The 285,263-nt window shown below is 40.2% G+C and overlaps 2 protein-coding genes across 2 annotated transcripts; both read left to right on the forward strand.

The window, feature by feature from the left end:
* Positions 1-87,887: 87,887 nt before the first annotated feature.
* LOC150079278 (uncharacterized) lies at positions 87,888-157,203 on the forward strand. Its single transcript, XM_090382297.1, has 2 exons — positions 87,888-88,067; positions 155,778-157,203. Exons 1-2 carry the CDS (start codon positions 88,008-88,010, stop codon positions 156,804-156,806), a joined length of 1,089 nt encoding a protein of 362 aa, XP_090238423.1. The 5' UTR covers positions 87,888-88,007; the 3' UTR covers positions 156,807-157,203.
* On the forward strand, positions 156,869-214,537 carry LOC150079279 (uncharacterized). The gene is made up of 3 exons (XM_090383019.1): positions 156,869-156,996; positions 164,139-165,037; positions 214,395-214,537. The coding sequence occupies exons 1-3, from the start codon at positions 156,869-156,871 to the stop codon at positions 214,535-214,537; spliced, it is 1,170 nt and encodes a 389-aa protein (XP_090239145.1).
* Positions 214,538-285,263: the final 70,726 nt, after the last annotated feature.

Genomic DNA, 285,263 nt, shown 5'->3' on the forward strand with positions numbered 1-285,263 from the left:
TTTTACAAGCATGGAGCAGTTTTCAGCAAAGTGAAAATAAACAAACATAATGCATAGGTTCTTGCTCCAAAGACTTGTTTTAGTTGTCTCTGCTTGTGAAGGAAACCAACAAACCTATACAAAGAAGATGAATACGTAGGGCCGATTCGACATTTTGGTACCCATTAGGGTTGCCAGGTGTCCGTTAAACAAATTGAGAAAATACCGGCCATGTAAATGTCCTCGTGTAAATATTGCAACAGTTTTTGCTGAACTATATTTTGGTAATCTTTATGATTCTCACATAGCCAGAATAGTTAACGGTTTCAATTACAGATGAACATAAATCTGCCCGAAGTTATTATTATTTAATATACCTGTCAATTGTTTGGATATGAAGGCTGTTTTCCCTCAAAAAAAATTGTGCAATAAAATTTAAGTTATGTTCAAGATTATTATTTTGAATAATATCAGTTTAGTTCCATTATATTTTATATTAATATTTTTTCTTACTATAAAACTTTTTTTTATCCCCCAAACTTTCTTCTTGGGTGTCCGGTATTTTTATGGAAACCATCCAGCAAGCTTATCTAATTTGAGGTAATGGATGCCAATGTGCGAAGCTGCAGGCAGATATGTGCAACAGCTAGCTAGCCCATTTTTCTGAGGGATCACCTGGTAACCCTAAACATTTAATTCAGAAGTGCCCAGTTGTCCAGTGTAATAATATAATAAATTACGCGGTTCCTACACCTGTACGTTTGATGATTTGATTATTTATCTTTTATTACAAAATTTAGAACACAGCAGTAGTTGACAAATTAGTCAATTAAAATCGCTGAACTGGGTTGGCACTAGGCAGTTTAAGATTATTATTGTAATTAATACCACTCATATACCACGTGAAATTAATAATATAGTTTTATTAAACCAATCGCCTAAATTACTATAAAATTTAACCACAGTCCGTTTCATTCGCGATTAGAACTACGCAGTTTCTAGTGCAATCCCGGTCTGTTTTGTTTACTAAGGGACACTTTTGATTTATGTGTTCTGAGATGCTTTGGTATAACCTTTACGCATCTACATGGGTTATAAAGACAACCTCTTTTTTGTTTCTCTCTCTCCTGTTGGTATACGTAATATTTTGTCAACCACGAGAACTGTGGTCAGTTCAGTTTAAATCATTTCATCGTTAGGGAAAGCAAAGAGCAAAACTTTTCAGTTTGCGAGTTCGTTGATAGTTATGTTCAGAGTTACTGAACACAGTATGTGTAATAAACTTCGCGCTGTTCAGCCATTAGCGTGAGGGTAATTTAATATTCATCCATGATAGGGATGGATGTGACATAATTTTTCTGCAAATTCAGTAGCTGACCTAAAACGCTTTATTTTAGTAATAGTGACTCTTGTAGTGTTGACTGAAATAGCAGGAAGCCTCAGTTTTTAGATTTCTATTAATAGTTTTGTATAATTTATTTTCAGTTTCCGCTGTAGATATTAGAATATTAATGACTGAAGTAAAGTCACTGATGTATTGCGGACCTAGTTTAAGCGCATCTCATGTGATATACAGTGTGTTTAAACTGGTTACTTGATACTCTGAAACAACCACATCTGCTTTTGTAGGTTGGCACACAGATTAGCATTAGAGTAATAACGCAGTGATGAGATCTACGACCCTGAAAACAACCCAAACCTGCAACGCCAAGAGTACGACTTGACTGACTAATATACACTTTAATGCGTTGTAATCTGGAGTTATGATTACAGCCTTTAATCCCATTATTAAATGGTTAGTTTATTAACGGGAGATGTCCTGTATTGAAGCTCACTGTTTTTAGTTGCCTGGCGGAGGGGCCGTAGTGAAGAGGTCTCTTGCTTAAACGTAGGACCATCCATGCGTAACTTATTGATAGTTGCTTAATTGGCTGTGCTTGGACAGCACGTTGGCAGTTAATGCAAGGCCAAGATTCATCTCCTCATTGTTCCTCCTCCTCCCCATTAATAGTTTAAATTTTTATAATTTAAACTATTAATGGTTTCACCCATGAAAGGGTGTTGCCATTAGTATACTTCGCTTAATGACAATGTTTGGGTCCTTGGAAACGATTCGTTAACTGAATAGGCTTTCCTCATACTTTCCCATGATGATAGATGAGTTCTCTGGGGGGGGGGGGGTGAATATTAAATAAGTTTAATGTAATGCAGTAATAATGAAACAAATCGATTTATCTATTTTGTATAAACTAGTAATAATAATAATAAGAGACGACTGTTGGCTATTAAGTGCCATTGTGCCATGGCACAGCCATACTAACACTGAAAAAAAATAATGCACTTTTTAAAATATTTCTGGAAGTTATTTTTTCCGTTGCAGCTGTTAGTAATTTGTGGAGATGTAACTCTATAAAAAACTGTCAAGTAACTTTTTTGAGCACTCTGTACAATGACATTTGTGATAGCATTATTTCTGTTGTGATATGATTCATGCTTACTTTTTTGGGAACGAAGTTAGATGATATATGCAACACTCCCTTGCCAGTTTCTATGTTTATTGGTAATGTGGTGAAAATTTATGTTTGAACTGTTGAACCCGGTAGTTTATATTCTATTAACCATGATTGAGATTGCTTCTCAGCATATTCTGAAGTAGACCACGCTATGAGCTGCTGCGAAGTGAAAACCGGTAAATGTTTACTGACAGTTTCAAGCCCCGATGTTCTTACCAAAAAATATAGAGAAATGGTTTGTGAATGTATATTGACTGCAGCTATGAACAATATAATATAATATTCAGGGCTTCGTACTGTGATAAATGACTATAAACTCCTACGGGTTTTACTTTTACAGACGGTTTCAATATAATTTCAGTATTGGTTGTTAAACACATTTTTGACAATTTCTTTTGATTAAGAAAGCTGCTAACTTAATGGTTTGTGTGCTGCTAAATGAAGAGCGTTTGTTTCCGACTTCCAGTGACAAGCGCATTAATCCGTTGTAAATTAAGTTCCTGCGAATTTTGTCAGGAACCGTTACTTGTGTACCAAGTGACAATCGGTGAAGAAATACTGTTTATTGTTCCTGGGTGTGATTTCCAGTGGAATTTCAGGTATTTGGAGAGACTTCGTTTATACTTTTTTTTTTTTTTAATGCTGAAATTTTGAACAAAAGAAACACTATTTATTTTAATTAAAAAGTTTTTGATGAAACCTTAAGATGATATTAGGTACATCACGGACCTCTGGAAGAAGGTGAAAGTGGGCATATTTTATATGTAAATATATATTACAGTACAGTATCTTGTTTTTTTAAAAAAAGTTAAGACTGGTTACAATCTTATGCATCATTTACCTCGCGCTTAAATCTTGTATTTTAGTTGTTTGATTTCTGTTGGCGCGGTCATCTTATAATAATTAATCTTTGAACATTACAGAGGAAAAATTATTCGTTGTGGCGTGTGAACGATTCACAGGCACAACTTGGAAATGTGTGGTACGCTATATGCATTCGTCACGAGCTCTGCGTAAAACTGTTAGTCTACACAACTTTAGCTTAGTCTGTTTTTTGTTTTTATATTTTTTAATGAACACAGAAAAGGAGTATAATAATTATTGTGCATTTCTGTGTTCTCATACTCACAAAATATTTGGGATCCGCTGCCATTGCTACTTTTATAAACAAGTGGTAACTACGATAGAAATCTTTAAGATTTTTTTTGCCAACAGATGGCGACACTTGTTAGCAGTTTCTCATCTGTACAGAGCAGTGATGTAGGTAAGGTCGGCTGTCCCGGTCTTAACTAAAAGGGAAGCTGGGCGAGGTGTTTCACCCTTCGGTCGTTGGCTTTCGACGCTCCTGTTCGTACATAAAAGGCTTTGGGGGTGGGGAGCATTTCGTATAGCAGAATTTATATTTCAGCTCTTCAAGAAGAACAATCATCCTCGTAACAGCACTTCACTTTTCTCTAAGCCTGAACGTGTCAGTACTACTGACTTAAGTACAAATATTTGCTACACATACATTCACTAACATGCATCGTCGAAAAAGTTTCCGAAGTTTATTAGTTTCAGATACTTGATCTATCACGTTAGTTAAGACAGTGCTCTAACGTAGTCACCTTCCGTGCTCCATTTTTCATAGCGGAGCTGTTTAGTGAAAGATGCCTATTTCTTCAGCAGCATCAGAGTGTTTTATATATTTATACAGCGCTGTACAGAGTGAATAAGTTGTTAAGTAGAAATACGGATAAATCTTGCAAAACCCTACCTCCTTTTTACTAGATATAATGGAGATAGAGAGATCAAGGCGGATCCAGCCGGGAGAGGAGAGGATATAAGCATAGGAAAATTGTTACAAACATCACAAAAACAGATAAATGCAAAAACATTCTTTTCGAATAATAGTTTTGAGGGATAGTTACCCCATTACTTGCCCCTGGATCTACTCTTATTGAGGGGGAGAGGGGTAATAAATGATTAGAAAGAAATCGCCATTTTATTTCGGGTAAAATGAACTTCATTGCCTTGCCGTTACCACTTGTTGGTAAACTACATTTTCTGTGTTTTCGTTTAGAAGTTATTGAGAGGAATGTATTACCGGAAGAACTTCCGGTAGTAGATTCCAGATAGGTTTACGTAAATGTCTGAAAGTATTTCTTTTCTCTTTTTTTTTTTTTATACGGAAAGAATAGTCGAATTGTTAATCTAAAGTGGGAAATGGCATAGTTATGATCGAAAACAGAATTAAGTGTACGCATTTATAAACACACCTGCTACTAGTAAGAATTTTTTTTAATTGGGTGAAGACAATACTTGTACGATTGCTTTGCTGTTCCCCTCTTGCAGTTCGTATTATGATCGTTTTATTTAAAAAAAAAAAAGAAAGAAAGGGTTGTTTATGCACGCCGTCCGATTATACAACTAATTTTTAGGATTGTTGAAAATTTGATATTAGATTTTTCATTTGTTTATGTTCTGTTAGTGCAGTTGTTTTAATACATTCTTTTATATGATTTCAATGTAATATTCTTCATATACAATAATAATGCTGTTAATCAAATTATCAGTAAGGGAAATGTTCTAGTTAGTGAGGAGTAGTATGCCATTTTCTCTCCTTAACAAAACGTTCATAGGTTGTGAATAAAGTGATTTCAAAGTATGACGAGAAAAAAAAAAAAAATTGGTGGACCTTTTCTCTAACCAGGTAAACAGTTTCTGACTGAACTTATGCATATCCAAATTTCAGCAAGCTGAAAGTGGCAATTGCGCGTCTGGTGTTCATTTCTGACGTTGGACCAATAAAAAGACTCTATAGTATATTCTTGTCTGTATGGCTTTGGGTTTTGTAGCCAGTCAAACACTATGTGAGATGGTTGTTAAGGTCTCGACAGTGCTGTATATAATTTATCTGTACACGGGAATTTAACGTACTGTTTACCACTGTAAATAACTGCAAAATAAAATTGTTTTTTTTTTTTTTTTTCCCAAAAACGTCATTGTGTCCTCATTTTATTCTTGCTTCATGGACGACAATTACACAATCAAATAAGTCTGTTTTGAAAACAGGTACACTATCACGATACCGTTTCTTTATGAAACGTTGTTCAAACTGAACTCACATGATCTCGTTTGAGGCTTAGTGTTCCCTACGCTCAACTCCGTGGCCATTTCGAAAAATAAACAGGAAATTTGTTTATATAAATCAGAAGGCAGCTAGTTTCAAACTGGGATACAATATGCAAAATACTCCCAAAAGTGGTAGTATATGCATAACACAGCTCCGATCGGCTATATGCAAAGTAACAGTAGCTTTAGGCAGAGTTTCATATCCGTAGTACTTCGAAAAACTACAGCTAACTAGTCAAAAGAACATGTAATCACTGTCTGAATGGTTTCCCTGGGGACTCCCCTAAAATCCACCGATGTCATCTATACATGTATTATTTTTTGTAGCATCTTTACATCCAGTCATAGATTTGTGTGTTTAGTGCTCTTTTGTATAACTGGCCTCTTAGCAGCCAGTCACTGGAAACTTGCTTGCTAGTTCCACTCCATGTTAAATAAGGGGAAGACCATCTAGTCTATTTACTGAAGCTGTGTTGTACAGGAGGTTCCAGAGGGCAACCCTTAAAAAAAAAATTAAACTGTGTGTACCCTGTACTCACAAAGGATGTTTTATGTGAAAACAAACTTGGCTTGGAAATGGTTAGCGAAATCCATTTGTAGAATAGTATGATATTGACGTCACAATCATACTTCCTTACTATCATTGCAACAATATGAGCACAGACTTTGCATTTCCGTTACACTCCTTTGTTAGGTACCACTACAGCTGTTTTGACATCAAAAAAATAAAAGTAAGCACACACACCTTAATGCAATTAACTGCCCTATTTCTAAAATATGGTCCCGTTTTTAAGAACGTTAGTATATATGCATAATACGCCTATTCTAGGCCTTCACAACGCCTGCCTCCCGCTAGCATGTAACAACTCTCGACGTATTTTCATGAAATTTATATTTGAACCTTTTAGAAAGATCTATCGAGCATTCCTAATAGAAATGTTAATTATTATTTTTGGAATACACATGGGCTGAAGCACTGGAATTATGCGGAAAAAAGAAATTGTCTCTTCGCGCATAAAGCGTGAATTCTTAACGTTTCCTAATGCGCTTGAATTGAAATGCTCCGCACATTACTACTTTTTTTTTTCCCCTTTGTAACTTATACTTTGCAGAACAGATAACATTTTAATCGATGGATTTTAGTTGTAGCTGAAATTAGTGCATGCAATGCATTCTTTTAAGGAGCAGAACAATCGACTGCACGTAACCCACCTTGGAGTGGCGGGGCTGCCCAACTAACACCCTTCCCTCAAGAGGGAGGTCCGCAGCGAAGTATAGTCTACACGCGTCCCTAGCTCTATCAAATTTTCGTGTACCCCTCTGTCGCGAAAGGCGGTTTGTCTGTTGTGAGGGGGGAACCTCACGACCACGGTTTGAGCCCACCAAATAATGCCGAATGCCCGTGGAAAAATTCCCATAAGGGTAGCAGCTGGAATCGAACCTCGATCAGCTATTCAGCAAGCCGGAAACGATGCCACAAGGCTACCGTGGTCCCATATGCTGTCGCTCTAATTTCAGTATTCGGCATTACATTTCTCACTGGTCACGTGTTGCTAAACTTCCGTTACATTCCATTGTTAGGTGCTATAAATGTTTTCACATCAAAAACTTGAGAGAAAATGGGTTGATAGGAGGGGTGAGTTAAAATTATGTTAGTCTTTTTTCATAGAAAAGGCAAACCATGGCGGGGGAGTAGAATTGCAGGGAACCAGCGGTCCCAGTGTGTGTTTGCATGTATGAGAAAGAGAGGCTTGGCAGTCTCAAGTGGCCAAACACGAGTAAGGCGTGCTACTCTACAATGCCAGCTATATAACGACCACTGATATGCAGGTTATTGGATTTTAGGTGTATGAGCAACACAGACCATGTTTCACCATTGTGCGGGTCACCACAACTCAATCAGTAAAATCTTACTACCTCTGTTTGACATGATTTTGATTTTGATTTTGGTAGTTATTGGCGCATCGGCTTCTGTGGCCATATTGCACCTCCCAAGGTTTTTGCAGTACTTTGATCCAAGCCCGAGGCGAGAATCGAACCCGCGACCTTTGGGTTGCCGGGCAGGTACTTTACCCACTCGGCTGGCCCGGTCGGCTACCTCTGTTTGACATGCTTACCACAACCATCATTGAAGTGGATTAGAACTTGAACCCAGACCTCTTAAAACGAGTTGCTAGGTAAGTATAGTGTACATCATTTCCTTCCTTGTCCAGAACGCTGGGGGATTAAGCCACTAGGCTACAGACAGCATGAACCTTAAAGTGTTGAATGCTATATCAATGATTTTTTGCGAGTTACTGTAGTCCATTCGATTGTAAATAATGGGAGAATGAGGACTGACAGTGCTGCATCAGCAATCCGTGAAGAGGATTCAACCAAGCTTCAGCAGTGAGCAGCTGTGCATCCACTATTTTTATAAAGTCTTAAAACCTTTATTTTCATGGAAGAACTGCAGCTAACAAGCTCAACATAATGGCTTGGAGTGGTACAACGATCTGTAACTATCCTTCACTTCAGATAAGTGAGGACCTCGAGAACAGCTGGTTTCTGCTACTTCCTCTTTCTGAAGCACAGTTTATAATTGGGGAGGATTGTTGCTAATTAATTTTAGCTATATTTAGAGTAATATCTAAGATCGAGAACTCTCTCCTCGATGGTCACCTCCATCAATAGTGTCGAACAGCAGATCTTGGAATGACCAGCTTATATTACGCAACTCGAGGAAAGGATGTCTGCAGAGCAACATGAAATTTTACAAATTGTGTAAAACCGTGAGCAGATTTGCCATAAAAGCGTCCCAACCTGATCTTTTTGCCCACCTCGTCCTCAAATGCAAGTGTTAAGCCCGTCATTCTTTGTCCTACTGTTACATGTGAAAATGCACCTAACACTGGAATGTAACAGAAGTTTAGTGATCACATCACGCTACCCATGTGACTAGTGAGAAATGTGATGTGAAATACTGAAATTAAAGCGATAGCATACGGGGGGGGGGCCACTGTAATTGTAACATTTCTGGCTTGCTGAATAGCTGATCGAGGTTCGATTCCAGCTGCTACCTTTATGTGAATTTTTCAGGGGCATTCAGCTTGGCGGTTTCAAACCGTGGTCGTGAGGTTTTTCACTGGAATTGACTCCGGTTTTCCCCTCATAACAGACAAACCGCCCTTTGCGACAGAGGGGTACACGAAAGTTTGATAGGGCTAGTGACGCGTGTAGACTAAACTTTGCACTTTACTATTGAGGGACGGGAGTTGGTGGGGCAGTCTATTTAACAGACATTTCTGCTCCCTGAAAGATGGCATTGCATTTCAGCTGCAGCTAAAATCCGTCGATTAAAATGCCAATAATTAAGCTGTTCAGCAAAAATCAATTGCTGGAGTTTGCACCTGCTGCAAAATATAAGTTCATTACATTTCAAGTTCGCTAGCAAACGTTAATAATTCACTATTTTTGCATGAACAGAGAGAATTTCGTTTCTGAGCATAATATCCAGTGCTTTGGCTACAGTATATGAATAGCCCATCTGATATATATGCATGTATTCCAAAAAAAAAAATAAATAATAATTGCTGGAGTTCTATTGGCATGGTTTTAATGAGACGTAGTTAGGGTTGATAAGTCTTTATTACAGAGTGAAATATAAAATTAAAAATCCATCCAGGAGGTAGAGTTATTACATGAAGACGGACGGACAAAGAAATAATTGTAAAATTTCTATTAGTCCGATTTTAATGATATTTGGAATGCTTAACAAATCATTCTAAAAGGTCCAAATATAAGTTTCATGAAAATCTGTCCTGAGTGTTGAGCTGTTACATCTAGGCAGGTGTGGTGAAGGAATAGACGCATTATGCATATATGCTAACGTTCTTAAAAACGGGACCACATTTTAGAAATAGGGCAGCTAATTTCATTGTTCAGGTACGTATGCTTACTTTTATTTATTTTTTAATGTGAAAACATCTGTAGTGGCACCTAACAATGGAATGTAATGGAAATGCAAATGTTGTGCTCAAATATTTGTGTTGTTGTAATTATACTTCCTACAGTTCCTTATGATTGTGCCGATGGCGGAGTTGAACTTTCGTTCAGGTGCCGTCCTATATAAGATACTATACGTGTCTATGCCGATGTAGTCTCGATGTCACGATCATACTATTTTACAAATGGATTTCGCTAACCTCTTCCAAGTCAAGTATGTTTTCACACAAAACATCTTTCGTTCGCACAGGGTACACACGCTTTAAATTTTAAAAATCGAAATGGTAAGCTCACATTATTTAATCTCCCTAATTTCGTTACCTTTTTCGTAATACCGAAAGTGCCGCAATATGCTACTTTCTCCTGAAAATATACTTGTAAACAAGATTACTCCTTGGAGTAACATTTATCTTTTTAGCTTCATAACTTTTAGTTTTCTCACGTCATAAAATGGAGTGACCACAGTTTAAAATTAGTACATCTGATATCACTCCCTAAGAAAATTTGAACTATCCTTCCCATGCTGTGGAATTGGTGATTGAAACACCTCTCGCTAATGCTGGCACAGCGGCCCCTTTAGGTGTATGAGCAACACAGACCATGTCGCACCATTGTGCAGGTCACAACAACTCAAGAGGCATATACTAGAGGCATATGATGCAAGAAAGCAAGCTTATGCAGCATCAGCCAAAAAAAAAAAAAAACTTCCACTTCATTCCCTTCGTTCAAAATACCTGTCCATCTGAGCCTTAAATTTATTTAGGCTATCAACTCCCACAACAAGGGATGGAAGTCTGTTTCACCAACCAACCACCCGCTGGCTAAAAGCAAATTTCTGCACATCTATCCTACATCTGTCTTTCCTCAATTTGAATTTATGACCTCTCAGGTGATTATTCTGAGCAAGAGGCAGAATCCCATCAGCACTGAGCATGCTCAAACCATTCAAGGCTTTATACACCTCTATCAGATCACTTCGCCGGTGCCTAGTCTCCAGACACTGTAATTTGCAAAACTTAAGCCTTTCTTCGTAAGTAAAAAAAAGTAAAGTGCAGCCATTATCAACCCACTGCAGGATGGAAGCCTCCTCAACAATTCATGCTGAGGGAAACCGGACCATAATCTGCCACGCTGGTCCAGTGCGGGCTGGCAGATCGACCGTATTCAGCAATCAGGGGCTTGAACCCCGGTCTACTCAAAGAGCATGTGCTACTGCACTCCCGTTCCTGACTACTCGGCTACGGAGGCCTGCTTCGTAGGGTTGCTCTTCGTAAGAGCAACCCCTTATTTCATTCACTAATCTTGTTGTCCTTCTCTGTACTCGTTCTAGCAGCTCTACATCCTTCTTGAAATGAGGCCTCCAGACCTGTATACAGTACTCAAGGTGTGGTCTGACCATTGCCTTATACAATGGAATAATCACCTCCTTATCCTGCTAGAAAAATTCCTGTATATCATTGACAAGACACCATGAGCTACTCTTGCAGCCCGTCTGCTCAGAGAACTTCATATCTGCCTGCACAATTACCCCCAGGTCCTTTTCATTCTTTACCACTGTCAGTGTAGTACTACGAGTTGGTACGTTGCTCTGGGGTTGCTGTTTCCCATATGTAGTACTTTACATTTGTCAATGTTAAACTTCATTTGCCACCTCTCAGCCCATCTGCTCAACCTTTCCAGATCCTGTTGCAGCAGCATAGCGTCAGTAGTGTCCTTAACAACCCTGCCAACCTTTGTATCGTCTGCAAACTTGGCATTAAGCTTGATATACCATTATCAATATTATTTATAAATACAGAAAACAATAATGGACCCAACACTGAACCCTGAGGGACTCGACTAATAACATTAGTACACGATGAGCAGTGTCCATTGATTACCACTCTGTCTTCTCCCCATCAACCACCCCTTTATCCATAACAGCAATTTGCCTCCAATGCCACACTGCTCCAATTTGTGCAACAGTATCAAAAGTCTTTCTAAGATCCAAGTATATAATATCAAAGTTATTCCCTACATCCAGTTCTTTTGTGACTGCATCATATTGGTCAGGCAAGACTTACCCTTAACAAAACCATGCTGTGTCCGAGCTATAACTGAAGTCTTGTCTAGATGATGCTGCAGTGCTTTTTTAACCAGTGCCTCCATTAATTTTCCTTGAACAGAAGTTAAACTCACAGGTCTACAATTACTTGTGTCAGCCTTTGATCCTCCTTTGTGAATTGGGGTCACATTTGCACATCTTCCGTCTATGGGTACCTCCCCTGAGTCCAAGGAAGCCCTCATAATATGGCTAAGGGTTTGCTTACTTCCTTTGCTGCCTCCTTTACTGGTGTCTTTCTTGTGTTTATCTTCAACAATTTCTCCTCCACTCTCAGTTATTACAAGATTATGTAGCTTACTGCCAGAGTTGAATACACCTCTGGCATTTCCCTCGCTGAAAAGCTCCTCATGTGTGAATGTAGATGCAAAATATTCATTTAGTTTGTTTGCTACCTGAGCAGGATCATCAACAGTTGAACCATCGATATCTAGTGGACCAATCTGATTCATCCCCTTCCTTCTAGAGTTTACATAAGTAAAGAACTCTTTACTGTTTTTCTTTGCATCCCTTGCCAAAGATTTCTCGTAATCTGCCTTCGCCTGCCTAACCTCCTTTGTAACTTGGTTACAGATCAACTTATATCTATCATAGGCTTCTGTGTCACGTGTTAATTTGTATGTATCCCATGCATTTTTCTTCTCTGCCATATGTCTCATTAGTTCATCTGACATCCATTTAGGCCTAATTGAACAATATTTCTTAGTTGGTATGTAAAGCCTAGTAGCTTCCAAGATAAGTTCTTTGAATGCTTCCCATTTTGAATTTGCTGTTGGTAACATCATCAGTTGGTCCCACTGTATAGAATTTAAATACTGTCTCAGACCATCGTAGTCGCCTTTACGAAAGCGATAACCCTTCCCTTTACCCCTGATGGTAGTTACCTCTGAGTAAATCCCACTTCAGCATACTGTGATCACTGCCATCTAGTGGTTCCTGTATTTGCAGATTCTTAGTGCATGAAGAATCACTACTGATAATCAAATCAAGAGTATTACTCCCTCTAGTTGCTTTAATTGCATTGTCGTCCAATTCTTATGTGTTTATGCATGTGTAAATGAATAATGTGCACATTACCATAATTGCGTAAATTGTCGTTCGCCCTTGTGGCATAGTGCGACGCAGGATCGATGGAGAACCCGCAACAGGCAAATCCTGGAAGACTTCCTTGTTTGCTCAAGACTTAACGTGTTAAACCAGCCACGCCACCTGCCGACGTCTTACAACCTACAATGGGCGGGCACTATAGACATCAAACTCGCCACGTGTGACCTGGCTACCCACTGCTTTGGTTGGAGGGTCGAAAACTCGTGGACGACCTCTGAGCATCAAGTAATCACTTATACGATCTCAAGAACCTTAACACCGGCCCTGACTCCCAGGCAGCTGCAACATAGATTTGCAATCATAAAAGCAAACAGGGAGCTGTTTGCACAGAAGCTACAGACAGTTGAAACCAACGAACAACAGGAGCAGACCCGGACCGATTCATAATTAATTTCTACAGCTGCCCAGACAGCAATCTAAGAGAAGAACCCCACCCCTGGCGCGGTGCCCTGGTGGAACCATGAAGTTCAGACTCTCTGGACAGTTGTGGCAAAGCGAAGAAAGGAGTTCCAACGTGCACGTAGAACCTGGCCAGAAAATAAGGTTGAGGTCTTAAGACAGAGATACAAGGAAGTCGGGAAACAATATACAGAAAAAATAAGCAAAAGTAAAAAGAGTGCCTGGGAGTGACTAGTGTCAGGCACAGGAAATGAAGATACATGGGGGACAGTCTACCGAGTGGTCACGAACAGGCTCCCCAAAGGAGAAATTCTAACCACAAATAAAACCACACAAGGATCACTCACAACAGCGTAGGAATATTCCATCAATAATATTCTAGACAACATATTCAGAGAGGCAGTTGCCCCGAGTACTGAAAAACAGCGTAGAACTTGCCAATTAAATGACAGCTACCAGACAGACGCTATGGAGAGAACCTTCACTTTAGGAGAGCTACAAAATGCAGCAGCACAAATCAGACCTAACAAGTGCGCAGGCAAAGATATGCTTGAGCCAGATATCATTAAACGGATGGTGGATCTAGCTCCTGACCTCATCCTACAGTTATATAACAAATGTCTGGAAAAAGATTACTTTCGAAAGAACTGGAGAACAGCCACAGTGAATTAATCCTGAAGAACCCGACTAAAGACCCACAGCTGCCAAATTATTACCGACCGATTCCCCTACTGACAGTATTAAGCAAATTACTGGAATGGCTGCTATATACCCAGATCCAGAACTACTACTCTGCTGCCAAATTGGAATCAGCCAGCCAGTACGGCTTTAAACCTGATTTATCAACCTTGGACTCCATGAGGAGCCTACTCACTGCTGTGGAACAGTGCCTGAAAAAATATTTCTTCTTGACTATTGCTGTTGACTTCGCTTGGGCGTTTGACTCTCTTTGGTGATCGAGTGTCCTGGGCAGACTTAGACAAGCCAAAATTCCGGCCAATTCATATAGCGTAATAAAAACATATCTATCACAGAGAGCCATTCAGGTTGTAACCCCATATCACATAGTAACCAGAACAGTTCACACAGGATGTCCTCAGGGATCGGTTCTCGGCCCACTATTTTGGAACGTGGTACTCGACGAGTTCCTGAACATTGACCTGGGACAGGTCCGTTCTCAGGCGTTCACCGACGACCTGATTCTGACTGTAATGGCTGAGTCTCGTGCCCGATTGGAAGACCAAGCAAACGCTGACCTGGAATTCGAAGGTGGACGGAGGAAAACTTTCTGTATATCTCATCGGAAAAGACAATTTCCATCCTTCTGAAAGGGGCCCCTCAGATAAAAATAAATGGAACCACCATCAAATTCTCCATCGAAATGAAATACCTCAGCGCAGCGTTCGATACCAAACAGTCGTTTAAACCTCGTCTCACCCGAACGAGGATCTAAATAAGTAAAATTCTGATATGGTCACAAGGGTCACCCACCGCGATTGCGGCCTAAAAAGGAGAGTCCTCTCTCTATATTATAAAACCACATTCATTCCGATGATCATCTATGCGGCAGCAATTTGGTATCCTAAAACCATCATGGCTGCAAATAAGAGGATACTAGATTCAATCCTTCTCACAGTGACCACAGCTTGCAACACGGTAAGCGCGGAAGCTCTCCAAGTATTTGCTGGGACCTTACCCCTGGACCTGGAAATTGTCAGGCAGGGTCTACTGTTCTACTACTCGAAAGGAATTCAAATGACATTCCGTGGATTCACTACCGAGCCGACAAATGGCAGGACGGTAGAAAAATTAAGACTGCAAAAACACCTTCAGCTGAAATGGCAAAACAGATGGGCAGCCTCGACCAAAGGCGAGGTCATGCGAAAATTTGTGCTATATATAGAAAAAATTTACACGCAATTACTAACTTGGTTTCAACCGGGACTGGCATCTACCTTCCTCCTAACAGGTAACGGCCCTTCCAACGGGAAACTCGCTGCACTAGGAATTATCGACGGTGCACTTGCGGGGAGGTCGAGAACTGGTTCCATGTCATGCATCAGCGCCCACGATATGAAGACCTGCGTGGAATGCTAATAACCAGGTTGACCTTCATTCCCCAAAATCAGGAGCAATACCTCCTAGATTTCTCCGAAGAATACAAGGCATTCGCAAAATATGCTCAAGATTTTTTCTCAATGAGAAAAGCTGAGAACGTAGCACTGAACCACCAAAGAAATGTAGCGGAGCAGCGCCCTCAAAACAACTGAGTGAGAGTGACAACACGGACACGACACCTAGGACCTGACGAGACAACCTGCCCAGCAGCTGCGCTGTTGACGAAAGGGACTATCACGCATGCAATTGATACAAGGACGGGACTCACTAGTCTCATGAAAGACTCCATCATTGTACACTACGCTGCTGGACCTGACACCACCAAGACGGACCCCATACCTGTAGCCTTGCTGCGGTATGGTCTATATCTTCTTCCAGGTCTATACCTGGAAGAAGGGATATTTCTTATATCCTATCACATTATTGGAGGGAATATATGATGAAAGCCTTGAGAATGAACTCTAGACTTCAGGGACTATGCAAATAAAGGGAAATTTTTCTCAATGTGGCCTGTTCTACTTACGAACCGCGGATAGAATTTTGTTATTAAATTCAGCCATCATTACTTTTGCGATTACGCTGCCTGCAGCACGCACATTGTCCAGTTGGTGAAAGAAAAAAAAACCAAAAAACTCGATGATATATTCTCTCGTCTGGAATAGTTTCAGGTTTGTATCATGTATGCAATAACGTTTTAGTTTTTCAAAGGTTTGTGCACACTGTATATTTGTTGTTATTTTGGTTTTTAGGAGCATTAGCAACTAAGGCCATATTGCTCCGGAGATATGCGGTGGTTATTCCCTGACCTTTCTGCATCCTCCGTATTTGGTGGTCACGGGCTTGAACCCCGGTCTAATCCAAGAAGCGTGTGCTACGCACTGCTGCTCCTGGCTACGGAGGCGCCCACACTGTATATAGGACCTCGCAAATACGGAAAGGATGCCATTGTCCCTTTACATAAGACGATGGTGAGATAATATTTAGAAGATTCGAGCACAATATGCAAAAAATATAGCATCTGAAAAGGGTTGAAAGAAACGTAACAAGATTGGTGAGGAGCAGAAATCGATGTCCATATGAAGAACGACCTTAAAAAAAGGGCAGACGCCAAAGCTTGGCAACTAGATATTTTCGAACTGGGGGAGGACCCGATAGAAGTATATAAGACCCTGAATGGAATCGGTAAAATTAATGAGGGAAGGAGGTATATAATGAGCGTTGAAAAGTTCGTGGCCCGAGTATGAAAAGTAGTGGTAGAGGGTTAAAAATTTCTGTACTTAAGTATAACACTTCAAAGTAGTAACCCACCCAAATTTTGGGCATTTTGAATTTCAAGTCCTGAAGTCAAAGTTGTGCGAATGAGGAATGATGGACAAAAATCAGTCACTTTTCAGTTATCCAATATTTAGAAAAAATGGGACTAATGCCAGAGGCAATTCATGAGGATATGGTTACAAAATTTGGGGAGGATGCTCCTTCCTATTCCAAGTTTAATAAGTGAGCAGGAACATTTAAATAAAGGAGGGAGAACCTGGAAGATGACCCACACTGTGGAAGACCTGTAACGTCCATCACTCCAGAAGTTGTTGACAGTATGCACGATCTGGTGATGAATGATCGACAAGTGACGGTTTGGTATATTATCAGTGTTTTTGGACGTCTATTCTGAACGTGTGTACCATATAATAACAAAGGATTCACACTATGAAAATGGTGTCAGCACAAAGGGTCCCAAAGTTGCTGACAGCAAATCAAAAACGCACTACAGTTGCCCACTGAGGTGAATATGGATGAGATGTGGATCAATCATTTTTAACCAGAGACAAAGGAGAAGTCCAAACAGTGGAAACACAGCTCTTCTCCCCCTCCAGAGAAAGTCAGTCGATTTGTTTTGTTAGCAAAGTGATGGCATCGGGTTTTTTTTGGGATGCTGATGGAGTGTTGGTAGTGGATTACCTTCGGAAAGGTCAGACACTTATGGGGACATATTATGCAGACCTTGTGAGGCGTTTGCGTGAAAACATCAAAGACAAACGCCAAAAAAAACTGAGAAAAGGAGTCATGTTCCACCAGGACAACGCGCCTGCTCAAAAGTGCGTCATTGCCATTGCTCCACTGTCTGAGTGCGTCTTTCACATCATGGACTATTCCCAATATTCGCTAGATGTAGCACAATCGGACTTTCACCTATTTCCTAATTTGAAAAAAGTACTGGGCTGACATCCATTTACCCACCGAGTGACGTCGGTGATGCAGTGGATGCATTTTTGGAGGCCCAAGAGAAAACTTCCTTTGCAGCTGCAATCAACACATTATAGCATAGGTAGCAAAAATGTATTGATTCCAAAGGGGATTATGTCGAAAAGTAACCTTACCAGACTCCTCAAATAAATCTTTCATACTCAAGTCACAAATACTGTCTGTTCAAAGAACCGGTGGGTGGGTATAAATAGAAAATTTGAGGAAGTTACAGAAGGCTGGATCTCATGAAATTTACTTTTGGGCGTGTTGTAGTCATTGAATTGTTTTGCTTACCACAGTGGTCGAAAATGATAAAAAATATATAAAAATTGACCCTGTTTGCCAGATAAAAAAAGAAAAGAAAAAAAGTTCTCTTTCTTCTATTATCACTAGCCATTATAATACTAATATTTAAAATGATTAGAAACCGCCACGTTGGATTTTTTAAAATTGTCATCAGGTTTGGCATAACGGCCTAAACAAATATTGTCTTAAGACTGATGCCCCCCCCCTCAATTTGGCAGACAGATTCTGACCATTCATTCTATGATGGTAGGGATGGCTTTCTCTCATCAAATTTCTTGCCTAATGTGCTGAACCTTTGGTATTTCAGAATTAGGTGGGAATGTTATGTCTATGACCTTTTCCCAGTGAGTGGAAATACAACACAGTGTTGCTCATGATTGTATACTAATATTCAATTTTACTATGGTGCATAGAATAACTTCTCATTCCTTAAATGCTAAAATACTTTTAAGTCTTGTCTTATTTTCGTGCTCATTTTGAAGACTCATTTTTGTAGATAACTCTTTTTAATGAGATTAACTCACTTTGGGACACTAATCTCCCTGAGGGTGACTGTCTATTCTAGGAACCATATGCAAGAGCTTGCAGAGGATGAGAACGACGGACGGACTTTGCAGAAGTAATGCATGACTTCTTTAAGACCTCTTAAACAACATTATTTGGTCAGCTAAAATCATTTTCCGCATTGGAGACTTAAAATATCACAGCCCTTACTAGGAACCACACACACTCTTCAGGAATACTATAGGATACGGCTCGAGATTCGTTTACAGGAAGTTCTGGCTCCTGAAAAATTCAATGGCCTCCATGCAAAGCCAGGACGAGGTACTTCTGTATAACTGTTGAAAAGTGTTCCCCATTTCCAACTAACAATATCATATATATGTGCATATTCCATTAAACTCGAACTCTTTGTTCCTTTCAATCTTCGCCCTAGGGAAATTCTTGGCAACACAGTATAGATCTTCGACATGTTCAGCATCTAGAGTTATAAGAAGCTTAAAAGTTAAAATCATATAGATTCATGTGAAAATTCACTAACGTTGATTCCTGAAAAAACAAGCTGTGTACTGTACAAGATAATTCTGAACTCTTCTGTCATATTTCGAGAGGTTGTAAGATGTCAATCTTACAAATATGGAGATTTTGAGGTTATGGAAAATTTTGTAATTTGGGAATAATTTAATCTTTGATATGGAAAGGAATTTTTTGACATTTAAGAGAAGCATATATGGGAAGAATACTAGATTTAGAAATAAGCGATTATAGATGTGTAAATTGAATAGCAATCAAATGGAAGAGAAAGTAACATATAAATGTAGATGCGTGGGAAAAGGGGTGAACTGTGAGTAAACAAAAACAGCCGCCCCATACTAGGGAAGGAGTGGCCATTAGTGAACGAGCGGAAAAGGGTTACTGGAAACAGAACAATGGGTCGGTGAAATGCGGGTGATTAAGAAACGTTTGATCTATGCAGCACCTGGACATAAGTCCCGATTGGCTAGCGTTTGGGTCGAAAAAGACCAAGTCACTGTGGCGACTCTTTGGTAAGTTGTCAACATTTTCGCAAATGTGAAAACACGGAAATGGCTCTCCTGGAAGACGACGGCAGACATGAAAGGATTGTGCTACCCTGATAACTAAACAAAATTATGGAACAATGCTTGGTTTGCACACGGGGCAAAATATTTATGGTAAACTTTTTTAACGAATAGAAAAGAGGGGACCATTAGGTGAATTCTTGGGATTGGTAGAGAGTCCTGGGGAAGGAGGTTCAAACGATGGAGAAAAAGTTGGGGTCTCGAGTATGAGGGGAGAGTGTGGCTAAAGGGACAGAAGTGGCAAGAAGGGGGGGTGGCTAAAGGGGTGATTGTGGAGACAGAGTGAAAAAAGTAAGTCGGGCAGTGCAGAAATGTAGGGAGTGCAAAAAGGGCCCTAGACAGTAAGGGGAAAAATAGTTAAGAGTAGAAAACGTGAAGGCTAAGGATGATAAACAAAAAAGTTCTGAAAGACGCTTAAGTGAACCAGGAAAGGCAACGACCTCTTGGAGAAAGATACATCTGAATGATCTGTAGTAAAGGAGGAGTTGTGTATTCAAAGCAGGAGATCAATGATGCCAGACCCAAGCAGCCAAGAGTTTCGGAAAATTATCTGAAGCAGATTCTGGAGAAAGCAGATGAAGGAAAGCCTTAGAAGATAGTCTGGAGAGCCTAAGATGGAAGCCTGAAACCTCCCTGGAGAAGAAGAGAAAAAAGATAGAAGTAGGTGAGCGATGTATTAAGTACACTAAGTTAACAAGAAGGATTGTTAGTGAAATAGTAGGATAATTAATGAAAAGGGGGTAGCACTAGAGAGTAAAGTGAAAGATAAATTATCTCTGAGGGAGATATACTAACAGAGTTTATTATAATAAATAAATTTAAATTTATTTAAATTTATTTATTATAATAAACTCTGTTAATATATCTCCCTCATGTTGCAAGGGGTTGGTGTATAATGCAAGGGAAACGAAGGAATGAGTAAGAGATGAAATTAATACAAAGAGCTATAATGTATTAGAAGGGTAGTAAAGTGTATAAAGAAGAATTCCGAATATTTTTTAAAATGATAGATAATTAAGTGACGTGAGCAACTCTGAATATAGTGCTTTAATTGATGAAGATTTGTTGGTTTATCTGAATGATTAGTAACAAGTAGATACTTTAGGATACTGAAGACTGGTCTACGAGTATATTATAACAGAGTAGTGAGAACAAAGAGTGAAGGATGAAATGTAGCATTTTGATTATTACTATATGAAACAGTATTGTATCCAGGAGTGAGGGAAATAGGTATAGTGAATGTATAATTGTTAGGAGTTAATTTCGGAATAAGGCAGGAAGAATGAATCATGTGTTTTTATATAATTGTCAAATCAGAATAACTAGAGAAGGGAAAACTGTAATAAGAATAATATATGCAAGGTATCTGAGTCAACTTTGTATATCATGACCATATGCTATCTAGTTCAATTGTATATTATGTTGTATATATGTATGTAATAAGTTTTATTTTCACTTTGAGTCCTGCTATTCTAAGTAACACACGTCTTGCTTGCCTAGTTAAGTGTTTGCTCTCCCACAATTTGGCGAGAGAATCCTGACAAAGGGAAAACAAAAGAAATTACCCTCAAGTTCTTGAGAATCTTCTGTGAGTGGTACAGTGTATAGCAGTCAGGTGGAAAAAGGTGGGGCTTTGGTACCCAAAGAAGAAATCTTCTGTGAGATAAAATATAAAAAGTAAAAAAAAAATAATAATAAATACAAAATAACTCCCCCCCCCCACAAGGTGTTTGAAGTAGGAAGATCGATAAACAGAGAATAAGTCTCTTAGCATGCTCCACAAACGTCGCCTTGGTAAGTTGAAACGTCCTGATATTTTGCCAGTCTATCAATGCTATTCACTCTGTTTGGTTTTACTTATTCAACTGATACCGAGTCTATTTTCAAATTTTATCAGGAGAGGTTTGAATCAACCAGTATAAAGAATAACTACCGTAATTTTAGTATTAAAGTACAATTTAATAAGCATTGCTAATCACTTCTAGTAATGCAACTTGCCACTGCAAGGCGGTTATCACGCTGTTATCATAGATGGGGTTGAGAGTATTGACTACAGATGCATCAGCCAATTAAAGTTTCTGTTTATGCTGTGGGGTAACCATATGGTAAGAGGAGTGCTCATAACTTCATAGTTATGGCTGCACCATGCGCTCTATTAGGAATGAACCGCGCATTATTTGTGGTGGCATGCAGTCTGCAACGCACAATGTGAGAATGGAGAACAAGAACCCTGCCATCACAGGGTCAGCCCTATGTTTCTAGATTGCTTTCTGTCCTTTCTAAAACGCATTCCAAAAATAAGGTGTACGGCTCTTCTTGGTTGTCATACCGTTAATTCTTCAGGTAGGGGGTAGATTCCAGCTCGAGGAGCGCTATTTTACATTAGTGAGCACATCACGACATTTGAACTGTATATAGACTCCGAAGTTAAGGGATCCGCTTTAACTTTTAAATGCGATGCAATCGCAGGAACACACAGCAAGGCATAAAATTTAGCGAATCTCTGAAAGAGAGAGAGCGCGTCAGCTATAACTCGTTGTTATGGTAACGCTTAGTATCTTTAGTGACCTGTGGGCTAGAACTGGTTCAATTTTCATCTCTGTCGCTTCCACTACAAAAGCTGCATAAGCAACGCGAAATGCGATAAGGGTTGCCTCCATTTTCCGTTGTGAAAGGACGCCGTTAAGCAAACCAGCTTTGTGGCCGACACAAATTGTCGCCGAGCTTAATTCGGCAGCTTAATTAAGCGAGAGGATATGACTTAACGATGGAACAGGAATACGAGATAACTGGGTGCGTTGATTAACTGTTTTACTGGTCTGCTCTTCGCGCGTGATAATCGAGACATCCTAAAAGGAGGGAGAAGACTATTTGCAGTTTCCGTTTTTTATGCAGTTAGCGCAGGCCTTAGATTAATTAATTAGCAAAATAATGATGCCCCGCACAAATCACTGTGTTTGTGTTTCATTTAGCAAAGAACAGTACACCACTGCCCATATCTTGAAATAAAGGCGACAAGCATTTTGTGTAATCGATGACAGACTGCGGCGTTCCTTTTCTCGATCACTGAAAATGTTAGCCGTGCTATAAAGCGTATTTCATTGGAGCAGGTGTCCCTGAGGTGCTTATGATTGTCCCCTGTGTCATTAACCGAGGACTGGCAAGCTGATGATCGTTCTACAAGCACCACCCTAAACTGCTTCACCGCCTACACCAAATTAAATCACTTGGGTTACAGAGCAATTTTAAAATGTATTACTTTGAAAATTTTATTTATGCTAATAAGTAAATAGCAATGGTTTGTAATGAGCTGCTGGATGGCCTACTCGCCTCCGCCTAGAAGCTTGTAGATTGGAGAGGATGTGACAAAGTCTTTGGCTTCCTCGCATTGTACTAATACTAATGTCTAAAACAATTTACTAATAAATGTTTAGGTGATATTTCTTATACATCAAACTACTAAAATCTGATCTTAATTTCAATTTTCTTGGATAATTGAAGATTATGCTTAAGATTTTAACCCATACATGTCCGTAAACTTGTTCACGAAGTAATGCCAGAGCTCGAAGGAAGATGTCAAGCGAAGGTGAAAATTTTTGCATTGATATTTGTAGAGCTTTTAAAGGCACGTATTCTTTACTCTAATTGCACTCATAATTTCAAATTACTTTTAAAAGTACGACTACTGGACTTACTTAAAGTAGTTTCTGAATATAATTTAAACAAAAAGTTTAAAAAGATAACATTTATCTATTAAGGGTATCCGAAACAGCAATGTTTTGCGAAAAAAAAATTTAATTATCCAGTACGCCTATTTTCAACAACTGCTATAGAGCAGTAAAGATTTCCACGATCTGTAAACTCCGAAATCTTTTTGTCCAATGGAAAAAAAGAAACCGGAAATAATCACTTTATGTAACTAAGTTCACCTTCATTGATCAATGGAATCCGAAAGCATCTTTCCGATCATTGTAACTGCAAAGGTCTCCCTACCATGTTCTATGTTAATTGTTAGGCCAAAGTGTGTTTTTGTTGTCTGGAACTTTTTTTTTTTTTTTTAATACGAGGCGTTCCCTGCCCAAAACTGGCATCCTTGCCATATTATAGAATACCGTACTTAAAGACATAGATACATGATCCACTTATCCTCTTCTTCTTCAGATTCCGCGTTAAATTCGAACGTTGGAGACCAACATTTTCCAGCCATTTCTGTCTCTTGCTTTTGAAGTAGTTCTTGTGTCGTAAGACCCCCCCCGCCCCCGTCTATTCTTTGATGTTATCAAGCCACTTCTTTTCTTTGTCTTTCTTTTGCCTTTAATCTTCCCTCGCAGGATTAGTCCCTGCAGGTTATATTGTGGGCCTCTTATAATATGCCCGAGGTAGGTAGCCTTTCTCTTTGCAATTGTTGTTAGTAGTGTCATTGTGGTCCTTGCCCTCTTAAGGATCCGCTCATTGCTGACCTCATCTGTCCATGGAATTTTTAGCATTCTTCTGAGCGTCCACATCTCGAAGGCTTCCAGTTTCCTGATTTCCGCATGACCCAGGTTTCATCCATATAGCCGCCGTAGCCTAGTGGTCAGGCGCGCGGGTGCATAAGTACACGTGCCTTGAGTGACCGGGGTTCAAGCCCGTGACTACTGAATACGGTGCTGTTTCTTGTATTCTGTCTATTTGTGAACTCCTCTGACCGTTTGGTCGTCCCGGAGTATAAACAGAAAATTTATTTATTATATAGGAGAGTGCTCCATGTGTAACATTTGGCCATTCGATATCTTTTCTGGAAATCCACTTTCGTGTCACAGAGGAAGAATCTGCTTACACAATACATAAATCCATATATTTAATAGAAATCCACTTGGTACAGTGCAGTAGAAGACGCTGAGGAACTACAGTCCCATTAGATAGGAAGCTTACTAAAACGCCATCAGTTATAAAAAGTGTACATTGAAAAAAAGTTCAGACTTAATAGAAGAAAAGTAAATAAAACAACCAAAATCGGTTCTTTCGTTAAGAAAAATGAGGCCACAGCATCTGAATATCGTCCATCGAATCCACGCAGAAATAAACTCTTTATTTATAGCTTACATTACATGAAGTTTAGGAGGAAAACAGTTGGCGACTTGAGAACACGTGTATATATACCACCCCGCCTTCCCTTTGGAACGTATCTTTCGTGCGATGTCATACGCAAGTCAATACATACAGAGGTTGATTGACCTCGTTGTTCCAGAAACGTAACAACGAGGACGTCCTGTACTTGTCACTATTTAGAAAAAGGTGTGTGTGTACAGTTATGAGTTAGGTTTGATGCATTTAATTTTGTTAAACAGCTAGACTATCATCCTTGTTTAGCGTCATCAAGCAATTAATTTATTAAAATTTAAAAATATTGCATGGTTACTTGCCTTATAATTGTGGGATTGTTGATATAGATAGTAGGTCGTAATTATCATTTTGAAATGAAAAATCAACTTCATTTGTATTGATGAAAATCAAATAAAGGTTACAAAAATCACTGAAGAGTTAACGTTCACGTTCCACACTCTTACTGAGGAAACAAAGCAGCAATTAATCATACATCATTAATCATGGACTCCCCTTATTTTTTTTTTTTTGGCCAGAGAAGATAAATTTATGGGTTTGTAATTAGTAATTTCCAATTAGAACTACATTTGTAAATTAGAAAGGCACTCACACATCTCCGATTTGTTAGATGTAGCCTCAGCCAAGAGATGCACTCATTATAAATAGACAGGGAATTAGGCAATATGTTCTTCAGCTTCATATTACCTTTAAATATGCTTCATGTTCAAATAGCTAAGCTTCAACATGGATACGATCGCTAATCCCAAGAAAGATTGAGTCTTTCTTTCGTTGGTTAATTTCAACATTATTTCAGTGGGAGTTTCAGATACCACAGTAATTTAATTAAAATGTGTCTTCAGTGCTCTTTTTAATTTCTTTTCATTAGTTAATATCAGTATTCCTTATATTTCATATTCCTTTTAGTGATTCATTTTTGGTTTAATTCAAGTTAAGTACATTTATGATATATTTATGATTTATGAAAATGATAATTACGAGTTGCTATTACGTCACTAGTCTCACTCTTATGTAGTTCGATTACAAGACTAGGCAATATAAATTCATCAGGTGCTTGCTGACGTTAAACAAGGGGAGTTTTAAATTTAACAAGCAGCAGCTAGTATTGACCTAGGCAAGGAATCCTGCAAAGAAAAGGCGCAACTGCCGCCTGAAAAAACGCTAAGGGTAACCCACCAACCCATAAGTAAATACTGAAACTTACTAAGAGAATTTTTATTTAAAAATAATAAAGAGAATCTTGTGGAACTAGTCTCAAACTAAACACTTAACAAGCAGTTGATTCCAATCGATAAGTTTCATGAAGAGAAATATTATTATTACTTAACTTCAGGTTCAAAGATCATATGCAGTTTGCTTCTTTAAAGCATCGTTCTTCCAATTCTGGATTAAGGTTCAACTGCCTGGAACTGTATAAGTGTATATCAATAAACTGGCAACTGTCCAGAGCAACTTCATCAGATATTTAGCTTTCAGAAACCCTTAGTACTATCTACCATACATGCTGTTACAAATTTCTCTGTGCTTGCTTCCAATTTAAACCACTAAATCAGAAAAACTGTATCTAACCCAATTTTAACAAATTCCTGTTTGATATCTAGGACTCAAAACCACCGCTGTACTTTAAGTTATTTCCATAGAACTGTTAATTATGATATTCAGTCAGATAAACAGACATCCATCTCTTGGCAACAGGTTCAAAATAGACTAGACCTCCCAGAGGCTACATGAAACAGTGCCGAAATAATAGAACGATCAGTGAAGCAAACTGTCTCCAGTAAATGCGAGGAAATTAATATCTTCTAAGCCGATGTGGAATATTGTGAAGCTGAATCATACGTCTAAATTTCCCAAATTTAGATGGTAAAGTCTATTTCCCTCAACGTTTAGAAGATTGAGGATCAACTTATGATGTAGCCGAGTGGTCAGGAGTGAGAGTGCTGTAGTACGCGCTCTATGAGTGGATCGGGGTTCAAGCCCGTGACAGCTAAATACGATTAAAGTTTGTATCGATGATTTATTGTGAACTCCACTGACCTGGTAGTCGTGCCAGAGTATAAACAAGAACTTTTTTAAATAGTAGAGTTGAGGTAAACGACAGCCAAGCCGAAATAAATCTTTACAAAAGAGTGAAGATTTATAACTTTGTAACGATTTATTTCGAAGACAGTGCGTAATTATGAGCGTAACACCCTTCTCTAACTATATTATAATATAGTTAAAGAGTGTTACGTAGTTGTTTTCCATGAAAATTAATCGTTGTCATAACCACTCTTCTACCACGTGAGATTAATATTGGTTATTAAGCTTATAGCCGAAACCACTATACATTTAAGGTAACGTTTCGGGCAACTTGCTGCCTCCCATCATCAGGCCATACATTGGCTGTTAGGGTGAGGAAATATAAAAAGTTATAATTTGGAAACATTTGTAATTAATTGTGAATTTTAGGGAATCCAAGCTAAGAATTTTTATAGTTAAAATTGCATTAAGATTATACAGTGTTGTACTGTATCATTAAGGTAAATACATATACATAAAAATTAAATTCTTAGTTGTTGTGAGATTCCTGCTTGCCGATGCTACCAAAGCTGTTGTGCAGCACATCGCCAGTATGCGCAACATGTTTGGTATCGGCAAGCGGGGGTCCCGACAACAGGTAAGAACTTATTTTTTATGTAAGTGTATCTGTATGTATTTACCTTAATCTATAGTAAAACCCTAATGTAATTTTAACTATAAAAATCCTTAGCTTAGATTCTCTAAAATTAACAATTATTTCCGTATTTGTCGGCTGCGACGTGGAAGATGCACCCTAATTTTGGGACGGTAAATTTAAGAAAAAAAAAAAAAAAAAACTTAAAAAAAAACATTATTGTTAATACAACGGACATTTAAAATTCAATAAAAGTAAAACCCAAAAGCCAATAAAGAAAGGTATAGGATTATTACTCTTATTATTTTAGTATACTGTTCAACTTCTGATTCAGTACTGACTTGATTATCATTATCACCATCCTCTTCACTGGTATCAATGTCACTCACACACAATAAATAACCTTCAGTGATATCTACTGCAATACTTATACCACATTTTTTTAAAGGACTTCACCACAATTTCAGTCTTAACACCATGCCATGACTTCAGCACCCATTCACACACTTGCGCTATTGATGGAAGTTCATCCTTCCCGTAGGCATCGTATCATGGTTCCCCTCTACCATCCATTTATTCCATTGCTCCCGCATGTTATTCTTGAATGGATATAGTAATAGCGGCATGTGATGCAAGAAAGCAAGCTTATAAAAAAAAAAACATTTCACGCGTCTATTCCCTCTAAACGTTTGTCCAGTTCCTCCTTGAATTTATTTAAGCTACCAACTTGCATGACAACAGATGGAAGTTTGTTCCAGCAATCAACTACTCGCTGGCTAAAGGCAAACTTCTGCACATCTATTCTACAACTGTCTTTCCTCCATTTGAATCTATGCCCCCTCAGGTTTTTTTTTATCTGAGCAAGAGGAAGAATCCCATCAGAATTCAGCCTGCTCAACCCATTCATGGCCATGTCTACCTCAATCAGATCACCTCGCAGGTGCCTAGGAGTCTCCAGATTCTGCAACTTGCAGCACTTAAGCCTTACTTGGTAAGAGGACCCTTTCGTTCCCCTCACCAATCTTGTTTTCCTTCTCTGTACACGCTCAAGCAGCTCTACATCCTTCCTAAAACATCCTCCAGACCTGTATGCAGTACTCAAGGTGTGGCTTGACCATTGCTTATTACAAAGGGATAATCGCTTTCTCCTTACTAGCAAAATTCCTGTATATTATTGTCAATACCCCATGACCTGCTCTGGCAGCCTGTCTGCACTGCTTGGAAAATTTCATATCTGACTACAAAATTCCAGGTCTTTTTCATTTTCTACCACCCTCAGTGTAGTACCACACAATTCGTACGCTTCTCTGGGGTTATTGCTACCCATATGCTGTACTTTGCGTTTGTCAATGTTAAGTTTCAGTTTCCACTTCTCAGCCCATCTGCTCAAATTTTTTAGATCCTGTTGCAGTAGCACACTGCCATTACTGTCATTAACAACCCTGCCAACCTTTGTATCATCTGCAAACTTAGGCATTAAGCCTGATATAACTTCATCAATATCATTCATAAATATACCGGATGGTTATAAAATAAGTTTCCCTATTCAGGAGACCTTAGTGTTAAAACGGTTAGAGTTAGCGCTGTGAAAATTGGTGGGTATGTCATTTAGGGTATGGGGAAGCGATTTGTAGAAGAAGAAGAAGAAGAAAAAAAAAAAAGTTAAAAGTTACGTCAGCAGGGCAAAAACGGCGCTCCACATACGTAAAAGTTGTCATTTACTTCAAGATACGCTGCTTACGTAAATAACATCCTGTTAGATAAAAGCAGAAAGGCCAACGACACTGTCAATAACCATTATGGCTCTTACAGAAAAGGAACTCTTTTAGTTCTTATTCTACCAGAATAATAGTAACGCTAATGCAACACTGCATGAATGTCTGAAACTTAAAGGGTTGCGTAAAGGACCTTTGACGTCAGTGGGGCTTCGAAAACCAATAAAGAAATTTGAAGCGACCGACCGGGGAGTTAGGTTTAATTCCAGACAGGGGGTCAGGCGACCACGTATTGGAACGGAGGTAGTGGATTAAGTGGTAGTTGCAATGACTTCCAGGTCAGAATTCGAAACACTGCCAGTGAGTAGTGCTACAGGTGTATCAAGAGACTTGAACCTTCCTTGCTCTACTGTATTATTATTATTAGCCATAAGGTGCAAGGAAGCCTGAGGCTTATGCTGAACCAGGCAACAAAAAAAAAAAAAAAAAAAAAAAAAAATATTCTGAATTACCCTGAGAGAGAGATCGAGAGAGAGAGAAGTAGAAGGGAATCACCACGAAAGAGAAGAATGATGATATCCAGCTCAGGACCCTGGGTCTGCCAAGCCTATACTCACCAGATGTGAGCCCCTAGGGGGCTCACATCTAAAATAATTTTACGCTGGTTCCCTACAAGATTCATGTAGTGCATGAGCTAAAGTCCTGTGATCAGCAACAACGAATAGACTTACTTTGCTCTACGATTTCTGGCTCGTATAGACCTTGACGACACATGGGCTCGATTCATCTTGTGGTCTGATGAAGCCCATTTCACTCTTCGTGGGGCTGTAAATACACAAAACTGCCTAATATTCTCGTCCATCTGCTGGTGTGTATGAAAGACCACTCGTACAAAGTCCATACGTTACAGTATGGTGTAGATTCACAGCAAAGTTTATAATAGGACCATTTTTCTCTGAAGAGTCTACACCTCATGCACCCGCCCCCGTAATGTGTACGGTAACGAGTGCACGGTACTGCGCTCTTCTAAGAGATCACATTATTCCCGCTCTGCAAGAAAGGGAATGCTTCGAGACCGTAGTGTTGATGCAAGATGGTGGTTCTCCCCACGTTGGTCGACAAGTGAAGAAAATGCTCCGTTCAACATTCGGAAATGATCGCATCATTTCCACAGTTCTGGCCAGCCCGAGCAGCAGATCTCAATCCCTGTGATTTCTGGCTATGGGGATACCTGAAAGACAGAGTTTACCGTTACAGCGTACAGACGCTTGTCGATTTGAAAGCAAGCATTAAACAGCATGTAGCCAACATCCCCAATGAGATGCTACGCGAAACTGTGTCGCACGCAGTCCGTTTTCAGAATGTCATCTCAAGTGAATGAAAGCACATAGAACAATATCTGTAGATTTCTAAGTTCTGTTATTAAAATCTAATCCTCTGTCATCTCCCACTCAATCACCCTTTTAACCACTGTAGCAACTTACCGTTAATACCATACTGTTCCAATTTGTACAGTAGTCTTTCATTCGCAACAGTGTCAAAAGCTTATTGACGGCTGACATCTAACATTAGGTGTCAGCATCTAAAAAATGCTAACGTATAGTAGTTAACTATCCGTTAACTCTCGGTTTTGCGCATGTGCTGTAATGTCACTTTCGTTTTCTAAGAAGCAGGCCGATTTCTAAGGTATTTATTAAGGAAAAAAAAAGTGTCTTATAAGCCGACAAATACGGTAATCACAAATGTTTCCAATTTGTAACTCTTAATATTTTCTCCCCCTAACAGCCAATGTATGATCTGATGATGGACAGCGGTAAGTCGCCCGAAACGTCACTTTAAATGTATATTGGTTTGGGCTATGAGATTAATAAACTAAATTATTAATCTCACGTGGTGGAAGAGTGGTTATTTCAAAAATTAATTTCCATATTCGTCAAATTTCCAAGAACATATACAAAATAAATAGCGGCAGTCAGGAAATGAAACTGGTTAAATATATAATCGTTTCAGGAATCTGAACCAGAAAGTTGGAGTGACATTCCCCTCCGGTTAACGAGGTGATGGACGGCAATTACTGCTATATCACCGGACATTTGTGGGGGCGTTTAGATTCTTCGTGCCTCTGTGATGGACGTACGGATAGCAAGAAAGAGAAAAACACGATCGGCCGTGAAAGAAATATGCGTCCCCGTCGATTACTGTGACATTTCGAATAGCGTTTGACATCCGAAAGCAGCGAAAACTTCGTTTCCGTCCCAGCCCACTCTTTTTCTGAAACAGAGATCGAGTCTGCTTATCTAAGCTTCACTCTGATTACGAAAGATCGATTACAAAGTTCTGGAGGCGCTATTAGCCATTCCGAAGCCCCAAAGTACGACACATGGAAGTGTGTGTGGTTCGTATTTCACGGAATGCAGAATTCGGTCGTAATTTCTTTCGGTGCGCTCATTTATTTCCTCGCCACTGCGTGTTAATGATGTCATGCACAGCGTTGACCTTTTATTAATGCTACTTCCTCGACGTCAGCGTGTTTTCAAAGCTCGGCTCGTAATACAGGAATCGAGACCGCAGAAGTTCGTAAAAACCCGAAAACAGATAGCAGTCGAATGTTGCGAAGTTTTTCCGATTCACTAATTTTGCTACGTTGCAATAAAAAAAAAAAAACACATCGCTGGTGTATCTTTCCAGTTCCTCAACAAGGCTACAGATGATTTCTGTTCCCTACTTGGTTTCTGTGATCAGTAAAGAACATGCAAGAAGAAGAAAATGTTCTGCAGAACTTAAACCCGAGCTTAATATAATGAGAAAACAATTTAATCGACTTATTATTTCCCACGTTATTTAAAAATTGGTTCATTCAATTGATAAGATACAACCGCACTAATTTCTAGTGATTGAGGGGAGAGAGGGATTTACAAACCTTCCGAGAGTAAAAGTATTTTAAAGTTTCCTGTTTATTTATTTATATAAAAAAAACTGTAAAAATTTTATTGCGAATCTGATGATTCGATTTATACTTTTAAAAGATTTGCCTCTTGGACATTTTATAGAGTTAACTGTTTAGAATAGAGCAAAGGAATTCTGTGTTTGATTTTTTATTTTTTCTGTTTTCCAGACGAAGTCTCGGAGAAATCGTTCTCTCGCCCCCCCCCCCCACCCACCAGCCAAATTCATCTTCAATTAAAGGCACGCAAGAAAAAAAAAAAAAAAACAAAAAATCGAACCAGAATATTCTGAAGCAGGTTGCGAATAACAACTTCATTCACCCACAGATGTTGGTTGTCCATTGGGGGCTCTTTTGTGTATTGACTAGTGCTGCAGTTCATATGACCTTTATCGTATGTTACGCCTAAACAAGTGACTGTATTCAAGGGCCACTTTGCACGTTCTGCGGGATATAAAATCAGGAAAAACGTGTGGCAAAGCCTTACTCCATCAACCTCAGATCGGCAAATACACCCTCTTTAGAGACACATTTAAGAATTCCACCGCAGCTTGTTCCTCATATCTGTGTTGTATATCCGTATGCTGATTACTGGACTATCAATTAGAGACGAAGCTGTAGTCCTAGACCTGTCCAAACGAACGTGATACACCACCTAGAGGATGTTTATCACGTTGTCAGGATGTGTGTTTTGAAGGATGGAAGGAAAACGGATTCGCATTTTCGTCCTCTATGTACAGCTGGAATCTTTAGTGTTTTAAGGTTGGAGAAGTTGCTGATATCCGTTATACGCCAAGAGTCATGTCGTTTGTAAGCTGCAGCTGGAATTTATAATTTCGAACCTGGAATTCTATTGGTGTGATTTTAATGTACATACGAAGGGACGACAAATCTTTCTTACAGAGCAAAATATAAAATTTCCTTAACGTTAAGTTAAACTAGCAGGTCTCAAACAGAAGTAGCAGTTGTTGTTTGGGTGTTTAACGAGACAAGGGCTGCTAGAGTCATTCTGTTTTTCAGTTTCTTAGGCATTCCATAACAACAGTGGTTATTAACCACTATTGCGTGGAATGCCGCGAGATTAGGGAAAATTTCCATTGAGTTCAATGGCAATCACTATTTAGATGTATCGTGAATATGCATTTTTTAACTTCAAGTACGACAAAAAATTGGGAACCACTGCCTTACAAGATGTTACTGAACTCTTTTTAGATGCCTTTGTTCTTCAACTTTCGTTATATCGGAATAGTCACATATGGTCATGAATTCTTCCCATGATTTGGAAGAATCGTAATTGGGTCCTGGTGAATTTTTTTATATTGGCCCTAAAATAACTTTTATTTATCTTTTACCTTTTGTGTCTTTTGGCTCAGAGCCATGGTGCAACTGCACCACAGAATTACACTCCACTCTTCAAGAATTTAACCTCCATTCCACATTATTCATCTTCCATATAACTGGTTGCTTTTAACGATATACGAAAGTGTTATATTGCTAGTCACTGATCGTGAATGTCACTAAACATGAAAATAGTACAGTACCTATTCCATAAACTTCAACAATTTTATCCTGTTTAACTATAAATGGGTAATTAAAAGCTGTCATTTATTGGACGACTAAATGCGATTTGGATTCCTCATTGCAAGGAACTGGGATTTTCCTTTATCTAGTCTCTTTGGTGGGGAATGAATTCCAGCAAATCTTTCTCTCCTCCCTCGATTCGCTGTGGAAGTCTAATTGGCACGATATATCGCCGTGTGCCATTCCTTTGGAGGTGTCAATCGAAGCTGCAGTTAACTGACCTCAGACGAAGGTGCACTTTTTTGCCCCTGGGGCTTATTCCTGGTCTTTTAGCCCGCAAAAGATGAAAATCAGCCCGTGAACACACAGACACTTGTAAAGACAAAATGATATGAGCGACAAGCTCTGGGGCTGAAACCGGATCTTGTGGCCCCCCCCCCCCATCAGCATGCTGATTACTGGACTATCAGTTAGTGTTGAAAATAATAGCGCTCCCCTTCCAGGATACTCTCCTGGGGGAGGACATCTTTCAATCTTTCATTACCGGAACTAATATTAAGGAAACTTTCCTTGAAGCCTTTTTTTTTTTTTTTTTCTCGTAATTTTCATTGCAAGCATCATAATTTTTAAAAGAACATTAAATTTTCTGTTTTGCAGTTCCGTTTATTACTATAATGGATAAACAGGAAGGCTGAATCGTGTTATTATAACTCAATTTGTACTTGAGTTTGAAAACTCAAACAGCTACGCTTGTAAAATGAATATACGAAGAAAAATGCTATCCGTCATTTTGATTTTTTCTGACAGCATCTGTTCCCATTAAGCAGCTTATAGGGGTTGCGCGTTATTAAAATGTCATTCCGGAACTTCAACGTATAAATTTTCGACAAATTTGGACGATCATATCGGGAAAACTCGATTTTGGTTTACCATAAATCTCGCCATTAGCAGTAGATGGCAGCACATTCCTTATCGTTAAAATAATGGACTAAGGCAAAACTTTCAACCTTTCGGATTCCATAAAAGCGCTTAGGGATTTTTAACCCTTTACGACTACTCACGTAACGCACACTTTCTCGTGCGATAAAAATAAATGAAAAAAAAAAAAAAAAAAGGATAATAGTCACGTTATGTAATATACAGAGCAATCAAAAGCTTTCAGCAATAAATCATGAAATTTCAATGCAGATGGGTGACAAACAGGGACGGGCCGTTTCGGGTGCCTCAGATGCACGGGCGCCGGGCATCTGAAACTTACATACACATATGAAGAAAATTTTAAAACATGTTACCGAACGTTTGTTGATGTGTACTGACGTAGCCAAGTGGTCAGGAGCGCGAGTGCAGTAGCACACGATCATTGAGTGGACCGGGGTTCAACTCCGGTCCTCTCAATGATCTGGTGGTCGTGCCGATGTATAAACAAGAACATTATTGTCTACTCTAAAATTTATTATGTAAATTAACCCTTCAATTCTCGCACGAGGTCCAGGTGGACTCCAGCTATTAATGTGAAACCAACTATAGCGGCACCTAACAGCGGAATGTAACGGAAGTTTAGTAATCACGTCACTACCCACGCGTCTGGTGAGAACTGTGATGTGAAATACTGAAATTAAAGCGATAGCCTACGGGGCCACGGTAGTCTTGTGGCAACGTTGCTGGCTTGCTGAATAACTGGTTGAGGTTTGATTCCAGCTGCTGCCCTTATGGGAATTTTCCCAAGGGGAAATTCAGCATTGAGTTTGGCGGTCTCGAACCGTGGTCGTGAGGTTTTTCACCGGGATTGATCCGGTTTTCCCCTCACAACAGACAAACCGCCCTTCGCGACGAGGGGTACACGACAATTTGATAGGGCTAGGGACGCGCGTAGACTAAACTTCGCTGCGGACCTTACTCTTGAGGGAAGGGGGTTAGTGGGGAAGTCGCGCCACCATCATAAGGTGGGTTGTGAGCAGTCTATTTAACAGATATGTTCTGCTCCCTAAAAGAATGCATTGCATGCACTAAAGAACTGGAAATGAGCTGCAACTAAAATCTATCGATTAAAATGAGAATAATTATGCTGTTCAGCAAAAATCAATTACTGGGGTTTGCACCTGCTGCAAAATATAAGTTCCTTATATATATATATATAAAAAGGTAGTGTGTTCGTTTAAAATGGCACCAGGGGTTTTCCCCCATCTTCACGTTGCTTTCTTTGTAGGTGTACCAGTTCACTGGAGGGGACAGAGATTTAAAAGTATGTGGATCTTTTAAGTATAGTGCTGGGTATCGTTGTTCCTCTGGCCCCCTGCTGAGGCTCAATATTGCCCGCACTCACCCCATGGAGGAAGACCAGGTCGGTCTTCCGGAGATTTCAGTGACTAGGACCTACAGAAAAAAAAAAAAAAAAAAAAAAAAAAGGGGCAATCGCTGGATAAAAAATGGAAGCCGAAAGGTTAATATCAGTGCAGTTAGATTTGTACTTTGAATTTTGATAGCTGTGTTTAGGCAGAGTAGGGGGGAGACTGAAGGCTAGGGGGAAAAGACATAAATATGAGATCAATAGAGAAGGCAACCCCAGAGTTGTCAGTGGGGCTTGCCCGTGCCCCACCAGAGGGAAAGGAGGGCGGCGAGGGGGAAGGGGCAAAAGTCTTTCCCTCCCCCGCCAGGGAGTGTGGAAGGAAAGGCACCGCTAGAGCGCAGTACAGGTCGTAATATGGCGCCTTTGCAGCGTCGCTCTATTTGTTTAGTTCGCTGTAGTTGTCTGTTTCTTGATAGCTTCATTCCTGGAGTAGGGCTCAGTCCAGTGGACGTGACAAGTCTTGTTACGTGACGGCAGTGTCTCTGCTGACTTGTTGGGTCCGGCTACCACAACACGCACAGGTCCAGGTCGCCTTCAAATGTGGTTTTGTCTCTTTCTTCTTCCTTTGTAACATGGCTTTATGGTGTCAGTCCGGTGTCCATTTCTTGTGAGGGGGTTTGTTCCATCTTCAGTTATTGAGGTTTCGTGTTGTACTTGGCTGGATATGTCTCCGCTATCTGTCATTTTAGTGTGGGGTTTTTCAGTTTGGTCCATATTGGCAGATGGCTATTAATGTCTTCCTTCTGGTGAAGAGTTCTTGTGCATAGCGGCTCAGGGCTGTGAACTCCTCGGGCGTGTCTAGTAGGTGGTGTTCCTCATTGTTCGGTACATATTGGATCCTTGTGATTAGGAGGCTTCTAAGGTCCTCATAACTCGCACATAATATGCTGCCATGTTTCCTGTTCTCCGCAGATACAGCCAGAGTATTCTGGGATGCACAGTGCGTAAAAAGGTAAAGTGTGTTCAGTGTCAAGCGACACCAAGGGTTCCTCCCATATCTCCGCGTTGCTTTCATTGTGGGTGTGGCAGGTCACTGGACAGTGTGAAGACAACAAAAGTTACACCACGCAACAGCAGGAGCCTCCATTAACAGCCGAAGAACTCAGTATCGCAGCATTAAAACTGAGAGACAGAAAAATCACCGGGACTAGACATGCTAGAACTGGAAATAGTGAAAAAGTTGGCGGAGTACAATCCAGAGCTTCTCCTTAATCTATTTAACCATTGTCTCCAGCGTGGATGGTTTCCAACAGACTGGAAAATGGCAAACAGCAGGCTAATTTTGAAAAATTCCAGCAAACCGCGTGACCAACCAAATTCCTATAGACCCATCGCTCTCCTGTCAGTAATAAGCAAGTTGTTTGAGCATTTTCTAAGACAAAGAATAGAAACATATCACAACAATACCAACTTACTGTCCTCAAATCAATATGGATTCAGAAAGGGTCGTTCCATTGTTGATGCACTGGAGAACATGATTGAAGGCGCAAAGAGCACGGACAGAAAATATTTCTTAGCCATCTCAGTGGACTTTGCCGGGGCGTTTGAAGCACTCTGGTGGCCAAGCGTCCTCGGCAGACTCCGTACAGAAAATCTCCCTAGCAACCTGTAACAATGCATAAAATATTATCTATCACAGTGGAGCATAACCGTCAGGACACTGTATAGCAAAGTTACGCGCCAAATCTACAGAGGATGTCCCCTATTATGGAACATCGTACTTGATGAGTTCCTGAACATAGACCTGCAGAATCTCAAGCATATGCAGACGACTTGGTCCTTACCCTTGCTGCTGATACTAGATCCCAGCTGGAAGTTGCAGCAAATAGAGCACTCGGAACTTTACAGGACTGGGCCTGCCACAACCACCTGGAAATCTCACCAGTAAAGACAAATTCCATCCTGCTTAAAGGCTCTCTGAACGTAACGAGGCAACCGCAAATCAAAATCAAAGGGAGAACTATCCGGTTAACAACTGAGATGAGATATCCTGGAGTGATCTTGGATAGGAACCTATCTTTCACACCACACCTGAAATATCTACATACCAAGATTCGAAAATATACTGCGCTAGTGGCAAGAATCGCATGTCAGGACTGGGGATTAAAGCGACCCGCGCTCACCTTCTTCTATAAGGCTATGTTCATTCCCATAATCACTTTTGCATTTGGTATCTGGTTTTCAAAGGCCACCGCAGCAGTTAACAAGAGGAAGCTTGACTCGATTCAGCGCGTCATCCTGCTCACCATCACCCGGGCCTGCTGCACGGTCAGCACACATGCCTTGCAAGTGTTGGCCGGCGTGCTACCTCTAGATCTCGAAATAATCAAATGTTGTTTGCTTTATATGCTTTCCAAAAGTAAAGCCATCTCCCGTCTGGATTTTACCACCGACTCCTCAAATAACATCAAGGCCGAGAAGAAGCGCCTCACTGCATACTTGCAGCAGGTCTGGCAGTCCAGGTGGACACAGTCTACAAAAGGAGAAGTCACCAGAAAATTCATTCCTACAATAGCAACAGTATATCCAAAATCTCCCACATGGTTCTCCCCTGGCCTATACGTCACTTTTTTGTTAACTGACCATGGATCTATCAGAGGAAAGCTCACTGCACTCGGGATCACCGAAAACCCACAATGCCTCTGTGGTTCCCTCGAAAGTTGGGACCACCTGATGTACGAGTGCGAAATATATGAAGATTTGAGATGCCTCCTCCTGACTAGGATACATTACCTTCCTAAAAACCAAGAACAGCACATCCTTGAAATAGAAGAAGACTATGTCGCCTTTACGCGCTACGTACAAGACTTATTAGCACGACGGAAGACCCTACCATGGATATAGTCATTATCCCGATCATCATCAAAACCAAGAGAAGACAACCACCTATATTTTGAGAATCAATGCAGAGGCCTACCAGCAAATGAGACTACACCACCACCAAATCTGAGAAGATCCAATATAGGACAACCACAGCTGCATTCTTATTTATATCCCTACTGACTTAGACACAGATCACCGGATGACATCACGACCGGACCTGAATGAGAAGAGCAAGAAGATTGTACCAAATGGCGATCAACTTTTGTCCCACTTCCATCCCTTATACTTTCGCCTGATGGATGTATTCCATTGTATCTGGGGGATGCCTTCTTCATTCCCCATATTTCTACCTGTCCCCCCCTTTTCTTGACTCGAAAGCCCACCCGCTCTGACTCTCCTTTTTTTTTTTTTTACATTGGTCTCTGTCAGGAAGCTTAGGCGACCCTGCAGAGACTAGCCAGAGAATAATGGGCAGCCTGGCTACCTCCTAGCGGTGTGTGCGGGCAACGTGGGTTTCCACCAGGGGCCCTGCGGCCAAATGCCAGGACACCCAACACAAAACTACGTATTCAACACTTTTCTGGCATTTACAGTAGTTCTGTATTTCTTCACAGTGTACATATGACGCAGATGTGGGAAACCACAGGGGGGGCGCCTTACCCTAACACTATGCAGTTCACTGTACACGGCCAGGGATTTAAAAGTGTATGGATATTGTATACATGCAGTGTTATGTACCGTTGTTCCTCGCGTAAAAAAGGTAGTGTTAATGTGTGCAGAGTATTTCATTTCGGGCGGATAGCAAGCATTAATAATTCATGATTTACAGCAAAAAGCACTATTTATGTGCGAACAGAGAAAATTTCGTTTCTGCGCATGTTAGCACTCAATATATTTAGTGCTTCAACTAAAAAATAATAATGATTGCTGGAATTCTATTAGTGCGATTTTAATGAAACATAGGAAGTGTCGACAAATCTTTCTTCCAGAGCGAAATATAAAATTTCCTTAAAATCCATCCACTGGGAAAAGTTATTACATGCAGACGGACAGACAAAGAAATAATAATTATAGCATTTCTATTAGTCCGATTTTAATGATATTTGGAATGCCTAACAAATCTTTCTAAAAAAGTCCAAATATAAATTTCATGAAAATCTGTCCTGAGATTTGAGTTGTTACATGCTAGCGGGGGAAGGGGGCAGGCGTGGTGAAGACAATATGCCTATTATGCACCTGTAAAGTCTAATCTGCGTGACAGTAGAAAAATTAAGTTTTCTGCCACTCACGTCACTAATGATGATGAAAAGTGTCATCTTTATGTGCTGCATACATTTTTCCGAATATATATTAACGTTCTTAAAAACGGTACCATAGTTTAAAAATCGGGCAGTTAATTGCCTATGCTTACTTTTATTTATTTTTTATGTGAAAACAGTGACAGACAAAAAAAAAAAAAAATTCTTCACCTTAAAAAAAAGTAACATTTGTAGTGAAACGTATAAGATATTGTTTGATTACAGTCATTTTGTTTGTTGCAAAGCAAAGCTATTGCATCTGATAGTAATTGCAAGATATTGCATCAGCCGTTTCTATAAATACGGCGTTGGAAGGGTATACACGCTCATTAGTATCCTGTTTTTCGGAAGTGTAAGCATGGTTCCATGTTCAATTGACACCAAGAAAAAAAAAAAAGTGTAGCTGTTGCTCTATCCCAGGAAGGGCTTTCTACGCGTGCTATTGCTGATAAAATAGGCTGTCACCAGTCAACAGTGGCCGTAAGAGAGTGCCTACGCCTTCCCAAGATCGATATTTGAAATGGCTATGCCTTCGTAATCGCCATGCTAGTGCTCCTGATCTAAAACTGGACTTTGAGATGGCCTCTGGTGTTGAAACAAGTGCACGAACTATGCAAAGACGGCTTTCGGAATGTGGTCTGCATGCCATCGGCCCAAGAAGAAGGCTTTGTTGACCCAACAAATGAGGAAGAAGCGACTTGCTTGGGCTAAAACGCATGTTTCGTGGACAAAAGAGCAATAGGACACCGTCATCTTTTCTGACGAATCGAAATTCAACCTGCATGGCTCGGATGGGAAGCGATATGTCAGAAGACGAAAATCGGAGGCTGACTGTTTCTAAAATTAGTATATATATTGAATAATAAAATTTATTTTCTAAAATTTCATTTAGTAATTGCAAGTTTATTCAAATATATCTTCTTTTCCAAAATGAACGCCCAACTGCTTTTGACAAGAATTCGGAAAAACTTTGCATTTCAGTACGTTAGTTGAGTAAGTTTAGAGTTCTTACCGCGTTGACTTTAATGCTAGAGCGAAATGGAAACATTCATTACAGCAAACAGAAATAGATTTTGTGAGAAAGGCGGCTGCAGTTGGGAACTACTTAGAAGGTTAATAATAATGGAAACCTCCATAGCAAATCGTGAGTTTGGCTAGCTTTTTATTAAATTCCTTTACACTCAGCTTTTTACTGCTCGTTCCTCCTTTCCCACATCAACTGAAAATTTAGTCTATGTAATGTTTGAGAACAACGATTTTGCTATAAAATAGAATTGTTTCGAGCACTATATTAAAAGTATATTTCAAAGTTGGAAGTATACGTCCAGGTGGACTGGTTCTGTCTAATCAGCAATTTATGCTGCTAAAACACCAATTTATAGACAGCGAAGGGGTTCTCCTGGTTTTAATTTAGAACCACTGAATATAAAAGAAAATGGCCAATTGCCCGACATCCATCAGATTAACCACACGTTGCAGATAGAAGTCCTTTGTAATAGATATGCCTTACGATGAATACGCAGTCGGTTCTCTTTGAGGTCCTAAAAGAGCGTTGGATGGTTACAATGGATTGGTGCAAAAATCACCGCAAGGATACTATCGTCAAGTAGCTGAATTCTTACTTCGACTTATTTCGTTAGTGCACCTGAAATCTGTATGACTGCACTTCTCAGTGTTCTAAATAAATTGTAGATTTAAGTTCTGGTGCTGAAATGGGCAAAAAGATGGTTCTCCACGCTCATCACGACTGCAAAATCTCTTCGTGCAACACATTCAACTACACAAGGGCATTCCCAAAATTCAAATGACAAGTCATTCTGTACTTGCGCGCAGCTGTAGCTCACATTATGGACGGACTCTGGTTGAAAATACTGGCAAGGATCCACGAAGCATCCCAATATTATCCCCAAAATTTGATATTCTCAATCGGAGAAATGTCTTTAGAATGTGCTGAGTATACCATCACCCTCTAAAGACATTTTCTCAATGCCATTGTAAGCATTGTTAATAGTCTATAGTTAGAACCAGATCTTTGGCCATGTGATTTAAGGAAGCTACCAAGTGACGAGAGCAGAAAAAAAGCTGCGTCAAAATTGCCAGTCTGGTCTCTAACAATACTCTGAACTTTAATCCCAGCCAAGAGAATTGACACTTGTAAGACAGTCATGAAAGTCTTTCGCTTTCCTCTTCCTTCTGAGCAAAGCAGTAGTGACCCACATCCATTCAGAATTGGCAATATTTTGTACATATTCAATTTTTTAAAATCATTTTGACTTTGTTAAAATTATTCTTTGGTCTGTGAAAAGACATCAATTCTCTTAAGAGAACTGATGTATTTTAAAGGACCAAAAACTTTAAACTGATGTCTCTTCTACCCTCTCAATCGACTGAGTAATTTATGTTATTTTTATATTATAACTGCATAATTTGAATGAATGCTGCCTAACCTGTTAGATTCTTCTGTAAATCTGGTATCAGAATAAAAAAAAAAAAAGAATATTGTCATGTTCTTCTCGCCGCCCGCTTCGGTCAAGTCCCAGTTTTAAATTCTGTCGACAACGAGACAACCTCAGCTGCGCCTGAGACCTTTTCAGATATAGCTGAGATAGCCAACATCAGATGGAGGTGTAAGGCATCTAATCTTCCCTTCTTCAAATAGACAAACTTACAACATATAACATACAGACACCGCTACTGGTGCAAGGGTTACTTTGGCTCCAACACATTCTCACTTCGTTCAAAAGTTCCCTTCGTGTATCTCTATGCTACCATAAGATGTATATGGTAGGAGATTATCCAACCGCATTAATTTACCATTCGTTTCATTTCTAATACTTTTAGAATTTAATTGATAAAATGTTTTCTTGATTAAGCCTAGTTTCAGTTGTACAAGATACGTAATTAAGCTAAGTGGAAGGAATTCGACGCTGGATCTTCCTTGGTTGGGGCTAAGTGGCTTTATACGTTTTGAATTTAAATTTAGTGTTGAGTTAATTAATTAACATAAAGTACCTTAAAACCAAGACATTAGGAATGCATGAAGCTCCAAGAAACTATGGATGGACTACGGTCCAGGGAATGGTATATGCAACGTTATGGTATATGCAATTATGGTATGGTATATGCAATGGTATAAGGTAAATGCAACGTTAAATGAATGAATGTACAAGATACTTAATTCGAATATTTTCCCCCTTCTCTAATGGACAGCAGATGGAACTCTACTAACGTACATTTCTTTCTAGAGTTGGTGTCCAACACAAAACAGCAGCCAGACACCATCCTCTCATTGTGAGGGGGGGGGGAAGGTTTCAGCGTTGAGGACACAACCGAAGTCCGTTTTCATTCTTTACTTGGTTAGTTTAGTAATATATAAAGAGAATGCTGGGAATGAGTTAACCACTCAAGCTAAATTAAAGAACGGAAAGGTCAGACAGCCAGCTTTTAATAAAGAGCAGCAATTTCTCGTTTGCTCACAATTCCCATTATCCACAAAGCTGATACGCACGTATCTGCTGCAGCCTGTAATAAAGAGACATAGCAGTAATGCTTATCTTGCTTTCTACCTTCCGATATTATTACAAGATAGAGAAAGCAATAAGTCGAACAATGAAGGAAATAGAGAGAACAATAAAATACACCGGCGGAGAGAAAAACTGCGCCAGTTTCACGCTGGAGAAGTAAAGGCATGTACTGCAGTTGTACGACAGTGTCCTTGCACGGCGCCCGGGACATTATAATCTGCCAACTCATTACGTTATTATCATGTTACTTCCGCCGAAGTCACACACATTAGTTCTATTAAATCTGCCACACGCTTTAATCAATATCTGAACTGCCAATTAATCTAAAGGCCAACAAAATTCCTCCACTTTCATTAATTTGTGTCAGAACATGTCCGTTCTAATTAAAAGGTTCTGAATCTAAGCCGATGCATTAATGCGAGACAAGAATTTGAAGAAATAACCAGAAGATTTTGATGAGTTTATCAAACCAAGTCCTCGTTGCGATTAAACCCTCAAAGAGTTCGGGTTTTTTTTTGGCGCGGTTTGTTTACAAGATTTCGAGTTTTGCTTTGTCCTTTTAATTCATTTTCATGAAAAACAGAGTTGGTGGTGCGACCTGTGACAAGGCACAGAACGTGCGAAAAGTTGACTACCTCAAGCGCCTTTATTCTGCGTTAAAATTCCCTCGCGTCAGCTTACATCCAAAATGAAAGGATGGCATGACATCTGCTAAAGTTAAGTGTCTCTTTCCCGCTATTCATTTACACTTCAAGGAAACATTTATTAAACAGACCATCCCAGGCAAGTCTGCTTCCTCCGTCTCCAAGAATTTGCGCTGCAGCGTTTCTCTTTCTGGAGTTCGGCCTGTGGTTTGTCATCGACAGCGAGGAACTTTTGTCTGCGGTGATATTATAAAGCCGAGCATGTCTTTGTACTACACTGGAGTAACAGGACTGCTCTTTGCTTTAAAGGCGAGCAACGGGAGTTACGTGGAAGGGTCTTGAACTTGCAAATTGCTTCAGAGTTTACGACTTGTACCCAAGTATTTTAAATCAAATTATTATTTTTTAACTGCACCGGAGCTTATCTGGTACTTAGCGTTTATTTATTTATAGAATAGCATGGTCATGAAAAGACTTAGGAGGTGTACGCGCTGAAAAACCGGAATAACTCGCAGGATAAACTGCACTCTCTTCGGCATGGATTTTAAAGTATGAAAGCCAGTTGAAACCGGCTCTCACACTTTAACATCAGTTGTTAACAATGCCTCTATAAAGGGTAGAGATGGTTTCCCAACTTTATTTCATCCGCCCAAACAGAGGTATTTGTCCTTCTGCTGATATAAACAACCAAGTCTGTATAAACCAAATCTTTCTTCTTCGATAAATACAGAGAAAAAAAATCACTGGGGTTCTCGACCGCTTGAGATTGCTTGTTCATTCCAATCAGTTCGTGCTTCTTCGTCTGTTTCCTTGCCAATCTTTGGCTAGGAAACAGATGAACTTGTTTTCAATTTATTTAAGTTGTTTACAATTCATTCATACTGATATCTTAACGAAAAATAAGCATTTGATTAGTTTTTTGATAGCGGACTTCTGCGGAAGCCCTGTTTTAGAAAATATAAACCTTCTGGTTTATATTTTCTTTCCTTTCACTCCTTGAAGTGACAGACATTGCAAGAATAATTTCAATTCTCGATCAAAGCTAAGTTTCTCAAGGTTCGTTCTTTCGCTTACTCTTTTTCCTACTCTGTATCAATAACCTTCCACTAGATAGAGAAGAGATCTATCGGCCCCATCCTTTTTACTTGTTTCATACGCTTCCCCTTTCGCTCTTGGCGGTCTTCATTCGTTTCCTTTAATTTTATTCTTTGAAACAATCTTCCTTCTTTTGTTCTCTCTATCGTGTATAAACAGAAAATTTATTTTTACGGCAGTCCAGTGGTCAAAGCGAACGTAGAGTAGTACACTCATTTGCGTTGACCGTGGTTCGAGCTCATATGACTGCTAAATAGGTTATGTTATTGCATTTTTTCTGTCTGGTGAACTTTAAGTGAGCGTCCCCGAATAAAAACGGAAAATTTAATTTATTTATAATTTCATGAAAATGACAATCTAAAGGAACTGAATAAAGCTAAAGGAACTGCTTTCTTAACAAGTCTCATCTTATTTCTCACTCCTCATCAAGCTGGTCACAATAATGGAATTCTATAGGTTTCACCCGTCCTTCATTTGGAGCCACTGCCATAAAAAAAAAAAAAAAAATTCTTGAACCACTCCTTCGTCAACTTCTAGCATGGGAAGATTAATATTCTCTATCCCATCGATAAGATCTCCAGTAATATTCTATTTTTTTTTTTTTAATCTGTTGTCCGCGCATTTATATTCAATTTCTCCGATATGGCCACTATCTGAGTTTTTGGGCAATAAATATCTAATATATCCAACCAATCATTGCTCACCGTACTACTTGCTTTTTCCGACTTTCTGCCAAGTTTATGACCTTATTTTAAAATGTTCCTTCGAGCAATGTCAACGCTAAACTGAACCTCTGATCGTAGACAACGATAACTTACAGCTAATAGATTTTGTTGGGCCGATGCTTCTTGTTCTAACTTATACCTCACTTTTAGTCTGCCATTTTATTGCAGACTAAGTTATTTGTCTTCTTCAGAAAACCTCTCTCATTCTTTAGTGCACAGTATCGTCCAATTTCTCTCAAGCGAAAGTATTTATAATATATATGTCGTATATATCCTACCGCTACACGTCTTATAAACATATATATGGGAAACGTATAACGGTAGACCTCTTTATATTTCTCCGTATCTAAAGCTGTGTTTCACGTAACGTTACCTTCATCCCTTTATTTTTAATACAGGGAAAAGATTTTACCCTGGTTTGACAATCTTTGCCTCGGATATGGTGATTCCTTAAGCTATATCTAATTGTTCGAACCATACATAAACAGCAAGAGAATTTTTTTCCAATACTTTCGAGAAATGAAATGTTTTAGAGACGCGGTAATCCCAGCAGTCGTTCCCTGATAACAGTTCAAAAAGATGTCAGGACTCCAATTAAGAAGAAAGTTTCCTTTTGTTTGAGGAAAATAAGTATTGAAGGAAGTAATTTTTGATCTTGGAATTCATTTTTAATAAAACGCGGTTCGTTAATACTGTTGTACATCCGCTACGAAATGCTCGATACATTTAAGATTTTCCCCAAATTTCAAAAGCACTGTTAAGATCTTCAATCTGCATCCGATGGTATTGACATCCCTACAACCATACTTCTAGTATTACTACCATAAAAAAGACAATTCTCTTGCATTTTTCTTATTCCATCCATTAAATCCTCTGAGTCAGCATAGCGGGTTCGCTATGTGCCACTCGTTTGGGGAAGAATGAGTTCGAATCCTGTTAAAGGTATTCTCAATAGGCTGTTAAGCCAGGCAGACAGACGGAATAAAAGCTCCTGGCAAATTATTCTTGGTTTTTCAGCTGCCATATAGCATGCAAATCGGACAATGAACACACTCGTACAGACGACAGATAATATATGAGCTAGTGCACTAATGAATAATCAATGCAGTCGACGAGCCAAATACTAACCACATTATTCAGTATGTCTTCTAGAATAATAATCTGCTAAGCTATCCGGATAACTACTGATCTCCATCATCTCGTTGGAAATCTCAGCAGATACTACAGCAAGACTAAACAATGGTATATAACACTGGGGCAGCTACTTATTGTTTTCAATCCAAATAAATCCTACAAAAAATCAGTACTGCTTATCTTTTCTCTAAAACAATCCACCTCCAGATTACCAACTCATCAGCTAATTGCAATATCCCACTTGCAAAGTCGTTCCGCGATCTCATTTTTTTTTCTGATTCCATTCCCCTTGGAAAAAAACCTGGATGTCATTAACCATAAAATGAGCGTGATGCACTGGCAAGCCAAGCAGCACCTTCTGCACACGAGTCCACCACAAGGCTCGCCTATACCTACCTAATGACATTATCCACTGTCACGTAATGCAAAGATCTGGGCCACTGCTGCCCCCACGACCCACAGATTTTTTATCTATGCATGTGTAAGCGCAGAAGTATATGCACTGCTCGCGTAATATCCCTTGCATAAAGTTCCTGTCCTCAAAACGCCTCCAAGTTATTGTTGGAACAATTTTTGTAACATTGCTGTAAAGTGCAATAAATATTTGTTCATTTATTGCAGTAGTTTTATACCTTTATTTAATTATAACTAAACATGATCTAAAACATATCAAAAATATCGCAGTACCTTATTCTATTTAATAAAATGATTTATGAAATTGAAAGCAAGGGTGATGGGATTTACCCATGTTCGCATATTACTGATTATCATGTAAAGATCGTGTGGTTGTGGTCTATCTTCGACTGGAAAAGTATTTTTCTTATCCATAGACAGGCTTTACCAAGCGAACGAACGCCTACTGGGTGGAATGGATATCCCTCAGGACCCTTATTGTTCACAGTTTATATTAACTGACATTATATCAATACGTCTGAAGTCACATTTTTTAGTTACGCAGACAGCAATTTCTTTTTCTATAATAATTTCACTTCACTAAGTTGCTTCAACTTGAAAATGTTTTTTACTTTGGGCTACTAAAAATAACTTTTCTCTTAATGTTCATAAACGAAACATACTCACGGTAAAGGAAGAAAAAGATAGTTGATTTAAGAAATAAACCAGAGCTGTTCTACTCACCCATGGACCAATCCTATAATAAACAAGAAAAAAAATGACAAATGTGATTATGGTAATTAAATATTTCGAAATTTCCTTTACAACCAATTGTACAATTTATAGTTACACGCACTGATCAAAAAATTAGAAACTTTTATTCAACATCTGGTAGGGCCACCTCTGGACCGAATTACAGCCCATGCACTTCGTGACATGAATTCCACTGGGTGTCTGAAGGAGTCGGCCTCCAGATTTGACCATTCTTCATCAAATCTGGAGGCCGACTCCTTCAGACACCCATTGACCACAGGATGTTTGTCAGTTGCTGTAATTCTAGAAGTCCTTTCCACATAATACAGACATTCTCAAGTGGATCAAGATATGGAGAATTAGGTGACAAAGGGATGACGTCAGAAATCTCTGCATGAAATTCGGGACTGTTCCTCGCTCCACTCAGATACAATTTTCGCAACGTGGACAGTTGCGTTGTCGTCTTGAAAGAATCCATCACAATCCGGTTAAAAATGAGGCAATGCAGGGTGAAGTTTCTCCGATTCGACAGAAAGATATTCATTGGAGGTAACATGACTTTCTAACGATATGAATGAACCTACCCCAAACCATGACACCACCTCCAAAGCCACTTGAATGGTGAACCCGAGGGATTCTGGAGGCATGGGTTCATGAGGTTTACGCAACATTGTCACCCTACTACTGGTGCAAAAAAGTTTAAACCGAGATTCGTAAGACCACATGATCTTTTTCTACTGTTCAGTCTCGACGTGGGTAACACCATTCCAGTCGAATCTTCCGAATTTGCCGAAAAAAGCGGCTTTCGTATACTGTGCCTAAATTTAATTTTTCAGTAATTTTCTGCATACTATACCTTCTATTCTAACGCACAATTCGCTTTAAATTCACGCGGTATCGTTCTTTGGACTACAGATTTTCTACCGCATTTTTTAAAAAAGAAAATTTCATCTTCCACTCAATGTATGCTTTCCAGATGGTTGCTTTCGACACGAGTGATTCCTTCGTTTTCTGAATTGTCTCCTGGTAAATGCACTCTAATACCTTTCTGAAAAAAGGAAAGATCACTTGTCTTCCCCATGACAAGATCAACTAAGAAGCTCGAGGAAAGCCTGCAGTATTTATCTACACCGAGGAACTTGTGATCATATCATGCGACAACTTACAGTTGCACACCGTTTAATTGTCTGTTGACACCAAGTGCAAACGGTTTCTAATTTTTCTCCAGCTAGCGTATATATTAAACATTAATGAGAAATCATTAGTTGAGTGGAATAATTAAAAGATATTTAATACAAGTTTAATTAAACGAAACACTTGTATCTGTCCTTAATACTATCGATGAACCATATTTTCACATTATTCTAATAATTTCACATTATTCTACTCAAAATAACAACAGTGCCTTTTTAAAGTGACTTAGAACGAGGAATAACTGTGACTGGCGAGCGCATGCGTGGGAAATCAAGCAGCAAGTTCGAAGCAACATCAAATAAAGCCTACAGTCAATACGTTCAGTTTCTTAGATCTTTAACAATGACGCATTCATCAGCGAATTTTGTCTGGCATACACTTGTTGCCTAGCAACGTCAAGAAGAATGACATTCAGCGATGATCGAAAGTGGAGAACATCCCTTATCTGGGTAACAGGATGACGATCAGAATCTGGCTTCCTGTGTAGTCCCACTACAGGTTATTTGGAAGTAAGTCAGGAAACGGAGAAGTACGTCCTGAGAAATAATGGACTCATAATAGAGAAAGTTTCAAAAGATGCTTAATATCTTAAAAACTTTTCCTCGCTGAACTGAAAAACAGTTTTCGAGAGATGTACAAAGCTGCGCATTTATATTTGTTGCTATTCAATGCATGGATTTCTTTTAATAGGATGGCCACGTGTGTCTGAATGTGAAATATTTTGCTATTTCACGCACTCCATAATTAGAAAAAGGATAATATCTCTCAGTTACACGTTCACTGAAAACTGCAAATAAATGCAGCGCTTCGAAGTAGAAGTATAAAGGCTTTAGAAAGCTATTTCAATCTTCTCTCTCTCGGGCTCTTCTTAGGACCAATCAATGATTCTTGAAAATTTGAAGCGCGTATTTTCTACACAGATGGATACACCGCACTAATAAAATCGAAAAATATTCCAGTTAAAGTAAGGAATCCGATTTGAATTCTTTTAACGCAGGAGTTTCAATGTCGTTCATCTCAATGTGTAATTCACGAAAGAGTGGAATTCGAAAAATGGGGACGATGTGAATGGGAATGCGACTCCAAGATACATCCTATCTGATCTCCACTTGCTAGTTTAAGAATATTTTGTTGATTAAACCTACAAAGTAGAGGAAACACGAACCTGCCCTTCCTTTACAGAACAAGATTAATACAGCATTCAACCGTATATGTTACCCAGGGGCGAGCCGTCCCGAGAGTGGTGCACTGCACCCAGACGCCAACTTTCAAGAGACGCTCGAAATCTAAAACTTACATACACATTTGAAGAAACTTTTAAAACATGTTACTGAAATTTTGTTGATGCTCGTCTACTCTAAAAGTTTACCATATAAATTAACCCTGCAATACACGCGCCACGTTGTAAAAAAGACCCATAAAAATTCGTCCGGTCATCGACGGGATTCGAACTCAGATCCTTTCCAGCCGGTGTGGGGAGGACTGCAATCCTACCAACTGTGCTACCCACGAGGGTGTGTGAATGGTGAAACAGCGGTTAACGATCAGCGCCAAGCAACGTCCCTTCAGGATGATTTTACCAGACTTCAAAGATGGCCAGAAAAGTAGCAGCTATGTTTTAATGGGGTAAAATGTAAGATCTTACACATGAAAACAGCAATCCCAAAATTAACTTTTTCATTTGGTGGGGATGCACTAAAAGCAGTAGAAGGAGGAGGAAGGAATTGGGAGGTAATGGTATTGGCGCACGTGCAGGTTTCTAATTAGCAGTGTAGAGAGGAAGAGAGTGGTGGAGGGTCCGTGATGCCCCACCGATGATTTTTCGGACATTTACTTGTACAGGTAGATCGATCATAATCCCGCTGTATAAGACAACTGTAAGACCGCCTAGAATATTGTATCCAAGTATGGAGACTGCACCTTAAAAATAAAAAAAAAACGTCGATCTTCTCGAAAGGGTTCAAAGATGGGAAGCTCACTTGGAGAGATTCGCTAAAAGGGCACCACTTGGTGAAAGGCTTTGAATATGCGGTCCACAGAGCTTGGCAACGAGGCACCTTGAAGAGGACCTGATTGAGGTTTATAAAGGCTCTGAGAGGTGCAAGTAAAATGAGGATAAAATTTCACTCATATAAATGATTCCAGGACTAGTAGCCATAAATTCAAACTATGACGAAGAGATTTAGACTGCATTTGGGGAAGTTTTCTCTTAGCCAGCAAGTTGTTGATTACTAGAATAAGTGGCCTGCTTAGGCAACTGAGGCTAAAAGCTTGGGGATATTGAAAGATCACCTACGGTAAGATCTGCAACAAAAGAAGGGAAATAGATTGTTTGATTTTCTTTTTTGTATTTATATTTGAATATTTTTTATTTTTATTTAGTTATTTATTTTACTTATTTATATTTGGACAGTGCAGCAGGAACCTTAATAGGCCCTTGCGACTAGCACCGGCTACGATCGTTGTCCCTCCACGTCGTGTAAAAAAGGGCTGGGTTTGAATCTCCAAGATGGAAGAAAAACTTTCATGGATCTTTTACACATATCTTTACATATGTGTGGATTGGATTTTGTTGGTGCATTTGACACACTGTGGGGGTCTAGCATCCTTAGAAGGCTGCGACACGCAAATGTTCCTAAATATCTCTACGATATCAAAAATCTAGTAGACCTGTGATTAAAGGCTGTCCATAGGGTTCAGCACTCAGTTCATTTGTCTGTCAAGTTTGTGGTATCCCTTGTTACATGGTACGACATCATTTTTGAAGTCAATCTTACAAGCAAGCTACTACAAAATGAGGAAGCCGATTCAAATTCAGCTACAAGACAATTGCAAGTGACTAAGAATTACCTTGTGGACTGTGGTGTGGTGAGGGTTTTCAACAAGTTTAGACAGATGCTACTGACATTGCAAAGGAATTAGAGATACTACAAAACTTTGAGACAGAACAAGTTAGAAACAGGAGAAAGAAACGGCAGTTTGAGTATGAGGCCCAAGGAGAGGCACCACAAGATTCAAAGCAGAAATTCAAAGTAGGTTTCTACTATGCTATTTTAGACATGGCCATACAATCAATTGAAGAGAGATTCCAACAGCTACAACAATACAATTCCCTATTTGGCTTCCTGTATGATATATACAGTATAAAGGAAAAAAAATCTACTGAAGATGTACTTATGGACTGCAAGAATTTGGAAAAATCTTAATGCATAATGGAAACAAGATATTGACGCTGAAGATCTGATCTGTGTCGCGAACGTATAGCAATAGCTCGAAGACTTCCGAAGTCTATGCCGACACAAGAAGTACTTCTCTTCGTACTACAACAAAAGCTCCTGGATAATGTGCCTAATGTTTCCGTTGCTCTAAGGATCCTTCTCACACTTCCAGTATCAGTGACAAGTGGTGAACGTAGTTTCTCAACGCTCAAACTTATATACGCTCTACAATGTTGGAAAATAGACTAATTGGCTTGGCAACTATATTAATTGAATATGCCAGGCATCAGCACTTGATCTGGTTGAATTGGTGGCAAAATTTGCAAAGGAAAAGGCATGCAAAGTGAGATTTTGGTGTGCCTGAAAATGAAACTTTTATGAGCGTTTTTAACTCTGTTTTTTGTTTGTTTCTCTGTCTGCCTGTAAGCAAAATATTGTGGTAACATGACGGGTCGGTTACGCCAAGTAACCTTAAATAGCATATACACTGTGCTGCCACTTTATTAGGTATACCTACCTAGTAGTGTGTAGGGCTTCCTTTAGCCTTCAAAACAGCCTGAATTCGTCTAGATATGTATTGAAAAAGATGCTGAAAATTTTGTGCAGGAATGGAGTACCATCAGACATGAGTGCAGGAATGGAGTACCATCAGACATGGAGTACCATCAGACATCAGACATGAGTGTGTCACGCAATTCCTTGAGATTCGACGGAGGTGTAGGCCTGCAGTGAACAGCCCTTTCCAGCTCATCCCAAAGATGTTCAATATAATTGAGATCCAGGGAGTGAGCGGGCCACTGCAGCAAAGAAAAGTCATTATCATGTTCCTGGAACCATTCCATAGTGATTCGAGCTTTGTGCACCGGCGCATTATCCTGCTGGAAGTAACCATCTGACTGAGAATAAGTGTCAACATGAACGGATGCACTTGGTCAGCAACGATGTTTAGGTACGATGTGGCATTCAGACGTGAATCTATGGGTATCAATGGACGCAACGTGTGCCAATAAAACATTCCCCACACCATAACACTGCCGCCACCAACATGCACAGTAGTCGTCAGACATGACGGGTTCATGGATTCATCTTGTTTTTGCCAAATTCTGAGCCTTCCATCAACATGAAGCACCAGGAACTTCGACTCTTCAGACCAAGGACCAGTTTTCCAATCCTCGATCGTTCACTGCTTGTGTTGCGTTCAATGCCCACAGGAGGCGTACTCTCTTGTTCTTCATTGATAACAAAAGGTACGCGATGTGGCCTTCGGCTGTTGTAGCCTATTCGCGACAAAGTGCGACTAGTAGTCCATTGCGATATTTCGTTCTGCGCACCAAGGTTGTATTCTGACGTGATGTGTGACATTGTGGCCCGTCTGTTTGCTTGCACAATTCTAGCCATCTTCCTCTGACCTCTCTCATGAACAAGTGATTTTCTTCCACAGGAGTACCGTCGAGGGAATGTTTTCTCTTCGTTGCACCATTTTCGATACTTTATTTATTTATTGTTTGGTTTATATGAGCATTAGCAACTAAGACCATATTGCTCCGGGATATGCGGTGGTCATTCCCTGACCTTTCCGCATCCTCCATATTGGTGCTCACGGGCTCGAACCCCGGTCTAATCAAGAAGCGTGTGCTACGCACTGCTGCTCCTGCCTACCTGGCATTTTCGATACACCCTTGAAACTGTGGTGCATGAAGAGTTCAGAACTGCCGTTTCAGAGATGCTTTGTCCAGCACATCTTGCACCTACTTCCATGCTACGTTCGAAATCCGTTAGATCACTTCTTTTCCCCATTCTTGCTACGGTTTGTACGCTTAACTGATACTAGAAAGGTTGTTCTGCTGCATTTATATCCACAACTGTGGTCGTGTGGCTTGCAACGTTGTGGGACAAACCATTTGTGTGCCTAATAAAGTGGCAGCGCAGTGTATATTTAAAGCTGTGTGTGTGTGAAGTAAAAGGTTTTAGTGTTGTGTTGCCAATGGCGGAGGTATGAATTATATCGAGTGCCCTTTAGTTCAAAATGATTTGTGTGCCAAAATATTTTCTTTTGTATTTGCGAAAGATAATCAAAAATTGATTATTACTTATTCTTGCAGTTGAAAATAAATTTAGCAGCTTCAAGTTTTGTGCTTTTTATTTTTTCTACAAAACATCTGTTCTTAACAATCGAAGCTGGCAATTTTTGTGGGGGGGGCGGTGCAAGTAGTTCGCCTTGCCCAGAGCAAAAAATAGTCTGGCGCCGGCCCTGGGTACTCTGAGTATTGGGGATTAAGAAAGAAAACTTGGGCTCTGATATACAAAGCAGTTTTCACCCCAGTCATCACTTATGGTGCTGGGGCTTGGTTTCATCGTGCAGTAATAGTCAGGGAAAAAAAAAGAAAAAAAAAAAAAAAACTAGAAAACCACACAGTATAATACTGTTCGCTGCTACCAGACCTTGCCGCACGGTAAGTACCTCAGCTTGGCAGGCACTTTACCTCTCGAGCTAGAAGTAATACACCGTGGTCTTCACCATAGACTCCGGAAAGGTATACCGTCAGAAATTTAGACATATCTTTAGACCTAATGGAGTTGAACTAATGTTCTAGGAGTTGCCCTGTCCTAAAACCTATCTTTAGACCTAACTAATGACCCAAAGAGGGAAAGGAAGAGAATTGCCGAAGAATTCCAGCGAATCTGGTACACAAACTGGGATCAATCGACCAAGGGAGAGGTGACAAAGAGGTTCCTCTCCAACGTGGGGTTGGTCTCTCTCTCTCTCAAGCCATCTCCCTGGTACACTTTTGGCCTATACATTACCTTCTTCCTCACGAAACATGACCCATTTTGAGCCAAATTACATAAACTGGGGCTAGAACAAGATCATAACTGCAATTGCGGTGACCCAGAAAATTGGAGCCACTTATAATACGAGTGCCCAATGTATGACAACCAGAGAAGTCTACTGATTTCTCGGATAGACCCATGTAATCAGGAACATCTCATTACAGAAGAAGATTGTTATAAAGCATTTACAGAATACGCAAAAGTTATATTTGAAACCAGGCAAAATAATCTAAGGGCCATCTCCTGGGGGTCCCTTTACTATCAAATAAACTTCTACAGCAGCAAAACCAGTATCCATATGACAAAACTAGGGAAATCCTAATGGCGATTCCTCATTCCTTGGATTTGAGAAGCTGTGTGTCCCTGATTTCCCTGAGCAAGCTCGTTGATTTCCTGGACTTACCGAACTTGACTTCTGGGGGATTGTCATATGTTTGAGTGAGTCTGGGTGGTGCATGCCTCGCAGTTGCGAATGGGGTGTGTGAGTATGCGTGAATGAGTTAAGTGATAAGCCAGTTTGTTGCACGTGTATGTGAGAAGCGAATGCTCCTGTATGTGCAGTGCTTGTCATATCAGGTATTATGTTGGTTGGTTGTAGAATAAGTGGGCGTCCTTCACCCGGGTCTTGGAGCCGGCTGTCAGGGGAGCATAATTTCTGCCCTACTTCACCACACTCGCTCTGGTACCTGGGCTTCTGGGCGGGGCACTATTTGCGAAGTATGCATACACAAATAAGACTGGGTGATCGAGTGTTTGGATGAGAGGATTAATGCTGGCTGCTGGGCGTGTGGGTACCTGTGCTACCTAAGTGAACCCCCTGAGTGAATGTGGAGTGTTTAACTTGCCCCCCCACACACAAAAGTTGTCGTTCATATTCTGATTGGTGTAGTGACTGAGATAACATACATTGTGTAAATGAGAACAAGTATGAAAGTCCCATAAGTGTGATCTGTGGGCTCATATATATATATATATATATACGTAAAAAAAAAACCAAGTACATCTGCAGGCCAAGCCGTTAAATGTAGTATGGATGGTTGGTCATGTCTGTGAAGAAAAGAAGTGTGCGCTGTCCATATTCAGGAATGCGCTGTCTGTATGAAAGAAGGGTCGAATGTGAGCGGAAGATGGCTAAATTCCAGGTAAAGTTATTTTTCTATTATGTGCCTTGAATAAACATAAAAAATAGATTTTAAAATCCTGTTTGCTTGTATGACTGGCAGGTGCACAAATGTGTGCGGGAATTGGGAATGTACGTTGTATACTCGTGTAAACAGGTGCCCGTCTCAAACATGACTGCAGGGGGAAACAACCACCTTGTGGAAACCCCTCGTGCACGTGCTGATCCCTTTTCCTAGGTGGTATGGCGTAGGAGTGTCGCTCACCACGACGAACACGGAAAATCCTCCCACGTAGGTCACTCTAGCACTATGTCATAGAGCTAGAGTGATCCCCGCCTTCCAAGAAACCTGGCCATTCCCTCCCCTCTCCCATACTTTTCGCCTGGTAGGCTGTGCCACCCTAAATCTGTGTCTGCCTCTTAAGTCCCCCACTCACAGCAGATGGTGGGTTACATCTGCAGAGGCGCCCCTATCCCTTTGTTCTTCCTATTTCTAGGTAGAAGTCTTCCTGTCATCCACTCTTATCTTCCCCTTTTGCCCAAACTCCAACTGTCATCTTATGCTCCCTTCCATTTCCTTTTCTTCTTCTCGATCTGGCTCTTCCTGCTATACTCAGGCGACGTCTAGGGTTCGCCCCAGCCAGAGTACTTATTACCTACTGCCCTGACTCACTTCCCCGAAGTAGTGCGGGCAACGAGGGGGGGCCTTGGTTTCCAAGCGCGCCGCGGCTAGGGGGCCAGATGAACATAATAACACAGTACAACACTACACTGCAAAAACCCAACACTTATACAATCTGGGCATTACAGGGAACTATATGCATCACAGAGATACTACGCGGAGTTGGAGGAGACTCCAAGTGCTGCCAGACAATTATCAATATGTCACTATGGATCTTTTACACAATGTGACCGAATTAGCCTGCCTCGAGCGAGGGTAGCACGCTGCAGTACTTACATCACGACTGTAGGAAAAACCAGTACCATGCCAGCTTCCTTGCATTTTTCTGTGCGCCGTTTGCTAAGTTAGTCTGTCTTAATTATTCCGTCATTCATATATCCACAACAACCCCATTAGTTTAACCACTTACTTCATCAGTTTTCTTCAAGTACATAAATAAAGAACAGCACGTTCCCATTTACTGCTGGAAAATATTTATCTAGTGCTCGTTCATTTTCTTCAGGATTACTCTTCAAGTGGTGATGTGAGAAATGATTTCCCAGCTGAAATCGCCCCATTATTATAGGATGTTTAGTTGATTGATCGTCTCCACCAAAATTTGAGTGCTCAAAAGGTGCTCTAATGAGCATTCAGCAGGCCCAACGAATGCATGTTTTACTAACTAATTTCTGGAAGTGGTATTTCACATTAATTTCAGAGAGAGAGAGAGAGAGAGAGAGAGAGAGAGAGAGAGAGAGAGAGAGAGAGAGAGAATGCATCCGAGATTAATATTTCCACGCTAACCTCGCTAATTACGAAGGTAATGCGGATTTTATTTAATGATAGGAATGTCGATATCCAATTAGCTAACAACTTGAAGATATTTTATTGCTTTGTTGTGTGCTTAAGACTGTTCCTCCTCCTCTTGAAACACTGACATTGTATTCGACTAAGTGTATTAGAAATTTTTAATGGTTTTGAGCAGTAATTTTTGTCGAACACGAAATTTCTCTCTTTTTTAATTTTCTAGTCAAATAATTCTGTATGGGATTGTTTTATTTGCAATGCTGGACACGACTGAAAGCTGGCCTATTAAAATAAGGGATGGTATTGATATCAATCTATCATTCTGCACTGTAACTCTATTTGTGTGATACAAAAAGAGACGTAGATGACTAACAGAAAAAGACGACTATTAGTGGGAGACAGGGTCATCAATTAGCGGACACAATGAACTTCCTTTGGTGAACCAGAAGCTGCCGTAACGGGCAAAGAGACTAACAAAGAAGTACCATATAACTTAATCTCAGGGATCATGATGTATCAACTTTGTCTTTTCGTAGGGACGGGGAAAGGGAAAAAAGTCACAATATAAGCCACCCGTTTGCTAGCAACTGTAATTATCATATACAAACATTGCATCTTGGCAGCTGCAATTTATGACCTTTAAGATTTTGATAAAGGGCATTTCCTTCGGGACACCCGACTAAGAAATCCAGCCGATAGAAGCCAACAACCGACGAGATAGATTTAATGCCACGTACGCCCTAGAGAAATCCCACCCACCCATTACAACGTGTATCGCCAGCCCAACTGGCAGACTTGTCCCTGTTTCACAATGGCACTTTAGTGGGAAATTCATGGGCCAGGTGTGTACAGGTTTCCAGGAGTGGCACCGATGTCCTTTTTGTCTTAGGCAAATATATGCGCATATTTTCGTCTCCGATTTCCGATAAAAGAGAAAAACTTGGCTCCGAGGTAACGTTGTCTCGCTGTGTATCCTTTGCTCACACTGCCTTATGCCGCGTTTTCTACAGGAATAAAGTATCAAATAACTTTGCATCGAAATCTGAAAGAACAAAGAAGGCTGTAATCGGTTGGTGAAACTTATGTAAATATCCAAGCCGAAATGGAAGCGCGTGTGTGCTGACCGTTGATGGAGCGCTGTTTCTCCACAGCCTTATCCGATTACTCCTCATTCGATTAAGAAAAGAAGCCATTTGCTTACCACAGGAGGATTTACATTTTATTTACGTGAAAGTAATATTGTCTGTGGCCATGTGGTAATATCTTGTAACTTAAGACAGTTTATTGCCCAAAATAAGCAGGATAAATTGTCTTTGGTTGCAAGATCAACTTACCACTTCAGATTTCATAACTGTTATTTCGAGACGACATTAAAACTTCCCTTAAATCTTGTTTCGTGATCATCTGTTTTCTCAAGACAATTTAAATAGTTTCAAGGAACTCGATATGTTTTGCGAGGTTTAATCTTCAAACTACACCGCTAGACAAATGTTAAGGTACTGTTGAGTTTGCACAAAAACATTTTAAATCGAACTGACATAATAAATAAATCAAGTTTATCGATGCAAAAAGGGTATACGCACATTGTTCTGACATGCAAATGGAAGTAGTTTTTGAGCTCAACAGCCTGACTTTACGTCACTCCGAGTTCAATTATGAAAGGATGCTAAGTATGAGTAACCTCATGGTCCGATGGCACAGAAACACCATATGAGCGATTCATTACAGAGGGGTCGACATCATCTGGTGGCCGAGTGTCCTGGCTAGACTGCGGGAGGCAAAAACACCCACCAACCTTTACAAAATAATGAAGTCATATTTAGCCCAAAGAAAAATACAAGTAGTGACTCCATACAAGAAACTGACCAGGCCTGTTTACAGGGGCTACCCTCAGGGCTCGGTACTGGGACCGCTCCTCTGGAGTATGGTATTGGATGAGTTTCTGGCCTTCGATCTGGGGGAAAGTCCACTCACAGGCATTTGCAGATGACTTGATACTGACTGTTGCCGCAGACAACCGACTTCAATTGGAAACCCATGCAAATCGAGCAATTCATATTTAACAAGACTGGATGAAGATCCATTTTCTTAAGATCTCACCGGGGAAAACCTCCTCAATGCTACTGAAAGGAACATTAAATCTCAGTAGACCACCGCAAATTAAAGTTTGTTATTTGGTTTTTAGGAGCATTAGTAACTAAGGCCATATTGCTCCGGGATATGCGGTGGTCATTCCTTGACCTTTCCGCATCCTCCGTATTTGGTGGTGACGAGCTCGAACCCCGGTCTAATCAAGAAGCGTGTACTACGCTTCTTGATTAGACCGGGGTTCGAGCACTGCTGCTCCTTCCCACCTGGCTACGGAGGCGCCGCAAATTAAAGTTAGAAAATACAACTATCAAACTACTCAGTGAGATGAAATACCTAGGAGTCATACTGGACAGGAACCAATCTTTCAACCCACTTGAAGCATATCCGAGAGAAAATCAGGAGATATTCTGTCCTCGTTACAAGAATAGCTAAAAGGGATTTGGGACTCAAGACTCACACCTTGGTACTGTATTACAAAAACGGCATTTATACTAGCCAAAACTTACGCGTCACCAGTCTGGTTCCAGAAAGCAACTACTGCAGTTAACAGGCCCTGAATGCCAAACTAAACAGTTTTAAATTAGTGAACGATCCCCGCTGTGTCTGTGGGGAAGTTGAGACATGGTCTCACATAATGTACAACTGTGAAAACTATGAGGATCTCCGCTGCCTCCTGACGACAAAACTGATTTACTCCCCTCGCGACAGGGAATCAAACCTGTTGGACTCGCAAGAGGAATATAAGGAGTTGACAAAATTCGCCCAGGGACTGTTCACCCGAAGGAGGACACTTATTGCTATCTACAGGGATCAAGAACAGGCACCACGACAAAACTAACCATCGTTCGACCCAACCAAACTGGCTCTCACCCAGATACAAGACTTTCCTTTGGGACTGAACTAGCATAATAAAGGACTCGCAGGACCCGATCCGACCCAAGGTAGCGAAGGAACCCGCTCAAGATTAATACCAGGGACCTGAGAAACCACAGGTGGACCCCAAACACCGGACTCCACGGATGGGATTTATCCCACGAACGACCTTATAATTGGTCTGATCCTTGCTGGGATCAGACTGGGACAACCGGACAGATCGCACCTCTGCTACCAAAGGCTATAGGGCGATATGAATAGGGTGCTCTAACCCTATTCACTTTTAATTACCAAACCCCTGGTAGGGGAGAGGAGACTTTTTCCCTCCCTTCCCTGCCGTGTCTTTTTTCCTCCTTACCCACGCTCCCTTGCGTGGCCCTTTGCCTCCACTCCCGGGCGGGAGGGGAGGTGACTTCTGGGCTCCTTCCTCCTCACCGCCCCTCTCTTCCCTCTGGTGGGGCATGGGGCCTGCTTCACTGATTTGGGGATCATCTTCTCTATGGATTCTTTATTTCTGTCTTTTCCCCAGCCCTCTCTCTAACTTATAATTAGTAGTGTCTGAACCATTGTTAAATTGCTTGAGCCCTACACCAAAAACTTAATAACATCTATTCGCATAAATAGTAGTCCGTTTGGCTGACCCCTATCTATAACGGTTTTTTTATTATTATTTTTTTTTATTTTATTTATTATTATTATTATTATTTTATTTATTATTTTTTTTAAGGTCCTAGCCACTGAAATCTCAGGAAATTAGGTGGCAGGACCTGCCAGAGTAAATAACTTTGATACTGGTGTACCTGGTCTGCCTCTATGGGGCGGAGTGGGGCAACGTTGGGTCCCATTAGGGGCCCAGCGGCTAAATGACCAGAGGAACAACGGTACACGACACTACACAAGCACAAAATCCATACACTTTTAAACCTCTGGCATTGACAGTGTTCTGTTTCACACCCACAATGTATAGTACACGGAGATGGAAGAAACCCCTGGTGCCGTTTGACACTAAACACACTCTACACTACAGTGGGGTAGCAATCAGAAGTATGCCAATCACAGGCTCAGGTAGCGAGGATTTTAATATCCACCCAAATGTGATATCACAAGCTGTACAAGGATTACAACATAATCGAGATACACAACCTGGCCGTACTGGACATAGACGGAATATCTCCCGCTGAATTACATTCTGTGGGCTGCTGATTTTTTTTCTCTGTATACATTGTAGAGAAGAGCTGGCTTCAACTGGGTTGTGAAAATGATATCGATTCGACAGTAATATTGGGTCAATGTGATGTTTGCAAATGAGCCCAGATTCAATGTACATTTGATTCTCAGTATAACCACTTTGGTATAGAAATTGAGGGACCAGAACCCAACCCGTGAACATCAGGAAAAAGAAGGAGGTGGTCATCTGGACAGGCAAAATAACACAACTACAAGAACTGTGAGAACAGGACGAAATCCACAAACTGTACGTCAGACTATTTAGGAGTGCAGTATGCCCCCAATTCTAGTAAACGATAAGGCGCTCTGTCCAAGAGGGTACAGCTGGTGGAGGATTGTTTTCAGTGAGACTATATCCAGAATGGGTTGACAACAGAGAGGTCCTCTGGACATGTATTATACCTGCAGAAGTGGGTATTCGGGGCCCAATTTACATGTATGTACGTATGAAATGCTTTGGATAAATAAATACAGAGTCATCAACTACCCCCCCCCCCCCCAAAACCCACTCTGCTGAGAAGAGTGGGCTTTACTGCTCTTGAATATTCCCATTAATACCAGGAAGCTGTCAGGGGACTTAAAACTTCCACCTCTGATTGATACTCATTTTCACGAGTTAATTTGAATATTTCAGAAATTGCACGCGTTACACGTTAAGTTCACAACATAATGTACTTCCATAAAAACATTTCATTAATTTTCGAACTCTTTTGTCATGTATACTTCAACTTTTGTGTAGCAGTATGTCTAAATAAATAAGAAATGTTAAGCTTCCAGTCGATGTCACTTAACGTATACAGGGTAACCTTGGCTAATTTCATGGATGAATTCTTGGAACAGACAGACAAACTGAAGCCGAAACAACGTTAACTGAAAAACTCAGTAAATTCGATGTTATAAATTGTAGTTGCGTTATCGGAACTCTAATTTATAACAAATAAGGCCAAAAACCGGAAACAAATGAAGGATGCGGGAATGCCCGACAATTTAATTTACGTAAACATCGAAAATTCCAGTGAGGAAATTTTGCGTGCTACGCCACGAAGCATTCTAGATATCGGGCTAAGGTCATCTGTTGTAGTAATGATTTCAATGAAATCCTCAGGTGCAAGCTGTTGTAATAGTGTTTTAGGAGCATTAGCGACTAAGGCCATATTGCTCCGTGTATACTGTGTGTTCTGAGGTCGATTATTTTCTGTTTGCTGGACGAAGACCCGGGAGAAAAAACACGCTACCCTCTCCCGAGACCAATTAACTCAGCCACGTTGTGAAAATGGCTCAAAAATTCCTCTCGTCATTGACGGGACTCGAACTGAGCTCTTTTCCACCCGGTGTGGGGAGAATGGCGATCATGTGCAAGCAGCATTGTATGCTAATTTGACACCAGTTAAAATATTACAGCAAATTTAAATTGCAGCTAGTGAGAAAATTGGCCTTGCTTTCATTCAAACTAGATATGAAGCGTTTATACTCTTTTTAACAAACGGGCAAGATGCAATTGAGGAGGTTGTGTTATACGTGTACAAACACCATTTGCTAACTATAGAACGGAGCTGTGCATTTAAAGTGGGAAAGGTGGTGAAGCTAAGGTGTGGCAGAAGCAAAACTACAAACAGATTGTAAAGGTAAGTTGAAGACAGTACAGTTATTTACTTTGCTTTTCAGAAATCCTTTATTGGTTTATTACTCTTTCTGATATTAATTGTTAAGGAGTTGATGAGATAAAGAGACTGGAGCTATTTCATGTTTTGTATTCACAGTCCGATATTTAAACCATATTCATAGTGCATGTGGGGCGGTTTTTGGATACCCTCTTACGGGGTATCCCAAAAGCTGAACAGCGTAGAGTAACAGTAAAAGCGTGGGACTGAGTATGGGGGACGGGGTATCCACCTAGAGTTGGCTTTGGATACAAAAAAAAAATTATAATACTCTAGAATGGTCCTTTGATATCCTGATGGAGATCATTTTGTTTTGAACCTCCATTTCGAAACAAGGTGGATGTTGGTTCCACTATTTCCCACATTGAAAGAAACTGAAAGAGAGAAGCTTTCGTGTTAGAACTTCTTATTCTTTCTTCAGATCTCGCCCCCGTCATAAGCCAACATCCATCCAACGTCAATGCTTGAAAATATTTTAATGCAGGCGTTACGTTATTGTTAACGTAATTTTTATAAATAATGTTATGTAATTCTTCAGTACTTCTCACAACATTCCGTAAACAACTATCTTAATACATTCTGTGAGTATGCCAAATTTTTTGGCCTGTCAGTTAATCCAGAGAAGTCAAGCTATACCATCTTTTCTCCAAGTCGGATGACGTCCGGTGATACCTTATTTTCAGAATTAGCAGGAAGGGTTCTGGCTCCCAGTGACAGAGTCAAATTCCTACGAGTAATCCTTGATGCGAACCTCCCCTATAAACAACAAATCCAAGCTCAGTACTCCAAAGCCTTGCGAGCATTCTGGGGAATGAAAACAGATTTGTGCAGAATTCACAATAAACAAATAATCATGAAATATCTCGAAATGTACTTCAGTAGCGTGCTTTTCTATACCGTGGAAGTTTGGTCTGCCGTACCTGCCACCAGCCTCAAGAAACGATGAGGTCTAGAATTCTGGATGCTCAAGTGGGCCAACTTGTGCTCTTATCAGATCTACACGACATCCAAATCTGCACCTGTTCCAACCTGCAATACACACCCACAGTCCACAGAGCCCATGTGCGAAAAATAAAGGCATTCCTTCATCTGTGTTCATCTAAGCATGATTACATGAACATCTCGAACACGACTGATTGGCGTTTGCCAGGAAGACACCTCCGCACTACTCCCTCTTTGTGCTCCAGGGGGTTACAGAGTTTCAAGAGACACTTCCCAAATGTGACTTTGGGCGCGCAGTTGTGGGAGACCACTGGTGGCGCCTTACCCTACACATTATGCCACACTGTGACTTTGGACACTATCAACTCGCTCAACATCGACAAGTCATATCGAGATGACACCTTGGCCTATCTTACTGCATGCAAAGGCCAGGTGTGCAAGTGCCGGTCCTAGTATGCTGCTGTCATTTTATGTTATGCTTAATTTGTAGTCTTGTTTGTTTTAATTACGATTATTTTTTTATATTCTGATATTTTGTTTTTAATGGTTATGTTGTAGCTGAACTTTGTATTTCTGTGCTTGGTAACTTATATAGTTATGTTTTGTAAGGTTCCTCTGTTTTTCTGTGCATGGAATCACAAATATATACGATTTAACTTATTAAAGAATTTTATTATTAATAGCATTAATTCTTGGAATAGAGCGAAGGGGTACTGATCATTTTACAAGGTCATTTCAATACGCCGTAGGCACTGACATTCACAAATACGCAGCTTAATTTTTCTAAGTGAAATAATTTAAAACGTTCCTCTAAGAATAATTCCAGAACTTCACTGGATTCACACTCATCAGCACAAGAAATTATTTTAAACTAACAATCTTCCACGCTCTAAATCACCTAAATTGGGCAATTTAGTTTCGTTTTCTCATCGCTCATTCCTTGATAAAGTCACTACCTTATGAGATCCTCAATTCTAAATGCGTTCCCACTGCTTGCGACTCACCGTTGTAACTTTTTCTCAACTAATTTAAAAACCATTCATTAAAACTATCAATCAATATAAAATCTCTTAAATGATTTACAAATAATCTAGTCCCAGAGGCGAGATAGAGTCTTAAACTAGAGATCTTCCTCACAACTACGTTATATTAATTTTATTTTCGGGTTTATGAGAATGGGACATAATTATAATAAGTTTTGTTTTTATACAAAAAATATTAGTTGCTTTAGTTCCGCTTGCCCAAATTATAATTAACACCAATATTTACACCACAATATATCGTGAATTATATTCTTAATTATTCACTTAATAACAGAGCTCAAGTAGGTGATGTGCCTGTATTTTTTGAGACAGGAAACGAAGTTCAAGAATAAACCGCGATGATCTTCGTGCTTGTAGAAAGCTAAGAATGGAGTGAGCCTGTTATTTAGCCAAAATTAAGTTAAATCTGTAAGAAGGATTGTGAAGAAATTATAACAAAATTTGAGCAGATCAAAGATGAACTTTAAAATTTCCTGCTCTCTTTGAAATATTTACGCTTTAATTAACCTTTACATATATCACGAACTATAAACGATTAAAAATGTACAAATTTTGTATTTATAAAGTTTTTGATCACTTTATTTTTTTTCTTGAATAATTAAGTTTGCTGTTCTTCACGCAATCTGATAAACATATTTTTATAATTAAACTGAATTTTGGAATGTTTCTACGAACATAATATCATCCTTTACTTGTCAGTCTCTGTAAGGAATAGTAAAATTCTTAGATGCTGAATTTAATGCCATCCTTATTGAAACAGTTGGCTCTTTCAATACGTGCAGGAATTTCAATCTGCATTTCATAATTACCCTATCACCAACCAACAGGGCATAGGTGGTCCTTTCAGTATAAACCTCGCGTGCCTAAGGTATCAAAAGCGTGTCAAATTATTCGTCCTCTAAGATACTGACCTCGCCGGAAGTTCTGGATCATATCAGATGCCTCGCAGTGGTTTTCGGAGAATGATGAGGTGGAACTAAAGCACTGGACATTGACCGCGGAAGGTACGCAGATGGCTTTTCCTTCGTCCGGCAAAACGGCAGCCGAGATGAGAGAGGACCTTTGGGAGCGCATTGACATTGACGGATTGGGGATAAAACGCAATAGAGATGTTCATGGTAAAGCAGGAAGCGTGCTCCTAGGAGCTTGCTGGATACAAGTGCGCAATCTGTAATGAAAGCTGTCAACGGTACATTCGAATTGGGGATTCCTTTGAGAGCGTTAGATTTCTTCTTCGCTATATCTCTTTGTTTCTCTTTCTACAGACTCTTTTATTTCATCCAGCAGAAGAGTGGCAAAACAAATATTTTTGTTTTTCCACTGTTTTGCTATCATCTAATAGTTATGACGTTATTACCGATATTGGCCTGCGCGCTCTCTCTCTCTACTAGATTTTCAAGACTGTTCTTGGGAATCGCACAAAGATTGGTCCATTGAGGCTCACCTGTTGCGGCCTGGATGTAACAAACCATCTGAATATGCACAGAACAGCGAAATTAGAGCAGCAGAAAGTGGAGGATGAAAAATCATTCTTTACTTTAGAAATGAAATGGGAGGAAGCTGGCGTCATTGAAACTGAAGGCCTATTTCACGCCACTACTTTGATGTTTTTAAAAGCTATTCAAGAGAGTAGTCTCAAAGAGAAAGATTATCAAATATTTCTATTTAAGTTACACAGAAAACTGTAATAACTTATGATTTTAAGGTAAATACCTTCGATCTTTCTCTATGAAACCCCCCCCCCCCCTATTATAAACACGTGAAAAGCCGTTCGAACAACAAACCGCTTCGCAACTGCTATATTGAAATTTCAAAAATGTACAAAACATTTAAATGAAATTGGCTTAAATTTAGAACTATGAGAAATTTAATCCTTTGATTAACACAAGACTAATTGCTTTTGGACATATAAAGACGGTATTTCGTTTTATAAGCTATTCTGTCTAATAAAAAGCTTTATTCAGTAATTCTATAATCAGCTTATATTGCATTATGATGTTATTTATAACAGACTTATAGCAGAAACGCCACCTAGTCAGATTGCGAATAAATGATGTGCTTCTCGATTATTTACGACAAATTGTAAAAAAAAAATCGATAAACACCTCGATATATCAGCGACCCCCTTTGAGGTTTATGTTGGGTTTTAATAGGACCTCAAAAAAAAACAAGTTAGGTAATGCAGACATAGCGTTACATTTAAGGAGCTTTCGATTATCAAGGAACATAATTCAGAGGTATAAAACTTCTACACTGTATTCAAGAAGTTGTTACTAAAACTTCATCCCTTGATATTCAAGTCACGAGGAGCAGTGAGGTGAGATTTATGATGTATTTCTTTTTTAGGGGATTAGGGAGGAAATAGGTTAATCTATCAGCATGAAATTTGGTACGAAGGTCCAAAAGAACCTTCTAATTGGATTTGCTTCTCTAAATTTATCGCAATCTCTTGCAGAAGTAAGGGGAACTGGAGGTCTATGGAATCGGAATTGATCCAAAAGCCTTCCCAGGAACTAACACAATTATCCTGAAGATATGATGAGATCTGCCATTTCTTTAAGGAATAATCTCCAAACAGCCAAAATATAATTCATTTACATATTGATAAATCGAAGTTTTACGAAAAAATACTTTTTCTGAAGTGACAATGAAACACTTCAACAACGATGAAAACTTTTTTCAATAGAAATGTGGACTTCGTGTATTTTTAGTGTCAATTCCCGGTGATTGTGCAGCCCGTTCTTTTTGTTATCACCCTCAGTTCGAAAGATATTTCATATCTGTATTTTTTAAACGATAAAGTGCTTTCATAATTTACTATGGAAGATTCACTTTGCTACTGTAATCATGTTAAGAGACTACTGGTGCTGTTGATACAAGACTGCTTGAAAGAGGACTTGAAAAAGAAGAATGGAAGCTTTTCGTGGAATTTTCGAAGTTATGTCTGAAATTTGCGCTGCTCCAACGGAAACACATCTACCTATACCAATCGATCATGCTGTCTACATGACAGAATTTCTATGCGAACTTGGAACTTCTCTTAAGAATAGTATAGTACTTAAGAGAATAATATAAGGGGAAAAGTAAATACTTTAGTGTAATATAAGTGAGTGGAATGTCTGACTTGAATTCGGCTTATCGAAATTCATGGGTTGTGTTTTTAAATTCCGTTTATTTGATTTTCTGGTAAAAAAAAAAAAAGAAAAACAACTTCCCGGTGGAAACGCCCGTCGATTTTCATAACAGCATTGCGACCAACAGTAATGTGAAAAAAATCCCAAGTTCATCCGTCATGAGCATATTTGGACCCTAGATTTTACCACACAGCCAGCGCACTGTTTTCCAATTGTTCCAGAGGTCCTTGTACTTGCAATAACCATCGTAAAAGAAATCCAAACATGATGATGGTGACGAAATTATCTACAGTGCCACTTACTACACCTTTCAGTAAACCAGCCCCTGGAAGTTTTAGCTGTGCAAATAACGCTGCATTTGGGCACGTAGCTATTGTCTGAAGAGCGTGTGGTGCTCTCACGCATCTGTTCAGCAGGGTGTTAAATCTTCAGTCGACGTAACGGTCAACTTGTCTTTTCTCATTTCGCTGTTTACTTTTCCGTAAAATCTACGGCGAGCCAAGCGCACCGGACAGAAGTTAAATGAAGATTTACGACGCGGGAGAAGATTGAAACGGAATAAGACATCAGTGACAAGGAGTACAGGGGGCGTGGATGTGACAAGACTTAGCTTCGCGTATAGTTAAGATCTTTTTTGTTGTCGCTGCTGGCCTTGTCATGCAAGACAAGTCTGTTAAAAACCACAAGTGGCTGTTGAAAGGACAAGATTTAAGTAGAGAAAGCACCTCAAAACAAGAACCATGTTAAAAAACAAAAACTGCAATATCTTTTTTTTTTTCCTTTCTTTGTACTTGTCTTCAATAATGTTCTTTTGAGATAACGGAGGTACTTATTTGAGCAATTCAGAGAGATTGTATTTCATGTACATCCGGTGACTGTTAAAATACAGCTACATGGCAAATGATGTGATGGCCTGGCGTCCTTGAATGTGCATAACCTCCTCCAGATATAAATCGATCCATTGCAGAGCATCCAATAATTGCTCCACAGTGACCAGCGGTGGGGCTACGTTCGCCCTCAGTCAACAACTGCGCGATAGGATTGAGATGTGGAATAGTTGGCAAGCCAAGAGAGGAGGATAAAGTTTCCCAAATGTTCTGCATACCTACAAGTACGGCCTGCGCTGCAGATGACAAACATTAACTTAAATATTTAATCCGTAACAATATTAAGAGACTGCAGACCTTCACATGAGAGGACCCAAAGGTTCCGAAACAACGTTTATCTAAACTACAGAATACTGAAGCATGCACGTGGAATTTTCCATCTCATGTTGTGTTTGCCACATACGGTGTCCGCCGGCATCATGGCACAAAAGCAAATGGGATTCAAAAACAAACTCAAATTATTATTTTAAAGACACCAGAACTTGTCGCTCATTATTTTATGTCAATATAAGTGTGTTTACAAACACCGATTTGAGTTATAAAAGAATGGAGAAAAACTTCACAGAGGAACCATTTTCCCTCCGCCTGAGATAGGTTAACTCAAATAAGATTGAAAAAATTCCTCCAGTCAACGGATATCCTCAACTGAGTAGTAGATGGCAATGTATCGTGCCGACTAATTGTAACGGAAACATTCATCAGACCAGAATATTTTTTCTCGCGATCAGGGACAGTCTGCAGTTGCGACGTTCTAGGGATCACGCAAATCGCATTTGTCGGTGATCTGACTTTAATCATGCTGTCAACTTGGATGTTGGTCAGTTGCACTACAATCGGGTGAGAATCAATCTCTTATTTTCCTGCTGGGAATGGATTAGACTGTCTAACGTTTTATTTCAAGGTGAGTGTATATATTGCTATTGGCAAGTAATAAACTGTTCATCCTTTTCTTACTTCGTTCATCCGAAGATAGATTAACCCTTCCCATCTCTTGGGTTCGATGACTGCTTTTCCCTTAGATTGATTGCCTATTCATATAAGCAGTGTCCTGAAACAATTCGCCAGATCTATTGCTTCGGACAGAAATATCCATCGTCCTTGCGCCAATAATAATCCTTCTCACCGACCCCGAAAATCTGTGGTTCTTTTGGTCCTTTATTACAGTGGAGTAAGCGATCTATCATCACCCAATGCTCAGAATAATAACCACGGTAGGAGTCTGTGACCAAATACAGTAATTTTAATATAGCGCACTTTCTGCTCGACTACAAATATTGCATGCCGTTAGTAAACGCAATGAACTTTTGAATGATTTCTTTGAACGATATGAATTTCTGTTAGTGAAGGAAACATTTTTACAGATAAATTATTATACAAACGCGTCCAGATACATACATTCGCTGTCCTGCGTGAACACGCGACAGCAGAATCATCCTAAACGAAACCAGTTGAATGTAACAGATAAGACAAAGTTACATGAAATGAAATCATCCCGAATGTCTGTGTATACACTGAGTTGGCTTTGCATTAGCAACAGCCCCTAGCGTAGGAATGGACTGGTCTGTGACGCTGGTACAGTCTCAAAGTCGGGAACGACTGATAACAATGTAATTTGCACACGTGGCGATCACTTTGAATGTCTGCAAGGAAGAAGGTCGGCGTCGAGATCACGTGGAATGACTGTGGTGGCAGGACGTGCAGATGCTAGCATTTCGACAACCGTCAAAATGGTTAAGTTCTCCCGTTCTGTGGTATCACGAGTCCACCGTGACTGGCTCAAAAGCGGTCAAACAACCAGCCAAAAGGGACAGCCACGTGTCGTCGACGTCGGTGGTGAGCGTAGTTTGCCTTGTCTTGTAATACAGCAGTGACGCAGAACACTGGGGCAGCTAACCACCCACTACAACGTAGGAATAGCAAGGCCATATCCACATGGACTCTGCACCGGATATTAGTTCGTATAGGATAAAACAATCAACGGCCGTTACAGGCATCCATGATGACTGGGAAACACATGAAACTGCGCCCTGCACGTCAACACTGGACCACCGACAAGTGGAAATCTGTTGCCTGGTCTGATGAATCTCGTTTCGAACTCTATCATGCTGATGGGTGTATACCCATTTGGAGAAAGCAACAGGCCATGGCACCTGGATGCAATATTGGTGATCGGCAGGCTGGAGGTGGTGTTATCGTTTGGGGTTGGTTGGTTATTAGGAGTTTTATGGCGTATCAGCATTTAAGGCTATTGTGCGCCTGTCGTTTGGGGCATCGTTTTCATGGCATGCCCTGGGCCCTCTGATCACTGTTAACCAATGGCTCATGAGAACGCCTACTTTTCAATCGTGTGTGTGAGGTGAGGTAGAACAGTTGTTCATCGACTTCCCCACGCCGAGTGGATAAGGCCCGGGTTCGAATTCCATCAATTATGGACTTTACAAGTAAGGGCATATAAGTTAGTACTTCGGTGGCCCTAATATGACATTTTTTTTTTTTTTTACCTTTCTATCGTCGTCCCCGATCAAGTATACCCTTTCTTGATGACGGTGCATTCAGACAATTTCAGCGTCTATCAACAAGACAACTCGCCATACCAGAAGTTCCGACAGGTTGCTAATTATGTTGCTAACTGAACATAATAATGAATTCTCCATCCTCCCTTAGCCGTCGAACCACGCGATCTCAACTCAATTGATGATGATGATGTTTAGATCCTACGAGAAAATAACATTCGATGCTACAACCATCCACCTGACAATGGGAGGGCATTAATGGGCACATTGCAACGTATGGATAGCACTAATACAGGACACCTTGTGAGTCCATACCAAGACGTGTACGGACTGTATTACGGCAAAAGATGCTCCCACGAGGTATTACGTAGTTGCTGCCAATGCAAAGCCAACTCATAAATTCCCGGACAGCATTTGGCAGCCATGTTTAAACGATATATACGAAATTTCCAAGGGTTTCTTTAATCTGTAGCTTGTCTTGTCCACGTTACTTACCAGTTATATTTGGGACATTCCCGGACAGCATTTGGCAGCCATGTTTAAACGATATATACGAAATTTCCAAGGGTTTCTTTAATCTGTAGCTTGTCTTGTCCACGTTACTTACCAGTTATATTTGGGACATTCTACACAGATATTTGAAGCACAGCAGATTCCCCGTTTCCACACACACACACTCCTTGAGCTTACATTCTCTTCCATTGATACAAGGGATCTTCTTCTTAATGGGGAGTAAGTTTCATTATAGTAATGCACAGCCTCTTCATCGTAACGCATCGACTACTTGAGAGTAGTCATCCAAACAGGCAATCAAATGTGTTAGTCTGACGTCAAATTTACATTTGAATCAGGAATCGAATACACATTAATTTTTTCTCCATGTTGTAGGGTTTTGGGGCATCAGCAACTAAGCCTATATTTCTCCGTGTACGCTGTAAGGACAGAATTCGTGAAATATCTGGTTCCTGGGAAAGCGACGCTGTCACCCCTCTCTCTAGTAGACAAACCCACCGCTTGACAGGTATACGGGTACACCGCATTCACGGAGACGGTAATTCGATGTCAGTATGGATAAACGTCGTGAGTTAACAGATTTTAAAGAGGAATGATAGTGGATGCCCGACGCATGGGTCAGTCTATCGCGGAGTTGGTACAGAAATTGCACTATCCCCGTTCAACAGTATCAAAAGTGTACCGGGAATACGCCATTTCCGGAATAACATCTCATCGTGGACAACGCTGTGAGCGAAGAAAGGTGGTGGATGAACGTGGCCTTCGACGTCCGTCTCGCATTGTTTCAGCCAACCGGGGAGCGATAGTGGCACAAATCACTGCCGACTTCAACGAGAGAGTTGTCAGAAACGTCTCCACCAAGACAATCATTAGCCGCAATAGGTTATGGGAGCCACCGACCCACCAGAGTCCCATTGCTAACACCACGACACAGGACTCTACGCTTCAAATGGGCGAAAGAACACTGGACTTTACCTTGGATGATTTGGAGATGGGTGTTCTGGTTCCAAATTATTTTGAGCGGACGGGAGGGTGCGTATCTGGCGGAACCCGGAAGAAGCTACGCATCCGTAATGTCAACAAAGAACTATTCAGGCAGGTAAACGGTCGGTAATGGTCTGAGGCGTATTCAACTGGCACACGTTGGGACCTCTGGTACGTCTAGACGCGTCTCTGAACGGTCCAGGTTACCAGTCTGTCCTTGCAGACCATCTGCATCCCTTCATGGTCATCGTGCACCCATAGGGCAATGGACTCTTTCAGCAGGACAATGCTCCTTCCCACAGAGCCGTGGTGACTAGAACATAGTTCACAGAGCGTTCCGCAGATTTTACCATCATGGAATGACCTCCCCGTTCATCGGACCTGAACCCTGTGGAGCATCTTTGGGATGCTGTGGAAAGGTCCGTGAGCTTTTGATCCTCCGCCCAGGAATGCGACGGAATTATGGACAGCGGTGCAGTAAGCATGAATGAAATACCCGTGGAACGCTTTCGTGAACTAATGGACTGAATGCTTCGCCTTGTGACTGCTCGTATACGGGCGAAAGGTAGACCTACCCGTTACTAGATAGATATCCATGATTTCTGTCTACTAAGTGTATCTTGTTTGTAAATTGGGCGTGTGCTGTGGTCGATTTTCTGTTTTCTGGACAAAAAAAACCTGACTTTTCGGGAGAAAACACCATGCTCCCTTTGCCTGAGACCGGCTAACTCAGTTATGTTGGGAAAAAAGCACAAACATTCCTCATGTCATCGACGGGATTCGAAAGCAGATCTTTTCCACCCGGTATGGGGAAGGACGGTGATTCTACCAACTGTGCTGCCCACGAGAGCAATGATCATTTTAAGATGATATTCGATTTTACATTTTTCTGCACCACATATTACTTTTCTTATTACCCTCCCTCAATGTGGTTGATCGGACAACCACAATCTTTTTAAGCGTATTTTATTATATTTTATCGCCTGTATGCAGGTTGCGATATGTTATGCTCTTTGGCAATTCTCATCCAGCAGCTCTTTTGTATTAGCTTTCAATATTTTTCTGACTGTGAATGTCAATCTCAAGATCGCTGCACTGAAAACAACGAAGGCGTATTAGGAATGCGTGTGTTTTACTTTGAAACTGGAGGCTGAATTCAGCAGAAACGAAATGTGACAAAAAAGAAAAACATTCCAGGAAATTCTGGCGAACGGCAAAAAACATTCCGGAGGGTTAACAGAGCATCAATGCTTCCATTTTCCGTTATCTAAACAGCTTATGCGAAGGGACCTCTTTGAAATATCTGGAACATCAAAGAAACGAATTGTTAATCGATACTGCAATTATACTTGGAGTTCATTGATGCAGGAAAGAAGAATTTTGAAGTGTCTTGTTTTGAATGGCTGTCAGCGATTTTCAACCACCCTCCCCTAAATATTACTTAGGCTTCGAACAAGAATCAATAGTTGTGCCCATTCACTGAAATACGAAGTCTCTTCTCGAAAAACCAATCACTATTTTAAGGAGAGCACTTATTCTTTAGTGAATCGCAGAGGCTCTCGAGGGATCAGACTGTATTCATCTGAGAAAGGACTATCTAACTTCCTTAATAGTTGTCGCTAAAGCTCGTAATAGTATATCTTGTGATGTATACAATCAGAGTCAACCATTTCTTAATGGAGGAAATTAAGTTAACAGCAGCTCCTGAGGAGTAAGCGGCCTCCTGTATTTGTCTTGCGATGTTTCTAATGATGTTTCTAATTCAAGGTCAACAGAGGGTTATTCAGTTAAAATGCAACCGAGTTCGAAATACAACACAAATTTTATTAAAAACGAAAACAGAATATAATTAAAACTTTTACAGAATACCCATCTTATCGACATGTATTCATTTTAATCAGTTTCGTCTAATTCTATGCAAAGTATCCTTCAATGGAATGAAAGTTCTCGATGATTTTCTTCAGTTCTTATTTGGTAAAATCCTGTTAGGATATTTATTACGAAATATTTCGATATTGTAAAATAATTTGGATGTAGATTATGTCCAAAAATAAGCGCATTCTTCTCGAGAAAGACCAATATTACGTACCTCATTAATAAACGCTATGCTGCCCCTCAAGCATCACTGCTCTTACAACGAAACTGCCTTCTCCTACCTGTCTAAAACTATCTGATATGCGATGATATCACGCGCGCTTTTGCCATAGCTGACATCGTAGTTCCTGTTATTTATTTACAACCATGAGTGGATGAATCACAATGCATTTGCAATCTTTTCTGGGCTGGGTCGTCTGGAGAATCATCGAAAATTTACTTATAATTTAAGTAAAATTATCCTGTGACTCAACTACCGTTACCATCCATATACATAACAAAGTCAAAGTATACATTTCTGTCAGTGTACGCTTCTTTGAAGTTCTGGGCGCAATCTCTTGTATACTTTCTTATTATACGATCTACTTCCTTGCACCATTTAGCTTATAAAATAAAAAAAATCATAAGAGTTAATCCGCAGAGAATATGTAACTACTGTAATTGCATTAGTACACATACTGTCCAAAAATACGAACCTTTGTATTAAGACAATCACAAGAAATACAAATAAACGCGGATAAATATAAATAGATGCAAAGAAACTGCGATGTGGGGTAATTATGTGTTGCCTCGTTGGTATGAATACTGCATGGGCTATTCAATTGCAGTAATCTGAATGCAGAATGGAGAAATGTGTGATGTATCAGACCTTCTAAAAGGTCTTATCATGGATACACGTTTAGCAGGAAAAAATTCAAACAGTGGCTATCCAATTCCTTTTTGAATTCTACCAAGCTCTCCGCCTAGACTACTGTGGCAGGAATTTATTTCAATAATCTACATGCTGCCCGAAATTAAACTTCACCGAGCCTTCTATTATTCTCCAAATTCTCTTTCCTCTAGTTCTTTTTTCAATGGAAAGATACCTCCCTAGTTCATTTTACTAGTTCCCTTCAGAGCCTTATATACCTCTATTAGATGTCTCGTTGCCAAATTTTGCAGTTCTCACTTTCTAAGCCATTGTTCATATTAACATCGCTCACAAAATATGGTTGTCCTTCTCTGAACCCATTTCTAGAAATTCTAGTATTTCTCTCCACCCAATTGAGGCATGACATTCGAAATGTAGTCTCACCATCGTCTTATATAAAGGGACGATGACTCCTTTTCCCTACTTGCGAAGGCCCTGTAAATCATGGTCAGGACGCCACGTGTCTTCCTATCCACCTGTTTACACTGCATGGAAATTTTCATGTCTGACTAAATCGTAACTCCTAAGTCTATTTCGTCATGGACCATTTTTAACTCCACCTCCTAGATTATAACTGAGAGTTATTCCACAGGCAATTAACCACCCTTTCTACCTTAAAATCATTAGAAAACTTTGACGAACAACTTTCCTTGAACTCCCTCTCCAATATTAATAAGGAAGAATGGAAACACAGGTGGCCCCAACACGGATCCCTGAGGAAATCTACCTATTACACTAGTCGACTCTGAGGAATATCCATTTATGATCACTCTGTCTCCTATTTTTTTAGCCAGCCCTTAATCCAACGATGGATCTTTCCAGTAATCCCAGTTTTCTTCAGTTCGTTGCACCTTAATATACAATGTTTACACCATGTCTGAAAGATACTGTCGTTTTCTTGTTAAACAATCTTCACTAAACACAGGTAAAAGAGTTTGAGTTGCATAACGCGCTGTACATTACTAAGATAATAATTATCCAGAATTTCTATATTTTTGAATCACATTTTTCGGGAGGAAAAACTATAGTCAGTTCCAAATCACAATCATTATTTGGAAGTGGAAGAAACTGCTCTTTACCATTTAGGAGAGATTCCAGCGCATAAGGATTAGAATTGTTTAGAACAATTCTATCTGCATTATATAAATTACAACTTGCATTGTATGATACCTCTTTATCTTCTATTTTAAATAAACAAGGCCTATTAAACCGAAAATTTTGAGTATAAATCTCTTACTTGTTTAATGGTCATCAACAACCATTTCCCAGTTTTATCTACATCTGAAATAATGGCTAAAGCACATGGCCCGTTTGCTGATAAGTACTCATAACAGGTGTTGAGTGATATCAGAGCTGCATTTTAAGCTTCAGTGAACTCGCAACTGGACACCAGGACTCTCGCTGTGAGATTTACTTGGAATCTTGTCTGAGTAAATTAAATTTTCTTGTGGCAAAGCTTAGCAACTATGCATGTCAGGTTTACTGTTGGTTGTAACACCTGTAAAGGTTGCATCCCAGCAATGCTTCAGAGACTTACAGTGAATATGCAAAAGGTTACTGCTAAGGTAACCTAAACGAGTAGTGTCCGTATGGATCGAAATTTCTTGAGCGTTCCTTCACCTCTAAAAACCGTTTTTGGTAGCACATATTTGTAAAGAAATTCTCTATATACGAATAAAAGATTCTGGAGAATTGTGCACTCCCCTTCACAATTGTTTTTTTGCATTTCGAGTTCCCAAACATCAAGTGTTATCGGAACCTGTTTACGTAAATAATGAAATACAAGAAGAAACTTGCTGACATTGGGTTTTCAGTTACTGCTATTTTCAGGAAATATATGGGAATGAAGGCTGTAAAGATTGAAAGAGGATGGGATGTGTCCCTGAAGTAAGTAACATACTAATGAATACTAATATGCAGTTGCATGATCGAATCAGTCTGCTATCAAAATAAATAAATAAAATAAAACAAAATAAAATAATTATGCGAGTGCGGGGATAATAATCCAGTTACTCTTTTCTAGAGAGAGACAGAAATAAAGTAATTCCTAAATCACGTATGGTGGACCATTTTTAACGTTGATACATGAATTCGATGATATGTGAACGTGAGCATTTACAATCGCCCATATTCTAGTCACTTTTTAAACCTCTAAATCTTTACATTAATAATATTTTTCATGAAAACTTTCATCAACGTATAATGGCCACCGCGCTTCAATTTTTCCACATGCCTGTTCAGAATTATTAATGCAAATTGATAATAAAAATGGTGCAGGTTCTTCGGATGAAGCCCTCCCCAAGAAAATGATTTCCATTAATGTTTGGGACCTGACGAATTGGCTTTGAAGCTTCTATGAAGTATACGGTTAAAAGCGTTAATTATTTTTATTAACAGAAAATTAATTTATATTCATTTTTTTTCTACTCAATTTAGAAATAATCACATCTGCATTCCCTGTTAATCTCTTCTATTATGCAGGGAAGCGACCTCTACAGGTGCCACATTGAACAGCAAATCGGATAACATCAGCTTTAAAACTGCTAGATTAGAGACGGTCAATTTTCTTGCACAGAATCCATGTTTATCGCTAGCTCAAAAAGGTGGCTAATCCAAGACTGCACAGTTCACACACGGTTACCTAAATAATCTCGAAATTTAAGGGAATTGTAGCAATTTGACTGTACGATCTTGAACTCCTTTCTTATGCATCAGCAAAAAAAAAAAAAAAAAAAAAAAATGTTTCAATTTAAGGTGACACGGATCCAGTTTCAGGAAGTATTAGAGATCCAAAAGTGTGTTTTATAATTGTCTGTTACATTTCTTGTGGATAGTCAGTGGAAGTATCTCAGGCCCAGCAAGAAAATCATTACACGTTAACTCCTTTTTAAATGAACTGGCACAATTGTAAAAATTTAAATTATTTCGATTTAAATAAAGAAAAATGAATTTTAGTTTCCGCTATGTTTTATTGATAGTGTAATAATCCTTAAAAGACAGCTTATAAAAATAAAGTGCCATCCCGAGCTCCATTGACACTAAAATTTTCATAAGTCTTATTGACTGATTTTTCATTTTTTGCCCGATAGTGGTAACAGATAACGACGTACTGGAGTGGTGAAACTCTTGTCTTATAGTAGTGCACGCAATCCAGTCGACCGTGGTTCTAGCCTACATGACTGCTAAATACAGTGCCGTTCTTGTATTCCCAATATTTTGTAAACTCCTCTGATCCTATGTGATTGTTGCTGAGTAATAAGAAAAAATTCAAAGCGAGGACAACTACCATTGATAAAAAAAAAAAAAAAAATTCATGACTTTGGAGAAAAAGTAAACTGTAGAATACGTTTCATCTCATTTAAAGCATTGATCTTTTCCCAAAACGATATAAAACGCAGATTAAGCATATTTAATGAAAAACATTGGATTAAAAGTTAAGGGCATTGATGCATTATTACGGATTATAGAAAATTGCAAGGTTAGTTAACATTTAAATAGGATGACCAAGCTAATAATGTATTGTGTGTGTGTGTGTGTGTGTGTGTGTGTGTGTGTGTGTGTGTGTGTGTGTATATTTATGCGCATCATTTACTTGTAAACCTATTAAAATGCATATATCTGGTATATATGTGATGATCGAGGAAAAAAAAAACCACTTCTGTACATTAATAAATAGTCACTAGCCATTCCAGGAATTACGTGATCCAACTGTTTAGATACGACCAACATCAGAGGCCTTAGTTAATTAATTTTCTGAATATATAGAAAGTAATACTACTTGGAATCACTTCAGAAGGTCATAGATGGCTCTAAAATTACGCGAAATACTCCCACTATCCTCACAACAACCCAAAATCCAACTGCACTCGAACAGCGAGTTTCATTACTTGCGCAGCCACAATGGGGAGTAATTAGTGAATGGTTAGCCCACGTGCTTTGAATGTAGAACTTGATGGAGTTCCTCGCCCAAGTGAACAGTCTGTTTGCAAATGCACACCAGTTTTACTCTCCAAGCTACTTGCCGTCTGCTGCTCTTCTCCCAATATATATATACTGACCTTCGTGTAGTACCAGCTGGTATGGCCCATTAAATATTAACCGCGCCACTTCCTACGTTGATCATAATACGCCAACCTCCCTAAGCTTCATCAAACGTGTTCACTGTTGACAGAGTACCTCTTAATATGGTTGGCTGCTTTCTAGAACGAGAAATACATTTTTATATAAAACAATCAAAGTGTGGAAATATGCCGAAGGATGCTTTTATTACTTTCAAATTTCCACGTACTTGAAGTCAACAGATACCAGTAATTGTGGTTCTGTAATTTTGACGATTAAGCAATAATTCTGTTTTTGTTTTCCCCCACTTCATTTCTTATCTTCAGGAACTTTCTTCAAATCTATATGTATACATTTTCGAAAATGGGATATTGCTAGTTTCTTTCCACGACAGACTGCTGGATTAATTAACTGCATAGTTTTCTCCCATTTGGAAACCAGTAGGCTTCAGGCGAAAGTAAACAGCACTTCTCCTAATAGAAATGAAATTATTTAAAAGCCGGAGCCGCTATCCCCACGGTTTAGGAGGCTATTATCATCTCTCCAGAAGATCGATGGGTAATCAATCACAACGTGAAGAGCCATCGAAGATTTAAATCACCATCTTAATATACCAATCTCCTAAGTTTGTTTCAATGTTTTTTTGCAGAGCGAATTTTTCCCAAACGGCAGTTATTCCCTATATTGTCAAATAGACGCGGGCAGTTTTTTTTTTTTTTTTTTTTGGTAGTTGGTGGCGCATCGGCTTCTGTGGCCATAGTGCACCTCCCAAGGTTTTTGCAGTACTTTGATCCAAGCCCGAGGCGGGAATCGAACCCGCGGCCTTTGGGTTGCCAGGCAGGCACTTTACCCACCTGGCTAGCCCGGTCGGCTGACGCGGGCAGTGCTATTAATTACTTCGATTTTCAGTTAAAGAGGCTTTTAAATGAGCCATCTGTTGATTTAAATCAGTCTACTATTTTCATATAATTCCTTGTTTTTATTAATACTTTGATTTCTTGCTTCCGTTTGTTAATACTAATATCAACATCGTTTATGCGTGTCAAGCACGAAGCGATTTCTGTTTTGGGTTATTTGTAGGTGAGCTGATATCATGATAAAAACAGAGTTAATTCCAATATTTCAGCATCTCTGTTAGTGTCTGGCTATACAGGGTGTTTCAGTTAAACGTTTCAGAACTTCTAAGAGGGGTAGGATACATCCTGACAACTCGAAATCATATAGCAATGTGGGGTCGGAAATGCTTTCCTGAAGCGGTGTTGTACACAGAAGCACCATAAAGAAAAGAGACCGTAAGTGAGAAATCGTTTTAATAATACATGAAAAGAAGCAAAAGGTACATGGATTAAAGTAAGTGTTCGAAGTTTCTTCCACGGGCTACAATGCACGCCTCACATCTCCGACGCATGGACATCCGAACATTCTGGAATACTCCAGGCAGCGTGTCCAGACACAGCAACCGGAGGATTATGCACTCCAGGCAGCGTGTCCAGACACAGCAACCGGAGGATTATGCACCTCGTATTGCTTTCGCACAGTGGTACCTTGGAAAATGTGCTACAAATCCCCTTTTTCCTGCTGAAGTGTTGCTTTCCCATGAGGCATCCTTCACAAGGGAAGGAATTTTCAACACGCATAACGACCATATCTGGGCGGTCGAGAACCCGCATGCAATACGACGTCGTGCAGCACAGATTCGATTTTCGGTCAATGTATGGGCCGGTATTATGGGAGATCACCTCATCGGACCTTACCTGTTACCGTGTCGTCTAACCGGACCTATCTACTTGATCTTTCCGCAGCAAGTATTGCCACAACTTTTGAGAGATGAACAGATTTCTGCATCGACGCAACAGACAATGTGGTTCCAACACGATGGAGCCCCTGCCCATTATAGCGGAGATGTTCGTAACTACCTGGATGTCACATTTGGTCAACAGTGGATCGGACGTGGTGGTCCCGTGCGTTGGCCTGCTCGGTCACCCGACCTATCATGTCTTGATTTTTATTTCTGGGGTCATATGAAATCGCTAGTTTATGACACCCCAGTTGACAATGCTGAGGAGCTGGTTGCAAGAATCGCAGTAGCTGCCGAAGAAATTCGAAATTCGCCTGGAGTATTCCAGAATGTTCGGATGTCCATGCGTCGGAGATGTGAGGCGTGCATTGTAGCCCGTGGAAGAAACTTCGAACACTTACTTTAATCCATGTACCTTTTGCTTCTTTTCATGTATTATTAAAACGATTTCTCACTTACGGTCTCTTTTCTTTATTCTGTGTACAACACCGCTTCAGGAAAGAATTTCCGACCCCACATTGCTATATGATTTCGAGTTGTCAGGATGTACCCTACCCCTCTTAGAAGTTCTGAAACGTTTAACTGAAACACCCTGTATATTATTTTTCCATTATTAGTGCGATTATATTCTTCACAACGGAAGGATAATACATGAAAAATGTACACAATATTCTAATATACAGTAGGGCCACTTTATTAGGTACATCTACTTAATAGTCAGTAGGTCTCTGTAGGTCTCTTTGCCCTCACAATAGCCTGGATTCCTAGTGGTATGGACTCAACGATGTCGAAAGAGTTCCACACGGATGTTGATTAAAGTGCTTTCCACAGCTGTTGTCAATTGTATGGTTGCGGATCTCTACTCCGAAGAGCTCGTTCCTCGCCACTTTCATGTACTCATTTGGATTGAGATCTGGTGAATAGGGAGGGCACGACAGTAGACTAAACTCTCCTGTTGCTGGAACCATTTTGGTACAATTCTGGCTTTGTGACACAGCGCATTATTTTTTGGAAAAATCCATTAACAGACGGATACACTGCGATCATGAAAGGATGCGCCTGGTCGGAAACAATTTACAGATAACTTGTGAGATCCAAATGTTGCTCCAGTGATATCAAGGGGTCCAATATAACCCCCCACTATCACTAATAGATGGATTCTGCTGTTTTGAGATATTTTAGTCCTCCATCAGCTGAAACGGCAGGAACTGGGATTCGTCATACCAGGTAACGTTTTCCATTCCACTGCCCAGCGTTGGTATCTTTCTTTTTTGTCAGCTGCGATACGCCATTAGTGAAAAGGAACGATGAGTTGTGCATTCTGAAATGTATCTTTGGTTACCTCTGTTTTACTAAGTTGTTATTTAACTGACTGTAGCCTTTCTATTACCTTGCACAAGTTTCGTTAGCCTCCGTTGATCTCTTGCATCAGCAAGATGTTTCCGACCACAGATCGCCGTTTGTTGGATGTTATTTGCTTACTGGTCCAAGATCGATACACTTGATAAAGTCGTACGTGAAACCTCACGAGGATTACAGTTTCCGAGATATGCATACCGGTGTGTCTGGGTTCAGACAATCACGCCATGTTCAAATGTCACTCAAATCTTTCGTCTTACACGTTCGCACGCTAAATTCACACATTAATCATCGCTATGTATCTGCCCAACTGTTTTTATATCGCGTGGTAAGAATGACGCTGTTAATGAATAAGCACGCCATTTCATGAAAGAGGTAAGTGTACTACTTCTGCAAAATTTTAGATAAAAAGTATCTAAAATTTTTCAGGACTGGTTTTCTAATAGTACGAACTGCTTTACTTAATGGTTTTGGCTGAACTAGTTCTCCTAGGGATCTGCTATTGTAGACACAACAGCGCGTCAATTAATGGCAAAATATCGTTGTTTGCCCTTAAGAATGTCAGCAAGGCCACGATTAGGTTAATTCATATGCAAGAGTTATATAATGGAAAAAGTGTGCTCAAAATTCCATATGCTTTGATTGACAAAGGAATGCAACGACAAATCGAAGCTTGTCAAAACTGTGCGCAAACGAAGAGTAAGCGGAGAATGGAGATTCCAAACGTTCAAGTAGAAAAACGTTGGAACTAAAAGAAATCCTAAATCAAAAACCGGGCCTATCACCATTCATCGATAGCGAGAGGATCATCCATAAGGATTCAGGCATATGTCTATGATCAATTTGAAGTTGTTATTAAGCAACTACAAGAAATCCAAATTTTCATAATGGGAAATATATTCTTCTGCAATCCATCAGTACATGTCTACATTATGAAGTCATTTCTCGCCAAAATGGAGTCCTAGAACTCTACTATCCCCCTACATTCACCAGATATAGCTAATAATGACTTCTGATTGTTTCCAAGATTAAAGCTGAACTAAAGGGGGACACATCGTTAAAAGTACACATTTTGCCCCACTTAAAAATTACAGTAATATATGTAAATTTGCATACATATTTAAATTTTACTATATATAGTGATGTAATCGTAGATAAAAGCAATGTTTTAACACGAAACCTCAGCGAAATTATATTAATATATGCATTTATTCCCAACCCATGAAACCCAACCCAGAGTGCATTCTGCAATGCGGTGTTCTCCTTCTAATCCTCCTCCCAAAAACGTTGCAAGAAGTGTTACTGCATTCATAAACAAAGGCTTGTAGAAAAAAGGCAGGACGGAGCTGATTACAAAAACAAGTACCATTTGAGTAATTTATTTCACATTTCTTTCAAATACGCGCCATCAGAATAAACATTTCTCATATCGCGTTTGCAGAGTTGCTGGAAACTCCTTTCAAAGGCATTCTTTCTTTTGTCACGTTCGCCAGTTTGAATATCCCTAAGATTAAATAATGGTACAATACGTTACTGAATTCATAATGAAGAGATCTGCCTACTTCTCACATTTAACAAATGACTGTTCTTCCGACAAAACTGAGGTCTCGTATTAATGCCAATTGATTGGTTGGTTTAAGGATTCTTGGTGCATCAGCTATTTTGGTTATATACTGCTCCCTCATATACGTTATTGTGTATTATTTCTGTACACACGTACTTTTAGGTGTCGATGCGCGTGTTGCGCGGGATGCAAAACCCGGAATAACACAGAGGAATCCTTATCTTCCTCCTTTCTTCTGTGATCAGTCGACTATAGTCCGATTGAAGGGACTTAAGAATTTCTGCAGTCTCTGGAGAAATTCTGGAGTACTGAATCCACTATACTAAATGAATAACATGTGGCGAATTTACTAAGCTGTCATGGAGAGCTCTTATGAAATAAAGTGGTATAATTCTAAATCTGAGTAATTATACAATATGCACTACTTTAAGAGAGACGCGTGTGATAATATGCACAGTTAACACGCATTTACAGAAGCATGCAAGGAAACTTCAAGAGTTCTGAAACTAAAAAGGTTACAACGTCTATTAGAAATCAGACAAATAAGGACGGATTAAGGCATCTGTAATCCATGATCTGTAGTTCCTTTGATGTTCACATATGGCCGGAACTACTGCAGCAAACAGGTTTTAGTTTTCTTACTAAATACATAAGTATACTGTTTAAGTATTATGATAGTTTGAAGATATGTATGAAAACTTAAAAAAAAAAAAACGATATCATTAGTGTACCAAGAATATACCAATGGTATCACAGAGAATTTTTTTTTTCTGAGTAAGGATATACGTTGGAATAACTTATACTAATGCATATAATTACTCAAACAAATCGGCCATGGAATATACACAATGTTCAGCCTCATGGCCTTGGTTGCCACAGCCCAAATTCAAAAGAACCGTTCAACAAAGTTTTAGCGTTCGAATAAAAGGCACGTTTTTCGTATATTTGATATTCCTGACCTAAACCACTTTAACTGTTCATTTTATGATGTTAGGTTGCTGCATGAAGTAACATTTAGGTTTCAAAATGCAGGCAAACGGTTTGGTGGTTTTAAATTGAAGGGGATGTTGCAGAAGTGAGAATGCCGAATTAAGCATAATATATCATCGGATGCCAATTATGCAAAAATACTCTAACGAAGCAGCAGGATTCAGTTTTCAATATTCAAGGAGGAGCCAAAGAGAAGCACGATTAACCTGCGATATAATTACAGAATGTTTTCTGCTGTGGACAGAAAGTAATCAGGTTTGTCCACTAAGCACCCAACTCGCGACAATTTTTTACCACTGAAAGGTCAAGAGAGACAGAAAGTAATAAAGTACGAAGGGATTTATTGGAGAATTTGCTAAAGTACTGGATTCCTGCAGGAAATCGTGCTATGTAAGCACCTTCTGACATTCTAGCCCGCTGATTAATGTCATTTTATCGTGTCGCCGTAACGTCACACGAGTGATTGCGCGCTATTAGTTGACACCATCGAGTAGGTGCACCACTGAACCGAAATGCAGAAAGCGAAACAGAAGGGGAGGTACTAAGGTATAGTTATTCGTGTCCATCCAGGAAAAGAGAAGGATCGTAGGAGGATATGAATTCAACCCAAGTCTGTTCAAATGGCAGGAGATTATTTTTAGCTTCTTCAAACCATCCGATTCCCATATTAACATATGACAGACATCAGTGGCTGACAGAAAGGTGATCGTAAACGAGCAATCACCTGCCTACTCTCCTACGATCATCTCCTGGTAAGTGCTAATTGGCAAGAAGTATCGGGATCAACAACGGAGCAATTAGACGACATTTGCGAAACTATTACACACGATCAAAGCACTCTTGTGGTAATGAAGTAGATTTACTACGCATGCATCGTAAATACCCGGAACAGTAGTTTCCTCATTAGTAATGAGGCCACATTTGTACCACATTAATCACTTGCCTTCGGTTGTTAACCTCTGTTAGCTTTTGTGGTAATTATACCTGCACGCGAATACACACTTCGGCATTTTGGAATCCGTGTTTGCATGGAAATCGTAACGAACAAACCCATTAATGAAAAGTATATCCCGGAATTAAGTTGATCTTGCTGTTTACAAAGTGGCCACACCTGGGAAATGGTACGAATCGAATATCGAGTCCCGCTGACGAATAAACCCACCGAGAGTTAGCAGGTACTAACTTTACACGGGATGCCTCTCTGTTATACTGCAAGTTAAAACAACTTCACGATGATGTGAAGGTCACCAACAGAGTTACAGAAACATTCCGGCCTGGCTTAGGAAAAGTCGAAAGGTGCTGTACTAATCAACGTCAACAACTCCCCCATACGATTGCCAACCTCAGAAATTACTTAACAGGGCCCATCCGTACCACTCACCAACTGCTACTGCCGACGCCACCTTGGTATTCTTCCAGCCAATCCCCCGCTTGCACGGGCTCCGGCGACTCCGCTCACGTGCTGTATAAAGTCGTTTCTCCTGACCGACTTGTTCCTAGTCGTCACGCTGGTCCGAGAGAATTCGGGTTGTCTTTGATCGCACACACCTGCACATCTTCGCTCAGACAAAAGTCAGTTTTTATACTTCCCCGTATAGGACGACGCCACTGGAAATGAGAGGTCATCAGGCCGTTCAGCGGAGCGTCTCCCTTCTTGTGTTTTCCGTAATCTGGGTAAGTTGCATTTCCCTCAAGTTTTTCATTTTTGCGTACTGAATACTAGTTTATAAGAGCATAACCCCACCTCCATCTTTATGATAGAGTGGACCCTAGAAATGATGCTGCTGTGGAGTGCTCAAACGATAGCCATCCTCCGTGTCACTCTTCTGTTTCGAAGTATCTTTATGCGAGTGTGATGATTGAATAACCCCTGCGGTATCGATTATTGCAGCCTTGAGTGCACCCAACTGTTCAATTATCTACTACTGAAAAAAAGCAAACACGCCCTGAAAAAAAAAGCGGAAGTCAACAGGTTTCCACCTGTTCAAGTTCCTCTTTTCGAGTCTAAATCCTTTTTGTTGGAAGCTTTTTCCAGCGATGTGAAAGAAATGAGTATCTCCATTGCTTTTTGGAAACCCAAGTGGTCTGGAGAGTAGGGAGATCAACAAAAGTTTACAATAGAAGCTTTTCAGTTAATGTGATGTTCTGGCCATTCCAAGCTTTTGCCATATAATTAGAAGTGACATTAATACTTTAATGGCTGGTGATTGATTAACAAGAGGATTACTTCTTACAGAGTTATGAGCCAAAGTCAAGGAACCACCGATATATATTTTAATACTAGTATTGTGGTTGAAATTTGCCATACATTTTTATTCAACTTTTATTTTATTCTTAAACTTTTTTGAGCGTCACTCAAAAGAAATGCGGTCGCAAATGAATCAGTTAAAATTACATTTTTTCTTTAAGAACGTTAATTTTTTAATACTGTTGATATTTAAGAAACAACAAATATAAGACTCAGCGTATATAATGGAAAATTGTCACGTAAATGGAGTTCTCTGGAAGAATTATAAATCAACAACTTTTTTTTTTTAGCGAAATGCGAAAAAAAAAAAAAAAAAAAAAAACCTTGAGAAAATTACCAGTACAAATTGGTAACTGCAGCAAAGAATATGTGGGGTAAAAATTGTATGTATGTTATTCTGTTCTGGAGCTGCTTTATTTCGAGATTAACCCTTTAGTTAAAATCCCAAAATAAAAAAATAAATAATAAATAAAAAAAAATCAGATATTCATCATGTTGACATTACTAAATCGCTCTTTATAAAGAGATTCTTCTTAATATTATTAAAAGAAAAATCAGCCACGGAAGCCAATAGCTACTGTAAGTTTCATTTCTGCTTGCTCGGTCGAGAAAGATTAATTTCCATCGACTCTAGCTACTTGTTGCTCATCTTGCTTATGATCAGTAAGTCGTGCGCCAAGAGCCACCTACATCGTCTCTCTCTCTCCATATATCACTCATGTGTCCATAGATAACGCCTTTTATTATTGGAATGGAAGGAAACATACGAGCAGATTAAACATGATGGAATGACACCTGATGACTTCACTTAGTCTGATCGATCTTTTCTGACTGTGACAGGTTTAAAGGGCACATCTTGTATTACTGAAAATTTCACTGTTTCAGCTATCACTCATTCTATTCACTGTTTTTTGGTATATCTCTGTAATGGGTTAGCAAAGTCTGTGGAAGCAGATAACGTGACAATTCATGATATGTGAGAAGACAGAGGTGGGGAGGGAGAGAAGAGAGACATTTGAAAGGGGGTGAAATTGGCATGGACAGCGAGTTGCATTCTTTGGGTACATGAAAATGCTTTGCATTGTGATGCACTGCAAGATTCGGAGTGTTTAGAATGGCGACTTTTTTGCAGTAACACGCTACCATTTTATAAAGTTCTTATTAATTGGCTGATAGCTACTTAACCTCTGGTAATAACAGCTGTACCACCTCTTCACAAGGAACTGTTTCGAACAAGAGGGTCTCATTTGAAGGCCTTTTCTACTGACTTTACATGGTTATGGGCTTGGAGATTTATGAAGAGCAACTTGTGCGAGTGGACAAAAATGGTACCATCGTTACTTTCAGAGTATCAAATTTTGTCCATCAAGGGGCAAAAGAGGAAACTTCCTTCGTCGTGGTTTCACTCAGACAGTCTTCTCATTACCGAACTTCTGTGCGGTCAGTAGATGTTTTTTTTAACAACGAAACATATTTATACCAAGCTCCTTCTGCATAAGTGATGACAGAAACAAACACATTCCTACAGTAGATTCAAAGCTCGGCCTTTAATTCTCCATCTCGCTCTAACAACCCTACAGAGCTTGGCATAAAGAAGCTAGACTTGCTGTTTTAGATATTTCACATGTTCTGTGGACAGAAGGCGCTCCTTCAAGCACAGACCCAAGTACCTGATGCACCTCACGTAATTCAGAGAGATACCCCCACTTCTTACAAGCGGTGGTCTCGTCAAACTCGGCTCGCATTTTAGCAATATTTTTACTTTTTTATTTGGTGATATTTATAATTTATGAATTTTGCATCACATTAACAGGTCCTGCAATATGTTACTAGCTTTATCTTCTAGTTCTTTTCTAGAATCACCTTTAACTGGAAAATTTAGTCATCCGCGAAGGCGATGACAGAATTCGTCCAAAACAATACTCCATGCATAAGGTCCAAGGATCGACTCCTGAGGATAGCCATGTTCTATTACATGAATCTTCTACTCCAAGGTGGATCTCACCATCACTCTACAGTCAGTGGAGTAAACCTGCAAGGTCATATAAAGATACCAGGACAGAGGGCAGCTCTAGCACTGCGGAGGATACTACTCCAACCGCAGAACATCAAACACACCTTTGAAGTCCACGAATAAGCCAAGTACATACCGGCCACAATAAGCCTCTATCTCAGTTATCAATTTTCTGATGGCATCTTCGGTAGACAAACCTTTCTTCTACCCATAATATTTCCCATACCGGCCACAATTTGAGGCATTATATCTTTCAGTAGTGCAGCATTTAAACAGAACATGGTTAATTGGATATATTGACAAAAACGTGGACAGTAGAGCTTACTTATACACCACCTCAGACAGGTACATCTAATTATAATAATCTCCCTCTATATAGATCTTCACGGCCAATAAAAAAAAGATTATTTTCAGCGAATGACGTACGTCATTTGGGAAGTAATAAAAATCCGCAGTGTTTCTGTCCAACGTTTTAAAACAATTGCGGGGTATAACCGTTCTTATACATTGTAGACTATTTATAAGGAATGCCCCTCCTTTCTTCCCACTCACCCGTTCCCCCTGCAATGATTTCAAGATGTACCTAATGCTCGACCGAGTTCTCTCTCTCTCTCTCTCACATTTGTGGAAGTGTATAACTGTGTGCATAGTATAGTGAGAATCAGTTTATTGTTTCTGTCTGTTTAGCTAACCATTAAGTACTCGGTTATTCTAAGTTCAATTGCGTATACATTGGAATTCGCTTATTGTGATCACTTCGGGACTCAGCTAAAGTGGCAACAATAACTGATGAAACAAGAATGCAGCTGTGCATTGATGCTCAACGGAAATGTGTAAATAAAGTGGAATTGGACAGAAATAAAACATTAAAATCAAAGAATATAAAATACGTTAATTTCTCTGTCTACTTCAACGTTATCAGTAAAAATGAAACTGTCAATGTTTCTGGAAATCCATACGAACCGTGAAAACAAATAAAAAAAATATATATATATATTGAAATCAAGAATATGAAAAGGGTTACTGCTCTACTGTAAAACAGACAGATTGGTAGGAGTACAGATTCAGTACTTTCTTTCATGGTGTAACGACACCGACAGCCACATGAAGCAACAGCAGTAACTGCCATAAAACGTGTTGGAGTTCAAGAAATCCCGGTAAGACAAAAAGCGATAGTTCATTACAGAACTTTTTTTTCCCTACGTATTAGTAGGTGTCTGATTGGGACTTTACAAAACATTAATTACTAGTGATCACAATAAACGGCGAGCGCTGCATATTAATCGGAAAATATGCAGAATTTTTATGTGCACAATCATCCAAGCATATCGGAATCGTTTGATTCGAATATACGCTGAGGCACAGATAATGCAAGTGAATGATGTCACGCAAATGGTTTCTCTCTCTCTCTCTCACACACAATACTCGGACACTTTAAAAATGATGCGCCATGCTCCTTCACGGAGAGAGAATGTCAGCACACCACCATTCTCTGAACATAACACCAATCCTCGCCCGAAATGTGTTGTCATGTGGCTAGTTCTGAAACTGGGACAAAATCGAATTATTTTATCAGCTCCGGATATCCTTATCATCGCTGATTTCCTTCTACGAACAAAAAAAAACATTTTTGTTCGTAGAAGTGTGTTCATGGGCCGATGTTCATGTTTTGCAGGCTGAAAAACCTCGGATTAGTTTACGGGAGAAAACTATTTCTTTTTCTCGTGATCAGCTATCTACAGCCCCCGATTGACAAGGACTTCAGAAATTTCTCCAGTAATAGAGAGAAATCCATCAGAAAACTCTGCAATCTAGTGGCAGAAGGCTATTTATCGTGTCATCTAAGCTGCTATATGGAGGACATGAACGTTATCTTGAATCGAGATCATTTTTTGCATCCCAAATGATATTATCCGCTAATAAATATCCGAACAGGCCTACCGAAGACTACACAATCATTCATCCCATTGTAGAGCACATGTGCTAGAGAGACAGTGTAAATGACCATTCTCTGGACATGAGAACAGGAGAGGGAGAGTCCTCGTAATCTGTTCCACAGGATGGAAGAGCCACTAAGAGGTCAAGGCTTTCAAACAAGTTTTATTGAAGAGCGGCGAGCAACAGTGGTTGCTCGCCACTACTATGATGGTTTACTATAATGGAATGTAACCACCAAATGCCTGTAGCTAAATCTCGTTTTTCTGTAAAGGCGTCTATTTGTTGCGACTATTTGTTGAATAACCTTTTAGTTTATTTAACAAAACGAAAATACAACATTTCCAATCGCAGCATAGTGGAACCAAATTACATGCTTGTATCAGTGTGTGTACTTCTTTTGTTTCTGTAACCTCCAAATTTTGAAACAAATATAGGGTTGTCCATTTATCGCACAAAGATTGGTTAATGGTATTTGCCAAGTTAATTAGGACACAGTACATAATATACGCTATAACAAAATATGTGATGACATTGGATATGTAGAGAGATATTTTTAGACGTGAAAGAAAGCTGTTTCATCGTGACAGTATCATTATTTGATAAGTACAGCGCTTACAAGTGGAGAAGTGTGTTTATTTTGAAACATTACCTTGAATCCGTATAATTTTTGCAATTCAAACAACATTCACTAATAAATATCCAAACAACGCAATCATTCATCTCATATGTGCCAAACAGGCGATGAAAATGATCATAAACTTAGCCGAAAGAAACCCAATTTCTAAGGTGAAGTCTGTTTTGTTTTGATTTGGACGGTTACATCTACATCCAGAATAATCGAATGTTGTACACAGAAACTCCTCCCGTAATATTACAAGAATTCTTACATTAACAAAAGCTTGTTGTGTGATGCGTCATCAAACGAAAGAGGATTATAGGGGCGGCTGACTATCTTTAATGAGAGGTGACCGCTGAGGTGTACCACGACGTTATTCGGTAGTTCATTTATATAACTGAAGTGAATGAGCAAACACACTTGTTTCCAGCAGGATGAAGTTGATGTATTCACACATCAGCGAATCTCTTTAAGGAGTTATTTGAAGACAGCTGCCTTATTCACCAGAATTTGTGGCCCGTTCGGCAGCTGGCTCTGCTACTTCAAGATTTTTTTTCTGTATTCGTGTTTAATAAAACAATTTGTACTGAAACGCGGGTTGTATTTCAATTGGATTATTGCAAACTGGATTGCACTTCTGTTGGATAAATCATTGTAATTAATCCATTATTTTTGAGTAGGCCTCTGAGAAAAAAAATTACCGAATTCAATAAAACTTACAAGAAGTTTGTTTGGTATAATTTTCAATACGCCAGTCATATCTGTCTTATATAGAGATAGAGAAGGCGAATTGGATCATTTAAGAAAAATGATTACTATATAGACTTATATGAACTATGTATTATTTGTTCTGTTACGACGAACATTTGGGCATTAAATATTGATATTTTAACAGGTTTTCTGATAAGAATATGGTCATTTTCATCCATTTCATTCTCTATCTGTGGGTGATTGTCCTATTATACGTTTCTTTGTGCATGAGTAACTATTATTAGCTGAGGAAAGGGCGTGGTTTCGGCTGCACAAGCTAATAATAGTTGAGATAACTTAATGATTTCTGATGACCAATCAGGGACGGGACAATGGAAAGTGAAGTTTGGAATGGAAAGTCGGCAAATCGATCTTTAATTGTTCGATCCTAACCCTCTCAGGAGTACGTACGTAAATTTATGCTTTCCGAGATCATTTCATACACCATTCAAATAAGGGGACTAACATTTTCGTTGTCCCACATAACACTAAATAAGAAAGAGGGCCACGATTTACTTTTTGTTGTTAATAGAAAACAGTTTCCCATACGGGTTGGCTTTCGTTATAACGGTCAATAAATTCCGGGGATAAACGTTCGATCATTTTGGTCTTTGCATACATCAATATAAGCCGATCTTAGTGCACTTTGCTCTGTCTCTACAATATATACAAACTATGGCTGGATAAAAATTAAGTAAAAAACATTTCGCAAAGAGCAATACGATTTTCGATACTGAGCACAAAAGTTTTAAGCAATACAGTGCACGTGTTTACTGAGTGGGGTGAATATGGATCACAGTTCTATTTTTCTCTGTACTGAACGTTTTCCACATATTAAGTTTTCCAGTGGCTCCAGCGCAATACTCATAAAATCATAATCTGCACAAATGTATTGAATCCGCTGGAATGATACCGTGTATAAATTTTTTTTCTGCAGAAAGCATACAAGTTGGTGCCATTGCAATCTGATTCTATTGGTCTAAGATTCTGTTGCTGATGTGATATTTTCTGATCCCCCCCCCCTTTGGTAGTTCAGTTTCATTTTTAATTTTAAGCCCATCAAATTTGCTTGTAATTAATCTATTCTCTATTTTTGATGTACTTTTGGGATGATCTGTGGATGGGATGAGCTTTCCTTAATGGGAAATAATAATTAGCAATAAATTTACAGAAAAATAAGCAGTGAAATTTATGGGAGACAGTAAGACCATTGGAACACTTATTTAATCCATAGAATTATTTTAATTACACTCTAATGTTGTTGATTCTTTCAATGATGCTGTTGTTGAACAGCATATATAAGAGTTTCACTTTTTTGATGCGGGTCTAGCAGGAGTCTCAAAACCGTTTCATTTTCTTCTTCTGCTGTCTTGTAAAACTGTAATGGCACTAGCAAGTCTGATGAGTGAAATAGATTCTCTTGTCTGGGAATCCGGAGATAGCACTCGAAACTGTTCTGGAATATCCAAGCTTGTTTAAAGATAACTCCGAATTCTCCTTTTGAAAGACGCTTCCTTGGGAAACTTCTTTAGCGGTTTAAAAAATGGCTTGTGCAATGCTTGCAGTCCATGAGTGCAAGCATTGCACAAGTTTTGGCAGACGGCATCGATCTCTGTCAGGACTTACAAACTTCAGAGCAGATAACGATTTTATACTTGATGCTACTGAAGTTTTAAAAATATTCTAAATAACATTAAAAAACAGTATCATTAATTCAGCCACTTTCTGTAGTGAAGGCAGTTGCCAATAGCATGTTTTATGATAGTCAGCTTTATTTGTGATTCCTTTGTAAATAACAGCTGGAAGAATTTACTACCTGCAGCACTACAAGAGGCTCTCATTTTGATATTCTCGACAAGGTCAAGGCCACAAGAGTTTACAGATTCATTGTGATTTTATGCATACATTGAATGAAGCGCAACCAGAATTGTAAATTTGCATATTTTGAATATTTGATCATATTTTGTAAAAATATGATCTCTAACATATTAGATATATGTTAAATAACGAACGAAGTCTTTGATTCAACTGGATTTTTATAATTGAAGGCGAGCTTTTCGAATATCCCGCAAACTGTTTCAATGATGTGGCAATACATTATACTTCTACCTTGTGTGAAAAATGCGAAAAACTGTTCTGTTTGTTTAAAATGAACGAAAGATTTGAGTGATCTAATTCATCACCACTGACTATTTTTAGAACCTTTGAGACGTTGTGTGTTATAATTAGAATCGGACATCATTAAAAATATCTCTTCATTTTACATTTATGCAACATTAAAAACGATAAGATTGATGATGCAATAAGAGATAAAACATAAGGACGAGGCATGGAACAAGATATATACATACAAACAAAATGTCGACTATCATCCTAGGTCGCACCTTCATTTGATATGGAGAAACATGATAAACTTCAAAGCGTTATGAAAACTAGTCCAAAATACTTCTAGGGTAAACATAAATGTTAGTCAAAAACAGGAAAGTTTACAGAGAGTCAAGCGACACATCCACCGACGAGAGTCACTGAGAGGGGTAAACTACAATATTTCCAAACAGCATCTCGGCATCTTTGGTATGCCTCGACCATCTTCCACGAGATTGGCAGGGAGAGAATCCATTGATTTTAATGGCAAGCGCTATTTGGGTGTGCGAATAGACACCATTTTCGCGAATATTGCATCTTTTAGCTACAAGTGTGACAAACGTTTGGGAACCAGGAGTAGAGCGTAAACAGATCAGACTTTTCAACACCACTCACGATCTCCGTAATGCGGTAGCAATAACTGTCGCGTTCGTTTGTTTAAGCTGACTACACTGAATGGCGTATTGGTATTAAAAAAAAAAAAAAAAAACCCACATGCGGACTTTCAAAATTCGAAATACAAATATCAAACTACGTATCTCAAATCCAAGGTTCGCAAACCCGAAGTTAGGGAAGAATTTTTTATTTCTCATTCTTGATAAATCTGTCACCCATGTTTTCAAGATACACAAGTGAGAAAGTTATCCACTTTTTTCTACAAGTGGAGATAAAAGTATCTCGTGGCATCAGTACCTGAAATTATTTCATGATGAACATATGAAGGAGAAACAATGAACCATCTTATTATTAATAAACAGTTTGGAAAATGTGAGGAAAAATATACGTCGATTTCAGACTGACAATTCCAGAAGAAAAGAAATGTCTGACGGATGCGTAAATTAATTATTTATGAATCTTCTCCCTCATTTGGCAGCTTCTTAATAAACGCGCAGCCCCGGAGGGAATATGAGAAGACGCTGTCAATCGTTTGCTATCAGAATAACTCTTCCATCTGCACAATGACCGCCATTTCTTAAAGTAATTAAAGTCTTTCCTCGGCACTTTAGGGGCCCCCTTGGGAAACGGGTATTTCGTGGCAGATAAAATGCGAATACCACTTAAGTTGGAGTGAAGGATTGAAGAAAACAAGAAATGCGAATATCTCACTTAGAGAAATACAACGGTAAAGGCAAACCAAACCTTCTTAATTAAAATAAAATTCAGAGACGTAATATAATGTAGTAAGGATGCAACATGAACAAGAAAACTAAAGTGTTGTTTCTGTAAAGAAGTGGAATTTGATGAAAGCTTTTACAACAGTAAGAAGTATATTGATTGTACCTATTGCTTTCCATTAGATTCATTATTTGGCGGAAAGCAGCAAAAGAATTTACAAATGGTTTTCTGGTTTCTCTGTAGGTCTACGAGAAGCAATTTAAGTTCTGAAAAGTTCTTGGTGGGGGGGGGACAAATGCACACCATCCTAGAAATTTGTAATTTGTCCCCAAAATGAAAATCAGTTGCAATATACAAGAGATTTCAACGTTGAGGAAAAATTATACAACGTTTTGTCCTGGGATTCAATTTTGTTACCTTCTTAAAATTCTCGTGTTTAATTTGACCAAGTTTTCGCTATCGGATGCTAAAAATGCACGTAAGATAATTGCAGGAAGCAACAAACTTCAATATTAAAACTTCAGATTATGGAGTAGAAACTAAAAATTCTATACGTTTCTACCCACAGAAGCCAATTTGTTGCTACTGAAACTTGGTTTATCCGCAGTAAACTCAGTAAGATTCATTTCAACTATATATATTCGGTCATCATATCAGCGACGTAAGCAGGCCAAGTACAGATTTGGGATTACGACAGCTGATGACGTAGAAATACTGAAGGGAAGAAAAAAAAAATTTAAGGAAAATCAGAATATTTCTTGAATAAAAATAACACTCACAATTAATAAATGAATTATGTTATTTATATATTTGAATTATAAATGATATGAAATATCATTTATGTTTATTGAAATAATATTTTGCCAAATTTATTAGTGTATTGTTAATCTCCAATTAGTACTGGTCGAAGTTCAGTTTTGAAAGCTATCTTAGAAACACTCTCGAGGTTAGAATAACGGCTGGGCTACAGTGGAGGAAAGGTCAGACTTCATCGAGGCGACAGTAATTGTTTAATAACTTTATCACGCACCCCGTGGCCGAGTTATTCGGTTCCGGGGAAGAACAACGAAGCTTTTTCTTCCCTTTTCCGAAAGGCGAGTTTTTCATTGGATAAAAAGAGGCAAACTGACTCTAACAGGCGGGGGGGGGGTTTCCTGATTCCTATAAAATGACAGACTGCGCATGCCGATCTACATGGAATCAGTATGTTGTGTCTCATACATTCAATATTAGGACTTATTCTCAACAATGAAACCGAATCAGTCCAGCGCCTTATTTAATGTCCCAGAAGATAGTTAATAACCACATTACCATAGTAGCTACCACTCCATTCAAATTCTGTTATTAAAGGAAATCAGCACAATTTGCAAACTGAAGCGTCTTTAAAAAGCTTTAAAATGTTTTGTTAGTCTATTGTGCACCCAAACACTGACGGAAAATTGCTGCCAAGTGGAGTAGCATACTTCATTATGTTGGTCGCAGGAAAAACTGAGGTAAACCAAACTTGAAGAATGTTAGCCAACGTGGGGGTAGAGAGTCGGCAAAAATATGGGAAAGGGCTGGCAGCTGTGTTTGATTTTCTATTGACGGTTGTCAACGACATCACAACAGGAGCCCTTTCTACTGCGATGCCACCGAATACTAATTGAAAATCAATGCGCTTGCTATGCGAAAAATAAGTACTTCACAGAACTTTGGCCTGTGGAAAAACGTGAATGCACGAGATGTTAATGAGTTTTCTTTTGCTACGGTTTCGAAGTGTTTTTGCGCAAGACATGGATCTTTACTTAGGAGTAATCAGAGGTTGCGAAATCCATCTAGTCATGCTACGGATTTCGCAATTTATGCCACTCACCACCAATTGGGAAAATTTTCAAATTCAGTCAGTTACGTGAGAAACTTGGCATCTTTTCAGGACATATTGGCGTCTTCCTTGGCCTGAGCTTCTTTGACAATAATCCTAACCAACTAGACTCAAATATCAGTTTCCTCTTCAAAATATTAATCCATAGTTTAAAAAAAAAGATATCCTGTTGCACGCTTTCAAAAGCTCACATGGTTTCAACTGGAATGAGAAATTAATTAAAGGAATTCGCATCTTCGACGAAGACTTCAGTCAAGTGGCGGTGAGGGAGATACTTTTCATCCGGAAGTAACGTTTGCCGAACCCTTCCTGAAATTTATTCTCACGTACTCGAGGTTTAACGCTCTTATCTCGAATGGAGTGTAAAAACAGTGTTAAATATCACTGTTTTTACAAGCATGTCCCCTCCCTCCGTCCCTCCCTCACGTTAGCTGTGTGAGGTGCTTAATGAAACCCCATTTTGGTGGCATCGATTATCAGAGACAAAATGAACGGACGAATCTCAAGGGTGATATTTAAGTTTTTTCAAATGAAGTTTTTTCTTTTACCGGAAAAAATATTGACTGCAAGTAAAATGAATATTTAACTTTTATAAAAAAAGGGAAGTGGATAGCAATTCATCCCTCTGTTATGGTAATATGGAGAGATCGAATAACACAAGAATTTTAAAGTCTTCTACAACTATACGCTACTGTTTATCTCATGTTTAAACCAAGTATAAAAATGTCCAACTGTGAGCTGAAGAGAATATTCAGTCCTAATAATACGAGGGAGTATCAAAAAGTTCGTATCCTGACCTAGATAAAACATCAGCAGGAAGATGCCGTTCTCTTAATACAAGTTGTCTACATATTCAATAACTAACACGTGAAATTTCATTCCCGTTGGTGATCGTACACCAGAGGTAGAACCTGGAATCTGAGGAAGGACGCTATGGTTGACAAAGTGGAGTATCGAGCAATGATCAAGTTCCTGCATTTGCAGGGTAAGACAGCTCAGGGAATTGACGAAGAAAAAGCTGTGTAAGAGCAGAATTGTCCATCCTATGACACCGTAAAAAAAGTGGAAACGGGAGTTCCAGTGCGGTCGTACAAGTGTCTTTGACGAGCCAAGTGAAGGAAGGCCATCAACATCCACAGACAGTGAGACGGTTGCAAAGGTTGAGCAGCTTGTGCTGAGTGACAGACGTATGACAATTCATTTCATCGCAAATGCAGTGGGAATTAGTTATGAGTCTTCCCACAGCATTTTGCATGACCATCTGCACATGTCTAACGTCTCCGCATGATAGGTTCCAAGATTGCTGATGCCTTTGCAGAAGCAATGCCGAATGCAATGTTCTCGCCAACTGCTGGATGTGTGTAATGCGGATGTTGAGAACTTTTTTTAGGGTGAATCCATCCTATTATTCTGATCTAGCACCGTCAGACTTCTTGTTTCGAGAAATGAAGAAACCATTGCATGGACGCCGCTTTGATTCGTCTTAGGAAGTAATCAATGAAGAGTAATCGTGGTTTCAGGCAAAAGTGCGGACTTCTATGATCAAGGCATTAAACAACTGATCCATAGATGGGAGAAATGTGTTACTATACATGGAGAATACATAGAAAATGATTAAAGTTCCTGTGAACTTTCACCTTTCTAGGGCCATTATTTCTAGGAATGGTGCGAACTTTTTTTTATACCCCCTCGTATTTGGAAATAGCAATACGTAGGAATTATCCATGGATTAATTTTTGAAATGAACCACTCTCACATGGATAATTCAAAGCTAGTTTATTAAATAAGTGAATTGACCTAATTCGTAAACTTATTACAAAGGTGAAATGTCAGGGTCCATGCTGGACCCCATCATCAGATCATATAGGGTGAAGAGCTATTTAATAGTCCTGTAATAAGATTAAGAATTAGATCAAAACACTTAGTTAATGAACTAATTTTGCATTATCCACTTGGTATAAGAGCAGTTCATTTCAAAAATCTCCAGTCGATCCAGGATGCCAAAATCAACAGGAAGAAAAGCAGAATATGTTTCCACTTTTTATTAAATCAACTCCTTCGTTCTTCTCTCCTCTTTCGTAGTGTATATTACATAATATTCGCTTTAATATGAACAACGGAACTCTAATATGGTAGACACTTTAGGCATCAAGCGTATGGGGCTGTTTATGTTATCAATAAATATGCTCTTGGAAGAGCGAATTCATTGAATTTCATATTCTTTTCTCTTTGTCCACATATACATACAAAACTTTAAACTCAAAGTTCCCTCTACAATTTGGGAGAAATTACTGAAAAATGGGAATCCATTTTAAAATTAGACTCAGACTACCGATGTTTTCACGAAATACTAAATCATAATAATATCAAAAACACGCTGTTTAAAATTCTACTGAAGAAGAAGTCTAATAAGAATAAAAGAAGTTTAAAGTAAAGAAGAAGCGTTTGTGCAGTAAATAAATTTTCTAACCCTAAAAATACATCCGTTTACTTACAATATTTCTATTATCTGAAAAAGCTTCATTTGTGACCATAACAACTACGTGATGTGGTACGTTAATTTCGCCCAATAAGAAAGGATGAAAAACGAAAGTAAAAAGACAACAGAGGCAGGTGTTTATCCAGCCGTCAAGAGACAATCTAGTGTTACGTCCCACAGGACTAAAAGACTTCCCACGCGTTGGTGAGAATGAGAAGAAATTTCTAGATGGAAATCGACTGGTCCACTTAAGATGGTAGAAGAATCATTAAGGTATTCGAATTTTTTTTTCACATTGTCTCGAGGTTCAGTAGTGTCCCTACTATTTATCGGATACTGGAGGCATACCTTTAGGGAACTTTTTCTCATTCAAACTTGTGAGGTGTAGCTACCCATTGGGAAGCTGCACCTCACCCCTCATTGAATTTTTCAACTCAAACAGAGGAAAATCAACAGAAAAAAAAATTAATGAATCAGATGATCAGGTTGTTGCACTGTCATGTTGAAGGATCCATTTAGTTAGCAAAAGCCCTTTCCTGTTTCTTCTCTCTTTTTTTTTTTCCCTTGGAACAGGATTGATTATCCGCTTTCAGAATTTTAATAAGGCTGCCTAACTGTTTTTCGTCACGGAACAAATTAAATTCTGATTGAACAATGCCGATAATATCAAAAGAAACAAATCCTTGTTGTTCGTAATTTTAATTAAAATGTTTTCTTGGCTTTCGAAGATTGAACGTTAAACTTCCTGTTCTGTTTCTAGGTCATGCATGTTTAAATATGTTTGTTCACGATACCGGCTTCGAGTTTTTCATCTAAAAAAATAAATCGTATATCATTAGATAAGTCTCAACCAGGAATCGAGTTTATATTAATCATTTGATTGATATTTATATTAACCAGAATTTAATGAGTTAATTTTTAAAAAGCAATTAAGAAATTGATAGGTTTGCGCAAATGACTAATTGACATTGTAAATCAAGATATTATATGAGCAATGCACTCTTTCGTTGTGTAACAGCTGAGCCATCAGCGTAATAGATAAAGCAATTTAATACGTGTTTTTAATACTCTGGGTATACGTGATGAAATCCACACGTAACCGATTTTTTTTCCAACCATCCTTTGATGACAGAAATATTGAACGATAAATGAGATATAAATTTTAAAAAAAGGGTTATCGAGAAAGGAGTTTTTTAGACCAATTTCTAAATTCACTGATTGCTTTAACTGAGAATTCGGGTTTTCAGTTCAAATTGAATCCTGCTTCTTTAGTCAAAACACTCGGTCTGAACGAGTACTTCATTTTTGAATGCCATCTTTGTGCATCCTTATTGACATCCTCCTTGCCTTCTCGTTTCCAGATTTCTTTTTTCTTCTATCGTGACATATTACATAAACCAGTTCCATGAAGAATATATGAACTTCATTTGCTAAACATACAAGTAATATATACAGTCATAAAATATTATTAAATATAATGAATACCCAATAGCAACGAACACATGATTTCTAAACTTCACAGACCTTAATATCAATTCTTTGTTGTAAGACACGATGCGCTTATTTTTGCAGAAGAAATTAAAAAACATTTTACACTCCGCTTGCTTTCGGTAAGCTAATCCAGTTCTTCAAGAATATTATTAATGCAGAACGAAACATGTCTTTGCAGACGACATACCCAATCACCTCGAAGAAGCCTCACGATGTCACCTCATTACTCTGAGGTGACATTTTGTATGCACAGCAAGCGAATATTGTCATCAATTCAAGCATGTACGAGGTGTGGCAATAAGGTTACCGGACTAGTGCTGTTGCGGTCATCATGTTCGATGAGTTTAAAAATAAACGGAATTGGCTCAAACTTACTCCAACAGATGGTAGTACAGAGATTGTCCAGTAGGCTGACAGGTTGCAAATAACAACCAGTTTCGTTAATAACGTTCCTTGAAAGGATTTTGCAATGGAACAGCGAACGAATACCAAGTCTTGCTTTAAACTGGGAAATCTTAAACAGAAACGTATGAAGTGTTAAAAACTATTTATGATCATGAAACATTAAGTCCTACCAGTGTGTTCGAATAGTATTGGATGTTAGCGATGACTTAAGAGGTGGATGTTCCTCAATTTCTCGAGAGGACAGAGTTGCAAAAGTTCGGTAAACTATGGCAAAAGAGATCGTTGTTTGATCTTTAGAATGATGGCTGAGAAGTTGGATATGAATAAGGGGACGATTTCTCAAATTCAACATAAAGATTTATGGAAAGGAAAGTCTGTTCAAAATTTGTGCCGCACAACCTCACAGAAGCAACGAAAAATGCCATCATGCGAAGACTTCATCCAGACTTGTCAAGACAATTAATCTCCTGGACTGTATTGTCACTAGAGATGAGTGTGGATATTTGGATATTTCAGTATCAGAGTGTGCAGTGGACTTCACAATCATCACCAAGCCCCAAAACGTTTCGTTTACAGAAGTGCAGGATCAAGACGTTGTTGATCATGTTTTTTGACAAACGGTGTGATTCATAAGAAGAGAAAGTCAATGCTACGTTCTACGTACAGGTGTTCAAAAACTATTTAAGAGCATTTCCTGGGTGACTTTCGAGAGAAAGGCAACTGGTTCTTGTTAAACAGCAATGCCCCGCACTTGTGAAGAGATTTCCGATCTAACATCAACTGACTTCTTCCTCTTTCACAAGAAAACTGCCCTCAAAGGAAAGAGATTTCAGGATGTTGAGGACAAAGCAAAAAAAAACGTAACAGCTGAATTGAACATTTCTTTGGACGCCTTTGGAAACTTTAAAACGGTGTAATTAGTGAATTTAATCAGGTGGTGATTACTTTGAATAAAAATAAAGCATTTTTCCCCACTTTCCTTTTGCATTCTCTTTATTGCACCAGTCCGGGAACTTGATTACCACACCTGTTATACCAGGTAAAGAAAAATTCTCTCATTGAATGATATTCTATAAATCAAGTTCTGTCCACGAAGCTTATTGTGAACACTGAGATCGTAACTACCAGCTAATGTAATTCAGAAAGGGGTTTCTGCAGCAGGAGGTATTCTACAAACAGTCAACAGATTCATTAATGATGGAACCGTAAAATGTGTCATTCCTTGGTATCAAAACGTAAATCTCCTGCTAAAGTTGAATTTTTGCGACTCTAATCTCTTTTTATAATCTACAGAAGCTATATGTTAGGAGATCGGAATTCCTGAAAGTATTTTTGCCGCGCTACTGAAAAACTTTGCGTGTTACTTTCTTCAAAGTCCCCAAGGGATACCCAAAGGATGGAATTTTACACAAATTAAATTCCCACAGTTTGAAGCCCGTAAAAGATTTCACAGAAGTGCTTGCGAAGTTTATGTCTGCGTAAATACGCGCCTTAGCAGCATGTTCTTACCCTAGAAGAGCACGTTATTAAACTTCTACCCTAACTAGTACTGCGGGACAACGGACATCAAAAGAGTTCCAAGGACAAAGCACTAATAAGTGATTCTGTAGATACAATAACCATGCAATAAGTGATCGTGTAAGAGGGCTTCCTCCTACTGTCTTTTTAATAAAAGAGGACCTCCCCTGTATTCTCCCAAACCATTAATATATGACATTTTATCCATTTACGAAATAGTATGCATGAGCTAATTGTTGAAATTGGTTGGCCGTTAGAGGAAAATCTAAAGTGCTCATCCTAATGCTGCGTATTCTACCTTTGGATAACTTAAGCCCATATCTATATAGATTTTTTTCTGTATTCCACAACACCTTAAATGAGACACCTATTAATTGTATTTAATATCACTAATTCCAAAGTAAAATTAAATTAAATTACTCGAGAAAATTCCATGTCAGTATACTTCAATTTACAATAAAAATGTTAACTAGCAGAGTTAGCGAATACCTTCAGAACTGAATGGAAGTTTTTTTTCCTAAGTGAACAGTTCGTAAATTTCCTCTACTTCTTTCTTTTACCGATTTCTTTTTACGGTATTTTTTATAGCTATTCTCTAACCGAAGTCGAAGAAGATAGCTGCGCAATAAAGTCTTTCCAATATTATCCCGAAGTCAGAGGATTACCATCATGGCCACCTGCTGCACACAACGTGCCCATCAGCGCGTGTCGACAGGGCGAACCACAATAAAAAATATAGATAAAAGCTCACCCTTTTTCATCACTCGAATAACAGCTGTTGTGTTTTGTCAGAGAAACAGCAATTAGACCTTCTTTGAGAGTATTTTTAGCACCAGCACGAGGGAGGTTTGTCGTCGATTTGTGAAATGATCGACCAATGAATTCAGCAGTCATTAATAGTGGGGTGGCAAAAGAACACAAATAAAGAAAAGTATTGCTAAAGTAAAACCACAAAACGGAAGTTGCTCAGTCTACGGTGCTTTAAAAGTAATCGCGGCTGTTGTTACATCGAAAGTAGTTTGGGAAAGTGAAAGGTTGTTGTTGTAGGGTTTTAGGAGCATCAGCGACTAAGGCCATATTGTTCCGTGTATACTGTCTGTAAATTGCGTGTGTTCTGTGGTAAATTTTCTGCTTGTTGAACGACAAAATCCTGAGACCGACTAATTCAGCCACGTTGCGAAAAAGGCCCATAATTCCTCACGTCATCGAAGGCACTCGAATTTCAAGTCTTTTCCACCTGGTGTAGGGAGGACAGCGATTCTATCAACTGTGCTACCCACGAGGGCAAAGTGAAGGGAATCTTTTGTAACAAGATACATTGCGATGTAATAACTTTCTTGTTGGACGAAACTGTAAAGGTCGTATACTACGAATATTTCAATAGCCAATTCCACTGAGAAAGAATTGAATGGTATATGCATTGATGCCATACTAGCATCAAAGAACTAGCTTCAGAGCTCCAAATTAGTGGAGAACATGATCCACATCAACTGTTGCATATGAGTAAGGTGTCTGCTAGATGGGTTCCCAGAGCTCTGACATCTTACCAGAAGAAGGAAAAGGCACAATGAGCAGAAACGTTGTCGATGTGCCAGGAAAAGCAAGTGTAGTTTTTCACGGCCATGGATGAAACTTGGATCCATCTCTATGATCCCGAAAGTAACCAAACGTCAAAACATGCAGAATCATAACCCCCTCCACTATCATCTATCAAAGAGCCTACCTGGAGATAAAAGTGACTCCAACAGGCCAGACAGAACCGATGGCTCGAAACTGCGAAAGGCCAAATAATAAAAACGTTTATTCTAAACATAGGCCAAGTTTTTTCCCAAATCTCCGTCCTGGTTCTCTCCTGATCTCCACACTACATTCTTGATAACTGGTCACGGCTCCTTCAAGGATAAATCAGCATCAATCGAATCATTCAGAATCGACCGTGGCCAGCCTGTAGACTGGAACCACATCGTTTATGTTTTCCCCAGCATAAGGATCTCCGATGCACCCGTTTTAGAGAAATTCAAGATATCTCTTGAGGATACGAGTATGTCTACATTAATGATGTACATTGCTACAAAGCCTTCTCCCGTTTCGCACAGTCTATTTGAACGGAGGAAAACCTTGCTCCCCCACCAAACCTAAACAACAGTGATGAATAAGCTTACTGAAAAGTTTCTTGTTCTGCCTCACCTAAATGTACACCTAGCGAACTGTCCTCATCCTTGGACCTGATACTTACTGTATTGACTGTCTCTGGACTTGACACCTACTGAGGCGCCTCTGTAGCCAGGTGGGAAGGAGCAGCAGTGAGTAGCACACGCTTCTTGATTAGACCGGGGTTCGAGCCCGTCACCACCAAATACGAAGGATGCGGAAATGTCAGGGAATGGCCACCGCATATCCCGGAGCAATATGGCCTTAGTTGCTAATGCTCCTAAAAACCAAATAACAAACAACAACAAACGACACCTACTGGACTGACCACACACCCGGGTGTGGCACCTACTTGATTGACCATCTCCGGACCCGTTTTCTTACTCCAGAAATTGATAACCACAAACCTCTGCTCACCCTGTTTCCAAGGGTGGGATGTTGCTAACCCAGTCCTTGGACTGAGTAGGATCCGCAGCTTAAACCCACACCAATGCCAAAGGCAATCACACCCAGCAACCCCGCTGTGCGCCATTTTCTTCCTGCTCCCTGATTATTCCCCTTCTCCTTTCGCCTGGTGGAGCTTATGTTTCACCTTTAACTAGGCGGCCGCCTTCATCTACATACCCTTCACTTTTACTTTCATCCCCCCCCCCTTCTTGTATTGTACTCCCCACACTTTTATATTATTATTTATTTATTTTTTTTAAGTTGGTCTCCGTCCAGGAAGCTCAGGCGACCCTGGCGGAGACCAGCCAGAGAATAATGGGCAGCCTGGCTTGCCTCCTAGCGATGTGTACGGGCAATATAGAGGTCTACCAGGGGCCCTGAGGCTAAAAGTCAGAACATAACAGAACACAACACTTTTCTGGCTTTTATAGAGTCACTGTTTTTCTTCACAAGAGTACTTATGGCGCAGATGTGGGAAACCATTGGTGGCGCCTGACCCCCTAAATACTATGTACACCCCAAAAAGGAAAAGCTTCAACAAAGTGCCGGCAAGGTGATGCTGTCAGTTTTAAGCTAATAGATTATCTTCAAAATGGTTGTACTGTGACTGCGAAATATTATTCCAACCTCCTCATAAAGCTACGTGCTGCTATAAAATAAAAAAGACGGGGAAAGCTTCAAAAGGTGCGCTCCTTTGAAAACACTTTGCTGCTGATGGTGAGGTGGTTTCTGATGTCGAGTCGTGGTTTGAAGGATAGTCAGAGAACCTCTACAAAACTGGCCTGCGGAAGTGTGTTGAGAGGTGGCAAAAATGTGTCATTTTGTCTAATGACTATGTTGAAAAAGTAATTCATGGTGTTTGTTTCAACCTTCATCAACAACTACTTCTGGGTAATTACAAATCTCTTTTGAACCCCACCCCTCCCTCGTAGATCTTGTAATCTCATCAGCTGATATAAATTGGATTACAAGGAGATTCCACTGCTTTGTTTAAGGTGTTAAATGGTGAGGATAGACTAACGATGGCCTTTGGGCTTTTCGACTGAAAACTTGAAAGTAGCACCAAATTACATCGAACTAATCATTAAACTTCTGGGATCTATATGATGAATACCGCATTTAAAAGTAATTTGGCTCGACTACAATTTATCCTTAATGTGACAGTCAGCTATGGTTCTTCTGTCATCTGCCATTTATCCTTTAACGGAGAAAATGCCAACATGCTGAAAGAAGGGGGAGGAGGGCAAAACAGGATTCAATCACCTTTTAATAACATTACTTTCAGGGCTTTTATGCAGGTAGCAAGACAGCGATTATAATTGTATGCTCTTCAAGTAAAAGCGAAGCCATCCTCCAAACTTATAACGTAATACAGAATATTACTTTAATATGACCTCGCTTTCTTTAACTGATCGCTATCTAAATAACAAATCACTTCCTCCCCTTACTATTTGGTCTAAAGTGCGATGGGTAGTAAGGCGCTTCTGATATTTTTTCAAGTAATGTAGGATTTTTTCAAAAATTATTACCCATTCGTATTGCTCTCGTGATTCCCTGTTAAACAGCATCATCGACTGTTAGTGCATTTTAGAAACCCTAGTATTCCCGCATGAGCGCTACCTCCTTCTTCAAGGAGTCCCTCGGTTGCGTTCCCTCTTCGATGTTTGATAAACAAAATAGGCGGAAAAACAGCACCGTGTCTGTCCTGTTTTCGCTTTCCTTCCGACAATCCCAATGTCACGAGCAGCTGCGCGAAATAGAATCCGTCGCTATTGGAATGCGGACTGCGCTAGAATTCCTCCGAATGTTGCAGTCTCGCTTCGAAAAATGCATTTGTGCAGTTTTTCTGCTTTCTCATAGTTCTGCTCGAAAGGAGCAAAAGAATTAAAACTTATAGAACTGGACTTTTGTTTCTTTTTTCCCGGATGTAGATTGAAATGAAGTTTAACAATTTAGAAAACAGCAATATGATTCAAACATCCACGACTGTTTGAATCCATTCTGAATTTTTAAATACTTTGGAACAATATCTGGTTTTTACGTCTTACATCCTATTTTTAAAACTCGCCTTATTTGTAATCCAAATTAGAAAGAGAAATTGGTTGTCAGTTCACTTCAAACATTCTGCTTTTGCTTTTCACTGACAGTCAGCCTTACATAACGGTTCTCGTTTATGATTACTGTTGTCAGTCTATGCAATTAAAATCGCTTCGCGCAACTTGGAGAAGTTAAAAATATACGCGCAATTTAAATATTGTAATATGCCAATGAAAGGAACAGAAAGAAAAACAAGTTGATAAAAAAACACTTTGAGAACGAAAGAATGACGAAGTTTAGGTTCGCATTAGAATTTTACAACCCACGTATATTAATAATAAGAAGAATATTATGTGGGAGACTACAAATTCGTTTAAGGAAAAGGATGTAAGGAGTTTGGTATTTTATTGAACAGACGTGTACATTGAGGATTGAAGATGTCAAAAGATTGAAACGTTTTGAGATGTGGGAGTGGAGGACGATGGAAAAGTTAATATGTGGAGATAAAGCGAATAATGAGGTTTTGAGAATGGTGGGAGAGAGCAAATGTTTTACTGAAATAATGTTAGGGCAGAAGAGAAATTGGACTGGACATATGTTGCAAGGTGAAGGACGGATGAAAGATGTGGTGGAGGAAAGGTTGAGGGGGAAAAGAGGCCCAGAAAGAGATTGAGAAAAAATATGATTGATGAATTTAGAGGGGAGGGCAAAGAAAGGGAGATGGGGGAAATACAGAGGATAGGAAGATATGCGGAAGTGATTGTTGAGTTGCATCTTTGGATCTGCCCTTAGCAGAACACTGACATAGTGGCATAGTGTTTAGGGTAAGGCACCATCTGTGGTCTCCCACAACTGCATCATCTGTACTCTTGTGAAGTATACAGGACTCTGTAAATGTCAGAAATGTGTGTTGTGTTGGTTTCTGTTGTTTCTCTGGCTTCTTGGCCGCAGGACATAATATCAATAATAAAATTTTATTAGGTTTGTTATATATCATTATTTAAATTATTTAATTTCGAAATTTGCGTAATAAATACTGCGCTGATATTACTAACTGTCATCAAATACGGTTGATGATAGTTAACGACATTTCATTACAAGCCCAATTCCATTTTGAGCTTAAAGGCAAGTAAGGCTTCTGGAATTGATGGCACATACCCAGTAATTCTGAAGGAGGCGGGCAGAGTGTATTGAACCATTGAGGTTAGTTATGAGGGCATTTTTTTAGTCTCGGGAGAGATTCTTTGGACTAGAGAAGTGCCAGTGTATCACTAGTACACAGGGTGATTCACTACCAGTGCGACAAACTTTCAGGAGGTGTAGGGGGCACAAAGACGAATCGGAATCACATAGCATTGCAGGGTCCGAAATGCCTTCGTCATGCGGTAGAGGACGTTGAACGGGAGGTCGCGTGAACAGCGATCCCGGTGGAAGTCAGCATTTGCGAACCGTTTCTCTTGAAGAAACCAAGTAGCAAAAGTGGATAATCCGCAGGTTCCAATGATTGGACGCGTTGCAGATGGTATGAACTCATTTGGTTTGTTGACAGTATCCTCCATACAGTGGATTGGGAAATACCCAATCGTTGGCTTATCGCTCGAGTACTCGTACTCGAGATTGCCTTCTGCAAGACGTAGGACATTCTCCTCATTGTCTGGCGTCCTCGTCGTTCGCTCTCGATTCATGGTACCTCTCGTGAAACAACCAGTCTTACGTAACCTTCTGTGCACACGTGCGAAAATCGTATGATGAGGAGCACGCCTGTGCGGGAAACGTTCCTGGTACAAGCGCAGAGCGGCGCGCCCGTTACAGTCCGCAGCTCCATACGCGAGGTGCATGTCGGCCAGTTCAACGTTTGAATACTCGTCCATCCTACTGCCTCGGGAACCGGTTCGCAAATGCTGACTTCCAGCGGGATCGCTGTTCACGCGACCTCCCGTTCAACGTCCTCTACTGCATGACGAAGGCATTTCGGACCCTGCAATGCTATGTGATTCCGATTCGTCTTTGTGTCCCCTACACCTCCTGCAAGTTTGTCGCACTGGTAGTGAATCACCCTGTATAAAGGCGGTTCTAAGAAACAATTTGGTAACTATATGGTAACTAGGCTGCTTAGTGTGACTTCATTAGTCGGGAAAATCTTGGAGGCAATGATTAAGCGTGTAATACAAGGTTATTTAGATAGAAATAGCATTTAACGACATACAAAGTGGTTTTTGTTTAACGAGAAAAATCATCTTTTCCTAACATGGTAAGCTATTTTACCACAGTTACTCATGAGCTGGATGTAAGGAACAATTTCGGCATAGTTTATTTGGATTTTAGCAAAGGAATTTGATTCAGTCCCTCATGAGAGGTTATTGTACAAGCTGGAATATGTTAGGATTACTGGAAAGATTCTAAGATGGATCACGAAGTGGCTGAGGGCAGAGGGTTATGATTAATGGATATTCTCCAGATTGGTGTAACGTCAGAAGGATCCAAAGATCGATTCTTGGGTCACTGTTGTTTCTGATTTTCATAAACGACATCGACGAAAAAGGCCGTAATGTCAAAATTTGCAGATGACGTAAAGACTGGGGGTGTCAAGTAGCGTTCCTTCAGGATGACTTCAACAAGCTTCAAGAATGGTCAAAATAGTGGCAACTAAGTTTTAATGCAGCAAAATGCAAGATCTTACACTTGGGAACAGAAACCTCAAAATGGCTTATAACCCATTGTGTCCTATCTACGATTTATCAAACAATTTCTTGTAGAAATAGAAACAGGGAAGTCATAACCCCACGGTATAAGGCAATTGTAAGACCCCACTTGTAATACTGCATTCAAGTATGGAGACTTCATCTGAAAAAAAGACATTGGGCTTCTTGAAAGGGTTCAAAGATGGGCAACTCGCATGGTGACATCGACAAAAGTGCGACAGTACGAGGAAAGACTTCGATTATCAGAGCTTGGTAACCAGGTACCTTAGATGGAACCTGATTTATATGGTTTGTAAGGCTCAGAGAGGGATTAGTACAATGAATGAAAGCGGAATATTCGCTGTTATAAAGAATTCTGGAAACGGCCATAAATTCAAGTTACAGAAAGAGGTTTAAACTCACTCGACTGTAGGAACTTTTCTTTTAGCCAGCGAGTTGTCGAGTATTGGAACAAGTTTGATCTGAAGGTAGTTGAGGGTGACAGTTTCAAGTAATTCAGAGGTCAACTGGTTACCTACATGAGGAGAAAAACGCATAATTTTTATTTTCTTATCTACGTTTTTGGCCGGTGCAAGAAAAACCTTGACTTCCTTGCACTACATGGCAAATACTTACACTAATACAAATTTGCTTCACACCTACATGAAAATGCACGCACTTAGATGTTGGCGAACGATCTAACGCGAAGCCAATAGCTTATTTTTTGAATTGAAACTACTATTTTATCAAATGGATAATACGAAGTTAGTTTATATTAATTTAGTGCTTTTGACCTAATTCCTAAACTTATTACAAAAACGCTGTGTCAGGATTCTCGCCGGATTGCATCATCAGACCATACAGGGCTAAAAATAAGGGGAATAGAGGGAAAATTTACATAATTAACAGTTTTAGTTCACAAAAGAATGGTTAGTTAATCATTTTCATTAATAGTTAGTTTCAATATAATAGTTATTTAATAATTTTCGACATTTGATAAACAAAATATCATTTTATTTGTAACTATTATTTTGTGAAATAAAATTGTAATATTTCAATTTGTAAAACAGTTAAGAATGTAAATTTACCCCCTCTGTTTCCCTTATTTTAGCCCTACATAATTAGATGGGATTGGGCCGGGATCCTGAAACTTCATTTGTTATAAGTTAGTAATTAAATCGGAAGCACTTAATAAACTAAACTAAATTTATATTTTCCGCGTGATAAAAGAGTGGCTCATTTCAAAAATTAATCTATGGATATTCACTACTTAGTATCATTTCAAAATTATATCAGTGAAGCCACCAGATTTAGGATTCATTGAGAGTTCACATCCTACATGACAAAAACGAAAACATTAAGTCGATTAATACTTTTTTTGGTGAGCCTATGTAAAAATTTTAATCTGTTTTTTCCTTCCCTGTACTGGCTACTGACTCCTTTCTGTGTAGTAGATTTCCTGACTGTATTCCAAGTCAAGTTCGAACTACCTGTTTTATTTTTTTCTCCCAAATTCTTAAAAAAAAAAAGTTCTGCTTCCGCGAGAAGCAGAACTTTTTCTAAAAATACATTCTGAAATGTATTTTCTAAAAATACATTCTGCATTCCTGGCCCTGCCGAAAATGTCACTCAAGTCTTAAGGATTATCGACAAATCGCAGCCATCTGACGGCGTGCTTTTTTCCTCATCATACCCAACTCCACTCTCTGATATACGATATCGTACGGCACGTACCCACACGACTGTGTGTAATGTGTTTTCTTACACGTGCCCATCTAGTCTAAAATGAAAGAGTTAGAAACGAAAGAAAGAACATGAACGTTGAATGCTCGATGGTTACATTCTGCAGTTTCACTGGGGATGAGTATTCCGCGTTATAGTCCTCTGAACGACAGATTTCAGTTTTAATTGAGTGCTATCCGCGCTGACCACTCGTCATATGGTGATATATATTCTGGAAAAGGTTCAGAGAAGTTTAACCAAGTTGGTAAGGGGTGCTAATCGATGCCCGTACGAAGACTGGCTTAAAGCGCGGACTACAAAACTTGGTAACTAGACATCTTAAGGAAAACCTGACAGAGGTACATAAGGCCCTAACAGGAATCAGTAAAATGAACGAGGGGAGAATATTTTCACTGGCAAGGGAAACACGAACCAGGAGTCGCTAAATAAAAAAAATGGAGAGTAAGTTTACTTTCGTGCAGCGTGTTGTATATCACTGGAATGAAGGGCCTGAAACAGTGGGTGACGCAGACAATTTAGTAAAATTTAAAGCGGAATTCGATAGCTACTTTTTACTTTTTTGGTGACGGAGAAAGTATGACAACTGATTTGAGGAGCTGTTGTTGTTGTTATTTGGTTTTTAGGAGCATTAGCAACTAAGGTCATATTGCTCCGGGATATACGCTGGTCATTCCCTGACCTTTCCGCATCCTCCGTATTTGGTGGTGACGGGCTCGAACCCCGGTGAAGCGTGTGCTACGCACTGCTGTTCATTCCCACCTGGCTACGGAGGCACCTTGATTTGAGGAGCAAGGCAACAGATTGGTCAGAGGTTCAGGTATTCTGCCTCAGGAAGAGCCTGCAATAGACCAGTATATGGATTTTTAACTCTAGAGAAGGTCTGGATCATCCGCTTTTGGAGGTATTCTCATCCCTGGAACGACCAAAATATTTTATATTTTATTATAAAAATTCAGCGTCGCTGAGGAGGGGGATCCGGGTATCCAGGTGAAAATCTCAGCCGGAGAGCAGAGATTAGTAGATAGATGGAACAGGAGTATATATGCCAACCCTGGATGGGCTACGGTCAGTCGGTTGTAATTCTACCCCCCAAGGTTAAAACCCGAGACCAGCATACAAGGTCCCTAACCCCGAAAAATCCGTCCTGCGCAGGAAAGAATAGATAGCAGGGACATCCTGCTATTCTCTACTGAATGATCCGAAATGTCAATTTTACCATTATTCCAATCTAAAATAGCTTTTGTTATACATACATTATTAATATATATAATGTGTAATTTTGTTTGTTTTTTAGAATCCATAAGATATCTCCTCACGTCACTTCGAATTTTTCTCTGTGCTCTAATGTCATTATAATCCTCGTGACTCATGTAATCTAGCAAAGTGTCAACAGAGAGCAGTGCCATGATATAAATGATACGCTTACTGATCTGTGTGTGTGTGTGTGTGTGTGTGTGTGTGTGTGGTTCGTCTCGCAGCGGCTGTAACAATATCTGAATCACTCATGTACTGAAAACCTGGCTCACATGGATCGCTCTGTAGCCACTCACCGAGATCTTTTTCGACATTTTCAAAACTTTTAATTTTTCATTGCATCGATTACCGTAGCCGTCTCGCTGGTCTCTTCTTCAGAGCCAAAGACGTCGTCTTCTTGGAAGCGGCTTCTTCCATGACCAAACAAGTGTTACTGGTTTTGTATTGGCCACATCTGAGACAATCGTATGTCAGTCAGTACTTCTATTTTTTTCTAGAATGACATCAGCTTGTCGTCTTCATCAGTAAGAGTTCTGAATAGACCAGCCCGACAATATTATTTCAGTGATGATATCGCTCCTTGATCCATGGGATAAATTATAAATGTAACATCAGACCATCGTCTGATTTCAGAATGCTCTCACTGGGATGTGAAGCAAATGTCTATTAACAACAAAACTTCTGGGACAAACATTTTGATCTAATTTTCAAAACTCTTTGTCCATCCTTGCTCCTATCTAATCATAATAAGACTAATAATGATTTCTGGCTTCAGTATCCTTCAATGATCTTGGTTTTTCTACTTTCCCAACCATCACAGTTTCACTTTGTGGTTTCCAGATTTATTCCAGCAACACACGACTTCTGGAAGTTCTTTACGCGAATTGTCTCCTGAGCAAATATGTCATTTGCAAAAGTGAGTTTTCTATGTAATCCTTTCAAATATAAGTTCGTCTCATCCCAATTACAGATTCTATGGCTGCAAATTTTCCTCTTCCAGATATTTCTGAAATAGGTAAAAAAATAAAATATATCATCTATTCCAACAGGAGCAGTTAGCCATTCCCTGTGCACTGTAAATTCAAGAGTACCATATCTTCATGAAATAGGTCGGCTTTAGGTGTACATATTGGACCAGAGACAGATATTCTTCCCGCTGACTTTTAGTTGAACCATTGAAGTAGAGAAGAATCAAAAAGTCTTCATAAGATGACTTTTCATACTCTTTCGTTGCTGCTCATTTTGAAGGACAAACACGCAGTCTCTGAAAATTTCTCCAACGAACAGTATTTCGTTTCGTAAACGGGAGGACCACATGTATTTATATGTGCGTAATTATATTATTCTGTGTAAGGTAAATTAGGAAAAAATAATGCCGCAATAATTGAGTGTATACTATATGAAAATCGATCAGTTACTGCGAAACTACATTACCTCTTGGAGCGCTAGAAGACTTACACTTAAGTTATTGCGACTGTAGGAGATTTTTCAGAGTTAAAAAGCATCACAGGCGGCACTCTATTACAAGGTGAACGGAAGCGTAGCAAACTTCAGCAGAGCAACAAAAAAAGTTTCTCTCAGGAATGGCGGATCAATAACACTGCGATGACTCTACAAGTCTCTCATTCACGTCATCAGACGGGTTCTTTGGGATCTGGCTCTGCCTTTGAGACACTTAGTGCAACAATAAACAAAAGACACCGAGAAGTACATTAAAAACAGTGGAGGGCATTCTCAAAGGAATCATTTGAGGAAGCCAATGGGAGAATAGGACCCATCAAAGTAGCAATGATAAATACAAGAAACTGTTTCTTGGATCTTCTTTCAGCTCTGTTTTTCATTGTCGTGAAGTGGCCAAGCTTCCCATCTTTTTAGGCATTATTCTCAAAGAGAAAAATGCCTAAAAAGGCTCTCAAGGAATTACTGCTGATTAGACATTTCTTATAAACAGAAGCGCCACTCTAAGGCCTCAAAATCCGCAATTTTTACAGAAGAAAAGTAAAAACTTTATAATCCATAATATTCTTGCACGTCTCGTCGTGTCTACAAATGATTGAAATCAAAATATTTTTTTAGAACTTCCATTACTTATCAACTGTTTCTAAGAATTCTTTTTAAAGAGTAAAACAATAGCTGATCAAATATTAAACCTCTTAAGAGCTTAGCGATTTTTCGAATTATTTAAAAATCAGCAAATTTAATATAACATTTTTTTTGTTTTCTGTATCTCAACTCACAGATATTTCTCTTGAACTGGAGTTGCTATTTCTTCTTCTGTTACCAACATGATATCCATTCTAGTACTATTTAGTAATATTTCAGTAAAATATTACTAAATAATTTATTACTTGGTAAATGATAGAGAAGCAGATATAGTTGTTTTTAAATCGCCATAATCAATATCCTTTCTGTGGTCATTGTGCAACACATTTTAACGCTCTTTATCTTTGATTTCGTCTCGATTATGAAGAACGTGGTTAACGTTTAATACCTTTTCTTCCCACACTTACCACTGTATTCTTCTTCATTCCAACTTGCAGCCAAGCTCTAAAGAGCACTTTTTATGTTATGATTTTTAATATTGGACAGTATTTTCTCCTCCTATTTTCTGTTCGCTACTGGAATCGTAAAAACAAAAATAAATAAATAAATGAACCCGTCTTCAATTGATCCCTTCGATACAAACATTTACACAACTGAATATGACTCCTTAATGCGCAGATTGTATGAGGGCCGGTACTGGGGAGTAAGGAAGGCACTTGGACATCATCGCTTATTGAAAACTTCAGTAGAAGTTCGTTTTATTTTTGTTTATTTTATTATGCATTATCTAACAATAACAATGTCTGGATGTTTCATTTGCATTTAATGTTTCCTTTTGAATGGTTTTACTTCTTTTACAAAGTGATTGTGAAATTGTTCTGAAAGAACTTCGAAATTTAGTCGGAGGTTTAATAAAGCCCTCCCCACATGAAGTATTTTAAATAGTCCATTGGTATGCAAAGGACATTTGGAACAGTTTGATCCCAAATAATCCCAGTAACTAAATAAAACTGGTCACGTTTCGGATTATAAAATCGAAATCCGACTTAGGACCTCGATTTTTGGGTTCTTTAAAATTATGTATAAAGAGAAGTTAACAAAGAATGACAATACATGACACGAATACCTTTATACAGTTAATCGAGATTAAATTAGAATTCAAAATTAAATTCGGAATTATCTACAATCATTCAACATATCTACTCTACTTCACTAAACAGGAGGTGCAGAGGTTTATGTAGTATAACGCGTGCTAGTTGGGAAATTCTTTAATTGGACTTAAGTCGATATGTAACAAGATACAAGAAAAACTGCAATTTGTACATTCCGATAATTTGTTTCAGTGATTTAATTTATCTCTAACTATATGGTTTATAACTCCTTATTAGATAGATTAATCATTATTTCCTGTAATTAAGGTTAATGTTTTTAAAATGCCAGTTTCTTATTAAAAATAAGAAACGTTGTGAAAGTTTGTGTTGTTACATATCGTGTAAGTCCAATTAAAGAATTTCCCAACAACTAGTGCATATTATATTTTATCCTGTCTAGTGGAGTACAGCACATATGTTTAATGATCACAAATAATTCAGAATTTAATTTTTAAAACTTTAATTTAAAGCTCTAGCTATAGAACCACTGGCATGATTTCGGGGCTGTAACTGTGGGTTCCAACCCCGAAAACGGATTTCGATATTGTCACTCGAAACGTAGCCAATTTTATTTACATATTGGGATCTAATTGGTAGAAATAGATCCGAAATCTTTATTAAATCTCTTAACTTCTCGACTGTAATTAAGTTGAACTGTGTCTTTATATTCTTTCGTTTAGGGAAGATCTCCATTCTGCATAAATAAAATACAAACATAAAAAGGGGTAAAAAGTAGTAGAGTTAAAGAGGCTTAGCATTAATGAGATTTTACCGCATTGACTGTTGAAAGGATAGTTTCATTGTATAAGCATATTGGACACACTTGTTTTTTTTTTTTTTTTAAGGCTTATAAAAATCAATAAGCTATTTCCCTGACTTAATGGGACATACCCTTTAATTAGAATGAAATGACACGCGTCTGCCTTTCAAATTAATGAGAACGCTTCGTGAGACATGTTGTGGAGCCTCGTGATTAAAAGCAGAAACCTAATTTCAGGGAGAGTTCCGATAGAGACCACACCCTTGCTATGGTTTGAATTTGTTCCACTTTTATCCGAAATTAATCTTACCGGTACGTATGTCCTCAATCACTTATTTTCCGTTTGTTCTTCGTGAATATCGTTTATCTTTTAGTATCTTTATGATTTAAGAGTTTTAAAAAACAGTTCTTGCTACAATTTAGTAAAAAGAAGAAAAAAAAAAAGAAATGATTTTACAAGAAATTTAAATTTTTGTGTTAGTAACTAACCGGACAATTCTTTCTCTCTTTGTATTCCACTATCCGTCTTTCTTTAATTTATCAATGTCATACAAAATAATAGAAATGCATTCACAAAATTCCTTAAAATTAGCCAAACTGATCTCAGAACATCAAACCAGTCAGAATTTGACAACTGATTATGAGAAGTACAGTAACTCCTCATATTGCTTTTGTCATTACACGGTTCTATTAAGGAATATTTCTTATTTAAAGGGGATCGTGTCCGTTATTACGCTGTTTCATCTACTAGTTTTTTGGGAATTGTTGTGCCGTGCTATCCATCGAAATTATAACTGGGCAGGGTCGACCAATAGTTGATATGTTGGGAGGAGGGGAAAATCCGCAGAAGTAAGGAATCACTCAATGTAAGATTATGCAACCATTGTTTATTAAGCAATTCTCCTTGCAAAACAACTCAACGGGAAGTGGGGTTTGTCCGTTTGCTTCATTAATCCATGGAAGCCCCAAAACGCTGGTACTGGAAGTAGAAACCAGCAAGTGAGAATATTGTTTGTGGGTGTAAATAGCAGAGAAAAAAAAAAACTGTTTATGCTATGCGTGCGATCTTAAATCAGGTCAATTAAAATAACTAAATTTTATAATTATGAAAATTGCGACCAGGGATGTAATCTCCATCATTAACGCTTAACAAGTTTTAACTTCACTCGGCGCATATTAAGAAAATATCAACCGAGTTAAGCTAGGAATTCCTATTCATCTGCAGAAAACCAACGCGTTTTATCTTATTATTCGCAATGAAATCTACTCGTAACGTGGTCTGCACAATCTTTCTTTATTCAGAATATCCTTCTTGAGCTGGAAATGATTGAAATAGTAGGTCAGATATTTAAAAAAATAAGTAATTCCTTGAGATTTTATAATTTTATCTGTACAGTTTCCTTGTTGCTAAAATTATTATTGAAAAATGAACTACTGTCCCAAGTTCAACCAAGTATTAAATTACAACTTAGCGGAAGAACCTACTGCCGTGTGATAGAGTTGATCATCTTTTACCATTTATATCGAGAAAGTTTTTTTTCCTTCAGAACGTCCACTAAAAAAAAAGTCCAATGTAATTGCAATGTGTTTGCTCTTGGGATAGAATTTCTGAATGCATTTAATAGAATGTGTTGACTTTTTGTTGACGGAATAATTACGGGGTAGTCCAGTTGCTGGTATTTAAATGAGAAGCATTAACCGAAATCATCCGCGAAGGAATTGCTACTCTAAGCAAAGTGTCAAGACCTTGGAGATGACAACTGCTCCACCCGTGGACGTTGTGAAGTAGCACTGACATCGAAGAAACATCCATCAGTCGTCCTGCCCCCGGCTCTACTCAAACGGGATGTCACTTAATCTTTCGCTCTGTCTGGACTTTGACAAGTGAAAACAACGGCGACCTCTATATATCGTGAGCACAAACATACTCCCCTTTTTTTGATCGCATCCATCTTGACGAAGAGCCTCGACATGTTTCAATATCTCTCTGACCTTCAAGTAGGCCACGTTTAATATTCTCGAGCATTCAAGACCCGTATATGCGGCACGGCGAATGATAATTCCGGCCTTCACTCGGAGAAGATGGTGTGTACCGGCTGTGAGCTGTCAGGGCCATCACCGGTTCGATATTACTATGATGTTGACAAGTGCGAGGGGACACTTATTTAGACAAGAGGGGGGGGGGGGAAAGAACAGCGACTAGGTGGCGTGTTATTAAATCAGCGTGTCTTTCGGGAGCAATCTCCGCACTAAGTCAATATTTATTCAGAACAATCGTCGCTATTTTTTGGGGGTGGAAACTCTTGGACAGTGAGAGCTTTGAGGAATTGTGCAGGAATAAAGAAAACAGACGGAAATATCTGAAATAAGATGCGCAAACAAAGCTATGTTCAGGTGTCATGTATTTTCAGTATCGTTCTGGCGACACGTGGTAACCTTCATCGGGCTTGTTTTCTCGCTCCTATCAATTAATATATAATATAATAATAAAGCGACTATTAGTCTGTTTATATTTCCACGTAAGGAAATCTCTCCTTATCTTTCCACCCTCCCATCATTCCGTTCTGTTGTTTGACCAGATTGCAAACAATTGCAAACAATTCCAGAGGAGGAGGAAGAGAAGACGAATTCTGCTGTAATAATTAGAAATAAACACACGAATTGTTTGTTTGTGGCGAACTTTGCCTCCCTCATTTAGAACTGAGCACGACTACCATTTTTAATAGTTCTGTACAGGTGTTACCTTTGAGATGGCTCCATAGCATTGATACATGCAAGCACACGGCAACATTCAGTAAGTGACATCATATCTATGTGCTGTTCTATTTTAAGTTGTTTTCCATGCCGTTGATTACTTGCAGCATACTATAGTTTGCACAAGTCAAACTGAGTAGTGGCCTCATTACAAATGAATAACCAACAGAACCTTGCTTGTCTGGTGCAATGATTGTTTATTTGAAGTGCAAGGCATGCGCTAAAAATAAACAACCATTTTATAACTGACAAAAATAACAAGTTCTTTTTCGTTTGTTTAGGAAGCTCACCTTTTAAAGAAGGAAAATAAGATGAAATCTCCATTTGGAGAATGTACACCTCTCTATTGGTTGTGCTATCATTGATGAAGTATTAGAAGAACCAAGGTCATAAGAACAGACTTTTCGTTTATCTTCAGCGGGTTACAGACCGATTAAAGAAAAGCGAGGCATACAAGGAGAAAAGTTTGAGTCCCATGATGGTTTAGGGGCAATATATACCACGCGACTTTTCAAAAACATTGAAAGGAAATATTTTCACGGAGTCAATCTATGGTCCAAGCTTCGTACGTGAATAGTGCATATTCAACTTCGGTTTAATTGCTGTTGAAGCATAATTGGTGATAAGTTGGCAATATGGCATGCGATACTGCTGGATTACAATTGTATATGCGCTACAGAGAGTGGTTTTGGTGACATCTGAAAATAAATTAAACGAAGTGCTAATCGGCAGTGGTATTGTAAATATTTTTTAACTTGTGTAAAAGGTTGTTTCGAAGCGTAGGGGTTATGTAATTGTGTTGGACTGCAGAAATTGTACTATAAATTAACTGTAAGGGAGAAATTATTAGATCTATTGTAGTTCTACTCTCACATTATCCTCATTAAAACTGTATTTAACGGCGTTATAAATTTATGCGTAATATCGATTTTTTATTATTAAGACTGACTGGAATTAGCTTTGTGTGCGTTGGATTTCTGTAATAAGCGTTTTTAAATAGATTATCTATAAAAGTATTAAGATTATGAAAATTAATACTGTTATTCTGTTCAACTTCTAGGGGACGGCGAGTAAATTGTCTGCGTAACGGGTGGACTGAGGAACATTAGGGAGGGGGTGTGGGATTTAGAAAATGCTTTTCAATGGAAGCAAAATACATTTAGGCTAGAGGGAATCTGCATAAATGAAAGATTTCTTTATTACTTATTGGTATGGCTTAATATGAAAATATCCCCATTTTAAGCTCATATTATCCGGGATAAGTGACAGGCGTGTTAGGCAAGAACTTTGCTAACTGTATAATGGTATTGCCCACGTCGACATTTATGTATAAGGTAACTAAACGAAATGCCTAGTATATTCGTTAGCTTGCAGATGAACCTCAGTAATTAAATTGTGTGCCTTTGTGATATTAATAACGTATATTCGAAAAACTCATTATGAGTGAAATGATTTTGAAAGGAAGGTGGATAAATTAATTTCTGGCTACTAAAATAAGTTTTCTGTTGCATTCCGGAAGAAGACCACACTGTCAGTGGAGTTCACAAGATATTAGACGTGGTGGGATATTGTATACGAGCTTGGTTACAATAAAAACCATTTAGATTTAAAAAATGCAAATTTTTCGCCTTTATAAAGATACTTTAGCTCTTAATGGGTGACCAGATTTATAAAAATTTGTAATACCGACGGTAAGGCATGATATTGTTTTTAATTCATTACCAAACTTGAGGCGAGTTCCCTCCAAAAAAATAGAAAAAAAATATATATATATATTCTGTAACAGCTATTTTATACTAAAGGTTCAATGGATCAATAACGAAAAAAACAAACAAACTACCCAACGAACTCTGATAAAAATACTACACGACACGATTACCACAACTGTGAGCAAGGAAACAATTCCGCTTCCTCTCGCAGTCATTTGTTCTCATTCTCTTCTAGTCCAGTTTGTCAAGTCTCTGATCATTTTCTCAAGACCCACTTGTAATATTTCCGAATACTTTCCCATTCTACAAGTGCAAAGAATTGTTTCCGGAGCATTATCGTCATCCTCTAACCATGAGAACGCCGAGCTATCCGCTTCATCCAACAAATGCCATTAATCAATGTCATTTGTTGGTTGAAGAAAACGAATCGGTCCAGGAGGATCTCACACCACTTGTACTGTCTATTCTAAATTCCGAGGATGTTTCCTTTAACAATTCTCATGAAACTGCTGAAAGCACAAATAAGTTTCGATTTGCCAACATGTGTTGCAAGTAAAGCTAAACCTGATCAACCCTCTATGTTGCAATACAGTCAACTAGTCCTCGCTTACATACATTGCCCTCCCCGGCTTTTTCATATAGGATCCACTCCTACTCATTCCTCTGTAGGTTGCCTGCAGAAGTTGCTAAACGCGTATCTCTTTCCACTATTTCAGTAGATCAGTCAGTCTTTAATTTCTAAGAAGAGCCCTACACCTACTGATCTAAAGTACACCTACTGATCTATAGCTCATCTTTCAAATTCACAGCCAGCAATATCACCAGAAGTCTAAATCCAGCCTGTTATCTTAATTCTTTCTTCGTCTGATAAAACGAAATCTCTTCACTTTCAGAACCAACAGGAATTTAAGTTGCTACTGTGCCTAAAAACTAACAAGACGAAGGTAGGATTTCAGTAATTTTCAACACAGTCTTGTTCTTTTGTCAGCTACCCTCGCTCCGACTAAGATATTAAAATAGATCTTCATACGTCCTTGAGAACATTATCTTCCCATTATCCTGACTACACTTCGTATTTTAAGTAGTTATTATGAACAAGCACGCATTTTAGATACTGATATTTGGGCAACTATGACCTGTAAGCTTTAATGTTATCATTAAGCCTTGCATGTCTTTTTCAACCATTCTAACTCAACTTATTAGACATTCACTCCAGCTAGCAATTATTCCCCCCTCTCAATATTCCCATCTTTATCGCCACTCTTCTATGTAGAAGTACTGTAAAAATCTAACATGGTCTTCGCCTTTTCCTCCATGAAGAACCCTTCGTGACAATTACTCTCATAGAAGTATGGTTATATCCTTATACAGGGTGTTTCAGTTAAACGTTTCAGAACTTCTAAGAGGGGTACATCCTGACAACTCGAAATCATATAGCAATGTGGGGTCGGAAATGCTTTCCTGAAGCGGTGTTGTACACAGAAGCACCATAAAGAAAAGAGACCGTAAGTGAGAAATCGTTTTAATAATACATGAAAAGAAGCAAAAGGTACATGGATTAAAGTAAGTGTTCGAAGTTTCTTCCACGGGCTACAATGCACGCCTCACATCTCCGACGCATGGACATCCGAACATTCTGGAATACTCCAGGCGAATTTCGAATTTCTTCGGCAGCTACTGCGATTCTTGCAACTAGCTCCTCAGCATTGTCAACAGGGGTGTCATAAACTAGCGATTTCATATGACCCCAGAAATAAAAATCAAGACATGATAGGTCGGGTGACCGAGCAGGCCAACGCACGGGACCACCACGTCCCGTGCGTTGGCCTGCGAGATCACCTCATCGGACCTTACCTGTTACCGTGTCGTCTAACCGGACCTATCTACTTGATCTTTCTGCAGCAAGTATTGCCACAACTTTTGAGAGATGAACAGATTTCTGCATCGACGCAACAGACAATGTGGTTCCAACACGATGGAGCCCCTGCCCATTATAGCGGAGATGTTCGTAACTACCTGGATGTCACATTTGGTCAACAGTGGATCGGACGTGGTGGTCCCGTGCGTTGGCCTGCTCGGTCACCCGACCAATTATGCCTTGATTTTTATTTCTGGGGTCATATGAAATCGCTAGTTTATGACACCCCTGTTGACAATGCTGAGGAGCTGGTTGCAAGAATCGCAGTAGCTGCCGAAGAAATTCGAAATTCGCCTGGAGTATTCCAGAATGTTCGGATGTCCATGCGTCGGAGATGTGAGGCGTGCATTGTAGCCCGTGGAAGAAACTTCGAACACTTACTTTAATCCATGTACCTTTTGCTTCTTTTCATGTATTATTAAAACGATTTCTCACTTACGGTCTCTTTTCTTTTTATGGTGCTTCTGTGTACAACACCGCTTCAGGAAAGCATTTCCGACCCCACATTGCTATATGATTTCGAGTTGTCAGGATGTACCCCTCTTAGAAGTTCTGAAACGTTTAACTGAAACACCCTGTATATTTAAGAGAGAATTGCCTCGCCTCCATTATTCAGTCTATCGTTTCAATCGAATCTCGAAAGGTGGTGGTACTTTTTATCCATGATCTTGTGAAACGGTTGAAGTTCATTAGACACGAGCCGATTCAAAGCTTGTTATAAATTATTCGGGAACCTTCTGCTCATAAATTTTACCCCATTCTCTTTACCAACCATTCAACAATTAGAAAATATTACTGAAGAAGCAAATCTATTATAAATTTCAAAAAATCATACCATTCGTTTCAGTTGATCGTTCTGGTTGCCTTTTGGCCTAAATTGCTCACCACTAAGTAAGTCTGTAGTCTATGAATACTAATATCCTTTCTCAAATATGCACCTTTCCTACCAGAACTCTTCCTATAATTCGATCACTCTTTACTGACACAGACAGTTTCTGAATCCCCTTTTAGCTCGCCCTACATGGTATTGATATTTTTGGGCACAAGGGCAACAGGGGCAAAAATGTGCCTGTTCCTATGTTATGTTTTTATATAAAAATTCAGTGCAATTTGTCAGAGTAAATCATATATTCGTATTTGCTTAAGAAAGGTAAATAGTTCATTTAAATTCGCATTTTTTCCAATAATATGGGCGAGTGATAAAGGCTCTTTCAGTTGTGACAGTGAAAAGAAAGTATTTTTTCTTAAATGGAAATAGTGCTTACAATCTATGAGGATATGTTTGACAGTAAGTGGTAATATACAATGCGTGCATCGAGGTGGGTCATCCTCCATGAGTATACATGGGTTGGATGTGCATGCCCTATGCGTAATCTTGGTAGAACAACCTCTTCTTGTTTATTGCCCTGCGTGGGCAATGGCGCGCAAATCGTTTCTGAGAGAAAAACACGTTGGACGGGTCTTGTGCAGGTGGACTTTGGACATTGTTGCCTACTTTGAATGGATGTACCTCATTCGCTGTACGATACTGTGAATTGTATTTGTAACACTGTACGTAAAAACAAAAATATATGTATGGTATTATAATATACGGCGGGATTTCCCGAATTTGTCAAGGACCACCTGGCACGAAAAAAAAAAAAAAAATGCTCCAATTGGAGCAGCACACTGGTTTATAATTCGTACGAGTCTCACAGGCTGTGCATCAGAATGGATTAATATTTACTAGAAGAGTGGAAGTAGAACGTGGGTACTATCTGATTACTAGTGGGAATCTGCTCTGCTCTCCCTTCCTCAACTCTCAATGTCTGCTATTCGCCTGGTTGCATCCCCTCTGTCGAGTTGGTACTGCCAAGACTTTCAGTTTGGACCATATTCTGTTTTAGTGATCATATATATCTGATCGACCGCCGAGGACGGGTGGCTTTAATGTAGTTTATCTGGGCTTGCTACTAACAGTGTTTGTAGCAAGCTCAGAACCTATCACTTCCTTTGCACTTAACTGATTCTTCTTTTTGGCAGCATCTTTGTTGAGTCTTGACTTTACCAATGTGCATTTTTTCATAATTGATGGACTGATATCGTTTTAGCGAGCTTTCTATCTAATTGGGTTGTAGTTCCTGATCATCTTCGAGACTCCATGGAATATCACTGACTATATTACCTACTGGACTGAACTAAGTGGATAAATATATCGATTTATGTATTGTATAAGTGGATTCATGTATCTATGACTGGCAGAGATGCCAGTTTTTGGCAGGGAATACCTAGTATATATAATAAAAAATGTGTGCCCACTTGAACCCTATATTCGTGTATGGGCAGGAGTCCAGAGGATGAATAAGCTGATAGCTAATTTAAATGTAAATTTACCCACGTTTGAACCATCCGCACGGACAGTACAGCGTTTATAATCATCATACACACAACACGCCGGTTGGAAAAGCCCAGAGTTCGAATCCCGTCATGACACGAGGAACTTATTGGCTTCCTCCCACCTGGAAACGCTGGTTTTTCGCCAGTAAAACAGATAAATCGAGCAGAGAACACAAGCAACAAGGATAAGCTGAAAAGATCTAAAAAGACTCCAAAAACAGAGCCACAAGCAAATCACTATGAAGGAAGAAATATTTAAAGAATGGACTGAGCTCACTTTTCAACAGACCCACCAGGCACATGCACAACCCCCGGTTACACTTTTTGGCACTCCCTGCAAACCTCCAATATTACTCATACCCATAATCTGATGCCATGTGATGGAGATCGTCAAAAAACTTCCACTGAAAGCTGTAGTGGGTCCCGACCGGTTTCCTCTGTTTCTAATCAAAATCTGTAGTTCATATATTATAGACCTCCTAGTCCACATTTTCAATAAAATCTTAGAAAGTGGAGAGATTCCAAAGATCTGGAACACATACTTTGTTCGCCCAGTCCCTAAATGCAGAGACCTCAAGCACCCTCAAGATTTCAGGCCTATTGCCATCAGCTGTGGTTTCCTCAAGATATTTGAGAAAGCAACCCAGTCCACCATTGCAGACCACTGTTTCAATCACAGGCCTCCATACCTCCACACCGTGATTAAGGGGAGATCTACTAATAGCAATCTCCTGGACACCCTTTCCAGAATCCAGAAAGCCCTCAACAACAGGACACAGCTTGATGTTATCTTCTTTGACATAAAAGCCGCCTATGACAAAACAGACATAACAGCTCTAATCACCATTCTCCAGCATTACTTCAACGTTCAACGTCACAGGAAGAATTCTCAGCATCATTAAATCAATCCTAGAGCATAGACATCTCATTATCTCACATCGTAACTTTAGGACAACTTTCATTACTAATAGGGGTGTCCCATAAGGGGGGGACACCCCTATCATCAACCCTATTTGCCGCAGCGCTGGAGCCCTTCCTGGCATCCCAAATTGACTTCCAATCATATGCTGATGACCTGAAACTTTACATCACCTCTTCCGACCAAACTCAGGCTCTTAGCACTACCTTGCAGGCAAGTAAAACTATCCATAACCTTCAACAATATCTAGCTTCCATCGGATTACAAATTAATCAAGCAAAGACAGCTCAAATGTCTTTCACTTGGAAGAAGTCACACAATGATATCAATCTTACCATCAATGGATCACCCATTCAGAAAGTTAAAACACGCAAGGATCTCGGATTAGTTTGGGATGAGGGGCTGACATTCCAGGCTCACCTCCTGAACACAAAAACCAAAATGTACTCCGCTATGTGGGCGATCCGCCAGGAACTAAATGAATTCATGACGCCGACCTGGTAAAGAAATATGTTGTCCGATGTGTCTATCCCATACCTCTCTATGCAGCAACCATTTGGTCCTCAGCTCCCACAAGTTCCTCAGCCTGGAATACTGGCTCCTGAAATGGCTCAACTGGCGGACTGGCAACCAATACACCATTTCTAGGGCCCAACTCTACATAAATCTGGAAGTCACCCCATGGAAACAACAGATTTTGGCAGCAAACCTTCTTACACTTGCCAGACTAATCACAGGACGACTCGACGCCCCCGACATCACTGATCTGATAAAAACTCCCCCGAATCGCCGGAAGGAATCAAATGGACTCAAGGCTCCCACTCAGAATCAATTTCAACAACTTGAAAGGTTTGAGACGCATGTTCCTAGGAAACACGGTAGATTTGATCAACAATCTAGCCATCGACCTGGACAAATTCTGCGAGCAGCATATGTACAGACGCCAGAAGCTATCGGACACATGTACAAGCTTAGTTATGATAAACCACCAGAAGAAAAACTATCACGATAATGCTTTCCATGACACGATGAATATAAAATAAAAGAAAGTGGAGACGTCACTGGTCCCCTCTCTTGGCATCTTTTACTCCAAAGACAACTGACTGAGCACTAAGACAGTGAACACTGTAGAGATACCACGGGCAACAACCGGTGATGGACTGCTTCAATCGTTTATATTTTTGTACAGATTTCCCATGTTTGTAATTTACAGCACTTTTGATAAATTAATAATCCTTTAATTTGGGGCACTTTTTATTCCACAACTTTAAATATGTAAAATAATAAACACCGCAAACCCTGTACCTTTCAGGTTAAGCATACATGTGGTCCATGTAACCGCCGGACGCATGTCCCTGCCTTAACCTCTGAATGTATATATATCACCCCCAACCCCAGCTTACCGCTGTCCAGAGGGTTGCTCTTGAGCAGAGCAACAAACAGATTTAATAAATAAAAATAAAAATAAAAAATTACGGATAATACACATGGGCAGATGAATTAATTTTCGGGTCGCCCTAATGTGACACTTTTTACCCATTTGAGCAAATAGTTTTGATAGATTAGTCATCTCTATTGATGACACAGGTCAGTTATTTCTCACCTTAAAGACTACCACTCCTATTTTCTTCAAGAAGTGCGTTTCTTCTAACTAACCTCTTCAGTTGCAATCTCCTCTACGGCTTTTGCCCAACAATTTTCCAAGAAGCCTATATTATTCCCACATAGAATAAAAAAAAAAAAAAAAAAAAAAACAGGATGATAACTAACTCCAGCAATTATCGACCCACTACTATACTCACTATCGCTATTTTTGAAACCATCATTTATAAATATTAGTTGCTACCTTCGCCCTGTTATCAATAATCCCCAAAATGCTTATCTTTCGAAAAAAGCCCCTTTTCAAATCTAGCTCTGTTCTCTCATTTCCTATCAACTAATTCGGACAAAGAATATCAAATAGATTCCCCTCTCACTTGATATTTCTCATGCATTTGCCTCTGTTCATATTGATCTTAGCTTAAAATGTTCATCGAATGGTATACATCGCCCCTCTATTGGATCTGTGCGAATGTTTGTTACGTAATCGCCAACCATCGAAGCTTCCTTTCAATCGAAAGGAAATCCTCTCAATGAATCTGTCGGACACCTATGAAAGCCTTCGTGCCTTATTCAGATCTGATCTTCATCCCTCCTGTTATATCTTTCTATACATTAAAATAATTTTCCTCCTAATGATATTTATTCAGCCAATGGGAGAAGAGGGATGCGGGTTACGTGTAATACGTAACAGAAGCTTATTTTATTGTGGTAAAACAAGCTTCTCTTTAAGCGTGGTCACGCGCTATGTTTATCAAACACGACCACACGGTACCATTCTTGATTTCCATATGTAACGTATTTATTTAAATAAACTAAATGCAACAAGGCATAATATTGTAAGAGTTTAAGATCCTATATCTATGTAATATCGGTGGAGATACACCATAGGCAACTCTTAAATAAAAACTATGACCGTAGTGTGAAAGGCACGCCGACCGGGCTAGCCGAGTGGGTAAAGTACCTCCCCGGCAACCCAAAGGTCGCGGGTTCGATTCCCGCCTCGGGCTTGGATCAAAGTACTGCAAAAACCTTGGGAGGTGCAATATGGCCACAGAAGCCGATGCGCCAACAACTACCAAATCAAAATCATGTGAAAGGCACTCACCGATGAAAAGCCAACTAGCTTTGAAACGTCCGTCTGAGTGGTGGCGCCCACTGAGGATAAATAACAAGTCTTCTCTATTAGTGAAGCGTTACTTATTCGAAGTAGTGCAATACTTGGTAACTCGTTGTGAAGGATGAGCACAATATGAGATACAGATGAAATGATGCCTTTCACACTACGATCGTAGTTTTTCTTTAAGAGTTGTCTATGGTGTATCTACACCGATATTATACAGATAGCGTAACGTATTTAGGTGTTCATAGTTGAGGAAGAGACACATGCCGTGTCGAAAGCTTCTGTAAGTATTTTATTTTATCAAAATAAGCGAGCGCAGCGAGCAATTGGCGAAGCCCCCCTAGTTATTATTATTAAATCAGGTTATTGACCCAATAAATGTGGTCTGAACACCTTACACGGCCATTCAGCCAGAAGGGCGATCCGTAATACAATTACTTATTTACATTCTATATAAACAAACAAGTTTACATTATACATCGATGAGCCAAAACATTATGACCACCTACCTAATATGATGTTGGTCCTCCACGTGCAGCCACAGCTTGTACCCGGCGAGGCATGGACGCCACAAGATTTCTAAATGTGTCTTGTGGTATCTGGTACCAACACGTAACCAGCAGATCCTTTAACTCCTGTAAAGTCCATGGTTGAGACGTCGCAGATCGGAGTTGCTGTTCCAACACAAACCACAGATGCTCGATGGGATTGATGTCTGGGGAATTCGGAGGCCAGGGAAATACCTGGAAGTCTTCCTCATGTTCCGCGATCCAGTCTCGAACAATCCGGGCGGTGTGGCATGACGCATTATCCTGCTGAAAGACGGCACCCAACGCTAGAGGGGAAGACCGTTGCCATGAAAGGGTGTAACTGATCAACAATGATGTTTAGGTTGATGGTAGAGTCAGAGTGCCCGGCACATGGATGACTGGACCCAGTGTAGCATAACATCGCCCAAAGCATGACACCCCTGCCACCGGCTTGTTTTCCACCCACGGTGCATCCAGGCGCCACCCTGTTACTTCCCCAGGTAAGCGACGCACACGTATCCGGCCGTCCACATGCTGCAACAGGAAACCTCTGATTCATCGGACCAGACGACCTTCTTCCAATCACTCAAGGTCCAGTTTCGATGCTCGCGAGCCCATTGTAGGCGCTGTCGCCGGTGAACCGTGGTTAGCATGGGCACTCGGAGCGGCCTGCGACTACGCAGCCCCATTTTCAGCAGGGTTCGATGTACTGTGTGTTCTGACATTACTCCCGTTCCCAGCGTTCCAATTACCGGCGAGTTGCGCCACAGTTGCCACTTACGATCCAGGAGAGCCTGGCCATTGAAATGGCCAGTCGTCTGGCCATTTCAATTTGGCCTTTGTCAAACTCGCTTAAGTCCGCTGCCTTTCCCGTCTGAAGAACAAGAGTAAAACTGATTAACGGAACTCGTATCAGGTTTTTTTTATACCGTGTCCTGATCCGCACACGCACCGTAGTACACCTGCAGTTGCTTCGATTTGCATAACGACTCGTTGGTCATAATGTTTTGGCTCATCGGTGTATATGAAAAATATAAATTGGTTTTTACAATCAGTAGATGTAACAAGGTCAACTTACAGAAATAACAGCAATAAATATGAAATATTTACAAATCTCAGTAGCCGATTTAACTGTAAACAAATTTAGGCACAGCTTTTCCGGTGGGCGTAAATGTTATAGCTCCATACACGTGAAAGTTTCCTGTAGTTTTTGTGATCTGTATACTTTTGAGTCACAGAACTTGTCATTGACAGAACTTGTCAATGGCTAGTCTTTTGATAAGCTGGACAGTGTTTCCAGGGAACAGTAATTAGGCGACCTAGATTGTCTAGCCCTGTTTGAAGAGGAAGTCGAGGGTCCGCCTCACAGCGTCCTGCTGTTCTCAGAATCCTAACGATGCCGTTCATTCTGGGGGTATCTATGCATCCGGTTATGAGTGTTAGAATATTTTGGGCAGCAATCTGATGTTTCCAAGGCATCACGTCTAAATTCGAGTAGAGCAGCAATCTAGAGATGGTATACTGTTTCCCTGTTATTTTATTTAGCCATTTAAGGATTCAATGCTTCAGCCCAAGAAATTTGATGAAGTGGATTTTAGGCGCTGAATACTATATGATGGAGGAATATAATGGAATTGGATAAAGGCAGCGTTGGGCATAATCAGATGATAAGCTGAGGATCATGTATTCCTGTGAGCTCTTGGCGTAGCAGCCACATTGCTGCATAGGTCTTCGTTTTGGTGACGCTTAGATGCTGCGGAAATGTGAGGCCTTCATCCCACATTAAACCTAAGTCTATTATACTTCCAGTTTGACTATTATTATATCATTTGGTTCTGAAAACGGCAATACCTTCCTCACAGACTAGAGCGGATTCAAATCAAATTAATTAAGTTCTAATTCTTTAGAAATCATCTAGTCATTCATCGGAAAGACCATGAATCACTTTGTCACCGTTTCAGAATTGCCCCTTTCAGCTCTGTGTGTGTGTGTTTTTTGTTTTCAATATCTTAAAATATTATTGATTCTTTATCTCTTTTTGAACAAATACCGTTCACTATACCCCAGCTGAAGTTTCAGATTTTCAGATTTATTCTCATTACTTCTCCTTCGTGCCCACCATTTAGCCGCTAGTTCTCTATTTAGTCTGTTAATAAATACTGCGTATTTTCTTAAGTTTTCACCCGAATTTTAGGGTCTGCGTACGCTGTGAGTGCGAAATTATAAATTAAATAAATAAAATGCATCTTAAACACACGTGTAATTCAATGAAGTGTGGGCAATCTGGACAGACACCATCTTACTTGACACGATTACGGCCAGAGTATGTCAATGTCAACACCTCTAATGCGTTTAAATAAAAGGGGAAAAATTCGTGTAAAGTTTTGGGTCGCCAGGTTCATGTTCTCGAAGCTGTACGCCGAAAAACAAGCGCTCTTTTATTATTACAGATTTAAGGAACACTGAACCAATTCTCGATTTTGTAGATTTTCTATGGTGACAATGTTAATGCTAGGTATTAAATTCAACCCAAAAGCGTAGTTTTCAACAAGCCCTTCTATATGGCACCATCATTCTCATAAAGCTAACCTGTTAAGGGCAATTCTTGTCTGGAGAGATACAATCTAAGTCAAGAAGAACCAACACACAGAGCACAGTACTGTAACACTTGATGCTATTGTCTAGTCAGCGAATGTGCGCACATCCCAGAATTGGAGATTCTCGTCCGCATCTGCCTCTCCAGTTTAATATCACCGACAAAGGAAACCATGCAGAATCCGCTTTACAATATCGACGTGAAAGGGGAGGAGGAATTCGTATCACTAGAGATGTCGATAGCAGCTCTATAACCGATTTCGAGATTATTGCAGCTGGAAATGCTAAGCCAATATTGTCGTATGGAAATTGAAGTCCAAGTAGACTAGCTAAAGACACTTTCAGGTGTCGCAATAAAGATGGAACTTCAAAACCCATTCTGGGGCCAGGATTTTAGTGTGAGCTCGTCAAGACACCATAAATTCCAAGCAATGACGTCGGGTCTCTTAAAGCGAAGTAGTTGTCGCCGTTTTTCGTAAGAGGCTGAACTGTCTTGTACCACATTTAATCAACCCGACATTTTTTCAAAGAGCGGTTGGGGAAAATCTTGTATCAACACTTGCGCAAAAGAAAATTCACAAGGAGCCAATAAAATGCAACTCAACGGGGCGGATGAAATTATCGGTTATTCGCCGAAAGACAAAGAAATAATTGGCGAACCATGCACTGCGTGATCTGGTAAATCTTAAAAAAAAAAAAAACCGTTTTTCTGCGAATATTCCGGAACCCAATGAGTTTGTTCGTAGAAATTTATCGCATGAATGCCAGTGCTTGAGGAAATCTATGGTAGGATATGGACGCCAGCAGCACGTGCTCGCCTCCTACATTCTTGAACTTCCCTCAAGTACAGCGAGAGTGGATGACTGTCATCAGCTAGGTGTGGGTTGTTAATAAGTAATTTGCATCTACACATACGTAGTAAAATAACGCACGTGGCTCTCGGCACCATACAAAAGCCTTGGAGTGCCCTGTGACATTTTTCAAGGCAAACATCAAAAGGATCGTCTCTGTAAGACCACTGCGTGATTAAAAACTATTTTTATCTCGAAGCAAAGAATGCGCGTGGAAGGAGTGATAAGAGGAAACGGGTGGGGGAGTTGAAGACGTTGAGAGGAAGCTTCAAGAACTATGTTCTGGCCTAAGTACACGGAGAAGAGCCACTTGTGTGGATGGGAAAGGACAGCTCGGTTAATAGTTTTGGATCTGCATCCATCTCCGGGAAAAGGTTTGAAAGAGCGTGTAATCTTCCTCAGCCTTCTGATTTATCAGTCCGATATGGTAGAGTGATACTTTAAAATGGATTTTGCAAAAAGGAAAATTGATCTTAAAATCGGTTGAACAATCCTTTATAATCCGATAGCTTTGTTTTCAGAAACACGCAAACCGTTTCTTTAAATAATTCTACTTTTCTTGTAAACAAAATGTACTTGTTGTGCCCTAATAAGAGGCAAAAAAGACTGTGCTTATAGACCTTTATATTAGTAGTTCTGAAGTTTATATTATATTAGTAGTTCAAGTGGGTGGCGCCCTCCGGTGGGGAACAGTCTCAAAGGATATCGTAAATTCACAACATACGAGACAAATTAAAAACGCGGAACACAGTCTTGGTTTGGAATTAAATTTATGTCTAGTAAAGGGGGGGTCGCGTATTTCAATCCATTCGAAACGCGGTCAAAATAATTAGGTTGAGAAACTCCTTTGTATCAAAAGAACGAGTTGGTAAAGTAAAAGCATTTTCTGAAATAATCCTAAATGAAATGGGCGCCCAATTTCCTCAAAATTCCAAATGAAATCTTTACAAATTCAAATCTGCCTCTCTATTAAAAATAAGGAAAAGTTCTCAAACTGTAGTGCGGTTGGACTGCATCGGTTAGCCTTCCAGAAATATTTAATTAGAAAAAAAGTAGATTTACAGAAGTGCGGTTGCTAAAATTATGTGAAATTTAGTAAAATGAATGAAATGCTATACGTATGTAACACCCAATAAGAAAGTGGATGATCTCAGGTGGATTATCCTCAACTTCGGTGATGCAGTCAGTCAAGCATAAACAGAACGATTTTGTTCATGACAGACTGATCGCTATGACAACGTTATTTCTCTCCTGGATTCGATCATGTTCGCTTATTGAAAATTCTGAAAGGAAATATATAAAATGACAGTACATCCCGTTCTCGAGTACAGTTCACCACTTTGGAATCACCAAGATGTTGGCAACAAATTTCTCATAAGAATAAATGAAACACAACTTTACCAAACACCTTTGTTATAAACAAAAATCAGATTTCACCCAAATTAGCCACAGATGCCACAAAGGTGGTGGATTGAACAATTGCAATCTATAACTTTTAATTGCCCACCAAGGATTAATAGAGGAACAGCAGTACTTAAATTAAATTATGCTAAATGCAATTACTTATATTTTCTATTTTTATAAAAAGGATTGTTAGATTGTGTAATCGCTTTTCGATCTATTTGACAGTTTCAATAATTGTAATTTAAAGGTTTTTGTAAATGATTATTACTTTCTGTATTCTTTATTACATATTCTTGCATTCTGTATCAGTAAGGTTGAAGTTACAAAAGACAAGATATTAAATATCTTGTAATGTAATGTACAGGGTTGTTAAAATTAAAGTATCCCTATGTAGAGGGCTCTGGAGCGAGTTCTAAGGGTCGTACTGAGGAGAAATTTGGACAACGGGTACAATAAAGAATGCGCTCGCCATTTATTGGAAAAAAAATTTGTTACAAAATTTGTCGCTATATGGCGCTGTGTCACTGTGTGGCGCGTAACTATCTTAGTTACGATTATGCAAACAATTTGTGTTATTTGCATAATCGTAAGTTATTGCCACAGCGCCACTACTCAGCTATACTGTACTATATAAAAGCAAAACAGTCTCTTCAAAATCATACAGTAGATGTTTGATTCACTACACTCATTCATTGAGTATAGTGAATTACATTCATTGCTGCTGCACTACAGCAGCAATGAATGTAAAGCACTACAGCAGCAATGCCAACAACCTTGCAGGAAAAGGCGCTATTAGTGAAGCTGTACTATCAGAACAGCAACAATGCAGCTGCGGCTATCACAGAATTCAGGCGTCAGAAGCGCATATGGCCCACGGGGACCTATGACTGTCTGTGCTGTCCGCATAATGATTGCGAAATTTGAAGCGACAGGACATCTTGGTGTTCAACCAGGTAGAGGTCGAAAGCGAGTGGACTCCCTTCGTGTTGAAGATGTGGCTATGGCTGTCGTGGATTTATCAAGTCAATCTCCATGTGGTAGCGCAAGTGTGCCAGCTGTTTCTCGTGAAGTGGACATGCCGTATTCCACTGTAAGGCTAGTAATGCGTCAGGTGTTGCGGTACTATCCTTACAAGATGCACATGTTACAGCAGCTAAAGCATGGTGATGCAGATATTCGTTTCGTATACACACTTCAGTTTCTGGCGCGAATGACAGTGGATATCACTTGGCATTGGAACATCCTTTGGAGTGATGAAATCCACTTCTGTTTAATTCCATTAAAACCCTCGAGTTATACAAGAGGTCCCGTTGCATTCTCCAAAGGTGACAGTGTGGTGTGGTGTGAATTTACAGCCGCATTCATGATTGGGCCATATTTGTTTTGAACAGGTAACGCCGACTGGACCCCGCACCTGTTCCGTCACTGGACAGCGATATTATGAAATGTTGGCAAATTTCGCAATTCCAGAGCTGCAACAACGTGGTTGCCTTCAGGATACCACATTCATGCAAGATGGTGCGCCACCCCACATCCACTGTTCTGTTCAAAGATTGCTAAGGCAACACTTTACAGACGAAAGGTTTCCAGACATCTTGGCCACTCCGATCACCGGACCTCACCCAGTGCGACTTCTGGTTGTGTGGTTTTTTGAAGAACCAGATGTATCGGGAAGGATGTCAAACTCTAGCAGATCTGAAGGACAGCATTAGACCTCATTGTGCTGGCTATTCCAGTTGACATGTTACGTTCTGCTGTAGAAAATGCTGTTCTTCGAATGGAAACTGTTGTTGACCAAAATGGAGGACACATTGAACAATTGTAGCGCTGTTCAAGTGATTTGTATTGCCACAGCGCCATATAGTGACGAATTTTATAACTAATTTTTTTTTTTCCAATCAATGGCGAGCGCATTCTTTATTGTACCTGTTGTCCAAATTTCTTTTCACTACGAGCCTTACAACTCGCTCCAGAGCCCTCTACATAGGAATACTTCAATTTTAACAACCCTGTACGTTAAATTTCGACGAGTTAACGCGTCGAATATAACAAAGATTTACGAATATAACAAAATAAATTAGCCATCGACATGAAAATTTATTACAAAGATTCCTAAAATATTCTAAGTAAGCATTGATATTTTGAAGTAGATCAGAGCTCCTGTCCCAAATTTATACTAATATTGCTGTAGGGAAAACTGGGGAGTGAATTGAACTGAGTACCATCCCAAGGGCCAACAGAATATTTGTTGAAAATCTGGTAGCAATCCGCACTTCTTTTTTTTTTTTTTTTGTTGTCGATTAATGCGAAAACATTTAATTCGATTTTTGTAGGGGGAGGAGGACTGAAATCGTAACTGGATTTGAAATTTTCCCAAAGACCAACAGAACGTAGGTTGAAAATTTTGCCTCAATCCCACTTTTCTTGCTAGAGTTAATACGTGAAAAATATGAAGAGGTTTCTGTCGTGGAGGAGGGGGTAGAGAGGATATTATTGGCCCTGAAAGCTTTCCAGGAGCCAAATAAACGTAGGCTGAAAATGTGATATCGATTGAACTCTTTCTTATTAATTAATGTCTAAAACATCCGACAACATACTTCCATTATAATGTACGCAGTGCGTTACATTTCAGGCGCATTCTATTTTTTTCTTAAAACAAATAAATTTTTTTATTTTTTCCTGTGATTAATTGAAGTGAAAAGTGAATATAGTTATTTTCTTATCAATTAATTACTAAGATTATATCTTTAAAGAACACTTCATAAAACTCTATAGTTTTACGTTCTCGAAATTTGGCCTTTCAATTTAGTTGCGACTGTATAAGGGGTCAGGCTAATGAAAAAGAAATGATTAAATAAAAATGAAATGAGCAAATCTACACCAGATTTCAAAACAAATGGTCAAATATCTACCTTGTTTTGTCTCTCTGTAGATATGGAAATAGTTTATCGTTTTCGGAGTAGCAGTTATACAGCACGTATGGGTGGCTAGACAGACGGATTTTACGGTTGTTTTGCACACAAAGAAACTGAAGCTCTTTTGATTAATAAAAAAAAGAGAAATTTTAAAAATATATGAACGAAAGAACAGTGGAGATGTACAAAATAAATTTTGAAATTAAGCGCTCTGTCGGAATTGCGTGATTTTTTACTTCTTATAACTTAATTTGGGAGTGGGTTAAATCAAGGTGCATTGACTGAACTTTGGTTAATTTTAGATTAATTCTCATGACCACCTTTAATCTGTAACTTACCCTGTTGAAATTTTGATTGCTGTTTTCCTTGTTTAAAGGAGGGATGAAAATTGAACGGGGGAGGTAAACATAACACGTGTAGTGTCCTCCATCCAGAAAGGAGGCGTGTCCTAGGGTTGAAGATGCAGTTATAGGTAACTCCACGATGAGCGTGTGGGATTTAAACAATCTTTTTCCTTGAAACATGTTACAGCAAAGGCAAGACAAAAAAAAAAAAGGAAAATCCAGTCTTTATATACTTAACTAGTTGTTATCAGTGCTTTGCAAACATTAAAGTCTGCTACTACTAATCACTCGAAAGCACTTTATAAAAAACGGATAACTACGACTAATTTTATGGTCTGCCAAAGTTTTTATATGCAGATTGCTAACATTAATCTGTATTCACTTCAAAAGATCTCCAGTAACGTTCTGCTGCAAACCAAAGAGAAAATATTTGAACACGTACTTCTGGATTTACGGCTGCTCTCACAGTTATTCGTACATAAGCCCAGACTTATTAGAACTCATCGAACGAATCCACTGAAACTCCGTGTTACGCAATAACAACAATGGCGCGTTAGTTTAAGAAACTGGACATGAAAATCCTTCTGAGAATGCGAAGTATGAAATAACCACGATTAATCATGTGTTCTTAAACCAAATCACTTACAATTTAAGTCGGTAGGATCTTTCGCAAATCCTTTAAAGTGCACTTAGGGCGTTGTCTGTACTTGGAAGCAACATAACGGGGAAAAACTCACTCCTTACGTAGTCTATTTTCCACCAGAAACTCTCATAAGATTGGACTGCCTTTCGTGTTGACCAACAAGTGAGTATGTTGCGCGTAAAAAAAAAAAAATGTTTCCTATTGTCGACTCCATTCCCATCTCACGTGGGCACATTTAAATCTCTTCCGTCCCAGCGGACCTCTAAGGAAAGACGATTACCGAGCAAACTATTCAACCACAGGCCATTAACTGCCAATGCGACAACAAATGCTGTGCGTGCATTTAAACCAACCTCACGGGAAACGCCAAAAGAGCTCCCGTAATGAGTTTGTAATAACCGAGTCTAGTCAAAAGAGCTATTTGTCATATTTTGAGACGCATCAGCTCCTCTTCTGGCGATGAAGAAGGCAGCTCCGTGACCTCCAGTCGATAGTAAAACTATCCTCTGGAGACCGCCTGGAAAGAGCATCTTGTAATTCATCACGGCCTCGTCTTGAAAGCTTTAACATTGCTTATCCATCAAGCACGTCTTAAAGAAGATGGCGAGAGGGAGGAGGGAAAGAAAAAAGAAAGGAAAAGCTCCTGCAACAGGGAAGCAGCATCGTGCTTTTGGTTAGAGAAGTCTCCCGGCACGGATACCCGATACTCTCCTTTATTTTAGTTATTATGGTCTTCAGCGGAAACCTGACCACCCCCACGGCTTTAATGATGTTTTTAGGCTATGGATTTCGTCGTTAGCTTTGCCTAACTACACTTTTAACAAGACGTGCCGCTGTTTCTGCTCGCTTCTATTTCTGGTCACCTTCGCCCGTCTTTCAGGTGTCATTTTTCGTGCCGCATTTTTAAAATTTCGTTAAATTTACGGAAAGTGTTTGTTTGCTTCTCCTAAACAAAAGTCATCTTATAAACAGTCGGCCCCTCTATAACAAAAACACATTTTAACGAAGAAACTGTAAACCTGTAAGGTAACTACAATATCAAGAACTTCTCTTCCTCATACAATCGTGGCCATCTCATCCACATGGCCATCTTTGCAGAGTCGGGGAATAATCCTTTCGTCTACGGAGATGCTGTTACCAAATGCTTGTTAATCCCCTAATCTTTTTCCGGCAGAACTTGTCTTTGTTGGCCGAGTTGATCCTCGTCCAGCTAACCCAATCAGTTCTGGAAGTCAGTTGTAAGTGCATGTCGTGGATTAACTGATAACGTCTCCTGTTTTCCCTTGCAGTTTAATTTACACCGGTTCCATACGCGTAATAGGAAATTTAATTACTGTGAAACAGTACAATTTAATTTAAAACGATAGCACAATGTTTGTTATTGAGTCCCTAACTGTTATATGGTACTTGTTGATTCAAACCGTGAAGATACTGTGTTTGTAAATTGCTTGGTCGATTTGTGATGAAAACCCTAGAAAAATCTGTAATAACTCGGCAGGGAGAGTTATTACCCGATTTCATCAACGGGAGTCCGAATATAAATCACTATTAACAAAGTTCTCTTTGATGCCAATAGACAGCAATTACAAAATACTCCATTCTCGTATTTCAAAGATCTTTTCGGATTATTCAGTTCTTGTATTTAAATGTTGAGTCGGTCCAGAATATATTAAGTATTTATTTGTAATTAAACACCATAATGCTCATTATGAGCAGCTTCCGCCTTGATACAAGGATAATACTGATTCAAGATTCTTTTGTAACCTAATAAATGGAGCCAGTGTTTGCGCGAGTTGTCCGCTTAGCGGAGGATTAAGTGCCCTTAAGCTGTCTGTAAAGAACAGATGTTTAGATGTGATAAAGTTAGGGCGCGCTGCAAGCTGAAGTTATTAATCGCACTTCAAAAGTTGAAATTCAAGTTCTTGAGTTTGTTTTTTAATGTAATGTTCTTTCGCCCTAATGAACTTCCACGTTGACAGCCTTCATCTTTTAGAAGGTAGGGCCCATATTCGAACTTACGAAAGGAGTTGGCACTAATTTTTATGGTGACTGCGTTGCCAGAATGAAGACTCATTTTTAAACGCGTATTTTGCAGTTGTCTTTTTGAGCAACCGCTGATATGAAAAGAGGCGTCCTCTAAATTATGAAAAATATCACGAGGCAGTCATTGTCACTATGATCTTACTTGAGCGTAGAGATACAGAATAGAAAACAGCAGTATATTAACTTCTTTAGGACACCCTCTGTATTAAAGCGTTCCAGCTATTTTCACTAAAAAATTAGCATAATTTCGAGAAACGTTCTACTCTTAGTAGGAATGCGAGGTAGAGACATTAGAATCTGCATTAATTCTGAGTACTGGGAAGAAATGAGAAGAATCTACTCGCTCATGTGAGGTCAAGACATTCTAAGTCCATTTAATGTATTTACGTCACTGCTAATTCCGTATAATAAAGTGGAACAAATATGGCCACATTCCCTCTCTCGTGCATGTTCCCGAATATGGACCATTTTATCTGGGAACAAAAAACATTAACTGTCTTCCTATGATTTCAACAAGGCAGACAAAATTCTAGAAAAGCCCTACTTTCAACAAGGATGGAAAGCTGTAAAAAAAAAAAAAAAAAATATATATATATATATATATATATATATATATATATATATCTTTATAGTACAGCATTAAGATAGCGGTGGTCAAATAACCTGAAGGCTTGCCTCTGGAGTCGAAGAATGTACTAAGATAAAGTTTTGATAAAAACATAATGGGACATGCGTAGGCGGACATGAACAGGTTAAAGAAAAAATCCTTTCGTATCAAAAAAAAAAAAAACTTCGATAATATTATCGTGATGCAAAGTTATTTGTTGTTATGGGGGGTTTAATGGCGCATAAGCTGCTATGGCTATAATGCGCCTCTCATTTTTTGTATAAAAAATTAGAAATTTTTAATCTGTGACAGAAAAAAATCTGAAATCAGAAATGATTAAAAAGTCCAGTTTACATGAGGAAGTTAAATTTGCCTTGTCACCAATGAGATTTTCTAGAGTTACTGGTTTCAGTTAAAGTTCTGAATGAAGTTCTGTCTTGTTTATAGTAGGGACAATCAATCAGAATACGTTTCACAGTCAGATTTATAGATCAATGTGGACACTGTGGTGGATCGAATGAAGGTGGGTCAGATGAGCATGTCCTATTCTTGCTCTTGAAAAGACTACTTCTTCTAGTTTTGATGTACGGACATTGGAGCGCCAAATTTTTGGATCCTGTTTAAACTGAAAAAAGTTTATTATTAATCTGCAAGTGCCAGAGTGCTGTCCATAGTCTGATGCTAGAACAGAGATATTGGTTAATTCTAAGGTAGTTGGATTTTTTGCAGCTTTATCAATCAGTTCATTGCCCAAAATACCAGAATGTGCTGGAATCCAACAGAAGGTGACCAGTTGATGGTGTTTTTCAATTTGTAACAATAAGTTTTAATTTCATCTAGAACACGGTCAACTTTATCTGAAGAATAAGATAATGCCATGATTGAGCTGAGGGAATCAATTTAAATAACAGATTTCAAAAAAACAGTCAGAACACGGATTTTCTAAAGCTAGTTTGATTGCATATAATTCAGTTGAGAAGATACTGAATTCAGACGGAGGGGTTGTTGAAATAATGATATTTGAAAACACTGCTGGTGCTCCAATGTTTGATGCAAAGTTATAAATGCAGATGTTACTGTTTGTGTGTATACACTAGCTTACTATTAATATTCGGACACTTACATATGACACAAAAACTGGCAAGGCTCTTCACAAAATGCATTAGAAAAGGTGTGACACCTAAGGAGTGGAATAATGCAATGATAGTTTTGCTGCATAAGAAAGGAGATAAATCAGAAATTATAGACCAATTAGCTTGCTATCCCACATCTACAAATGTTTCACAAGTCATTACTAACAGATTAGAAAGAATACTTGATGAGAATCAACCGAAAGAGCAAGCTGGCTTTAGGACAGGATTCTCAACTATGGATCACCTTCACGTAATATCACAGCTAATGGAGAAAGCAAATGAATATAAAACACCATTATGCCTGGCATTTGTGGATTATGAAAAGGCATTTGACTCCATACAGCATAAGGCAATGTTTCGGGCACTGGAAAGACAAGGCATTGATACCCCATATATTATGATTTTGAAGAAAATATATGAGAGTGCTACCTCCTTTATTAGACTAGACAAAGACATTAGGAAATTAAAAATTGAGAAAGGAGTTCGACAAGGCGACAATATCTCCGAAGTTGTTTACTGCTGCCCTTAGAGGAAGCTTACAGAAGATTAGACTGGTCGCAGAAAGGAGTCAATGTGAATTAAGAGTATCTAAACCATTTACGATTTTCAGATGACACTGTGGTCATAAGCCACGATCCCAAAGAATTAGAGGAAAATCTTAATCAGTTATGCACAGTTAGTAAGGATTTTGGACTAAAGATGAATATGGTTAAAACAAAAGTAATGATGAACAAGTATGCCACAGAAAGGGATATAATGATTGAAGGAGCAGTAATTGAAAAGGTGGAGTCATACTTATCTGGGACAAGTCATTAGCTGTAATAATAATAAATGGCTGGAAGTCAAGAGAAGAATAAATTTTGGATGGATAGCATTCAAGAAATATAGTCAAATACTGAAGCGCTGGTTGGTTGGTTTAGATTTTATTGGCGCATTAGCAACTTAGGCTATAATGCGCCAAGATCAGGTTTACTGAAGCGTAATATCCCAGTTTGTCTGAAACGTAAAATAATGAACCAATGTATACTCCCCACCGTGACTTACGAAAGTGAAACTTGGGCACTCACCAAAAGAATGGAAGAGAAGCTGAGAACGACACAGCGAAGAATGGAACGAATTATATTGGGAATCAGACTGTTTTAGATAAGAAGAGAAACACATGGATTAGGCAGCAAACTCAAGTAAAGGACATTCTCATCAAAACTAAAGAACTAAAATGTTGGACAGGACACATAGCTCGAAGACATGATGACAGATGGACTAAGAAAATAACAGAATGGTACCCAAGAGGAGCTAGAAGAAAACAAGAAAGACAACGGCGGAGATGGATAGATGAAATTCACAAGTTTGTGAGAAGTAAAATGGATGGCCATTGCACAAAACAGAAGGAACTGGTAAGTTGCTGGAGAGTACTTCATTCTGCAGTGGATTGAAAATGGCTGATGATGACCTACATATCTACAAAAAAAAAAACCTTCGTTTACAGGAAAACGAACAAGGGGTGCCAAAATCTTTAGGTTTTTTAATAGCTTCTAGTCTCTGTGGAGCACTCTCCACCAGTTTTTTGTAAACGTCCTCCGATATTCTCCGCCGTACGGCCTTCAAAGCAGCGACCGGTGTTCAGCTCTGTTATTTTCCACGCAGTATATGGGGCGTTGTTCTGCTTATACCTGCCCGGACGTACTGCCACAACGTATGTAGCACATTGTCTAAGGCATCCAGATAGAACTCAGCATGCATAGTTTTGTCCAAAACAACCAATGACCCGAGACAAACCATGAAAAACAGCCCCAGACCATCACGTTGCCTCAGCCAAACTTCATTAATGGGACAATACATTTCGGCAGGTAGTTTTCTCGGGCATCCGCCAACCTAGTCACAACAGTCAGATGATATACTGCGACTCGTCACTCCAAAGCACAACTTTGCATTATCTGCTGTACAGGTACGGTGGACTTTACATCAAGGTAGACATCGTCTGGCATTAGTCGGGGTGATTAGTGCTTTGGGACGACTTCACGACTGTGGTATCATGAGCGTCCTGCACACTTTACGAGTGCTGAATCTGCCAAAATAGTCTGAGGGTATATATGCGCTGCGGCAATGTCGACCTGCGTTCCGAGAGGTTGATTCTTTGCAGGGCTCTTATGTCATATTCCTTTAACTTAGATTTTCCAGGTAATTTCGTGACCGTTTTCAGCACACTCCGCTTTCATTTGCAGATCACATCACAAATCGTCAACATAGGAACCTTTAGTGCCACTGAAATGTCACGTATAGACTAAATGCTTATGTGGCACCCTATTATCATTCCGCGATTAAAGTCTTAACTCGTCGATCACGGTATCGTGCATTCATAATCATACTAGTGTTACGCGAAGGTCTACGAGCATATTTATAGTGATGCCTGACACGTGGTGCTTGGATAGTACGTTACCAACTGTGAACGGAGCGGTATCCGAATATTAGTGGTAGCGCAATGTGCGTACATATAAATCCAAAGAACTAAAAGACATTTCTTAATTGTTTCAAGTCACTAATCCATCCAAAAGATGTAATTCACTGGATGCATCTGTTACCGTTATGATTTTTAAACAATATTGTGCACTTAGTTATAAAAGAGCGATCTTGGGGAAATGAAAGTATCAGAATAAATTTCCGCTTAGTAATTAAACAATTTAAGAAAGTAAACTTGCATATAGTTATTGACAATTATATTTTAAAAAAAGCACCGAAATTTTGGTGGGAATGAACAGTTAAGTTCTAAATAGACAGATGGGTAGTGGTTATGATCACGGTGGCGGCCATCTTGTTTTAAGATGGTAGATCAAAATAACAGCATACATAAATAACAGCATACAGCATACAAAATACCTCATTTGATTGCCTTGGGATCAGTGATGTATTTACTTTGTTGAACCTCAGAACTGACGCCTACGTACGGTCGCCTTCAGGCTTTTTTCAGCCACCCTAGTGTAGGGTACCTCGCTTGAAATTCGATTTAAATAGGACTAAACACGCATAAGAAGCCCTACATATTTTACACACAAGACGGATTTTTTAGTAGGAACATTTCTATTATAATTGGGCTTTTGTACTATTTAATGAAACAACTTAAGCGAGAAACCATGAAACCCCGCATAAATCAAAGAGAAATGGAGATTTAATTTGTGTGGAGGGGGATATCATGTACTACACTTCTGTGTGCTCTTTGTGCCCGAGTTAATTCACAAAGTGGAATTCCACACACAGGTTCACGTTACATTCTTTGGCAGGTCGAGTATCGATAATGAGGTCAGCGTGGTGAACGGTTTAATGGCAGAGGAAAGAGGAAGAACGCCTGAAAAGAATTTAAAGAATAAAAGAAGAGAAGAGATAGAGTATTCGTACAATTAGTTCAAAATGAGCCGTCATTAGATCGCTGCCACTCATCAGGACACACTATCGAAGGTTGTAGTTGATTTGGCTCTTTGCCACAAATGTTCCTTGATAAGCAGGCACCTTCTCTGTGAAGTTATTAAGCGAAGGAACTGGACTAACGACGGTGCTTGCCTGTGCCCGTTTATCTACTGATCGAACACTAATGCGCTCCAAAGACTTAATTTCTTTTGTTCTGCGGACTGATGAGTAAAGAAAATTCATAACTTTTACATCTGATAACCGGAGGAATATCTTAAGTCACATTTTTTGCATAAACATGACCAGCTTAGTTCATACTGCCAAACTCAGCTTCTATCACGCCTTTACACAAACAATGAAGATTCTAATAACTACATCTCCTTTTCGTACCTTCTTAACTATAATCATTCATATTAAGTCATAAGTTATGGGGTTCACACAACAGTTTTGACTTTGTACAAATTTGTTCTAAGGACAAAAGCTCACGCTTACCATTAAAGGTTTACTCGGTAGACGTCACCGCTGTTTACATGTCGATAATCGACCTGTGGAATATGCGGGTGTTTATGAAAATGTGATTGCGGAAGTCATACGAAGATGGCAGTGCGAGGTGATTAAGATGATTAATAAAGTCTCGACAAAACTTTTCTATTAATAAATCACGCATAATTAGCATGAAGTGAAACGGTTGTGTTTACTGAACAAGGAAGAAGATATTCTGTCTATGAATATGGAAGGACTTAGCTGATTGGAGAATGTTTCCATCCATCCCTGAAAATATTTTATCTTCCAGCATGGTACTCGTACTTCGACATGCGATCTTCATTGCTGTAACGTGAGTTACTGTTGAATAAAATAGTGTTGATAATAAGTTGTCCAACTCAAACGTCAGTAATCCCCTTTGAAAGATCTGGAATTTTTAAATGCTAGAGGCAGGCCAGTCCATTCAAAATCAGCCGTAAGAAGAAATCGAGAAATTAAAAGGATTTGCGAATTGCGATACTGGACCACATTACTGGCAAATTATTGAAAATCTCACTGGAAGTTAAAAGCATCTAAGTTTATTCCTCATTTCAATTTAATGCACTTCACTGCTAGCGGGATGCAATTTATTAATTGAATTTTATAATTATTTTTCTCCTGTGAAAACTCGGGCGTAAAATCCCACCTGATTTTACTAAATAGGAAAACTTTAATTAGGCTTAGGACAAGTATTAGAGCCACAGCAAGTATTTCAAAAGGAAAATCCGATAATATAAACGGGATATTTCTCGAATTTGCTCCCAGATTAGTTCGGAAAGTTCCTACGTCAGCAATGAGGAGAAATCAAACGTTTGAAGCAGCAAAGTGAGAAGTAAACAAACATCTTAAAGGAGGTACATATACATCGACTATATAACCCACTGTTACAGCCCCGCGGGATTGGCGAATATTGCGATATTCGTCTCAATGAATGGTCGTTGAGAACCATTTCCCACTCCTCCTCATTCTAAATAATCTTTATTTAAAGTAAATAGTCCGGGGTAACCTTCTTTTCGTTCTAGTTCGTAATGCTTTAGCTAGGTATAATAGTAGTATTTTACTCCCAAATACAGTGATCGTTCCTAATTCAAATCTCAGACTGAATCTCGCTTTCCCAAATACCTTAAGCCTTTCTATTATGACCTTTCTCTAATACCCGCCTCCCTCCTATCACAGACAGATTTTAAGTCAAAATTTAGCCAAATTAAACTGCGGTTTTTGCCATTACGTATTCTTCAATTTTTTATCCAAAAAAGCCTGTCAACGAGTGAAAGTTGACCTTCATATCAGGGTATGCGTTGAAAAGACTTCCTCTTACTGCGTTACGTTAATATTTCTCTTTAGTAATCAAACCTGCATTCGTTTTATAAACTAAAAATCCTCAAATAAAGTAGGAGATGTAATTTATTAAAATATCTCCTTGCAGTCACCTCTAGACCTACAAAAAGGAAAGAGGTGTGAAAGGACAAGCAGAACTCTTTTCCTTCAGAAATGGAAAATAATAAATTGCAGACACCCAAAATGCTTTACGCGCAATGTTGCTCTGCACGCTTCAATGCATAGTAATAACTATTAAGCATTTAATAACCTTGTAGTTATAATAAGAGTTCAAATTACTGTCACGTTGCGACAAAAATTACCGAATAAATCACGTGGACAACTTATTAAATGCTCTCTGCTGACATTTGCATATTGGTTTCAGCAGTGGCCTAGTGGATAACTTTGGAAACTATTAAATCACTGAATGCAATAAAAGCAACTACGAGTACCTCGTTTCGGTCAGCATAAAATGGCAGAAAATGATATCGCTGTAAATATGGGAATGATCGCTAACATTAATTTTAAACGCAGTTTTGCTAATGTAGATCCGTGAAACCGCATTTTATTGAAATTATCGTTTCGGTGGATATTGAAATTATCAATTACAGTGCGGGAATTTGTAGTCTGGTGCGCATAAATATTGAAAGATGAAAAATTTGACTCCTTACATTAATTGCATTAATCCCGAGCGGAGGAAAAGGGCCACTTACTTCATGACCTTGGAATAAGTGCGCCACTGTACCCGGTAAATCCAGTCTTCATCAATTAGGATGCTTGCGACTGTTTTATGGAGATCTACCTTAACGGTGTTGAACTCCGAAGCTGTTTTGAATTTCGTATTCGGAAAAATGCAAATAAGAGCAGTTCAGCAATTTAAGTAGAAGAACATGACGTTTAGCAAGCTGAAAAGTTTCAACCCACCCTAAACGAGACTCTAGAATGGAAGGTTAAATTTTTACAGCTAAAATTTATTTCTTAAAAAGGTTGTCTTGCTTGCAAAATTTTATTATGGCATTTTTTTCTTAATTTGGAAGACAGTAAAGAATTCCATGTTTCGCTTGTTCGTTATACATACCTATCGGATAACAGATTGTCATCGACTGCAGATTCAGATTCAAATGAAATACTTTTATTGAGCAAATTTCCAACTTCGTCAAGACTGGATCAGCTGACAGCTTGTTTCTTTTACGGCAGATCACAGTCCAATAATATTTGAGACCACACTCGCCGTCGCAGGCACTAAACAGGGGAGCGAGGAAACTTTTAAGGGAATTAACAAGACAACCTTTTCTGTAAAGTACATAAAACAACTTCGAGAATACAACCGGCAAGAATTAAACACGAAGCCAGCAAAGGAAGCACTCCAGCTACTGGCGCTCTAAATTTAATACAAATTGCTTATGAAGGAACGTCAAGTGCCATAAGGATAACTGGAAAAAAACTACCAGTGAAATATGGATTTCGTGAGAAGAAAAAGGAAAAAAAAAAAAAGAACTTTACAAGAAATGGAAGACGGACAATCCTACTGACTACATCTAGTACAAAAAAGAGCGTGCCTACGTATTTCATAGAGCACGTAAAAGATAAGCACATTACGCCACTGTACACTCAAAGCTCAAACAAAGAAAAAGGATCTCATTGACAGCCTAAATCTTTAGTGAGTGGTCCAAAAAGACATTTTAACAATATCCCACACGTAGCCCAGCCGAAGAAAACAAACAGAACAGTCGATCTCTTCCACCGAAGAATAGAAAAAGAAGCATCCCACTCAAACTTATTTAGGACACCTCTATGTTGTTGTAGTAGGGTTTTAGGAGCATCAGAGACTAAAGTCATATTGCTCCGCGTATATTGATTAATTGCGTGTGTTGAGAGATCGATTTTTGTTTGCTGGACGAAAAACCAGAGTTTCCGGGAGAAAAATCACACTACTCACGCCTGAGACCAGCTAATTCAGCCTCGTTGTGGAAAAAGACCCGTAAAAATTACTCACTTCATCGATGGGACTCGAACTCGCATCTTTTCCACCCATGTGCGAAGGACAGTGATTCTACGAACTGTGCTACCCAAGAGGGCGACACCTAATGATCATCTTATTTACCAAAGAAAAGTTCATTAAAAGCAATAAATGAATTTCTAAATAAACTGTTGATCCTCATAACTTTCCCTTTGTTTATTTCAAAAATACTTAGCCATTACATTGGAGGTATTACATCACACATTCAATGAAACCACACAAAAAGGTTCTCTTCCAGCTTATGGAAGAATTACACAGTCAGGACCATGCCCAAAATAAAGAAACAAACAAACTACAGACAGTTTGTAGAACCACTGTCTGTAGAAACAAAAACTACAGACCCACAAGTTGTACCTTGCCGAAATTTTTTAAAAAGCTCCTTCTCTCGGTCTTCATCCAGCACTGATTCGGGCATCGTCTGCTGCATCTTCCTGCACTCCGTTCTAACTAGAAGATCACCGGTTACAAATCTCCTTGAGACTCCTTTCCAGACGCAGGAAGCTTTCAATAACAAGGAACAGCTTGATATTACCTTCTAGACATAAACAGCTTTTGACGTTTCTGTGATAGCTCTTAAAGAAATTCTATCGCACTACTTCAAAATACAAGGCAATTTAGGTAAGAAAGTTTAATAAAAGACAGTTTATCACGTTGAATATTTAATTAGTTTATTGATATGAAAAAATAAACTGATACAATTAAACCCAGACAGTTCTAATAACTAAACTGCATACGTTTCAAACAAAAACTAAATTTCTATGTTGAAATATGTCTTTGGGCCTGAGTTTTGGGGAACGCAGCAAATTTTATTTAGTTATTGAGACTGTTTGAATTTAATTTATCCTTTTCATACCAATAAACTAATTATATAGTTTCCGTGATAACTTTTTTTTTTTAATTAAAACTTCCTTACTCTTAGTAATACTTTCACGTCCTCGAGTTTAACAAGGCTGAAGATTTTATGTAACATTCTGGATGAAACGCACCTCAATCTCTCATGAAGACAAATGCTCAATACACAAATCTCGGGCAGGAGGGGTTCTCTTCTCAATTTTGTTTGCTTCAGCCTTCAAACCAGATAAAAAATTGGAAGTGTAATTCATTTCCATTTGCTGCTGGAGTTGAACTACTAACTTTCAGTGTGAAAAAGTTCTCGTTAGACATTGCATACTGTAACACAGCACGTACACAGGATAAGAAATTGGCTGAAAACAGCATTAAATTAGACCATTATTAAAACTTGCTCGGATTATTCTAAATATAAAAAGTTATGCAAATACCTCAATCTAATGTCAAATACAGAACCCCATAAACATGCTTATGGGATTCTGCTTCACACCTAGTCATCTGTCCCAACAGTAGCAAATCATTAGATAAAAATATGTGAAAGATAAAAAGGAAGTTCAGCCTAAATAGATATTTTATGGAAAGTCGTGGATATCCAAGAGTGATATAATACTTTATGGCACCTTGCACAGTTGTCAGTTTGGCCTTGGTGTTATTCTTGTGACAGTACAACAACGAAATAACAATTATTGAAAAAGAGAAGGAGGAAACATCGGCGAAATGAGATTTGTAGACCTTATAACAATAAATAGATTCTAAAACTTTTCATAGGTGAAAAGTTTTCATACTTTCAGTCCCAGTATTCACCTGGTAGGTTCCCCACTGCCAGCTAACATATCCCACCCCCAGAGCGGGATGGGCAGCTGGACCTTCATACCGGATTCGACACTCCTTGGACATGACACCGACGAAGACATTCTGCGGCTTTGCTGCCAACACGCCATTGGCGATCCGAACTGGGTACTCTAACCTGGTTCCCTTTAAAACCCCATCCCCAGGCAGGGAATGGAGGAGACGGATCTCTGTCTCCTCTCCTCCCTGCCTACCCCCATATTTCGCCTGGTGGGGCTCGTCTCCACTGACCTCTTTGGGGATGCCTACTCTATCCGTCCCTATTCTTCTATCTGTTTCCTCCCCAGTCTTCAATCTCCCCCCCCCTCTCTCTCTCTCTCTCTCTCTCTCTCTCTCTCTCTCTCTCTCTCTCTCACTAAATCGACCTAGTACACCCCTTAACAATGCCGCCAAATTATAACCAACGTCTAAATTCTACCGGTTTTGTGCAAATCTCTAAGATATCTAACACTATCAGCTTTTATCTAGCGTTACATGTCTAAATTTAATAACATCAAAATTTTGGCCGACCTATTTGGCCTTTAACATATCTCTTTAGTGTTCAACCCTAACCAGCGATTTCCTAACAGCAATCCCATTAAGCATTAATGTCAAATGCATAAAATTTTTTTTTTTTTTTTAAATAGGCCCTAGCCACTGAAATCCCAGGAAACTAGGTGGCAGGACCTGCCAGAGCAAATTGTTGTGATACTGGATACACCCGGCTAGCCTCCACGTGGCAGGGTATGGGCAACGTCGGGCCCCACTAGGGGCCTGGCGGCCAATAAGCCGGATAAACAATGGGCACAACATATCACACTGCACAGACACGACCCACACACTTTCAAGTCTCTGGCTTGACAGTGTACTGTCCTCGATACAGTGAAACACATGCGGAGATGGGAGAAATCCCAGGTGCCGTCTGACACGAACATACCTTATACCTTATTCAGCTACAAGCATAAGTTGCCTGCGCGGTAGCACAGTGGTATCGTCACCTCTTCCCCACACCGGGTGGAAAAGGCCCGGATTCCGTCGATGACGCGAGGAACTTATGGGCTCTTTTCACTCCATGCCTGAGTTAGTCGGTCTCAGGCGTGGATAGCAAGGTCCCACCCGGGAAAACTGTGGGTTTCATTGAGCAAAGCAAGTAAATCGACCAGAGAACACGCAATTTACAGACACAATACACATAGGTAGTTGAAAGTTACTTTCCAGGTGACCCTGATATAATAGTTTAGTTTTTACAAGTATAAATTTGTATAAGTTGGTTCCGCTAATTGCCACAGAAACTGATTATCTGGCTGCAAAATTATTATTTTCTTGTACCACAAATAAAGATTATATTTATTTATTAGAGACTCCACCATAAAGCAGCATTTCAACAATTTCACTTTTAGGCCAAAAACATTGAAGTACTTGTGCCCACTGCATGAATGTGGACATGTGTTTTTGTAAAGGGCGGCTCCTAGAACGTCAGTTCAACTCGTATCTCTGTGAAGAACAGTATCACTACAAATGGGTCAGATGCGTGTTCTGTTGTTGTGTCTGGCCACTTGGCTACCCAGAAGCATCAATCACCTGGACAGATGATTCTGGGTACTCGTCCACACCACGGAAAAGTGGGCCCAGTCCCATAATGCTCATACTGTCTCAATTCGAGACTCTGACCCACCTAATGTTGCCGAAAAGTGAGCCAGATTCCTCTGAGGGTCCACTCCAGAGAAGGAGAAAAAAAAAAAAATTAATATATATATATATAGAATAATAATAAAGAACAATAAAAAAATTTTTAAAAATAATAAAAATAAATAAAATAATAAGGAATGAAAAGGAAGAACATTGCATGAATGTATGCTGAGCAAATTGTATGTCTATTTACGCCTTTTTTTTTTTTTTTTTTAATGTATTTTCAGGTACCTGCATTGACCTCACAAGAGCCCGCCACCGAAATCAGATCTGACGGCAACACTGCCAAGTCCCCTGTGAACAGTTCGCAGATCAACAAACGCTACCTCGGGGCACTAGCCAAGAATGGGCGACTGCCGAAGTTTCACGCAGGAGCTCAGAAGAGGACGTTCCCCTCCCCAGAATCTTCTCAAGATCAAACAGAGAAATTAAAGCCTCTGGACAACGATGTACTGCTTCCCGCTGGTGACGGCATCTCATCGGACCAGGGTGACCTGTCGGACGACATCTGGATAGAAGACAAACGACACATCGGAGCGTTCCTGAAGGCCCACGGAAGACCTCATTTTACGAAGGCAGGTGATGAACATGCTCGATACTACCGCAGCGTCCCGTTTAACCTCCCTCCGTACGATGAAGGGGAACGATATTTAGGAGACGAATCTTTCCCCTCTGATTTCGACGACGATCTCATTTTAGGTGGCCCCAGCGACGAAGTCAACAGCTGGCGGGGGTCAAACAAGAGAAATATAGCGACGCTGGCTCGACTAGGCCGACTAAATGCCATACGATTTGCGCGCCCCTTCACGCCAACGTACTACGGCGGCAGCAAAAGGGAGTGGCAGGATTCGGACACGCAGAGCGAAGACACTTCCAACGATAATGACTGCGTCGAGGAAGAGAGCGGCGAAGACGACGAACAGGACGACGGATACAATTTGATCGAGAAGCGATACATCGCTGCCTTGGCACGCTCGAATCGACTTCCCATTTGGCATACTCGCCGTGGCTGGAGGGGAGAGAAGAAAGACTCCACTATCTACTGGCCTCGTTACGTTCGCGACAAGATGTACGGAGACAGATCGGAACCCAGCGGACACCGTGTGGGTCATTTGCGCTTCGTTAAGGTCAAGAGCAAGCGCTGTAAGAAGTCGTTAGGTTCTTCCAGTGACAGCTCGGAGGTGCCCAGGAAACGGAGTGTGGCTCTTCTGGCACGCAAAGGAATGCTTCCTGGGAGGCCTTTTGTTGTAGCGTGATGGGTCCCTCGTCGCCATTTTAGTGTACCATCTAGTCACGCTGTTGCATTCAATGCTTCCTCATGCGTTGTTCTTCCTCCCGATTGTACGACGTAACGTGGTACGAAAGATATCCGTTTGATTTCTGTCCGGTGTCAAATATTCTGCCAAAGTATTCTCTAATACCAGTTTCTGCTCTCACTTACTGGAAGTAATTTATGTTCAGCGTCATCTCGTGTCATCCTGCGTTTCTTTTTTGTGTCTGATAAAAATCTAAATATTCCGAAGGAGAGTTTTCTCTTCGATGTAGAAATAAGCAGAGAATATTTTCTTCATATTTATTCACTCATAAAGGAATTAAGAAGTCATCAATATATTGTATCTCTGTTATATGGAAAAATAAAAACACCTTCTGCAATCTGGGTAGTCTTTTTTTTTTTTTTTGAAATTGAGTTGGGAGTTCCAGAGAACTTCACTCGCAAAGATCTTTTTGTGGCCATAAATAAAATAATCTCTAATCGAATTAATTAAATCAGATTTGATTTTTTTTCACTATTTATAAACGCCCAAATTGATTAAATCTAATAAAGGAATACTACAATCAAATGGATATAAATAAAAAAAAGAAAAAACAGTTTGAAAAATCTGCAGAAATGGTTCATTTTAAATCGTCACTTGTATGTCCCCTTTCCAGAAGAAAGAAGTTCGAATTCCTCCGCAATTCAAGGATGAGTAGATCAATCTCGAGACTGAAAGGAATGTCATCCAGGAGTGGCCTGATTAATCCCAAACAATCCTTGGAACAGGCGTAACATACAAAAGACGCGTTAGTTCGAATTCACTTGCATATAATTATTTAATTTAATGAATATTGTTTGTAAGTTAATAAAACCGATATGGCCATTAACGAAATAAATTGTCTCGTTTTAAATTGTTTCGATGAACGGGTTTCAGAGTTAAATTTGGTTACATCTAAAACAATCAGATGATGTTAATCCGGTGGTGTTCTGTCAATACTTGAGAAATCTTCTCCTCGCACAATTAAAGAGTTTATGAGAAAAAGGTAGTGGGGATGTCGTTCTTTGGCTAGATCGTAGATGCCACGTACGCTGGAATTAATATTTTGATGTTCAGACTCGCAGAACTTGATCTGGCAGCGTAATTACTTCATTCCAATTTTGGAAAGAGGAAGAAGGAATCATTTTAATTAAATGCTCGCATAAGAACGAGCTCGTAAGAGCGAAAACAAACTAGCAGAAGTTTCTGGCAAAATCAAATTACTGTTTAAACGCTTGAGGAATCGGATGACGAGAATAAAGTGAAAGAATGAACTGGCATGCACCGACACGACAGAAAGCAATAGTGACGGTATTCCTTTGAGGGAAATCGACTGGTGAAAAGGGAGTTTGCTGGTAAGAACAGGACACGAAATTGCACTCGGGTGTGATTAGCAGAAAGGGTTAAGATGAGAGAAAAGTCAAAGGTTGATGTTCTCGGTTGGTGTCTACGCACGCTGACCAACAGGCAATTTTAAATTGGTGGTAGACTAAATTGCGCAATGAAGCACCCTGAAACAAAATACCGAAGTCCACGCTCATAAATCTCACATTTTATAAGGATCGGCTTGCCACTTACTCCAGAGGGTTCAACAACCAGTGCTCTTTTCAATGGGTACGCTATCGCCTCCGAAACTTAAGACCTCAGACGACTTTTAGAACATTTCATTCAAAACACTAGGGTGAATTTCAGCACAGCGCAGATTCAAACAAAATGGCTTATTCCAGAAACGTGCAAAATGCATTATTTTTAAATATCTATCTCTGCACTATTTCGTATTTCCCCTTAGGAAGCACAACTTTTCCATGTAGCACAGTGTTTACGATCACTGTCCTTCCACACTGAGAGGAAAAGGTCTGGATTCGAAACCAATCAAAAAGGGGTGGTTTTATATATATATATATATATAACTGCACGAGACAGAGTAACTCTACAAAAAATGTGGCACAGCAATTCTATCTCATTCAACCGTCTCCAAAACTTGGTGTTTTCATCCAGAAAAGGAAACAAATCGGCCACAGAGAATACACTGAAAGGACAGAATTCATGGGATACCTGGTTCCTCACGTGACGCTGTCACCCCCTCTCGTTAGTAGACGAACCCACCCCTCGACAGGTATATAGGTACACTGCATTCACGTAGACGATAATTAGATGTCAGTATGGATAAATGCCGTGAGTTTACCGACTTTAAAAGAGGGATGATAGCAGGTGTCCGACAATAGGTCACTATCACGGAGGTGGTGCAGAAATTGCACAATCTCCGTTCGACAGTATCAAGAGTGTATCGGGAATACGCTATTTCCGGAATAACATCTCATCGCGGACAGAGATGTGGGCGGAGAAAGGTGGTGGATGAAAGTGGTCGTCGACATCTGTCTCGCATTGTTTCAGCCAATCGGAGAGAGAGACAGTGGCACAAATCACCGCTGATTTCAACGAGGGAAGTGCCAGAAATGTCTATACCAAGACCATCAGGCGATCATTAGCCACAATAGGCTATGGGAGCCGCCAACCCACCAGAATCGTATTGCTAACACCACGACACGGGAATCTACGCCTCAACTGGGCTAATGAACATCGGTACTGGACCTTGGATGACTGGAGACGGGTCTCCTGGTCCGGTGAGTTCCGTTTCCAGTTATTTCGAACAGACGGGAGGGTGCGTTTGTTTGTTATTTCGTTTTTAGGAGCATTAGCAACTAAGGCCACATTTCTCCGGGAATATGCGGTGGTCATTCCTTCACCTTTCCGCATCCTCCGTATTTGGTGGTGACGGGCTCGAACCCCGGTCTAATCAAGAAGCGTGTGCTACGCACTGCTGCTCCTTCCCACCTGGCTACAGAGGCGCAGGAGGGTACGTATCTGGTGGAAACCGCATGTGAACAAGGAACTGTTCAGGGTTCTGAACAGTTCCTTGTTGACACGTTTGGATCTCTGCTACGTCTAGACGCATCTCTGAAGGGTCCAGGTTACGTGTCCATCCTTGCAGACCATTTGCATCTCTTCATGGTCATCATGCACGCACAGGACAATGGACTCTTCTAGCAGGACAATGCGCCTCCTCACGGAGCCGTGGTGACTAGAACATGGTTCGAAGAGCATTCCGCAGATTTTACCATCATGGAATGGCCTCCCCGTTCACGGACATGAACCCTGTGGAGCATCTTTGGGACGCTGTGGAAATGCCGAGTGCGCTTTGGGAGGCTGTCCGTTCGAGCTTTTGATCCTCCACCCAGGAATGCGACGGAATTATGGAGAGCGGTGCAGCAAGCATGGATGGAAATACCCGTGGAACACTTTCGCGAACTAGTGGATTCAAATGTCTTGCCGTGTGATCGCCCTTATCCGGGCGATAGGTGGGCCTCTCCGTTACTAGGTAGGTGTCCCATGATTTCTATCCACTTAGCGTATATCACGCTTTATTCCTCAAATGCACTTTTAAGACTGCCCTAACATTTGAAAATCAGAAGGCACAAGGAGAGCGTTATCTTATTTCCTTTTGTTAAACTTGCAATATCGCTTTGATTTGTTCCGTAACGGAAATACCTGTGCTACTCGACCACGTGAGTGCGTTCCATCGAATCCTCACCAAAGGCTCGCATTTAAAATGTAAGCATTTTATATCGCGAATTTTCCAGTAGTACAAAAAGACGACGTCGGTGTATTTCTCAACACGAATATTTTACCGTTACCAAGCGTGGACACCAGAATGGGATCGGTTATCTTGCTTACATGAACGTGGATTTCAGTTATCATCATCTTGTAAACATTTTAAAACTTGTGCACTGCTTGCAGATAAGCACATGGAACACGAGGAGAGATGCTTCGCACTCTCACATTACCAGGAGATTTATTACGATGCATTTCCTGAAACTTTTTCAATGTACTTCAAAATGTTTAGAAGTAAGTTTTGAATAAGAATGCGCGCTGTTCAATTTTACGTTTTTCTTTAAAATTTACCAGCGCGTATTCTAGCCAATAATTCAATCAGCTAAAATGTGTGTTGGCCCCTTCAGAAATAAAGTTCTGGATTTGCACCTAGTTATGTGGGAAAATTGTCGGGTAGCGTTCACCGGAAATTCCCTTAAAGAGGTAATTGGGAGAAGAGATAACTGGAGGAGGCAGAATAAGTACCGAGGAGCAACTGCTGCCATCTTCCAGCAGAAAGAGACGAATGTCTATTTTGAAGGATGACAAGAGAAACCTAAAGATCCCGGGCACTGCGTCACACAAATTGAAGTTTTATGGGGAAAAATAAAATACGTGTGAAACTTCACATGTCCATTCTAGTTAAAATTAAAATAAATATTAAGATAAACACTCAAGTTAGGGTGAAAAAGCTGTGGTAGTCCAAGGAAGGATAAATAAAAACCAGTGAATTGTGACAACAAAAATTAAAATAATTTCAAATAATAACTTCTTCGTATTTGATAGGTTGTACGATGAACACATTCTGAATTCTATTATTCATGAAAATTGGTATGCAGTATTACATCCATACAGGGTGTTTCAATTAAAAAGCACCAATGTCTGTCTTTTGCTAATTTTAGTTTTAGGCCATTGGCCACAGTTGAACTAAAATTTTTGAATTTGATATTAAATTGAAGTAAATATTACCCTTCAGATCTCGCAATTGCTAAATTTTAGTCTAGTCTAGTCAACTGCTGTTTTCTCAATGGAAAGGTTCTTCCCTACTTATGGTTTAGTCTGAAAACGTCATCTGTATACTTTGGAAACGAATGTATTTTAGTTAGATAAAAGAAGGGGAAACAAAAACAACCATTTTGTGGCTTTTTTTTTTCTTTTCCTCCTCTCTCTCTCCTTCAAATAAGGTCTTTCGTAAACACTTGTTTGAGCGGTTTGGATTCGAATCTCATCATGGATTGAAAGAATCTATAAAGATCTGTTCACTCGAACTAACAAACTATAAAAGGGAGTTCCTCCTATGAGTTAATCCCGGTTTTTCAGCCTACACAACATGCAAATCATCCTGGATATCACACACACACACAAAAAATGGTCAATATGGTCTAAAGCGTTGAGCACCGAAATATCAACAACTTTAAAATAAATCGACTAACTTTCATTTCAAAAGTACACCGAGGACAGGGAACAACTTTCCATTGAAAAAGAAAAAAGAAAAAAAAAAAAACAAACCAGCTGATTAAGCGAAATTTAAATAAAAAATCATAAAATATAAACGACGATACTTAGTCAAATTGAATTACGACAAAAAATGTCCAGACGATAAATAGTAAACCTAAATATAAACGAAATAGGCTCAGTGCCTTTAAATTGAAACACCCCGTATGCAACAGAAGGTGAATGCAACTGAAACGTGTTCAACTATGAATAAGTTTATTTTATTAGTTTTTTTAATACTATCTTATTAAGAAAGACAGACATAGGAAGCAGCAATGGTGACATTACCGGACTGGGATAACAATCAGTCACAAACTAAAAAATTCATTATGGTGATGAACGCTTATCAGAATTGCAAGTGGTGCAAAGTCTTCAATGAAGATCATCAAAATGTGGCAAATGAACTCCACTTTTCTCTCCAAATATCATCACCTTCAAAAAGGCCTCTAAGGTTGGGAGAGTACATATCCAGAATTTAAAACAAATACACCAACCGTTTAATTAAAATGGTTTAATACCAGAAACTAAAATGAACCAAACGATATTACACTGTAAAATGATATATGCAAGATTTACAAAATAAATATATACGATGAAACTTTAATATACAATAAAATAAATAAATAAATAAAATATTTAAAATACAATAAAGCTAAAAGCGATAAAACATTGACTGAAGCTTTCGGAGGCTTCCGCCTCCTTTCTCAACAACAATGATGTTAAATCAACACATCCTTAAGTAACAGGCTCACGGCACACGTGGTTGACCAGGCGCATACTCAATACTTCTTCCATGTGATCCAGAACCGGAAGCGGCTCGGGAGCGTGGAAATATAAAACGCTCGTCTTTTGCCAGGACCACAGCCTCTAGTAGGGGGTGAAATCGAACACCCCTGTCCCTATTCATATTATTGTTCTCAGACGAGCCTATCCACAAACTCTCTAGCCACTTACGGTCCCAGAACCTATGCGCCCGGTCAAGGATGACAGCATTCACCGGGGAGACCTGATGATGTTTCTCCCAATAATGCTGAGCAATGGCGGACTTATTGAACTCTGCGGTCTGTATAGCTCGCATGTGCTCCCCCAGACGGTCTTTTAGTCGCCGTCCTGTCTCACCCACATAACATTCCCCACAGTCCGGGCATTCGATCTCATATACGACCCCACTACTGGTATCCCCAGGAATGGGGTCTTTGACCTGAGACAACACTGTGTGCAACTTCCGACCCGGAAGCTGCACACAGCGTGTCTGAAAGTCACGTAGCATTCTTGAAACACGATCTGACAAGCCCGGATAGTAGGGAATATAAACTGTGGCGACTGGAACGGACGATATTTCATGATTAGGCTCCACGCCTCTATTATATTTATCAATCACCCTCTGGGGGTAACCGCATTTCATAAGATCCGCCCTAACTCGCCCAATTTCTTTCTCTCTCTCCTCAGAGGTGCTACAATGTCTACATAGCCCATGGGGTGGAATGTGTAAAGGTGGCACTGCAAAGAGATGATACCCTAAGTGCTAGATCGCACCTAAGTGTAGAGGATATATGCTGTGGTGTAGAGTTATGTCTTTCGAGTACGACTTTGCTGTATAAAGGAGTGATGTACAAACAGGTTCACGGCACAGCTATGGGTTCTCCTATTAGCGCCATTGTCGCAAACCTGGCAATGGAAGAGTTAGAAAATAGGGTTTTTACAAGTTTGGAGTTCCCTATGCGCAAGTGGAAGAGGTACGTGGATGACACGTTCACTTTGGTGCAAAAAGGGAGAGAAGAGGATGTAGTTGTCTGGATCACATGGAAGAAGTATTGAGTATGCGCCTGGTCAACCACGTGTGCCGTGAGCCTGTTACTTAAGGATGTGTTGATTTAACATCATTGTTGTTGAGAAAGGAGGCGGAAGCCTCCGAAAGCTTCAGTCAATGTTTTATCGCTTTTAGCTTTATTGTATTTTAAATATTTTATTTATTTATTTATTTTATTGTATATTAAAGTTTCATCGTATATATTTATTTTGTAAATCTTGCATATATCATTTTACAGTGTAATATCGTTTGGTTCATTTTAGTTTCTGGTATTAAACCATTTTAATTAAACGGTTGGTGTATTTGTTTTAAATTCTGGATATGTACTCTCCCAACCTTAGAGGCCTTTTTGAAGATATTGTCAGTGTTTATGGCCATACAGTTTTGCAACACATCCGGCAGTTTCAGAAGTGCAGCATAGGAGAGGTTAAGCAGCAACAACACCTAAGATTTGCGTACCGTTGTAGGGAACATGGACTCATTCCGCATGGATTTAGGATTAAAGCACCGTTTGAGGATGTGCGAATGATGAGGATTATTACATGGTATCAGAAGAAGGTGTTGAACACTTGGATACAGAAATTACATGATGACTTAAGATGCAATAGGAGATTGATTGGTGTATCTCTAGGTAATATTAGTAGTAGACTATCCCCTTTACATTTAACATGTGTAAGGACGTTAGTTCATAATAGGGTTGGTAGGATTGCACATTTATATAAGATGAGGCACATTAGCAAATTCAATACGTTATTGGAAGAACAGGCAAATATGTATAGGGCTAATAAATCTAATTTTATTCATAATCTGAGTGGTAAACCTCTAACAACAGAGCAAGAGGGGCTATTGGCTTTAGGGCCTAAGTTTGCCTTGTTACCCCCTAAACCTCCGATTACTGAGACAGCTATGGGTATTGAGAGGGCAATTCGTAAATTGCCAGAACCCATTGCTAATCGTATTCGGGTAAAAGCCTCAGCCATCCTATGTCAGGCCAGAAAGGCTACTCCTAATCTCACCCGTAATCAAATGAAAGCATTAAAGGAACTTAAGCAGGATGAAGGTATTGTGGTTCTGCCGGCAGATAAGGGTAGATCTACAGTAGTATTAAATAGTGATGATTATCATAAAAAAGCACTAGATTTATTACAAGATGATAATACATACAAGGTCATCCACAGAAACCCTCTAGCCGGTTTAGAACAACGTGTTAATAAGATTTTACAGCTCTGGCTAAAAACGGGTAAGATTTCTAAAGAAAAGTACTGGTCTATGCATGCAACGGGGTGTCAGCTGCCCAGGTTTTATGGGCTGCCAAAAACACATAAGGTGGGGGTCCCGTTACGACCCATTGTTTCTTTTGTTGGGAGCCCTACCTATGCTTTGTCAAAATTCCTGGCCCAGCTGATTTCTCCTATAGTGGGACGGTCCATGTTTGTGGTTAAAGACAGTGTAGATTTTGTGAACTTCGTTAAAAATCAAAATGTAGGGGAGAATGAAATAATGGTGTCGCTAGATGTGGTGTCATTATTTACTTGTATACCCATAGCCCATGGGGTGGAATGTGTAAAGGTGGCACTGCAAAGAGATGATACCCTAAGTGCTAGATCGCACCTAAGTGTAGAGGATATATGCTGTGGTGTAGAGTTATGTCTTTCGAGTACGACTTTGCTGTATAAAGGAGTGATGTACAAACAGGTTCACGGCACAGCTATGGGTTCTCCTATTAGCGCCATTGTCGCAAACCTGGCAATGGAAGAGTTAGAAAATAGGGTTTTTACAAGTTTGGAGTTCCCTATGCGCAAGTGGAAGAGGTACGTGGATGACACGTTCACTTTGGTGCAAAAAAGGGAGAGAAGAGGATGTAGTTGTCTTTCTCAATGATTTCTCTCCTTTTATACAGTTCACCTCAGAGGTGGAAGTGAATGGTTCCCTCCCATTCCTGGACGTAATGGTGAGTAGAGAAGGCTCCAAGCTTAGTACTACAGTGTTTAGGAAGCCTATGTGTAGGAGCCAGTACACCCATTATAGGTCAGCACAGACTGCCCAGCATAAAAACAGCGTGGCCAGGGCACTTTTGGGTAGGGTTAGGACACATTGTAGCACCTCTGAGGAGAGAGAGAAAGAAATTGGGCGAGTTAGGGCGGATCTTATGAAATGCGGTTACCCCCAGAGGGTGATTGATAAATATAATAGAGGCGTGGAGCCTAATCATGAAATATCGTCCGTTCCAGTCGCCACAGTTTATATTCCCTACTATCCGGGCTTGTCAGATCGTGTTTCAAGAATGCTACGTGACTTTCAGACACGCTGTGTGCAGCTTCCGGGTCGGAAGTTGCACACAGTGTTGTCTCAGGTCAAAGACCCCATTCCTGGGGATACCAGTAGTGGGGTCGTATATGAGATCGAATGCCCGGACTGTGGGGAATGTTATGTGGGTGAGACAGGACGGCGACTAAAAGACCGTCTGGGGGAGCACATGCGAGCTATACAGACCGCAGAGTTCAATAAGTCCGCCATTGCTCAGCATTATTGGGAGAAACATCATCAGGTCTCCCCGGTGAATGCTGTCATCCTTGACCGGGCGCATAGGTTCTGGGACCGTAAGTGGCTAGAGAGTTTGTGGATAGGCTCGTCTGAGAACAATAATATGAATAGGGACAGGGGTGTTCGATTTCACCCCCTACTAGAGGCTGTGGTCCTGGCAAAAGACGAGCGTTTTATATTTCCACGCTCCCGAGCCGCTTCCGGTTCTGGATCACATGGAAGAAGTATTGAGTATGCGCCTGGTCAACCACGTGTGCCGTGAGCCTGTTACTTAAGGATGTGTTGATTTAACATCATTGTTGTTGAGAAAGGAGGCGGAAGCCTCCGAAAGCTTCAGTCAATGTTTTATCGCTTTTAGCTTTATTGTATTTTAAATATTTTATTTATTTATTTATTTTATTGTATATTAAAGTTTCATCGTATATATTTATTTTGTAAATCTTGCATATATCATTTTACAGTGTAATATCGTTTGGTTCATTTTAGTTTCTGGTATTAAACCATTTTAATTAAACGGTTGGTGTATTTGTTTTAAATTCTGGAAATATCATCACTTCTACTGTAAATGACATCGCCCAGAATTTCTTCGGCATTGGGAAGCTGTAAAGACCCACTCTTTGCTATTAGGCTAAAAATAATGCACCCACCAGTAATCTTCGGTCAGTACGTGGTTTAGCGCGGCAATGACAAACCAACTAAATACGATAAATATTTGTATTGACGATTTATTGTAAACTCTACTGACTTGGTTGTCGTGCCGGAGTATAAACAGAAAATTTTCAATGGTACGCGTGCTGCGATGGGCACGCATAAGGAAATATATTGGTAAGCGGCCACTTATAAATATGTTATAAAAACAAGTATATATATATATATTTTTTTTATTAAAGACAATTTTTTGTACTGTTTATCAGCCACATCTAGTGACGAAAAGAGTCAGTGTAACTGTGTGAAAAATTTTGGAGCAACAAAACATTCGTTAGAAACTTTCAAGTAGCGTTCCGTTTTAAAATATAAAATAAAAAACAATTTATTTTCAGTGTACGCAATATCTGCCAAAGCAGAAGGTTTGACAGATATTGAACATAACTGCAAACGATTACATTGCCAGTTTATTTCTAATATTCTGGTTTGTCATTGCCCAACAGTCTGATGATGAGGCAAACGGTCAACATGAAGGTGGGAGAGAGATGGGGGTACCGAAAAGAGTCAAAATAAGGAAGCTACCAAATTTAAAACTCGTCGCTGTTGCTAAAATCATTGCGCCATGTATCTTCGCAGTCTTGCTTGAACCGCTGCAATTTGGATGCAATCAAATTAAACTCATTTGCATGGCTCACATTACAGGTTAGATTCGGTGTGTGTTTGTTAAACGCCAAAGCAACTAAGGCATGAGTTTATTATATTTGAAATTCCGTGTATTTTTCGGTAGGGTAGGCGGTTTGCTGGAGTAAAAACTCGAGTTTCCGAGAGATAAAAACCTTGCAACCCTCGCTCAAAAACCTTTTCCACCCGGTGTTCGAGGATGGTGATTATAACTACCACCAGTATGGCCCTTGTATTAACCGGGAGGGTTATACTGGTGGTAGTCACTTACAACACACAAATTAACTCCAAGATATGCACATCTCACACAACTTAGGCAAACTCCTACTTAAAACTGAAGAAGAGAACCTGGACATGGACATCCTCCTGCTGCAGGAGCCCTACACCTGCGCCGGTGCTGTCCGGGGTTACCCACTCAGCTACAAAATTGTTCAGTAGAGGGAGCCACCCCCTGGGCTGCGGTGGCTGTCAGGAATCCCGACATAACTGTGACAAGAATAACACACCTGTGCTCGGAGTGGGCGGCCTGCGCTCACACTGTTACTCCATTGGGAGAACTATATATCATCTCTCTGTACTGCTGCCCAGGAGCAGCCATCCAATACCTAAATCAAGTACAAACAGAACTTGTGGGTTCCAGGATCTTCGTATCTGCGGACCTAAAATGTCGTTCGCCACTGTGGAATAGTGAGACTCCTGAACGTCAAGGAACCAGGAATGGCCAATATGTGGAGGAATTCCTGGCTAACAGCAGCTTCGTTGTCCTAATGGAAATAAACGGATAATAATAATAATAATAATAATAATAATAATAAAAAATCGACCAAGCAACCTTCCCACATTTAGTTCCACTCTCTGGGAGGTCACTCTACATGCAACAATGGCTACCAGATCCCTTGCTGGGCACATAAATGATTGGACGGTGAAGGAAGACTGGACCTCCTCAGACCATAGGGCTATCACCTTCACGATGCACAGATCGCTTTACCGGGCTCCAACAAACAGCTACAAACTCAACAGATATGCCGTTGACAAGGCCAACTGGAACAGCTTTAAATAAGCCATAATTAGGAACATAGAGAACCTGTCGTCCAATAACCTCCACAACCAAACCCCCGATCAATACCAGCGTACTGTCACTAACGCCATCCTACAAGCAGCGGACCAGTATCCGGAGAAGGGCCCCCAGGCCAGGCACTGTGCCGTGGTGGTCGCAGGAACTTGACCTACTTAGGAGAGATATGAACAGGAAAAGACGTGCCTTCCAAAGAGCCAGACGGTCCTGGCCTTCTCCTGAGGTTGAACTCCTCAGACAACAATACAAGGAGGCCAGGAATAACTACACTGATCAGGCAGCGGAAGAAACTGTCCTGGGAGCATCTGGTTTCCACAGTCGGCAATACAGACCCATGGAGCATCGTATATAGAATAACCACAAACAATGACCAACAACTGGTACGACACCGTCAACAACATTCTCAATGCCACCTTCAAACCCATCGAAGAGGACAACACACCTCAACAGCATCAGCTGTGCCACGCCAACAAAACCTACCAATCGGCCCGAGTGGAACAACCATTCACCCTGCAAGATTTACAAACTGCCGTACAAAAAAAAAAACAAAAAAAAACAAATGAACCCCGGGACTGGACATGCCTGAACCAGAATTGGTAAAAAAGGTGGCCGAGTATGCCCCGAACTTGCTGTTAGACTTATATAACCACTGTCTTCGTCAGGGCTGGTTCCCCTCGGATTGGAAGGTAGCCAGCATAAAATTAATCATAAAAAACCCACCAAAAGCAGCCATATATACCGGAGTCCTACCGACCTATAGCCCTCCTGTCTGTACTCAGCAAAGTCTTGGAACAACTTCTTAGACAGACGCTTGAAGTACATTACACCGCAGCAAATTTAACAACAGACAAACAATTAGGATTCAAAACGGGGAAATCCACTCTGGATGCACTAGAATATATCATGAATGCCGCGTCAAACTGCCAACGAAAGTATCTTCTTCTCATCTCTGTGGACTTTGCAGGGGCGTTCGATGCCCACTGGTGGCAGAGCATCCTCGCAAGACTAAGAGCTGCCAACCTGCCAACAAACCTATATGGATGCATTCAGAGCTACCTGAACAATAGGAGGGTCACAGTGCAGGCTCCCTACTGCAAGGTTGAGCGCCAGGTACACAGGGGCTGCCCTCAGGGCTCTGTACTGGGTCCCCTCCTATGGAACTACGTGCTGGATGAGTTCCTCTCCCTGGAACTGGGGGGGGGGCGTGCAAGCGCTCGCATACGCAGATGACCTCTCCCTAATCCTCTTTGCTGATTCAAGAGCACAACTGGAAACGCTTGCCAACTCAGCACTTTCTACACTAAGAGAGTGGACTGAAACTCATAACCTTAATATCTCTGCCACCAAAACCCAATCTATCCTACTAAAGGGATATCTAACTCCTACCAGACCACCGCAGATAAAAAGCTACAACAGAACGATCAAGTTGGCCACAGAACTCAAGTACCTAGGAGTGATCCTGGACCGAAATTTATCGTTTACACCCCACTTAAATACATCCAGAAGAAAATGAAAAACTACGCTGCCATGCTTGCCAGGATTACGCGCCGCGACTGGGGGCTGAAAAGAAGAACCCTAACAATACTTTACAAAGCAGCCATCATCCCTGCGATTGCATATGCTTCTGGTGTCTGGCACCATAAGGCCTCTATGGCGGTAAATCTTCGACTACTCAACATCATTCACCGACCGATTTTATTAACCCTCACCAAAGCGTGCAGCACTGTATCTACTCATGCGGTGCAATTATTCACTGGGACCCTCCCCCTTGATCTTCAAGTGATTCGCCTAGGCATGTTACAGCAGCTTAGACGCTGAAATCCAACTACCTTCCAGGATCACACCACAGACCCAACTGCAAATTGGACAGTGGAGAAGAAAAGACTCCAGATCTAATTGCGATCAATGTGGCAGCAGCGCTGGACGACTCCACAAAAGGGAAAGTCACGCGGAGGTTCCTTCCCGATCTACAACAAATATACCCACAGTATCCGGCATGGCTTTGCCCTGGATTGTACAGCACGTATCTCCTAACAGGACATGGAGCGATCCGCCACAAATTACACCTTCTCGGACTCGAAAAAAACCCAATGTGTGCATGTGGAGACCTGGGGACACCAGATGCATAACTGCTAACGTTATGAAGATCTTCGTGTTGAATTAATCATCCAAGTGCGCCTTAATCACAAAAACCGGGAAGACTACTTACTGGAAGACGAAGCCTCATATATAGCATTCACCAAGTTTGCCCAGAACCAGTTATGCCAGACGATTGACCATTCCTCTGCCTGCAAACTTCGAATAGACGTGTCAAACAAAGCTTCTCAGAGACCCCCAACCAGACGTCAGGTTTGACTGCTTGATCCTTCATGCAGGACAAAACTGGAATTCGTCTGAGAAGTGACAAAACTCCACTTCCTAGACATTGGCTACCGGACGGGACAACAGTCCCATGAATGACTCCCAACTTGGACATTTTGCACAACCTATTCAGCCAAACCAACATTGGATCGCCTTTGCTGGGCCTCGAGTTTTTCTGCATGGTACGGACCTGACCCTGCGGTCTGGTTTGCTCCCACCCATGCACACAGGCCACATGGCAACCTGAGCCAGCTCCCTTGTCTGGCTCACTGTCTCACCTCTTCCTGGCAGGGTGGGGAGGGGACAGTTTTTTGTCCCCTCCCCCCTGCCACCCTATTTCTTCCCTCTGGTGGGGCATGGGCATGCCCCACTGTAAACTGGAGTTGCCTTCCCTTTCGGCTCCATATTTCTGTCTATCTGCCCCCAGTCTTCAGCCTTCACCCCACTCTATCTGACAGCAACGTGAACACGCCTCACACAATCTAAAATCATCAATCTAAATTAATTTTACCCAGCATTTTGGACTTCTCCTAGCGCTTCCCGCGACGCGTACGCGATTTTTTTAAAATTTTTTTTAGGTCCTAGGCACTGAAATCTCAGGAAATTAGGTGACAGAACCTGCCAGAGTGGACTATATACTAGTGAGTACCTGGTCTGCCTCCACGGGGCGAAAGTGGGACAACGTCGGGCCTCAGTAAGGGTCTGGCGGCTAAATGACCAGATGAACAACGGTACAAGGCAATTACACATATACAAAGTCCATACACTTTTAAATCTCTGGCTTTTCCAGTCAACTGGTTCGCCCACAATGTAAACTACGCGGAGATGGGGGAAACCCGTGGTGCCGCTTGACCCTAAACACACTTTACACTTTAGCTAATGCGGGACAAAACCTACACCCCTGACACCTTCAGCACGGTGATTGCAGACTCCGAGAGACTTCCAACTGGCAGGACGCAGCCAATCTCATCATCAATAAGCTATTTCCACCAGGCGGCAATGCTCAGGCAGACCGCTATTCGTGCAGCAAACAACAGTTATGAATCAGATGAAACCACAGAACCTTTCACCTTGAAAGAGTTAGTAGCAGTTCTCCAAAAGATTAACATCCCCAAAAATTTCCGGGAGTAGATCTCATTGAATACAGTTTCATCCTCCGCCTCCACGAGCTTCTGCCGGAGTATATACACTTTTACTGTACAACAAATATCTTCAGGAGGGATGTTTTCCTGGGGACTGGAAGATCGCGCTACTGAGACTCCTTAAGAAGCCGCACAAAAACCCTACTGATTCTTACTCTCACCGTCCAATTGCGCTGCTTGCAAACATTGGCAAAATACTGGAGCGGCTCATGGCACTCAGGACCACAGCTCTCTTTCAAGCACGGAATCTGCTCTGCCAGTATGGATTCACTCCAGGACGATCCTGTGAGAAAGCTCTCTTCGATCTACTCTTGCACATAGAAAACTCCGAAGAAAAATTTTAGCTTGGCATCTTCGTTGACTTCGAACGCGCGTTTGGTGGGGCAGTGCTTTGGCGCGCCTCCGGACAGCCTCCCGTTCCAGCCATGTCTATAAACTTTACCAAAGCTACTTTTCAGATAACAGTAATTCTAAAGTCAAAACACCATATTATTTTTCTTTTCTTTTATTTTATTTTATTTATTATTTTTTATTTTATTTTATTTATTTATTTTATTATTTTTTTTTAAGGTCCTAGCAGCCGAAATCCCAGGAAATTAAGCGGCAGGACCTGCCAGAGTGAATCTACAGCTACTGGGTTCCTGGTCTGCCTCCACGGGGCGTAAGTGGGACAACGTTGGGCCTCAATAGGGGTCCAACGGCTAAATGACCAGATGAACAACGGTACAGAACACAACACATGAACAATTCCCACACACTTTTAAGTCTCTGGCATTTCCCAGTGAACTGGTTCACCACAATGAAAGCAACGCGGAGATGGGGGAAACCCCTGGTGCCGCAAGACAACAACACACACTTACACTTACACCATCATGTCTCTAGGACAGTCATCCGGGGGTGCCCTCAGGGCTCAGTCCTAGGATCCCTCGTGTGGAATATGATCCTGCAAGACTGGCTTTATGCTCCTTTGCCAATACTAAAATTATGGCTTTTGCGGATGACTTCAGGATCCTGGTATCCGGCCGCTCTCTCAAAGCCAAAGGAGACAACACTAATCAGGCCCTTGACGACCTCTCTTCCTGGGTGGAACTAAATGAACTACAGATAAATCCAAGCAAGACCGAAATGATCTCTTTAAAAATAAGCTGGACCTCAGGCGGTCTCCTCAAATTAAAGTCACCGGGGTACAACTCCCCATTATCACACAGACCAGTGTGTTAGGGGGTGGTTCTTGATCACAAATTAGGCTTTCACCCTCACCTCATCCATCTCACTCAGCTCCAAAGTGAAAAAATTCAGGCTCAATCATCAGAATCACCAGGGACGAATTGGGCCTATCCAAGCGGTCGCTCCAGCTACACTATAAAGCCGTCTTCCTTCCGATCGTGTCGTGTGTTGCAGGTGCTTGGTTCCACAGAGCTAGATTGGTAAAAATGATAGGTAAATTAGGCTCTATACAACGGACAATGTTTCTGGCTACCCATAGGGTATGCAGGACAGTGTCCACTGCTGCCATCCAAGTCTTAACTGGGACCCTTCCACTGGACCTGTATGTAACCTTCCGTGGCCTCAGTGGCCTCATCTTTAGAATCAGGAAGAAAATCCCGACTAAGATCTGGGACATTGAGCTAAACCTGGACACTGACCCTAAGGTAGAGAGAACGCGCTGTTATAATGAGATGATAAACATCTGGCACATAAGATGGGGCACTTCCACCAAGGGAGCAGTTACAAGGAGATTTCTTCCGGATGTCACTTTCCCCTCCTCTAAGTCAGCGCAGAAGTGGCTCTCTCTAACTGTTCAAACATCATTCCTAGTCTCCGGGCATGGCTCATTTAACGAGAAGCTCTTCCAACTAGGCCTAATACCCATAGCCGTTTGCTACTGTGGCGCTAAGGAGAATTGGTTCCACCTTCTCTTCGAGTGCGCTCTCTACGGAGGACCTGAGGCGAGACAAGACTTAGCTAATACCATCCCTCTCACTGAAAACCAAGTGGACATTCTGCTACAGACACCGAGAACCTGGCTGCCTTTCAGAACTTCTCGACGCAGGTATTCACGTGCAGGAAAACCTCCTACAGAATCACACAGACTACGAATGGGGATACCCCTGACAGCAGCTTAAAATTTTATTTATTGTTTCCTCTTCTCTCTCTGCAATAGTGTATTTTTTCCCGTCGCGCTCTGCACTAGTGCCACTTCTCTTTTTTTTTTTTTTTTACACCAAGGGAATTTTTTTTTCTCTCTCTTTTCTTCTTTCCCCCCCTCTGGGAATGGGCTCCTCAGAGGAATCTGGCCCACCTTTTGACAACATCAGATGAGTCGGAGTCTCGAATTGAGACGGCAAGAGTTTTACTGGGACTGGCCCACCTTCCCGTGGTGTGGACGAGTACCCAGAATCATCTCTCCAGATGACTGATGCTTCTGGATAGCCAAGCGGCCAGAAAATAAAAACGGAACATACACATAATGCACACAAACCTACACTACTTGTATTTATGGCCCTCTTACAGTGGTACTGTTCTTCACAGATATACGAGGCGGAGTTGAACAGACGTTCTAGGAGCTGCCCCTTATAAAAACATGTCCACATTCTACAGTTGTGCTAAAAAAAATTGCATCACCTCATTTTTTAGGTTGTTTGTCCGTATACTGGCAGCTAATCTTTTAGAAATAGCTGAAAGAACATAAGTAATAGCAATATACATATGAAAATTAATTGCAGAAACATTCACTTTTATGCCTTATGAGTAAATATACAATGAAATAAGTACTTTTCTCCAAAATAACAGCATATTATTTATGGTTCCTATAATAACAAAAATTCTATGAAAGCAGTGATTTTTTCATCACTTTGCTCATACTAAGATGAAAAGCAGCTATATTACCAAAAAAACACAAAAAAAGGCACACTAATATTTCGTTGGCCAACCCCTTGCTGATGACTGCTGTACATCGTCGTGGCATCGACTGGATAAGGTTCTCAATGTATTTCTGAGAAATCTCATGGTACCAAACACGGATTAGTCTCTCCAGAAGCTCTCTAAGTATTGTTTTTGGTTTCTTTTGCATTACTGAAACACCCATTTTGTTCCAACAATTTTCAATTGGATTGAAATTTGACTGTTCCCAGGTCATGTTATTGTGCGAATTGATTTATCCTTCAACCATTAGTAAAGACAAATTACATAATTTAGGCAAGAGTGCGGAGTTTCATAAATTTAAAAACTTTTGCTCACATTTTGAAGCAGTACTTACGGTTTTGGCTGTAGGACAAGGAGCAGAGTCGTCCCAATAAATACAACTGGCAACCTCCCCATAGTGATTTCTAATTTTGGGAAGTAATTGTCTCAAGAATGTCCTCATACACCTCAGAATTCACTTTACCCTTCACAAATTCAAGAAGTCCAACTCGTCTACGTGAAATAAAGTTCCATATCATTTGAGATACAGAATGCGTCACTGTGGGAGACGATCCAGTTCAGGATGAAATTCTTCTCCTCTTCTTTGCCTAAGAGTCTGCTGGCTGTCCCAACTATGCAAGTTAATATTGATTCATCAAAGAAAATGACATTTCCTCTAATCCTCGGACAAACTAAACTAGCACGCTCTTTTTGCCCACTTTAGATGATGGGCTTTCATTTTTTGTAAAGAGTGGATTTTTTCTTGTTAGATATACTATTAATCCGGATGAGAAAAGGCGTCAACGTACTGTAGCAATACTTTACTTCTGAATCATCCTCTCATGCTGTTTTGAGATCTGTCGATGAGGATCTTCTGATTTGGACACACAGATAGACCAGAAATCTGTCCTGCGCTGCAAAAGATATATTCGTGGACATCCAATTCCTTTCTTTCTGCTTAGACCGCCAGTTTCTGATAATTTTCGTTATAAACACGCTACTGTTAAGTGATTACAATGAATCTTTTTAGATATCTCATGCGTAGAATCTCCCTCTGCATTCAATGCAGCAGCAGCAAGGTTTTCCCTACGTGGTGTTAATTGTGAAAACAACCATTGAAGTAGCTTAGAACACTGGGCTCTAGGCATATGCATTATATTTATACTCCAGCTAGGATGATACGATCACGTATGACACCATTTACGAGAACTTGCTAGAGATGGATGATGCAATAGGGTAATGCTATTACATTGTCTGTAAATATCATATACAAAAATATACGATATATTGCCAAATTTCACAGAAAGTCAGCGAATTTTGCAAGTGATGCAATTTGTTTGGAGAACCACTGCATCCTATTCTTCGGAAATAACTGCTACATTATGACAGCGGTTTAAACCTTCGACCTGAGCTCTATGCAGTTAAAACTCGAACTGTACCGATTTTTAACCCCTCCCTCGAGCCACTGGTGGATGATTCTGCACACTGCTGATACATTGTAGTAAGAAAGAATTTTGAAACTAAAGCGGGCATCACACTCTCCAGTAATCAAATGAACTTAGTTGGAGGAAGAAAGGTGCCATTAATCATTCAGATTTGCATCTTACATTGCGTGTGTCAGATGGGAATTTGTACGTGCCAATGTCTAAGCGTGCATTGGAGAAACTAACACCGAATTCGAATCAGTTCGATGGTACAGCCTCGAAGTCTGCCTGAATGCCGTTAGCAGCCGAGATCGTTCCATTACCATTTCTGTTGTGCAAATCTCTTCCATCACTGCGTGTAATCGGGAAACAAAGTGTCCTGGTTATTTCTGTTGTTCGGGGAAATGATGGTTTCGCATCGCGAATTTCAGTAGCCAGAATTCCACTGTATAGAGGCTCTCGAAACTGTAAGGAGGCGAATCCTTCAGATATTTTAGGTATTAAATACAGCCTCGTAAATCAAGGTCTCGACATACACTGGGATCGAAAAGTTAAGTTGCCACCTATGAAGCCTGAGATACCAATAAGAATCACAAGAGTCTATCGCAAAGTTCTGTGATCGAGGTATTTATTTATTGAAGCACTATGATGAGCTACGACTTCCGGTGAGGTGGCAACACTAAACAAGAGTTCTTTAGTTCGAAATGGCTGATTCCAAAGAATCAACGTGTTAAAGAATCAATGAGTTAAGTTTTGCATTAATTAGACGGCTTCGGAAACATAAGACGTTGAACATACCAACAGCATTCAGTGATGAAGAGTTGAACCATGACTCAATTGTTAAATGTAATCAATGGTTTTCAATTACTAAACGGCCAAAAATGTCATTTTTTTTGTGATTAGATCAGTTTTTCCAACTTTGATCTGCAGTAAAGCAGTTTTTTTTTACCGGTAGACAACAATCCCATTAACAGAAATGGGAAATACAGATATACGCATAACAACCTAATGTATACCACATATGTTAAGTACGACTGTATATAATTGTATTTTAAAAACATTTAATATATTTTCATATATAGTTTAATATTTTTATGGTCAGCGGATTCTACTTCGAGGCGTATTATGACCTTTGTGCCGCAGAGCCCATAAAAATACAACAAAGCTTCTACCTCAAATATAAAAGTGGTTCATAGCTGAAGAAAAAAAAACTGTGAGAAACAGATTCAGACGTTTAGATTATGATCCATATTCGCATTACTGTGATTCAGAGGATGTACAGATGAGAATTTCTACTGCGAATGAGTGATGGTGTTAGAAGAAAATGACATTTGGTAAATGGCACTCGACTCCTTTATCATAATAACGCGCACCCTACACTGCCCTATATCTGACAAAAGACAGTATTCCTGTGCTGCCACATCGTCTCTACTCTACCGATATGGCTGCTTATGATTTTTTTCTTCTTTTCTAAAGTGAAAACTTAGAAGATTTGACAGCACGGCGAACATCAGTGAAAATATTGCGACATATTGAACAGTTCCCGGCATGCAACGTTAAATAGTAACATTAAGTTAACACTAGGCTTTTCATACCGATTAAGAAATACTGTTCAAGGTTGAGGCCTGAATGGATGTCAGATGAACTAATGAGACTCGTGGCAGAGAAGAAAAATGCATGGGATGCATATAACTTATCAGGCGACACAGAAGCCTATGGTAGATAAAAGCCAGTCTGTTGTAATCAAGTCACAAAGGAAGTTAAGCAAGCGAAGGAAGATTACGAGAAATCTTTGCTAAAGGATGCTAAGAAAAGCAGCAAGGACTTCTTTACTTATATAAACTCTAGAAGGAAGGGGATGAATCAGATTGGTCCCCTTGATATTGATGGTTCGACTGTTCATAATCCTGCTAAGGTAGCTGACAAACTGAATGAATATTTTGCATCTACACATGGGGAGTTATTAAGGGGGGGAATGCTAAAATTTTTATCAAACTGTAACAGGGTGCTTAATGATTTTGTAATAACTGAGAGCAAAGTGGAGAAGAAATTATTAAAGTTAAGCATAAGAAAGGCTCCTGGGGTGAATGGGATCTATCCAGTTATATTAAAGGAGGTGGCAAAGCAACTAAGCAAACCCTTAGCCATAAATACGAGAGAATCCTTGGACTCAGGGGAAGTCCCCACGGACTGGAGATGTGCAAATGTATCCCCAATTCACAAAGGGGAGGGTCAGAGAGTGACACGAGTAATTACAGACCTGTTAGTTTAAACTTGTGTTCCTGGGAAAATAATGGAGTCACTGGTTAAAGATGCATTGCAGGATCATCTAGACAAGACTGCAGCAATAATTCAGACACAGCATGGGTTTGTTAAGGGAAAGTCTTGTCTGAAAAATTTCATTGGTTATTATGATGGGGTTACAAAGGAACTGGATGCAAAAAATAATGTGGATATCATCTACTTGGATTTCAGGAAAGCTTTTGACACTCTACTCTACCGATTGCCATTGGAAGAGACTACAAGTTGGAGCAGTATGGCATTAAGGATAAGGCATTAATTGCTACAATGGCTAAAAGGGCGGTTGAGTGGGAGAAGACAGAGAGTGGCAACCAATGGACGCTGCTCTTAGTGGAGTCCCCTAGGGTTCGGTGTTCGGCCGACTGTGTTTTGTATATTTATGAATGATATTGATTAAGGTATATCAGGCTTAATGTCGAAGTTTGCAGATGATACAAAGGTTGGCAGAATTGTTAATGACAGCATGACAGTAATGGCAGTGTGGTATTACAACTTGATCTAGAAAATTTTGGCAGATGGGCTGAGAAATGGCAACTGAAGTTTAACATTGACAAATTGCATATGGGTAGAAGTAACCGCAGAGAAACATACCAACTGTGGTACTACACTTAGGGTGGTAGAAAATGAAAACAACCTGGGAGTTGTTTTCATTTTACGAATTTGTTTTCTAATGAAATGAAAACAACTATTCAATGAATAGTTGTTTTCATTTCATTTAGTGATTGTACAGACAGATATGAAATTTTCTGAGCAATGCAGACAGGCTGCCAGAGCAGGTCATGGGGTATTGTCAATGATATACAGGAATTTTGCTAGTAGAGAGAAGGTGATTATCCCTTTGTATCAGGCAGTGGTGAGGCCACAGCTTGAGTACAGGTCTGTTCTGGAGGCCTCATTTTAGGAAGGATGTAGAGTTGCTTGAGCGAGTACAGGAGAAGGGAAACAAGATTGGCAAGAGGAACGAAAGGGTTCTCTTACCAAGAAAGGCTTAAATTCTGCAAATTGCAGCATCTGGAGCCTAGGCACCTGCGAGGTGATCTGATTGAGGTGTATAAGGCCTTGAATAGGTTGAGCAGGCTCAATTCTGATGGGATCCTTCCTTTTGATTAGATTACGAACCTAAGTGTGCATAAATTCAAACTGAGGAAAGACAGGGAAAGATAGTTATTTAATATATGTGCGGAAATTTGCCTTTAGCCAGCAGGTAGCTGATTGTTGGAACAAACTTCCATCTTTCGTTGTGGAAGTTGATAGCTTAAATGAATTCAAGGAAGAACTAGACAATTTTTTGGAGGGAATAGATGTGTGAAATTTTTCTTTTTTGCCTAATGCTACTTATGTAGCATTAGGCAAAAAAAAAAAATTTCACACATCTCGTTTTCGTGCATCACATGTCTCGATTACTGGTACTATTACATCACTGGAATAAGGCTATTCAGACTCAAAGAGCGTAACGTTGATGGAAATATGTTCCAACAGATTGCAAGTAACTATTTGCCTTATTTAATCGATCTCAAAACTTTCTCACTGGCATTTGAACTTGGTTAATGATAATATTCTTGTCAAACGACCAATTGTGAAGCTCTCTGGGCAGTGTGGTTGTGCCAGAGTATAAGCGTAATTTTTGATGGAATTATTATCAAATATTTTGTGAAAGATTCCTATAAAAATACATTGAAATTTAAATACATTGAATTTAAATAGAAATACATTCCACCTCTATTTTCAAGAAATAGAATCGTGGGATGAAGACACATGAAATGTGTGATGGTTCATTTCATTCTGGATTCTTTGGTGTCATGATCATGACACGAAAAAAAAAAATAAAGGTATAGCCAGGGAAGTTGCTAGACTTTCCTATTCGACCATCTCGGGATTTATTAAAATGGAAGTAGCGAGTGTAAATAATACATTTCACTTTCTTATACGTTAAATTATGCTGAGTATCTGCGGGTCATTAATGGCGTCCTAACAGCACAGCACAGCCCACTGTGGTAAGCCTGCCTCATTACCAGACCTATCAGTTTTTTCACTGATTGCTTTAATCTCGCATAAAATTCTTAAGGACATAATGAGATGGATCATGGATCTGTTTTTACGGCAGTTTCGTGAAGGAGAACATTTTTAAAATTCGATCTGTCAACAGCACTAATCTCGTGACTGTAGTGTAACCGGTGGTCTCAATTCTTTTCTTTTAAAATCCTTTATCCATTTCGCTATTGATTGGCAACATGGAAATTAATATCGCTCGACGGCGATCAGAATAACTCTTGGCAAAGTGTCACACAATAATGAAAAATCCAGAATAAAATCTAACGATATAATTATCTTTAGGAAACCTTCAAAACGTGTATTATTCTTTTGCATCTTTGCGTAGTATGCCTTTGGTCTCCTCATATCTTCCAAATGCGTCATAATATTCCCAACGAACTGAAACCGATCGAAACTCGATGCAATACAAAATATATTTAAATCCTTGAAGTCTGACAGCCAAAATCAAAATCTTTGTTTAAATATGCCTGTTGCTGGGATATCAATTCAGTTCAATTAAATTAATAAATAGCTATTAAAGATTTTAACAAACAAACAATGTCTTTATCTTTACGATTAAATTTTTGATGCAAGAATTGAGGTGGGCGAGAATTCTTACCACGTCAATTGCCATTCTACATTTAAACAAGCTCACGGAATATTTGACTACATAGAAGCACGCGATAAAGAGCCACGTTTCTTAAAATGGAGCCAGAAAATGACAAGAACGTCTTTCACATTTCAGTAATCTAGAAGGATATATCCGACGCAAAAGAAAGATGTAAAATTGGATAATTTTCTTGAGAAATGTAAATTTTTCACATGTGATTAGGTCCATTCTAGGGCTTCTTGCCGCCTTGAATCCAGCAGTCCAGAACTGCCCTTAGTTAGCCTCACTCGGGAGAATCTTATCGAAGGTCTCAGACTACGTATGCCAATTTTTTGGTCATTACGCTCGTTGTAACGGTGAAGCAACAACAGCAATCACTGATGAAATGATGGGAACATATCATCACGAAACTTCCGATTTCAATATTTTAATAATTTAGAACTAGAAATAAACAGATTTTAAACTGACGCAATTAAAACTGCTTCATTCCTCTTTTAATTATAAAGTCGTAAGCCTCCGTCATAAATCACGAGGATTTCTTGGTTATGAGCAATTCTCTGAAGAGAATTGCTCATAACCAAGAAATAGTCCGAAAATAATTCTCCAGAATTTGAAGAAAGTGGGCATGAATAGAAAGGCTGTCAACCGTTTATTTAATATCGAGGTATATATATTATTGTTAAAATATAAGACAGATTATCGTACCTTTTTGTAGGAAATTTCTTCACCCGACGCTCACATCAAACTGATCCGGTTAATAGAATACAATATAAAAGATCCAAGTTTATAACGCGAAAATATCCTTATTAAAAGATTGGAAAATTATGCGGTTTTTTTATAAAACTAATCTTGTCTTCAATTCCCATTGTCTAGTATTAGTAACGGCCGCATGGTGCAAGAAAGCCTATGGCTTATGCTGCACCAGCCAAAAAAAAAAAAAAAAAAAAAAATCCGAACAAAACAATGATAAAAACAAAAAAAATAAATAAATAAAATTAACTAAATAATAATAATTAATAAATAAAAATAAATAAAATAAAAAATAAATAAAAAGGAAATTAAACCTATTATCCTATGCGCTTCCCTCACCCGAAAGTACTATCCAGATCACCTTTGAATTTCCCCAAACTGTCGGCCTCTACCACCCATGAGGGCAACTTATTCCAGTAATTTATAACTCGCTGGCTAAAATAAAACTTCCTGCAGTCCAATCTAAACATCTCCCCCCCGTAACTTGAATTTATGTCTCCTAGTTCTAGCATCATTTATAATCTTGAAAATTTTGTCCTCATTCATTTTACTGATGCCTCTCAGAGCCTTAAACACCTCAATCAAATCTCCTCTAAGGTGTCTAGTTTCCAAACTCTGCAACCCACATATTCGAAGTCTTTCTTCATAAGGACGCCCTTTTTCCGATCTCACCAGGCGAGTTACACCTGTCTTTGCACCCTTCAAAGAAGCTCGATGTCTTCCTTTAGGTGCGGTCTCCATACTTGAACACAGTATTCCAAGTGTGGTCTAACATAAGCCTTATATAATGGGATTATCACGTCCCTATCTATACTTGCAAAAGTTCGATAGATCATCGATAGGACACCGTGGGCCTTCCTTGCAACCTGTTTACAATGCTCAGAGAATTTCATGTCTGACCGTATCGTAACACCCAAGTCCCTTTCCTCCAGTACTGGGTTTAGTTGAACTCCACCAAGTGAATAAGTTTTTTTGGGATTACTGTTTCCCAGGTGTAATACCTTACACTTTGTTGGATTAAAGCACAGCTGCCATTTTTCTGACCATTTCTGAAGTCTATCTAGGTCTCTCTGAAGAAGCTCAGCTTGACAGTGATCATTAACTACTCTACCAATTTTAACATCATCTGCAAATTTAGACATCACGCCCTCTATCCCTTCATCGATGTCGTTTATGAAAATTAAAAACAACAGTGGTCCTAATACTGATCCTTGGGGAATCCCACTTCTTACATCAACCCAATCTGAGGAATAGCCATTTATCACAACCCTCTGCCTCCTGCCCTGAAGCCATCCTTCTATCCATCTAAGGATTTTCCCAGTGATTCCAACTTGTTCCAGCTTATAAAGCAACCGCTCATGTGGGACTGAGTCAAAAGCTTTGCTGAAATTTCTTCAATTTTTGGAAAATATCAATATAAGGAAAATATCCTTATTAAAAGATTGTAAAATTATGCGGTTTTTTTATAAAACTAATCTTGTCTTCAATTCCCATTGCCTACCAAGAAAGAGCAAAGCGTAGCCGATGTACATCAATCTACCCCAAACTAAACCCAATAGCAATGATAGACTAGAAACAGAAGACAATTGTCAAAATATATTAAAAACGATATTAAAATATTTTTGACTAGACTTCTTTATGCATGACGAGGTATTTCGGTTATGAACCGTCATAAGCAGGAAGAATTGGGCTTCATCGCTTCTATATTTTGAAATTCTTAAAGGTTAATATTAGTTCTCCCTTCCTTCCGTCAGCATGCGCCTTAGGAATTTCCGCACATTTCTGTACTCCGTCCAGTGTAAGCAACAGCCTCTTATCTCTAAAACCCGAGTACTGCAGAAGTAACGATAATTCTCCTAAACCAGCTTTGCACACTCTTTTTGCGCATTTTCAGCGATAAAACAGAATGGATTTAATAAAAGCCGAGCATTTTATTGCTTCCGAAGTGAAGAGCAGCATGTGTAAAGCAAATATCCTGTCAGAGTTATAGGATTTTAGCGAGATAAAAAGCTTCCAGGACAGCACTTGCCGCCCTGCTTTTTTGACGACGAATATTATTTTGCCGTGTACTGTACACACTTTAGCACGTACGTTTAATACATTGTAATACAGTGGGTAAAAGAACTTGCATTCGTTAATAAAATAAACAGTTTCAAACTTGTAAAACGTCAAGGGCCAATAATCGCATAAGCAGCAGCTGTGGCCCAAAGCGAACAAAAAATCAGTTCATTGTGTGATTCCGGTTGTAGTGAAGGGTTAAACAGGTGACGTAGATGTATCACTATTTTATGATGGGGGATTTGTTAAAGACTCCAAAATAAACACTACAGAGTGATCGTTGACGTAAGACATTTAATATCCTGGTACATTGAAATTTGAAGTTACAATTGATGGAGATGAACTGTTTACCACATAACGAACTGTTAGAGCAATATATTCCAGTCGCCCATAAATCATGGAGGAAAAACCTTTGGTGGAATTTCTGATAATTATTGATACCCCACAACCCAAAGAGGTTCGATGGATTCTCAAGGGAGCATAAGCAATAGGAATGTTTAGGCTTTGCTGAGATTGCTGCAATACATTTTCGTGTATTTCAAAATCAGAGTACTTCTTGATGATGAAATAACACACAAAAAAAGTATATGCAGTTCGTTCAATCTCACGCCTCCGGCCTTGGTCATTACGATCGCTAACGTCGAAATGACTTAAAGCTCAAGCAGATTAGATAACATCCTTTGGCGATACCTACAACTAATTTAAGCAGTGGAATAATCCTCCAAGTTCCAGAGCCTGCGTGGTGTTGCGATGAACACGAGGAGTATTGGAAAATACTTCGCTCGTTCAGGTGGTGTCCGGGTAGCGCGCATCGCCACTGATATCATTTTGTCACATCGACTAACGGCAGTGGGTCAACAAGCAGAGAAGTACCTTCCCCCAACCTGTATTAACGGGGAAAATATCGAGCCGGATCCGCACTGGTAACCATCTGTGTAATCTGATACTACCTTGAAAACAAGGAATGCCTGTTATTGTTGTTATGCCTTGGGCTGTAGAAATGCGCGCTCCAGTTGTCATAACTACGTTGCCGCTTTCGCGGACAATGGATGTTGGAAGCGGCACCTTAATTAAATCGTTCGGATATTGCACTATAACTTCTCAGGGCATTGATGGACTGCAGCCGGAGCGAAAGGTGGGACATTTAATAGGGATTGAGATTCCCTCTGGTGACCTGAGGATGGCAAACGCATCCGTCACGTGCGCAATTAATCGCATCGGCACCTTTTCAAAGATGCTCCGATTACTAAGCCGTGGTAATCGGCGCTTAATTTTGCCGCCCGGCGAACAACATAATTACTAGCAACAGCCATAACTAGCAGCTCGTGCCAAACAAGTTTACGCACAGACAGACAACTGGACAAGCACTGAAACTGACTCTTACCTCTCTTAACTCCTTTCCCCTCCCTTGCAAATAAGCCAATGGAAAGCGATTGGCTGCAGCTCTTTCAGAAGTGCCAAGGATGTTTGGTACATAAGATTCTCCGAGATCAACTGTCTCAGCGTTATTTAATTCTGATACTTTCAAGGTCGACACAGTTGAGGTCTGCAATACTTTCACGCATTTCTGCTTTCAGACCGAATGTGTTATGATAATTGTTAGCATTTAAGTGTAAAAGTTACCCCACCATTAAATTAAATAAAGAAAAAAATGAATAATTAAAGTGAATTCAGAACTTAACGCCTATTTGAAATCTAGTAGAAGGCAGTGAGAATAAAACTACTCGTAATGGGACAATAATAATTATATTAGAATTTCTGGTACGTGTACGTCGTCTGATGAGTTGGAATATCGAAACGGCTCCACCCTAACCACGAAGAGGGAGGACTACTTATGTATTTCGCGTTAGTTCTACCCCCGCAGATTCTATAGGCACAGAAATCTCAATTGAACGTACATTCTGCATTTTAATTATCAAAGTGTTGAAGCCAAGTTGATTATTTACATCAAATAAGAGAAAAAAACAGCAGCGTTTTTTTTTTTTTTTTTTATGAAGTAATTTAGTTTTCTCTTTAGTAGAAAAAAAATAAATTGACATTTATATTTAAGTAATTAGCACAAAATGACATCCATCAAAACTTGGTCAAGAATTGAATTTTAGATATCTTCAAATGTTCAAAATTCCGAAGGCCCACCGTAGCTTCCTGAGTTTTTATATCTCCATAAATATACCAAGCTTCGAACTTTCGCCTTACAAGCTTATCAGTATGAGTTATCTTCGGTGCTGTGGAGAAGAAGCAGCATTTATCGAAGAAAATGTCCAGTTCCGTACGTGAGGGATGAACGTTTAGGTTTACTCTCCCACGATGAATGGATGTACTCTTTCATGATAAGGTAACACATAAATTGTTAAAAGTACATCCACTTTCTTTGTATGCTTCTGTCGAGAGAATGTGAGATGAACCAAGTTGACAACGTTGACTGATAGAATTATATTTAACTGTGTTTATAATCAAACTATTGGCATCTTAAAAGGTTAATTGCATATTCGAGGTAGTGCAGTACCATGGCAAACTCGTTGTGAAGGTATTCACAATATGGGATACAATTAAAGGATGCCAATTTATCTACTTCAGCAGTTCACTACGAAAAAAAAAAAAAAAACAGCGCAATGGCATTAACCCGTTCACTGGTGAATCTTACGCGTCATGCTTTATGAAAAATAATCACTTTACTTAATAATATAATACATACTGCTACTATTTGGCTAAAATCACTGGCAAGTGGGGCCGGACTAGGGATCTGCTCTTTGTGTACTAACAATACCCAAAACGAAACAGAGAAGTGTTCATATTCTGATATGCACATTCCTGATAAGTCCGCTAGTTGAATTTAAGTTATTGCATCGCAAGGGGTGCTTAGAGATCAATAGTTGGTATCATGCAGAAGGAGAAAAGAACAGTCCAACTTGAACCATTGCATCACATAGGACAAGAATACGAAGATATTGGCTGCCCAAACCATTGGTGATTTACCTCCAATATTTGACGGTTGGCACAATACAGTCAGGATGATGCGCTTCCCTTGGAATTCGCCAAAGTAAACTCTCCCTGATGTTGGAGTATCGATGATGATTTGTCTGAAAATACGACACATTTCCAAGCATCAAATGCCCAGTCTTTGTGCCTCTTACGCCATTGCATCTTCTTTGTAGCATTACCATCAGTAATGAGTGGCTTGTAATAGTGGCTCTGCCATATATTTCAGCTTTATTAAGTTCTTGAAGAACTATTTTCCTAGAAACTGGAAGTTCTGAAGTTATTTTTGAAGAATTAGTTTTATGTTTTCGGACTACAATACCTTTCAGAGTACTGCGGTCTCTTTCAATCAACTTCTATTTTCTTTCATATCAGGTCTACTCCTGTATCAAAATATCCGTAAGAAATTAATTATACATTGTCTTCCTAATAGGGACTGATATGGCACACCGGGGTTGAACAGCATTTTTTCCCTCTAGAAACAGACTGTAAGTCACATGGTAATTCTAAATTCACGTGCAAACGCAGCAACTTTGTTACGACCCATAAGCGTGCCGCGCCAGCGATGTAAGAAGCAAACTCCAAGGATTAAAAGACAGTAGGAGGTAATCATCTGTGGAACATCAACGTTAATTAAAAGAAAAATCTTCTTTTTCTCAGGAGTTTATTATTTATGATGTGCAGTATCGCGATCTGGGAATTGTCTTAAATTACTTCAGCTTTGAAATTATTAAAAATAAAAGATGGTCTGTTACTTGCGTTCAGCCTAAATTCATTATCAGCTTAGACCATTGATAATTTAAAAAAAAAAAAAACAAAACAAAAAAAAACTTAGGAATAACTGAAGAATCCTGCCTGAAGTTCTCGCAGCACTATAGCCAGGCTTTTAGGACAACACATGATGTTTTACCTTAGCTGTACATGAATTTTGCTAGTTTGATCAAAGAGGTAATGAGTGCATTGTATTAGAGACTTAGTTCACACCCAAAATACTATATACCGGTTTGCAGACTCCCATTTCAGGATGAATGTGCACTTGTTGGAAGAGAGAGAGAGAGAGAGAGAGAGAGAGAGAGAGAGACTTCAGTTTTGTAGGTTTCAAAGTCTCGAGACCAGAATGCCTACGTGGCTTGCAGTAAACTGAATCATAGAAATATCCTTTTCATGTGGCACAAAGCAAAAGGCATGCATTTAATTAACCTTCTGTTGCCAACATGGTGTCTGCCAGATGCCACTTCAGCGTCCGAGTTTCAATATGGATAATCAGTGTCGTATTCTAAACAAAATACGACATAAACTTATTATTATTATATTTTAATTAGGTTTATCATATAACATAATTAATATATCGACGTTTAATTCATTAAAAAAAGTTAAAAATTATTTTTTTAAATTAAAACAAGACAGGAGGTTAATAGATGCTTTCATTGGGGCTTTCCAAAATGCTCTTCTGAATTATCCATAGTTTCTTTACCTCTTTCTAGTGGTAACTTTAATCTTATTTGAGCTCACGGGCATTTGTTTTCTTAGTCAACGTTACCATAAGGAGCGAATTTCAATACTGTATGATAGAGGGCACTTTTTATAAGTTAACAGATACGGATCATTGCTAAATACGCAAAGACCAGAGCCTGTGGGCAACAGACTTGTTTCGTCTGGCTTTTTTTTTTTCTGTGAAATTGGAGCAATTCCTGTCTAGAAAGAGAGAGAATGTTAAAATCTATAAGTAGGACAACCTGACGACTCTGCTATGTAGACTGGAAGAATTCTCAAGTTCTGAAGAGAATCGGGTTTTCTTAAATAGCTTCAGAAGTATTCCTTATTGGCTACAGAATTTCGTTTATAATTCAGATATTTTAAATCCATCCTTTTACATTCTCTCTTTTTTTTTTATCATTTTCTGCGCGCTCTCTAAATCATCATGCGCTATCTGGAGGATCGAAATCGAAGTTCAAAAACACGACAATGCACTCCATTTTCCCCTGTTCTATAGGAAATCGTTCACTGAAACACTAGAGATCAGGATCGTGTTTCGCAGTTCCCTCACTAGAAATTATGAATGCCAATCTCTGCCGAAATCCATTATCTCAGAGTTCTACGATAAAATCAAAGCTCTGCACAATAATGAACTAATTGCAGTTATGAAACTTTAATCACTCGCTATTGCAGTATTTAAACTGTTCGTAATTAACGATTCAGCAATTTTTAATTCATTTTTAAATGAGAATATATTCGAAAATTGTAATATTTGTTTTTGAATGATGGCATTAATTTGCAAATCTACATTAAACTCTGTCTAACAATATCCCAGAAAGCAGAATTTATGTGCAGCTCACGTTCTGACACCTGAAAGCATCCCTAATGATAAGATGTCTAGTTTCTCTTAATTCTATCAATCTTATGAATTCAAATTCTCATATCGCCTTATATCTTATGGATACACACTATATTACGAAAAGTATACAGACGCCTAAGATTTGAGAAAAAAAAACAATTCGTGCTCGCCATCCCCGTGTTACAATTGGATATAAAAGCAATTGAACTCACACGAGAAGTAAGCAGATTAAAGAAATACAGTAGTTGTGTCCAGGCGTTAACTAAGCGAGTTCCCACCGAGTGCCAATATTAAATGTTATATTAATAATCAGTCACTCTGTTCACGCTATTTCAGCAAAACTTCAACAACCTGGACCAACAATTCGTGACGTGATCACCAAATGGATATGTCATCATGCTATTACGACAGAAAATGTTCGGAGAGACCTCAGAACGGCGGAAGGAGATCTGAGGACACTCGGAATGCGGACTGATGGGATATAAGCAGATCCCATAATTCCGCCAGAAGTTTACAGAATCCACAAGAACCAACAGCAGTGCAAGGAGCAGAAATAGCAAGCTGCATAGAATAGGATTTTAAGAAACATCAAATGCAGAGCACAACTCATTGTAATTGGTCGACCCTGGAATGGTGGAACGCTGTTTTGGAGATGAATCAGGGTACGTGTTTTTCTGATCTGAGAGCTGTGTTTGGTTCTGCCAGATGCCCGAAGAACATTATTTGCCAGAGTGTGTCGTTCCAACTGAAGTTTGATGGATGTGCTGTCCTCGTGGTTGGGGCTTGAACCACCATTGATCGTCGGACGGAACAATGAATTACACTCGGTAAACTGACATTCTGGAGAATTTTGTTTTCCCTACACTGTGGGAACAGCATAGGTAGGATTCTTTCCTGTTTATTCATTAAAATGCACTACGCCATATTGCACAGCCTATAGTGACTTAGTCTGAAGACAAGGGGATGCATAAGTTTCACTGGCTTGCCCAGAACTCGGACCTTAACTGATTAAATTCAACTATTGATTGAATTGAGCATGGATTTGAAGAAAGAATAAATCAAAAACACACTGCCTCTCCCTTAACAAAAATTTGTTTAAAATTGCTTTCCCCTCACCCCCCCACTACAATGTGCGAGGATGGAGTAATTAAGGCCAAAGTAGGCCGATCTGTTCACCCTCAGCCATTTGCAATCCACTGCAGGATAAAGGCCTCTTCAGTCACTTTCCAGTTCCTTCTGTTTTGTGCAATGGCCATCTATTTACTACCCACGAACTCGATAATTTCATCTGTCCATCTCCGTCGTTGTCTTCCACGTTTTATTCTAGTTCCTCTTGGGTACTTATTTTATTAGTCCATCTGACATCATATCTTCTTGTTATGTGTCCTGCCAAAAACATTTTAGTTCTTTAGTTTTGAACACTTTGATTCCTAATATAATTCGTTCCATTCTTTGCTGTGTAGTTCTCAGCTTCTCTTCCATTCTTTTGATGAGTGCTCAAGTTTCACTTCCATAAGTCATGGTGGGGAGTATACATTGGTTCATTATTTAAAGTTTCAGACAAATTGGGATACTGCTCCTCAGTGTGTGACTATAATTCCTGAATGCTATTCATTCAAAATTTATTCTTCTCTTGACTTCCATCCATTTATCATTATTACAGTAATGACTTGTCCCAGATAAGTATATGACTCCACCTTTTCAATTACTGCTCCTTCAAATCATTATTTCCCTTTCCGTGGCATACTTGTTCATCATTACTTTTGTTTTAGCCATATTCATCTTTAGTCCAAAATCCTTACTAACTGTGCATAACTGATTAAGATTTTCTTCTAAATCTTTGGGATCGTGGCTTATGACCACAATGTCATCTGCAAATAGTAAATGGCTTAGGTACTCTCCATTCACATTGACTCCTTTCTGCGACCAGTCTAATCTTCTGTAAGCTTCCTCAAGGGCAGCAGTAAACAACTTCGGAGATATTGTGTCTTCTTGTCGAACTCCTTTCTCAATTTTAAATTTGATACTCTTTGTCTAGTCTAATAAAGGAGGTAGTGTTCTCATATATTTTCTTCAAAATCATAATATATGGGGTATCTATGCCTTTTCATTCCAGTGCCCGAAACATTGCCTTGTGCTCTATGGAGTCAAATGCCAAGCATAATGATGTTTTATATTCATTTGCTTTCTCCATTAGCTGTGATATTACGTGAAGGTGATCCATAGTTGAGAATCCTGTCCTAAAGCCAGCTTGCTCTTTCGGTTGATTCTCATCAAGTATTCTTTCTAATCTGTTAGTAATGATCCTTGTGAACAAGTTATCGATGTGGGATAAAAAGCTACTTGGTCTTTAATTTCCAATTTATCTCTTTTCTTATGCAGCAAAACTATGATTGCATTATTCCACTCTTTAGGCGTCACGCCTTTTCTAATGCATTTTGTGAAGAGACTTGCCAGTTTCTGTATCATATCTCTTCCTCCCAATTTTAACAACTCTACAGTAACTTCATCTTCCCCCGGGGCTTTCTGATGCTTCATTTTCTTAAACGCATGTTCTATCATCAGGAAGGATATCGGATATGTTGTATGTGTTATTAATTTGTGTTCCATCTTCCCCACTGCTGGCATCATTCTCTCGCATCTCATCATTCTATAGTAGTCTTCTGCTTTTTGAATTATGTCTTCTTTGCTACTTATAAGTACACCATCGCTATTCTTCAGTTTCAGTATCACTTGTCCTTCTGTATTACTGCTCATGGCTGCCGATTCAAGTCCTTTATTTTCCCTTACTTATTTTCACTCAGTACACTCAATTTTCTCCTTGTCAGTGTTTATCTTGCTCTTCATTTGTCGTCTTCAGTTCACCATGACAAGCGTTTCTTGACTAATTTTATCTTCTTTGAATTTATTTTTACCTACAGGTTTCTTGGGCTTTAACACTTTCAGAAAGGTGTACTATTCTTCATCGATATCTTTGTCCTGAACAGTCTGCAGAAGCTCAAACTTGTTCTTAAGTTCCAGTACATACTGCTTTTTCTCCTCTTCTGTTTTCTCAAAGACCTTCGTATTATTTACTCGAGTCAGTTTTTTTTCCTTTCTTTTCTTACATCTAATCAATTGTGCATCTTACCATTCTGTGATCACTTCCAACATTTACCTTGTTCAGGACAGTAACATCATTCACGATATATTTTCTGTTAGTGAGGATGAAGTCGATTTCATTAGTTGGTAATCCATTTGGACTCTTCCATGTCCACTTCCTCTTCACCCTTTTCTTGAAAAAGTGTTCATTATTGACATTTCTCAAGATTCTGCAAATTCCACAAGTCTTTCACCAATTCCAAAATTTCCTATAGTTCCCCTTTCTGTGCTGTTTTTTTTTTTTTTTTTTTCCAACCTTAGCACTGAAGTCCCCCATAATGACAATGTAGTGGGTTTTCTGCTCATCTAGAAGACTCAATTTCGGTGTACATTTCTTCAACCTCTTCATCATCATGGCTAGATGTTGGTGATAAATTATTATAACCTTTAGCTTGCACCTATTATTAAAAATCCTGGTAGTAGTCTTGACACCCTTGGTGATGTACTTGAATTCGAAAATGTTGTTTTATGGACCAGAAAGCCAACTCCACCTTCGTTCTTTTCACTGTTTCCATTGGTATACAGCAGATTTCCACTCGACAAACTTATAAGTGATTCATTTCTTCTTGTTGTTTCAGCCAAACCGATGATATCCCAATTCACATTTTCTAGTTCCTTTTCCAACTCTAATATCCTGTCTTCACCGATGAGCGATCTTACGTTGTAACAGGCCAAGTTCAGTTTCTGTACATGGCAGCCTGGTTCGTACCCAGAGATTCTTAGCACCCTCTGCTTCCACTCTGATCCTCTCTCTCTGCCATAAGAGGGGGAATGACAGCCGCTGGGGAGGACTGAGGGCCGTTTGTTTCGTCGTGCTGTCATGTGCTGGAGGGTTTGGTCTTTTCCTCTTCACGCACGCTGACCAGGCGTATTGTAGAGAACCACTCTACACGTTCGTTGCCACCTAAGTGACGGAACAGGGCTTACCACCGAGAAGGTATGCATGAGTGGATTTTAGGGAGGCAGGCCAATGGACTCCTCTTAAATGTTCTAAAATAGAAAGATATTGAATCCATCAGTTTTAGACCGAGTGTCTGATAACACAGAATGCCTGTTCCCCTCTAAGCCCCATTATTAAATCTAAGCCGATCCATTATCAAATACATATCAATAAAAGCTGATCTGAAATATGCAGGTGTCGGTAATTTTTGGCAATGTAGTGTGCATATCCTTCGAGTAATTTGAAACTAATATTTACTCAATTTAGTATCATTAAACGGCTGGTGGGCCACAACTATTCTTTGGTAATAAATTCATCATTATTTTCTTGTTGGCAGAGAAAAGCACACGACTTTCAACACTAGGTGGCACTGTGAAATCAAATGAGAACAGACAGCACGGCCAGTTAATGCGAGTATAAGCAATTGGTATTTAAAGCTCTCGGGTATGTGAGGTGTTTTGTAAGAGGAAGAAATGGAAAATCTTTCACTCACTGAACTATGACAAATTGGGATGTTGATGCAAGGTGACAGAACGTAGAAGTCTCTCGGCTGTTTACTAGCGACAGTGCCAGAAGCAGTGAGAACTGAGTTTGTTTCTTTTGAAACAAAGTCTGATTATGTATGGAAATGTAGCTGCAGCAGGGGTTCCTTACGATGTGCAGAAAAGGCCAGAAAAAAGAGAGGAGAATCGCACGTTTTTAAGAAACTTTTACAGAGTTAAATCCTCTTATATTTGGTATAGTTGAACACAAAAGTGGGGAGTTGAAAATGCTTTTTCTGGTAACAGCGAATAACTAAGCTTCAACGATTCTTGCAAAACAATCTCGACCCTTCAGTCCAACGGCGAAAAAGGTCAAAAGTGGTGTATATGTAATAGAAATGGCGTTAAAGAAAGAGAGACTGCTGCAGAATGAATTGTTTATCAGAAACCAGTTTCTAATTATGTAAATTTAAGCAAGTCTGGTGCATTGATGAATATTCTTATGTGGTCAACAAGAAATTCTTTTTATTAATGTCTATAATACTTCACATACTATTACGCGACAGAATACTTCCCCCTCTCCTATTCTCATTCATTCTGGTCCACTGACCGTATTTATTTAAAAATGAATTCCTTGTCATTTGCGTAACTAATCAATAGCGTTACTAGTGAACTATCCAATAGCGTACTACTTATTAAGATAATATCGTTTGCTGTCAACTCAGTCCCCTCTGTTTTCCTTACAATCCCCCGTGTTTTCTCTCCAAGCAATTGCAAACTGCTTGGTAGAAGACAGAATGGCTACACTTAAACGTATAAAAGCCGAAAATTGAAATTGAAAGGATTTTATGAAAATACCCGCAACATTAACCACCCAATTAGGAAGCTTGTGATGCTTCCTTCCGTTTCCATTAACTTCTATTTTCACTGTCCCATTAGAAGTCAATATTGGGGAGTTTTACCACGCGCTCCATTTCATCCTCTTTTCAGTTTTCCTTAATTTAATGGGTGACGTCAGTCGGCGTGTATCGATTCGACTCCGGTAGGTGAATCAGCTAACGCGTTAGTAGTTGTCGCGTCAGCTGTCGACAATTTGGATACTTTAAGCCATTCTCGCCCGGTATCGACCTTGCTGAGTCTCATTGAATACGAAACATTTGTTTTGATATTGTTCCTTTGTAAGAAGGTGGAAAAGGGTTCAATCTCATCGAAAGTTTCATCCACACTACCATATCCAAGTAATAGCTGGCGTTACTAATGAATTCTGAGATGAGCGGAATCCACCTGGGGAGATCATTTGACCGCGTGTAATTCAACTAATTGGACTGCAGTTTTAACTGAAAATGAGTGTACGATAAAGCTGAGCAGGAGAGAGAAAGAGGAGTGAACAAATCCATCCGTGAAACAAGCTTCACTTTTCAAAACAGGAAGACCTTGTTTTTTTAATAAGGGGATGGGGGTACAAATTACCTTCAAATACCTAAACGATAATTGGTGTTGCTATTTTCAATATCTGTTTCCTTTCCCTGAATTAATTCCCCGAATCTCGACGAACGATTGCGCTCAGGGATTTGACTTTCTGATTAGTGTCTAATCTAAGAATCCCAGGCTTGACTTCGTGACATGGTGACTTATTCATCGCAATATTTATAACGTTGTTGGCAGTTTGTGACTTTTCAATTTCAGTTTCCTCTTGGAGTAGGCAACACATTATGAATGTTGATGTCATTGCGAGTAAGAAGAACGTCGTAAATTTTCAACTTCCATTTAGAAATCCTGCATGCGATAAATCACTGTAGCATCTACGTCGGCAGTTTATTTTAGCAAAGCGCATAAACAACAGCGAGGTACGCACCAATACTAAAACGAGAATACGGAGTCATACTGTAAATAAAACTATTAATAACTGATAAGGATAACGCATTAAATAGTAACCAGTAAATAAAAACAGGGAGAAATAAAAAAAAACTATTGTGTAAAACACTTTTGCCAGAGAACAGTTTGGCATTTAGTTCTAATTAAGTCTTTCGTGGACAGTATTAGCAGTTTTAGTATCAAAGATCGTGGATGGACTTTCAACTGATCACCTACCTGATTTGTTTTCACAATGGGAAATGCTAGGGGAAAAAATGAGGCAGCCCAATTCATGATTTTGATGAAGATAACGAATATTTTACTTCTTCGGAATCAATTTTTACAGATGCCGAAGCATAACTTATTTCACCAGGTGTATAAAACAACAAGAATAAAGTGAAATTTAAATAAATTAAAATTGACCACACCCGGGCATTCTTTGTTTCATGTTAACGTTTATGTCTAGATGATGAAGGGTCCCTCAGACTCGAAAGCTAATTTTTATACTTTTTACTTTTTGTGTTTTTTTTTATTAAAGTTACTACCTGCAATCTTCTTTTCCGTTTCTCCAGTTATAACAGTATTTATACCCGCTAAGAATAAAGTGCTCCATTCCTCTGATATACGTAGGCTATTTTGTAGCCTGCTTAAAATTCGGTCAGAGATCGATTTCTTATTGAGTTTGAGATGTAGTGCGACATCTTGTTTATATACTGCGGAGAGCGTTTCAATTACAAGTTTCCATCGGTCTGGCTCTCTTTTTAGTAGATTTAGGCTGTTTGTTGTCTGGACTTTCTGTCGTATTTGGGCTGAAATTTTGTATCTGTTCCAAAATTAGGCAAAGTAATACCGCTTAAAATTTACAATTCATGAATTATATTTTGCCTAATTAAATCGCTTTTTCTCAATGTGGAAGTTTCTACCCATCCTCGATTTATTCTAAGTTCTCTCTTCAGTATTCGCGTTTCTCTATGCAAAATTGCCAGCTGTAGAAGTCAATTTTGTGTCCCATTTCCTCACGTTATGAAGTTATTTTTTTCCCAAATAAAATTAGTTTACTTTTGTTTTAGTAGTACGCGAATTATTTTTACACTAAATCGAGGACGGAACAACTTTCTAAATAAGAATAAAACAGCTATTAGGCAAAGTTTTAATTCGGAAATCATAAAATCTAAACAGTAATAGTTAGTTCAATTTTAAAATCAAATTCAAAAATTTCATCCCAAATATGATAAACATGCGACCAATAGCCTAAATGTAAAAATAAGCGAGATAAATAGATGCAGGTGCCTTTAAAGTGAAATATTCTGTATGTATACATTACAATACATACAATACTCTGTATATATACAGTAGTATCTGTAAGATGGGAAATGTCCAACTCGCAGTAACTCAACCTGCAGTTAATCAACATAGAGTTGAACATCAAAATGTCCCCTGTGAAAGTCGCTTCTCTGCTCTGCGTAGCGATATCATGGAGAAGCCACTCAAATTAATAAAAATTACTGCATCCATTTGTTTAATGAAATTTTGCACAGGGAGACTTACTTCAGGTTTTTTTTTTTTTTTTTTTTTAAATTGTACTACACTGTCTCGGACAAACCTTAGCAATCCTCCTGAATATTTACAAAAACAGTTACATATTTACTTTTAAAAATAAGACACAATCAGATCTTGAGTTAAAATTAAGTGTCAAGTAACAGATTCTGCAACAGAGGAATAGATTGAGCAGTTCCTTCTTTAAGAACTATCTGAGCAGATCCATTGATCCCAAGGGACGCGAATTTTCAGATCGAGCCAAGAAAACGTTTACATACCAGCAGTGAAGTCTGTAGTAAATCTCCATCACCAGAGTATATAGAAAAATGTCCTGGGAGATTGCGATCTACCAAATGAAATTGATTTGAAACGAAGACCAACTAAGTTTGTAAATACGTACACTAGGGTAGAAGTTCGAGAAGCTTTGCGTGATACCATATAGAAAAATGATAATTTAAATCACTTAGAAAAACCAGCAAGCACTCAGAACTATTCATATGTAGATCTTCATAATGCCATGTCGAAACGATCAGCTTCCTTTAGACCGGCTACGTTTTATTTCAATAACAAAGCACAAGATAGTAGTTATTACTGAAATAATCACCATATTGAACTTTAACCGTTCTCTTTTAACCTGCTAATTGAAACTTCTATCTTAGATAATTGACAATAATGCTAATGATTAATCCTAATAAGTGGATTGTGCCCAGAATCCTCGGAATACACTGATATACAGGGAGGAATGAGATAAACGGAACTTCTGTGTCTTATTATCATTTTAACATCGAATTCCACATTTTAGTTTCTTCTCTCTCTCTCTCTAAAATTTTGAGGATTCTTAAATGAAAAGGGAGGCACTACTGCTTCCCATTAATATTTCAGTTCTTCGCAGTTGGTGCTTTTAATAACATTTTCATATGATAAAGTGGTAGGTACCCTCTCCCGAGATTTTTAAATATCCGCCAGCTCCCTGTGAGGCAGTTCCAGATTGAATACTTACAACAACAACATCTGCTGACTCGGGATTCGTAATTGGTATTATGTTCGTGATAATATTTGTTGGTTTCATGTTAGGCAAATAATAAAACAATTTATTAATCAACTTTAAAATAAAGTTCATCTCGGTGAATTTTCTTCTATACCTTGAAATTAACAGTAATGCTAAATTAAATCAAATCAACTTGGAAATTCGAATGTTAATCAAAGAAAACTATATATTATTCGAAATTCTGCTGCACTGTAAGCAACACATGAAGGTAGCAATTCTGAACGCCTTTCAGGTTCAAACAATTAACAATTGAAGTTTGATGTTTTTTAAATATATATAAATTAATCTTCCTACACCTCGTTTGAAGAAATCAGGTCTTTTAACAAGCAAACAATAAATACAGGAGACTTACAACTAACGGTACACCATATTCTGTCGTCAGGTGGCACCACTTCTCAGTAGCAAAAACAACTTCGACCTTCACCCAATATTTCTTGAGGCAAGACTTTCTCTAGGAAGAATTCAGAAAAATAACTTCGGACGAGTCGAATTCATTGTATGCACAGACTAAAATGGATGCATGCGGTTGTAGCAGAGGAAGAAAACTAATGTAAGAAGGCAAAAATATGACAGTTTAGGAGAGGAGAACGAAAAAATATATAAAGAAATCCGTTGATCACTTCACAAAAAAGTTACTTCCTTTTGACCCACCCATCAAAATTTCTATCGAGTATTTTGTTTTTGTAAAACTGATTATGGAAGTATTGCAATTTTAGCGTTTGTTCTACCTTAAAAATCAAGGAGTCTCTTAACACTTTGGAGACAGAAAGAGAAAGATTTTAAAAATTCATGAAAACTAAACATAATGAAAATTTTGAAGGATTTATCACCTTCTTTTAGTAGACGGCGCCAATAAAGAGGCTTAAATTATTAAGGAGAAAACTATCACAAGGCAGTGGCATCCTATGTAGTGCTTTTCAATGCCATAGGATGGGGCTTCATCCTTATATACAGCAGTGATCTCTTCGTGAATTTCTTTAGGAGATTTCGCCTTCAAGAACAGATACCGGATTACAGCTCTGACTTCAACTTTGTCCATGATGCTACTTCGTCACACGTTCAGCTCTCTAAGAGAAAAACAAATTAAGACACATAACGAAATTTTACACCTTTTAGTACAGAGATATGTATGATGCTACATACAAAATATCATGACTCTGCGATATGTGGAAGTAGGTGAGAGCGATTCTTTATTGAACCACCCTCGTACATTAAAGTTGTAAAAAAGTATTATATTATTTAACATATTATTTGAATAATACAGAACAGGAATTGTCAGCCTTCAGTACAGTTGCATTTTTATTTAGGTTCGGATGGCCATCAGCTAATAAAATATTTTAAGTAATGTCTATCGTACAGGTAGATTAAATTCCGATTAACTCGACTGCTTTTGTTGTATTATAGTCTATTTTTATGACGAGAATAAAGTGGAGTAACCCTTTCTATAAATAAGCGTTATTTTATTCACCGAAAATATTCATCGAGGCTGCATCTTCAGCTTGGTCCACACGTGAGCATTCTTCTGTAACATTTACACGAAATGCACAACGAATTCTGAAGTGTGTAGCGTGTTACTCTATCATATGTTCCTGTTTGGTTCGTGGCGAGGTTTCTATCCGCATTTTTAATTAAACATCAAAGGACACTCCATAATAAGAAATACCACGCGTGCGCTGCTGTGGACGGTCGTTGCTCCATAATTAGTTAACTTTTGCCAACTGAACCTAGACTTGACTTAAACCTGACACGACTATTGATAGTGACTACTAATATCTGACCTTCATTTTCTACCACCTACAGAACCGCTAACTTTGGTATCAGTTAGGATATCCCCTGCTTACCCAGCCACATAGGTGGGTAGGATTTCACCCGACTACACTAACCCGGGTATACCCTGGGTAGGATGCTGCTAACCCAGTCCTCGGATTGATAGAATTCAATGGTTTTCGACTACTTCAATGCTAACAGGCGAATCTCGTTTTTGGTGGATTTTCATCCCTCTCCTTGGGTATACCACTTCCCTTTCGCCTGGTAGAGCCAATGTTTCATCGATAATTAGGGGATGCCTTCATCTATATCATCTCATTCTCTACCCCTCTCTTCTTTTTTTTTTTTTTAACTTGGTCCAGGAAGCTCAAGCGAGGCTGCCCATTATTCTCTGGCGAAGACCAGCCAGAGAATAATGGGCAGCCTGGATTACCTCTTAGCGGTGTGTACTGGCAACGTGGGGTCACAACCACGGTGCCCTGCGGCAAAAAGCCACACCACAACAACAGAACCCAACATAATACTACTCGCATAACACACACAATACTTTTGTCTGGCTTTTACAGAGTAATCTACACTTCACAAGAGTACTTATCCAGCAGTTGTGGGAAACCACTGATGGCGCCCCCTCCCCAAACACCATGTTGGTAGTTTTCAGTCGAACACAACTCTCTGAAGAGAAACGTTCTCAATTTCTAATATTTTTTTATACCTCAGTGATAATTAGAATGGAATGGATTGGACCAACCAAAATAACCTCATTTCATGGAACTGTATAAAAACACCAGGACGCCATACTCTGACCACGAATGATAGATCCCAAGGGCATGCTCGTGATGTTGACACATCATCTTACCCTTCATGAAGTAACATGAACGCACTGTTCGTTACGACAGAATTCTCAAACGTGTGCATAGCGTCATATAATCAGACGCTAAGATGTACATAATTCTCCTCACAAGGAACAGCATGTCTAATTTTGAATACTAAAAATGACAGCTATTGGAAGTATGAGATAAGTTATTCAGTATATAAACCAAAACTGCATACATGTAGCGCTTTTACTTCGGATACGATCGATACAACCTACTCCACTAGCGTCACATAGGTTCTAATGCTTTTGACAATGATTATTTTCCATAATTTTTTATACTGATGGACCTCAGTTAATCCTGCTATCAGACGAATTTCACCAGTGCAGCGGGAGTTTCGAAGTGAAATAAAAAGAAATTGCTGAACATTGGAGCAGATAATGAGGATAAAATCTTCGCTGTATTTGACACCTGACTTCTCCATTGCAAGGTGAACACAAGTCACCGGCGTCCAAAGTTGTTGGCTAAGTATTGTTGTTCGTGATTTGGAGACATAACTTTAACGGTTAAAACAAGAGAAGAGTTGCACAAATCCCCTTCACGAGCACCACTTCGTATCCTGTTGTAAATAATGCACACCACGGTGCATTCACCACAGGTGCTCTAAGTTTCTAATTATTTTATTCCCTGGCCGGAGGTTTAATGCACACACTCCATAAAATTTATTCAACTAAGCAGGAGGAATGGAATGAGGTGTCAGTGTATATGACAGTAATTACTGGGTGTACTGCGCCATCAGAAACGGCTCCACAGAGAATTAAGCTACTGCAGACTGGTGTTTGCTGAGGTTCTACCAGTTTCGGCATTTGACAATCATCACCGTCAACATCGAACCATGAAGTTGTATTTATGCGTGTGGGATTCAGAAGTGTGTCTCAGACACGAATTACTAGGACCCTTCGTGCATCTCTGCATTTTCCTAAGCGAGTAGCGTGCTCGCATCCATCATTGTTCCCAGTATGTTTGTAACACGATATAAACATTCATTTTTCAGGTCAGGTTTGCATATTTATTGGAATATCTGTCAATTCATAGAGCACAAAAGCTCGCATTTATGAATGGATTAATTTTTTAAGTTTTCGCTTTTCGGGTTCTTCCCCTCCCTCCAAAAACAGATGTCTAAAATGCAACTTATTTTATCTTGTCCATTAATGTTTCACAATACATGACGTAGAAATGGAAAAATTCTCATAATCAAAAGTGCTTTATAGAAAAGCGATTTCAATTTGGCGTTTAAGTATTTATAACCGACTTGAATGTGACCAAAATTATCGTTCTGTTCTGTGGAAGGGTCGAAACAAATTTTCGTAAACTGCTTCGCAAACATAATTATGCATCAACAGGTGTGGGAAAAGCACAGATGACCAAACTATTGTTAACGCTGTTGTTAGGATTTAATGGCGCGAGGGCTGCAGAGGCCATGTTGCGCCTGTTCATACTAATAATAGGAGTTGATAGAGGCAGTTAATGAAAAGCGATCATCGTAAGTGAATTTGTTTCAAGTAATCGTAGAATTCTGTCAAGTTAGCATTGCCTGCTACGAGTTGGTGTGTGTTAACGGCTCAAGTAAAGTCGTCGCAAGATTTGAAGGCGGAAGTCTGTGTCAATGTGGTATTGAGGGCAGTGTATAATTAATCTTTACTGTACGAAGGGTTTCCGAAAAGTAAGGTAACACAGTTTTTCTCTCGATGATGTTTAATAATACGAAGTTGAAATTACACACCAAGAAATAAGTGAACATGCACTACTTCCCCACAAAGTCTCCAGTTTTATTGATGCACTTGTCCTAACGATGGATCAGTTTTATCAATACCAGTACTAAAGAAATCCGTGCCCACACGCAGTAACCAACATCGCACCGCCTGAAGCATTTCACCACGGAACTTCCTCATCCGTGGTGAAATGCTTTCCTGAAAGGTGTTTTTTCAGAGGGCCGAACAAATGGAAGTCTGAAGGCGCTAAATTTGGACTGTAGGGGGGGATGTGACAGAGTTTCCCAACGATTACGGTGCAACCACTCACGAGTGGTGTGGGCAGTGTGTGTGGAGTTGCGTTGTCGTGCAACAAAATCACGCCGCGTGTCAGGAGTCCTGGTCGTTTGCGTCGAATGTTGGATTTCAGTTTTTCCAACGTTGCACAGTAAAGCTGTACATTGATTGTTCCACCCTTCGGCCCAACAGAACGCCTTGCCGGTCCCAGAACACTGTGGTCATGACTTTTCGGACACGGAGAACAGTTTTGAATTTTTTGCGCACAGGAGATTGTGATTGTTCCTGGAGTCTTGTTTGCTCGCCGGGGTAAAGCGATGAACCCACGTTTCGTCTGCTGTGGCTATGCGAGCGAGAAAATCCTCTCCTTCGTCGCTATATCGCAACAGGTTCTCCAGACATCCCCATGCGTTTTGCTTTGTCCTCATATGACAATTGTCGGGGCATCCAGTGGCAGCCCACCTTTCGAAAGCAAGGACATCGTGAACAGTCGACTTACTCACGTCCACTATTTGTGCAATTTCACTCGCCGGTTTTCAAGAACGATTCCCTTAATGCGCGAAATGTTGTCTTCTGTTTTGCTCGATGAAGGCCTGCCCGCCCAATATCGATCTTCAAATGTCAATACGGCCCGCTTTAAATTCATTGCAAATAAACACACCTGCTTCTTTGTCATCACCTTTTCGCCATATACAGAAACCAGTTCACGGTGAATGTCACTCGACGAAGACCCTTTTGCTTGCAAAAAAGTGAATAACTTCACGAACGCCTGTTTTGGAGCACACTCGCACAGTACCGCAACATTGCACTGGCGGACTTTTTGAACGTTATTAACGGGTCTATCTGTCCACCGCGTTTCATCCCATTCCCTTTCACCATTATTAAGAAAAAGTGTTACCTTACTTTTCGGTGTTACCTTACTTTTTTTTTTTTTTTTTTTTTAGGTCCTAGCCTCTGAAATCTCAGGAAATTAGGTGGCAGGACCTGCCAGAGTGAAACTAAAACTACTGGGTTCCTGGTCTGCCTCCACGGGGCGAAGGTGGGGCAACGTTGGGCCTCAGCAGGGGTCCAGCGGCTAAACGACCAGATGAACAACGGTACACGACATCACACAGATACAAAACCCACACACTTTTAAATCTCTGGCATTTCCCAGTGAACTGGTACACCCACAATGAAAGCAACACGGAGATGGGGGGAACCCCTGGTGCCATCTGACACTAAATACACCTTACACCTTACCTTACTTTTCGGAAGTCCCTCATGCATCGTTATGTGAAACCCCTGGCAGCATGTCAGGGGTTCACATAAGGATGTGTTTCATCGTTAACAATGTGCATAGCAGTGTACATGTTGTGGACGATCTTCCCCTGCAAGCAGAAAGATGTGTCAGATGGGTGCAGCCAATCCGTGTTCTGGCAAGAAAAACTTCACGTAGATTTTTGAAACCTAATTCCACAGTTGTGGCTCATGTTTAATTTGAAATAGTCTGTCTGAGATTGCCATAGTTTCCAGTGATTGTGGCACGCTTATTGGATCAGAAGTTTATAACCTGTTGTTTGTATATAATATTGGCTGGCGGCTTCTATTCTTTCTAAAGTATTTAGCGGCTTTATCAATATTTTCATTTCCAGCGTGTGTGTGTCCTGGAATCCGACAGAATTTCACCGATTGGCATGTGAATCACGCTAAATCAAATCAACTAAGATCGGATTTGTTTCATAACGGGATGGAAGGTGGAGATTTGCATTGTAATGCAGTCACTGCACTCAGTGAGTCTGTATAAATTATGGTCTGTGGAGTAGAAGCATTGATATGATCAAGGGCTAATTTAATTGCGTAGTTTAGCAGTATACACGCTGCATTCTACCGGGAGTGATGAAGGTGAAGAAGGAAAGAGTGCTGCCGCACCTTCACAATCATTTCTGTTTTCGTTGCATCCATTATATAACTGTATGCAATGGAAATTCGATGTTATATCACGTGAAGTTGTTTGATATTCATATATGCTAGGGGTTGCTTCGCCAATTACAAAAATAGTTGCTATTTGGTTTTTAGGAGCATTAGCAACTAAGGCCATATTCCTCCGGGGATATGCGGTGATCATTCCTTGACCTTTCCGTATCCTCCGTATTTGGTGGTCACGGGCTCGAACCCCGGTCTAATTAAGAAGCGTGTGCTACGCACTGCAGCTCCTGCTCACCTGGCTACGGAGGCGACCACAAAAATAGTTACTACAAGATAGTGAGTATGCAGTCCACCGCGGATCTGTGTGAAAAGTTTCTTGGAATACATTATCTAACTGGACATTCCAGTGTTCTAGCAGCCTTATTCCAGCAGGTTTATTTTCTCCAAGTTTATTATTATAGTTCATTTTAACTGCAGGTCAAAGAAATATGGCCACATGGGATGAGTTAGTAAGCTCTTGGAATATGCCACTCAAGAGCAGTCTTTCTAACAGAATCAAATACAGAAGCCGCCTTTTTTCACTTTCTTATTCCAAAGGCGTTTTTCCTTCTGCTTGGAAATTTGCTCATATCCAGCCAATTCCTAAAAAGGGTGACAAATCCTTCCTATCCAATTATCGTCCTATTACAATTACTTATACTCTTTCTAAAGTAATGGAGAAATCAGTTAACTACCAACTCTTAAACTACCTAGAAATCTTCCGTCTGATCAACGATCACCAGTATGGATTCCGTCAGTGTCGATCCACTAGTGATATTCTGGCTTATGTTACCCATCTATGAACAAATTCAATGGAAAAGTTTGGTGAAATACAAGCAGTTGCTCTTGACATCTCAAAGGCTTTCGATCGTGTTTGGCATAAAGGTCTTCTAAACAAGCTTCCATCTTATGGTTTGCCAACTGTTTTTTCAATTGGTTATCCAGTTTTCTCTGATCACTCACTGAGGGTGATGGTAGATGGCTCTCTGTCTTCTAACTTCTCCACTAATGCCAGTGTCCCCCAAGATTCAGTTCTCTTCCTCTTGTATATTAATGACCTTCTTCCATTGACTGGAAATCCTATCCATAGTTTTGCCAATGATAGCATATTGCATTCCACTTTCCATTTTGAGAAACCTTCCCCTGCTCAATCAGCTTCAACATCTCGAATATCCGCTACCAATTCCTTAAATGCCGATCTCCAGTGGGGCAAACACAACTTAGTTGATTTCAATCCTCCTTCTAAAACTCAGTCTTGTCTTATATCTCGCAAAAAGGATTCTTCTGCTATGCTTATCTTTGGTGACACTCCGAGTTCTAGGCAAGTTGATATATCTCTTTTGGGGATTACCCTGGCTTCTAATCTCTCTTGGCACAAGCACATTACAAATATTGCTTCCTCTGCATCTAAAAAACTTGGTTTTCTCTTTCGCTCTCGGCGTTACTTTTCTTCCAAACAGCTGCTCACTCTGCATAAATCGCAAATCCGTCCTGCCATGGAATATTGTTCCCACATCTGGGGTGGTTCCCCCAAAACCTCTCTCAGGCTTCTTGATTCCATTCAGAAGAGGGCAGTTAGGTTAATTAATGACTCCTCTCTAACAGAGTCTCTCCATTCGCTGTCTCATAAACGTACTGTTTCTGCTGCATGCCTCTTCTACAGATACTTCCATGGGCACTGTTCTTCTGAATTGGCTTCTATAATTCCTGCTCTCTCTTTCAAAACAGTCCGAACACGTGCCGCCACCAGCCAACATCCATTTACTGTCCAACTGCAAACCCACAGAACCAACTTTTTATCTTTCTCGTTTATTCATTCAACTGCCGTTTTCTGGAACAACCTTCCTTCCTACGTATTTCCTGAAAATTACAGTCTACAGAAGTTCAAGTCCAATGTCAACAAATATCTTCTTTCGTCTTCTCAACCTCCAACCCAAGCACGGTACTAAGTACTATAGGTTCTAATACCTCTCGTGTTTGGGGTTTTCATAAAAAAAAAAAAAAAAAAAAAAAAAGAGCACTGTAGTCCTGTTGAGATCTAATAAGTGAAGTATAGTGTACCTATCGGCAGCCATGTCATATTATTATTATTATTATTATTATCCGTTTATTTCCATAAGGAAACCACCCCGGGACGGCAAAGTGCCAGGAGGGTGCTAAGTACATATCAGGGTACGAGATACTACGTGCAGTGGGTTACATATACTGAACACGTAGTCTCGTCCCGAAATATTATATACACATTTTATGTTTAATATATACAGTATTTACACATTGATGATTCTGTACATACATTATACAACTGATATATTTACAATTCACTAATAATTCCATCTATAAATTACATATTTACATAACTGTTACAGAAGGCATATTTTTACAGTCAACAAATTATTATTGTTCTAAAAGCAGAAAGTTTCTCTTTTACTCTAAATTCTTTGGTACTTTGCAGCCGATTCATATTTTGGTAAGTCTATACGAATCCTGGAAGATCTCTTTCCGGTATGTTGCATCCTCACACAGTTTTTCGGCATCTATGTGTAGTGAGTTAAATATTTTCGCTGCATTTGATGGGAAGAATCTTTGCAGGCTACTAAGATTGTTCAGGACTGGACGCAGTGGATTATTTACTTCCCCGCAACGTCTAGCAGTGGCACGCGGTTTGACTAGAATATTATCCAGGACTGGAGCATCCACTCTGCCTGTGAGCATTTGTGCGAGAGTGTGTATGTTCCTGTTAATTGTCCGCTGCATCCAGGGTGTGATGTTAAGGTTTGAGTAGAGAATGGCCCTTGAGATAGTAAAAGGGTGGCCAGCAATTCTGTTAAGCCATCGCAAGAACCAGTACTCGATCCCAAGGACGGACTTATAATGTGAATCTGGAGCTGACGACCAGATTTGCGAGGCATACATTGCAATTGGCAGGACACACATTAAAATGTACTTGGTCGCTAGCTGAGGATCCCTAATTCCTACCAGTTCCTGTCTAGTAGCCCATAAAGCGGCGAATATTTTTGTCTTCATATGGGCGAAGTGTTGAGCAAAGGTGAGTCTGTCATCCCACTTAAGACCCAGGTCCAGGTGAGAGTGCACTTTTACCACATTAGACCCGTTCACAGAGATCGAAATGTCATTTTTATTCTGCTTGCAAGTTATGGTCATTTGGGCAGACTTCTGCGCATTAATACGGAGCCCGATGCAATCCAGGTAGCTCTCAAATTCTCTGATTGTGCTATTTGCCATCTGACAAATACCTTCTGCTGATTCATGGTCTTTGGAAGTGATGAAGAATTTTACATCGTCAGCATATGTTATAAAATTGTAGTACCGTGCAAGAAACGGCTCCAGGGCGGCCGCGAAGAGAGTAGCCGAAAGAACTCCCCCTTGTGGCACTCCTCGCGAGATGGTAAAGCAAGATTGTAGCTTTTGGTGCTTAACAATAAGTTTTCTATGTTCTAGCAGGCTGGTTATTATAGTTAACAAATTTCCTCTTACATTAAAATAATTCTTTAAAATCGCAATGAGCGCTGGAATTGAGACGTTGTCGTAGGCTGCGGAGATATCCAAAAAAATAATATCAATTTGCTCCTTCTCATTTAGTGCTCTCTGCACGCGAAAAAGGGTTTCCAGTAAGTTTGTTATTGTTGATCTACCCGAAATAACTGAGTGCAAATGCGGTGGTCTATGGCTGAAGCAGTGTTGATTGATGGTGGGAAGCAGTGCTTTTTCGAATACCTTCTGTAGGGTGCAGCTGACAGAAATTGGTCTGTAATCCTTAGCCAATTTTGGGTGTTTAATCTTTGGTATTGGGGTTAACAATGTAATTTTTCCAGGCTTGCGGGAAAGCTCCTGACCTGATGATTTCCTGATAGATGTGCAGTAATAGATCTATTATAAATGGGCTACTTATCTTAAGGATGAACATTGGAAATTTGTCTGGTCCAACAGTGGCCTTATTGGGCAGATCTTTGATTGCTTTCATTACGCTCTCTTTGGTGATTTGTATTTCACTCAAAGGAGGTCTTGTTGGTTCCTCTATTGCCGAATGGTTTCGCTTGTTTAAATCTTTCAGGAATTCCAAAATTTTGTTACCATTATCAGTGTTCTCAATTTGATTCAGTCCATGCAGGTTACTAAAAGTGTTATTAGCCCATTCCTTGAAAATGCATTCGGTCATATTCTCTGTGCTATTTCTATTGCTAGTAATTCTTTTTGCTCTTTTTAGTTTATTATGAACAACACTGCAGTGTGCCTGTCTTTTTGCTTTGATGAAATGTGCTCTTTCTTTCTTATAACGAATGTGATCGGCAGGATGACCCGTTCTTTGCCATTTTCTATACAGTTTTTGCTTCCTGGGGAAACTTGCTTTCAGTTGTGGGTTAAACCATTCTTTTGTTCTCTCAGATATTTTGATTTCTTTTGCTGCTCCTTCCAATGCTGTTTGGTATAGCTTTTTAGTGATCATTTCTAAAGCTTCGTCTACTGGCTTTTCTTGCAGGTCATTCCAGTTGTAACTAGTCAGGTGACTGAGAATGACCTCTGATTTAATATACTTCATGGAGAAAAGATACTTACTTTGCTTTTCCCAGTTCGTGTGGTTACCCTGCATGTATTTGTGTATCTTCAGTGCTGCTTCTATTTCAATGGGATTGTGGTCCGACTTAAATTTTATGCAGTTTTGCGCTAGCCTTATGTCTAAGGAACTATGATACAACAGGTCAAAGTTGCTGCATTCCCCTTGTCACTGGTGTCGGAAGCTGCGTTAAGTGCAATGCACCCAATGTAGCATCCAGCTCTTTCTTGGCCTCCCTGTGTTTCGGAAAAGGCAAATTAAAATCTCCCGCTATTATTGTGTCGACTGATGGCTTTAGATTTGCAGCAAGCCAAGCATAGAGTTCGTTTCTTGTCTCCTTTGAGTGCTCAGGTGGGAGGTATATGATGCATAACTGTATTTTCACGTGCTCTTTTGAAAAGGTAACGCAAATCCCTTCAAAATTATTTGAATTGGTTTTTCGTTCTCTTATAGGCTGGTATTTATTTTGATAGCAAATTATAACTCCCCCTCCTCGCCTATCTGTTCTTCCGGTTCCCACACATTTAGTTGTATTACTTAAGGATATTCATCTTTTTTGCGTATAACTTGCGTGTTTTTACAAAACTTGTACTGCAATAGTCTTCTGTTCGGATAGGCAATAGCTATTTCTCTATTTTACTGACTGCAATTGGAGTTGTTGTTGGATAGAGTTCATGCGTTGGGACTAGCATGAGATAGTAAAGTCATCAGCATACAGATATGATTCTACAGAGCAGATATCGTGTAAAATTTACAATGTTAATTAAAAAAAATTAAATTTAAAAAAAATATTTAACTTAACCATTCAAAATGATTTTATACTGCAAAGACATTCTTTGCTTATCCAAATAGCCGACATAAGCTTACAAAATGTTGTTTTGTTCTATTCTAAGGGCATTAGAAATACAGTATAATTCCTCTTAAATGAAATGAGGCACATCCAATAAGAAACCCTCGCGGATACCTTAGGGATTCTAGATTAAGAGGCGCCTCCGTAGCCAGGTGGGAAGGAGCAGCAGTGCGTAGCACACGCTTCTTGATTAGACCGGGGTTCGAGCCCGTCACCACCAAATACGGAAAGGTCAGGGAATGACCACCGCATATCCCGGAGCAATATGGCCTTAGTTGCTAATGCTCCTAAAAACCAAACAACAAACAAACAAACAAACATCTAGATTAAGAAACCCTGTTCCACGTTATTAGGTACGCAAAGCAAGCGAAGTTCCCCTCATGTAAGGTGTGGGTAGTAAAACAAGTATTGCTTATTTACACTAATGTTTAAAAAGTAAAGATTTTCACAAAATTAAAAAAAAAAAAAAGTTTCCAAAATTCTTTGGAAATTAAAAACTAACTGATAACAGCCGGTTTCGTTCCTTGATACGTCTACGTCTTAACTTCGTCCAGATAAACGTATTTCCTTTCTGGAAGCGGATACCGTGAATCACGACGCATTGACCCTAACTCTTGAATTTAATTTTTTTCATTCATTCATTTCTTAATTAATTACACAGTCTCAAGTCTCAAGATTATGTACATCAAAGTATGTATACGATTCATATACAAGATATATTTACATACAATTAGATGCTCTGTACATATCATTAAACACTCTGTATGTTTAATGAGGATGGCTCCCAGGCATAAGCCCAACTCTACCTCGAAAAACTTGTGAATGTCTATAGTCTTTACAAAGCAGGTCTGGAAAAATATGTTGAATTACCTGGGTTTGGTTTTACGGTAGCGCAATTCGAACATGAAATCCCGCACCCACCGGAGGTAGTGCAATACCTGTGGGTGCCAGCAATCCCGCTACGCGCATACCAGGGAGCCATGAAAGCTATTAAAAATAACAAGAGGTGCACAGAGGATGTCCGCAGGGGTCGGTGCTGGGGCCGCTCTGTGGACAATGGTCCTCGATGAATTCCTGACGACGGACCTGGGTTCTGTGGCAGCGCACGCCTTCGCGGACAACTTGACACTGACGGTAGAGGCGGACTCCAGGGCCCAATTGGGGACGCTGGCAAATCAGGCAAATGGGCACCAAAGAACCAGCTGAAAATATCGTCAGACAAGACCTCATCGATCCTCCTAAAGGAGACTCTACAACTGCGACGACCCCCGCAAATTAAAATCAACAATGTAACCATCAAATCTGTAAGCCAACTGAAGTATCTGGGCGTTATCCTACATAAAAACCTGACGTTCCAGCCGCATCTGAAATACATAAGAAAAATCAGAGGATACTCAAGACTGGTAACCAGAATCACAAGGAAAGATTGGGGACTCAAGAAAAAAAACACTGATGTTTTACTATAAAACAACCTTCCTGCCAGCAATCACCTATGCAGCAGCGGCGTGGTATCCAAAAACGACACTGATAACTGATAGTCAACAAAAAGAACACTAGAAATGACCCAAAGGACCATACTGCTATCAACAACGCGCGCTTGCAGCAAGTACCTGGAGAGGGAGCTCTCCCGGTACTTGCTGGAGAGCTCCCTCTGGACCTGGAGGCTGTTCGGGCGGGGCTACTGTTTTTTCTGGACAGGGGAGTGGCCGCTACCCACCAAGGATACACGACTGACCCGGCGGGCAACCTAAAAAACGAAAAAAAAAAATTAGGCTACAGACCCACCTCCTAGATCTTTGGCAGAGAAGGTGGACAGAGACTACAAAAGGCGAAGAAACAAAAAGACTTCTACCAGACCTTAGGAAAATATATCCAAAGCAGGTACTTCCCAGGGTACCTTATGACAATACTATTAACCGGACACGGACCCTAGAAGGAGAAGCTGTTTGGCTTCGGACTCGTTGAGGACCCCAACTGCATATGTGGGGAAAGCGAAAGCTGGAGCCACATAGTCTATGATTGTCAACACTATGAAGACCTCAGAGGGCTACTAATAACAAGGTTGAGATGCCTCCCAAAAGGACTGGAGCACCCCTTCCGGGACACTGAGGATGAATATAGGGCGATCTCCCAGTATGCGCAAGACCTATTCACCAGGAGAAAAACACTAATGGCTATCTACAGCAACGTACAGAGATTGACAAAAATCGCCGCCAAATGTGACAGGAAACTGAAACCCGCAGGGGACCAGTACTTGGACAAGAAGAGTGCTGATCACACGGAAAAGAAAAGCAAGGACGGGGCTCGCCCCATGTGTGACATAACAGAACAGAACGCAGCAGAGAACAGACTAAACACAGCACAGCTGCAAACAGCCTGATGGCGATCTGAAGAGGGCACCCTAGCCCTCTTCACCTATTATTCCCACTTCCTTGGGGGGGGACGTTTTATGTTCCCTCTCCTCCACCTCCAAACTTCTACTCTGGTGGAGCATGGGCATGCCCCAATGAAAACTGGGGCCATCTACTCTATTGGCCCCATATTTCTGTCTTCCCCCCAATCTTCGGTCTCCCTTCCCACTCTACCTTCATCATAGCGAAAGCCCCACACATCAAAAACTTAATGATAAAATTACCTTACGCCCAGAACTCGGCCTAGCAAACCAAAGCGATATTATCCCTACGATAGTGCAGATTTTTTATTTATTTATTTTCTTTATTTATTTTTAAAAAAATTTGAATTTCATTTTAATTTATTTATTTTATTTTAAGGTCCTAGACGCCGAAATCCCAGGAAATTAAGCGGCAGGACCTGCCAGAGTGAATCTACAGCTACTGGGTTCCTGGTCTGCTTCCACGGGGCGTAAGTGGGACAACGTTGAGCCTCAATAGGGGTCCAACGGTTAAATGACCAGATGAACATGGTACAGAACAATACACATGAACAATTACCACACACTTAAATCTCTGGCATTTCCCAGTGAACTGGTTCACCACAATGAAAGCAACGCGGAGATGGGGGAAACCCCTTGTGCCGTATGACAATACACACATTTACACCAGGGAGCCAGCAGGAAAAAAAAAAAAAAAAAACTAATAATCAAGAGTGTGGATGGCACAACCACAAACTTCAAAAATCACAGTTCAACTGAATATCTCCTCATTTTCTGTCCCACAAGCACTGGAACCTCAAAACCCAATAAAGATACTGTCCAGCAAATATCCAACTGTCCGCCATCAAGTCAAATAAAATTATTATATTAGGGCCACCCATTATTTCTAATATATATCCATATATGTATTTTGTTTGTAAATTGCGTATGTTCTATGGTCGATTTGTCTGTTTTGCTGGACGAAAAACCCGTTTCTGGGGGTAAACCTTGATATCTACGCCTGAGACCGATTAATTCAGTCACGGAGTGAAAAAAGCCCATTAAAGCTTCTCGCGTCATAGTCGGGATTCGAACCCGGCCCTTTTCCACCAGGTGTGGGGGAGGACGGTGACGATAACATTGTGCTACTGCGCAGACTCTTGAATTTGTTCAGTTCGATTTTATCCTTCCCCTTACTATCTGCTGAAGGAATTGGGCGAATGAAATATTCGTGCGTATTTGCGTGAGCATCTTGTCCGCTGATTTCTCACGAACAATGTGGGTACACAAATCGAAATGATTACAACGGTAGGTCCAAGAAAACAATAAAGAAAAGCTTTTTACTTATTTATGTCCCGGTTTTCTGAAAGCGATTTTTCCTTTAGAGCCGCGCGGATTGCAAACAGTTTCAAAATCGAATAAACCCTTTCGTGACAAAGTAAGAAACCGTTTACTCGATACAACAGGTAGACAAGAGGAACGTCGTCCCCGACAGTGTGTGCACCACAGTCCTTCAAGAGTGTGTTGATTATGGCGGACAAAGACAGACAATTTAACTGCATTTCTCGCTTACGAAAGGACGTAGTGATTCCTGTGGAGTTTCTGCCGGACAATCCAGAAACGAGTGGGAAGATACAGTCGGATTTACGATGGCAGCAAACCTTTCGAGCTCTTCTGATTTCATTGCGGTTTTTCGGATTTAATATAAAGAAGAAAGGGGAACCTAAGATGTGGGTGGAAAAATTCCTGTTTCCTCTCTGGTTGGGTTTTCTAATTATCATTCTACATTATTGGGGAATTGCACATCTCGTCGCCTTGACAATGCCCACAAAACCGCAAAAGAATGGAAACGGAATCCTCGTTCTTTGGGTTGGCATACTGACTTTTGACATCTTACTGTACCGTCGAAACAATATCGCAGAGATTTTGGAAATGTTTATGGTTCAACCCTTTCGCTTCAATAGAGCCGAGAGGGATTCTCTCCGGAGGTTCATTATGGTGTCGTGCATCTTGTGCTGGCTGTATGTAGCGAGCTATTCTCTCGTGTACATCTTCTTCCCCATCTACAACGATCCCATCATCTACTTCAAGTCTCTCTATTTCACCGATGTGTCGGATTATCCGGTAGACACAATACAAATACTGGTTAGGATAGATGAATTCCTCCGCTGCTATGCCGTTCAGGGTGCAATGACTTTCACTGTCGTTCTGTACCTTTCCCTGTGCCGGGGAGCGGCCAAATGGTTCGAGAAATTTAGGAATCACATACAAGTGGTGAACAGCAGGACAGCGATTCCGAATCGAAGTACCATCGCAGAACTACGAAAAACTTACGACAAGCTCGCAGCCCGCGTACGGGCGATTGACGACACGTTTGCTCCAGTTGTGCTATTGTGGTATCTGCTGATCGTAGTGGCTCTTTGCATCCGCGCCATCATGATCATCAGAGGGGACGTCTCCCTTAAGAGGGGAGTCGTGGTACTCGCCGAAATCCTCTTCGGGCTAGGCCGATCGCAAGTGATTCTGTTCGGAGTGTCGTACGTAGGCGACCAAGTGGCCCGACAAGCCGAGATGGCAGTATACTCCTCCGAGATATTTGTGTCGGGAAAATCGAGGGAAGCGGTGGCATGCTGCGTATACGAGGAGATCAATCTCCTACAAAACAAGCTCGTGACCAACAATGTAGCTATGACGGCAGGAAAGTTCCTGAGGGTCTCTCGAGAATTATTCGTGAGCTGCATCGGTGCCATGACGACGTACACTGTAATCTGCATCCAGATGGATCGCAAGGCGATGAACAAGATCCAGGAACAATAGCTTCGCACCGGGAAGTACTCCTCCGTAATTCAACACCTTACTTTTATCCCACAGGTGAAGTTAATTTATTAACGTCGTAAGTTGCTGTTCTGGATGAAGAAATATTTTTCGTGTGCACAGCAAGATAACTCTTCAGTTATTAATTATAGAAACACTTTCCTTCCACTCCAATCTTCGTGAATTTTGTACCAGATTCTCAGCAAAAAGTTTCTGTCAAGGGACAATCTTATCCACGTGCACTTTAGAAATGCCCAAATCACTTGCATCGTTTTGATTTTCCACAATTAGGGAAAGTGCCGTTGATACAACCCAGTCTGTTGCTCTACTGGACACATTTGTGGCGTTTAGTTCTTCTGAGATCACGAAAGATTAATTATCTTGTGGTAACGTGGCATTCAGCATTCACGACTTTTTTTTTTTTTTTTTTTTTGTTAATTTACGCGAAGAACTGGGTGAGTCCGAATCACATTGTAAGACTGAATTATAAAATAAGTTGTTATTGGAATTCAAAATAGAAAGTGATAAAAAAAAACACATAATTTACAGATAGGGAACTTGAGTGAAAACTTTTTCTGTAATATTTAGTGCATGTACAGATTGTAAAGTATTTCATTGGCATTCAACAAAATTCTGTGACTTAAATGGACAATTACAAAAATTGTGACAACTTTCCAACTAAAGAAAACTGCAGGAGAGTATTTTCATTCGCAAGATAAGCCCTGATATAAATTCATTAAATATACACTGGTACTCAAAAGATAAAGAACAAATCCAAAATGGCGAATATAATTTTAAATGGAAATGAAAATAGAACCGAATACTAGTAATTTAAAAATCAAAGTGTTTAATGCGAAGGCGCCTCTTAAGATATCCAAATCTCTTTTTTTCTTTATCTGAGCACCGACAATTTTAACAAAAAAATTGTTACCCACTATTCCATAAAAAAATTAAATAAAATAAACTCCCTTGCTTGTTCCAAAACACACAGGCCATGATGTTCTGAGATTGTTCTTTTTTCAATGGACGTTTTTAAAAGGGATGTCGTAGTGAAACACTCATCTTATCTGTTGTTATTATATCTCACGCCTTTAAAAGTTGCCTGGACTGACGTGGATGCGCGCAAGAAAATCCAGTTACTTGTAAGACAAATTAAAATAAAGAATGTCTGCCTTTTCTTACTCAGCTCTACAAAAAATAACATATTTATGACGACTGTTTACTTGTTTTTAAACAAAATACTAAATTAGAAGACAGCAGCAATCCTTAAAGAGATAAGGATTAAATATCACAGTTAAGTGATATTTAATCAAGGATTAAATACCTCAATTAAATATCGCAGGTTTGAAAAAACGACTGCCCGAAAAACTCAAACTATAGATGCAAGTAATTTATTTTTAATTAATAAAGATAACTGCGCTCAGTGACTTTATAAAGACACTAACTCAAATGCATTGTTTAATTAAAAAAGATCTCTGAATTATTCGTTTTCATTCTAAGGAAACTTCCTAACTTAATGGTTCCCACCATACAAGTCTATGCTTTACACTAAGAATCTGAAGCAATCAATGTCTATACACTGATTGCTTTTACATGTTACGGCATTTCTATCGATTTTAGCAGTACGCTAAAACATGAGCGTTGCCAAGAAACGATGATCGTTATTAAAAGTCTAGTCATTTAAAACTATGATTTCTACAATATATGGTGTTTATCTTTTAGACCTTGGTCCTTAGTCTTCAAGATAAGGGAAAGGAATTCTTCACATATATAAATGCCAAGAAGAGCAGGACAAACCAGATCGGACCTTTACTTAAGGGAAAGGGGATAGTATTAAATACACCAGCTGCCGTTGCAGATGAACTCAGTTATTTTGCATCGATATTTACAAATGAAAAACCTTTTGTGGCAATGGGAAATTGTGGGAGTGAAGTTAAAAAATATATAATTAATGATATTGAAATTTCACAAGATTATTTAATGAAAAAAAACTTTCGAGCCTACAGACCAGTAAGGCTCCTGGAGTTGATGGAATATACCCTATAATCCTAAGGGAGATGGCAAGTGAGTGCATTGAACCCATTTAGGCTAATTATGCAAGCATCACTAGACTCTGGGGAGATTCCCTTGGATAGGAAAAGTGCCAATGTATCTCCCATACATATGGGTGGCTCTAAGAGTGAAGTGGGAAATTATCGACCTGTCAGTCTGACTTCAGTGGGAGGGAAAATCATGGAGGCAATGATTAAGGGTGGAATTCAGGATCATTTGGATCTAATTGAAATTCTCAAGGATACTCAGCATGATTTTGTAAAGGGAAAATTATGTTTAACAAATGTGGTTCGCTATTTTGAAAGGGTCCCTAGCGAGCTGGATTTGGGGAATAATTTCGATTTCAGCAAAGCTTTTGACTCAGTCCCACATGAGCGGTTGCTTTATAAGCTGGAACAGGTTGGAATCACTGGGAAAATCCTTAGATAGATAGCAGGATGGCTTCAGGGCAGGAGGCAGAGGGTTCTGATAAATGGCTATTCCTCAGATTGGGTTGATGTAAGAAGTGGGGTTCCCCAAAGATCAGTATTAGGACCACTTGTTTTTAATTTTCATAAACGACATCGATGAAGGGATAGAGGGCGTGATGTCTAAATTTGCAGATGATGTTAAAATTGGTAGAGTAGTTAATGATCACTGTCAAGCTGAGCTTCTTCAGAGAGACCTAGATAGACTTCAGGAATGGTCAGAAAAATGGCAGCTATGCTTTAATCCAATAAAATGTAAGGTATTACACCTGAGAAACAGTAATCCCAAAATAACTTATTCACTTGGTGGAGTTCAACTAAACCCAGTACTGGAGGAAAGGGACTTGGGTATTACGATACGGTCAGACATGAAATTCTCTGAGCATTGCAAACAGATTGCAAGGAAGACCCATGGTGTCCTATCAATGATCTATCGAACTTTTGCAAGTAGAGATAGGGACGTGATAATCCCATTATACAAGGCTTTTGTTAGACCACATTTGGAATATTGAGTTCAAGTATGGAGACCGCACCTAAAGAAAGAAATCGAGCTTCTTGAAAGGGTGCAAAGACGGGTAACTCGCCTGGTGAGACGGCAAAAGGGCGTCCTTATGAAGAAACACTTCGAATATGTGGGTTGCAGAGTTTGGAAATCAGTCACCTTAGAGGAGATTTGATTGAGGTGTTTAAGGCGCTGAGAGGTATCAGTAAAATGAATGAGGACGAAATTTTCAAGATTATAAATGATGCTAGAACTAGGGGACATAAATTCAAGTTACGGGGGGAGATGTTTAGATTGGACTGCAGGAAGTTTTATTTTAGCCAGCGAGTTATAAATTACTGGAATAAGTTGCCTACATGGGTGGTAGAGGCTGACAGTTTGGGGAAATTCAAAAGGTCACCTGGATAGTACCTTCGGGTGAGGGAAGCGCATAGGATGATAGGTTTAATTTCCTTTTCTTTTATTAATTATTATTATTTATTTATCATTGTTTTATTCGTTTTTTTTGGCTGGTGCAGCATAAGCCATAGGCTTTCTTGCACCATGCGGCCATTACTAATAATTCCAGTGATGGACCAATTTATCATTTTCCAAGTGCTTTAAAACGCTTGCGAGTCCATTAATTTTAGAAGAAATCTTGCTGTCAGTAATCTTCAAATGGTTTAACTTTATTGAAACTCTGATTTTTATTTATAAAAATCATCTTTCCTTGCGCTGGAAAACACTACAGTACTCTTTTCAGCGAAACAGTCATCTAATCAAAGTTCACTGTAATCCTGATTCAAATAACCCGTTGATCTTTGCCTGCTGAAGTATCAGTGATTAATATTGAATTAATCCCTTATTTAAACTTTTTCTAATCGTAATAATAATATTTATATATACTTTACTGATTCTTTAAAATCCTTTTAAAAACTCTTCCAGTAAAGAAAAATTAGCGATCTCCTAAGAATTGCACATTATTCCACTAACAGTTCATATCCTTCACTTTATTTACTACCAAGCACATCACGCTCAGACACAGTGTCTGAGCGTGATGTGCTTGGTAGTAAATAAAGTGAAGTAGATAGATGTGCTACTAGCAACGATACGGTGGTTTGTTATTTGTCTGTTATTTGGTTTTTAGGAGCATTAGCAACTAAGGCCATATTGCTCCGGGGATATGCGACGGTCGTTCCCTGACCTTTTCGCATCCTCCGTATTTTGGTGTTCACGGGCTCGAACCCCGGTCTAATCAAGAAGCGTGTGCTACGCACTGTTGCTCCTGCCCACCTGGCTACGGAGGCGCCAACGATACGGTGGTAAAAGTTGAAAACTTGTCTAATCACTGGATGTAGAATACCAAAAATAACGATTCATTTGATTAGTCACATTGGGTTCAAGGCGAAGCATGAGTTTAAGTAAACTCAAGTAACATGATTGTTTTCAAACAAACGTTAGTTTAAGTATATCTATCACTATTTGTAAATAATTTTCTTTTTGAAAAAAGAAAATTTCAGAAAGGTAATATAAAAAACGATTTTCCACTTAGTACAATTAAAATCACCAAGAAGGCCTCGGCAAATCTCTTCCGGATGATTTTTAATTCTTCTTGTCAATAGCTGCGGTAAACAAGCGACCTTATATCCTTCTGAGACCACGCGCTTTCAAAAAACTCATTGGAATTCCTTTGAACAACTGAATTCATTCATTAGCCGATAACGTTATTACGAACAAAACATCTTCCTGGATGTTGGAGATTTCTTTGGAAAGTTAACTAAACTTTCCGTTTACACGTTCTTGAAACATTTCATTCACCTTCTGACATTACATATCGTTTCTTATTCGTAAGACTTCCTTATCTGCTCACGAATATTCAGAAGTTGCTTAATACTGCCCGAAAAAGTACACACCTAACGGTTGAAATATATTTGGTTGTTTTTGGCGGAATGATACTGTACACATATTTTTACCTAGTACAGCTCCTTTAATCCAGCTATAATCTTTCTAACCCGACTTTTGGATTTGATTAAAGAGAGAAATCTTTTGTTGGCTAAAATCAACCAACAGAAGAATTTTCCTTTCCGGCAAATTCAAAGATCAAATATTGGCCTAGGTGTAGAGAATAACATTATAAACGTTTATTACTGATCAGATCAACTTGTTTCTTTTGTATCACATGTTATTAGAAGTCACGTTGATAAGCAACGAATGCCAATCATTACCCAACCATCATCATGTCTTTAATAGTGTTTAAAAGGACACTATGCTGTAATGACTTTAATGGAAGATTATCCAACCATACTCGATGGACTCCCCGTTACGGTTTTATTCAAAAAAAATGTGCATTGTTCAATATATTATTATACTCTGTACATTATAGCGATAAATGAAGTGAACTGATGAACCGTTAGATGGCTGCATTGTCTTGTACTGTCTACAGTACTTAACTTTAAGTTTTAATTAGCATCACAACTGAATTCAAAATTTATATCAAGGTATTTTAGAGCAGACGCAGTTTAATGAATGAATGAATCGCTTTGTACTAATTATTAACGAGTTGAGCTCTAGAGAAAACTTCAGTCCCCAACGTAAAACAGCAATAAAGATAAACAGCAAAATTGCAATTAGATCCGTTGATTGCACTCTGTTTTTATAAGAAGACAGTGAATTGATTGGATGACATAGTGATATGCTATAGACCAGAACTGTACATAATAATTTGGTATTAAATCCAAACTCATTTTGCTGCGATGCAAACCTTCTGAAAAGGGCATTGAAGATAAGAGATATCAAATCTTTTCATGAGATATTCTATCCAAAAGCAGCTTAGCCACGAACCCGTTTCACGAGCAAGAGTCTATAGCAGCGCCAATCGGTGTCAGAACGTTGAGTTGCATTTCTTGTATTTTTTTTTTTTTCTTTTGGTTTCCATGTTTTGTTGTGGTTGAGATAAGAAATTTCTTTATAAAAATCAAACGACATATTTAGTTTTTCAAACAGAAAAAAAATTAATATCCATCTAACAACGAGCTAAATATATATTATTGTTTGTTGGTTGATTTTTGTTGACACAAATAATTTAACTGGATATTCTTTAAGCTTTAATGAAAACAATTCCAGTTTTATAGGTTTTTAATTATATTTGCCATATACCGAGGCGTATTTAGAGGATTTCTATAAAAAAAGTAAGTTTGTAATTTAGCTAAATTCCTGTCAGTAATTTAGTTTCTCCTCACATTTAGATTTTCCCAACGCAAACAAAATTTGCCCTTTTTGTTGATACTACGCTGGGCGCCAGGGGTGAAAACTAACAAAAACTAGAAAAAAAGCAAAAACTTAAAATAAATGACTAAATTGTATTTGTTTATTTACTATTGTATCTTACAACATTAAATATTTATAAACATAAAAGCACAATGAGAAACTTTGGTTTCGTCGATTCTGAACTGTAATCAAATTATATCATCTTTTAGATCATTTTAATTGTCTGTTTTGGTGATATTAATCCGATTATTGCAATAAAAAGTAAAAATAATTTGCTCATTTCATTTCTCTGTGAAGGGTTTTTCCCCCTTTCAAAGTTTTCTGCAACCAGAATTTTTCATAAGACATTTGTAGAAAATGAACCAAAAACAACTGTACCATAGGCAATGTCCACGGATGATACCGGATTTCCTCCATTACCAATATAATTTGACATAAGTAGATACAGCGTACTGTTAACTTTGTGATGGTGCATTTTATTTGATTCAAACAGCTTTTCAACGACCTAATTATTGCAACTGCACTGCTGGAGAAAATTAACAGAACAAAATAAATATTTTTCGTGAATATTTTATTGTGAACAGTATTGCCGAAAACAAATATTTGATATAATATGCATCCTGGCATGCAAATTACAAGTATCCAATAGAAATCGATCTACCACCTTAGAGTCGCACATTATGCAAATTATTCATGCCTATAAAAACAAGGGCTGCGACCACATCACTTCATTCCTGATTTTTCGCTTCCTCCGTTGAATAGCCACATCTCCAGTACTCAGGATAGCAAGTCATCGTCTTTTAGATGATTCTTTGAGGAAGCTGACCCTTGAAGCCGGGAAATCGCAGGCGGAGTTGACACGTTGGCTTAATGTGTCACGCAGTCTCGTCTTGGCACTATGGAAGCAGTTAGCAGTACAGGGATGCCAGGAATACATATATCTGGTTTTCAAAGGCCACCACAGCAGTTAACAATAGGAAGCTTGACTCGATTCAGCGTGCCATCCTGCTCACCATCATCCGGGTCTGCTGCACAGTCAACACATGCCTTGCAAGTGTTGGCCGGCGTGCTACCTCTAGATCTAGAAATAATAAAATGTGGTTTGCTTTACATGCTTTCCAAAGGTAAAGCCATCTCCTGTCTGGATTTTACCACCGACCCCTCAAATAACATCAAGGCCGAGAAGAAGCGCCTCACTGCATACTTGCAGCAGGTCTGGCAGTCTAGGTGGACACAGTCTACAAAAGGAGAAGTCACCAGAAAATTCATTCCTACAATAGCAACAGTATATCCAAAATCTCACACATGGTTCTCCCCTGGCCTATACGTCACTTTTTTGTTAACTGGCCATAGATCTATCAGAGGAAAGCTCACTGCACTCGGGATCACCGAAAACCCACAATGTCTCTGTGGTTCCCTCGAAAGTTGGGACCACCTGATGTACGAGTGCGAAATATATGAAGATTTGAGATGCCTCCTCCTGACTAGGATACGTTACCTTCCTAAAAACCAAGAACAGCACATCCTCGAAAAAGAAGAAGATTATGTCGCCTTTACGCGATACGCACAAGACTTGATCGCACGACGGAAGACCCTACCATGGATATAGTCACTATTCCGATCATCATCAAAACCAAGAGAAGACAACCACCTATATTTTGGGAATCAATGCAGAGGCCTACAAGCAAATGAGACTACACCACCACCAAATCTGAGAAGATCCAGTATAGGACAACCACAGCTGCATTCCTATTTATATCCCTACTGACTTAGACACAGATCACCGGATGACATCATCACTGAAATTGACATCACGACCGGACCTTAATGAGAAGAGCAAGAACATTGTGCCAAATGGCGATCACGCTTGTGCTCTCTTGCACGGCAACTTTTGTCTCACTTCCGTCCCTTACTTTCGCCTGATGGATGTATTCCATTGTACCTGGGGGATGCCTTCTTCTTCATCCCCCATATTTCTACCTGTTCTCCCCCCTTTTCTTGACTCTAAAGCCCACCCGCTCTCTCTCTCTCTCTTTTTTTTTTTTTTTTTTTTTTTTTTTTACAATGATCTGTGTCAGGAAGCTTAGGCGACCCTGCAGAGAATAGCCAGCGAATAATGGGCAGCCTGGCTACCTCCTAGCGGTGTGTGCGGGCAACGTGGGGTTCCACCAGGGCCCTGCGGCTAAATGCCAGGACACCCAACAGAACCCAACACAAAACTACGTATTCAACACAGAACACTTTTCTGGCATTTACAGTAGTTCTGTATTTCTTTACAGTGTACATATAGTGCAGATGTGGGAAACCAAAGGGGGCGCCTGACCCTAATACTATGCGCACTATATACCGCGATGATCAGGCTGCGGAAGAAGCTGTCCTGGGAGCATTTGATGTCTACTGTAGGCAACTAGGGCCCATGGAGCATAATATATCGCATAACCATGAACAAACTGCCCAGAGGGGAGGTGACATTCTCCACAATCACCCTGCAAGGCACTATGACAAAAAATTGGCAAGATTCAATCAACAACATTCTAAATACCACCTTCAAACCACTAAACGGAAATGATACTCCTGAAAAACAACTACTTTGTCTGGCCAACGAAGCTTACCAAACCAACCCGAATCGAAGAGCCATTCACTCACCATGAATTAGAAACAGCCATAAGCAAATTAAAAAGCAAAAGAACTCCAGGTCTGGACATGCTGGAGCCGGAAATAGTAAAGAAAGTTGCCGAATATACCCCTGACCTCCTCCTAGACCTCTACAGTGACTGCCTCAGCTCTGATTGGTTCCATTCAGACTGGAAGGTAGCCAGCGTGAAACTTATACTTAAAAACCCATCCAAACAGCCACAGATATCAGAATCATATCGACCAATAACCCTACTTTCGGTGCTAAGCAAATACTTTGCTACACCACAGCAAATTTAACTGCAAACAACCAATTCGGCTTTAAACCAGGAAGATCTACCCTTGACGCTCTAGAGCGTATCCTGGACTTCGCAGATAGTTGTGACCTAAAATATTTCCTCCTCATCTCGATTGATTTTGCGGGGGCGTTCGATGCTCTATGGTAGCCGCGTCCTTGCAAGACTCAGAGCAGCCCAATTACCAATGAATCTCTATGGCTGTATGCGGAGCTACTTAAGTAACAGAAGGATCTTAGTAGATGCTCCCTACTGTAGGGTGGAGCGACGGGTCTGTCGGGGATGCTCCCAGGGCTCGGTACTGGGCCCTCTCCTATGGAACTGTGTACTTGACGAGTTCCTCTGCAAGGATCTAGGGAACGTCAAATCACTGGCGTTTGCTGATGATCTCTCCTTGGTACTGGCCGCTAACTCTAGGGCTCAGATGGAAATCACCGCAAATGAAGCACTAACCACCCTTCCAGACTGGGCGGAGGGATATCACCTGACCATTTTGTCAACCGAGACGAAATCCATACTCCTAAAATGCTTCCTGACCCCAACCAGACCGCCCCAAATTAGAATTAATGATAGAACCGTTAAGCTTGTCACTGAACTTAAATACCTTGGAATTATACTAGACAGAAACCGATCGTTTATCCCCCCCACCTCAACTATATACAGACAAAGATTAAAAATTACGTAGCCATGCTTGCCAGGGTCACCGAGACTGGGGGGCTGAAGAGGCGCACCCTCGCGCTCCTCTACAAGGCAGCCATCATCCCAGCAATTACATATGCCTCCGGTGCCTGGTATCAAAAGGCCTGAACAGTGGTCGTCAACGATTGAACATAATACACAGAAACTAACCATCCTCCTAACCATCACCCGAGCATGCAATACAGTATCGACACATGCACTGCAAGTTATCACGGGAACCTGACCTCTCGATTCGGAAGTAATCGGCACAGGAATGCAGCAGAAACTCAGGCGTGGAAAAGCCACAACGTATCTAGACCATACCACAGATCCCATAAATAACAGGAAACATACCTACAAACAATCTGGCAGCAACGTTGGACTGACTCAACCAAAGGCGAAATAACTCGAAAGTTTCTACCTAATCTCCAACAGGTCTACCCACAATATCCGCAATGTTTCAACCCCGGACTCTACACTACTTACCGCCTCACAGAACACTGAGCGATCCGCAACAAACTGAACCTCCTTGGCATCACAGATAATCCCATGTGCGCGTGTGGCTCCCTGGAGACATGGGACCACATAATGCATGAACGTGAGCACTATGAAGATCTATGGACACCTGATCACACAGATACAATTCAACCCCAAAAACCAGGAGAATTATCTACTGGAGAATGAAGCAAATTACAAGCTATTCTCTAAACTTGCCCAGAGCCTCTACGGCAGACGGCAAACCCTCCTGCCACGTGCAAACCCTGAGCAACCAGAACCAACATAGCTCACTGCTTGTACGACCACACCAAACCGTACTGACCTGCGGAATAACCAGCACAACAAAAACAGGAGTCTCGAATCCCTATTTCCCCATTGTGACTGAATTCAAACATCCCGACTTTCACTCCCGGACAGGCCATAGGGCCCACGGAGAAACCACGACTACAAAAGACAAGTCCAACCTATAGCGTGCAAATGACTCTACACACCCAGGATGGGACCAAAGCACAGAAATAAACATGTCAAGGCCGCCACTATGACGAGAACACATCCCACAAACAGTGATCGTAGGGATGTGACTCTTAACCCACAGCTGGGGCGTTGCCCAATCTATAAAGACTAACGACAAAGAAGCTGTCGCCCTGCAGAGACACCAAATGGACACGATTGGACCTTCAACCCTGATGAAAATCCTTCCCAACTGACACACGGACGGGACTCAGTCCCATGAGTGACTCCCGCCAAAAGATGAAGAAGAACCTGCACAGTCATAGTAGGGACCTGTCAAGAAAGCCTGAAAGAATTCCATTAGCCCTGGATGGTAGGCCACTGATGATAAACGACCACTTCGCAGCCACAGGCGATCTGGGTCAGCTCCCTTGCCTGGTCCACTGTTCCTCCCCTTCCCCAGTGGGGTGAGGGGGAGACGGCTTGCCGTCTCCTGCAACTCCCACCACCATTCTCTTCTTTCTGGTGGGGCATGCCCATGCCCCACTGCAAGCTGGAGCTACCTTCCCTATCGGCTTCTTATTTCTGATTATATCCCCCCAATCTTCAGACTCCCTCCCCCTCCACTCTAACTATACACAAGCGAAAGTCCCACACAATCCAAATTTAACCATCAAAACATTCTAGCGCCTTCACCACACGAACTAACCTATACCAATTGATGTGTATGCATTTTTTGCATGTATATATATGTGCACACTTTTTTTTTTAGGTCCTAGCCACTGAAATCTCAGGAAATTAGGTGGCAGTACCTGCCAGAGTAAATAATTATAATACTGGTATACCTGGTCTGCCTCCACGGGGCGCAGGGGCAACGTTGGGCTTCAGTAGGGGTCCAGCAGCTAAATGACCAGATGAACAACGGTACACGACACTACACTACACATACAATATCCATACACTTAAATCTCTGGCATTTCCAGCATACTGGCACACCCATCACAATGTAAACAACGCAGAGATGGGGGAAAACCCCTGGTGCCGTATGACCCTAAATACACTTTATGGAAGCAGTTTCGGGAGACAGGAACCATTACAACAAGAGGGGAATCAGGTCGCCCGAGGGCTACATCAACCAGAACAGACCAAAATCTGGTTCTAACAGCAAGACGGAGGAACCCTGCAATGTCTTGTCATCAACTGTCTCTTGAGATTGATGCAGCCACAGGAGAAAACATTTCCAACCGGACTGTGTTAAGAAGGCTCAATTCAAGTGGACTCTACGCAAGGAAGCCAGTAGTTTATATTCCATTAACTTAAACCACCGCAGAGCTCGTCAAAACTGGTACTATGAACATATCATTTGGAGACCTGACAAATGGGATACAGTTCTGTTCTCTGATGGGTCCTGTTCACCCTACGAACAGATTCCAGACGCTATTTCATCTGCAGACAACGAGGAGGAATGCGGTACCATTCCTCTAACATTACAGAAAATGATACTTACTCTGGAGGCGGTATTCTGATGTGGGGCGAAATAATGATCAATGGCCGCAACCCCTCATGTTTTTTATAGGGTTACTATAACTGCTCAGAGGTACTGAGAACAGATCCTGGAACCCTATGTGCGACTTTTTAGTTAGTGCGGTTGGCCCAGATTTTCTTTTCGTGCACGACAACGCCACTGTACAGAGAGCTTGGTGGAGGATTATCTTAAAACTGAAGATGTAGACAAGTATAGTATCTTATGTAGGACGGCACCTGAACGAAAGTTCACTCTGTCTTTGTACATTGTGATGGTTACAGAGCACTGTAACAGGCCAGAAAAGTGTGTAATATTATGTTCGTGCAGTGTGTGTTGTTAAGTTGTTTCTGGCCGTTTTGTCACCTGAAGATATTCAATGACTGCCGTGATCAGCACGATCAGCACATTTAAATCCAATAGAACATGTGTGGGACGTCGACAGTAAACTCTGTCATTTCGTGAGCTAGGGTCTGCGCTAGTGGAAGAATAGGATTTGTTGCCACAGAATCTTAAAGGCACCCTTATATTGAGCATGGTTCACCACTATCAGGCCTGTTTAGCTATTGGAGGGGATAATACGCGTACTGATGTCATATGACCATATTTCTGAGCATCTTATATCGACTTCTGTAATGCGAACATTTTGGTAATTCTCCTAAAACCCCTATAAATGTCCATTATACCTGTCCGAATTTTCTCGCTGTCTCCTCATTTCATTGTTATTCTATGGCACACCACCATTTTAACCCCTTTTCATCGCAAGCTGCACGATTTACACCACGTTTTCTACATGTTCTGTCAATTTTGTCGAGCATTGTAGCTTAATTCGATACAAAGCTTCCTGTCCTTTCATACATAGGAGGGGAATAAATGTTTCCCTCAAGGACTTTTGAAAGATCCAAAGTCTACTCGCAAATGTAGACAGCAGCTGTTGAAAAAGATGTCTTCATATTTTGATTATTAACACGTTTAAAGCGTTTTTTTATTTAATAACATTTACTTGTGTATTGCCGCCACGTATCCAATCGTAAAACGAGCACTTGTCCTCCCCTCTAGAAAAGTTAAAACGGGGTGTGGAAGGAAATTGCACTTCCGTAACGCATGTGAAGATCCTGCTCGTGGCAGAACGCGATGAGCACGTGCTTACTTCTCTTATTCACGAATGTTAGTTTAACCCGCGGTTCTCAGACGAAGTACGAAGAATTTCTTATTGCTCCAGAAACCTTAGACGATTCCCAAACTTACATCGTGTTTCAGCTCTCATTGTAAACTACTCTGACAGAAGTCACGAGCTGTACAACAGCGCGTGACTTCTGATACACGTTTTCGGTATCTCGAAAGCACCACTAGATGTAGCTTAACGAGCTTCATTCTTATCTCTCCCCGAATCTCGCGCGGATGAACTTTCCACGAGTGTGACGTCCTCTTCTGTTTCCTTACACAAAGCAGAATCGTTTGCATTTTCATTATCAGCCAACACCCGCTAAATGCGCTTCAAGGGCCACTTTCAACTACTTAGGATAGTTGATGTGGAAGAGCTGCACAATTTTAGAGCATTAATCGGAATTAGTTGAAGACTATGTGTGCGCGTATGCATTTAGGAAAAGGGTGTATTTGTTGTGAATTATAACTTTGTATGTTTGTTGCCTCAAATTCACCTTAATGTAGTATTTAGAACCAAAGGTAAATGGAACTAAATGAAATCGGTTATTGTGCCTGGCTTCGAAAACCTCTTTTATAACAATTAAGCTTGATTAGGTAATGACAGAAAAACAACTGTAACCCCTCGTAAAATAAACCCAAATCTGTGTTTTATGCAATTACGTTCTCTATGACCCCTTATTCAGCTTAGGCCCCTTAATTCTCACAGTCCTGTAGTCTCCGATTAATTGTCATCAATTTACTACTTAATAAAAATCAAAATTCAAACTCGTTAATTTTTTTCCCCCAAAGAACACTTGGATACAGAAATGACATTAGCGGAAAAAAATGAATAAATTTAAAGAGAAATATTACGGCTAACGATCGATAAATCAATAAAATAAAATAATATAAAGAAAACTATATTGAACAGAACTCAGAAACTAATCTGAAACAGCAAATGAGAAACAATGCAGAACACAATCAATTACAGCGAACGATGGAATGTTTTGTTAACTCTTCATATAGGCGGTAGATGGCAGCACCTACTGTCGCTTAAAATACAGTACCCGATAATAGAATTTTGCTGGGTAAAATTCATTAAGATGTATTGAATAAATTACTGCTTAGTGGTTTATAAATACAGATCGACACGTTTTAAAATAAAATGTAGAGAAGGAGAGATGACAAAGGTGTTAAAAACTGATTACTAAAAATCCTTTGTTCATTTGAACCAACCAATGATGTTCACTGTTTGGTTGGAATTTTGGTTCACTTTTGGAATTACATTTCAAACGAAATATATAATTTAGCTTCTTATACTTTACGTTTAACATTGGGAACTAAACTAAGAAAATGCCATGGAAAAAAAATAAAGGAAATATATTCGTCATGAGGGAGGGTGCACTGACTGCCAAATATTTTGGCTCTTTCCGCATAAACAGCACACTTTATGTATAAACTGCAGCCATTATCAACCGACTGCAGGATGGAAGCCTCCTCAACAATCCATGCTGAGGGAAAATGGACCATAATCTACCACGCTGGTCCAGGGCGGGTTGGCAGATCGACCGCATTTAGCAGTCAGGGGCTGGAACCCCGCTCTACTCAAAGAGCGTGTGCTACTACACTCCTTCTCCTTACCACTCGGCTACGTCATCGTTCGTTATTCGCCATCTAGTATCTACCAAATGTGTAACTCGTGATATCTTTTCAAAAGGAGACGACTTTTTTTTTTATCGTAAGTGTACATAAGAAAAAAAACAGAATCCCCAAACTTAGATTCCTCTTCCAGATTCCGTGACGTAAGTGGTGTGGGACGTACGAAATATCGACAAAATGCGCAGATGACAGAGCGACGGCTGTGGGAAGGTTCCTGCGAAAGAAGCCCACACGCAACTGGCGCTAATAACCGCCTAAACACAATGCGTGTAATGATGACCGGTGTTGGCATTACCCGTCACGAGGATTAGGGTAAACCAACCCGGCAGTTGTTAACCTCGACTGTTTTAATAGCAGTTTCGATGACGATAGGAATGCATTAGTGCCCTCTGGAGACAATGGTTAATAATTAGAGCTCGTGTCGTTGATCTCTCTGTCTACGAGCATTACGACAGCTACTTTTGTTTGTTCCGCTGTTGTGGCTCGACCAAGGACGGGCACGACCTGAAACGCTGAATGTAGGCCTCGCCGAAGTAGACTATCAAGGAAAGTGCGGCAATCAAACACTTCAATTAAAATGACTCCGCAGGGGCGGAGTGAAAGGGGAGGGTCGTGTTCGAAGGATGAAAACCAACTTTTAATGAATATTGTCTTAGTGTTACGGGTATTTGGGGTTAAGCAGCCGAATGACCTGGTTTGAATCGCTGCGGTCTCTCGAGTGTAATTTGCATTTTCGTGAGAACAAGGGTGGGGCTTATGAGATGGGGAAAAGCGTAACGGAGGACATTTCTCCTTCAGTTTAATTTATTCGGGGCATGGAGTCGCCATCTATCGACGCTTGTAGTAACTATTCTATTTATTGATTTTTATTTAGATTTGAAAATCAGAGAAACAACTTTGAACACGGTCTCAACTCCTAAATGAAAAAGTTATAAAACGAAGACAAAAGTTTAAACAAGTTGGAAACTATATAATCTGTTAGGTACAGTTATATACACAAATGTACGCTTCTGCATCAGAAGTTTTTGATCCTTTCAAATGTACCTAATAGATGTCAAACACAAGTTAGCATCGCAGCCCAGTTTCACATTCGAAACTCACTCGGACAGAGCTGATATTCAGGTCACAACAGCCTCCTCAAGCGTTCATATAAGCAAAACTCTGGCGAACAAGAAGTCAAACCCTCTGTTTCCACCTTCACACTGGTAACCCTGGATATGTCAGTCCCAAACAGGCGTTAACAAGGTAATCTCTCTATCACCCCAGCAAATACTGTGCAGGATCTGCAGGCTAGAATGGAGACTATCTCCACAGCTCTCCTGATTGATAATGAAAAGCTCCGAGCAGTTAATGAAGAGCTCAGGTCCCAGACAAGCATCTTTGAAACCTTAACCAAGCTCCCTCCAACCGCAACTCGTCCTGCACTGAAAAGCCCCCTCACAGAATAAAGAACTACCACTCAGATCCTATGCCTCGGCAGCCAAGACGTGCATCTGAACAGTCAGAACTGAAGAGGTGAAAGAAATAGTACACAATACGCTAAAGAACGACTTCAAAACAGTTAAGATCCAGTCGCTGAGAGAAATTAGGAACCGGGGAGTTCTTCTTGAAACCACAACCAAGGAGGATCTGGACAACATCGCAGCTGCCAGCCCATTTCACTCTGCTGGAGTCACTGTGAATCCCCCCCCCCCAAGCGCACCAATCCATCTATACTGGTGTATGATCTTCCCACAAGTGTTACCAAAGATGAGATCCTTGAGGACTTGTTCTACAAAAATCTTGCTGACCATGGAGTCACCCTTGAGGAAATAAAACAGGATACCAACCTCAGGTTCACAATCAAAGCTAATTCCAGTTGTGCAGCTCATCACATCATCACACTATCACCTAGAATCTTCAGAATACTCATGTCACTTGACAGGATCTTTCTTGGGTGTAGTTCTCACAAGTTCGGCCCGTTCACCGTGGTGACTAAATGCTTTTTGTGTTTTGGATATGGACATACATCCCAGCACTATACGCACTCATCCCCTACGTGTGAACACTGCGCCCGTAGTGGCAACGTTCATGCAGAATGTCCAAACAAGGATGAGACTCCTAGCTGCATGAACTGCAAGAGAAGACGTCGTGAACATAGGCACTCGGTGCGGGATTTAGCCAGTCCTGAATTACCAGCAAGCATTAGAACAAGTAAGACTAAGGACCGCCAATGAATAACCCCCAACTCTTCAACCACAGGCCCTAGCTGTACAGGGCAGTTCCTCTCCTTCCAATGCACAGTCTCACCAGCAACAGCCATAGTGTTAAACTTAAAGTCATGCAGATCAATGGTCACAGATCCCGGACTGTCGCTGATGAGATCAGACGTGCAGCGGAGGAGCACTCTATAGATATAATATCAATCCAGGAACCCTATGCCTCCAAGATGAAACTTGGTAACTTATTTAAAGTGATGCTTCTGGGTAGCCAAGCGGCCAGACACAAACCTACGTCACACACACACATCTGGTCCATTTGTAGTGATACTGTTCTTCCCAGAGATACGAGGCGGAGTTGAACAGACATTTTAGGTGCCGCCCTTACATATACACATGTCTCTCTCACCCACTGTTACACCACTGCTATCTATTGGGGATCCGAAAAGGCCAAAACTGTTTAGATTCCACAGGCAAGTATGAATTGATGATGTTTTGAAGAAATGACGGGCAAGATGCAATCTTTCACAATTTGGAGGGCGCAACTTTAAAGCAGATCCGAAGGCCGGCCGCTAGATGGAACAAAAACAGAGAGGACAAGTCTGCTACATAGGATCAAACATTATAGTAACGATTGGGAGATTTCCAGATCAGTTAGTTGATGATTTCGGCCCCACTACTGTCAGCCTGTGACCGGAGGGAGTGCAAGTGGTGGTATGAGGGAGGGTGGGAGACACTGCTGAGATTCACTTTTTCGAGAATATTTTTCCACGTGTACGAGGAGGTATCAAAGAGTTTTCTCTCGAACTCCTGTGTATTCTATAACAGTTAAGTTTCATTGCCTGCATTGCTTGTTTATTTTGTAATATATGGCATCAGTTTCATTGATCTGACTCTTACGTTACAGAGCTGAATATGTGAACGTCATCGTGATAAAGTTAATATTGATCCATTATCAAATTCCTGTTTCTGCAAGGCAACCCGCTAAGGACTATCTGTCTATGGTGTATGGAGATATCAGTCCATCGTATGAGGTTGTAAAATATTGGTGGAGGTAGTTCAACTGCTGCCGGGAGAGCGTCCATGATGAGGAAAGAAGTGAGTGGCCAAACACATCTCACATTGCTGAATTCGTGGAGAAAATTGAACAGCTGATCCTCAATGACAGCTGAATAGATAGTTGAACAGAGACTGGGACAAGCTATAGATAAGTGGCGAGCATAATTCACAAATGATAAATAAGGTATAGGTATGTTGAGGGTCTGATGGCTCCGGGGAATTCTCCCATTTCCGCGTATGTTCTATGTATCGAGTGACAGTACCCTGTCTATGCCAGAGGTTTAAAAATAATGTATGGCTCATGTGGTATGTAGTTTGTTGTGCCCATTGTTCATTCGGCCTGTTGGCCGCCGGGCCCCCAGTGGGACCCGGCGTTACCATACCTAGCGACGGGGACGCCGGCCGGGTGTACCAAGAGACTAATTATACTCTGGCAGGTCCTGCCACTTACTTTCCTGGGATTTCGGTGACTAGGACCTAAAATAAAGGTTGGAGTTATCGCTGTTGATTTAAGTAAAATTGCATTTAGAAAGCGCTGCGTGGGGTTTTACGCTGAAAGAACTATTTCTAGAGAGCCTAAAAGGTCGGGCAAAATTTGATGTGATTTAAATTTGGACATGTGGGGCAGTCGCTGTACAAGAGAAAGTAATGGGAGGGAGGGTGTAGACGGGGGGATAAAATAGGAAGAAGAGGGGTCGGATAGGAAGGTGACCCCCATTTTCAGTGGGGCATGCCCATGCCCCACGACAGTGAAAATATAGGGAGGAGAGGAGAAAAGCAAATAGCCCCCTCCCCCCCTCCCCGAAGGAAAAAAAAAAAAAAAAAAACCCGCACAAGGGAGTGCAGTTTTGAGTCGACAGTAGGCCATCCAAATCATCCTAAAGTCTTGTCTTTCTGTGGTATGCTGAGTTTTTTTTTTTTTTTTTTATACTTGTTTGACCTCCTACATTCTTTCTAGTCGGGTTGCCTTTGGTATATTTCTATCATTGTTTTCCGTCTAGAAAATAGATCCTGGGCATATTGACTGAGTGCCTTGTAGTCCTCTTGAGTATCTAACAGTCTGTGTTGTTGGTTGTCTGGGATATATTGGATTGCCGTTATTAGGCGTAGTTTTAGGTCGTCATACAAATCGCATTCAAACATTGTCTCCAGGACTCCGGGTAGCCACAGGTACAGTCCGCGTTATTTATGATGCCAAGTTGGTGAAGTTTAGCTTTAAACGGGCAGTGTCTTGTAAGGAGGAAGGTTGTATTTCGACCAAGGTGAAACCACGCTGGCGCCTTAGGGTACAGCTTGGTGACAGTGGGGAGGAATCTTCTGGTCACTGCACTTTTTTATGTGTTGCTCCATCTCCTCTGCCAAATCTGGAGGAGGTGATCGGTGATTCTTCTTTCCTCATAGTTGCGGTCATTAGTAATGTCAGTGGTGAGGTTATACATTGTAGCCGATGTGTTTCTGGCAAGATGGAAGAGCAGACCACAGCGGGTAGCTTCGAGATCCAGGGGCAGAACTCCTACCAGGACTTGGAGGGCAGCCGTGCTAGTTGCTCTCGACATGGTAAGGAGGATAGTCCTCTGAATGGTTTCGAGGATCCGTTTATTCACTTCTAGTGCCGCCCGCGCGTACCAGACAGCCAGACAGGGGAGCCATATGTGATGGCAGGGATGAAGAGAGCTTTGTAGTACAGAGACAGGGTAGTACGTCTGAGTCCCCAGTCCCTGCGAGTGACTCTAGCGACGAGGGCCGCGTATCTTCTTATCTTTTGTTTAATATATTCTAGGTGTGGCTTGAAATTTAATTTTCTGTCCAGGATTATTCCTAGGTATTTAAACTGTTCACACAGCTTAACTGTTTTGTTCTCAATCTTAATTTGTGGTGGTCTCAGCACCTATGGTCTAAGACCCTATTATAAATAAGGTCTCAGCACTGTGGATTGCTCGCATGTCTTCAGAAATAAAAAAAAAAAAAAAAAAAAAAGGTAGGCCTGCTTTGCTGAATTGATCGCCATGTATGACAGAAATCTTGACCTGTTTTTTTTCTTTTTCCGATTGGCGACTATGGATGAATCGTGGATGCATCACTTTGACAAGGTCCGTCATCAACTCTCAAAAAGGCTAGAGTGCAACAATCCGTATAGGTGTTGCTGTCAGTTTTCTGGCATGACATGGGCATTATTGTCACAGATTGTCTGGAGAACGGTACCAACCATTGATGCACATTTCTACAGCAACTTGCTGAAGCAAATGCATACGAAAATTAAGGAAAAACGACGCGAAATGCTCAGCAAAAGGCGCGCTGTTGCTTCACGACAACGCACCAGCCCACACTGCTGTCGCAACCACTGATCTTGCTTGGAAATTAGGACATCGCATCTTGCCACACTCGTCTTATTCGCCTCACTTTGCGCCTTCTGACTTTTCTCTTTCCGCAGCTGAAATCATTTTTGCCTGAAAAGTTTTTTTTTTTTTTTTTTGGCAATGCAGAGGTAGTTTCTGTGACAGAAGCATGGTTTCAAGAGCATAGTGAAAAAAAATGGGAGAAATGTGTGGCTTTGAGTGGTGACAGAGGAGAAATGTACGTTCCAAATCTCAACGTCTTGGGACAGGTAGAACTTGTCCAGGTGAAAAAGATTTTAATATCCCCTCGTATTGCTGTACTATCTAAACATTTCATTCCTTATTAATTTTTCCTATGCAAAGTGTAAAATGGAAAAAGCTGTCTATGAATTAAAAAACTTTATAAATTGTTCCACAACTATACGTGATCTTAGTACCAATCTAAAAGGGGTCTATTTTCATCTTCAATCCTCCGAACCCAACTTGCTTTTTCTAACGGAATCTGAACTCTGCGTTTCCTTTCCCATCATTCATCTCTTTTGTCCTCACTTCCCGAATCTTTACCTTCTAAAGACGACATACATTGTCCGGATTCTCCCTGTTTTGACCTCATTTTGCTCAAAATCTCTCTATCCCATCTGTCAAAACTCACTCGATGTTTTTATTGTCTGTCTCGTGACTCCGCAAACTGAGTTTTGACTTTCCATCCTTAAATCTTGACTTTCTCCAAGGTCAAGCATACACTTGTCACAAGTAGCTATCACGCTGCCTCGTGTCTCTGACATGCGTGGGTTTTTGTGGACACTTTCGACAATCAAACTGAAGAAAAGATGTCAGCTGAGAGCCGCCTTATTGCCAGAGGAAGCAGCATTAACCCCACTCAATAACGTCTGTTCAAGTTTGGGCTGAAAAGCAAAGAGGAGGTTGGTCTTAGAGTTTCCTGCCCTTTGTTGTGATGTACTAACTAATTTATTCTCGGGACACGAGTTTGTTTTTTTTATGAGGATTCCATATTCCTCCAGAGTAATAATACCAATTTCAGTGAATGCAGTTTACAGATTAATTTCACAGTCAAAAGACGGGAACCGTCTCAGTGGTTTTTTCCTGCTTGTCTTCAAATCCTTTTCTTGGCATCTTCTCCTCTTTACCTCAAAGAACCTGTTTGTATTTCGGCGTTTCCCCTTTCTCTTCCTACCCATCGACAAGAGAGTGCGTGTAAACGCGGGCACGCCTGGCAGCTCGTTCATAACAACATTATGACTTCGACCTTAGTCGCGAATAAAATTATTCAAGTTATCTCTTACGGACGCGAATGAAGACGGAGGTCACAAACAAACCTTTACAAAAAGACAGACATCATAAACAGCGCTGAGGAGGGAACTTATCCAGACATAAACGTGTTCGCTTCAGTGAGTTGGCCTTCGTGGATCTAGTAGCGCTGACCTTGCATAAGTGCCAATTGCACGCCCTACGAAGTGCACAGGTGGGAAAGAGTACGAGACAAGACCATAAGTGGACAAGTGCTTATAAAGATGGAAACGATACTGTTATTATAATATGCAGTTAAGTAAAGTATTACCAGCTCACTGTCGCCAATAAATTTACCAATCCCTTTGCAGTCCACAAAACTAATTACCTAAAAGAATCTCTCTTCGTTTAAAGTATCTCTGACACGGAAGGGAAACCAACAAATGTTTAAGCTGATTTTTCTGAATATGAAATTTCTTCTATTGCAAAATAATAAAGGATGAAATCTTAACTACCCAAGAGTCAATTCGGGAAAGGATTTCAATAAACGCTGGTTTCAATTAACAGAAGCGGTATATTATTAACACTAATAAATATTCACAAATTAATTAAACCAGTGATCAGTTAATAGAGCAGTTGCAGAACCGCTGAGATTGCCTCGTTGGTTGAGCACACTTCGAAATCTGCTCTAGACACTCCTGAATCTTGGATCTCTCTTAATTCGTATTAAAATATTGTTAATACGTTTTAGAAACAGTCATTCCAACTGTTCCCTAATCGACTCGCATTAAAAAAAAAAAAAAAAAAAACACATTGTAAAAATCATCTTTCTCTTTCTCTCTCGGAAGCTTCTGACTAGAGAAGTATTTTAATCTCGTGTTTCCTCGTGCGTGCGTGTGTGTGTGTAAACACTGAATTCATAATGAAGGCGAATGGATATTCACTGGTGGGGTGCTCTTCTCCGTTCACCTTTAACCTCATTCCGTCCGTTCTAACGGAAGGATACGTTCAATGTCCACTTACCTCAGTAAACAACTCATCCGTCAAAGAGGTTTTACCTGACGGGCCAAAAGAGCATTAACACGAAGCGGGCCATTGGCTGCTGAGATAATGTGGGTCATGCCAGGAGTAAATTACACACTTGTCATTTGAAAATGGAAGCGGGCACGTGATTTTAAAGACGCCACCTAGCGTACGTCAGAAGTACCTTCGCCTTTTCTGTACATATCTTGATGACGACCATTCAGAAGTGGAAGTGAATGCCGTTTGCACACAGACCACCCACACCTATCCCCCCCCGCTCGCTCATCGTCCTTGTAGTGCCTCCCCCACTGCTATGCCCCCATTCCCACACGTCTAGTAGAAGTGAAAGATACCAGAAACACCTCAATTAGGTTGAAAACGGGTCACAGTTTGACTGACCTGGGTCAAATGGATATCGAGAGGGAGTGGCGATGCAGGAAGGGGGAGATCCGCAAAATGTCTAGTAGGTCACTGGAAAGATGGGCGTTGTGACAGGATTAGAACCGAGAAACACCCATAATGCAGAACAGTGGCTGTCCAAAGGAAATTACCAGACCCGTCCAGCCAGTGTGTTGTTGCCATTGAAGGAAAAACGTCCGACGGACACTGGCGCGCAGAATTCTCTTCCACTCACTCAATATGCAAAACGTGCCCACACTTGGAAACCAGAGGAAGAACAATGAAATCAAAAAAGGCGAGAGAAATTTCTCTGCTGTAATCATTAATGTGTGTTGCTAGGCAACAAGATACACATCGAAGAGGAAAGGAAAGAAAATCTGCATACATGCCCAAGTGACTCAACTAACAACACCTGCTAAATGATAGACAAAACATTCTCGCATGCCACAAAATACTTGGAGGTGACGTAAAGGAGAGTTTTCTTCGCCTTTGTTGAGCACCACTAATTAAAGAAGACCATCAATGCTCAACGAAAACAGAGCATTTGAAGTGCTAATGAATAGTTTTCATTCCAAAGGCTTCAAAAAAGTTTCTGCTACTATAGGAGTTAGGGTGTCACTAGTTGCATTTTTGCTGATGGAAGAGGGAATGTCCCTGTGATTGCATCGAATGACGGATTACTGAAATCCAAATTGCTGTTAAAATCTAGGAGCAAAGCACCACCTTTGCTACCCCTGTTCAGCCTCGAGCAGACAGGAGTGCGGGTGAGAGAGAGAGAGAGAGGGGGTTACGGTTTCCTTTCTTCGTACATCTCGTCATCGTTCCGCACACGGAGTTCAACTCTCGCCCTGCCAGTCCATCAGTTTAACTTTAAGACATACCTGTAACTGCTTCAGACCGCATTAGTTCCCTCGCGCACCTTTTAAGGGTTTCTTGGCCCCCTCCAACACCTCAATTACATCTTTGTGACTCTATTTGCTTGACACAACCCCGCCTGACCTTCGACCTTCGTGATGCAGACTACAACACGCGGATCCACGTATCTCATTGTCCTCGTCGGTCACTAGATTTCGCTGTTTTTCACTCATCTCACCAGGGGGCGAAACGTGAGGGTCACTTAAGTCCAGGCAGTAGCGGAGGTGAAGCCAGCTGTCACACGCCACATTAACTCCTCCCCCGTCACGTGACCACAGAGCGTGCCTATTTGCGCTGGGGCCTTTGTAGTGTGGGCAGTACCTGGCGCACCTCTGTTTGACAGCCGAGCATGAAGTAAGTGATTAATGGGGATCAGATGTACGGATACGGGACCTTGCCACAACATTTTCTACGCTAACTGGAAGACGACTTTTTATTTTTTAATTTTTTTTTTTTTATTAATTACAACCTTGTTCACTGCAGAACTATAGATTCGCTTGACCACAAAAGTAAGTATAGAGTTGAAGGAACAATCACTGCCGCTAGGATGCTACCGGTACTCGAGAAACGTGAGAAAAAGATTCGGATCACTTCGAACTGCAGAAGGATTGCTCTGTGGGTAATGTGGGATAACCTGCGTGTATATTAGCCCCCCCCCCACCCATCGAATATCCTTTAACTTGCTGAAGTGTGTAAAAATTTCGCGTGAAGCGACTTAAGATGCAGTTAGGGAAACTAATCATTGCAGAGCAGGCTTTTTGCAGCGTAATATGAGTTTTATTTTTGACCCCTAGCACACAAAATGAAAAAAAGTAACTCGCTTAACAGGCCCCTCAATCACACACTGCAGTACACGCTCGTATCAGATTGCTGCTCGACGCAATTGTCTTCCAGAGCAACAAGCACGTGCGTGTCTGGCACCCTTCCTTTCTGGTGTGAAATTTCGGTTAGGTTGTCGCAGAACAATGCTTCTTCGATACGCATGACCAGGAGTATCGGCTTATCCCTGACATCGGGTTTCTTTGCCGGCTATCTTCTTAAGGGGCAGATGCCTACTCCCTCCCCTCTGGGAATGGGCTTCCAACTACCTCATTTAAATATCTTTGGGCTTTTGCACGAAGCTTAGTTCAGCCAGATTCCATTGTAACAAATTATAACCTGCAAATTCTGCATGCGCATAAAAGATGCCTTCTGGCGGGACCGAGTCTCAAATAACGCGCGCGCGCACACCGATTTATCTTCCGTACAGCGACGATAACTGATCACGTATTAGCGTGTCCGCACTTCATGCCGAATCAAAAGGTCTCTGCACGGTACTGACTCCGGATAAAAATATCTCGAAAAATATATGGGGGGGCGTAAACGGGTGTAATAACCGGTCAGGGAGATCTACGTCGCTTTTCTGTATTAGCGGAGAGAATACTGCATTGCACGCGAGGACAAGTCGCACGTGGAGAGAGACAGGATCTCCTCAAATCAGGAAATACAAGAAAGAGGATGATGACAGCAAAACTACTGTGTCGAGGGCATGCCATACTGCTTTTGGGAAGCTACGAGAAATGCACGCACATGTCTAAGAAGGGTTTTGAAATGGTAAATAGTGTAGTCTAAATGAGCCAGTAGAGTAGTTAAGTTGTGAAAGGCAAAGGAGAGCTCGCAGACCGAATCCATAACAGAAGCCAGTACATCTTAGGACATCTAAAAAAAAAATGAGATTCAAGTCAAATCAAGTGGACTATTCAAGAATAACTATCAGTTTTCTGTCTACTTGTATGGGTTAGGAAAGTTCAAAGCGTAAATCTATGAACCCCATACGTTATTAGAGAAGATGGAGTTTGCAGAAAGTCACGCCACTGTTAAACATTACTTGCCCTTGATCTAACACGGATGCACATCGATGGCAGTGGGCACTGACTTTTTTTTTTTTTTTTTTTTTTTTATTCGTAGTTTTGTGTCATGCCCAGAGTCAGAGTGCCCCGTGCATGTGAAATTCTTTTCCCGTTTCTTCAGAGAAAGGCTGCCTCCCACGAGAATCAGACAGCAACCTTTGGTGCTCCCGTTAATTATCGACTACGCAACCGGTCAATACGTGGAATTTGCCTTCCGATTGGGTTATGGGTCAAAGTTCAAAGCGATCGGCACACCGTAAGATGGCACAAATGTAGCGTGACTTGCTAATAGATTTGGCCGTCACCCTAATCATGACGGATGACCAGGTCCTGGCAGACTCGCAGTTCAACAATTAATTACATTTCTTTGCACGAATGAATGCGTTTATTTTTGTCGGAACTACACAATCTCTTCCTCCCCTTTATACCCCCACTTCCCCGACTGCTTCGAGTCGCCAGAACGAAGGGTGCTGTGTCGATTGAATCCATTAAATTGTCATTAGCGCTAAGGTCGGACTCATCTGTCTTATTCTGCGTCTTCTATGTCTTGAAGAAACACACAAAGTCTCCTTTCCGTGAGATGTCTTCGAAACACACACAAGGCTTGACCTTCTCTCTGCATTCTATTCAAAACGTGACCTTTCTTGTCTGTTGTTTAATCTTTCATTCCCCGTCTCATACCAGTACCGAACACCGCCAGGTGTCTCCACTAGCCATTATTTCCAGGTTCTTTCTCAGCCTTTCCGCTGATTCTCGATCGTAATTAATAAAAATAAATAATTAATTAATTCCGCGTTTTTGTGTACATCTCGCTGTTACTTTTCCGGTATATACACAAAAAAAGAAAAAGAAAAAAAAAAAAAAAAAAAAACAGTTGAAACTTCCTACTTCATCTAAACCTCTCTAAGTATATTTGGGCCCGATCCTACTCTGTTAATCTACCAGTCCCATTTCACTTCTTCTTTTCTCCCTTAACTTCCTTGTTACTATTAATAATTATTGATTATTGTACATTCTTCAAGTTCCATATTTGGTATGTTGGCAAAGGAAAAATGCAAAATAAAGAAATGGAGTCTTTTTTTATGTCCTGTCCAAAAAATTGGCATTTCGAAATGTGACAGGACCATGCAGTAGTTCCAGACAAAGCCAAATGCATTTTTATAGATTCATTCGTTTCGCATGGTTAAGTGAAACACAGAAAGAAATAAGCGATTAAAAAAGAAACCGCTCAAGAATATGCGCCCGGTTTTCACTTCTATTTTTTTTATTAATTTATTTACGCTTTGTTCTATATTACAGCATAAATAAGGAAGTAAAATGACATCACAAATCAAGAAAGCAGAATACAACTGGCAGTTAGCTACTACCACAGCGTTAATGTTTGTCGAGCATTAGCACGTTTGATGGGTTCATTGTGGCACGCATTGCTGGTCCCTTAGTGTAGAATGTTAGCACGATTTGGTTATTTTAAAACATGCCTTTTTTTTTTTTTTGGTTGCCATGTGATATCACGTTCTATGCATACGCGTATGCTCTGCTCGGTTTTGTGTGTACAGCACGTTCTTACAAGCCCGTGACACACTTTATTGCAGTTTTTTTTCTAAACAACGATATTTTTCGAGAGGAATATATTCAGCCTAATCACTTTGCGAAGCCTACATCGCTTTTAAGTTTTTCTTTTTTTAATCTAAAAGCGCGATGCGATTTTTGTTGCTTTTGTAGCCCATTTTGCGAGCACGATGAGAACTCTATTTAAATAACACGAAGGTAACGAAACCATTGTTCCCGGATGATAGAAGGAATACGGACACCTTTGATGCACATCTTGGCTAAGCCCCATAGATGATTGACATACTTTATAACAGCCTTTCATAACCGAGGCCATTTACCTACCATCCATGCAGCTCTCAGCGCCCTCTAGACTTCCGCCACGCCCTCTCCCTTCTAGGCAACCGTTTCCAGATAACAAAGCTACGCTTCCCTTGTACAGTGTCGCGAAAGCCCCTGGTAGCAACGAAAATTACTATCTCCGGTTAACAGTCCAAAGGGGTGGAAGGGGAGAGGGGGAAGATAAGTGCTCTTGGTCTGTATGAAAAAAGATGGAGATGCTGTCGCCCAAAAGGGGCCTTTATTCACTGCACTACTACTTATGATAGATTGCAGGAGGCAGCTATGGGGTAAAGCCTGTTTTCTTGTTTCAAACTGTGCATCCAGTTAATAGTAGCCCTGTTGTTAGAGAAGGCTCGCTGTCGGAGGCTTTAAGCCTATTACGATCTGGAAGAGAGAAAAAAAAAAATCACTCCAGGCGCTGCCTTGGGCGCGAGAATATTCATGAACATTACTGCTTGCGAGGGTTGAGCGCCAGATTGACGAAGTAAGAACAAAAAGGTAAAGGGTCTTCGAAGCGGTAATGGCTCAGGAGGAAAAGAGGAGTGATTTACGAAAAACTTTCTATCCAGACTCCTTTGAAGCGTCTAAAGAACACTACTGTAGGTGTTTCTTGTGGTTACACACCGTTTAACATTTTGCATGTCCCAAAAGCCAATAAGTGCGGTCCGAAACGAGGATTTAATGGTCACCTGATGACACCGCGTTTCAACCATTCGTTTGACTTCTCAATTGGTGTGAATTATGGACAGAGGCAGGAGAAAGGAATTCATACGCAATCTATCTCGTCCCTCAAACCCTCTTCCGTGGTCTGCACTCTTGATGTTGTAGAAAAGTATTTAAATAACGCGCATGTGGCAATTAAATTTATGAATTGAGATACCCAGAAATGAACGTTGGGCATTCATAATTTACTTTAAATTTATGTACAACTCCTAGCTGCGCAGATGCGATTTGGATATTGTATTTTGTAGATTTATTGTAGATTATAGATCCATGCAATAAAGATTTATTATATGAATCTGTTGTATTGAACGTACAATAATTGTATGTTAAACGGTGTGATCGCAAGGAACACCAACAGCAAGGCCAGTAGATTTGCACGCGGACACCAAATAAATAAATCAAAGCTAACTAAATTTAATAAACAATTCTATGCGATACGTCACGGTTACAATCCTTCTTCAATGGCGTTAAATACAAAATATTCAACTGCGATTACAAGCTGGACTGAAGACTGGTATAATAAAACGAGAAAAGTAGCAATAAAGAATGTCTTAAACTTGACAGCACCCCGAAATTACGAGCCAGCCTTGTGAGGTCGGCAAGCTCCTTTATTTCTAGCTTTCAGTGCATCTGTTCAATGTACTTCTCCCACTCTTCTCCAACATACCATGAACAAGGCATGTCACCTTGTTAATGGTATTTTACTTTTGGGGGAAGGGATGGAAGAGTTGAGAAGCTGCTTTAATTTAGAATTTCCTGAACAGTGACATTCTTTGCTGTTACTGTATTAAATGTTAGTATATTTCGGCGTTGAGGTTTTTGCTCCATTACGTAATTGCGGTAAGTCTCGTTAAATTTATTTCTGAAGGAGAAAAAAAATCCTTCTTAATTCACTAGATTAAATTGATTTTATTTTAGTCATTAAACCATAAAAATACGAGGGCATGTACATTTTGATCGAGGCTAATAAAACTATTGCTTGGTCAAATTATAGTTTCCCAACATGAAACGTTCCCCACAGGTTGTGAAATGGCAACTAAAACAGGCCCGAGTTTGCCCAAATGTAGTTTAAAGTGGCCACTTTACCGTGGGCGATCTATTTCACGTCCAGGCATTGCAGTGCCCTTGTAGGGTGCATTCTCTCTATGAGCAGATTCACCATACGGCTTCGATCCCAGAAACTAACGAACCAAACTGGACTTGAAAGGGGAGGATCTAAAATTAAAGAATGTTCACTCCCAAAGAACTTAGAAATGGACCCGATTTACCGTTTTCGTCCTGTCTGTCTGTGGGGCCGAATCTGCAAGTATCATCCCAGACCTTCGCTGCACTGGACAAACCATTCCAGTTTAGAATTCATGTTTAATTCATTAAACGAATTAAACGTGACGAATGGGCGCATTTAAGTCTACTGCAAATTATTAATGTAACTCAAGTTGGTACACATTAGTTGGTACGCAGCTCTTAGTCCGATATATGTGAAGTCGGAGTCAATCGCATTGGGGATCAATTCAATTCAAGTAAAGGTCATTGGGAGTACCTTTTAAACGCCGGAAATGACTTCGGCGGGCCGATAATCGATGTGTCTGAAACTCGTGATGGATCAATCACGTTTGGAGGTCATCGTTCCTTCGCGATTCCGAAGTTGGTTCTCTCTTCTCGCTGACAACTCTTCCCAAAAAGGGAAACATCTCCTCCCCTTTTTTGGGAGGGAAAGACGATTTTAGATTACCTATTCATTGCTTAAGGTTGTAACAAACAAATGTAAATAATGAACATTGGATCTCTTCGGCAAAATAAAAATAAACAAATAAAAATGTGCACGCTGGAGAGAACGATGGGAAGAAGTTTCGGGGACGAATGAAGTTGCTGGGCATATTGTAACAATATGCCAAGCAACTGGCGGATGCCCGTTGCCTTATATTTTGTTTATTTTTATTTTGTTGATAACGTCAAATGTTGAGAACAGTAGCAGGGAGGGGCTTACAGCTCGCTACCTCACGTCATTCTAAAGACAAAAAGGGGAGGATGGACGACATGCTATGAAGAAGAAAAAGAGCGTGTATTCGAATAATTAATGCGTCCATCGGAGTTCACTTATCCCAACCTTGGCACCGATTAACGATTTCCGCAAAAGCGACCAGAAAACAAGAACATCCGCGAAGCATGCTCGGCAAGGATTAAAGAATCCGAGAGATGCGAGATTTTACGACTTCTTCCCCCGTCTCTTCTTATCAAGGTGACATTTTTGTGCTCGGAAGATGCTGGAGCGAGCGTGTGCCTCCTTAAAAACGGCTTTAAAAAAGGGACAATAATTAAAAGACTCCTTAAACACCAAATGCCACCCCGGGAGGAGGATTTATGCGTCGTATGAACGCAAGATGTGACCCCGGGACTGGTTGGTCCCGCAAAGTGGCCCGTTGAAACAGCGCAGACTTCCACGGCCGAACACATTCGAGGCATTCGGCATTGTTGTCTGTTGCTAGGAAACTATGACAGCCTCGTTTGTCGGTGGCAGGTCGAGATTAACGAGATGCTTGCGTGTATGTAAATGTCTCGTTAGGCTTGCTTACCGTCTGTTCGCGGGTCTCTTTCTGGAAAGATTTTATTTCAGCGAATGAGGCAACGGACATAATAAACAGTCGATTCGGCCACGGAGAACAGGGCCGTGTCTCCGTGGTTACGCTCGGAAACTCCGTCCTGTTTCGGAATATGAAAAAGCGTCACAAAAAGAAACATTTCTGCAAGAGTTCAAGTTGCCCGAGCGTGGCCATTAAAACATTACTTGACCGCAATTCGCCACGTAACATAAAGTTACGTGGCGAATAAATTACAGAAGTGTGTGTGTTTCTTAAACCTAGCTTTAAGAAACGAATTCGCAATTGATTCATGGAGGACAGGTGTACTAATGTCTAACGCGCCCAAAGCGTGTTTATTTGCTATAGGTACACTGGGTCTGATTTCGAACCTCTTAAGTACCCTTTGCTCATGTAGTCTTTATGCACGGTGTTTCAATTAAAGGGAACAGGGGTCTATTTTAATTTTTTTTTTTTTTTTTAGGTTTAAACAAATTGCCTTCTACACTTTTTTTTTTTTTTTTTTTTTTTTGTCGTATCCGGGCTGACATTTTTGAATTTGATATTAAAAGTGGACTAAAGTAATAGCGTTTAAATTTTCTGATTTCTAAATTAAAAATCGTAAATTAGAATAATGATGATAATAATAATAACAGAACGGTTTTACCGTTAGGGGAAAAGAAAGTACTGCCCTTGTACAGCTGTTATACAGCTAAATGCGAGTACTGAGCAACAAATATCGCGTTCAAACGTTCTGTTTTGTTTTTTTCTCCAAATAATATCGATTTGCATTCGTTTCAGAAGGACACCACTGACGTTTTTAGACTAAAAAAAAAAAAAAAAAAAAAAAAAAAAACTTTCCCATCGACAAAAAGAGAGGGGAAAAAAGTTGATCGGGAAAATTTTAAATTTAGAAATGGTAATACTTATTTCAGTTCTAAGCAAATTCAAACTTTAAAAATAACAGTTATACCCTGTAACATTTTAATTGAAACACCCTGCATATTAAAGACCGTAATTGTATCGGAGGGAAGTATCAGTCTCCAAACCACTCTCTGGACACAGAATATCGGGATAAAACAGATGTAAATGATGACGTTCCATCTTACCATCCACACGATTCCTATGAAGACGCTGGAAAGCTCATCGTTGTTACTTGTCGAATAACACATATGTTCATGGCTATTCAATAATTCTTGGTCTCTGGACCCCATCTTTCTTTAAGGAGATAAAGAAATATTTTGAAGACGCTGGTATTCTGTTCTGACGGATCCTCAAACATTCAGGTTCACATTAAGCGCAGAAAAAGGGCGGATGCTGTTGTGCCGTTGTGGAAACGGTGACGAGCGTCGGTGCGGACGCAAATTTTATGTGCTCCGTGTGTACGTTTAATAGTGAATGATATTCCCTATGAACTGTTCCATGTGTAATATCTACATGATCCTTAGGATACCAGGTACATGGTGACATTCATCTTTGACCTGTGTGTTAATCAGGTAATTATTTATTAATATTTTATTTTTAGTAATTGAACTGTGGACGTGGGCCATAATACCGCCTGACCTCGTTTCAAGGTGATTGTTAATCTCCATGAAGAGAGCTAATTGAGTGGATAGCCTCAGGAGTCGAAAACGGCCGCTGCCCCACCTCTTGGAACTCTAATCTGTTAATTCAGCAAAAATACAAAGCCGCTGGCTAACGGCAATAATGACTCTGACTAAGAACACAGCACTCGCAATAACTGCCGGGACATGCGACCTTTGCCACACCTCGGCAGACGAAACCTTAATCTGTAGCAAGTCAAAGCACAGAATATGCCTGTTATGCTCGGGGTATTCAAGCCTCTCTCGCTTGTCACTGAGCAAAAGGAAAGGGTTCTTGGGGAAATGTTGTCTAAAGAGTAAACAAATAGGCACCACGGCAACGGCGATTAGGAAAGGTGATACCCCCCCTCCACGAAAAGAAATAAATGCATCTGCAGAAGTACTTCGTACTTTGAAAGAGGGCAATTCCGTAACCCCTTACTGCTGCACAGATATGCAAACCAATGACATGGAGGATAAAGTAAGCAATGTTGATGAAGAAGTTACACATCCTAAGGAATATGAGCGAGACCGGGCAAATGACCCACCAAACGATGTTAACAGAAACGCTGAGAGTTCACAAACGCAGCCCGGTACAATTAATGAAAACAATTCGTGTTGTAGTATTTCGTCTGACAATTGCCAAACGGCCAGTCGTCGCAGCTCCGTGAGTGAACATTCGTACGCCCCAAATCTCAACAACCTCACCAATAGCCTCAGCAGCATAATAGCGGAAGCTTTTACACAATTTGTTTACCCTGTTGCTATGCAGGCTGAAGAGTATATGCACAATTTAGAGGAGAAATTCCCAAAAATTTTTGAATGTTTATCTGCTCTACTCACTATAAATCAAGAACTTCGTGCACAGAATGAGGATATTAGAAAGGAAATGAGCCTGTTGAAAAACCAAATGATGGACATGAAGAGTAATATTGTGCTATTGGAGAGATCCGCATATCAATCGTCTCTGCGGGGTCCTCAAACCCCAAAACCAGCTTGCAGAAATCGGGATACCTTATCTTCTCAATTCGGAAAAGGTTGTGTTGACCGTGCATCCTTCTCGACGACTAGCTCTCGCGTTAAAGCTGATAACCGACTAGAACAATCAGTCGTGAACACGCCGCCCATTACTCGCTATGAACGCAATAGAGAAACAGAAGATTTCATTGAACACTCTTCCGAGAGAAATAAATCATATCTAAACGCGCTCAAGCTAAACCCGCCCCAGGAAATAATAGGTGGTGTGCTACCCGACGAAGTTAGCTACGATCAGTACATAAATAAAAATGCCACATTAAACGCCCATGAACTCAACCTAGGAAACCACTCGTCAGCTGGGCCTAAACAAGACCGAACCACTGCGACCAGCCGAGTGATGGGTGCCGAACCGGGAAATAACCAGACAACCAAGTGCAAGACGGCCAGTGGAAAACGTTTGAACAGGAAGAAAACGACCTGGACGGGCACCGCACTAGCCTCGAAGCTTCGGCCTTTCAAACGGGATGGTTCTTCACCCAGACTCCCCCCCAGCAGTTTGTTTGTCTCACGGTTGGCCCCAGACACTTCAGCACAACTCGTCACAGATGTACTGATTGAGGAATTACAATTAGATTTAAAGATTCAGAGACTGAACACTCGAAGCACAGCATATGCTTCTTTTCGCATCTATTGTGATCGAAGTCAGTTTGAAAGGATCGGAACGTGCACCAAATGGCCCCTCGGCACCATCATCAGACCATTTTATGAAGCACGAAGTAGAAAAGAAGCGATATCCATAAACGCTCCTGAGATGTGCCCAGAACAGTCCAGACTCTGACTATACAATGTATCGGCATTCTCCACTGAAAACCCAACTGCTCTGCATGCGAATAGCCGTAGGAAAAACAAGGTAAATCCACACTTCGCCCTTAACATACCCACGGAAAGGGGGCTCCCAGCGGTCACTGAAAATGATGAGATTGAAAATTACCCAAAATCTTTATCATCTCTCTCCTCGAATTTTGCGATCCCTGTCATGGTCTCAACATCTCGAAGACCAGCGACGCATCACAGACGGATCAGACCGCGTACATCCCTCGCCACGGTAAAGAGAACAGCTTCATTCCAACTCCTTTTCCAAAATGTGCGATCCATGAGGAATAAACTGAATGAAGTTGAGGAGCTCTTGTTGTCCAGTACAATGGATGTGGTTTGCTTCGCAGAAACCTGGCTTGACCCCAATGAAGAAACACTTTCCTCTACTTGGCCTGCAAGGTATCAGATGGTGTGCACGTCAAGAGAAAACCGGAGGGGAGGAGGAGTTGCGATTTTCTTCAAGGAGCAAGTATTCTCTATCCTCCACTCAGTATCGAGCCAGTCCGACTCTTTCGAGGCAGTTCTAGTTACGCTAAAACCTAAAAACAATAACAGCCAGAACAATTCTCTCGACATTGTCGCAGTGTATATCCCACCGGTTCCAGACGCACAAGTAGTTGATGAACTCCTCAATTGGTTGCTTAACCATCTCCATTCATCACTGAAACACGTCGTGTGTGGGGATTTCAATCTCCCGAATACTCAGGGAAACCTCAGGAGGAGACTGAATCAGCATCTAGGTATATTAGGTCTCAAACTGGTTAGCACACCACCCACGAGGGGCGAAAGCACATTAGAACTTGCGTTCGTGTCAGCAAATTGTGTGGCTAATCAAAATCCTACAAGCAACATACAGTCTGATCACAACCCCATCATTCTCTCTGTGCAAATAGAAATGCCCATCATTTCTGGAAGAAGGAAAGTCACAACCAAAACAATTACAGCGCCCAAATACCTTAATCCTGAAAAGTGTGTCTATGCGGCTCAAGCAATCCCATGGGTTGTCCTTGAGGAATGTGATCCCGAACTCGGGATTGACTTGATGACAAGATGGATAGCCACTGTTTCTCTTTATGCTGCAACGAAGAAACTAACCATCACAGAGCATTCAAAGGCCTGGTGGAACCCAGAAGTCTCTGAAAGTTTCCACGTTAAACAGAATTTGCACAAAAAGTGGAAAAACTCCGGCTCACCTTCGGACAGAACTGCCTATTCCCGAGCTAGGGCGCTTTTTATTCGGAACAAGAGGAAGGCAATAAAACTTCACCTAGAGGATACCATAAATAAGGGGAAGCCCTTCCATAGAATCCAATCAGAGGATGCCATTGACTCACTCAATATGAGGAGCTGGCTCGACCATATAACTAGGTTCGCTGCTCAGCCAGAATCCACTACACCAATGGAATTCCCAATCAATCCGATTTCGATAGACCCTTTAAATTCAGTTCACCTCACCAGAGACCAGCTGATCGACGTAATGAATAGCTTAGCACCTACGGCCGCATCAGGTGCCGACGGAATTCCTCAGTTTATGCTGAAATGCCTCAGTACATTTGTTGTTGATCCAATCCTGTCCTTATTTAACGAGATCCTTAATCAAAACTTCTTCCCGCCTACGTGGCATGTCTATCTAGTAAGACCGCTGCCGAAAACACGCTCTGCTTCTCAGCCCAGTCACTTCCGTCCAATTTCCTCTGCATCATGCCTATTAAAGCTCTTTGAAAAAGCTCTTCTAAGAACATTAACCATCCAAATTATTCCACAACAGCTACCGCAGATCCATTATGCTACCCGGTCAAGATCCACCGCTACAAATCTAGTCACCACCACTACCAAGATCCTCGAGGCATTTGAGCACCGTTCGGAAATCACCGTTACGTATATCGACGTCCAGGCAGCATTTGATTCCGTATCCGTTCACGCATTGGCAAGGTTACTACGTGAGTATTACCTCATTGGTGGAGACGTGCTCTGGTTTATTCAGAAAATGCTCGAGAACAGGACCATTATTGTTCGCGATGGCAATCTGCGCTATACCAGGACTATTACAGCTGGAGTTCCACAAGGCGGGGTCCTGTCCGGAATCTTGTTCTCAGCTATTCTCGTGCCATTTGTGATAGGCCGAACTGACATCCTCACCTTTGCCGATGACATAAAACTGTTTACTCCTATCAACCCTGGAGACACTGCTGAATACATCAATACCTTAATCCTTCAGAAAATCCAGAACCTTGAGGCCTTCCTCTCCGGTTTCGGACTTCAAATCAATCCTGAGAAGTCAAAACAGTTGACTTTCTCTCTCAAACGGAGTCCAACAATAGTACAACCCATTTTAAGAGGATGCGCGATTTCTGCCGTCCAACAACATACAGATCTGGGCGTTATTTTTGATCAAAAGCTCTCCTTTGTACCGCACATAGACAACTTGCAAATAAAGTTCTGTCGACTCCGGTGGATGATTAAACAACAACTAATGCACGTCCATGACCAGGCTGTGGGGTGCAGATATATTACGACATGTGTTTATCCGGTAATATTGTATGGCGCCGAAGTCTGGACCTCAACTGCTACGACCCATCTTAGACGGATTTTCGCGGGGGAATTCTGGCTACTGAAGTGGGCCATATGGAAATTTCGGCTTCCCTCTACACCAAGGACCACCCAGATGGCGGCAGCTCTCAACATGAGACGTCTTCCTGCCATCATTCACGAGAGAAGACTCGTCTTTGCCATCAAAATGATGGTCGGCATTATTTCAGTGCCAGATTTCTGGGCTAACTGTGGATGGAGGATCCCGGTCCCAAGCCTTAGGGCTAATCCAATCCTACAGGCCATTCCAAACCGGTTAAAGCTAACTGAGCGGTTCCTACCCGTGCAAATGCTGCAAGACATACAGTCCTTGGACGGCGACCTCTACAAATTCGCAGTCGACAAGGAATATAGGCAGAAAGTACTCGGTCGACTTCCTTCCCAGGACCACGTTAGAGGACAGTAGACCCTGCTCCCGGAGACCTATTCATCACTGCCCTGAATCCATCATCACAGTGTACAAACTTTTCAGGAGTCATAATGCTCTTTTTTTTTTTTTTTTTGTGTTTATTGTATTATATGATTTCTTTTATGTAAACCCCTGGCTTGTAGCCGTGAAGGGAGTTGTATACAGCAATGTGCTTTCTGTATATAATAAAGAATTCTTCTTCTTCTTCTTCTTCTTCTTATTAGGGGTGGTATAACTGTGCAGCGATGAAAGCTTTATCAAATTTCAATCAGAACTCTAGCTAAAGTGTTTACACTTTCTAAGATGTTTGTTTCAATATTTAAGTCAAGACAACTAAAGGTCACGAACCATTAGTATATTGTTTGTTAATTAAAATACGAGTTTCCGAGATAAAAAAAAAAAATTATAAAATTCCTCCTCCAGACTTTCTACACTTGTGTGAAAGGACAGCAATCGTAGCCACCACTTTTTCTGAGAGTTAAAAAAAATCCTATTGCTGATAGCCAGTTTTAACTACTGCCAAATGCCAGATTTAGATAGTCAGGTGCCCTCATGATATATTTTTAGAAGGCAGGGACCCCTGAATCAAGAGTATTTGAATTGTTCAGAGATCAAACATCACCGTGGGGTTCTGCAATAACTATTCTACTGCGCCTCCGTCAATTCGGCTTGACCGTTGAAACAGCGGTCAAGGTAAGGTACCTTGATTTTTTACTACGTTCGTGGAGGGTGTAGGCTACACAGCAAAGAAAGTGAACATCAATGCTCCAGCTTCATAAACAGAACTGAATTAGCCCAGAATTGCAAACTTTAATACCACGTGGCATAAAATTCTGCTTCATCAATTTCGGCGTTGGAACTTTGAGACCACCAGGTCAAATTGCCTGTTATGGCATCTTTGCTCGCGTTGAAATGGATTGCGCCTTCTCGACTGAAGTGCTTCAGGGTGTGGACAATTCGTCCTTCGGACCACATAAGCAGCAAAACTGACGCTGCACCCTGAAAGAAGAAACCGTCATCATAGTGGTATACCGCATAAGCAATGACGTTATAGTTCAACCTGGACAAGAGATTTACTCGCATAACCACACTTTCTGATCGCTGCAGAAAAGAATGTACCGAACGTAACGTTTATAAACTTCCTTTGAATAAGGAAATGTACTGTATTCCTCTAAGAAATGCCTAAATCCGGTCTAAGAAGAACCAAGATTGTGTAAAGTTCGAAATATCAGAATACTGTAACTCCATTTTAAAACAATTTTACTACCCCCCCCTTCCCCAATGAAAACCGAGGAATCCAGAAGTGCTCACCAAATAGCCCTCATAATTCTTCGTTTATTTCTTATAGTAAAGTACAAGAATATTAATGGACTCTTGAATGTCTCGAGATACAGGTTCAAGTTCGGCGAACTTATCACTTACAGCTACAGGTTTTTTCTTATTCCCTTATCTGAAAATAAATGCCAAGTACATGTCCAGAGAATTTTGCGCATTTTTTCCCATCGGCAACCTGTTTCTGAGTAAAGGTCACCTTCCATGTCCACATACTTAGTTAATATTCCTCTACTAGTGAGTAACACACGATAATGAAGGACACACGTTTACAAAGTCTAATCTGACGTTACATCAGATCCCAGCCTCGCGATCTCCTCCTTTAACCCTACCCTACCACTACGACCACGAGAAAAATTCCCACTTCCAGCATCCCCTCGGACACTCCATTTGGAGGTGAGCGATCACACCTCTACCACGAGGAAAATGTCAAGGACAGGGGGAGCCACTGTTGATCGCATCGAAGGTAGTCGGACACGGCTGTTTTAGCGCTGATGAGGAAGGTGGGGTTCGCCGCCTACGTCAGAGATGCCGCTCCTTCGCCTTTATCTGCCACACTGAAAATGGGTGCGGAACTTGATAGAAAATGAATATGCGCAGGCGCAGAATACAGACCATAAATTTTACCAGCGGACCGTTTCCTTTCTCGGAATTAATGCGCAAATAGAGTCGAAACGCATCGAAATCAAGCGAGGAATGCATCTTGGTGTTTGCCGACCACCCAGGCTCAACGGAAAGAACGTTTAGTTAGCTTAATTAGCTGCGTGGTGACGGGGCCGGAGTGTGTATTGTATATCCTAAGGTGGGTTGCTCCAACACATCATGCACCGTGCACCAAGCAATCACACGTAACACTTTGTTTACGTGAATGAAGACAGACCTTTGACTCGCTGTCGGCTATCGCGGAACTTCCAAGGTGGCCAACGAAACTGGCAATTATACTGTTTCCAGAAACTTAATGCCGAACACCATCTGCAACTTGACCTTTCTAAGCGTCTCTCAGCGCCTCTGCTCTTGGACAGAAAGGAGCTGATAAAGACACGGGAGGGTAAAATAAAGGCGTGGACGTGGTTGGGGTCACTTAGGTCTAAGGTAAATATAACTCGGGGTAAAAAATAACCGAATGAATGATGATAGAAAGTCTATTTTTATAAAAGTGGGTGGCTTCAGTGAAGTAATCCCAATGGACACCAAACTCTCTTTATACTGCGGTTTTCAGTGGGCGTGACTCTACTCTGGTGTTTGCCATCGCAGATCTAAGTTTTTGCTACTTCAACAAGGCAATTGCAAATGTGATAAAACAAAGGAATCGGCTGTGTTGATCTTTCGATCCTTTATTGCGTACCTTATAAACCAACCGTGGATTAGAGGCAATTTGCGGACAGACATATGGAATCCTCATAGCCTGAGCTGCCTAGACACAACGCGGCTAAATAACTCAAGTTTCTTGTAGATATTTGAAATTAGAGTTCTCGAAGTCTGTGGTGCGTATGTCGTCTTAACAGTACGCCAAGTGGAGGGAAATAAAAACTAGAAGAAACATGTAGTAACATGTCCTGTTTTATTTATTACGTTGCATTTAAAAGCTTAAAAATATCTGGCGCATGTCATATGCCCATGGTAATGATTGGTACAAGCCCATTCATATTTTCCGTTGCCAATTTTTTTTTTTTTTTTTTTTGAAGGAATACTGCTAGAGAAGACAATCATTAGACTTACTCACACAAGAACGGGAAAACAAAATGCTACAACGCCCCCGTTCTTTTGCCGAGGCGTTGAGGAATGGCACTTCTTCGCTCAACGAAGAGGCCCCTGTGCAAAAAAAATACTATCAGGAAATCTGACAAAAGAACAGCTAAATCGCATGTTATCCTGGTGAAGCCCACAGAGGATGCACAACTAACAACTAGCGACGCAGTTAAGGATGTTTTAACTAGTAATCTCAAGGAGCAGATGAAAACCCTAAATATCAAAAGCATAAGAAAAACCAGGATGCCTGGTGTTATCATTGAAACAGATACTAGGGAGGAGGCACTCACTATACTAAAAAGTTCAGAAATCTCCAACATAAGCCTGAAGGCGGAAACGCCAAAACGAAAAGGACCTTCCATTATCCTCTTCGGTCTGGACAAGAGTACTACTCCTCAAGAGCTAAAGGAGGAAATATACTACAAAAACCTTAGCGCGCATACAGCAGAGGACGACGCTGATGCTGACATTACACCGAAACATATCACGAAGTCAGCTTCTACAGTTAACTGGGTAGTCAAACTTTTCCAACATGAGAGAATCTACATCGGATGGGGAACCCACCGATTCAAGGAGTACGTTCCAGTTCCCAAATGTTTCAGGTGTCTGCAATTTGGGCACACATCGCACATCTGCAACCAACGAGTCCCAACGTATGGTCACTGTGCCCAGCAGGGACATGAGATTAAAGACTGCCCTAAAAGGGAGGAACCAGCAGTTTGTGCAAACTGCAAACGGTCTAAAATACCCCACCTGCACTCCGTCGGGGATGCAAACTGCCCTGTATATATAAAATTTAAGGGAATATACCAAGATAGAACCACTTATGGATAGACGGTCCACCCAACCACCAACACAGAAGAAGCTGAATTTCTTGCAGATTAATGCACAGCATGCCAGAGCAGTGGTTGAACAAATTAAATTAAAAACAGAGGAAGAAAATATTGAAATAATTATGCTCCAGGAGCCTTATGCCTACAAGGGTAAGGTCACAGGTTATCCAGCTTCATACAAAATCATTCAAGGTACTACAGATGCACCACGGGCCGCAATCCTAGTCAGTAACACTGAAATCTCTGTAACTAAAGTAGCTCCACTTTGTACATCCCTTAGTGCCTGTGCTCAAGTTCTTACTACCATGGGATCCTTACATCTGCTCTCACTCTATAGCAGACCTGGTGAAGACATCTCAATTGCGATCACCATAATACAAACAGCACTTGACCTTCTCCCAGGGGGTAAGCTACTCATAGCCATGGACGCGAATTGTCGCTCTCCCTTGTGGTATAGTCAAACACCTGATCGTACGGTCACTCGAAATGGGGAGGAACTTGAAAACTTCATCCTTGCCTCCAGTAGTAGTAGTACCTTATGTAGGACGGCACCTGAACGTCAATTCATCTCCGCTATCCTTGCCTCCAGATTACAAGTACTCAACCAGCCTGGAAATCTCTCCACATACAGTAGCACCCTCTGGGAAAGTACCATCGACATCACCCTGACCACGCCGACTATTTCTGGAAAGTTCAGCAAGTGGAAGGTTAATGAAGCATGGACCACTTCTGACCACAGAGCAATCACCTATTCTCTTGGCCGCTCTGTGGATCGCGTTCCCCCAATACCAAGGCATGTAGTGCGATTCTGCACAAAGAAAGCTGACTGGCCACACTTTCAAGCCGAACTTGTAAGAAGACTTCATGAAGATTCTTCACAACTGAATCACATCACCTCTGAAGACTGTGCAGTTTCCCTCTCCAAGACCATCAAAGAGGCCTGTGCTATGGCAATCCCCAAGAGAAGGCCCTTCAAAAACGAAGTCCCTTGGTGGAATGCTGAACTACAAGGTATGAGGAAGAGAGTCCACCAAGCTCGTAAAACTTTCAGAGAGCCCACCCTTGGAGGTCGAAGCCGCAAAAGACAGTTACCGATTCTTAAGGAACAGTTACACTACCATGATTAGACGCTGCAAAAAAGCCTCATGGCAGAATTTGGTCTCGATCACAGGAAATGATAACCCCTGGGGAGTTGTCTATCGTATCGTTGTGAACAAACTCCCTAGAGGTGAAGTCCTCAGTACAGCCGTAAAGCCTGATGGTTCTTCCACCTTCACGTGGGAGGACTCTATCCATAACATGCTAAATGCCCTCTTTCCATCAGATGATGCACAGATAACTGAAGAGCAACTACAAATTGTTACCGCTAACGATTTTTACACAACAGAAAATACTGAAGAACCTTTTACAAATGACGATCTAAAAGCTGCACTGGACAAAACTAAAAGAAAATAAAACTCCTGGCAATGACCTCCTCGAGGTGGACATTATCAAGAAATTTGCAACCTACTTCCCTAACACCATGTTCGCCACTTTCAACAGATGCCTAATGGAAGGCCACTTTCCTGCTATCTGGAAGGAGGCATGCCTTAAACTCATCTTGAAGAACCCAGACAAACCACCTGAAGAGCAGAAAATCATACAGGCCATTTGCTCTCTTGCCAGTCCGCGGCAAACTTTTGGAAAGACTTCTACTCAGCAGGTTGTCAAAATGTTACTCTAAAGAAAACCTCATTTCTCCACTTCAGTACGGTTTCAAAGCTGGTTGCAGCACTGAAGATGCTCTTCTTAAATTAATATCTACTGCTTCAAGCACTCAAGGCAAGTATGCGCTAGCCATCACAGTTGACTTTGCTGGAGCGTTTGATCGGCTGTGGTGGCCAAGTATTCTCAGAAGACTCCGACAAGCCAAAGCACCACTCAACCTTTATAGCTGTGTCAAGGAGTACCTGAGACACCGCACTGTCCATGTTAGTATCAGGTACAAGTCTGTCACTAGCCAGGTCTCCCGAGGCTGTCCCCAGGGCTCGGTCCTGGGGCCTTTATTTTGGTCCATCGTCCTGGACGAGTTCCTTGGGATGGACTTGGGGATGACTCAACCCCTTGCGTTTGCTGACGATTTGGTTTTGGTGGTGCATGGTGACACAAGAGCTGATCTAGAGGAGCGAGCAAATTGTGCACTAACTAAGCTCCAGGATCGGGCAGCCATTCACCGACTAAAGATCTCGGGAGAGAAAACCAAATCTATGTTGCTCAAGGGAACGCTCCAACTACGAAGACCACCGGTTATCAAAATTGACAACACCTCCATAAAATTATACACAGAAATCAAGTATTTAGGAATCGTCTTAGATATGAAGCTAAATTTCCATCCTCACTTGAAATATATGTCACAGAAAATAAAAAAAAATTCTCGGCCATGATCATCCGTATAAGCCGTGCAGACTGGGGCCTTAAGCGCCGGGCTCTGGTCCTCATCTATAATGCCATATTTGTGCCAATAGCTTGCTATGGAGCCTCAGTATGGTGTACCAGGGTCTCCCTCGACCGAAATCGCCGTAAACTAGATTCCATACAGCGTTCTATGCTCCTTGCCGTAACAAGGGCGTGCCGTACAGTAAGCACCCCAGCTCTACAGGTACTAGCTGGATGTATACCCCTACACCTAGAGGTAATAAGAAGAGGATTGTATTAACGATTGAAGAAGAGTATTCCCACCGAAATAGCAGGCATCACTCTTAACCTCGATAACAACCCCAAACAGGAAAGGAAGAGAATCTCTGAAATTATGTACAGAACCTGGCAAGAGACATGGGACACCACCAACAAAGGATTGATAACCAAAAAATTCATTCCCTCTGTGAACTTCATCAGTCGAAAGCCTCCTCCCTGGTACTCACTAGGCCTCCATACTACATTTCTATTTACAGGCCACGGACCCTTTAAAGCGAAGCTAACATCCCTAGGCATAGAAGAAGATCCACTGTGTCACTGCGGGGCTGAAGAAACGTGGGATCACGTGATGTATGATTGCCATGAATATGGCGAGTTCCGGCTAAGGTTTGCCACTAAAATGCAAGAAAATTCCCGGCATTGTGAGCACCTGATTATAATGGACGAGCAGCGCTACGCAGCCTTTACAGAGTTTGCGCAGTCTGTCTTCACTGCTAGACGCGTTAGGCACCCAAACACCACCCATTGAAGATCAAAGTAAGAAACTTCCTGGATATGACAGTCCTCTCAGGAGAAGGAAAAAAAAAAAAACCTTCCTTCGTCCCAGGAGTGACAGAACCCACACCAGCACAGCTCAGCTGCTGCCTTTAGGCCTCCCTAGCCACGCTCCCTTGCGTGGTCCTTTGCCTCCACTCCCCAGCGGGAGGGGGAGTTCATCCCTGGTGTCCTTCCCCCTCGCCACCCCTCTTTTTCACTCTGGTGGGGCATGGGCCTGCTCCACTGACTTGGGGTCATCTTCCCTATGGACCCCGTATCTCTATCTTTTCCCCCCAGTCTCCAGTCTCCCTCCCCTTCTCTAACTTACAACTAGTGTCCGAATCAACTCCAAATTGCTTGAGCCCTACAGCCAACTAGTACTCCCTTTGTTTTGGCTGACCCCTATCTATAGCGGTGGTTTTTAATTATTTTTAGGTCCTTGCCACTGAAATCTCAGGAAATTAAGTGGCAGGACCTGCCAGAGTAAATAACTATAATAGTGGTGTACCTGGTCTGCCTCCATGGGGCGGAGTGGGGCAACACTGGGTCCCATTAGGGGCCCAGCGGCTAAATGACCAGATGAACAACGGTACACGACACTACACAAATACAAAATCCATATACTTTTAAACCATTGGCATTGACAGTGTTCTGTTTCACACCCACAATGTATGGCACCCGGGGAATCCCTGGTGCCGTTTGACACTAAACACACTCTACTCTACACTACACTACACTAGACTAGAGAGGATGCTACGTGTGACCCTTTTTTGAACGCCAGAAAGAGCTTAAAATTTCACTTTAAACTAATGGCAGACTTTCATTCCCAACAATAAATTTAAAATTTTCTACTTTCAAGTAACGCTGAAATTTTCGTTCACTTAGTATACCACTCTTTTTACTTATTCTTTTTTTTTTAATACGGAAGACTCAAAATAATTGTTCATTTGGCTCGTTTAGTTGGAGAAATAAATGAAAATAAACGGCAATCGAGTTGTAAAACATTTTCATGACCCTCTTATCCACTCAACTACGAAGTCTATGGCACGTGCCTACATGCGTGTTCATATGAAACGAGGAAACAGGAAAACAGTTGAAATATTCCATAAAAACTGATTTAGAGGCAAAGCTCGACAGACAGATAACATTTCACGTCCATGATGGGGCGAGCCGAGGGGAGAGACAGAAGGAAATAGGAACTACATGATTTTTAAAATGATATATGCAATAAAAAAAAAAGGCTTGAATCGTGATAAACGTCCCAAGCGCCAAATAAGAACCAGGTACACCACTATTATTGTATACACTAGGTAAATTAAAAATGTTCCCATAGCGATGAAAGGTCTTCGTCCCTGAGAACAGTTGCTAAAATTTACCCAAATCAATGACACTTTGAATGAATTAAAGAATTCTTCCCATTTTCGTACATTCGAAGATTATGGAATGAGAATACCCAGTAACATAGCCAACGATAATTAAGGATGCATTTTTCTGCCATCAGAGGGCGTTATGTACCAGGAATACCTTCAACCAAATCGACTAACCAAAGAGAAAACAAACGCCTTGTAATTGTTCATTAGCGCGGGCCATTAAAAGATGCATCCTCTGAACGAGACCAAAGATTAATGAACGGGGGAGATGGCAACGTCAGAAGAATAACCCGTCGGGGTTCGAATAGAACGGCCATCTTTTTTGACCTTGCGGCAATTTCATGTTTTGTCCTCTCGAAATTAACAACGTCATAAGAGGGTAGCAACGTTGCAGGAATACAAAACGTTTTTTAATAGGTTGCACGTCCTTCCACCCAGCATCTAATACCAGGCAGGGTGGGGAGAGCGAAGTTGCACTTCGCCGGAGATCTGGTAATTCCCACGGGGTTTGTCAGCCGGGCTATTATTGATGAACGCAGAACTGGAGTTAAGCCTAACATTTGCTCCCCTATAATTGGCTCAAACACGTGCCTTACTGGCACTGCTACGGCCTTTTAACAAAGAGTGGGAGGGAGCCTTACAAGCTCTGAATTCATATTTTAATAGCTAACCGGTGGATGATATGAGATGTGGGAAAGGTGTAATCCCAGCCGCAGCCTCTCCCGATCTCCAAAGACGCTGAAATGACCCCTCTCTTCACAATTCTTTGGGGTCACCAGAGTATGTTATTTTGCGGTTTCTTTTCTTTTTCTTTCTCCCCAGAAAGAGAAGTGAGGTATTCACTTGTCGTGGGTGGTGAGGTGGGGGGGGGCATTGCCACCGACAAGATGAGTGGATGACGCCCCACTTCTCAGCTGCTCAATCTTACTGCCGGAAAAAGATGACAATGTGATGAAGATTTTTATCTTGCCAATAGGTGGCGTTGTCTAAGATCGTTCTACACTTTTGCTTGGTGGTTAGAAATAAATATGAAACATCCACTATAAAACAATGTTGCTTAATTTTACATTTGAGTAATGATAGCAGGTAGGATGAAAATGGACAATGTTTGCTTGAAGGTCTGCAACTGTTGTTCTGCAAATTCTGCGCGCTTCACAGAAATTTATTAACAACGCATCGTCTCAATTTCTACAGGAATCTTCAAATTCAATTAAGATTTTGAAGCAGTCTTTAAGAACTCTAGTAATAACTGTTCCGTATGGATTAGACTCAGTTTGTGTTGAGACTGACAAAATTAGTCTTTTTGCACACACGTGAAATAGGCAGTCTCGTTCTGATAAACAACGTTGTAAATAACAGATGAAATCTCGTAAACAGTCCATTTTTATTTTGCAATTTTAAAAAAAATTAAGGAATGTTATTGTTTACATTTCACCACTAAACAGAAAAGTAATCGATCAGTGCCAATGCGCACGTTATGCAAGGTTTCCATTTTACAAGAGCTATAGCTGTTGGGTTTTGTTACTGTACTGAAAATAAACATTTTATTCAAATAATGAAATGTAAACTTCATTTTATTACTTTTTCTAATAACATAAATAGTATAATAAGTCTTCATGACATGGCCATTTATGATATAATCTGTTACTTATCAGAGCAAATGCGTATTGTATTGTCGCTTTTGCAAGAGCTTCCAATCAGTGCCATCTTCTCTCAAGAATCAAAGCATCGGCAGAATACTTCCAGAGCATAACCAGAACCAATATGGACAAATATTTCATCGGCTGCTTTCCTCTGATTTTCCTAATGGGGCACTTGGTCTTCCATCGCGTTTAACAATATCCTAATCTCAAAGGATCAAGTAATAAACACGATAAAATGTCTCCTGAGGAAAGCAATAGTGGGGGCCAGATGCAGACAGTTTCCTACTGTTCAATTTATATCGCTATTATTTCTCTATATATATCTCAAAAAATTCAAGACTGGATCCCTGCCATCCAGGCAATCTACCACGTAGTTGGTTAACCTGAAACGGAAGATACATCCTGAAGTTTAAACTCCCAAAAATCACCGAAAGATTTCCGTCAAATCTCTATGCGATTCGTCTTTCTAAAGGTCTTTGAAAAACTCATCTGCTCTGCGATAAACCAACTACTGGTTGTTTGTTTGGTTTTTAGGAGCATTAGCAACTAAGGCCATATTGCTCCGGGATATGCGGTGGTCATTCCCTGACCTTTCCGTATTTGGTGGTCACGGGCTCGAACCCCGGTCTAATCAAGAAGCGTGTGCTACGCACTGCTGCTCCTACCCACCTGACTACGGAGGCGCCACCAACTACTGATTCTCTAACGACCTCCTATCTGGATGCAGTTGTACAGCACATATCTACAACGTCCATTCTCCTGGATACTCTCTTTCGATGTGTCCACCACATCTATTCTACTTACTAATTATGTGATACTTTAAAATCTAAGTTTCTCCATCTTGGGATTTTTTTTACCTTTCTGCTGAAAAGGAGGAAATTCATCACCTTACATGACCCTAAGCAGCCATCAATATCAAAAGAGAGACGAGAAGTCCTTTAGGAAAGCATTGTGCCAATCCCCGTTTTGGAGCCACCCTCATCACAACCTAATTTCAGCTTCCACTGGCTAGCGGAACTAGTGATAAATCACCGCGATTTATTCGTATTATTGGTTGGAGTTTTATTGTCAGATTCATTGAGAAAATTTGGTTTAGGAATTACACGAGATTTTCTTTTCCCCTAACTTAAGTGATGGGTGTGTCTTCCATGTTTACAGATGAGAGACCCTTCATAGCTAGAAGAAACTGTGCTAGTGAAGCTGAGCATTGCGAAATTAGCGATATAGAAATCACAGGATTGTTTTCTAGAAAAACTTGATCCGAAGGCAAGCAAAGCGCCTGAAGTGGATTTTATATATCCAATTATTTTAAGAGAAGCATCGAGGAAGTGCACCAGACAGTAAGACGATTAATTATGACGGCTTCACTGTACTCTGAAAGTATTCTTTTGGGGTGGAGAAGTACAAATTCTATTCCAAAAATTTCTGTAAAGGTGATTCCAAGAATGAATCAACTTCAGACCGGCCAGTCTTATTTAGTGGTAGAGAAGTTCATGAATGCAATGATTAACAGTGCAATGCAGGGTCATCTAGATAGGCATGCTTTGCTCAAGAGAAGAACGAACACCACGTTTTTTAGAAGTAAAAATTTTTTTAACTAAATCTAACCTGATAAACTATTAAGACAATGTCACTCATGATTTGGATACAGGAAATAAACTTGATGGGAGGAAATCGGGATCGTGACAAAGATCTTTAGATAAATTATGGGGTGGCTAACCGACAGGAGGCCAATGGTTGTAATTAATGGTTTCCTGTTCGAAATAGGCTAAGGCTATAAGTGGAAGACCTTTAAGGAAACCATTTAAGTGTCATTTAAGAAAATCAGAAAGAAGATGGTTCCTGAGGGATCGATCCTATTTCTGGTTTTCTAAAATAACGCAGGGCACGATATCAAAATTTGCAGATACAGATTTGGAGCATAGTAAATAACCAATGCCTGACAGCTCTCCTTTAGGGCGCCTCCGTAGCCAGGTGGGAAGGAGCAGCAGTGCGTAGCACACGCTTCTTGATTAGACCGGGGTTCGAGCCCGTCTAATCAAGGTCAGGGAATGACCACTGCGTCTAATCAGGTAAGGTCAGGGAATGACCACTGCATATCCCGGAGCAATATGGCCTTAGTTGCTAATGCTCCTAAAAACCAAATAACAAACAACTCTCCTTTAGGATGACTTGAATAAGGTTCAGGAGTGGTCGAATAAGTGGCAGCTAGGTTTAATGATAAAAAAATTGTTTCATTTTTCATCATCCAAGGTGATGATGCTGATATACACTTGGTTAAAATCAAACCCTTTCTTCCATCAAAAACGGCAGAGGAAGAAAGGATTTTAGGAGGTTACATCCAGATAGAAGTTCTGTGTGCAGGCAGGCGGCATGTGGGGGGGAGGGTGAGATTCACCGTGTCCTGTTATAAATTTATCGAACGATTGCGTGCCTCAGTACAAATTCGGGTAAACATTAGAGGGGATCTGACTTGCTTTCATTTGAGGTTTATAAAAGCTGTTGAGAGAGGAAATGAAACTATTCGAGCAACTCTGGGATTTATTAATGAGGCCAATAAAGTGTTGTTTTCGCCTGGCTCGAGAGTAAAATGAACAAACTTGAAAATTTTTCAGCATTAAATGACACAAGAACCAGATTGCATAAATTCAAACCAACTAGATCAATTACGTACTGGAAGATAGGAAGTTTCCCTTTAATCAGTGAATTACTAATCAATGGAACAAGTTGCTTCGATGGGTAGTTTCATTCGAAATTCAAAGCCGCTGGGTTGTTCCTTTGGGGTAGGAGGAAAACAGAGGGTAGTGTTTTTCTATTATACACTGTATATATAGAGTTTGGTAAAAGCTAAAGTCTGTAATTACTTTTTCGATTTTAACCAACAACCCTGGGCCAGAACAGAATATCTGCTCCTCCTCATCGGTTAAAAATTGGCTTTTAAAGACTGAATAGAGAATATTACATAAAAAGATGTACTCAGGGCCGAATTAAGAATGAAATGGGCCACCGGCCATATTTAAATTTGAGGCCCCCTCCCTGGCCATATTTAAATTTGAATCCCCTTTAATATATCTATATGTATATTAAGCACATACATATATATACAAATACTGTACTACATAGGTTTTTATATTTATATTCTGAATAACAATTCCTTGATAAAAATGTAAACTAAATAGGTTAAAAATTTTGTTTTTTGACTTGAAAAATAAAGTAATAATAAAAACAATTTTAATAGAAACTTTTAACTTATTTATTGTATAATAAAAAGATACAAGAATAAAATTTAGACACTTAACAAGTTAAGTTTAAGAATACTTTTATATTACACATATTCTTGGTTTATTATTTGAAATTTTTATCACTACTGTAGAAAACATTACACTGAAAAATGAGGCCTGGCGTAGCCGAGTGGTCAGGAGCGCGAGTGCAGTAGCACACACTCTTCGAGTGGACCGGGGTTCAAGCCCGTGACTGCTAAATATGATTAACATTTGTATTGATTGATTTATCGAAAATTCCACTAACGTGGTGGTCGTGTTGGATTATAAACAAGAAAATAAGGCCCGTCTTCACATAAGGCCCCAGCCATGGCCGGTTTGGCCGTAGCATTAACGCGGCCCTGTTTCATTCATATTCCATTAAACATCACAATGCACTGCCACACGTGATTAAATGGCAACATACTTTTCCAGTGCAAATTGGTGCACTGTTGCTAAGGAATTTTCCATATCACATCTTTTGATTGATTTTCGTTTTAAAGACTGTTTGCACATTTATCTGCGCAACAGTGTTTGAATGGAAAGATACTGCAAAAAGAAAGAGGAAGTACAGTTCATGCACCCAACAGATGGCGTGGTACTGGCACAGAACTGCTTTTCGGAAATATCTTCCTGAAAGGCGGAGACAAAAAGGAAAAAAAAAAACAACCCAAGGTCGTCTAAATTCTAGCTAATGAAAGATCACACGCATAACCGTGCACGCGCTCTTGAGCAAAGCATTCTGCCGGTGACTCAGCCGTACAGCTGTCACTACTGATTGCCGAAGTCGAATTTCGGATTGTCATAGAAATGGCTTTTTTCTCTTTCGATTGTTTGTTTGCTTGAGTACCCTCGATAGAAGCAGCACGACGGGGTGACGTCAAGTGGTGCCTACGGAAAAATGTTCAGGATCTGTATCGAACATTACCACTGTGGGATGGTTCTCATGGCCCCCCTCCTCCATTTATTCTTTCTGTTTCTCAAAAGAAACAAGATGCAAAGAGGAAACGAACGTTCCGCCAAAACACTTGAAATATCCTTAAGAAATTCACCTGCGGGTAAAATACCTCCGTACTTAGTGTAGCCAGCCGACTGTTGCGGTACCAATAACGCCATTCACCTGTATCTTCCGTGCGACTTTGCGCCTCTGCGAGGTCAAGAACTGACAAGGTCTGGTTATTTTGGGGAAAGGTCACCCCCGCTCCCCCTCTCCCCCCCCCAAAGCCTTCGTTCGCCGCCTCAAATTTAGCGCTAATAATCATCCACCGTCGGCGAAAGACACGAGCCCCCTGGCATGACAAAGTGACAATAAAAATGGCGAAGCGGCGCCTCCAAATTACAGAGGAAATCCCCAAAGTTGAGTTTTTCGTCACGGCATCGCCCTTTGCAACGTGACGTTAGTAGTTCGGGTTTTTGCACGAAATCAATGGCACGAGTTTTCTTTCTTCCCTTAAAATCTTTAACGAGTGGTTAGGTCCGGTTGGTCTGGTGTGCCAGGACTCGACTACGAACTTTACGAATAAAACAAATATCGTTTTTATTTTAAACCTTTCCTTCACATTACTCGATGTTTCTCCTTTCATAGAGATACTCCCGAACTCAGAGCAAACAAAGATTACAGGCTACCGCAACAAATGCGTCCTGGGGTAGTGCTAGAGGTTTTTTGCTGGGTACTCTACTTTTCTTTCTTTTAACTGACGACTGTACATAGATACGTATAATCCTAGGACAGATTCGGATTGTAACTTCTTAGGGCTACCTTCGCCCTTCCTGTTTCAGTTTTTCCGCGATTGCAAAAGAATATCGAATCTGACAAACATATTAGTTCTATAAGATTCACACGTAAGGGGTGATAAAAACTAAGATTATTGGTGAGAACGCAATCATGTACTGGCAGAGAAGGTCGATGAAGCTGACTATTTCATTAGAATTAGTACAGGCAGAATAATGCAGGAAAGGTAACCTTATTTAACACCATTCATTATTACCACCCACGCATCCATCTTAGCCATTTTTAACTACTACATCCGAGCATCTGAAACTTTAAATTTCCATTAGTTATCCATTTCCGCAAGGTTAAATACCAGTTTGCTCTTTACGCTAAGTACTCTTTGGCTAAAATAATTTCTTTATATAAAATAAATTTTTACAGATTTATTTCGGTCTATAGAGGTTTGTGTTCAAGGATCAGTTTTCATGTTGCGCAGGATGAAACCCCTCAGAAATCGAGTGGGAAAAGCCTTGCTCTGTCCTCTTGAGATTGGCTAAATAGAACCTCGATGGAATGAGACTCTAAATTCCTCCAGTCATCTTTGGACTCGCACTCAGACTACTCCAAACGAATGGTAGACTCAATGCATGGTGTATTCAAAGCTGCTATAAGGACAATCAAGTAAGCGTTACTGGAATAACTCAAAATGGGATTGTCTGAAGTCACGGTAATTTTCATTTTGAACTTCTGCTTAATACTTAATTTCATGTTTTTAGCCCACACTCAAACGAGATTAATTAGGTGTAACACTACAGATCACTTGCATACAGAATTCATGAGACCAGACTACAAGGACTCCTAAAAATTAAAATTTACTCTTCTCTGAAGTTAGGGTTTAAACACATTTGCTAAACTGCAATTTCGGCATTATTACCGTTAAGAAGAATCCTTCGAGAGATGGGTTTACTGCTACTGCCACCTCTCAATAGGAAGGGTTCATCCTTATTAGTCGACTTCCATCTCTACCATCGATCTAAGCACAGAACCTGTAGTTTCTTTCACGATTCTTCAACTTCTGTTATTCTAGTGTTTCACACCAAGAGTTTAACAAAATAGAAGCAGTCAAAAAAAAAATTCATCTACTATCTCACGTTCTGTAATCCACTATTTTATCACTCTGGACAGGACGACGGCCTCCGTAGCCGAGTGGTTAGGAACGGAAATGCAGTAGCACAAGTTCTTTGAGTAGACTGGGATTCAAACTGTGACTGCTAAACACGGTCAATCTGCCAACCGGCACTGGACCAGTTGGCAGATTATGGTCCATTTCTCTCAACATGACTTGAGGACGCTTCCATCTTGCAGTAGATTGACAAGGGCTGCAGATTTATTTTATTTTTTATTTATACTCTGGATCGCTGCGCGATTACTGTCACTGGCACATCTAAGCACCAGAAGAATTATTGCTGACATTACCCATCTTGTCAAAGTAATTACTAGAACCTACGAAGCAATTCATATCCTAAATAAAATTCAACTACCACGCTTCTCCTAGACAAGTCAGATATCTCACGCTGTTTAGCTTTGATTCTGCTAACAGGCACTTTATGAAATTCAGTCCACTAAACAGAATTAACCCTACCAGAATTGTCACAATTCTCAGTCTCCGATGAACTCCGTACACAAGTGTGCCTCATTTCTTGGACTGCAAAGTGATTAGTTCTCATTTAAACCTTTGAGTTATTTTTAAAAATTGTTTGTGTTTCTTTTCTTATATTTCTATTATTATTTCTTCTACCATTAATTAAATTTACTGCACACTTCTTACTATACATATGATTTTAATGGTTTCTCTTACTGTTGGATTTCCTCTCTTATTATTGTTATCAGCTCTGTTCATTGTTCTGATCTCAGATACACTGTTATTGGTTACCCGCTATATATCTCGTTATCAATAAAATAAAATAAATATTAAAAACGGACACGCGCTTATTAACGCAATCGTGTCGGCATTTATATCGCATATCACTGGCTGCTGCGTTGATTCCGCTTGATTATGATGTGTAATAGGGGGTTGGTTTTTAGCACCATCTTCTTCTGAACGGGCCCGCCTGTCGCAGAGTGGTCATCACAAGAAGAAAGCATTCAGATGCTTTCAAGCTCGCTAGAGGAAAGTTACAGCTTCTTTCTCCACATTTTTAGCCTCTTTCCCACCCTCGGTCGACAGGGGAGTGGCCAGGAATGGGCATTGGGGGTTAATAGGCTCTAACTACTTTGGGAGTTGGTCCGCAGGGATTCATGGAAAGAAGAATTATATCAAATCTCAACTCGCCTGCGATGTTTATTCATAGGTCTTAATTACCGGTCTCCTCTGTATCTGCTGGGGTGAGCTGTCACAACACGTGCAACCTTTGCGCGGGCTCTGGGCCTACACCTACTGAGCAGTCGTCTGTGATTGCTAGAATATAGCCACACCCTCGCTTATCTCTCTCTGACAAATTGTACTGAACCGAAAAAAAATTTCACCTCCGACCTTCGACCCAGAAGTTCCGGGGCGTCGTCTATCGTCGGCGACGATTGAGTATAATGGCGGTGGCACATAGCATACTTAAATATGCGACCAGCCCTACCTGGACAGCGTCGCACTGAAGGGCGGATCTGCTCCCAAAAGCTGCCACAGGGTGAAGGGGTAAAGGTGACTTTGAGATACTGCCTTCGCAGGGATTCTGCTGTCGCTCGTGCCCCGACTAAATTACTCACGTCACGTCGCCCTCGAAGAGTCGGTGCGGCTCGATTGGGCGCGCCCTTGAGGCCGTGATCTCGGCCACAGCCACATGACCCATCATCGTCTGTGTTTTGGGTGTGGTCGTGTTCTCTGCCTGTGCTATTACCTGCATCCCCATCCCGTTGCTGCGGTAGAGTAATGACACGTGTGTGTGAGGGGTGGGGCGTCTGGTGGCGGATGTGTTTGATGCATACGTAAGCACGGACGCGAAAGGTCGATAACGAGGTATCGTCGAGGTACGGCGGTAGAAATATGGCTCTTAGTGAAAAGGTGGTTTCCGCTTTTTTTAAACCACCCTCATCATCGTTCCCTATTTGACAAAGGGGAGGTCGAATGGCCCGTTGTGGATAATGTGGGAAAGATTGAGCCGATATTTCCAGATAGCTTTCACGGCGGTTGGAGAGTTTACAGCGAAAATTACTCCCGTCTGCCGCAGAAGGGATGGCTACTTAGCGCCGACCAGCTCCTTGCTCGGAGCATCTTGAAGACTCTTGTCATCTTCTGTCTACCGCATTAGGGCAGAAGGAGACTCGCGGGCCTTACAGGACAGGTTCTGGTTTAGAAGCGTACGAGTCTGTCCGGTTACGAGGGACGATAATCACCATATCACGTGGCACCTGCATCATTGATAAATGACATTTCCGGAGCACATTAAAAAGAGCACTTAATTTTACCCTTATAATTACTGCACCCAGCGATTACAAACACGAAAATGGTCTTCGGCAAATCATAAATATTAAGAGACCTGGAGCGGAGATACCTTGCGTTGGACTGAAACACAACGCAGTACTTCAGTCAAAAAAAAAAAAAAAAAAAAAAAAGCGATGACAGCATAGTGCAGTCATTTCAAACAGTGACCGAATCGTGAACAAGAGCGATGACCCCATCAATTCAATCCATTTTTCATTATGCCCACTTCAACAATGGGAACTGCCACCAGCAATTGAACAAAAGTTTTGTCAAGTCCGATTTGCATTATTAACGTCAAGAAGACGCAAATGACATCGCAGGCACCAACTCTGAGGGTAGGGGAATGCCCCCCCCCTAATCTACTAACTGGTCGCTAAGGTAATATTTCTGTCCCTGCCGGTTTTAAACATTTTTTTTTTAAATGTAATTCTCCTCCTCCCCCATACTAAAAGTCAAAAGTCAGCGCCTATGAAAGATTCAATGGTATCGCATTCATTCGATGACAATGTTTAAAATAACGAAGTCTGACTTCACAAAGCTACGGTTTTATTATCTCAAGATGAAAGATTGTGATCATGGCGAAATAGTTCTTAAAGAATTCTTTGATTTTTCCTCAGCAGGCATTTTTCCAATGGATACGGCCAAAATGGACGAACATAAAATACAAAACAAATTTTCTATTTATGCTCAAGGGCTTCCCCACACAAGGTGAAAAGGATTTTTTTAAAGAATTTTAAAAAATATTTAAAATATTTTTTTTAAAAGATTAAATGAAATAGGTTAATTGAAATATTTAACCAGGTCGCCACTGGAAGAAAAGGTGCTGACGGAGCCGATATCTGGTTCACACACACACACACACACACACACACACACAAACTTCACAGGTATGTTAGAATTTCTGAAGCATCTGGCCGTTCTGAGACAATCAATTGCTCTACCATCACCGTCACACTGGTAGAATTGAATATCCAAAATAATCTCAAATATTCCCTCCCATGAATGGTTCGAAGTTACCAAAATGCCTATATCGAAGATGACCACCCAAGGATAGTGAGTGGATGAGGTGTGGCGCCCACACCCCGCAGAGGAATGACCAAGCCTCTCTAGCATTGGATGTACTAGTAGTTCATGGTTCTCATCACCAGTTACGATGCTGAGAGAGATATGAAAGACGTCAAATATCTTTACAACAAATTGAGTATCAGAAGAATTGCGTTTGGATAAGGTTTTTGAGTACGTTGAAGGACAGTGAATAAATGAATAAACCAACAGAAAGTTGAATACAAATATGTGGACTGTCTAGTTAAAATTAGGAAGAATTAATTTCGAAGCCTTTTTTCAAAACCACACAGTGACAAATCGGAACTGTAACATTTTTCGAAACAAGGCATCGGGTGTGCAGCCCCTGGGTTATTCACTATCATAAAGCAGAATGATTTATCTGTCAGTTCGGCTCGTTTGCCTTTGATACTCAGGAGCAGGCTATTCAAAATTTCATCACAGCGTTCAGAATTAATATCGGCATCGGGTTCTTTAAAGTACAGCAAAAAAAAACCACAGTAGTTGAAGAAATCGGTCACCATAACTTTTACTACAAAAATCTGGGATCAATAGTACTGGCACTCAGAGACAACCACCGCTTTCTTGACCACGCTTCAACAGCAGTTTTTTGAGCAGCAACCCTCATCGCAGAAAGCCAGATTCTGCATTGACCGTTTTGTGTTTCTTTCCTTTCGGCAGTTAAAAATTGAATCACTGCGAGTTGATCTGTTTTGGGGGCATCGTCCATTTGAGGTGCCCCATGAAAATTATACATTCAACCGCAAGAAAGAACAAATGAAACAAGTCTCGTGATGAACTATCATGGTGGCGTGTGAGTTAAGTGCACAATGCGTCCGTTTTCAAGCAAGTGAGAGAAAAACGGGTACAATTTCACTATCATACTCAGAATATCATCTTAAATTAAAAAAAAGATTGAACACTCGTATATTGAGGTGAGATTTTATTTATTATTATTTTTTTATCTTATCATGAAATGACACTGATGGAGTTTCTTGGAGTTTTGACTGCATCGATTGCTCTGGCCATAATGTGCCATTTCTTACGGTACCCAAATTTACTGGCTTAAAGTATATTATAAATTAAATAATAAATATTCTATATATATATATATATATATATATACACACACACACACACTCTGGGCGACCACACAGCCAGAGCAGTTCGCAATATAGATAAAATAAAAAGACTATTTTCATTTTCTTGAAATCCATTCAGTGCTATCTTGATATTGTTCTGAATGCTTTAAACTGATTTAAAACAAGATACTTTTTAGTTTCGGAATATAAACAAGTCACGGGGAGAAAGGTCAAGAGAGTACGTAGATATTCTAAAGCTTTTTATTTATTTACGATTTTTTTTTTTTTTCGAAAGAGCTTTGTGAGTAGTCACATCCTCAAATAAAAATATCCATCTGTCCCCCCCACCCCAAAGATTCGGTCATTTTCCATGAATGCTGTCTGCAGACGTTTTAAAAACAACTTGAAGATATCAAGCTTGGTTGACGCTTTGCTGTGGAGGATAAATTCGTAATGATTAATTATGTATTCATAAATTCCTTTTCATACAGAAAAAAAAAAGATTACTTGTAATATTCTTTTTTTTTTCGGCCTGAGATAACCTGCACTTTTCCATTGGAGACGCTGGCTTTTAGTATTTTGTTCATACCAGAAGAGACCAAAACGACGAAGGGGGAAACTTAATCAGATTCTATTCAATTGATTTCAATTTTTAAGAATATTTTACAAAAAAAAATCCTTGCAAGTATGATTAAATTTCCTTTCTTCAGTTTTTGCTAAGATTTTTCAGACCTTCATGACAAACTTCGTTTACGTTCATTTCTTTTGATTTCGGAATAATCAAATCGATTATAATTTCTCACATTTCATTCACCTTTTACACATCTCAATGAGTTCTTGATGATTCCAAACGTCCCGAATGCCTGTTACCCCCTCCTTTCTTCTTTTCGAAATCTCAAAACCATACAAAATCTCTTCTCTACAACTCCACTCTTAGTCTAAGGCTATTTTAGCATTGCTTAGTTTCCTGAATTTCTTCAATTTTATAAAAATTAATGTTGCTTCTCTTTTCTAACAATTCGTCATCCATTTTTTTGACACGCAACAAAACAATCTTTTAAATAAGACACTTACTTCTACCGCTAAGCAAACTGAATCCGAACGACTCGAAATTGCACAATACTACTGATCCACATGACATGCAACACAACAAGTTCAATCTTACCAGCATTTCCAGATGTTGTTGCACACACACACAAGTTTGGTTGCTTTATTATTTGAACACATACAAGGTACGATAATAAAGTCCTGGACTAGTGCAATAAAAAGAAAGCGAATGAACTCAAAAATAGTTTTATTTTTATTCAAAGTAATCACCACCCCTGATTGAATGCACTTATTACACCGTTCCAAAAGTTTCTGAAAAGAGTCAGCGAAAGCGTACAAAGAGATGATGTTCAGTTCGGCGATTACATTTTGCTTTATGTTCTCCACATTTGAAATTTCTTTCCTTTGAGGGCAGTTTTCACATGAGGAAAGAGGAAGTCTGCTGGTGCCAGATCGGAAAAGTATGGTGCATGATTGATATGTACGATGCCATATTTCGTCAGAAACTTCTTCCCAACTAATGCGGAATGGGTGGGGGGAGGGGGCATTGTCGTGCAACAAGAACCAGCTGCCTTTCTATCTAAATTGCAGCCTCACCCGGGAACGCAGCATTGACTTTCCCCCCTTAAGGTTACAAATTTGAAACCCTGTTCGTCGAAAAACATGATGAGCATCATACTGAACCTGGACTTCTGTAAACGAAACTTTTTGGGCATTGGTGATGATTTAAGTCCACTGCATGCTCTGATGCTTCGTCTCTGTGTCGTACTGAAACGCCCATTTCTAGTGACAATACAATTGGGGAAATTTGGATCATCTTGACAAGTCTGTATGAAGTTTTCTCATGATGCCACTCTCAACTGCTTCTTCTCATCCGTGCAACTGTGCGGCATAAATTTCGCACAAACCTTTTTGCCATTATTCTGAAGCTTTGTAATTCTATCAATTCGAGAAGTTGACGGACGCCCACTTCTTGAGTAATTGCGAACACCCTCACGTCCGTCTTTGAACCGCTGATACTATTGAAATACACTCGTACGACATAACGTTTCATCATCTCAAACAGTTAACATTTCATACTTTTCTGTTGCAGATTTTCTCCACTTAAAGCAAAATTTGACATTCGTTCGTTGCTCCACTGCAAAATAGTGACACGAAACGTTAACGCTACTAACGAAACTGGTTTTTACTTGCGACCTGTCAGCCTACTGGACAATCTCTACACCACCACAATGTGTTAGAGGAAGTTTGAATTACAACATGCCACTTTTATTTATATTCAACCTCATCGAACATGACAGCAACAGTCTGGGAACTTTATTGCCACACTTCGTATATATGCAATACACAAAAAACGTTTTAGTGATACACTACCATATACTAGAGTCCTGGAAATGTGTCTTAAACCTTTTGCATGCTTTCTTATCTTGAGAGGTATATAAGATGGTTATTCTCCCCTTTTTCGAACAGAAAAAGATAAAATTTGATCCTTCCCTTCTCAGGAAGAACCAGTGGAGCCTCCTATCGCCACCAGCTATGACTTTTCATTCCGAAAGAGACGAAATACATGCAATTTACACACAATGACTGACGCCAAGGCTTTACCCCGCCTCGGTTCTTATTCTAACCAACCCATTCCAACCTTTTTCCTAGCGAGTTAACCATATGAGCAATTTGTTTTGGAGCAAGACAACTTAATCCGTGCTCGAATTGCAAATTCAGTTGGCGTGTGTTGAAATAACCAGAATTTATTGCTTGCAGATTCGACAATAAAAACAACAAAAAATATATAATATAAACGAAACACAATGCGCAGATAAAACTACCTAATATACTTTCACTTAAAACTTGCCCAAAGACCTGCAGGCAGAAATAAACAGGAATCCATCTCGTGTCAACTTCTTACCCACGCATCCAGTTTATTTAATACCTGCACGTAGACATACCTTGTGTTAATTATAATAATCAAATTATTAGTAATTTAGAGCACAATCAGCACAAGTACAACCCAAAGGCTAGGTGGGTTTACATATCGCTCAAACAATTAGTTATTTACAATAAAATATTAGAGGTTTGACAACTGGATATTATTTACCCTTTCAGCATAATGTTAGAAGGATAGCAAATTATATCCAGCAAGTTACAAACAGGATCACAGGAAACACTTGAAAAATAATAAATGACATAATTACTGATATTCAAGTATAAAAATAAAATAAAATCCATATAAATAGTCGCACCATAACATGCAGGTTACTGTGCATGAAGGCTTCCATCAAAGTTAGCGATGCATGGCGTATCATCAAACGAAGATAGTGGATCAGTCTGCTGGTTATTTTACAGATCGAGAACTATTATGAGTGACCATGTGCTTACAACTGGCTGATTTTCGGGCTCTCCATCAGATCAAAAGGGAATGACAAAAGAAACTGAACAGACATTATTCAGTAGATGGCAGAAGATTTCGATGTCCGATAATATTATTATGAAGCTCCAGGGTTTCGTGTTCAGAGAAGTGTTGAGTATAGTTTCAGAAACTGTAAAGGGTTATTTGCCATCCTGTTAATTTGCATTATTAGCTATACTCGGATCCCAAGATGAGAGTTCTGCTAAAAGTCGAGACTGACGAACAAACTGCAATGTATAATCTGATCACCTCGTGAGCGCAATGAAATCCGGATTTGAAATACCCATCAGCTCTTGCTTTAGGGTTCAGACCAAAGAGAAATTTTTCTTTCTAAGATGATTTAAATGAGACCCAAAAGTGAAATTCCTGATCCAAATCATGGCTAGGTCCTCCAGTTTCATAACTTTTGTAATTGAGAATTCTAGAATTGCTATCTCATTTCATTTTTATAAAACTTTGTGAAAGCATTTGAGCTCATTTCTCACTGCGAAAGTACTGTCACCTAAAGACATATTTGTAATAAAATACAGTAGACTAATGTTTAGACTGAAATTAAGCGCAAGGGCCAACATGACATGACTCTTACCTCCACTAATATCCCAACTGCGTGCAGTCAATTTTTCGCGTATATTTCGAAAATAATACTTAAAGTTTTACATCACATCAGTTTCTACATATACAATTCAGGTAAGTTGTTCTTGTTGGGTTTTAGGCGCAGCAGCGACTTAGACCGTATTGCGCCGAATATTACGCGAGAAAATTGCGTGTTGTGTGGTCGATTTTCTGTTTGCTTAACGAAAAACCCGGGTTGCGCGAGAAAAACCATGCTAAACCGAGAAAAACCCCCAGAGAACGACTAATTCAGCAACATTGTTGAAATGGTCCATAAAAATTCCCGCGTCGTTGACAGAATTGAAAATCGGGCTTTTCCATCCAGCGTGGAGAGGACGGTGATTATACCAACTATGCTACCCACGAAGGCAATTTAGAGAGGTAGATAAGACATAAATAATAATGCTTATCGAATATCGACTTGGCTTTATCGACATCAGGAATTGTTAAATACATACATAATTTGGCGGTCCATGCAGATCTCACGTGTAGCGACCATAGAGCGATTTCGTTTACCGTCTCTAAAAAACTAAAATATTGTTCATACACCACCACCACCACAGTATCTTCGTAGATACCCTATCGAATTTATAAAATGGCCATTCTTCCATGCTTCTTTACGATTAGTCCTCAACAAGGACACCATTGCCTCTTTGAATCAATTGAAACCAAGCGAGTACGCCTTCTATGTACAGGAAAACCTTCTCCGCGCTACGCTGCATCAACTAGAAGGAAATAAATTCGGGAATTTTTTGTGCTCTGGTGGAATGCTCAACTGTCTGACCACAGGAAAAAAGAGTACATCGTGCCAGAAAGCTGTTCAACGCCATCGCTCCTGGCCCGAGACCACTGTTACCAGACTAAAGAGGGATTATCATGCACTGAAACAGGAGTATAATAAAGAAATCAATAAGCAAAAGGTTCTAACGTGGCAAGCTTTTGTTGGCAAAACTGGAAATTCTGGCCCGTGGGGTCTTCTGTATAAAATCTCTAAAGATAAATTAGTTACAAATGAGGTCTACAACTCTGTAATGTGACAACTCGGAAACTTTGACTTGGTCTGATACTGTTAATAGTATTCTTGATGGCTTGTTTCCGATAGATGACTGTTACTCTGATAACAACTTTCAATCATCTGTTCGCAAAATTAATTCTGAATATTCTACCAGTCTGGAAACAAACCTTTTTACATTATCTGAGTAGCAAGCAGCACTGCAAAGAAAAAAAAAAAAAAAAAAAAAACTCAGCTTATCTAAGTGTCCTGCGGATTTGATCGAAAATGTTGTAATACAGAAATTTGGTGAACTGTATTTGAGTGAATGCTTTATCATAAAATTACAGATCTATTTCATGATCGGGAATCATTTTAAACTCACCAATTCTGGTTTATCAAGGGAAAATGTTGCGAGGACGCTTTATTAAAACATGTTAAGAACTTGGACTCGAATTACCATTTAGCTATCTTCATTGATTTTTAAGGTGCGTTCGATTCCATGTGGCGAGAAAGTGTATTCGAAACTCTGCGTGCTATCAAGTGTTCGATGCAGCTTTATCAGGTCATCCGGAATTACTTCAGAGATATGTTTATCCAAGTACCATCCAAAAATCATAAAATTAATAGGTTTCTCTTGCGTGGATGCTATCAAGGATCTGTCCTGGCACCTCTGTTTTGGAACATTGTTTTAAACAGATGGCTTATCAGACAATTTCAGTTTCCTGTCCCAATTGCCTAGCAGGTGACTTGGTTCTTATTGTTTCTGGATATTTAAGAACTCAGCTTAAAACCAGGACATCTACAGTCCTTCTGGACCTAATTGCTTCGACTAAACAAAACAAGCTTACTATATCACAGGCGAAAACCAAAATGATGTCATTTAACCATCAGTTTAATCTGGACCACCGTCCTAGTCTTAAGACTAATGGCAAACAAATATCATACTTGAAATATCTTGGTATCGTTCTAGATGACCGACTAGACTTCATCCTACACATCAACAATCTTCGAGAAGGTCAAGAAATTTACTGTGGCTATAGTGAGAAATTCGACAGCTGACTGGGGTCTTGGTAGGAAGACGCTCTTGCTCTACTACAAAGCTGTGTTTCTTCCTATTGTCGCTTATGGTTCTCCTGTGTGGTTTGAGCGTGTTAAAACTGTAAAGTTTCGACTTAAACTGTACTCTCTCCTCAGCGTCCAATGCTGCTTTGTATGCTACTTACCTGCAGGACAGTTTCTACCGATGCCCTACAAGTAATAGGTGGGACATTGCCGTTAGATCTTTATCTTTTATTTGGATCATTCTGTTATCATCTCAAGAACGCATTGGAAATTTGCTGGTATTACCGCAAACTCTTTAAATGACATAAAGCAGCAGTAAAAATGTTGGTCGGAACAAATCAACATCTGACAAGATCGTTGGACCATGTTATACAAGGGTAGAATCACATACAAGTTTATCAATAATGTACTGTTTACTTCTGATCGACAAATTCCATCTTGGTTCTCTTCAAATATTTACACGTCTTTTTCTCATCACTGGGCACGGTTCCATCAAATCGAAACTTTTCAGTTAGGCTTAGAAAATAATGACACTTTCCTTTGTCAGCACCGAGAAGATTGGCGCACGTTGTTTTCCACTGCCCTTATTACTGTACTGTGACTTAAAATTCCCTACTGGAAAAAGTTCCGCAATTCTCGTCTGACATTGTAAAAGTTTGGATTGAAACTGTCTCCAATTTCAATAGTTTTCTATTTATATTTGCAACAGAAGGCAGTTATTGACAACTTCCACGACGAATTCTTACGACCGTCATTATGAATGGGCTTTGAGTAATACTGAAATTTACAAAGCCTTCATTCAGCAGTGACTTTTCTCTCTCTCTCTCTCTCTCTCTCTCTCTCTCTCTCTCTCTCTCTCTCTCATGGGTAACTTGATAAATCTACTGGCACCCACCGATTTAGCAATGGCTTCGGTGGGTGCTGGATATGCCCCCTTTTGAGCAAATGAGTTAATTTAGGCCCACCTCCTCGTGCTGAAGATGGGTACTGCCTTGCTGCTGCTTCCCGGTTAAGGTGGCAAATACAAATCACAAGTGATTTCCATTTGGCCAAACTACAGCATTCTGTAAACAATACGATGACAACTGGGGAAGTTGAACTCTGTTCCAGGTGCAGCCGCTACACTGAACGGTTTCATGTATACACGCATATATGTATATGTTTTTCTTTAGAGTCTGAGTGTTTTATTGTTCTTTATGGATTTGGATGAGATTGTCTGTAATGAGAAGGAGTTTCCCGGCTTAACCGGCTGATTCAATAAGAAAAGTGTTTGTATATATGTATGTTAATAAAAAAAAAAAAAAAAAGTGCTCATACACTGCTGCACAAAATTAAGAGAACAGAATTCCGTGAATATTTTATTGTAAACAGTGTCGCCGAACTCGAATTTTTGATATAATAGGCATCCTGGCATACAAATTCCAAGTATTCTATAGAAATTGATCAACCACCTTATAGAGCCGCACATATGCAAAATCTATAAAAACACGGGTTGCGACAACATCACTTCATTCCCCTTTTTTTGACTTTCTCTCTCAGATAGCCACATCTCCAGTACTCAAGATGGAAAGTTTGTTTGTTTGGGAATTTTTCAGGCGCATCGGCAGCTATGGCAAGACATCATCGTTTAGATGATTCTTTGACATGGCGGGCTGTTGGACAACTAGAAGTTTTGCGCTCGCAGGTTTGTTATTTGTTTGTTATTTGGTTTTTAGGAGCATTAGCAACTAAGGCCATATTGCTCCGGGATATGCGGTGGTCATTCCTTGACCTTTCCGCATACTCCGTATTTGGTGGTGACGGGCTCGAACCCCGGTCTAATCAAGAAGCATGTGCTACGCACTGCTGCTCCTTCCCACCTGGCTACGGAGGCGCCCCTGCGCTCGCAGGCAGAGGTAGAGGTAGCACGTTGGCTCAATGTGTCACTCACTGTCGTCTCGGCACAACGTTGGGTCCCATTAGGGGCCCAGCGGCTAAATGACCAGAGGAACAACGATGCACAACACACGACACATGTACAAAATCCACACACCTTTAAACCTCTGGCATTGACAGTGTTCTGTTTCACGCCCACAATGTATACTATGCGGAGACGGGGGGGTACCCCTAGGGCGTTTGACACAACACTCTATGGAAGCAGTTTCAGGCGACAGGAACCATTACAAGAAGATAGAAGCAAGGACGCCAGAGTGCTATGTCAACCAGAACACACTGCTATTTGGCTCTAACAGCAAGACGGAACTCTACAATGTCCTGTCATCAACTGTCGGTTGAGGTTGCTGCAGCTACTGGTGAAAACATTTCGAACCTTCTGTGTTAAGAATGCTCAATTCAAGTAGACTCTATGCAAAGAAGCCGGTTTGTATCCCATTAATCAGCGGAGATGGGGGAAACCCCTGGTGCCGTTAGACACGAACACACTATACACTACTACACGTCTGGCCCATTTTTATAGAGCCTGTAACATTACAGTGACACTAGCTGGATTTGAACTGACATTCTAGGAGCCGCCCTTAACAATAACATAATCGAAAACAACCGAAGAGCTCGTACAAATTGCTGCCATTAGCATACGATGCAAGAAAGAAAGATTATGCAGCTTCAGCCAAAAAAAAAAAAAAAAAAAAAAAAAACCCTCCATTCGTTCTAAATGCCTGTCCAGCTCTGCCTTAAATTTATTTAGAATTTCAACTTCCAAAATAAAAGATGGAAGTCTGTTCCACCAATCAACTACCAGCTGCCTAAAGACAAATTTCCGCACATCTATTCTACAACTGTCTTCCCTCAATTTGAATCTGTGTCCCCCACAGGCTCTTAATTTTCCTTAGAAAATTTTCCTTAATCCTTAGCTGGATAGCAGGATGGTTTCAGGGCAGGAGGCAGAGGGTTGTGATAAATGGCTATTCCTCAGATTGGATTGATGTAAGATGTGGGGGTCCCCAAGGATCAGTATTAGGATCACTGTTGTTTTTAACTTTCATAAACGACATCGATGAAGGGATAGAGGGCGTGATGTCTAAATTTGCAGATGATGTTAAAATTGGTAGGGTAGTTAATGATCACTGTCAAGCTAAGCTTCTTCAGAGAGACCTAAACAGACTTCAGAAATGGTCAGAAAAATGGCAGCTATGCTTTAATCCAACAAAGTGTAAGGTACACCTGGGAAACAGTAATCCCAAAATAACTTATTCACTTGGTGGAGTTCAACTAAACCCAGTACTGGACTTGGGTGTTACGATACGGTCAGACATGAAATTCTCTGAGCATTGTAAACAGGTTGCAAGGAAGGCCCATGGTGTCCTATCGATGATCTATCGAACTTTTGCAAGTAGAGATAGGGACGTGATAATCCCATTATATAAGGCTTATGTTAGACCACACTTGGAATACTCTATTCAAGTATGGAGACCGTACCTAAAGAAAGACATCGAGCTTCTTGAAAGGGTGCAAAGAAGGGTAACTCGCCTGGTGAGATCGGCAAAAGGGCGTCCTTATGAAGAAAGACTTCGAATATGTGGGTTGCAGAGTTTGGAAACTAGACACCTTAGAGGAGATTTGATTGAGGTGTTTAAGGCTCTGAGAGACATCACTAAAATGAATGAGGACGAAATTTTCAAGATTATAAATGATGCTAGAACTAGGGGACATAAATTCAAGTTACGGGGGGAAATGTTTAGATTGGACTGCAGGGAGTTTTATTTTAGCCAGCGAGTTATAAATTACTGGAATAAGTTGCCTACATGGGTGGTAGAGGCTGACAGTTTGGGGAAATTTAAAGGTCATCTGGATAGTACCTTCGGATGAGGGAAGTGTATAGGATAATAGGTTTAATTTCCTTGTCTTTTATTAATTATTATTTATTTTTTTATCATTGTTTTATTCGTTTTTTTTTTTTTTTGGCTGATGCAGCATAAGCCATAGGCTTTTTGCACCATGCGGCCATTACTAATACTAATTAATCGGAGCAAGAGGAAGAGTCCCATTAGCATTCATCTTCCTCAAGCCATTCAAGGCCTTAAACACCTCAATCAGATCACCTCGCAGGTGCCTATTCTCCAGGCGCTGCAATTTGCAAAACTTAAGCCTTTCTTGGTAAGAGCACTCCTTTGTTCTCCTTACCAATCTTGTTGCCCTTCTTTTTACTCGTTCTAGCAACTCTACATCCTTTCTAAAAGGAGGTCTCCAGACCTGCACAGTACTGTAGGTGTGGCCTAACCATTGCCTTGTATAACGAGATAATCACCTTCCTTCCCCTGTTAGAAAAATTCCTATATATCATTGACAAAGCCTGCTCTGGTAGCAGTCTGCACTGCTCAGCGAACTTCATATTCGACTGCACAATTACCCCCAGGTCATTTTCACTTTCCACTTCCCTGAGTGTAGCATCACACAGTTGGTACGTTTCTCTTCGGTTATTGCTACCCATTTGCAGTATTTTGCAATTGTCAATCTTAAACTTCAGTTGCCACTTCTCAGCCCATTTGCCCAATTTATCTAGATCCAGTTGGAGTAGCATACTGCATTTACTGCCATTAACAACTCTGCCAACCTTTGTATCATCTGCAAACTTGGACATTAAACCTGATATACCTTCATCAACATCATTGATAAATACGCAAAACAACAATGGGTCCAACAGCGAACCCTGGGGGACTCCACTAATAACATTTGTCCACGAAGAGCAGTGTCCACTGATTACCACTCTCTGTCTTCTCCCACTCAACCATCCCTTTATCCATTGTAGTAACTT

The sequence above is a fragment of the Mastigoproctus giganteus genome, chromosome 10, assembly GCF_048544385.1.
Source record: "Mastigoproctus giganteus isolate SK-2022 chromosome 10, ASM4854438v1, whole genome shotgun sequence".
In the NCBI taxonomy this organism is placed as follows: Eukaryota; Metazoa; Arthropoda; class Arachnida; order Uropygi; family Thelyphonidae; genus Mastigoproctus; species Mastigoproctus giganteus.

What these genes read in the sequence shown, in the direction of transcription:
- LOC150079278 (XM_090382297.1), top strand. Translation starts at nt 88,008, where the DNA reads ATGAGAGGTCATCAGGCCGTTCAGCGGAGCGTCTCCCTTCTTGTGTTT. An exon ending in TTGTGTTTTCCGTAATCTGG is followed by an intron (nt 88,068 to 155,777) that starts GTAAGTTGCATT and finishes ATGTATTTTCAG; the next exon opens with GTACCTGCATTGACCTCACA.
- LOC150079279 (XM_090383019.1), top strand. Translation starts at nt 156,869, where the DNA reads ATGCGTTGTTCTTCCTCCCGATTGTACGACGTAACGTGGTACGAAAGA. An exon ending in TCTGCTCTCACTTACTGGAA is followed by an intron (nt 156,997 to 164,138) that starts GTAATTTATGTT and finishes TCCCAACCTTAG; the next exon opens with AGGCCTTTTTGAAGATATTG. An exon ending in ACAGCTCTGGCTAAAAACGG is followed by an intron (nt 165,038 to 214,394) that starts GTAAGATTTCTA and finishes TTTTTCCTTTAG; the next exon opens with AGCCGCGCGGATTGCAAACA.